The sequence below is a fragment of the Stegodyphus dumicola genome, chromosome 4 (assembly GCF_044657685.1).
Source record: "Stegodyphus dumicola isolate Sdum_Otavi_A_Nest chromosome 4, ASM4465768v1".
Classification (NCBI taxonomy): Eukaryota; Metazoa; Arthropoda; class Arachnida; order Araneae; family Eresidae; genus Stegodyphus; species Stegodyphus dumicola.
Genome location: NC_140771.1, coordinates 14,076,162 through 14,289,521, shown reverse-complemented (window position 1 = coordinate 14,289,521; position 213,360 = coordinate 14,076,162). Strand labels below are relative to the sequence as shown.

Below are 213,360 nucleotides of genomic sequence, written 5' to 3'. Positions count from 1 at the left end.
TATTCGCAGGAGGATTACGTTATTCAAAATTTCACGGCTCTAGGGACAGTTATTTTATCAGAATGGGAGAAACATACATACATTTATGCAGATTCTTCATTATTTAATTTATTTAAATATAACACAGGGCGATAATATTTGGTGGCAACAATTTGAAAAATGAAACGGACATTTAAAGTTTTCGACGCAAAATGCCAAAACGAAATTAAAACCCTTCTGGGCAAATTGTCTCTTTGGACTAAAAATCTAAACATTTTTTTTATGAAATCAAAATTGATGTAAAATAACAATATTACATGTTTAAACTAGTACAGGGTGGGAACGAATTACCTCATGAAAAAAATCTACAGTTCTAAAACGCATTATATTTTGATATATGTTTACAAGAGAAAATGTCTGATGTGGTCAACGCATGACTCCCTTATACGGTCTATTACATTATACACATTTTTCGCTCCATTTATTTCCTCGAATTTCATTAGAGATGTATTTCTCATTCAATTACTTCAGTTCTCACTTCGCGGCAAGGCAAAATTACATGAAAACTCAAAACATCTTATAAGGTATTTCTCCCACTTTCCTAGCGTGCCTTCGTGGTGTAGTGGTTCTGCACACTGGATCGGTATTCCAGAGGTCCACGGTTCGATTCCCGGCGAAGGCGTTTGCTCATTTTTCATCTCTCCGGCTTTTCCAATTAACCTAATGTCTCTACAGTGCGCCCGAACTAAAAGAGTTGTGGATGATGATTCTCAACACCCAAGATTTGGCGACTAGGTCCCCTAAAACCCTAGTCGCCCTTTAGGAAGAGGATTATATAAAGTATTTCTCCCAGTTTCCTAGCGTGCCTTCTTGGTGTAGTGGTTCTGTACACTGGACCGGTATTCCAGAGGTCCGCGGTTCGATTCCAGGCGAAGGCGTTTGCTCATTTTTCATCTCTCCGGTTTTTTCAATTAACCTAATGTCTCTACAATATTCATTAAAAATTATAAGATACAGAAAAACATAAAGCACCAAATACAGTTAAAAAAACAATTTTTGCAATTAAAATTAGAGCTTCTACGCAAAAACAAGCAATTAGGCCAGCGGGGAGGAAGGCAGATTTTTAATTCGGCCAGCAGGGAGGAAGGCAGCAAAATTGAAAATTTACTTTTGGTCCCAATCGGCAAAATGACACTGAAGCTGGTGCACAACTAACTTAATTCATTCTTCACTCTGAGTTTCAAATCTAAACAAATGGTGGCCTCGTTGTTAGTAACACTTGAACAATTTTTAAATTGTTGATAATTCTACAACTATTGCATGCAGATTAACTAAAGGCATAAAAACCTTAACCGGAACATAAGGACAACACAATTCAATCACTTTTAAAGTAAAAAATTCACAATTTATCAGTATATATGACTTAAACAGCAGAGTAACAGTGTGTGTGTGTGTGTGTGTGTGTATTTTATAATTTACTGTAAATTCTCTTTTCCGGTTCCTCACCAGAAATGTATATATATATATATATTGGTTTGGTGTGGCTAAATTGCAATAGAAAGGGAGGTGCATATCTACAAAGTCTTGGTAAGGTTTTTAAAATAACCTTTTGATTAAAACAGAACCTGATCATAAATGCTCGTGCTTGACAAGATCAACGATCACTTGCGGTTTTTCATTTTAGTTTAAGTTAAAATTAAATTAATATTTTAAATTTAGTTTAAATGTGAGCTGTCTCAGAATTTAGTTAAAATCTATGGTTAGTTTAAATCTATTCCCAATTTAGATTAAATCTGTGCTGGCTCAGAACTTCTCAATGGCGTAACAATTTAAATGACGACAACTATACTGCAAACCGAATAATTAGAACCTTATCAGGTCTACAAAAACTAAGCAACATGGCCTCGACAGGTAGGAAACTCTTACAATCTGAAAAACGCAGCTTAAATACTCTATGCCTTATTTACATTTCTGGTGAGGAACCGGAAAAGAGAATTTACAGTAAAGGACGAAATTATACATAAATGGTTAATGCAAAATAATAGTAACTATAGAACTATTCCTTTTGGATACTTTTATCTATACAATAAAAGTCTGAATTACAAAATAACGATGCAACTTTCTTGCATGAGTTATTATATATCATTTCCAAATATTGGTGACAGCAGGTTTATTTAATTAAGGAAAGTAGAGAGTCCTCTTAACTTTAATTCTATTTCTAATCGAAAAGCCTCGCAGGTGTGACATCCTAAAATCTGTTGCTTTTGCACGAACCCTTATATAGTTATAACTTATATAATTTATAGAGGGATTTTCAGTTTTGCATTTCATAAAGACATTATATTCTGAAATGTGCATATCTATCCGATGAACCATTCTAAAGCGAACATATTAATCCCAAAATATATGTAAGTGTAATTAAACTTCTTTTGATGATCGTCTTCCTAGGGCCGGTATGACACATCCGTTTATTTCAGACGAACAATTGTTTCAAATAATTTTTCTTCCTGCTTTACCACTAAAAGAAAGACGAACGATTTTTTCCTTCCTTTAGCAAAGATTTGTAAGTTATTCGTTTTCAACAACTAGTCAGCTGTCGGCATCGAATCGCCCTTCATCAACCATCATTCGTTACGGAGAACTATTTCCCCCTTCACATGGTAACCCCAAAACGATATGCGGTGATTGACTGTTTCATATCGTGGGACACGCAGAAAAATTGTTCTAAAGAGGCGTTCTCCTGAAGTGTTTTGAATGTATGATACGACACTAAGATAATAACCGGCGAGAGTCAGAGTCGTAGCTAGGGTTTTCAGCGCCCAGGGACAACTGAAGATTTCGCGCCCCCTACTGCTTGCCAAGGATGGAAAACATTTAATTCTAAAATGTCGTAGCATCAGTTTGGCGCCCCTTGGATTCTGCGCCCGGGGACAGATGCCCCCCTTGCCCCCCTCTAGCTACGCCCCTGGTCGTAGCTAGGGTTTTCAGCGCCCAGGGACAACTGGAAATTTCGCGTCCCCTACTGCTTGCCAAGGATGGAAAACATTTAATTCTAAAATGTCGTAACATCAGTTTGGCGCCCCTTGGATTCTGCGCCCGAGGACAGATGCCCCCCTCTAGTTACGCCCCTGGCGAGAGTGGTCAGCATTTTTGGGAACATTACTAAGAATCGATATTAAAACTCATCTTTCAAGATAACCATCCTCATGGAAAACCAAAAGTTCTTGAACTGTGGGTAGAAAACTTAGAGAATGCTTGTGTTCTTTAAATTTGTGGCAGGTCTAATATGTTGTGATTGTCCCACAAAATTAACGGGAGTTAGGCGTTCAAAGAATAAAGGTAAATATGTAATTGTATGTGGAAGTGTGGCTAAGTATGATAAAAATTAAGTTTTTAAAAAAGTAGTTATTAATTTTTGCAAACAGTTCACTAGAAATATGTCATAAATATGCATTTTGGTCACTTAGATCAGCATTTCTTAAACTTTGGCCTGTAGATCACAAGGAGTCCTGGAAGCTTGCTTTTGTAGTCCTCATTGATTCACAAAAAGACAAGAAATAAAATTCAAATTAACTAGGAATTCTATACTAGAGCTAAAAATCTGAGTTTGGAAATTACATAGAGCGATAGTCTACCACATTTTTCTTCCAAGACTGACATTTTATAAAAGCTATTACCAATTAACTTAGCAGCGGTCCTCTCATTCTTATCTTAGCAAGAAAAGAGGGATTTAAAATACTATGGCAATGATGCTCCTTTACCAGCCTACATCCAAAAATAGAACAAGAAACAGCAATGCGAGGATCGGAAGGCTCATCCATTTCCTTAATGCGAGGATTACTATTTATTTAATTTTTAGTTAATTCTACAAACTCTAATAATCTTAAATTACTGAAACCAACTATAAATTTTATTCCATTAAGGTAATTAATTAATACCAATGTAAAATGAAATGAATTTTAATTAACTATATTTTTAAAATATACGTATATACTGCTAGTACCATATGCTAAAATATTGCTTCCGGAGGAGAAGTAAAGTAGTTTGCAGAACATTTAAATTTATAAAAGCGGTCTTCACTTGAAAAAAGTTAGAGAAACGCTGACTTAGATCATATCTAGATACGAAGCAAAGAAGTTAATGTTTAAAAACGATTTTTAGCTTCGAAAACTGCAAATGGAAATTTATTCGAACGACTTTACAATGTCCACAGTGTTGCTTATCATTCATAAATTTCGAATAATGTTTTATATAAGATAATAACTTTTCATAGGATACAATCCATTTGTTTCGTTACCCGAAACAACTGACTCAAAAGGTTTCGGATCAGGGTCGTTCCTAGCGGGGATACAGTGCTTAAAAGTAAGCGGGCGGCCAAATTCAGGGGTGGCCGGACTCTCGTGATAACACGCCTAAATATTTTAAATTAAATTCATTGTAAGTATTTGTCATATGTAAGTACTTATTATTTCGAAGCAGGAAAGATGACAAATGAACAATGTCCTCGTCGGGACTCGAACTACGGACCTCTCAAAAAGGGCGAGTGGGGATTAGGGGATACATTCGCCAAATCCTGGTGGTGGAGAATCATCATCCACCACCTGTTTAGTTCGGGCACCACTGTAGAGATATTAGATTATTTCGAACCAGGAAAGATGAAAAATGAGCAATGCTCTCGCCGGCACTCGAACCACGGACCTCTCGAATACGCGCCAAGTGTGCTGAACACTACACCACGAAGTCATGCTAAGAAGGCGGGAGAAATACCTTATTAATCATTGAGCACTTTTCGTTTTTTTAAATTTGGGGGTGGCAATCTCAGGAAAGTGCGCGGGCAGCCAGTGGCCTAGGAACGGCTCTGTTTTGGGTGGCAAATTTGTTACTCAATTAAAAGCAAGCATATACTGCAAAACTTCGAACTATTTTTCACTATTACTATTTATTAATAATAATTTTTTATTAGAATTATACTGACAAATAGGCCAACAAAACACAAAACAGCTATTTGGCTGATTTTATTCTCAGTATAAAGAAATGTGATTTCGACATTATCTTCCACCAAGCACCAAAATTTTTTATAAAATGGAACATAAATTTGAAATAAACTTAGATCGACATAGAGATTGAAACGGGTGATTACATTTAAACGTAATCTGGATTTTTATTGTGTAACAATTCGAATTTTATTTAATAACATAATTCAGGTGTATAAAATTAATGCAATTTTTATATAAATTTCAAATATCCTTGAAAAGTATTATAATGCCCAGTTTCAGCTTAAAGAAAGGAAAAATGTTTTTCCCAAAATTTTTTATCAAGCACTTCAGAAAGAAATATTGAGAAATAATAATGCAATTGTTACTTTCGTATATTTTCATTAAAAAAACTTTCTGGCATGCCTGGGCATCAACAAGAAAGCTCGTTATTTCATAATTTCTAGTTGAACAAATAGATAAACTTGTTTGTTTCTTTCCGAGAGTTAAGCGAAGCTGAGGGGGCTTGCATTTGAAGTGCTTCTGTTTTATCTCAAAATTCTTGCAAGGTAAAACGAAGGCCCGCCGTATATTTGTTCTTATCTACTATTTGTCTCGTTTAAGGAAAATTTAGACACTGAGAGTAAACTGATACTACAAAGAGCTTTCCGCCACTACGGACGCATGCGCATTGTTCTTAACGAATAGTCTTAATCTTCCGCTCTCAGAGCAGTTGCCTTTTCGATCTCTTCTAATTTTCATAAATTCCACCTACCTCTAATTTACAACATGTTCTTCATTATTTCTAAAAAATTCTTGTTATTGCTATCATTATGGACTGGAATATTTTGCAATTATGCATGTTATTCAATAATTGCGCCTTTCTTCCCACAGTTGGTAAGTTTATTTATTTCTCTCTGTTTACTTGTATATATATATATTTAAATGTTAAAAAAATTCACATGAAACATATAACTAAAAGAAAATGTGAAAAAAATATTTGAATTCTGTGACTTAGGATTAAAAATTATCATTCGCTTCTTTCAAATATATCATTATTATAAGAAAACACATTTTTATAATAAATATTTCAATAGGCCTGTTTTAGTACTTCAGAATTTTATAAAATTTGGCAAATATTTCGTTAAATATTTTGAATTAATTTCACACAATAACATACAGATGTGAGCAGCTAAATTTAAGATTTAAACCCATAAATAAAAGGATGATTGACAATTGATTTAACAATAAAGAAATAAATAATAAAATATTTTTCCTTAATTATACCAATTACAACACGATTTGTTTACTCTGGTATTTCATGACTTAGTTTACATTTACAAAAGAGAATTTTAAAAGTATTAATCATTCCCAATTGTTCTGATTTATAAAAGCGCCTCCAGTACTTTAAAATGTAATATTAATTAATAATTTTAAATTTCAAATAATAAGTATACAGATGCTAGACGATTCTTTTATTCTTTGATGCCGATTTGTTTTATTTCTTTGATGCCGATTTGCATTTTATTTACAGAAATATTTTACCTAAAATTTTTGTGTTTTAAATGTTCTGTTTGATAATCCTTATTCTTCACTATCTTTCTACACCGTTATTTCCAAGACAATAAAAACAAAGCCTTTTGTAGTATCAGAAGAGGTATTTTATCCCATTCTTGTTGAAAAGCTTTCCAAAGTCCAACAAAGGTTGTAAGTCGACATTTGAACAATCCGCTTTTTAAAAGTCCAAAACCGCAAAAATACATTGGTGGTATATCAGGAGATTTAGTTGGGATATTACTGAAGGGAATGGCCTTGATACATGTTTCTTGTTCCATTCCCACCAGGAAATTATGAATGGATTTTGACGTGTAGCTGCTCGACTTGTCTTGATGCAGTTCTACTGATTGATGGCACTATGGGGGTAAAGAGAAGATATTTCATATCTGAAAAGTGGATATAAAATACGTCTCTGAAACTATGTGGAGTTGATCTTAACAATTTTCTCCAATCTCTTTATTTTTAATTTGGTATTATATGAAAAACAAGCAACAATCATAAATCTCTTTCAAAATATTTTAGATTTTTTGAACCCTGTCTCAAGATTTTTTTTTTCCTCTTTGATGATAATAAATAGATCTCGTTTTATTGCAGTCATTTAAATACACGCAAGTTTCGTCCACTGTGACAACATTTTACCGTTTTTGTCTGGATAAATGTTTCTCATAAAGAATTCTGCAGCACGTTCTACTTTCGGCAATATATCGTGAAGAAAGAGGATACCCATTATATTTTTTCGTCTTTTTAAGATTCAAATCAGCGTTAATCACTTTGTTTACACTTGACACTTAGCATTTTAATAATTTTGAAGCTGCACTTTGACTTGGCGTATTTTATATTAAGATTAAAGATCTTACCTATGCAACATTCCAAAGAATCCATTTTTTCCTTGGATATGTATTTCGAACAATTTTTTCTCTTCAGGTCAAACTCTGACATTTGTTTCCTTTCTTCTTGACAATGTTACCTACCGTAGCTTTAGATATCAGAAAACTATGCCTTTTACAGAGTTTTTTTAACAACTGGATACTAAGAATAATTTTCTTCTTTAAAAACGCCATTTTGCATGAAAACAAAACTGTCAGTTAGCAGACAATAATTTATACTTTCAAAAATATAGTTGCATTTAAAAAAAAGTTTCCAAGCAGACGATTTTCTTTTATCGCAAAACAAAATCGTCTTTAAAAAATAAACGTGCAGCTTCTGTATACTTTTGCATTCCATTTTGAAACGCCACTACATTACTTCATTTTAATTTCTATATCAAATTAATTTTTTGTCTATAAATAACAAAAAGTAAAATTAGTATAAAAGAGCTTATTAAAGAAATTAGTAATTCTAACAATTTTAGTGAAAACATGCGCTTGTCAATGTTTAATTTTATATAGAGCGCACTGAAATCTCAAATGAGATTCCGACGTGAATTTCCACTTCTTTACAGTGAGCAATATATCAGGCATTTCTATATTACGAAATTAACCACAATATTAACAACAAATTCTATTATTTCGTTTCATATTTGTTTTAGCTTTACTAAGAGTGTTGCTGACGTTAGTTACAAAATTTGTGCTTCAATTTCTTTGCGATGAATAAAAAACTCATTACAGTATTAAAAAAATTGAATGTAAATAACAAATATTCTATTTCACGAATTTTTATAAAATCTTCATATGATCTAAGCGATAGATACAACATCAATCTATTGAAATTAAACAATTTTATTTGAAGTTCTGTTATCAAAATTTAACTGGTGTAGTAACATACGCATATTAATTTCTAATTTAACAGTTCAAATTTCTTTGAAGAAAACATTACTATTGATTCATTGTTTGAGCTATATTTACTCTAATATACTAGTTATTGATATGTAAATAAAGATATCTTAGAAAATATGATTGTCTTTGGCATTCGCAGACTATTGCCTAAGTGGTTCCAGATAATCTTAAAAAATAGGATTTTTTAAATCAAAATAAACAAAAAGAATTCAAATTTTTGATTTTAAGTTGTTATGCTTATTCGCTAGTAAGATAATATTACTAACGATATCCTATGACAACATTTACTGTTTGGTAAAGGGCGAGAAACCAGTTTTACAATAGTACCGGAGTAAAGCCATTTTGCTTCATGTAAACTAATCAATAAATCAAATAAATCAAAGGAAAAATAACTGAATCAAAGGAAAGGTGAAATTTCAATTTAAATTCAAAGTTTTTTTTATGTAATTTAATTAATAATGATTTTTATTAATATTAATTAATTCATAAAAAGTACAATCACATGCCATTGTTGATGAATGAACAAAAACATGTGTTATGAAAGCTTAGGTTATTTAATTAAGGTTTGGTTTGGTTTATTAGATTATGGCAAAGCACTCGAGGGCTATCTGCCTTAAGGGAGGGATGCCTTTGTGGATGACTTTTTAAGGGAAACTGGCTCGTATACACGTTACACATGAGAAAAACTACGAAAACACCCATGCAGCCAGCCCGTTCGCGGGATGCGAGCCTCAGACCGAACTACCAGTGTTGAGCGACGTTACCGCTCGGCCGCTGGTGGGCTTATTTAATTAAGAAAAAACACGCAAAAGCTGTTTGCTTAACGGCAAGGATGTTTTCACAGGGAGACACTACGTTTGGTGCGGCCGATTGCAACCAAAATACGAGGTGCGCATCTACATGTTATAGCATTCCTATATACAAAAGTTCAACGTACTGAGGCTACTCATTTTTGAGCTATGCGAGATACGTACTTACGAACGTACATACGTTCGTACAGACGCCACGAAAAATTCTTTTCAGAATTCAATTTAAAGCAGTTTTATAATTTTTTTGGAGGAAGAGAGTCTTTTATTCTATCCTTACGTACAGATATCACGCAAAAACATCGTTAAATTGCATTCGATAGCGGTAAAAATGGATATTTTCGTTGAAAAATGCTGCCTGAAATTTTCGCTATTACAATACTTCTTTTTTACTTCGTACAAGGAAGTAAAAATGCTGTGAAATGCGTGGTACAAGTAGATAGCAAAATAAGCAACATTTTTAAACGGAAAGGTAAAACCATCAATTATTACTTCTACATGGAATGAAGACTCTAAGCAAATACCCAAAAAGGTACGTGCTGTTTCTAATGTTAGTAAAGTTTTCGTTAAATCGTTGATAATAAAAGAAAAATCTGATAATGGAGTCTTTAAAATCTGACAATTACAAAGTCTTTAAATACGTCTGTAGCAACGATGAATAAAATAATAAACTAAGTTTTATAACTTAAAAAAGTTAGAAAACTTACGTTCTCCAAGTTTTGCCAAGGCAAGCGACTCGACGCAGAACAATTTGTAGAACCTTGCATGAAAATTATTTAGCAGGAGATAAATGGAAATACATTGTGACCCTAGACGAAGCATGTGATTACCTAAATGACTGCCCCTCCCCCAAAAAAGTAAGAAGTCTATTTATCATCGCAACGAAGAGGGGGGGGGGATGGTACAAACTTCGTTCCGTCAATACAAACATACTTTTAGTAAGGGGCTTATGAAAGTGGAAAAAGAATCGAAGAAAGAGTGGAAAAAATATTTTAACGTCAACTCAATATGTTAGCAGTAGAAACTTTTACGTCCGACATTAACAGAAGAAATTATATTTCTTCTGTATTTCTTCTCAACGTATTCCTGCGATGTCCTCTGACGTTTCATTTATGGGATATTGTGGCTTAAGAGCTATGAGAACCCAACACGATTAATGGACTCTCAAAAGTAGTGAAAGAAGAATGGAAATCAGTATCCCTGGAAACTTTCTGAAAAGACCTTTTATCATAGAAATTACAATGTAGAATTATTATCCAGAGAAAAGGCTATCAAATCGAATGTTTAAAAAATACTTTTTCCATTTTAAACATTAATTAAACGGTCCCGAAATCATTCTAAAAATGTATAAACACTCTCTATAACAAGATAACGATCCTAAACATGAAGTCATAAATGTGCGATTGCGATTATTATACTGTCTTGAAGTTACCAAATCTCATCTATATTCTCTGCACATAAAATCAGATAAAAGATGTTTGGAGTAAGTTGAAGAAAAGAATGATGAAGTATGATATTTCTTCGAAACCTCTAAAGAAATTTTTGCGGGGTAATGGAACAAATAAAACATTCTTACACCAAAAAATTAATTGAATACATGGAATTAGTTTAGTTATGAATGGTTAGATACATTAATTCAGGCAAAACACACAAGGGCTGTTTGCTTAGCGGATATCCATAGAAATAATAAATGTTAGATTTTTGTTAATTTTTAATTAAATAGAATTGTCTGTTCAAAGTCTCCGAATACTTATGCGAGTTCATTTTCATAATTTATTTATTTATTAGAACAACATTTTTCAAAACAAGTAGACTTAAGAAAATAATTATGTAACACAAAATGAAATCAGTTCATAAAGTATTTTCTCCCTCCTAGCAGAATGCCTTCGTGGTGTAATTGGTAGCACACTCGGCGCGTATTCGAGAGGTCCAGGTTCGAGCCCCGGATAAGGCATTGCACATTTTTCACATCTCCTGCTTCAAAATAACCTAATGACTACAGTTGCAACCGAACAAAAAAGGTGGTGGGGTATGATTTGTCCCCACGACCTTGGATTTGACGATGTATAACGTAAATATGAAACAGTTTTCCTTAGAAAGATCCTAAAAGAAGGATTTATTGTCTTAAACAGATAACCTCTGTGTTCTTGGCCATATTCAAATAACCTAACGTAACCTAAAGTATCGGCTGCAGCAAAAATATCTATAATTAAATTTTAAAATTTTGGGGAAATTTATGAATTGTAATCACTTATGCATTTCTTTTCGTGCTTTTTAATAACATTTTAATAATTTTCTGTTTATACCAATATACACAGAAAGAAAAATGCAGAAACATGCGCTCGTTCTTTTAAACCTGAAATACTCTTTAAATTAAGTTTTAATTTCATTTAAGAGTAAAGCTTTATTTTTATCTTATGATAGGAGATGGCACTATTTTTATCTAAAGAATGAAGTGAAATGCTTGCATTATTTACCTCACTGGTCTGTTTTTCATCGAAGCTCGGTTCACAGAATTCGAAATTCTTTCAATTTCTGTTTAGTTTATATATCTGAATGAATGTCTTAGTAAGCTGTTCTCAATGTAAAGGGAAAAAACGACTACCCACCCCCCGTAGTTTACACGTTACTTACATATTTGTTGCTATCAAAAGGATACAATTTTCTTCGTCAAGTCGCTTTTTCGGTGCGCAAAGATATTAGATTGGGTTAATAGTCACAGTAGAACCTGATTGCCAATCACGTTGTAAATTCTTTCTATATTTGACCTCAGTATTAAAGCAGCTAGGTAATTATTTATTATCGTGTAGCCATTCTCACACAGATTATTTATTTTAGGCAAGGAAGAAAGGACTCAGCGCAGAACAGTATTCTTTTGTATTTGGTATCTATAGTTTATCTCAAATCACCTTCAGTGTCATAGTTGGCAAAAGCGTAAGTATTTCAAAACATTTTCTCTTCCTATATTTATATATACAAGCTAAACTTCATAAACATGAAGTTTTCTTGATTTGCTTTTGATGAATGTCTCATTACTGCTTAGGTCTACATGACCTGGGCTTAGGGTCTAAGGTTTTTAAAAGGTATTAAAATCCTCCTGCAATTTCTGATTATCTAGCTTTTCTTTTATAAAAGCAAAGCAAACGTGTATTAGGGGTCTTCAAAATGAATGATGTGCTTATGGTGCCGTGTTTTATTAATCAGAACCAGACTAAGGTAGTTTTGAGCCCAAGCAGTGGAAAAGTATTTGCTCATTTTTCATGTTATTTCTAGAAACGAATTAAACATTTGGCGAAATCCAATTACTTATTATTACTATTGTTAAAAATATTCCGAAACAACAACAAAAATCATACGTGGGCTTCGCCCCTGATTGTAACTGATGCATACTGTAGCGTGCGTACGGGTTTGTAATGGATTTAATGCACATAGAACCGATGATAGCTTGATAAAATTTACTTTATCGAAAGAAACACTTTACATTTTTAGAAATTTCCACAATAATGCTCGTTATTTCTTTTCATTATCACAGAGCACAATCAGTAGTTACACTTCAAATTACTACGGAAGTTAAACACAATGCAATGCAAGTGGCAACTAAAAAGGCGAAGCTGTTACGAATATCTCAATACTCTATAGTCAACTCTGAACTAACAACTGAGATGCTAATGCTGTTCCCGATCTTATACAGTTTTCGCCCGGCCGCTGAGAAATCTCTAGTACCTTCCACTTCTCGAAATTACTGGAAGGAATAGGAAGCGGATAAGGTTACAGTTACATATAGGGGTCAATTACATTTATTCCATTAAAATAACAATTATAGTTATAAAGGGAACGGACCAAAATGTCGCCAAATTTGGGGACAAAAATTAGTCGCCAACATCATCGTCAGGTTGGGGATATCTCGCTAATTTAGCCAGACAGCCATTTTCCTGGAGGTTAAATAGATTTGCTTCTTTAATCTTATTTTTACGGCAGAATTTCATCTGATTCAAACATTTCATGTTAAATTATACAGGAAATACTACAATTTCACATATAATTTCACTAAAATTATTTACATTTGCAAAAATTCGTGACAGTAGAGGAGGAAAATAAATATATACAAATATAAATTTTGAGTTCAATAATCACGTTTTTATTTAAAATAATAGACTGTTATGTTTAATAAAAACATGATAGCTGAATATCAAAATACCAAGAAGTAGTATATGCTATTAAATTTTCAGAAAATCTTATCAAAAACTATGTTTTAATGTGGGCGGAATCTTCTGGCTAAAGTTTCAAAAATTTAAATCTATACTGACATAAAATACATTTTGACAATGCTGTTTTCAGTTGCTAAGAGTGCAAAAAAATTAAAACTATTGTCTGATATGCTAGACCTTCGCTGTTAGCAGCTGTCACTGACAGCAGAATCAGAATTTTCAGCGCAATATAAATTTAATATCTTTCCTATAGTTCATTTATGTCAGCAAACTACTTCGACAGGAGTATTTATATTTTCAGAAATCAGATTTTAAGGGATAGAGTTTAATCAAATAAAACTCTGTTATTAATACTACGTAAATAACGTTTGCTTCGAAAAATATATTCGAAACTTAAATAATACATATTGCGTGCGTTTGTACCTGGTATTTTTTAATTAAACAAAAATCTTCATGTTTTAAGGTTATGGATTTGATTAAACCAGAGTTCAACAAAAGCAGATTACACATAATTTTTTTATGGTCTTGGTTTTCAGATATATTCTTATTGATTTCCTGATAATGTATTTATCGAATTTATAAATAACCGCCTCCCTCAGACTATACTTTCAGAAGTAAAACAAACTTCAATTATTTAAGTTCAAGTGACCTTTTTCTTCGTATTAACAAAAGATCTTAACTAATTTACAGTATTTACTTTCATGCGTTTATCTACTTATACGTAATAACAACTTATAATATTTTCTATGGCAAAATCTTAAGCCATTTGGAATTTAAAAAGAACAGCAAGAAAGAATGCGTATGAAATCTTTATTAATGTTACGGATCTTGTATTTATTTAGCTATTTTTAGTAGAACTAATTAAAATTGTTTTATATCCCCGTGTAATGCAGCACGAGACTTATTTAAAGAGAAAGCTACACAGTAAAAGTTAAAATAGAGGAGTACGCGCATTTAATAAATAGATATCTCGTAATTGCTTTTGCTTTCCAGAAAACTCAAGAAATAAAAATTACCATAATATTCTCGGGCATGATTTAAGAAGCTTATAAAAGCTGGAGGAAAGCATCTGAATTCAGTTGTTTAGAAAACTGTTGTTGTTTACTGTAGCGAATTCGCGGTGAAATGGGATCAGCTTTCTCTGTTTTGAATTGTGTTCTGCAAAACGTTTAAGTAGTTTAAAATATAACTACTGTGAGAGATTGCGATATTGTACGTTTATCTCGGAGGAAATTTAAGCATTTTGTATTTATTCTTGGGATAAGAATAAATTTTATTGACTTTTCATCGCACTTGTGCATTCAATTCATTACGAAACCGTACTCACGCAACATTATTAAGTAATAAAGAATTTATATGGGTACTTTCTCGTTAAAGTGATCACCGCAAACGTTTCGGCAAAATTTTCGACTTAAATTAATTTGGCGAAAACTAGAGAAAATTATGGCAACCTTTAAAAAATGAAAACCGCAATATATAGGAAAAAATAACATTTATTTATCCTTGTAGAGGTCATAATTCGGCAGGTGCTACTATTATAGAAACAAATATTGGTACTTTCTGACTTTCCTCCATGTTTAACCACGGCCAACTGGAAAACCTTCTTAATATCAGAAGGTCGCTGCTTAACTTGTTCCACTATCTGATGGATTTAGTTCCTCAGCATAGAAGTATGTGAAATACAAAAAGTAAGAAAAGGAATCCTGGGACTGGAAAACAAATTACAGGCACAAAGATCCCCCCTCCTCAATCCCTGCAATTTCTCACTTGCTTCTTGAATTGCTTCACCTTACAATAAATTAATCACCATTTTTGCACTTTTGTTCAGTATGTAAAATCCTGTGCTTACGAAACAATTCTTAAAAGAAGAAAAAGACCACTGCTTATCTTCAGGTGATGATAAGTTAAAAATAAAGTTTGCATTTTAGAAGGATAAAAATAATGAACAATACGAAAGAAAGAACGATATCGTGAAGAAACTACTGCTTATTTTCTACATGACCGAAAGTTAAAAATGGCCAGCATTTTAGATGGAAAAAAATCCGAAAGAACGATATCACGCGAAGAATGATATCACGCAGTTTAAAGTGAGAGTGAAAATCAGATATGTTACACGTTTTAAAAATATGTTTCTTTTCCAATTTACTAAAATGGTACTTACTTAATTAAACTACTTAAATTGAAAATGGTAAACATTTAAAAACAGAAAAACATTGAATCGATGATTATCACGCGGAAAGTTTCATAACTGAAACGGTCTGAAAATCAAACAATTTGCATATTAAAAATTCCCTGATTAAATTTACCAATTCTGATAACTAATATTTCGATTTTAGAAACTGACCTAGGTTATTGCTTTAACCCTTTGCGGCACAGTGTGTCCGGTCTGGACACACTTAAAAATTTCCTTCTGTACGCACAGAAAAATTGAATGAAAAAGGATTTTATAGGTTACTCTGAACCTTCTTTATTTGTAGTAGATAGCAGCTCAACACAAACCAGTCCATATATTTTAGCCATGTTTAGTTTTTTAAGACCCTCATTTTTCAAAGAAATCTTCCAGATTTTTTTTAGGGTATAAAAGGAATTGTTTGAAAAGAAATGTCTATATTATTTTTTGGCTGTATTCTAATCTCCTTATTCTATATTAGTTTTAAATTTTTACCTTGAAATCTTGTCTAAAATCAAACGACGAACCCTAGGTGTGCCCAGACCGGGCTCACCGATAATGTAGGACAACTGAGAGTCTGTAGTCTTTGTTTTCCCGCATCTCATCGGTCAGTTCATTGCCAACAATGATCGTTTCAGCACTCTTTTCGAAGCTCTATTCAATCAGTGTGCCACTTTGGGCACATCCACAGAATTAAAAAGATAAGTGCTATCTTCACAAAATTTTACTTGTGTATTCCTCTAGGCCTAAGTAAACTGCTTACTTTTTTTTTTTTTTTTTTAAATCAAAACTCTGATTTTAAAAGGTAGCGTGCCGGAAAGTGTTAACAAGGAAGTACCTCTGTATGTATATCTGGGGCCCACCGGCAGCAAAGAGGTAACGTTGTTGAACACTGGTGGCTCGACCTAGGTTTGTCTCTACGAAGGTATACCTCTCTATAAGTAGGTATACCTTCCAGTGTGCTTTGCCACAATCATATAACGACACATGTATATATTATAAACCAAACATGTATGTATGTATGTTCCTCCCACTGCGCGAAAATGTGGCAGCCACCATTAATATTTTAAACACACATACTAGTTCGTCTCCTGAACATTTGCTCCCTAAAGCCCAAATTTTTAATCCTTTTTATTATTATTATTATTATTATTATTTATTTATTTCGCACGAATTTAATGAATTTTTTATTGAAAAACTCAGTTATTTAAAAGGAATATGTTTCTTCTCGACAAAACTTGAGATATTTATGTTAAATTAAATGAGAAGACTCAAATATTTAAAAGAAATTTGTTGTCCCTGCTCAAAATAAAACACATTTATATTCTATTTAGCACAGTTATATTAAAGAATCGTAAGTTATAATAACTATAAAGTCTTTATTTAACAAGTTAGAGAGTTTGCTTAATTCAGATAGAACACAAGTAGAATACGAATCAAAGTTAATAATCTTTACAAACATTTAAATCGATGTGTTGGGAAAAAAAAAAAAAAAAAGAACTTACAAGAGATTCATTTATAAGTTTTCACCTTCAGTTATACCTAAGTTATATCTTCAGGCTTACCTATTAGACAATATTATCTGGAGTATATTTCATAAGAGAAGGTAACATGCTGAAAAGAATGAAGCACAAATGCAATGAAAGAATAAAATCTTTTTAAGACTTCCAATACATCTAAAATCATAGGTAGAGGCCTGTCTCGCTGATATATCGTTTGGCACTCGTTTGTTTTTGACGTTGCTGAGTTTCATTATGCAGAAGTGACACTAATTTATTCTAACAATTACACTAGCTGTACTTATTAAAATACATTAAACTCGTTGAAATTATATATATATATATATATATATATATATATATGCATATACATTATAATAAACTTTTTGGTTGGCTGGCCACGCAAGCGGTTGGTAATGGTAAATAAAATAAAAGTTAAAAAAAATTGCTTTTTTTACGATACTTTAAAATTACAGTTTCTTTTAGGATTACGAAAGAAGAGAGTAACTGTAAGTGGGTAGAGATGGGTAGGCAACAGGATGTTATCTAAGGCTATACATGTTGCATAATAAACACTACAGAGTTTTAAGACTAATAGTTTGTATAATTACCTCATTTTTATTAGTGTAAATTCAAAACATCTGATTTCTACTCAAGCAACATTGCCTAAGTTTCACAGGATAGACTCGCTCACTGTTTATGGTAGTTTTCAGCTGTGCATCCATAAAATATTGCTGCCTAACTTGTTAAGCAGCCTTGGATATGATCCCTCATATATTCTAAATAGAGTTCAGGGCAAAAGAACAAGATAAAAAAATAATGCCGATGTTTTGTTACTTCCACATTTCCTTTGTAGAATGAAAGCATGCATTACATGAGATAAAACATACCTTATACTTCATGCAGAATATTTTTTTATAAATAAATTGTCCTTTTTCTGCTTGATTAATTCAGTTTTTTCTCAAACCAAACCATTATTGAACTCTCGTTCATTTGACAGTTCTCTGAAGGTGCTCCAATGAATCTTAATTGTTACCAGCATTAATAAAACGTCTAAATGTTTTCTTACCAGACACGTTAACGATGATTTATATAAGTAAAATAAGCCTGCTTAGACGCTAGTGCTAATAAGAGACAGTTCATGAATTTGAATACTGAATTACTCTTTAGGTATCTCAGAGTTACTCATATTCAATAAGTTTATAAGGCATTCCTCCCGCCTTTCTAGCATACCTTCGTGGTGTGGTTGTCTGCGCGCAGGGCACGTATTCAAAAGGTTGGTGGTTCGATTCCCGGCGAAGGCAATGCTCATTTTTCACTTCTCCTGCTTCCAAAAAATACCTAATGTTTCTACAAGTTAATTTCAAATCGTATTTTTCATAAGGCTGACTGAAAAGTAAGCTTCTGTGCAGCACTCTAGAAATATAGCGGTACTACATCAACATGACTTTTTGGGTACAGCGAACAGAAACATCTAGTACATTTCATTTCGTGATGAATATGGAAGATTTTTTGTGTAAAAATCTGGCGGAGGAGCGGTTAAACTTCATGTTAAACTTGGAAAAAGCAATGATGGAATATTGAAAAGTTGCGGTTTTCATCTTAACCTTCCTTCAGTGTTTCAGTGACAGAGCCATTTCAAAGATGGTAGCACGTGAGTGTTCGACAAAAGCAAGTTTTGGTAAGCATTAACTGTTACTTAAAATGTCAACATTTCAAACAATAGATGATGACTGTTGTGAAAACAACCTGGAAAAAAATTTGCTTGGAGCCATTAGCCATAAGGAAGAAAGAAGTGGATTTTCTCAAGAAAAAAAAATTGTTTCTTGCATTCGCATTTTTCTCAAGAAAAATAGTTTCTCGCATTTCTCTAACATTCGCAGGCATTGCTTGATATTAAGAAGTCACAACTAGAACAACTTAGCAGCAAGCTCCTCTATTCTAACCTCCTTGGCGTTTCTTAGATGACGAAGTAAAAAAGTCACAGTCGCAGTACAAAAGAAATTCCAAAAAACATTCTATTTCATAATTTTGAGTCATACATAAAGCGCTGTATAAATATATTTCAATTTGAAGGACTCTACTTAAAAAGAAAAATAAGCCCGTAGGGACCTCTGTATTTGAGTAAGCTAATCACTCTTAAAAGTTTTCTGTATTAGGACTCAATAGCTTATTCTGAATAAGAAACATACGTACACATAAAGAAACATCATCCATAGATAAATACATTAGCCAAGCTAAACTTCTTTCCAGAAATCTTGTGTATTCCATACTTTACATGTACCCACTAGCGGTCAAACTGGTAATATTTCTAAGCAATAGTAATTCAACCTGTGTTGGGATCCCGGCAAATGAGTTCTGTGCATGTCTTCGTGGATTCTCTCATCCGAAACGCAAATACGAGTCAGATTTCCTTAAAAAATCTTCCAATGAAGGATCTCTGCTTAGATGGTCATGATGTTCTTTGCCACATTTAGTTAACTAAAATAAATACCTGCTTTTCGTAGTATGTAAAACTGCATGTTCAAAATGTCCTGTGCATCCAAGAACAGTAGTTGTGAAAACTCCAATGATTTAAACTCAAATTTCTGAACTTTCGCTATTTTACAACTCTTTTCTATGTAGATTTATTTTTGATCATCAAAACTAATTTTTTTCGCTTCATTTATTGAATTTATTTGATGACGTAATTTAAAGTTTTTAAACTTCAAAATTTCCTAAAATAATTTTTAATCGAATGAGTCTACAAATGTTAAGCAATGAATTCATAAGAAATCTGCATTTGAAGAACATAACGTTACAGCCGTTGAATCTCCCTGCATACAATCTCCTGCACTACTGTACTTGTTAAAATATGCGGATGCTTTCACAAAAGTCAAATGTTGGAATTTCTCTTTTATCTTTTGTTACATTTTTACGAATTTTGGAAATGCTGTCAAAACTGAAATCTTTCATGGAGTGTTTGTCAATCTGCGGTTGCGGACCACAGTAGTCTTCGAAGCCTGTCCTAGTTCTCCTAGATTTCCAAAAAGACAAAAAATAAAATTAAAATTAACTGTGTATACTATATTGATATTTTCTCCCTTCTTCTAGCATGCCTTTGTGGTGTAACAGTAGCACACTCGGCAGTTATTCGAGAGGTCCAGGTTCGAGTCCCGGTAAGGGCATTGCCTATTTTTCACATCTCCTGCTTTTTATTTTAAGAAAAAAAAAAAATATTTCTCTATAATGGGGCTTGAACTAAAAGGTGGTGGACAATAATTCGTCACCGCCAGGATTTGAAGATTGGGTCCTCTAATCTCCCATCGCCCTTTAGAAGAGGGTGTATATAAGGTATTTTCTCCCTGTTTCCAGCGTGCCTTCGTGGTGTAAAGGTAGCACATTCGGATCGTAATCGAGAGGTTCAGGTTCGAGTCCCGACGCGAGGGCATTGCACATTATTCACATCTCCAGCGTAAATAAAACTGTCTCTGCACACTCTAGCTGAAAATCTCGGAGTCTGGAAATTACAGATGGCAGTTGTCAATTACTTTTCCTTCCAAGACTGACATTTTTTTTAGGAAATTTATTAATGTTTTCTTACCTATCTACTTCCTTCTCCAGTCTTGGAACAAAAGCGGGATTTAAAGCACCGTGATTGTGCCAAAATTGTTAAGAAGGAATACTTCTCCGCAGCAGGAGTGGCTCCTTCCCAACGTAGAGGGAAACGGCTGCGCATGCGCGAAGTATCTGTGGCCAAAGCGCCAAAGTTCGAAGCCGGAGTCGAAGTTCGAAAGTCACATTTATCAAGAGTCCATAAAACGAATATCATTTTTAATTTCTTTAAACTTTAAAGGAAAATAAAGTATGTTTTCGCGCAAGTAAATTAATTAATTGATTGGTTATTTTGAGAGAAACGTTTTGTCTTAGAACGTTTTGTTCTTAACACTTCTTAACAATTTCCTGTACACATCGAGGAGGGAGAAATTCTCGCCGGCAGGTTCCGTCGCCAAATTCCTTGGCGAATTTTCCCTCCTCTTTCCAGCGGCGTAATAGCAAACTGGTTTACATTACGTCTATGGCTAACCTCCTTGGTTCAGACGGAGGCATAAAGAACCTTTAATACATACCTCCATGCTTTAATAACGGGGGGGGGGGCGTAAGGAACCTTCCCTGTTTGTGCTCCTTCTTAGCAGCATGCATCCAAACATAGAAAAGCTATGCATTGAAATTGAATTGGAAAGCTCATTCATTTTATTTAATTGTGAGTACCAACATTTATTTAATTCTTAATTAATAAGGTAATAAACATCACACAAAACAGAAAATAGTGAGTCCTCAAATTTGACTCACAAACTGTGTATGAAGAAATGATTAAGTAAGACTGAAGGAGTTTAATTCAACTTGCCACTCACCTCAGCTCAGTTCCGTTATTTCTCAGCTTTTGTGAGAAATCATAATTTCAGGTGGAACCTTAACTCAGATACATTAATTTGTTGCCCGACTGAATGACAACGTGAGCATAAATCACGAAGAAAGTTGGAAAAAGTTGTCAGATATTGATATGAAAAATCTCGGAATTGATATAAAAGATATCAATGGTCAGGGGAAAAATTTCTTTCGCGTCTAATTTTTTTTAAAGACATCAGTGTTTTTTATCTTGCCAAACTATTCAGAAATGAAGGCTACATGTATCTGCATATAATTTACATAAAATTTTTCTATCTGCCACGAAGCCAAGAAGAATGTATTTTGCTATAACTGATATGAAAGACTTGAAATACATATACTATAGCATGTTTTTATATCCATTAGGTACAGTTCTTTTTAAGAACTCAAAACATCTTTCAAATCTATTGTCAAACTCCTTATCCTGTCACCTTTTTCTTAGAAGTGATACACTTATTTGGCTCGTAAAAGAAGATCGATACTAAAGCAATTCTTTCGTAAAAAAGCGAAATGGCATGAAGCAATTTTTCTCAAAACTGTGGATGGCTATTTATAGAAAAAATTTATTGTTATTAAAGTATTCATTGTTATAAAATTTGTCATGAGTTAGAAGTCATGAAATTTTTAACATTTCAGTTTTTTCTTTTTCTTTTTCTTTTTTTTCTTTTTCTTTTTTTTTTTTTAGCCCAAAACGCGCTAGTCCAAAAGGGCTGTTAGTCTCAAAACGGAATTTTACTTTGAATCATTAAAAGCACGCTATTGCAGCCACCAAATATTGTCACCCTGTATATATTTAAGGAAATTAGATAATGAAGAATCCGCATGAATGTATGTATGTTTCTGTCATTATAAAAACACGACAGTACCTAGAGCCATCAGATTTTGAATAACGTAATCCTCCACCCGAACATGGGGACCTGTAAGTTTGAATTTTGAGTTTGTTTTATTATCTATTTCATATCTTGTAAAACTTTAACCAGTTTTTGAGTAACATACTCAATGATTTCAAAACGAGTAATGGCAAAGCTACGGAAAAAAATATTTTTATCTTCAGTGCGCGAGACTGTCTATCGGAAATTCTAAAGATATGCTGTTTTTAAATATTTTCTGATAATTTTGTTAAAGTGAATTTTATGTGGTTTAAGTGCGAAGAGCACGGTAGTTAATAAATAAAGGTAATACAAAAATCGTTAAAAAAAGTCCCTTTGGGCGTAACATAAAATCTGAAAGCTTTCAGACTTTTTTCTTTCTTTCTTTTTTTAAAAATTATTTTACTGCAATCTGATATTTTGAACATACTCGCATGCCTTTTATTAGTCATAATGTTACTCAAACAACGACGAAGGTCTTCTACTGACGGATGAAGTATTCTTCGCTCTTTTACTTTATTTATTTATTTATTTTTCAGCTTACAAGAATAGGAGCTAAATTTGTAGTTGTGGCTGGCTTATTTTTAACTGGAGGCTCAACGATATTATTTGGGTAAGTACAAATAGAAAATTGAAATTCTAATCCCCGCATATTAATGAAAACCCTCTGTATAATAACTTAATATGTATGATAATTTACTATATGTTTCTGTTTTACAGCCTGGTGTTTAATATATTTTCAACTTCTACCTTATAATACTATGAAAATTAGATTAAATTTCCATGTAAGTTTCATAAATAAAATCTGTAGTTTTTCTATTTTAACGCTAAAGTAGCGACTGGCTATTTTATAAATTAAAATAACTAAATTTCTTAAATATTTCATTATATTCAAAATTTTCCGTAACCATTTAAAGTAAGGATAATTTTAAAAGAAAACTGATAACTATTAAAATTAGTAAGAACTACAATAAATTACTCCCAAGAAGTATGATGGGGCAATAGAATTTCATATTAGTTTACGATTAACTAACTAAGCTACATTTCGTACTTTCTATTCCCTTGTTCTCTTTTAATGAGGAATGGTGAGATGTGTACATGTGTACAAGAATGTACTGATATGACCATATCATCAACATTTTGTTGATATTTCCTTGCCGCTTTGACTCGCAGGTCACCTTTTTTTATTGATATATTATAACGTCCTAATAAATACTTGTAACATGTTACAAAAACCCTTATATCGACTGTGGTTCCTTTGAATATTATTGCTCAGAAATAAACCTTGCCTTTTCAGTTCAGAATTTCTATACAGTATCTGATGAATGACTCTGATTGGAAGAATCCAAAGACCATTCAATGTATTTCAAATTTTGAATCACGTTTTCCGAGCTTTTGACTGGATCTGATAAACTCACACAATTATGCTCATATGCTGCAGAATATCGTATCTCTGTGACAAGAGCTGCACTATTATAGCAGGAGCATACTGCAGTACAAAGTCCGAGATCCGGACGTCCAGTATCCGGAATGATCTGCAATCCAAACCTTCGGATCCCCAGCAACCTTTTTTAAATTTTTTTTTTATTCTTTAAGCTTGAGCATTTTATACTTTTTCATAATAAAACATGTGAAGAATCCCGCTTCTTAATTTAACGTCAGCACTGATGCCATTGATGGAAAAATTTAAATCTGCTCTATGCCGACAAGTCCGTATGTCGGATTTTGTACGACATTTAGAATTCGTGACAGCAACGAAGACATCTTCATTAAGCACTAGCAGTTCCAGTTCCTGTCAGTTACTAAGATTGATGGAAAACTTTTAAATCTTCCCTATGCCAACGAGTCCGTATGTTGGACTTTGTATACGGCATTTAGAATTCTTAACAGCAACGAAGACATCTTCATTAAGCACTAGTAGTTCTAGTTCCTGTTAGAAGACTGAGCGAAAACTTTTGAACCTGCTTCTATTTCTCTTTCTTGACGACAGGAGTGGCAACCCTGTACTGGATTTTATGAAGATTCTTCATCAAGGTGTTTGAATCTGTAGTTAGACAACCATGGCCTTCGGTATTTGATTACAACCAGCGGAAAGACCTAGCACGTTTTATCTTGGTGTATGAGAAAAATGTTTTTGTACATATCAAACTTGTGAGAAGAGGTAATGAGACACATATAATATTCCGGCATTTGGGTAATAATAAAATGTTTAGTCTATGTAACCTCAGTATGTCTATGATTGAAACATTTCAAAGATGATAATACTCAAATGATAGACAAAGCTCATTCTGTCCGAAAGTATAGGTGATTTCGTATTCACTGTCGTTACGAATGTCCACATCGCCAAGGGCAAACTGTGAACAGTGAATGTTAAGTGTCGTTTTGAATAGTTCAGACAGTGTACGTTGCCTCGTTAGGAAGAAAAACCTTCGCAACGCTTTCGCAGACAGATGATAGTTTATACCAGTGTTTCTCAACCGCCGGTCCGCAAGAAATAATTGCCAGTCCGCGAATTATCCAGTTATCTGTCCAAAACCCAAAGTGTCATTGGCCAACAACCGAGATTACAGCAGCACATACATTACAATAACAATAGTTTACTAGTTTAGAAAATAATATGATTGATGATGAAAAATATAACAAACTGGCAACTATGTACCTAATCGCCTTTCATAAATTGGGTTGCTACACACTTAGTACACCAATTAGTGTGCCCCTGTCTGCCTTAAGTATCGCTGATTACTTGAACGCTGAATATCTATCTGAATATCTATCCACAATCTGCCAAAAAAAGAAAAAAGCTTTGTAAGGCACTCTATTACAGACTATTTGAAATATGGTTTTATCCTTTGGCCACAATCAGAAGAAACTTGTCCAAAATTTGAATTTTGTTTGTAGAAATGTTCTTTTCAACGAAAGCATTATTATGAATTCCGATTATTTCAGTTGTTGCCACTTGAGGACGAAAAGAGGTTGACAAGTGGCGCTTCGTATAGTAGATAAGGGGTCTTCATTCGCTTGTCCAGGGACCGTCACTGATCCGTTTTTATATGCAAGGGGGTTTTTTGTGACTTTTTTTTTTTTTTTTTTTTTTTTTTTTTTTTTTTTTTTTTTTGTAATATTGTATGATTTTTCTCAAAGGTTTATTTACTCATAAATGATAATTATTCTGATATGTAATAATTACAATATTTACTTATCTTTATATTTAAATATGATTGTAGGCAAATGGTAATAAGTATATTACAATTGACTTATGTAGTAATTCTTGAATACCTTGTAAAGTTTTTTTTGGGGGGGAAGAGGGGGCGAAAAACCACCGGTCCGTAAGTTTTACCGGTCCGCGGACCAAAAAAGGTTGAGAAGCACTGGTTTATACTACGGCGGTAAATTTGCGCTTACGTTTAAGTTCGGAAATCATTTGCATTTACTGCCACCAGACGGCACCGCAATCAAAGCGTGTATATGTGTATGTGTATGTGTGATTATGGCAAAGCCTCGAGGGCTATCTGCCTAAAGGGAGGGATGCCTTCGTGGAGGACTTTATAAGGGAAACTGGCTCGTATACACGTTACACATGGGAAAAACCTCGAAAACGCCCATGCAGCCAGCCCGTTCGCGGAATTCGAACCTCGGACCGAACTACCAGTGTTCAGCGACTTTACCGCTCGGCCGCTGGTGGGCCCCAGCAATCAAAGATGGGATATTCTTGAGATATTTACTAAATTCATTTTTGTAAAGTTGGTTCTTAATTGTGACAGTAACGGTAACGCTTATTAGTAATTTTTAGATTATTAAGTTCATAATGCACATTATGAATCTCTGGGACCGCTTAATCTCTGCGTTTCTAGTAATTTGTGAATATACTAATATTCTATTAAACTAATTTAAAATAGCGAGAAACTGTAACGAAAGAATCATAACAGTCCTGTAATATTTATTACGTTTTTCAATATAAGCGATTGATTGTCAAGCAAAACTGTATATTTTAAAATATACCCTTATTGGTAGGTAACAAAGAGAATATGTAACTTCGAATTTTAGGGTCACGTACTTGAACCTTAAAGATATATGTTTTATTTCTGGGATAAAATTTCATCACTAATTTCTTTAACCTCATAGCTGGATTTTTATTAAAATATTAATGTTTTAAATTATACTATGCCCGCATTTATGTTCTGTGAGTAAAGCAAAAATTATTACTTTTAATTGCAGAATCTCTTTTAGGAGAAAAGCTACAAGATTAAGTTTTTTTTTTTTAAATTTTACTTTTCTTTTTTTTCTTTTTTATAAAATTTCCCTAGGTTTTCGCTACAATTAAAAAAAAACTCTTCTTTAAAATTATACATAAGAGATACAAAAGTAATTAAGTGTATATTTACATTCATATAATAGAAAAACGGAAACATGTATATATACATAAGTAATATCTTCTTAGTTCCTGCTATGTTGTAATTCTCAAAAAATTAAAAAATTCTCTTAGAAAAATTTAAATAAATAAATAAATATAAATATAATATTAAATATAGGGGTATATCAGTTGGGACACAAAGCGGAAAGTTATAGACGGAAAGTGAAAAGCGTGGCGCCATATTAAGTTTAACGTGATTCAAAAAATTTAACAGTGCTACTAGCTTTATGTCTATGCTAACGACTCATATGCTGAGAGTTTTCAAATTTGGTTTACCTAGACAACAAAAAAACTGAGATCTTAATTTATCTCTTCCGGTTTCATTCCCAAACGGGCCATCATCTATAAAATTCATTACAGTTTCTTAAAGAACTTCCAGTACATTTCCTACAAAAACACAAATTTAGCTTATAATTTAAAGAAATAGAATATTTAAAACTCGAATTTCCTATTTCTTGACGAATGAAATTTAGATAACATTGCGTCGGACCACACAGAGATGAGAAAATCGTGTGTTCGGTCCCCCCACAAGTCACCGTGTTCAAGCTGTTACGATGTGGGAGACGACATGGTCTGATATCGCAGATGCAATTATTCGTTCCGGGTGACTGTGCAAGAGACGTAACTTCACGACCAGTGTCAACAGATTTTAGCGTTCTGCACTGCGTCTGTCGTCAAAGCCTCTCGATTTCAGGAAGGCTAATGAACCAATGATCTCGTTTTTCCAATATCGTTCCAGACATAACGAATCAGAGGATGTAAAATACTACTGAAAAATTAAGGAGGCATGACTATTTCAGTCTGCAGATTGTTTCCAACGGAACAACACTCCAGAATGCTCTGGAACTCTTGACCAGAGAGACTAGCCATTAGCAGGATCCTCACATAGCGAGGACAATAACTTTCCCTACAAAATTGTTCTGTGTTTTCCATGTTATTACATACTGTAATAGAGCTTCTCATAAATTTGTAACAAATACATTTTGCGTTCGAAAATGCAGTAGGTAATACGCAACCTCAACAAATGTACTAAACAAATAGCAACTTAGTCGGCTACTAATTATTATATGGAGTCATCAGCTCAACCTGCCCCTGATTACCACAACATAAATATCGAAATTCTTTATTTGAAATAGACTGTAGGTTTCACAAGGTACAAACAATGTTTACTTATTTAATTCTACTGTTCAATTATTATTGAACTCGACAAACATTTCTTAAATCTTGAGCCCTATTCGAGAGCATTTAGAGGAATCACGTTATTTTGAGAACCTCCATCCAGATTAAAAAACTGGATTAAAAAACCAGATTAAAAAACTTAATAAAAAATTAAGTTAAAAATTCGAATGGAACAGAATCACTCCAAGAAAAACGTCAACACACCTTTTAAAAATATATATATGAGCAGAACTAGGGCTAAGGAATATTTAACATGCAATTTTTTAAAATTTATGAACATGAATTTAACGTTTCATACCACAATTTCTTAATATTGGTCATAACTTTATGCGCATAACTAGCACTTCAAATGCAATTATTTTTAATGCAATTCAAATACGGTCTTTTTTTAGTTTATTATTTCCTTATATTCCACCGCTATATCTGTTGCCATTATTTTTAGCTGTGACTATTTGATTGCTCCTTTTTCACTACGTCTCCCTAGGCCCACCAGCGGCCGAACGGTAAAGTCGTTGAATATTGGTAGTTCGATCCGGGGTTCGAACCCGGCTAACAGGCTGGCTGCATGGGCATTTGCGTGTTTTTCTCTATGTGTAGCGTGTATACGAACCAGTTTACCTTAGAAAGTCCTCCACGAAGGCATCCTCCCCCTTAGGCACATAGCCCTCATGTGTTTTACCTAATAAACTAAGCCTAACCAACCATTACGCCTCCAAAAGATATACGGATAGAAGTTGAGCTTGGTACAAACAAAGAATTGTCTCAATATTTCAAAGGCATTGTGCGGCGAAAGGCTCTCTTCAGATAAGGAAGTGAAAAAGGCCATGCCCGCAACGTTAAAAGGAGAATGTCACAAAGCAGTCTATTTCCCATTTGTGAATCGTTTATAAACGCTGTAAAAAGTCTTATTCGATAAGAAGTGTTCTGCTTAAAGAGAAAAAGTATATAAGAGCTGCAAAATTCATCTGTAAAAAAAAAAAATAAATAAATAATAAAAAAAAAAAAAATTAAAAAAAAATAAATAAAATGCAAATCCTATTTTTTTTTTTTAATAAAGCCTCCACTCGGGCTTGAACTCAGAAAACTAAAAACTAAAACTGAACTTAACTCAGTGGCCTTTCACTGGTACTATATTTTCTTTTTCACATTGTATAATATATAGTTCCTATATTCTCTTAATATTTAAATCAGGATTTAAATATTGTCATCTTGCATTATGAGCTTTGGTATACTGACTAGCATAGGCTGGAAATGACTCTAAACTAAATTCAGTGGCGCAACAGGCCTAGTGTGCCAAGGCCACCAGTGCCCGAAGTCTATTTTCTTGACCGTGGACCCGGGCCAAAGAATCTCTAAGGAGATTCTTTGGCCCGGGCTGCGTAAAAATATGCCCTGAACAAGTGTCGCAGGACCCCCCATAGTTTAGTCCCCAAGCGAACTTGGTAGTCACTTTATCGACCCAAGTGATGAAAATCAAGGTCTGAAAGGCTGAGTCGACCTTGCCCAGCCCGGGGATCGAACAGTGACCTGTGATGCTGCTGCGTGATACGCTAGCCACTGCGCCATTGAGCCTCAAAACTTAACTAACTTAACTAAAAAGATATAGCCGAAGCTATCAAGATTCTAACAGAGTTGGTCCCTCAATGCTAACTAACTTCGAAGCTATCAAAGGCCTAAAGTACAGCCGAGCATAATAATAGCTTAAGAGAGAGAGAGTAGCTTAAAATGGCGAACGCGCGCTGGTTAGTATCTCTGGCTCCTTAACGAAGTCAGTGGAGCTTCATAGTTAAATACTTCTCATTTGCATTCAAACGTGATTTTGAAAATACGTTCTGGCCAGAAGTTGTAAGCTGAAATTCAGGAAGATAGGAAAGTAACTTTTAACTAATTGTTAGATTAACTGTTAGAAAAATTAACATAAACCTTACAACCTACTCGTACGTATTCTTTCTTTTGCATTTGGTTCTCTGGCCTGAAGAGATGCTATCATATAGAATGAATCGACAATCTCATGCTACTGGCACAAAATGCATTCATGCCTGTGTTTGGTGACAGTAATAATATTAGTTTTCTAGTGTGCAGAAGTAATAGTGTTGGGTGATTATGAAATGTAGTAATATAAAAGCAGTTCTGTCGGCTCACTAACATTTTTGCAGTTTTCCACTTACATATGACTTTCTTTTTTAAATTTGCCACAGATGTCTCGAAAAAAGTCCAGGAGGTCCAATTTTCTTTTGGTTATGTATGGCTGTCCGTGCTGTGGAAGGGGCAGGGTTTGCTGCCTATCTTACAAGTTCATTAGCTGTGCTAGTGAGGACATTTCCCTCGAATCCAGGTTATTATGTGGTAAGATATTATATTTTCATTTATTTCTTTCTATTCTTCGTTTTCAGAACTCAGTTTGTTAGATAAAAGGTCTTGATTCAACAATCGGTCCGATAAAATGGAGCCAAGCCAATGAGAAACTCTTCTCTAGGAAACTTTTGGGGTCTGAAACATCAATATTTGCATCTATATCCGTGTTGCTCGAATGTTTTTCTAATTTTATGAAATCGTTATTAAACTTTGGTTCTTTTTATTATATGTTGCACAGTAATAGTAGTATAGAAAGAAACTGACAAAAGAATTTATTCATTGAAAAAAATTGTTTTAGAAATTTACAAAGCACTCAAAAAAGAGGCTTTGCTGAAAACGATAAGTGATATTTTGATACGTCTATATGTAATATGTTTTTAGTCGGAAGATTAATTATAACCAACTGTTGATGATAAGTTAAGAAATCAGTTAAATTGTGAAATAGCTAATTTCATTTTGAGTTAAATTTTATGTAATTTTAATTCTATTACTGATATTATTTTACAGAAAGTTTCAACAGTCATTAATCCAAAGCCATGTTTCAAGCAACTTCACCATTAAGGCACAATAACACGCCGAACAAATACTAATTCAGAAATCAAACAACAAATATCAGCGTTATATTTTCAAATTTTTACAGGATTAGTTTCGATGGTTTTACCGAACCAACATCCTCAGCTGCAAAAGCTGATTTGAGCTTTTGCAGCTGAGGTTGGTGGTTCGGTAAAACCATTGAAATTAGTTATGTGAAAATTTGAAAATATAACGCTGATTTTTGTTGTTTCATTTCTGAATCAACTTCATCATGTTTGTGTATGCATAACCTGGAAGCAATAAAAAAAGGAATATTAAACTAACTTAATGAAACTTCCAACTAATGCATTGTTCATCAATGCACTAAGTTTTTTACATTAAATTGCAGTCTTATAAATACATATCTTAACTTCGGTGCTTAGCACTTTTTGCGTTAAAGTCTCATATCATTTTATATAACATATTTAACAACCAACTGTACTTAATCCTACTACACTGGATTTCAAGCCAAGCAGCGACTGCAATTGCGCATTTTGAAGATGTTTAACTCTCCGATACGATGATTTCGTAAATGGTCTGCAAATCCTACGCGGAAAGTTCTATGGCGTTGGAAATCAAAGCAACTTTCTTATCACCGCTTCTTAAGCAGTCATTGAGTAAAGCTTTCTTCTGAGAGGTTGTGATCGAGATAGCATTTAAGTGCACTTTTAATTTCAACACACAACAGTCAACTACACACGTGCAACCCCGACATTAGATACACTGATCATTCATTTTAGCTCTGTACTGCGGATCCTTTTGCTTGTTAAGAGATAAGAGTTACGCTTCCAGAAATAAATAAACATAGGCTTCAAAAATACTACCTTTGTAACGTGAGATTTTAATATTGTTACGGAGCTTTAGATGAAATATTTGCAAAAGATATAAAGTACAAATCAATAACGGAAACAAAGATGAGATGTACAATCAAAATATCTACAGTATTTTCTAGATCAACGTTTTGAAATCTTTTAAGTGGCAAGTGAGATTAATTTATATTTCTTTTGAGTCCATATCTTAATTAATCAAAAGTCTTTTAGACTGGCAGATGAGAACTTATTGGGTTGGCAAGAACGTAAATTCAGTTTGCGCAAATATATAGCGTTATGTTCATTTTGTTAGTCTTTTGTCAGTCTTAAATTTTTAGTCTAAAGGAGCTTTGTCCCTGAAGGACTATTGTTTTCGTTTTGCGATTTTCCGTTGGTTCCTTATAAACGTCCGTTTCACTTTTGACCAAATGTTAGAGTCCTGCATTATATCTGAAGAAATTAAATACTGAAAAATCTGCAAAATCTGCATAAATGTAGGTATATTTCTGGCATTGTGATAAAACAACCTAGCGCCATCGAATTTTGAATGACGTAATCCTACTACGAATATGAGCATGTGGAAGATCCAATTTGAAATTTGGAATTTGTTTTATGATCGATTTCATATTTTATAAAACTTTATCGAATTTTTGAGTAACAAACTCAACGATTTAAAAGAGATCAATGGCAACACTCTACGGCGGGGAAAGGAAAAAAAAAAAAAAACTTTTTTAACTCCAGCGGGCGCAGAACTGTGCATCGGAAATTCTAAAGATACACTCATTTTAAAATTATTTTACGACATTGCTACTGAACTGAATTTTATGGTTTAAGTGCAAAGAACATGAAATTTAAACCATGTAACTCAATGCTTTGAAGCGGAATGCGAGTGGCAACAAACTGATTCCGAAGCGCTAGAATAGCGGTGGTGAAAGCCACGTACGAGGGAGTAGCAGAACACCCCAAGGCATGTAAAATAAGATCGCTTCTTAGGAAGGACGCAAAAAACAAATTAGTGGCCATCTCGTGGAGCGCAGGTTGCCAGATATTGTGTAACCCTTGTCAAAGCGCTTCATATTTGTGCAATGAGTGGCGGTATTAATAGTTTCTTTATCACGGGACACACAAATGGAGATACTTGCGTCCATCGATGCAGAAGCCAATGTTACCATCATCCGAAAATATTTGGCTCAACCAGTGGGGGTTCGTAATAAGCACTGTAGAACTGCAGCACCCCCTATTTCCACTTAGTATTATTTTTAATATTGTTACGAATTTGGTATTTAAAAAGCTAATGTTAGTTCAATTATAAATTAAATGGTTTTATTTCTCGCGCAGTGCGGCGCGTGACGAATATTAAAAGAAAGCTAAGCCAGAAAATTGAAAATACAAGAGCGCGTGCGTTAAATAAATAAATATCTCTTTTTGATTTCGAGAAAGTACTGGAAAATTTCTAGCGCGTGATCTTAAAATCTTATAAAAGGAGGAAAAACATGTCAGTTTGTAGTAGTTGCTTAGTTTGTTGTTGTTTAGAAAACTGCTCTTGTTGATTGTAGCCAATTCCCGGATTAGCGTTCTTTAGCTGTTTTGAATTACGTTCTATTAGACATTTGAGTAGTTAAAAGTAACTACTGTGAGATATTGTAATACTGCATGATAATTTGAGAAAATTTAAGCATTTTTGTTGTGATAATAATAAATTTTTGTTCATTTTTCCTCGGACTTGTGCATTCATTTCATAACGAACCCGTACGCACGCAACAATTTTTGGTGTCAGAAGTGGGATTTGAATGCCAATAACAAGAGCGATAGAAGAACAATTCAGGCAAATGATGACTGAATTTGCTGCTTTCCAAGAAAAGATGGAAGGAGCCGTCAACTCCGTTAAAGAAGAAATTAAAGGCGAGATGAAATTGGGCCAAGAATCCGTTAAGGAAGAGATGAAGGCCATTCAAGCTGGTCAATTAACTTTTAAAGACGAAATAAAAGCCTTACAAGTAAAGATTAAAGAAAGTCAATACGAAATGAAAAGAGAAATTGCCTGCATAATAGAAACCAAATGCGATGCCATGGAAGGTAGAATAGATGTGGTTGAAAATAAAGTTGGGCAAATTGAAGAAAAGGTTTCTTCTGTCAAAGATGAAATAGAAGATATAGTGTCGGCTGAGGAGCGACGAGTCGAAGGAAGAGTTTCGGCCTTCCAACAACAAATTGAAGAAAGAGTTTCTGCCGTCCAAGGACATATTGAACAACAAATTGAAGGCAGAGTTTCTGCCGTCCAAGGACATATTGAACAAAAAATCGAAGACAGAATTTCTGCTGTCGTGGCCAAAGAAGTTGACACTTTAAAGAAATTCGTAGCGACGGCAGGGAGCACTTCGGATGGTTTAAAATTTCTACCCATGCCTGCTCGTCCCTCTCTGAAGCTATCGACATATGATGGGAAGACCTCCTGGCAGGTGTATAAGACACAATTTTCTATCGTGGCGGATGCGAATGGATGAGATTCCCAAGCTAAGGCCTGTCATCTCGCCGCTTCTTTAAGAGCCGACGCAGCGGATATCCTTCAGACTCTTCCCCAAAACAAAAAGTTAGATTTCGAAGCTCTGTTCGGCGCCTTGGAGCTGCGCTTCGGGGACAAATGTTTAAAAGACTACAGCAGGCTCCAATTAAAATCCCGTCAACAGAAGCTCACCGAAATACTTCAGGAGCTCGCCACGGATATTGAAAGGCTGTCACATAACGCCTTTTCGGAGTGCCCGACAGAAACAAGGGAAATCCTGTCCCTGCAATATTTCATCAATGGCATCCGGAACCCTGAAATACAGAAAGCACTGCGAATGGCGGATGTTAAAGATCTGAAAAGCGCTTTAGTGTACGCCATGAAATTCGAGGCAGCCCAGCAAGCCACCCGTCGAGACCGCCATCCAGTCAGAGCTGCTCAGGTCCAGGAGCCAGGGGATCAAGTCACTGCTCGTTTAGACGATTTAACTAGACAACTGAACGCCTTGAGACGGAATATTGGTGACAAGAAACCGACCGTAAAGTGCTGGAACTGCGGTGCTGAAGGACACATACGACGAAACTGCAGAACACCCCAGGGTACGGATGTTAAAACCGCTCCTAACAAACAGCAGGGAAACTAATTAGTGGCCATCTCGCGGGGCGGAGGTTGCCAGATAATGAAAAGCCCCAGTTTAAAGCCCTTCAGATTTCTGCAGTGAGAGGCGGCAGTAATGGACTTTTCATAATAGGATATATTAATAGAGTTCCCTGCAATATGACGATAGATACAGGAGCCAACGTTACCATCATCCGAAAAGATTTGGCTGAACAACTGCGAAGCAAACTTATCTGGACGCCGCCCTGCGTTACCCTACAGACTGTGTCCGGTGAGAAGATCGACATCGATGGAAAAGTAAATGTTAACATCACGTTTGGAAGTGCCGCTTACCATCACACGGCATATGTAGCAGAGATCACTGATTCTTGCATACTCGGATTGGACTTTCTAAGGAAATACAATTTTTCCTTGGACTTTAAAAATAACGAATTGCATTCTACATCTGAGAACATAGCGTTATTTGGAGTTAATGATGAAGAAGTTAAATCTGTTCATAAAATCATAGCACAAGACAATATCACAATACCGGCAAGAACAGAAATTTTACTTCCTGGATCCATAGCCGAAAACAGAAATTTCCACTACGGCATCATAGAATTCCCAATAACTGTAATAGCCCAAAAGGAGTACTAGTAGCCTGAACACTCGTCGACCTATCCAGAACGGTTATCCCGGTGAGAGTCGCCAATGTAACTGAGAAGGGAAGAATTATTAAGAAAGGTGAAGTGATTGCAACATGTACTCCAGTAACCAGCGTTGAAAGAAAGAGTAACATCCAAGAATCCGTGTCCTCAGAGAGCATTACATCGGAGTTATTGCAGAATGCGCAATTAAACGATAAAGAGAGGAATGCTGCCGATCGCGTCATTAAAGATCTTCAAGTTGTTTTCTCCCGCTCGTCTTCTGACGTGGGTCGAACTAGTTTGACACAACATAGAATAGATACCGGTGATCATCCCCCGATCAAGCAACATCCAAGACGTCTACCGTTTGCTAAACAGGAAGAGGTGCGAACACTGTTAAAAGATATGGAAGAAGGCGATGTCATCGAGCCTTCAGTAAGTCCATGGGCATCTCCCATCGTCCTAGTCAGAAAGAAAGACAGCTCAACAAGATTTTGCGTCGACTATCGCCGGTTGAATGAGGTTACGAAGAAAGACAGTTACCCTCTTTCTAGAATTGACGACATTATAGACATTCTTTCTGGAAGCAAGTGGTTCTCAACACTTGATTTAAAGAGTGGGTATTGGCAGGTAGAAATACAGCCTGAAGACCGAGAAAAGACGACATTTACTACGGGACAAGGGCTTTGGCAATTCAAGGTGATGCCGTTTGGACTGTGTAATGCGCCGGCAACATTCGAACGTCTTATGGAGACTGTTTTGAAAGGCCTTTCCTACGAAGCCTGCCTGATGTACCTGGACGACATCATCATCGTCGGAAAGAGTTTTGAAGAACATTTAGAAAATCTTAGGAAGGTGCTTCAGAAACTGAAAGAAGCCAATCTGAAGCTGAGTCCCGCTAAATGCAAATTGTTCCGAAAGGAAGTGACTTACCTGGGACATGTCATCTCTGCAGAAGGTGTGCGCACGGATCCTGAAAAGGTATCAGCGGTTAAATCCTGGAAACGACCCGAAAATGTCCATCAGCTGAGAAGTTTCCTAGGGCTTTGCACCTACTATAGGAGATTCGTGATGAACTTTTCTTCCATCGCAAAACCTCTTCACAAGCTGACAGAGAGCAACCAAAAGTTCTTGTGGACAAAAGAATGCGAGGATGCATTTAACAACTTAAAGGAGGCTTTAACAATATTTAATAGTGTGCCCTTTAGTCTTTAATTCTTTCTTTATATTTTTACAATACATAATTCCTTAAGCTTAATGTCAGTAGCCATCACCCACTTTGTGAAAAAGGTACGAAAGTCTTTGTTCGGAACTGCGCGCTTCACAATTCCAGTAAAGTGGTGTTTGGCTGTTCTGTGCATGCGCACACAGAAGCAGCACGCGAGCCGGGTAGAAAGAAGAGCACTGTCGCTCTTGCAGTGCAAAAATTCTGGCATGTTGCTGAAAACGTGATTTCTTTTTTACTCCGCGCGTGTGGTATTCCTCCACAAGGTGGAACTTCATCATACGGACCATAAACAGAGTTCATGAAAATTTGCAACTTTTAAAAAATTGCCTTACTGAAATTCAGCCAACATCAAATGCAGATCAAACTATTGCAAAAGCAACAGGAATTTTAAAATATCTAAATGATGATAATTTCAAGTTTTGGTTAGAGATTTTTTATCAGATACTTCATGATGAAATAATATACAACTAAATGCAATCCAGAGAAATTAGTGTGTTTAAAGTTTTCAAAACTGCTATTTTAGAATTAAGAAACTCAATGTACTGTAAGAATTTTTCAAAGACACTGATGGCAGAAGCTAAGGAAATATATGATTTTATACTATATATTGGAATAATGCACAGATATTCTTCCACTAAACACTTAGCAGCTGCTAAATTGTTTAACAAGAAATGCTTACTAGTTTTAGGAATGAACATTCTACAGAAGAAATAGTACTGACCACTGAAGCATATCCAATGATTGGCAAAGAAAAGCTTGAAACTGAACTAAAAGTAGTCTATTGTAGGTCTGATATCCATGAATACCGCAAATTAATTGAGCTACTGAAATTTATCTTCGAAAATAATCTCGATGATGTTCTTAGTGAAATTATAAAACTGATAAAAATTCTCTTGAGAGTTCCCATGACTACATCAGAGGCAGAAAGCTGCTTTTCAACATTGAAAAGAATGAAAACTTTTCTAAGAAGCACTAGGAATTCGGAAACACTAAATGCGCTTGCATTGCTTTCAATAAAGAAAAATTTCCTCAGTTGTCGTCCAGACATCAAGGAGAAAATCATTAATCTTTTCGCGCAAATTAAAACAAGAGGAATGGATTTCATTCTTAAATGACTAGACAAAGATTGAAGTGTAATAATTTTGGTTAAAGTAATTAAGAAATGTTTAATTTTGTTCTTGTAAGATTTCATGAAGTTTCAAAATAAATTTTCTTTTTATACATGTTTGTTTCCTTTTACTTAATTTTAAAACAAAGGTTAATTTTTTTTGGAACAGCACCCCCACTAATTTTAGCCACTAGCAGCCACTGGGCTCAACAACTGAAAGGTAAACTCATCTGAAAGCAGTCCTGCGTAACCCTCGAGAGTGTGTCCGGTGGTAAAATCGACAATAATAGAAAATTAAAAACACCCAGTTTGGAAGTTCCGCCTACCATCAAACGTCATATGTAGCAGATATTACAGATCCTTGTATACTAGAATTAGACTTACTACGAAAATACAATTTTTCCTTGAACTTTGAAAATAATAAACGACATTCTGCCTAACATAAGTACACAACCCTATTCGGAATTAATGATGAAAGAGTTAAATCTGTGCACTAATTTGAATTGAAAAGTATATATGTATTGCACACATATGCTTTTGTTAATGAAAAAAAAAAAAAAAAAATTCCGGTTTTTAGATTAAACATTGCGATAAACACTTAATACAAATCGTCAATCGTTTAGTTTCTTTCCTCATTATTTAACGTCCTTTTTTTCATCTATCGAGAATAAAATGCCTGAAAAGAAGAGAATTAGCAAAAGGATTTGAATTCTGCATCATTCTATATTCCTCTTTTAGAACATGTAAATCTATAACCGAACCTGTGTGAAGCTACTTAGCATATTACAGTTCTTTCTAAACGTCCGTGAAAATACATCTGTACTTTTATCTTACTATCTTTTGATGAATGAACAAGTATTCCACAGAGGATTATAGGGTTATAAAGAAAGAATAACACAAGGATAATCTCATGTTTGTGACATGCGCGTCATAAAAATGGAGAGCACATCTCTTGTTTGTTTTGATTTCTTTTCCTTTAAGAGTTTTGCTCTTCAAAAGAGTGTTCAACATTTTCCGAGGAAATAACGAAAATGAAACTTCGCTTTATTTTATACTTCATACATAACTTTTTAAGATTATTATTTAAATTAACCAGTTATTTAGAATTTCGAACTTTACAAAAACTTCTCTTTCCCGTTTTATCATCAGAATGTAAATGAGATTAGCTTTTATTCCAACTGAGGTTTTTAGATTGTAAGACAGAGCATGTTTCTGCCTGCGCTTGCACCGCTATGCTTAATTCTGCCAGCTCTGGCGAGGTGCAATTACTCGGCTTTGCGTTACATCGCTGCCGACATTTGAATTTGATAAGCGCGCAAAGTTACTGAGCCAGCTTTAGAGGGATAAATTGTGTAGTCTTTGAATACCAGTACATGTTTTAAATTAACTTTAATAGATTAAGGAAAACCTTATAACTTATTAAAGCACAATAGATATTTCGTTAATTTGGCATTTTGATTTACGGAAATCATATAGTTAGATACTACATTTAGATACACTTCCTAACCAAATACATCTAAAATTTTCTAACTAATTTCGGGAAGCATTTTAACTGGAAAAATATATATCTAGGATCAATATTTAAAATAAATTCTATGGTTACCCTTTTGAAAAAGTCTGCCTATCTTTTCATCCTTAACATCAAAGTTTACTGGTGTAAGTTCTCTGCATTTTTTTTAACTGCAGAGAAAGTATTAAATCAGTAAATTTAATAATTGTACCTTGGTGTTATTTCTTATTTTTCTTGTTTTCTTGGTTTCTTGTTCCTTGGTGTTATTTCTTTTTATATAAAAAAACAGTAAAGAAATACAAAAAAAAATTAAAATATTTATGAAAATAGGATAATTTAAACTCTTTTACACCCTAAAATAAAAAAAAAATAAATAAATAAAAGAAGAAGAAAATTCACGTGACACTAAAAATCTAAAAATATAGAAAATGATTAAAATAGTGTAATTTTTTAAGCACATCCTAAATACAAAAAAAAAAAAAAAAAAAAAAAAAAAAAAAAAAAAAAAAAAAATCAGGTGACATTAAAATTTTTTTTTTAATTATTTAAAATAGTGTCACTTTAAGCGCATCCTAAAAATAAAAAAATACCAAACAAATAGTTAAAATCTGAACAATTTTTTAAAATACTCAAAAAATAATATATATTCTGTAAATAACGACATATTTTAAAGTCTTTTCTGAAGTCACAAAAAATATTCTCCATCTGTCATAACTTTGTTGATATCATCTATTATACCTTTGTTTAAAGATGTTCTTCTTGTAAAAAGGGTGAAATGTTTACAGTGAGCAGCATATGTCTATATTACAAGAAACACGACAAAATTCGACATAATTTTGATTTTAATTACATAAAAAAATTAGGAAGGAAGTATCAAGTATCCTATAGTATGGGACATATGTTGCTTGGAACCCCAGACTGTTTTGACCAGACTCTAATTATAGGAATGTTAAACTGAGTGTTGGAATAAAATGAAATGAAAAAAAAAAAAAAAAAAAAAAAAAAAACATTGATGCGAAACACTCAGAAATTTCTTTTATCTTAGTTAAGCATTTCTCCTTTAAAGCCATGATAAGATTTTAATGATGGATGTAAGAATGGGACGAAAGGATTAACTATTGTAAAGAAGTCTGTATGCTTTTCATCAATTTCTTTTTCTTTTTATTCTTTTGCATTGAATAAACAGTTAGTTAAACAATAATTTAAACATTATATTTTTTTTTTCAAAGTAGAACAGTTTACAAAGATGCCGCCTCCGTTTAGAATATCGCTATGAAAATGATTTACACAAGCTGAGGAATGCTTGAATAAATACACCAAAAAAGTGACATTACTTCAGGAATGAAGATACTATTATTATTAATTTTTCTCATTAAGTATATCCCATTCAATTTCATATAAGTAAAACAATATTTAAAAATCTTTTCGCGATGAGACTTAGAGGAAAATCAAAGTAACTGCAAATCGAAAAACCGTAGAACGTCAACTACAACCACATCTGTTATTGTACTTTAATTTCTGTAGTTGCTAATTTCACGCATAAAACACGTAGAGTTACTATTATTTAACTATAGGTTGAGAGCAGCATATGACACATTTGTTCTATCATGTGATTGTTTCCTGAAAACATTTTGTGATTTAATATTTTCGTCCCATAATTTTGCATGTTGAATGAAATTTTGAAAGGCAAAAGCATAATATTTCTGACACTGAAATTCTACGAATTTCAACGTAGTATGACAGATGATTTAGAAAAATCCATCTTTACATTCATCTTTCTATATTATAAGTCATTTTGAATGCTTATGCTGTGTGGTGTACAGACATACAAACAGAGACTCGAAATCTGAGTTGGAAATACGAATGGGTTATGTGAATTAACAGAAAATGAATATTTATGTATAAATTTTTTTAAATTCAGATGTTATGTACTGTATTAAGTAAGTAAAATTCAGACCTATGCTATATGATTACAGCATTTTATAATTCAGTTTCCCCCAAACCTTTTACAGGGTTTGACTGAAACGATTGTTACAGTAGCAATGATATCTGGTCCACCACTTGGCAGTTTTCTTTACACGGTAAGTGCGCATACTTCTCAAATCTTATTACTTTCCATAATATCAGTATAATAATAGCTGTGAATTCTTACACATTGTTAATGCAGCGTTTTTTGAAGGCATGTTTTTTAAAACAAATTCTATGAAGCAGTGTTTTTTTGAAGGCATTTTTTTTAAAACAAATTCTTTGAAGCAGTGTTGGAGAACACAAATAGTATTATTACACTTTTCACTTTTACAAAAGGGTTAAATTTTATTTTTGGTCTCATCAATAATTATTACGATACCTTATTTTTGAATTTTTTTAAAATTATAATCTGCATTTCTTTACTGAAGTACAAAAAGATTCAATTAATGATCAAAAATTACAAATTTAAAATTTAAAATTGAATTCTAAAATTGAAATTAGGATAGCTGTTATTTATACAGTGGGTCACATTAGTTTTCGGACGCTCGTATTGCTGAATTTTGTCTGCATAGATCTTGTACTACATATTGGAACATAGACTTCAAAATTTTTCTAATACATTATTTTTTCTCAATTTCTAACAAGCGTTGATTCTTATTTGGAATAAAATTTTATTTGCAGCAAAATAATTTATTCAAAATGTGTCAATTAGTAACTCACACACTAATTCATATGCCCGGAAGTTTTGTTCAAATGCTTTAACAGACCAAGTTTCTTGTCATAGTTTTTCATTTTAAGTGAAATTCCATCATAAAAATTATCTTTTGCGTTTGAAAATCATTACTTGTTTAGCAAAATATATTAACATTTCCATACCTAAAGTGAACATGACAAGACGGTAAAAATTAACTGCAAGTCCTGTTAGAAATTTAATTATTCATCATTTAAAAGAAGGTTAAAGAATTCGAAATATTAAAAAATATTTGATTCAAAACTCTCAGCTATCATTGGTGTTTTACAAAATGAAGGAAACTGCGTAAAACTGTTGAAAATGCATTGAAGTGTAGAACACATGCCAAGCTAAGACCGAGGAATCAGAGATTTATCGTGCAAAAAATTAAACAAGACAGAAGATTAAATGTTGTAAAACTTACAGCAGATTTAGGAGAATGGTTTGCAATAAACGTTAACCCTGAAATTATTAGAAGAGTCATTAGGAAACAATGGGCAATTAAAAAAATGTGATGTAAACTGCATGGGATGTTATAGTGTGGGGTAGTGTTAGATTACCCCCTGCACCCCCTAGTAAGCATTATCGGTATACTTACCAGCCAACGCTATATCTGAGGTTCTGCAGCCTGTTCTCCTTTCTTACCTTCAAGGCTTGCTTGCGACCATATTTCAACAGAACAATGCACGACCACACGCTGCACGCAATGTAAAAGCTTTATTCTTTGACCATGAAATTATGCACTGTTATCCTGGCCTGCCCGTTCTCCAGATCGAACATGTCTAGTTAATGATTGGAGAACGCCTAGCCCGGCTTGCTGCCCGTGCGAAAGTACACCAGATGAACTTTGGCTACGTGTGGAGGCAGCATGGGTTGCCATTGCCCCAAAGCCTTTTTCACTCGGTGCAGTAGCATGTAGAAGGGGTTACCGACAGACATAGAGGCAACACTCATTACCGATTTTCTTGTCTTCCTCACTTCAAAGAAGGCTGTATTTCAAATAAATTAACATTGATACTATGGGTAATCTTTGAAATAAATTTGACCTTTGATGTCTCTTGTCTTCGTGTCGCGCACTGTGGGTGGCTAGCAGCGTATAACTATCTTAAAGTTATCAAAACTCATCCATACACATTTTCCGGTCTTAAATTTTATCGAATATGCATGGAGTGAGTTGGAGAAAAGAATAAGAAAACATGATATTTCTTCGAAAGCTAAACTAGCGTGATTTTTACAGAGGAATGGAGCAAAATGGCATATTCTTAGAGAAAAAAATAAAATTGAATTCATGAGAAAACGCATAAAAAGTGTAATTTTAGCTAAAGGATATCCAATGAAATATTGAATGTCTCATTATTTTCATATTTTTGTATTAAATATGAACTGTTTATTCAAATTATCCTTATACTTATAGGTGAGTTCACTTCCCTAGCTTTTCGAATAATGTTTTTTTTTAACAAGTAGGTTCTATAAAAGATGATAGTGCATGCAAAATTTTTTTAAAAAAAGTCATTTCACAATAGTTAGTAACTGATATTTTCAATTAAAAATGAAAAACACAAATGTTCGAAGACAAATGTGAGACACTGTATATAGGAAGTAATATTTAAGAATTTAAAAATAATTAATGAATGATAGAATGAATAAAATAATAGAATTACTTTCCGTTATTTAATACAGCAAATATATATATTCTGTTTTCATTACTGATGTGTGAATTCAAACATAGCTTTGAAAGTGCTATGTATTCAAACATAGCACTTTCAAAGCTATGTTTCAAAGTGTAATTCAAACATAGCACTTAAAAGATAGAGATTAATATTATTAAACAGTGCAGAAAACATTCAAAGAATATGTGTACCTCAGAAATTTTAGAGTACTTGAAGCTGGCGGATAGTAATAGCTAGAATATAACAGTAATGAAGCAAGATTTATTTCAGTCATATATTACACAAGTTTATTATATCTCTAAAATTTTATTCATATAATTGCACTTCAAAATCCTTTTGTTAGCTTAGCAGGCAAAACGTTCCAACAGATAAATATTTTTTGTTTTATAGGTTGGAGGATATTCTGCGCCATTTGTATCGTTTGGCAGTGTTATAATTGTTATGAGCATAGCTTCATATTTCCTTATTTCAGAAGAAAAATCAGGCAAGTACACTTTATTAAAATTGATGTTTAATTAGTTCTGTTAACAAAAACCTAAATTATGCGTGATATATATTTTTACAGCAGACGAAAATTAAAATAATTATTAGTGTAATTTATGGATTATCACAGCTTCATAGTGCTATGTCTTGAAAGACTAATCATTATCGATTAATATGCTTAGATTTAAGAAACAAATCATAAGGCATTCCTTCAAATTATGAGAAATTTGCTTATGTGCTGCATTTTGATAAAAACATACGAAAATACAATTTTTATGGTGGGTCCTACGGAAAATAAATGATCAATTGAAGAAGTATTGACAAAGGAAAATATCTGTCTTTATTAGATAAAGGCTTTTCTAGATATCAATAATTGAACATTTTGGAACTCATACATAAATACTAGTACACGTAAACTGAAATTTTGAATGCAAATTTTTAAAAGATGCTTGATATGTTTAGAGAAAAGGGTTTCAAATTAATGTTCTTAGAAATGCTACAATTCGAATGAGTGTGCATTTTGTTCAATTCCGTATTATACTACACATAAAGCTGATAATTTCTCTTCTGACGAAATAGCTTTGAAACGAATTTTAGGACTAATATTGCATGTTATGTTCCGGTTTCCTTTGCCCCTCACCCTGAAAAGTATCTTCAGCAAGATAAGAGAGCACTTAATGGCATTTTCTTCGCAGAGGGGAAAGACAAAAATTTAGATTTCGTATATTTTTAGTCAAAAAGCGTCAAGTGTGAAAAATTATTATAATATGAAAACCTTTAAATGAAAATTTTAAAGTTGAGCTGTGGGTCTATGACCAGCTACGTCCAAAAGCTATTTAATTGCGTAATCGCTTTCAAACCCTCTGCATTCTCTCCTCTTAAATAAGCTATGCAATAAGAATTTATATTTTTTCCCATGAAGGTTGGCTTTCATCTAATGCATATCTGAACTTCGTTAATTTGTACATAATAATAGCAAAATATTAAATAAAATTAATAACTAAAATGCATATGATTTCAATTTTATCTATTAATGATTTGGATCTTAAGACTAGCTTTCCAAAAAGTTATACGGAAGTTACTATTATTTTTCACTCACCTGTTATTTTATGTTTTCGATCTTTACTCCTCGTTTCCGTTTTCCAACCAGAATGTAAATGATGTAAAAAAAGATAGTATTTAAAGGAAAGTTTTAGATTGCTTAGATACAGCGTATTCTGTCTGATAAAGGCCACGTTACTAGTGCCTTCTGTTTTACATTTTGAGTTTAATAAAAGGGTCTTTTACACCCTTCGTTAGTGTCTGTAATACTTTCTCCAAGACTTAACGATAAGTCATTACCTAGTCTCAGTTAAGAGTTTAGTTAGTGTGCATGTTTTCCCTTTACTTTTAATTACTCTGTGCAATGTAAAATAAGATTTGACCTCTTCTACAATATGGGATTTTGGGATTTATTGGAACTACACTTCTGCTTAAAAAGTAAGCATCAAACGCTTAAAGAAAAGGTGAGAATGTAAAAAGAGAAATTAAAACATACAGTTTACATATGAGGTAGAGGTCTCTGAATGCAAATAGGCAACCAAATCAGCATAAGACTCAATCCTGCAGTCACACCTCAACGCCTTATAAAAAAACAGGCATGCCGGATATACGCATCAGTTCGCAAACACCTGTATTTCCGTGTAATTAGAGATAGCCAAAGCGGCTAGCATGAGCCGATGACATCTTTGCATGATAAAATGCGTTGGACGGCTCTGCACAAGCTGGAGCAGGACAATCTGCTGTTGCGAAAAAGTTGCACGTAATCGTTACCAAAGGGATCAAAATTCCTGTAGAAGACGTGGGTCTGGACGCCGAAGGATTAGCACAACGGGGCACAGACGATCGCTTTCTGTTGCTATGTGCAAGATGCCGTAGATCATTAACAGTACGACAGCTGGCGTCACTTTTCTCTGCTGCTGCAGGATGGCCCATATCCCACCAAACCGTGTCGCGTCGACTGAATGAAGGTGAACTGGACGTGCGAAGAGTTGTGGTTTGTATTCCTTGGTCCCCATCGTATGTTATAGCGGGGTTGAACTGTGCTCGTTAACATCGCAGTTGGGAACCAGAGCAGAGGGGCCACGTACTCTTTACGGATGAGTCTCGATTTGACATCCAGAATAATTCCTGAAGGACAATGATATGGCAAGAGCCAAGGACACGTTATCAGGAGCCAACTATCGCCGAAAGAGACTATTATAGAGGATTAAGCTTACTTCTATGAGCTAGGATAGCAACGAACGGCAGCACCTACATCTACGTGATTCTTGTGGTACCGTCACAGCGCCCGTTATCGCTACGAAATTCTACACCCTCTTGTGCTTCCTGTTATTGCTGCAGTGATACCGACGCGATATCTATGGACGATAACGCCTAGCCGCATAGAGCTCGAGTGATGCAGAGTTAACTGGTTAAGTGAAACCATTCGGCGTTTGCCATGGTCTGCTAAATCACTAAGCCTGAATCCTATACAGCATGTGTCAGACATGTTGGGACGATGGCTAGCTGGTCGTAGTGCACTCTCCACGAGCTCCGACATGCATTAATACATGAATAGGCCCTACTGACATAAAAGGATCAACGACATTATGGCCATCTTGCTTTGCCGTTGTCAAACATGCCATGCATTTCAGCTGGAAGGTATCATACTCGTTATTAGCGTGATGTTTCCATTGCACAGTCTTCCGACCTTATGATCTTTCACGATGCGATAGTCGTAATGCATGTGTTTTTGTATATCTTTGCTTTATTTTTGCTATGAGGTCTAGTAATAGCACACTAACCTCTTGGATCAATTTCACGCCTATGCATTAAATAATTTTTGTTTTACTCCGTGTTTTGCCTTTGTTGCTTTTTTGAACAGGAGTGTTTTTTGAACAGAAGTGTTCTTTAACATCATTGGAAATCATTTTTAACACAATGAATACAACTTCGCATTAATTCTTCATTAACTTCAAGTCGAAGTTTATTATCATTGGTGAAAATAGAAGTCTTATGACATCAGACAAGGTGAAACTAAAATTGATGTTCCAATTTTTTTTTTAAATTTCCTAAGAAATCAGCCTTATAAAATTAAATATAAAATAGTTAAAAGCAGATCAAGAGCTTTTTTCCTAAAAATAACCTTTAAGCAAGTTATAAGGTATTTCTCCCACCTTCCTAGCGTGCCTTCGTGGTATAGTGGTTCTGCACGCTTTGCCGGCCTTCTAGGGGTCCGTGGTTCGATTCAAGGCGAAGGCGGTTGCTCATTTTTCATCTCTTCTGCTTTCAAAAATACCTAATGTCTTTACAGTGGCGCCCGAACTAAAAGGGTTGTGGATGATGACTCTCCACACCCAGAATTTGACGATTGAGTCCCCTTAAATAACCAGTCGCCCTTTAAAAGGGGAATTTATCACGCCTTCCTAGCGTGCCTTCCTGCTATAGTGGTTCTGCACGCTGGACCGGTATTCCAGAGGTCCGTGGTTCAATTTCCGGCGAAGGCGGTTGCTCCTTTTTCATCTTTCCGGGTTTTCCAATTAACCTAATGTCTCTACAAAGTAATTTACCTTATTTTTATTTACTTTTAGTTAAATTTTAAAACAATCAAGGTTTTATATAATAGTTTGTAATTATCTCTACTTTGATTCCAAGTGATGTGGGGTCATTGGGCAAAATGTTAACGTACACTTATATTTCAAATATAATCAAAAAGAGAGTTTGTAGTATTTTGAATTTCGGGAAAGTAGCCTCCTTTACTTTTTGCAAATAACGAAAGTCAGGTGTAATAAATAGCTGTGGGATTACTGTAAAAAATATTTGAATCCAAATTTAATCAAGAAACGCAGCGATTTTAAAGAAATGTGTTGTCACTTAGGGAAAAAAAGAAGATACTTTACTATCAAACTTAATCCACAAAATCTGTGATTTAAAAGAAATGTGTTGTCACTGCTCGAAATAACGTAATTTTTTCCCCAAATGACAGTGTGTTGCCATTCGACAAAACGTAATATATTTAATTTTCGTTTCAGATTCAATCTGTCTATTACTGATTAATAAACTAAGCATTTTAAAAGAAATAAACGCAAAATAGAAGATTCAAGAAATTACACATGTTCTTCAAGTCAACAAATCTATTTTATTTATGCTGTTTTCTTCAAAATAAATATCATATTTTTTAATTTTGCTACAGGATCATTTGACATGAGAAGCGAACTCGGATCCTTAAAATTAAAAGAATATCTTCGTATCCTGAAGATGCCAGCAGGTGCCATGGTATTAGTTTGTGTTACTCTCAACGTCACAGCAGACGCTTTCATTCTTATTGCCCTGAGTGAACATCTTTCCCAGGTATTATACCTTTAAATGAAAAAAAAATATATTCTTATACCCAATTTCCCATATCCCTTTATAAATTCCAAACAGTAACTTTATGGACTTTCTTGTAGACTTCTTTCTTGTGTTTAACGGACTCTTCTCGTAGACAACGAAAAATTAATGAATAACGCAGATTAAAAAAAAATGGATTTTGACTACTGAAATTGCTGACAATTTTTATTTTTATAGTAGTACATGTTCTTGCTAGTAAATATTCAGTTTGTACGTTGTTACTGCTTCATTTGAGGACTCTAGAACCGGAACTTATGTTACCATTTAATATGGTATAAAATCTTTAATTTACTTTTAAATTATAATTGTAGCAGATTCAGAATGAATAGACTAATAGTAATATCCATATTTCTTAAAAATTTATACCCTTTAATTTTAATAAAATATCTAATTGATGTAATTTGAAATAACATTTCACAGACATTTCATGGAGCCTTTTTAAGAAGATATCTACAGTTTCAGAAGATTTTGAAATTCTGGGAAATAGTCAGCTTATATTCTGTATAAGTTATCACCGTTGATCGTGTGTTCTAAAGGGTGTCCCAAAATTCACGCAACATTTGAATTTTGCTCCATTTATGCTATAAAGTGTTGCCAACGAAAAAAAAAAAAGTCTTGACAGCTATATAAAAATTTATTCCGAATAAACAATTAAACACAATTTCAATCTTTAGAACAACCATTTTTCCTATTTATTTTTAACAACAACAACGGTAAAGAAAAAACTGGTAACCATGGCAACACTTTGCGACTGCGCAGATAGTCTCGCACACGATTTTCACAGACGATATGTTAACGTCGCAGAACAAATACAAAAATATTAAACAACAGCCAACAGTTCAGGGTTGTTAAAAATGGAGTTCTACACGAAAGAACAACGTGTTTTCGCTGCTGAGCATTATTTTTTTTAAATAATGAAGGTTTGCCAGCTACAGTTCGTAATTTTCATACAAAGTATGGTTGGAATAGTGTTACATTTCTTCAACAGTGAAGAGATTAATTAAAATTTTTAGAGAGACTGGATCACTTAATGATCTTAAACACTCTGTTCCCTTTCAAAATATAGCGATACAGCGAATTGTAACAAAATCGATTACAGCTCCTAGCCAGACGCCGTGTAGCCGGTAGTACCACTAACTTGAAATCACCGTTAACTGCGATTTCTTTGGTGTCAAGCTAGAGCTCAATGGAGGACAGAACTGGTATGTTCTTAGATGACAACCGTTTTAATTTTTATGCCAGAAATGGCCGTATATTGGTTAGTAGGAGGCCAGGTGAGCATTTGAATCGAAACTGCTTGCAGCATAGACACGTTGGACCTAGACCAAGAGTTATGGTCTGGGAAGCAATTTCTTATGACAGCAGGAGCACTCTCATCGTTATTCCACACACCTTGATGGCAAACCTGAGAGTGTCGACATGTTGTCTTGACTCCCCCCCCCAGGGATTAGGTTGGTTCAGGCTTGGCAGGGAACGTACTGATACTGTCGTGTCTGTTCCTCTGCCTGTGGTGGAGCTATGTCGTATGTAGATCTTTCGATGGGGTTTGGCCCTCAGAGTTCCAATGACGGGGCTTGACAGAGTAAAGCAAGGCACCGAGAACGAATCTATTTGATGCTGAGGGAATGGCGCCCCAAGGCAAAGATGATTAAGCGACCCCTTTTTGTATTAAGTTTCTTCGTTTTCGTTCTTGCTGAGGCTATGTATAAAGCCGGGCAGGGACTGTGGGGTCTGCGCCACCGTTGAGGGATCTCTGGAGTTTGGATATTCCAACTCCGATAAGGCTTCTTCCAGGACGGCGATACATCTCTAGTGCCCATGTTGTCTTGACATGCGAGATCCCCCCGATCTTTCTCCCATCAAGCACGTATGGGACATAATTGGACGATAAATCCAGCGTCATCCAGAACCACAGACTTCTGCTGATTTGTCTGACCAAACGCAACAGGCATATAACTCCATCCCACAAAATGATGTAGAACACATCTATGACACAAGCCATGCTCATTTGCATGTTTGCGTTCAACATCGTGGCGACTACAGTTATTAATGTCCCAGCATTTCCCATTTGAAATAGCCTTTTTTTCGCGTGCGACCTGTGACTTTGAAAAATCAATCAAATATGTAACACAGACAGATTTTTCGCCTACATTTCATACCTCTAAACTGATTTCTTTTTAGTGTTAAGATTTCATTTTCTATCAGTGTATTTGAAAAATTGATTGTTCTTTACTTAAAGCTGCGTAATGAGGTGCTAAAAAGTATCGCCGGCTTTCCTTTCTTAGATATTTAGATCGCAAATGTATTTATTCCTCGTAAAACGAAAATAAGCCATTGTAACTAACGAATACGTATATGAAAGTTAAATAATTCACCATACGTATGCAAAAGAAAAGTAAAAAGACTAGAAGCTTACCTTTAAATTTAAAAAAAGTAACAAAAATTTTATAAAATATGAAAAGAGTGAAAGCCACTTAACCGGTATTAGTTTTAAAAGATAAGTGTTACATAAAGCGAATTTTTTCAAAAATGGAACTCTGAAATGAGTTGCATATAAATGTTAATAGTGTGTTTGTAGTAAAAATGTTGGTATGTTGTATTTCATTTATCAGGTTATTCACCTGAATTTTATGAATATTATTTTTATATTGTTATTTTATTTTATGCATTTATTTTTCAGTTTCAGTTAACTCCTATGATTGTGGGTTCAATATATTTGTGCTTATTCCTATCATATGGATTAAGTTCACCACTTGCAGGAAAAATCGGTGATAAGATGGTATACATTTATTTTCGCTAATTGCATATATCTATAAAATATCTTAAACTTTATAATTCTGTAAGATATTGTTTTATAACCTACTGCAGTCTACGTTTTATATGAATGCTGGTCTTTAAAAATTAAGAAACGCTTTTGAAAATATAATTTGTATAATTCATTTCAAATAATTAGCAGAAAACAAATGTAATGCGATAAATTAAAAAAAAAAAAAGTATCAGACGCTTTTTGATAATCGTTACAATGAAAAAAAAATATATATATAGAAGAAAAACCTTCAAATTCAAATCTTTAGTTTCAATTTGAAATACATATAGGGGGGAAAACATGTAAATCTGCAATCCTAAATTAGTCCTAAAACTATATCTTATATTAATGGTGGTTTGATTTAAGACTATATCTTACATTAATGGTGGTTTGTGTGTATACTTTTGGCGGGAGATTAAAAACAATTCACGTTCATGGCCGAAAATACTGCTGCGTAGATGATTGGAAACTGCGACGTAGTGGAGTGATCCGAATGGAATTTTAGAAGAAGCACGACCACCTTAATAATTAAACATAATTTATTTTTGGATGACGAATTTCTTAGCACATATCTTTATAACTGGTAGAAGATTGTGCTAAACGCATTCCATAAATTTAAATATGCAATTACATTTTAAATAATAGCGAATAGCTAGCAGAAGCTGAGCGTCACACTGTCAGCAGGCAGAAGAGGCGAAAGAGAGATGGACTACGCAGTTCTAGATTAGGTGGATAAGTACGGCTAATCTGTGGTTGGTTAATTTTGGGTTTTAGTTCCCTTTTTTCGAGCAGCGTTATGTAACATGCAAAGATCTCGATTTGAGAGAACAGATGAATTTAGGGGGAGAACATAAAATCTAGAATAGTTAATTTTGAGTTGGCCAATCTTTTTTTAAAGCAGCCATCGTATTTTGTTATATCTTACACACACATGTAATCAAACCACCATTTATTTAAGATTTAGTTTTATCTACACTGGTGAAATAAATTAAGAAAATTTGCATATTTTATCGAATTACATGAAAAGAACTGAACTGAAGGAAAAACCACTATTTTTAGATAAAAATGCAAATTTTGTACGGCAAATACGTAAGCATACACGTGTGTGTAGACGGAGCCAGCAGAAAAACAGGCTTTATAAGCGCGTGGAGGGTATAACGAATTGCGATCGCTAGCACACCTCGGCGAATTTCTTGGTGTTATCTTGTAGCAATCGGTTAAGTTCACATCGAAACAGTAAGAATGAGTACCCATAAACGCTTAGATGATGGAATAAGGTGGTGAATTGTGGGAAAGCTAGAGGCAGGTCAGTCGCAAGTCCAGATATGCAGAGGGTTCAATTTAACGCACAGCGTCGTGTGTAACCTATGAAAACAGATCCAGGATACTGGATACATCGAGAGAAAGCCTGGCAAAGGTCGTCCAAGAGCCACGATGCCAGAGGAGATCGCTATTTGTCCATTTTAGTAAGGCACAACAGAGGGGCTACAGCTTCTCAGCTCTCTCGTGACCTGTATGCAGCCACAGGAACCCGTGTAACAAGGGTAACTTTTGCAAAAAGACTGAATGAGAGAGGGTTGTTTGCCAGAAGACCGGCTGTTTGCGTCTCGCTCATGTCTACGGACAGAAGAGTCCAATTAGCATGGTGCAGGCAGCATAGTGATTGGAGTAAGGAGCAATGGGCGACCGTTCTGTTCATCGACGTGTCCCGGTTTAGCCTAAACACCGATTCTCGCCGTACTTTCACATGGAGAGAGCCAGGGACCCGCTACCTACCCTCCAATGTCCGCGAAACCAACAATTATGGCGGTGGCGGTGCAATGGTCTGGGCAGGCATCATGTTGGATGGCCGCACACCTCTCCAAGTCTTTGACAGAGGCTCTGTGACTGGTGTGAGGTATAGGGATGAGGTCTTTGAGTCCTATGTTCGCCTTTTCGGGGTGCAGTAGGCTCCGAGTTCATCTTACAGGACGATAACGCGAGGCCACATAGAGCTCCTCTGGTCGACTAATTTCTCGAGAGTGAGGATATTCACTGGATGGATTCGCCAGCCAGGTCACCAGACCTCAAGCCTATAGAGCATGTCTGGGAAGCTCTGGGGAGGGCAGTTGAGACTCTCAACTCCCCTCCGAGAACAACCCAGGAACTGAAAACAGCGTTGCTGAATGAGTGGGACCACTTGCTACTGGCAGATAAACTGCCTTATTTCCAGTATGACATCACGTTGTGAAGCCTGTATGGCTGTAAGAGGGGACCATACCCCCTATTAACCCATTTCTTTTGTGTCTTCTGCAACCGCTGTTTCAGACCTTCAGACTCCTATGAGTGTTACACACGAACATGTGTGTCTATTATAATTGTTGAATGTTTATTTTGTTTGTATTATATCAACCTATGTTCACACCAAATTTTATTAAAATCTGCCCAGTAGTTCTGGAGATCGTAGACCAAATATGAAAACTCCCTTAATTTCTTTGCAGAGTGTACTTTTAAAGTACTGGCAATAGCTTTTATTAAAGTATACTGATTGAGTACATCCGTTTTTTTATCTACAATTGTTCTTTTTGAATAAGAAATAAATATTTTCCGATAAAAAATATATATAGTAAATACATATAAATTTATTAAAATATTGTTTCAATTAGTCTCTTTAATTAAAGAGAGCAAAGCAAGTAATGTCTAACTGCCTAAGAGAGTGATACTTCCGTTCGGAACTTTTTAATGTAAACTGGATTGTGTATGTAGGCTTGACGCTGGGAAAAGATGCATGTAACGAGCTCGGTGTTTGAAAGGCTTTCAACAGGAAAGAATCAGTGGTTCAGCGGTCATTAGCTGCCACTCCAATAACACAGTGATAACTTATGCAAATATTTTGTCTTCAAAAAAAGCATTAGATATTATAAACTGCAGTAGTGTGTTAATTTTTTTTAACATTCTTATTTTCTAATTATATTTTTCTTTCTTACCATGTCTCTAATAACGTATTGACCAAATATAAAGTATAAAATTAGCAAAGCAACAACTTTGTGCTTGTCTTTAGATGTAGATGTTGTTTGTTGTAGATTTAGTCACGAACTCAATGAAAACAGGTATATGTCATTCTTCATCAGGAGCAAAGAAATGCAGAAGAGCAGTTTGCTCCTGAGGAAGAAGGACTTGTACCTGCTGGACCTTGAAATCGATTGAGTTCTTAAGAAAATCTATGCAAAACACAGATTGTTGCTTTGCTAATTTTATGTTTCACTTTAACGTGTTTCTCTTCTGTTATAAACATAAAACAATGTTATTAAATGAAAAGTTAATAAATGAAAAGTTCTCTTTCTATCCCTTTAATGTTCGAAGTACTTCAAATTTTTTAGTTTGGTACTTTTGATTTTAAATCCAAAGATAAACCAGAAGAAAGGAGCTTTAGCTATATGCATGGTTTTCCACTAATATTTTCAGAATATAAAGCATTCTATTCCTTATCTTTCGTCAGATCTTTCGCCATTATTTAATATGTTAGAATATTCTGTATGATACAGTAACACTATTCTTTTTATAATAAACACAAGAAAACAATTTGAAACTGAATTTGAATATGCTCTTAATCAAATCTATGAAAAGAGGAAAATTGAGCATGGCTGAATTCGAAGGGACATCTCTCAGTTAATCCACACAGTTTATTCATACTTTTTTTTAAAATAACCGCGTTCCCATTCAGGATAGAAAGAAGAGGCTCTGATGGCATGTATATATCTTGTAACCCTCTGTCGGATTGTGATGGCTGTCTTGAAGACTATTTTCGCAAACCTGTGCATGGTCGGGGAGATCCAATCATTACGTTTTAAATTAGATAGTAAGAGAACATAGTTAAACATGAGAAATCAGACATGAGAATTGTTACGTTGTAGCAATGCTTGGAATTTTCATTATTTCAGAACAGAAAATACTGCTACGTTACCTGTGAAGCATCATATAATTACGTTGAATCTGAGGACAGGAACAACGCTACGTTATTTAGAAAACATGTAAAAAAAAAAAAAAAAAAAAAAAAAAAAAAAAAACCTGATGTGTACACTACATGACTTCCTTAATGACATGGAATATTAAATTACACGCATTTTTTCATGCATTTCATTTAGACTTATTGAATTGAATTAAATCTACTTCTTCCTCGATAGCGCGCGCTGTTTAAAATTCACTATATTTACTTACCATAGCGATACTCTAGCGTTAAGTTCATTTAACAGCGTACATCACATTCATTTTATAACTCAGAATGAACAATTAGCTAATCGTTGCCACATGTTCTATTCAAATATAATAAATCTAAAACGATGCATAAAAGAAATTAAACAAATAAAATATGAACAGTTTTTCACAGACGATTTAGCGCTGCTTACCTAATGCCCATGCGCTACTCTTAAACATTCTGCTCCGTCCGAAACAGACTGGAGACAGTATTTTCTATTAATATGAAACACTTATTTTTTCGAATTTCATTAGAAATATATTTCTCATTCAATCAATTCCGTTACTTCGCGGCAAAGCAAAAATAATAAAAGCTCAAAAGTTAACTTGCCTATATTTAAGTGAAGTTTAAAATTTTTAGACTGAGAGTATTCTGCCTGCTGAAGGCTATGTTGTTAGCTGCTATTATCCTTGTCTATGGAATTGCTTTATTCTTGCCGATAGTTCTGTTACCGCGGTGCAGACTTAAGAGCCAATTTCCGCTTTTAAATTGCTCTGTGTAGCTTTTGGTTAATAAATACTTCGATTTAGTTTCATTTTTAAAATCTGCTTTTGGGTTTACGCCATAAATGATGGCAGATTTGTAAATATTAGGCGTGCCTCCTGTTCATCTTACTTAGTTTTAAATAAAATGGTCTTTTGCACCCTTCTTAAGTTCTGTATTATCTTAGACATAGCAGTAAGTTCCTTGCCCGTCTATTGAAGGATGTGCCACAAGTTACATTTAGTTACAAGCAAATAGACTAGAAAAGAAACACGCTAATGTGACAATCAAAATCGTAAAAACAACCTTGTATTTATCGTAAGTATATTGAAACGAGTGTTTCAATATACTTACGCTAAATACAAGGTTGTCTTTACGATTTTGATTACAAGCAAATACTCTACAAAATTCTTGTCCATAATTTTGTTTTAAGTTTAAATTGCTTTACCTACGCTGTTATTAATTTTAGAAATACTACATAAATCAAACACTGAATTAAAACGGATTATTTAATACTTTTATTTATAGCAGACAAACTGCCAACTAAAGCTATTTAATTACAGATTTGTTGAAATGAGTAATATCTCTTTATCTACAGGGTGGTGAATTTCTGCTGGAAAGTGGTGGTTGCTTAATCATGGCTTTGTCCTTCATTTTCATCGGACCTGGATCATTTCTTGAAATGAAACCGTAAGTAATAATTCTCGCCGTCCCGCATAAAAAATTACTAAGTTTAAAAATCTTTCATTAAATAAGCACTTACAAAGTCCACAGTTATGTTCCGATGCATATAGGTCTTTTTCTCTTGAATTTATCGTATTCCTTCCATTTGGAGATGCTGTCAGTTGCGAGACATAACCTTTAACATTTCTACCAGCAGCCCGGCCATTAAATAGTTTTGCAAACTTTACCAAGAACCTGCTTGTTTTATACAGATTTTAACGAAAATCAAATAAATAAAATAAAATGCTAAAATATACCTAATAAAGACTTTTGCTATAATGTAATAACATTTATAAAAATAGCACCTATTTATCAATAATTTTATTATTTATTACTTTTTTCGAATTATTATCAGAACCACGAGAACCGCAGATTATCAGAACCTTAAGCAATATTAGTCTAATCCACATTACAATTACCATGATACTTCTAAGCCGTCAAGTTATGACTGCAAATTTTCTTAGAACGTTGCGTAGTTCTTTATAGGATTAGTTTCCAAAATTCTGAAACTCATTCTACAAATTTTAGTACCAGCACCTTCGAAATTATTAAGAACGTGTACTGGATATGTTACCTATCAAGAGCCAGTATTCACATCCTTGCTATTTAAGCGATATGAAGGTTATTCTTAAACGGTGTGTTGATGAAACGGCGAAGGTAGTAATTTATTATCCATTCCACTATCAAGTCATTAAGTGCCGCCCAGACATTATAGTGGTTAGGGAAGCCTACTGTTTTACTGAAGTGCCTGGGTTTGAATCCCGGAGAAGACATGGAAGTTTATAAATGTATAGTGTCTGCGCGACATGGGGGCACTCTAAGTATGCGGCGAGTCGAAAGTCCTCTCGAGAGGTTAACGGTGGGGTGAAGAGTGATGATAGACCCTCGGACCAATCCCCTCGGGTTGCTCTCCTTTGAAATGGGGGTGGAAATAAGCGAGGTCGTACTGCCACCTGGATGGTGCTCAAGGCTTTTGCCAACGACACGTGCAGTCTTTCTCTCCTTGCCACGATGAATTTCGTGGACTTGTTCTGATATCACTGTCAGGCAAGTGAGATAAGTCACAATACAATAACAACAGGTTAACAAAGCCTTAAAATTTAGAGTTAAAAAACATGATGCATAGGTTAGAAAAAAGGAAACACAGAAGTCTTCTGTTGCCTAACATTGTTGGTCCGAAAATCGCACTTTCAATTTTTTAGCTGCCAAAATTATTCAAAAAACATCTCCCATTGGTGAACTGGATTTTCTAGAGGCATTTCACATTAAAAAAATATTTCTATTCTAGTTAACGATCCTAATTCCAATTCATCTTTGCCTTCAGCCTTTAAAGAAATTATGTTTTAATTTTGGTTTCATCAACAGATGGCGCCAGTAGCTTATCTCCTGTCCAGGCTTTGCTGTCTTATCTAATCATTATATCTTACCTCGTTCATTTACGCTTTTGCAGCTGAGGATGATGGTTCGGTAAAACCATCGAAACTAGTCCTGTGAAAATTTGAAAATATAACGCTGATTTTTTGTTGTTTGGCTTCTAAGGTAATACAATAACAACAGTCAGTTTATGTACGATTTTATTTTTGGTTTATTCGGACAGATGTTTACAAAGACATGCACCAAATATTAGGTAATTTACGAAACGTTTCAATGTTCTCTTCCGCATAATATTTAGCTAATCAACCGTCCTGTTATTTATCCTAAGTAATGTTGGCATGCATACCAGTTTCCTCAACGTAAAATAGCAATAATGCTTTTACAAAAAATTCCATATTTTGCTAAGAATTTTCGTTTAAAATTAAATACTGTGCCAGCTGCGATGACCTGCATCATCGCCGATGGTCTACATCGGCGATGATGCAGGTCATCGCAGTGATAGGTTATTTTCGTAACCCCTGCTTATAATCTTGATTTCTTTAGCGCTTTTAGCGTTGACGGCGTAATTTTAAAAATATCGAAAAGGGTTCAGTTAGTTACATTAGCATTGTTTTAATTTGCGTAAACCAAAAGTTTTTTCTTCTCCTTAATATCGCTTAAATTTACTACGCTAAAAATCGCTTAAATTACTTCTGCTGCAAGTCTCAGAATGTTACTGATCCACAGATGGTTAGTTACTTAAAGATAATCCCATGCAAAGCATAGAAAAATAATAAAAAACTTAAACTTAAAATTAATTTAAAATCTAATATTCCATCAAATGTTAACCATAAGACTCCATGGCACATTTTGGTTTTAGAGATATTTAAAATGTAAAACAATGATCACCAGAGAATTATCTTATTTCCCGAAGAAATAAGATAATTCTAAGTACTTTAAAAAATACCGAATAGACGGGTGTAGGAATTAAAGATGAAGTAGAGAAACTGCTATGTAAAAATTAAAAGATTAGGAGGCAGAAGAGTGTAAGACCAATCAGAACATCCCTCAATGTCTGGTAGGTTTGGTTTGGTTTATTTAATTATGGCAAAACACACTTGGGCTATCTGCCTAAGGGAAGGAACACCTTCGTGGAGGACTGTCTAAGGCAAACACGTTACACATGGGGAAAACCATGAAAACGCCCATGCAGACAGCCCATTTGCGGAATTCGAACCTCGGACCGAACTACCAGTGTTCAGTGACTTTACCGCTCGCCCGTTTGTGGGCCCCAATGCCTGGTAGAGACATGAGCATATATGGAGCATGTATAATGTAGGCGTGTGAAAAGATCTAAGCAAGCACGAGAGCTCTAGTGCCAGGCCCGGCATTAGAGCCGATACAATCAGTGTGGTTGCCCCGGGCGGTGGAATTTATTAGCAGAGAAACATCTAGAATTTTTCCCGTTGAAGCGCCAGGGAGAAAACCATAAAAAAGCATAGCGAGGAGGCACCGGGTTACATAATTTACGAGTAGTAGAGATTGCAGACAGTCTCATATATTACAGCTAGACGAAAAAAAGTAGCTTAATTTTTTGTTCAAATAAACACAAGTTATCTGAAAACAGTTAAAACATAAACACATTTTATAAAGTTTGTCTTATTCTAACATACTATATTCAAATGAAACAAATTACACATTTCCTTATTTTATTTATCACATAAATTGCTTAATATAGTATTCTACTGAATGCAAAAATTTTGTAGCTTATTTCACTGAGAGTGATGGCTCTTTTGTTATGGTAAAACACGAGAGAACAGTCCGTAAGGTGAGAACCGAACTGCCAGTGTCTCGGCAACTGTTGGGTTTACGTAGAGCGATAAATACAGGGTCTGCCAGTGAATCGGGAAATTTGAAATAGCCAACTTTTTTATGAAACATTTATTGTCAGAATTATTTTACAGATTTGATTTGAGTAAAGTATGTCATTTTACTTTTGAAAAATAAAGCCGTTCAAGTAAGAGTCATTTCTGTATACACATTTTTAACATTACCATCACTCGACGAAACAGGGGACAGATTGAATCCGTGAATTTATTGTCTGATATTCTTTTTAATTCTGGTTTGGTTTGCGGTCTATCGATGAACGCACTGCTCTTCAGAAACCTCAGAAGAAAGTCACATGCTGTCAAATCTGGAGATCTTGTAGGCCAAGGGATATCACCATGTTTCAATATTAGTCCGTCGGGGAAGAGTACTCTTAAAGTAGACATGGGCACATGAGTAGTAGTATGACTTGTACCCCCATCCTGCTACAAAAAGCTAATTTCTGGAAACCTAGGATTGATGGTTTAGTTCATTATGGCAAAGCACCACACTAGGACTATCTGCCTAAGCGGAATGGTACTTTAGTGGAAGACTTTCTAAGGGAAACTAGCTCGTATACATGTTACACATGGCGGAATCCGCGAAAAAGCCCATACAGCCAGCCAGTTCATCTGTAAACGAACCCATGTCGAAACTATCAGTGTTCAGCGATTTTACTGCTTGGCCACTGGTGAACGGAAATCTAGGGAACTATTGCATCAGAAAATGTTTTGAACAAGCATGTGTAGTGAGCTGTAGCTCGGGCATTTCCTCTATCGTTTTAAAAAATTTTTCGGACTGTGTAATGGCTTTTCATACATTTCATCTGAGTTTTCATTGTTCCAGTATCGACTAAAGTCACACAGTCACTATTTTTATGAAACGAATTTGCGTAAAAAGCACGCTGTAACATCGGACCATTCATTCGTGTTTAATAAATGGCATTAAATGTCAAACAAAAATCCAAACCTTCATACATTGCCTGTAACATAGATTTCAAATTTCAACGTTTCTACCGCTATATCATGTTATTTTTTATCTTAAAATTAATTTTTAAACTGTGTGCTTTGAGATGTTTTTTTTTTGCGATGGAAAAAACTGCAGTAAATGTTTTACCATAATGCAGTATTTTGCCATAAAATCTTTAAACAGAATAATTGCTTTGAATCTATTCTTTAAAGTGGTTACCACGAAATTTCCACCAGTATAAAAGAAACAAAAACCGTTTTTATTGATTGATTTTCGAAATTAATACAATCAAAACGTTAAATATATATGTACATAGTAAATAATTTTTGCAAATTTTACTATTTTTTCCTGTAAAAATATAGCCAGACTACGTCAGTTGGTTGTGTTAATATGTTAAGTACCATGTATTTCCTCCCTAATGCCTAATTATTCAGTGCATATTTATAAATTAACCGCTTAATACTGTTTTGCAGGAAAGTTGGACTGATTGTAGCAGGCCTGCTTTTGAAAGGACTTGGTGCTGGTCCTCTCATTTCCTGTTCCTATTCTGCCGCACTCAAAGCAGCAAAGTAATTGTTTTTTACTATATCTGTTCATTACAGTCTTTAAAAAATATTCATATTCATGTTTATTACCATATTGCTTTTATAATATAATAATGATGATTCTATTTTGTTAATATCTACACAACTGATATTCAAGAAAACAAAACCTGACACTAAAATCATATTTCTTTTATTACTTAAACTGAAATTCAGAAAAATCACTTCAGATGTTGAGCTTTCACGATAGGAATTTCCAAACTTTCTTGCATAACGTTACATACAATTCATAATCATTTTCGTAATTTGCAAAATCAGCCTAATTTTATATTTTACTTTGGCATGTTTTTCTGTTTTCTTAATTTTTCCTAACAACCGGCATTTCCGAGAAAGTTCAATTAGTCTGGATCATTTGCTCACTTGCGCCATTTTATTTTTTAGATCGCCATTCCCCGTGATTGTTGGATTTTGTCATTTTCGAAAGCTGATGAGTTTCTCTTTTGGTTTATATTTTTCTCCGATTATATTTTCTTGGGCAAATTTATTAATTTTTGTTTTAAATAGTAGTGTTTTTCGTTCTGTAGTGTATTGTTTTCTTCAGTTTTTCGTTTTAACAATTTTTTTATTTTACATTATTTCAACCGTCTCGCTCTTTCTCTTTTATATATATTTTTGTGTTTACCACTATTTCATGATTGCTTCTCTTTCGGAATATGTCAACAGACAGGAAAGGATTTTGTAAGTTACACATTACGCGTATGGAATTTTTGAACATCAGATTATCATTCCCAATTTTATACAAGTCAAATGTAATCTTAAATCTTCTGTTTACGTTTCAAAAGTTATGCATAAATTGAAATTGTCACTTCTTCGTTATATTATAAGAAACACACGCAAACATTTGCCTAAAAGTGAATATGAATTATATTACCTTCATTTAAAAATTCGCAATTCTACTTTAAATTTGTCATCCTTGTTCCCAAATCTTGGTCTAGAACCAAAGCTGCTTATCAGCGCCATAAAAAAGTCCTTGTTTTTAAATTCCAAAAGCTCACACCCCAGTCGTCTAGTTATTTACAAAATAACTAATCCCATTGTTAATATCTCTAATGTAAATCTTTCGAAAGAACAGATGAAAATATTAAAATGTAACATGAACACTTTTCCTTCAGTTCCTCAAATCATAGCTTCAACTGAAAAAACTTTTAAATTCTCTAAAATTTCAGAAACACAAAAAGATACAATACGCCATCAAATTTTTCATAAGGTGAATTTTAATAACCAATCGTTCCCATCGAATCTTAACCAAAAGGAAAGAAAGGCCTTATGTGAAATTCATTCAGATCCTAACATTATATAACTTCTAAAGCTGATAAGGGTAAACATATTGTTGAGATGGACACACATTGTTGGAGTTGCGGAACTGATAAACAAAAGCCCATTCTGGTCGATCCCTGAAGATCCTTCAGCTTCTGACCTCACAAAAGTTAATACAGCTGTTAAATCTTCTCATATACCCCCAACTCAGTTTAAAAAGTCACTCATTCCACATATTGCTAACTATGCAAGGTTTTGTGTTCTTTCCGACCTATAGTTTTTAACTTAGGAAGGCATCACATCATTTGGCCAAATATTTAGTTTCTATATTTTCTCCTTTACTTTCTAACAATACTCACACTAAACAATTCTTTTGAAGTTGTTGATAAACTTAAAGATATTTCATCCTGCACTCTGTTAGGGTTTCTTTTGATGTTAACTCTTTGAGGGGCAGGAAATGGCAATTAACATTTTCAGTAAGACTCTTGTTTTATTTACTATATCAGGTGTTACAATGAAATTATTTGCGACAATTACGCATATTTTGTTCAAGGCGCGTGGAAAAAAAATGACCACTTCTGGTGGTTAGTGTCAGTGAGCATCGCCCACAGAACACATCCCTACAAATTAGTCTGTACGGTACCCATGGAAACAGTTTTTCTTTTTCAAGCAGAGTGCAACTTAGCATGAGCTGCATTCCCACACTGTTCTTACAGGCCTTTTCTTGGTGCTGCAGATTGCACATCATCGTGATGTTGTCTTCGATGGTTAATGCTTATTTTCTTGAAGATGAATTGTTGCATCAACTACTGGCTTATGTTTCTTGATTGCTATCTATTGAGCTACAAGGGAACTTCAGAAATGGTCAGTCTTGAAAACCACTCACATGAGTGAGTAAGACATTCAGTAGAAAAGGTGGTTACTGTAGGCAATCACCGCCCTTCAATGAGTTAAATCACAGTTTACCAGTTCCAGTCGAGGGCAAGTGTCTTGAAACTAGGCTTCAAGAATTCCATTTCACACATATTGAAATTGAAGAATTAATTCCTCTTACTAATACGTTGAGCCAGGCGCCGAATTTGCTGTCCTTTCCATTCAGCCGGCATGTGCGATCAAGCGGTGCAATGTTGCAGGGTGATCTGCGACATCATGCACTGAGTAGAGCTTATCTGTTGGTGAGCTTTGTCAGCTACCGACATACAAGCCCTGACTGTGCGTGACAAAGTTCGTGGTTGCGAATGTTAATACTGTCGGTCCCGCTGACCGACGGCAGACAAACGAAAATTCCGGTGCCGGTCCCCAGGGGCCGACGATGGCCAAAAAATTCCAGTGCCGCACCCCAGGGAGGCCACACGGAAAGTTCAGGGGACCGGTGCTGGGCTCAAGGTATTAAAGTCTCTTTGAGTCTAACTTACTTTGTTTTCTCCAAAATTAATATTATCGCCAAATTGAAGTATTAGCTATGGGTAATTCCCTTAGTTCTGTACCTGCTGACATTTACATGTACTTGAGGTCAAATAATTTGAGAAACTATCTTTTCATCTCTCCTTTCGCTATGTACATGACACTTTCGGGCTTTTTGATGGCAATAAAAAAGATTTATACAGATTTTATCTATTATAAATTTGATTGATCCAGCAATCCAGTTCACTTTTGAAAGTAAATTTGACAATGCCTTTCCTTTCCTTGATATTCTTATAATCCGCAATGAATCTGATTTCAGTGCTACTGTTTACCGTAAACCCTTCTGTGTTTGCTTTCCCATGTTAAGTCATGTAACCTGGCAAACAGATTTAAGAACGTAGTTATTCCAGATATTTGGAGCTTTGAAACATTACTCAGATATAGTTTTATAAATAAAAAGATAAAAGTGATAAAAGTGTGATAAAAAATATGCAAGCTTTAAGAACTCTAATATATAAAAATTTTTTTGAGATATTACTACAATATAAAAATATGGTGAAAACCATTTCAGGCAATCAGGTCTCCCAGAAGATTTCCGAACTTACAGTCTTGTATCGACTTTAGTGTCTTTCTCCATACCACTTGGGTAAGAAAATTATACATATCTTTTACATTTCTGACATAAAGTCTATTCAAACTTAAGTCCATATAAAATATCTGCAATGCATATCATCTTTCAGTAATCTTTTGGGAGGTGTCACTACTGGTATGATGACTGAAAATCTGGGTATGCGACCGTCTACGACACTGTATGCAGGAATCTTTCTTTTCTTGGTAAGCAAAATTATATTCTTCCTGTATAAAATAGTGTTACATTGTATACTTAATGATACATGTTTTATACATCACAATGAATTAAATTAATATTTAAATGAAATTGTGCCAGTAATAAGTTTTCATCCATCATCATCTTGTTATTTAATACAAGTTCAGAGTATTTTTTTAACTTCCATTAATAACCTCACAACAGTAACGATCTATGCTAAGTGAAATTTTGTCAAAAATGTGGAGATCTGTCCATCTGTTTACCATAATGCCTCCCCATGCAAGTATGCCAGGATCCAACGGCCTCTTTCTCTAATTTTTAGTGGGATGAAAACGTATCCCTGCCTCTCTCCATATCAACCGGTGCCAAGAATCATATGGCAGACTGAAACAAATCTCATCGGTAAAAAGTACGTGACCCCATTGATGAGGTGTCCAGTCTATGTGTTCTCTACATCACGCACAGTGCCACCGATAGGCTGCTGTCAATGGTATATGCAGCGCTCAACAGGGTAATAGGCCACCTTTATGAAGTCGTCTGGCATCGTGAACAAGACAACTGAAGTTCGGTTGCTGTGCACAACTGCTCGGCAATGTTGCCTGCTGTCTGGTTTTGCCTGCAGGGCGATAAAACAGTCATCAGCCACTACTGTTTTCCTAGGCCGACCACCACCAATCTTTTTTATTTTTAACATTTGTCTTTGGAAGGCTTTCCAAGTTCATGAAAAAACACTTTTATCAGTTCCAAACTCTTGGGCCATAGAAATCAAACTATGAACCTCTACATGCTTGCCAATCATTCTACCACATGAAAATACGTCCTGATGTTTTCTTGTAGCCATAATCCAAGTACAATCTCACTTTCACTAGCAGAAAAAGTCCTGAAATACACCTTCCTTTCTTAAGTTGCCTTGCACTGCGTGTGCTGACTCTTCGTTTTGTGTACCGTCTGAAGTCATGCTGGTGATATTTGCATATGCATCACCTTTCTACCTAGTTTTCTTTTTCACTAATTTCATATTTATATATTGTAGAATGAATTTGCTTAAGTTCTGCACACTAATGTATATTCATTAAGAACTATATTTACAAGAGGAATTTAGTGCGGATCTTATACCGAAAATTTTTGGATGTACTTATTTTAGCTTTTATTTTTCTTAGTGTGGTGTCCTCTCGCTGAACATAAAGAACATCAAATTTATTATAAAACTAAACATCCTATATTATACCATTTACACATTTAAACTGAAAGTTTGAAAAAGTTGTAAGAAAATGTTTAATTAGAATTTAACATGCAAATAAAATATAATCCAAAATACAAAAATATCTGCCTTGCTTTTGAACTTGATTAATAACATTCTCAATGATTACAAATAATATTATTTCTAAGCTTTCTTTTAATTTATCTTTAAAATTAAACAGTAAAACAGCATGCTCATAAAATAGGTACATTAATTAAAATTACAGTTTCTTAGATTTAAAAAAAAAATCAAAATGAAAAACATAGAAGAAAGGTAAAATTCTCAACAGAATACCTATAAAGACTTTGACATTATCGTCACTTTAATCTTAGGTCAAGTTTTAAATTCATCGTCACACGTGTAAATCATGAAAATGCAGTCTAAATTTTGTCAGCAAGCTAACTGAATGAAAGAAAGAGTTACTCACTTAGCAGTAAATATCCTCTTCATCTAGGTTGAGTATTCTGAATCAGAATTTCTCAGACTGTCAGAGTAACTACTATTATTAATTATGTTAGTATTAAAACTGGGCTTTGTATTGCTTAAATAATTAATACATCTATTTTACAGGCTGTGATCTGTCTTGTAGTCCACTTTTATGAGCCTCATTCACAAAAGAAAAAGCAAGAACACAAGTGGCAACAAATGAAAGAAAATTTGATACGAAGTGAAGAAATGCCTCTCATTAAAAAAACAAAAGACATCTATAAAGCTCAAGAAAATGGCCAAATCATTCCACAAAATGGGTTTTGTCATGAAAATCAGTGCAGTTTCACACTTTCGGTGACAGAGATTAATGGTCCAATAATTCCACAAAATAGGCTTTACCATGAAAATCAATGCAGTGTGCCATTTCAAGTGACAGAGATTAAAGAGCTTGGTTGCGAGAACAATCCTAAAATGCAATGTCTGGAAAATGCCTCCCAAAAAAAGAATTTTTGGTTGACATAATAAAACTTTCATTTGTAATATCATCTGTTTTAAAATATTTTAAAGTAACAGTTCATATTTCATTTTAATACTTTTTTTGCACCATGGAAACGTAAAATACAAGAACGTGAGAAATATTTTGCTTCTCATTGTTGCAGTTCAAAAAATAATAGTACTGCAAATATCTCTGCTTTTTGGGGGATGTACATTTTTTAACAATTTCCACAGCAAATATTTTTTTAAAAATAATTATGAAGCTATTATAAGAAATAGTAATTCCATATTGTCAATTCATTTAATGTTTATAATGAACTACAGAAATTTCGAATTGTAAGTTTTGTCACCGAATATTTATATATGTGTGTAATTATCACTGAATATTACAAATGTCTGTATAATATGTATAGTAAAATATATACAATTCAAAGCTTGAAATGCGAGGTAAGTAATAAATCATTCATATTTTCAAACTCAAGCATTATTTTACCAATTAACCTTCAGCAGGAAACATTTTTACTGTACTCAAAATCAAAACTAATTACAGGCATAATTACGAAAAGAGTTAATCAGGATGTTTCATATTTTATAACAGTAGTTACCAAGACTTTCTTCAAATATATTCTATGATATGTATTCTGATCTATTTATTATATTTTAGAACTATTTTATCTAAAATAAGTTATAAATACTTATGTATAGCATTTAGAAATTAAAAATGTGTTGAAATAATGTTTATTAGATTCATTTATTATGGAAAACATAAATAAAACAAAAATCTCAAAATGCAAATGACATATATCATTTGAAATGGAAATGACATATATTATTTGAAATGCAAATGACATATATCATTTGCATTTTAAAATAATTATTATTTAGATCTTTCAAAAACATTTTATCTAGGAATGATTCATTTAAAACATCTGATATATCCTAACATGCATGAATCATATCAATACTTTTACCTATTTTCAAACAGAATTCAAACCTTTTCTAATGAAAATGATACTTGCATAAACTTATTTTAATTGCATTTGAACTTGTTCACCTAATTTCAAACAGAATCCAAACATTCTCTGATGGAAAGAATATTCACAAAAGAATAATTTTAATTATGAGGAATTTGATAATCTATTAAATTTGAAGCCAATTTTCTCCACTTTTGAAAAAAAAATCCATAGTAATCAGAATGTATTTAATATAGTGCTTAAATTTTTAAGAGGTGACAGTCTTTTTGAATTTGGTTACATTCACAAAAACTAGTATATTTTTGAAAATGTTATTTCACATTATTTATTCAGAAAGTCAATAATTAATGTTTTCACTGGAGAAATAAATTAGAAAGGGAATATAAATATGTACATTATTTTTATCCAAATCTTACCACAGAAATATATACTGAGGTAAATACAATGAACAAATCTTAATCATCTGTACTACCACGCATTAACAAATGCATTGTGCAAATTTATCGGCTTACTGCAATCACATGCTATTTTTAAGTACTACTTAAGAATCATTAAAAAAGTTACTACTTCAGACTCATTTAAATAAAATGCAAATTGTTTATAAGAAAATTTTAGAGATTATTATGAATGTCAGCAAAATGTAAAAAATTCTGCATTTCAATTCAAGATTAGTCTATTAAGAAACTTAATGTTTAAATTTGGAAGGTAAATAAGAATTCATGCATCATGGAGAGCAATTTCCCAGCTGTGTGGATAAATTAAAGACTAAATGGTGCTAATACAAAATATCAAGTGTTTAACATATTTTTAAAAAGTCAAAATTCATGCATCTTTGGCTATTATGAAAAAATATAATTTGGATCACAAACCCTTTCATATTCATCTGTGTTTTGGTTTTTAATTACTAATTACAGTTTCTACAGATTAATTTATTTGAAGAAACTTCTAAATTTACAAGAGCTATCAAATGTACCATTCATCTTATATGCAATCTTGTATATAAAATTTTCAGTAGGATCTTATGAAAAATGAGTCTGAAGATATTTAATTCGATTCTATTATAATTAAGAGTTTGAATTTATAAAAATAAATCTTAATGCAGGGAAAAAATTCATACTTTTATCATGTATTGTGGTAATTTTGAGGGAAGGTGCTTTCTTTTCATATAATGTTAATATCTTATTTCAAAATAAAATATGAAATCATGGTTGATACAGGAATATAACAATTATAATTAAATACATTTTCTAGAGAAAAATTTTATGATGATTTATAGATTCTTAACATGTCACTTGAAAAGTGTCAAAGTGGTTTCGAATAGGATAAAAGGCATTAGAAAACTCATTAGGAAAAACAAATTTCATTAAAATAAACTTCTAGAGACAAAAATTAAGTAGGAATTATCAAGATTTCAAATTCTGTGAAATTATTTCTGTTGAAATACAAACAAACAGAAAATGATATAAACATTTGGCTTTTCTTTTTAAATAAAAATATGTAATGGTGCCCTCTAATAAAGCCAAAATGTCTTTTAACTCATAAAACTCAATACAAAAGCCTTTTTTTTAAGAATTTATTCCTACATATTTTTACTGTAAAAATATAAAAAACTGAATATTATAAAAGTATTATTAAGAAATATATTAAAAACATAGACTAGTAGGGAGGAAAAAGAGAGAAAGACAAAGAAAGATGCATATTTTTTTTTTTTTTTTTTGGTTGTAGAATTTTATTAGTAATATGTTTCATATTCAATGCAGCTAAGTGAAAAATGATAATGCTGCTAACAGACCAGTGAAAAGGTGTATTATGAGGGGTTATGAAAGGTGTATTATGAAAAGGGTTTATATTCCTAAAACCTTTTTTTTTTTTTTAAATTAACTGCATGAATTAAATAGAAATTAAAAAAAATTGTCAGAAAATATTAGGTAGTACTTCCTTTTTTTAAAAAAGTTCACTTTGTTATGCTGATTTATATTAATGGGGTAGGAAGATATCACATGGTCAGCAACAATTTTATTTTTGGTTTAGGACTACGGAGGAAGAATAAAATGACCTCACTGAAATAGTAGGGGAAAAAAAAATGTAATAAAAAGATAGAAATAAAAAGAAGACAACATTTTTTAAAATAAAATATTTTTTATCCACATTCAGTAAAAGCATTTTATGTTCTGGAATGTAAAAGATAATAAAAATAAATCGTGACCCCCAAATAAAAATAAGTAGTTTGAAATATCAGATCTATAAGGTGTAAACATTAAAATCTAATACAGTGGTATAACTAATACAAATAAAATACTTTTTGAACACATACTGTTCAAAATTGTCACAACACTTTCAAGATAATAGTCAGTCACTCAATATTAAAATCCTCTAGATTTTTGAGCAGCAACAAATTCAGGATAGTCTATAAATCCATCTTTGTTTCTGTCATCCATATCTAAGATAGGGTCGATCATAAGGGCAAGCTCTGAGTCTTGAAATATTTTTGTAGTGCCTTGTGGAGGGGCATTGGCTCCTAAAGCATTGCTTTCTTCAACTAAAAAATAAAATAATTCCTTAAAGTAATCATTTATTAAAACAACAAGTTTTGTAACAACAAATTTTAATAAAATGTTTATAAATTATGAAATACTACCTAATGAAAGCCTGGTTTTGGCATTTTCAATGCCCCAACCAATTATTAAAATTGATGCCTGGTATAAATAAATCTTTTCAAGACCAAAACGGCTGAGACAGCCTTTCATTCAAATGAAGACGACCACCTGAATCGGCTGGAATTGCGATGTTGTCTTCCCTCCCCCCTTGGTATGCAGCAGCAGGTGCAGTTTCCCCAAATGCATTATACAGTCAAAAGTCGTTAATTCGGACACCCATACTCCGGGCTATAATGATCTATAATCCATTGACCAATCGATTCGCAGACGTAAAGGTCTTACGTCTGCGAATATGCGTGTGCGCAAAATACGTTTACGAATACGCGTTTAATGTATAACGGACGGTATAAGCTAAGCTAAAATTATCTAATTAATGTTGCAGATTGCGTTGTTCCTTAATCTTCGAATTGGATCCGGCTTATTATTTTTTGCAGACTGTTAGAGCAATTTTATAAAAGTAAGCTTGAACTTTCGATTATGTCAAATAGAATTTCTGATATATATTTACTAATATGTAAAGGATCTACAAAGCGAAAGTATGTTTCGGAGTCCATTAAAAAAAGTGGAATTGCTGCAAAAAATGGATAAAGGCACATCCTTTGTTTATCTAAACTTTAACGTTTGTTTATCTTTAACGACGCGGGCGGCGCGCAATGAATTGGAAGTTGATCTGTCAGCACTATCCTTATCTTCAGGGCAGATGTTTTTATTTTATTTGGCTTATAATTCCTTACTAAATGTATTATTTCATCTCGATGTACTCCGTCTTTGATATGATTTAAATCAAATTCCTTGTCATTCTAATTCGCTTCCGATAGCGAAGAAAGTAACAGAGGTTATTGAAAACGAAAAAATTTCGATTGACAAATTAGTCGGTATTCTGGACACAGCAATTATAGGACTTGAACAGCGGAACTTTGTAACTGAACAAGAAATTATGTCTGTTTATAGAATTAAAGAGAATGTATTATGACATAAAAAACGAAACAACTTACATTGAAAGAAATGTTTAATAAAGTAAACAAATAAATATTAATTTTTTTTGTAAATTTTGATACCCTTTAGATCATAATTGTTCTTTATTTCATAAATTACGGTTTCATATTTTTAATTTTATAATTTCTGCATGCCATCTTACCAGATTTAAACTGATGATCTATAATCCGGAATCGCCAAAGTCCCGACGAGTCCGGATTAACGAGTTGTGACTATATCTGTTTATTGCAGACGGCTTGTCCTAAAAGGACTTATTTGAAATATCCACACCTCTTTGTGTGTTAATAGATGGGGAGGGGAAGAAGCTGCTGTGAATCCCAAAGGGCATTTTCAGCGCTTCAATATTTCAAGTATACAGGTTAATGAAGGCTTCGGTTTTCTAAGAGTTAAACTTATTAACATTCACAGTGACATTTTTATATAGATGTCACCTAAGAGAATAACTTGGCTGGCATCCTCCAAAAATTTGCTCCCTAGGCCTATATTACTTATGCTTACAGCTGGCCCAGAACTAATGTACTTAACAATCTCATTACATATTTTTACCCCATCAAAATGGAAATATAAATTTAAAGTAATTATTTAACAAACAAATGACTTTAAACTATGGCCCATTCAAAATTAAACTTAAGGTGAAGTGCACATAATAAATTTGCTCTGGAAACTTCTAGCAAAAGTTAATTAATCTAATTTTAATTTTCGCCATAATAACATAAACCAAACCTTTCCGAGACGATAATTCAGTGTTCCAGATAGTTTTAGGCTTTGGCTTAGATCATACCGACGTTTATGTTCTCAACAATACTGGTTATTTTTAAAAGTGGCCATCCTAGAAAGGTGATTGCTAAAAAGTATTCACTACACTTATTTATACATTATGTATAAATATATTCTGATTAGTCAATCTATTTTCTATCTTTATATAAAACTTACTAATGCTAAAATTTCAATTTTCAATACTGTATTTCCCATTTGTTCCTCGACAATGAAACAGATTTATACACAGTAAATTTAAATGCATCTCTACAGGAAGACCACTCAGTACGTAACCAGAGTTACATCCGGAAAAGACAATATATATGTTATATATCATCTTTTCCGTATGTATATATAATATAGATCATTTTACTTTACTAAAATATTATACTGAATTTCATAATTTTCGAATTTCTTCCCCCTAATTATGTATTATCAGCTGTACTTTATAAACCTGATACCCCTTCAGTTATCTGTTGTACTTTATAAACTCGGTACACAGCAGTGAAATTTGATTTTATGCATTTCAGTATCAAGTGGAGTCTTCAAACTGATCATTCATCGTTAACTTTACACTTTATGATCGTTAACACTTCATGTAATTTTCATTCAAAGCAGAACTCAGATAATGTGCCCTAAATTATTTTCACACTAAATCAAATAATATATGCCCTGCTAGTGTTTTTGTAATAAAATGCATGTTAGATTTCATGTAATCGATTTCTAATTTCCGTTACATCTTGATATTGCTGCCAAAGATATTCCATCAAGAATAGTCATTTTTACTATGGATACGTGTATAGATACACAGACTATTTCTCCATGTACTAGAAAGATTTGATAATGATTTATCCACCTTTGAATTAAAAAATAGGATAGGAGTGTTATACAATTTTATAATGTAAGCAAAAACTATACATAAAGCTCTGTATTTTAGACTTTCACATATTTATAATATTATGTGTACGCTATATTTATATACACATATCGTCAAGTATAAAATCATTTATATATAATCTTTATGTACCGATGAAATGACCGAAATGCTTAAAATTTGGTATTTTTTAAAACCGTTTTCTTCCGCAGAATAACGGCAAATTACAAAACATTATGCAACATTAAAAAGGTGATCAAAGCGTCATGAACAAATTTTGCAAAAAAGTACTGTGACTTCTATATCTCACAGATATCTTTCAACACAAACATGGAAAAGTTCTATTACTAGTCAAAATATACTCTGCAGTGTTCGAGTCACAGACGGAAGAAATGACAGCAGGTCTTTTGTTCAACTGAGGGGATGTGTTTAAGTATTTTATGTCTTACTCACTTTCCCATCAAACAAGTACAGAGGAAGGAAAGTGTTGTTGCCATTGTAAGCAGACTGTAGGTAGTCTTACAAATTTGACTCTTTATTGCTCAACATTCGTAACGCCACCTGTTATTAAAAATCGACACGAGAAAGGAGTATTAATCCCTCTTAAATAAACTTACCATGCCAGTGAAGAACAGATTTTATAAGCTCACATCCATCAAGTTTGTTATTGTCATCATTATCATGCATTTTAAAGTAATGAAACTGAAGTTCTTCTTCTGTCATTTTGCTAACATCAGGCTGATTAACTACACCTTGTAAATGTTCTTTAATATGCCTTATAAAATGCAATAAATAAGATAAGTATTACTAATAATATTTAAAATACTACAAAAACGAAAACAAGTTATCGATAAAATATTAAGAAAATGAATATAAAAATTATTTAAATACTCACTCTCTGTCTTGAACATGAGTTTTGTCTCTTAATAAGTTTGGCTGACCTTGTCCTTGTACAGCATGTGCAGCACCTTGTGATGCATGGGCCCCCGCCTGTGGATGAGCATGTTGGGGCACTTGCTGTTGGTATGCTTGCTGTGGTGGAGGTTGATAAGGTTGCTGATGAGCATTTCCTCCAAAATGGCACAGCACAAACAGGAAAATATTCAAAGTAACAAACATTCTGGAATAATACACTGGCAAATTATAGCCTGTTTTAAGAATGCAGAATTTACAAAATACAACAAGTTTATGTCAACTTAAACCTAAATTCACATTATAAATATCTCCTGAATTCAGAATGCTTACTTTATAACAAAAACCTTTAATTAAATCTGTTAATTTTGTACTACCTAGTGACCACGAAACTGTTCCAAGCAGCACGGTTTAGCATCAGTGATGTCACACCATAATCATCTACGGTTTCATTTGATAGATTTTCGATAAACTACCCTTTTCTTTGATTAAACAAAGTATAAATTAACAATATTGCTATATTTACCTGGTGTCCTAAAAAAGACTAATGGTTTTAAAAAATTTATAACAGGAAAACGGTTAAGTTAAAAAAAAACTTGCACCAAATTCATGTGACAGGGTATTAATTTTTCCTCCCAGAGTTTTTTGTTTTTAGTTCAAAAATATTCCAACAGATGGTGCTCCATGTCTCTTCTAATGTTCTTTCCAGTTTTGATGTCTGCAAATCATAGAAATAAGTATCTGCAGAAGGGATTGATGTTTTGACTTACAAGGAGTGTTATTGGTGACTAGATGAGCAGCAGATTCTGTATGAAAAGTGTTGAAAATGAGGTATTTGTTAGAGGAAAGGATTTCATTTGTACAGAAATTCCACCGACTGGTGAAGAATATTACAGCAACAAGAAGTGCTGCTGACCACTACAACATAAGCTATGCAAACAGAATTTCAGGCAGATGGAAAATAATGTGTAATCAGAATTCTCTCAATATTTAATTATATATTATAATCAAATAATTTTTTCTATTGGTACACTATTAAAATGAAGATTTAAATATAAATAACTCATAAGTAGATAAGGCTTTAAAAAGATTTTAAATCCAAAAATGAATAACTTATAGATGATAATGAATATTTGCATTATTTTATATATGAACAAAAAAATTTCTGTGTTATTATACATGTACCAGTACACAATATGCTGTGCATTCTTACCAGTAATAAAATCCGGTTGATCTTTACAATATGGTAACTGGTAGTTTGGCGACATTTTGGATGCGATAAAGGTAATAATGTGAGCAGTACTCAGTTCCGATTACGCATTATTTTGTGTGAGGAAAATGAGAGATCATGGGATATGTCATGTGATATTAATGGACGAATTACGGTTCTTGAATCGGAAAAGGGGGGGGGGAAATCGGGAAAAAATCTGGAAATTTTGTATTTGGTTTATTCTGTGTTGTGTGAAACAGTGTTCGTGAATTTTTGAATTCCATGGCCGTAACTAAAGAAAAGTTTATCGGACACGTAATCAAGATTCTGAAGAAGATTATTTAAGTTAGTATTTTTAATTATTTGAGGATATTATTTTTATGCATTGTTCTAAATGTAAGGTGGAAGTAAAGGAATTTGGTATTATTGGGAAAATTGTTATTAGCAATGATTTAGTTTAAAGTAATTAGGATTGTAAGGTAATTTTTATTAATTTAATGTATGTGCTCATTTATATTTTAAGTAGTGTTTTTGAATTTAATTATATTTTAATTAAATGATAGTTATTTTGTGAATTTTATGTTTGTAGGAATTTGGTATATGTTTTAGTTGAAGTAAACGTGCATGGAAATAATTTAAATATTTGACACTAAGTATTTGTAATGTTTGCGGTATGAATTCGTTGGTGACGTTTATAATATAATAGATAATTTAGAGGTAAAAGTTTTTGGATATTTTATTTATTTTATACATGGAAATGTTCATATTTGGAAAGGGTATATACTTTTTCGTTATTAGGTAATTTCATATATGTTCTTTTTAACGGGTTTAAAGATTCAGAAAATTGTCATGCATTTTCGTGAAATTTTTCTAATTTATGAGAAAAAAGGAGTGTACATGGATATGAAGAGTGTGCGCAATGCCATTTTTGTGCAATTCTGGGATTTTTTTTAAGTAAAAATAAGTCGGCGTGTACATGGTTTATGTGTATGTGTTATTTTGAAAAACGCGTAAGGAGTATGGTATTGTGCACTTTTTCCCAATTTTGCAGTGAATATTTGTCATGATTAAGCAGTTTTGTTAGGTAAAATTTCTAGCATAAGTGTAATTCGGCTAGTAGATTGTTGGAAGAAGTGTTCAGTAGATAAAAAGAAAAGAAACATGTCTTTACTTCGTGAAGACAAAATGGCGGCGGGGAAAAAAAAAATAGAGGGTTGCTGTAGGAGAGTTGGTCGCCAAATTTTCGCCAAAAAAAACGCCAAGTTACCATAATGTAAAGATCAACCTAAAATCCAAAGTGGAAGGAATTTCAAATAAAAAAGAGACTAATGTGGCAATATTCAATATATTTTCTGTTTTATACTAATACTACTGTACTAAACATTTGCAAAGATATGAATGCTCTAAAAATTTGTAACTTCTTACCATTATAGGTAACAGAAGTCAGTAAGCATTATCATTTACTAATATCTGAATACTAGAACACTTAGTGAATTTGAAAGGATCTAATATCAGCACAGAAACAGAACTATATGGATATGGTATTGAAACACTTTACATAATGCAATTTCAAGAAAAAGACATGTTATATCATTGCCAGAGATGAAAACATGTGCATGCTAGGGAAATACTAAACATTAGAACCACTACAAAAAAGTTTATCCTGTGAAAAATATCAGCAAGTTCATGATGACATTTTTTTCTAATCACAGTTTCCTTGGGGGTTATTACTATAAAGTGGCTAATGCAGACAAATACAAAAATATAGGTCAGCAAAAAAATACTGCATCTCATCACAGAAAGCAAATTTATGCATATATTAAGGCATGATATTATTCTGCTTAATAATAATGGCACACTTTATGTTACTGGTCGCAGCAAGAAATCAACAGACTGCTGAGAAGTCCTGAAGCTTCAATATAAAGCCTTATATATTAGTATTTACTGTATGATTTTAGTACTTTTGGATCTTTCCAATAGAAGTTGTAATAAAATAATTCCACAGGCTCTAAAACAAATCATTACAGTACTCGAAAGAATTTCATTTTTTATTATTACTCTTACATATGAAAAGAGCTATTAAAGCAACGAATTTCATATTAAACAATGCATTAGGCAAACTGTGCTAATATGGTATATCAGGGATCTGGAATATGGCATGGTTTATTTCTGGACTGTTAAAACATTTAATTATTTTAGATGTAAATGATAATCAGCCTTACACAGGCTGTCAATTTTTATGCAATTCTTATCTGGAAAGACAGAAACCACCAGTTTTTCTCAATAACTTCACTATTTGCTACTAACTTTCAACATGGGAGCCCGTTAAAAAACAACTGCACATACACTTATTCTAAATATAGTACACATAATTCGTAATTTCAATGAAATATTTCTTACTAGAGATGGCAATGAAATAGGAAAAAATTATTTCAATCAGAAATATAATTCATAAAAATTTCTGCAAGATACAAATCTAATATCCGTTAATACACGTCAGTCATTAAGCAAGTTTCAAAGAGAACGAGATGATTTTAAAGTTCACACGTACTTCGGAGATGTAGTAAGGTACAGTGAATATATGCATATATCAAATATACTAAAAATAAACTGTAATAACCTGAAATGATCTACACATATGTTAAAAAATTACTTACTTGGAAGACCGCTACCTTTTACTATATCACGTTGTCAACACTTTTATGGTGTTGCCAGATGTTGCTTATTATGTCGTGTTAGCAAAATGATTACGCATCCCATAACATTATTTGTTAAATAAACTAGTGAGACGATATCTTAAATTCATAATGATACGAAAAGTTATATTATATTAGGAAAAGTATTTCTTCGATTCTTTGAGATTCTTAGGAACAGCTCCTTTTAGCAACTATTAATCTTTTAATCAAAAAAATCCTCTTTTGGCAACGGAAGTTCGTCTATTTGTTGTGGTTCGGTGAAGAAAAATGTGCTGACGTTAAATTTAACAAATAAATTGTCTCTCAATTATGGATAACAAAGAAATAGATATTCCAGATGAAATTCTAGATCAATTACAAGGTTTTCACCAATCTGTAAAAAATATGGAGGAAGTCCTGAGGCCTCTCAAGGAGATAAATATAAATTCCACAGACTTAAAGGTAAAAATTTCTTCCTCATCCCTGTAAATTGGTACTTATAATCGAATATTCTTGTGAGTAAAATTATGAGCATAAAAGATAATCAATTATTTCATTTAGTATTGAAGTAAATTGAACTGTACCATCCGAGCTTTCGACTATATCTTTGATGAGAATGGATACTTGTTTCCATTTGTTGACATAAGTTTTTTCATGGATCGTACAGAATGAAGCACATGAAATAAGTCGTTTTTTTATTACGTTTCTGTTCGCCAAGTTCTGATGGTTTATATGAAATCTTGAGAGATTGTCTAATTATTTCGTATTACGTCATACTAACTTTTATTTACTCTAGTCATAATACACGATTCCTATATTCTTGCTACAGTTCATTAAATTTATTTTATAAATTAGATATTCCGAAGTTCGTAGTTTATATTCTAAAACCCATTCTATTTCGTGTTACTTGATTACCTTAAGTACTTTATATATATATATAATAATTTATTTCCTAAACAGTATTGATTAATTGATTATATTATCTCCTAAGTTTAATTATAATGGAACATTATATATTATAATGGAACATATTAATATTATGGAACTAATAATTACAAGAAAAATGTAGACTATTATTTTTCAATTCAACTTAATAAAATCTGTAAATTTATTTTCAATGATTGTAACACTAATCATAACTATTGCTGGATCATTCATAATAACACTCCTGTTATTAATACCATTCATACCATTAACATCCAAAACATTAACTACTATGATTTTGAAAACTTATATACCTCACTTCCTCTAGAAGAAATCTATACCAGTCTACTTGATCTACCAAAACTTTTCCCTAATATACTCAATATCATGACTCTTAACAAATGGAAAATCTACCTAAAATGCACACTTTTTCATAACTACATCAAGTTTCAAAATCAACTTTTTAAACAAGTCACAGGATTGCCAATGGGCTTACATTCCAGCACTTTGATCTGTAATATCTTTTTATTTGTCAAAGAATTTAACTTCCAAAAAAATCTACAACCACAAGAGTTAAATTACTACAAACACACCTACAGATATATTGATGACCTTATTACAATTAATAATTTTGGTAAAATTGAACACTCCGAGATTTATCTGAATTGTCTCACACTTAATAAAACTAATAATTCACAAAATAGCATAGACTTTCTAGATCTTCAAATCATTAACTACAAAAAATTTTTACTTTTTGACAAAACAAGAAACTTCAATTTCAATACTAACAAATTAATAAATTGGAACTCCAACATATCCAAAAAAGTAATTAACAATACTATAATTAATCAAATACAACGAATTAAAACTATATGCACAGATACAATAGATTTACAACGCGAAATTTTGATCCTTATCAAAATTCTCAAAAATAATCTAATTCCCTTTCAATTTATCAACCATTGCCTTAAAAGAGCAGGCGTTAAATACTCACTCTAAATCATTTAACTGATAGGGATATGATAATTTATTCCTAAACCTGAGAAGGCGGTATAAGTTGGATGACTGTTAGTTGGAAGATTTGTGTATAGTGTAATTACTCAATTGTATATATTGTAAAAAGCTAATTGTCTTCAGACACATACTGTTACTATACTGTTACTAAAAAAATGGGCCTATTTCATGCCTTTAGACTGTCTATCAGCTCTTGGACAGTAAAAATGCCTTTTTCCTTTCTTAAATTCTTAATCATTGCGACAGGACAATTAGCCAGAAATTAATTAATTTCCATTCACTAGTATTTTCAAAAAAATCTTAACAGACGGTCTCTCTCAGATAAGAACTCCACAAAATGCATCCCTCAAGAATTCCAAGTCCCACCCACTACCATAAATTACCATAAATTACTTCACCCAAGTCTTATCAACTGATATTATTCAAAGCCCCTACTGCCGCTAAGAATTTTCGGACACCCTACACTTCTGAGTCAGACACGAAGAGAACACTTTGCCAACTCCCCCACTAGAAAGAATGTAAGTTACTTAATACCTTTTCTGGCCTTTATATCTTCATGTACATTCACTGATCTTATTTATATTATTCTCTATATTATTTTTATATTTTCTTTGATTTGTTTTTACAAAGTTTGCATTATTTATCTTTTTCTTTTCTTTTTTTTTTTTTTTTTATAATCTTCTATGTTTATTTCAACTTTACTTTGAATTCGATTTCATAATGAAAATTTCCAATGTTTAATTTCTACAAATAATATAGTACTCAAATGCATAAACATGAAAGTGTCGAGGACAGTTACTCGAGTTTTATAGGTTTTCTCTACAGCAATTGATTTTTACTTCAAATTGAATTGACTAAAATGCTTCGTAAGAATAAGTTCTTTGAGTATCAGCATTGGCTCATAATTCCTACTATTCGCGGAAATATTTGACCTGACTAGAATTGCCGGTTTGGCTTTAACTTATAACTCGAGTAAAGACGAAACACTTTCGTATTTACTTATATTTATCAGTTATTGTTCATTGAACGGGAATTGGTTTGTTCCCCTTGAAAAGTCAACTAATTTCCGATCAATGACAATGACTACATGTTTTAATTTTTCCTTTTACAATTGAAATATTATTCTTCGGGATGATTTAACTTCAGTCCCCGTTAAAACATTATTAACATTTTGCTTTCAAATTACTTCAAAACATCTTTCAAAATATAACTTACCAGTATGGATGCACACTTTTAAAATAATTCTACTTTAATTAAACTTAGGAGATAATATAATCAATTAATCAATACTGTTTAGGAAATAAATTATTATTAACTAAGTTTGCAGCAATTGTGCAAGTAATAATAACTTGTATTCGCACTAAATGGATTTAAGATCATACAACATTATATATATATATTTAAGTCAAATGTAGCAATTCAAGAATTTTTTAAACATTATTTTAAAGATTTTCCTCAAAATTTATTACTTTAAATTTATAAAATTAATTTACACTTTAGAAACTAGGGTAAAAGTTTACAATTGGGTGCCCCTTGTTTCTTGGCGATTCTTTTTTGACGCCAAGATTGGCGCTTGGAAGGCACAATATCAAGATGGCCCATACACAAAACAAAATATGAAGTCAAAGAATGCAAGCAGCATGAGAATCTTTTAAATAAATCGTCTGTCCTGCATAGTTTAGTTTAGTTTCCTGCATAATACATTAATTTGTTTTAGAAATACAGTTGCATTTTAGAACATAAATCGTGCAGTGACATACTGTTTTATCAACTAGTAATTTAATTGATTAGATTATATGTGTTTAATTATTTAATCAATTTCAGACTTATTACCAAATGCTGATCATTAGAGCAACAAGTATAATGGAAAATAATTCTGGGCTAATCTTTGGAATATGGTAACAGGTAGTTTGGCGACATTTTGGTAAGGCGATGAAGGTTACTAGGTAGAACTTTAGCAATAATCTGAGAAGTACACAGTTCGATTCACACATTATTTTGTCTCTGAGAAATGAGAGATCATGAGACATGTCGTGACATTTTCCGGAAAATTCTGATCGTGATTTTAGCTAATAAACACATAGAAACAATTTCGCTGCTAAAGTGCAGAATCGCCCACTTATTTGTTTGGCGCTTTTTACAAGAGTAAGAAGAATTGGATTTTTGTCAATTTTCTTTGACTTTTTAAGTGCAAATAGGTCGATGTGTACATGGATAAAGTCAAGAGTATGTGCAATGATATTTTTGTGCAATTCTGGGATGTTTTTTTAAGTGAAAATAGGTCGACGTGTACATGGATACCGCATATGTGCAATTCTTAAAAACGTGCGAAGCAGTGGGCCATTCTGCACTTTCTCCCAATTTCGCACCTAATCTTCATCATGATTAAACACTTTCGTTCCATAAAAGTTCTACTATAAGTGTAATTCGGCTAGCAGATTGTTGGGGAAAATGTTGAGTAAAAAAAAAAAAAAAACAACATGCCATTACTTCTTGAAAACAAAATGGCGTCCCCCCTAAAAAAAACTAGCAGGTTGCTATAGCAGGGTTGGTCGCCAAATTTTCGCCAAAAAATCTCCAAGTTATCATAATTCAAAGATTCACCTAATTCTGTTTCTATAAGTTATTATAAGGACCACTTTATTTTTATAGCAAGTGATAGCCATCAGGATGTCACAAAGGTAAATGCAGAGGTCATTCAAAACATGACCTTAGCTCTTTTTTTCAGTTTTTTTTTTTTTTTTTTTTTTTTTTGGAGGGGGGGGGCAAACTGGTTACATGTACTATGACCAAGGTTCAGTCAGGATACTCCTTTGAGAGCTTGAAAGGGGCTCAGCATTTCTAGATAGGTTGCTTCTCAAAGAGTTGCTGAAGTTATTTAATTCTCATAACAAAGCTGTAAGTACTTTTATTGGTTAGAGTTTGCTTTAGGGTACCCCTTGTATTATTATCGCGAAGTTGTTGTTTCATTTACCAAGTTGTTCCGTTTACTGCTAAGTTGTTGTTTCATTTATGGTAACCTGAGTAGTTGAATGTTATGGAAACCCTATTATGACATAATCGTTTGCATTATTGCGGGAAATTTTGAATGGGATGTTTTGTAAAGGCTTTTGTGGTGTGTGTGGTTAGAAAATACATTGCTTGTTTCATTGTTTAGAAGGTAGAATGGCTGAATGTAGTAAGATTAAAGTTTCTGTGCGATTTGGAATGAAAGGGGGGAAGTGCATTAATTGACTGGTGTGTAAATGAAGGTTTACTTAATAGCCATTTTCGGGACAGTCCGGCATACGTAGGATATTTTTTACTCTTATATTTGTGAATTTATGTGGCGATGCCAATATACGGATTCTAGTTCAGATAATTTTAGGAAGTTTTTGGATGCTGTTAAGGAATTTTGTGTGCCACAGAGGTAAGTGGATATTTGCTTTGTGTAATGCTTAAATGCATAATCCTCTTTTATGTTATTTTATTGTTTTGCTTAAAATGTAGTTTATTGAGATTATGTATTTTTTGTTTGCCTCTAAAATTGGGTGCTTCTTTGACTTTTTAAGTGAAAATATATCAATGTGTACATGGACAAACTCAAGGGAGTGCGCAAAGCCTAGTTTGTGCAATTCTCGATGTTTTTTTTAAGTGAAAATAGGTCGATGTTTACATGAATAAAGTCAAGGGAGTGCACAATGCCATTTTTGTGCAATTCCGGGATTTTTTTTCAAGTGAAAATAGATCAATATGTACATGGATACCGAGTTTGTGCAGTTCTTTGTCTTGTTATTTTGGCTTTGCATAGTCACTGCTACGCAAGCCAAAATAACGTCAAAGACTTGCACAAATTTGGTATCCATGTACCACCAAAAATAGTGAAACTTGGCGATTTTTGGTGGTACATGGATATCGAATTTGTGTAGTGGCGATTTCAATCGCTGCTACACAAAGCCAAAATAACAAGACAAAGAATTGCACAAACTCGGTACCCATGTACACATCGACCTATTTTCACTTAAAAAAATTGAATTGCACAAAAATGGCATCGGGCACTCTCTTGACTTTATCCATGTACACATCGACCTATTTTCACTTTAAAAAAAAAGCAGAGAATTGCACAAACTAGGCTTTGCCTCTCCCTTGAGTTTGTCCATGTACACCGATATATTTTCAATTAAAATGTTAAAGGAGCACCCAATAACAAGAAATACATAATCTCAATAAACTACATTTTAAACCAAACAATAAAATAACATAAAAAAGGATTATGCATTAACATTACTAAAATTATCTGAACTAGAATCTGGATAACTGCGTCACCACATAAATTCACAAAAATAAGAGTCAGAAACATCCTATATGTTCTGGACTGTCCCGAAAATGGCTACTAAGGAACCTTCATTTACAATTAATGCACTTTTTGCCTTTCGTTCCAAATCATACAGAAACTTCAAATTAATCTTACTACATTCAGCCATTCTACCATCTAAACAATAAAACAAGCAATGTATTTCTTAAACACACACCACAAAAGCCCTTACAAAACATCCCATGATTCAAAATTTCCCGGAATAATGCAAACAAATAGGGTTTCCATAACATTCAACTACTCAGGCTACCATAAATAAAACAACTTGGCAATAAACAAAACAACTTGGCAATAAATGAAACAATGACTTCGCTATAATACAAGAAGTACCCTAAAGTGAACTAAACCCACCTACCATTTTCAGGCTTTTTTTCTTCATTCCTCTCGCGTGCAAGTTTCTCATTTTGCATCATTAAACCAGTTCTAGGATTGCTGTTCTGTATCCTAGGGTGATAACTGGTCAGTAATGCGATCTAAAAAATTTTCCAAGGAATTGCCAAGACTTTCACTGTAATATATGTTACAATAAGTTGGACATCTCTATGAGAAATAGCAAACTGGCGATTCTAGGCCAGGAATTTAGCAGTGGATGCAGGCCTCAGATTTAGATGGATTGGATTAGTACACTGAGCATTTTTTGTGAGCAAATGAGATCATTATATTATGTTTCATAAAAATTCATGATTAATGCATTTCTTGTTTAAGACATCAGAATCATTACCTGGAATTAAACTGGAGAAAATTGCAGGCTATAAACTTAAATAATGTTCTCTGAAAATGCATCTTGATTTAAGGTTTCCAGTTATTTTTGTTGCCATTGCTGTATATGTAAAACATTACTACCATTTTATTCTTTATGTTATTTGTGCTAATTTCAATGTCCTATTAATTTTTTATAATGAAGACTTGTTGAATGATGACTCTTGACTTTAAAAAAATAGTAAATTTTCATCCAAAATAAGTTCTTAGATATCTTTCATTAGATAAAATATTAATGGTAGATTAGTAATTTTCATCTAAATTAAGTTAAAGAGAGATCTTAGATATCTTTCATTGTATAAAATATTAATGGTAGATTAGTACTTTTTTTTAAATCTATTTAAGTTTTCAAGTGTAAAAATATTTTCCAGTAGTATGTTTATCGTATTTAAATGCATCTGAAATTTTAATAAAATTAGGTTTTCACATTTTTTCTTATATTTTAAGAAGGTTACATAATAGAAAATACCTTCAAGATATTCTAAGCTGTAGTATCATTATATTTTCTTTCTCCATTGTTCAGCTGAGTCCTCTTGAAAAAGCAAGATTAAACTTGACTTGTGGCTATGCTTTAAATTCTTTATTTTGGAGTAAGTATTTGAACTGATTTTTGCCATTTTAAATTATGTTGAATTAACTTTCTTGTTGACAGTTGCATTAAGTGCTTCTTCTCATAAAATATTAAAAAATGTTATAAGAAAATGTTAAAATAATATGTATTCCTTCAAGTTCAAACACCTGTCTGTAGTACAAAATGCTTAGTAATAACTTTTCATAAGATTTTCCTTTTGTTAGTGTATTGAAAATTTAGACTGAATATGCATCAATTTGTATTATTCTGTGAAGTGATGTAAGGAAAGAAACACCACAAACTGCTGGTAATATGTAGCAATCCAATTCGACGAAAAGGAGTCAGGCCTAAATTACAGTCACCTTGGGATAGTCTGTACTCAGTCCTGAACAGGCTGAATGCCGTCGTGGTTCGGATCTGTAAGTCTTTGAACTCTAAACCTAAAGTCGTTCATTATGACAGGTTAGCTCATTACTATGGCCATAGTACATAGTGTAAATAATTGTAAATAGTGTAAGACCATGGTCTCTTTTGTTTCTAAATGTGTATTTGATTTGACTTGTATTTAGTATTTGATGTGACTTGTATTTTGTATTTGATTTGACTTGTATTTAGTATTTGATTTGACTTGTATTTAGTATTTGATTTGTTTAAGTTAGTTATTGCATTTATTGCTCATGTTATTTGTTATTTTAATGCAATGTTTATTATTGCATTTATACCTTAGTTGTAAATTTGGCTTCCTGTCTAGGGATTGTACTGCGCGGGACGTGCAGTCCTTGGGAAGGGGGCAGTGTTACGGATTTGGTATTTAAATAGGTAATGTTAGTAGATTATAAATTAAATTGTTTTATTCCCCGTGAAATGCAGCACATGACAAAGGAAAGCTAAGCCAGAAAATTAAAAATACAAGAGCACATGCATCTAACACTTAATAAATAAATATCTTTTTGATTTCCAGAAAATTCTCGCGCGCTATTTAAAATCTTGTAAAAAGAAGGAAAAACTTCTCAATTTAGTTAGTTTTGTTGTTGTTTTAAGAATTTGTTTAGAAAACTGCTCTTGTTGCCAGTAGCAAATTCGCGGATGTTTTGAATTAAGTTCTGTTGAACGTTCAAGTATTTAAAAGATAACTACTGTGAGATATTGTAATACTGCACAAATATCTGAGGAAATTTAAGAGTTTTGTTTTATTTATTTATGATAATAATAAATCTTATTCATTTTTCATCGGACTTGCGCATTCAATTCATAATGAACCCGTACACATGCAACAATATGTATGCATATTTAATTTTTCTATATCAACCATATGTTGTCTTCATATCATAATAACTGTTATAATAAAAATGAATATTCTTAATTATTGCAAATGTACATATTCTTAATTAATGTACATATTCTTAAAAATCTTAATCCATCTTAATGTACACATTCTTAAAAATGTACATATTCTTAATTATTGCTAAAAAATGGTACAATTTGTTTAAGAATTTTTTTGCTTTGCAGTGTACTTGGTCACACTTGGAATTGACCCTAAAGAACACAAAATTAAAGAAGAATTGGTAAAATATGTTTTATTTAATTTGGACTAAATATTTCTTGTAGTCTGAAGTATCATGCTTATATAAGATATAATAAAATACTATGGCTACACCAAGAAATAATTGGCAACCTCATAATTGACTATTCAAAATGTCATGTCCTCCCCCTAAATTAATCTTTTCTCCTAAATTCAAGATCTTTCCAAAATCATCTGACGCTTACATAATGCTGCTTGCAGAGAGAACTAAATCTAAAATTAAGCAATCACAGCTTAGCTGTACATATGCACCTGCCTAGTATAAATACTGCTTTGCAAGCAATTACATCACCTTTTCTTAATTTTTCCTGCCCTGCAAAACATCTCTGGACTGCTATGCTTAATTGTCATCCTTTGTTCTTTACCTAAGATAACGTAGCATTTTTCTAACCCATGTACATAAAAATTATTGTATTTAACTATGATCAAGAAGTATCTTGTCGACAAAAAAAAAAAAAAAAAAAAAAGATTTGATGTGCAGAAGAATAAACATTGTGAGTATTCGAATTCAGTTTTGTCAGCTTCGTTTTCGTGCCACTACACTCAGCTTTTACGACTGCCAAATGTTAAAAGTAACGGTTTCTTCTATCATCATTTTCAAGCAGCGTGCATCAAAATATCACATATACGTAGCGTGTTTTTTAAGTAAGTGCCGTTTTGTTGTATACACTATGTGCGCATGCCAAAACAAGTGCTTGCGTTGTAGCTTGCCATTCCTTGAACTGTGCTCAGTTACAGTGTGTAGGTAACATGTACGGCCTGTTCTGTGTCTTTAAAATGTTCAAGATTATCAAATCGCCTGCCCCATGCAAGGTATGGTCAGTGATATGTTTTTGTCAGCAAGAAACCTGTCTGCTGCAGATATTCACCAGCAGATTTGTGAAGTTTATGGAGCTAATGCCATGAGTAAAAACAAAGTGCATAAGTGGGTCAGAGACTTCAAAGCTAGCCCCGACAATGTCCACCTCCGGTTGCCCATCTGTGATCACAGATGATACGGTCGGTTCAGTTAAAGTGAAAATTCTTGAGAACAGACGCTTTACCATAAGCACTCTTTCAAATGAATTTCCTGAAGTGTGTAGGTCAGTGGTGTACAATAATGTATCTGAAAAGTTAAGGTTTAAGCAACTGCACTCCCGTTGGCTCCCTAAACTCCTAACGGAGGATTAAAAAAAAAACGAAAGATTTGAGTGTCTGCTGATTTTTTTGACTTGTTATAAAAAAGAAGACGATGCCATGTTGAGTCGGATCATAGTGGGAGAGGAAACGTGGGTTTGACGTGGCACTCCTGAATTGAAGCAACAGACCATGGTGTGGAGACACACACACACTCTCCTGTAAGAGTCAAGGCCAAACAGACTCTGTCCTAGCACAAGATCATTGTGTCCGTGTTTTGGGATTGGCATGGTGTTTAGTTGGTCGACTTCATGCAACACAGAACCACCATAAATGCTGTAGCCAACAGCCAAACCCTTATGAAAGCTACGCAGAATGATTCAAAACAAAAGATGCAACATGCTGATAGAGAGAATTTTACTACGCCTTGACAATGCAAGGCCTCGCGCCACAGCTCAGATCCGAGTTTTTTTTTGGACTCTTTTGGCTGGAAAGTTTTGGGCCCTATACAGTCCAGACCTTGCACCAATTGATTTTCACCTTTTCTGCTATCTCAAATGTTATCTCGGCGGCAACCACTAGAACAATGAAGACGTGAAAACAGGTAATGACATCTTGTTTATCAGAGTAGGCGGCAAGTTTCTATGAAGAGGGTATTCAAAATCTAGGTTTGGTTTATTCAAATTATGGCAGAGCACACTAGGGCTATCTGCCAAAGGGGAAGGATGCCTTCGTAGAGGACTTTCTAAGGGAAACTGGCTCGTATACACTTTTCACATGGGGAAAACCACGAAAATGCCCATGCAACCAGCCCGTTTGCGGGATTCGAACCTCGGACCGAACTATCAGTGTTCGGCTACTTTACCGCTCGGCCACTGTTCAAAATCTAGTTCTCTAAGGTATGATAAGTGTTTAAACAAATTTGGCAACTATGTTGAAAAAAGAGACATGTATGTAGAATCTGAAAATAAACTTGGTTTTTGAAAATTTTCTTTCATTTGGTTCTTATTTTGAAACGGCTGTTACTTAAAAAACACTTCTCTTATTTGCTAAATTTTAAAATAATTGCATGAAATAGGACAGTGCAATACAGCTTAAAGTTTTGCAATATGATTCTACACTCAGAAACCAGTATGAATTCATTTTTTTAGTTTCCTTATACTGTCTTATTATCTATAGAAGGATGGTCCTGTTCTTCCTGTTATCATGGATATTTTTTTATTTTTTAGTGCATGCTATCTGTTAAATTCTGATCAGCTGCAGTCAGGATGAGTGATACTTTGTTAAGTACATCTGGCATATAACTATTTCCCAGGTTATCCCTAACATAATCATTAGGACTGAAGTTAAAGTTTGTAGCTTGTCTGTTCTGAGTTTCAATTTCATGCTTAAAAATATGAAGCCAGAGGTCTTATTTTTCAAACAACATACTCTCAGAAATGTGGTTCATCAAGTATCTGCAAAGTCCAGACATGTTTGACAGAACACCAGCTTCTCTCTAGGGTCCTCCTGCAATGGACCCATGTGATAGAATATACTGGCATATCAAGTGGCTTTCTGAAGTGACAGCTCAGCTATTGAAGCTAAATGCACTCTTCTCATATCATTTCACTGTTACTGGCCTGCATTCTTGAATTGAAATGAAAACATTGTCATTGCTTCTTATGGCTAACTGACAATTTTATTTGATAATGTATATTAAAAAATAAACTAAATTTAGAATTTAGTAACCCTGATTTGTCCCTTTTTGTTGGTGTATTAGGTATGATTGTGTTTCCATGACATTTCAGCATTACATTAACACTGCTGTTAATAAATTTTAGTTGAAAATGAAATTATCTGTTTCTTGCTTTTTTATATTTATTTATTAATATTTTTTGGAAACGAATTTTTTGCAATATGAATATCTACTGTTAAGTAGTAATCTTCAAGCCTCGTAATTACATTTGTTATCATTTTTATTAATTTATTTGTTTTTATAATGTCAGTAGATTTTTGGTAGTTTCTTATGAGATAAAAAGCAGATGAGAAAATCCATAGGAAATGAGAATTGGCTGTGTCTAGTTAAATTTTAGGTTTTTAAAAGATTTAGAATAAAAAGAAGAATGACTGGTACAACTCTGATATACACCCTAATTTCACCAAATGTGGCGATATGTGTTCTGCGCTGGTTTTTGGCGCGATTGCGTGTTGTATGACAACCCTGTTGATATTGAAAAGTCTTTCGCTGGAGTTCGTTGGTTCCTGTTATGCTTTGTGTCTGAGAAGCTAGGAGGAAAAGATTTAATGGTGAAAGTTGTTGAATTAAAGTTCGGCATAAGGAAATATCGTCGTGGTCATCCTGTTGAGGGGCAATGGGTATTTGGAGGTGTGGAAAGAAGGTATGGGAGATTATTTTTAGTGGTTGTGCGTGATAGAAGTAGGGATTTGTGATTATTTGTTATTTTATTTATTTGTGAACCATAGTATGAATTTTCTGGATAGTGTGTCTGGCTTTCATATAAATACGATACTAGTGATTACGTGGCGGTATGTTAAAAGCGGTATGAAATTGGTATATCTGCTGTTCGAAAAAGCATTAATGGTAAGTGCATTTTATTTTATTCTTGTTCTTATTTTGTAGAATGTAATGTTCATTGTTTTTTTAGTATGAATTTCTGTCGTTATTGTTGTTTTTTTGAATTGTTTGAAATTTATTTTAGTTATTTTGTTGATTAGTGCGTACCGCCTGAATTCGTAGATGTTTTCTAAAGTTGAAACAGAACGCTGTGTACATGGTATTCTTTGAAATTTATTGTTGTTATGTTAATTTATTAAAGTGAGGTGCACGTAGTTCGTAAATTCGTTTGTTGCCTAAATTGTGCAATTCGTAGATGTTTTTTTAAGTTGAAACAGGATGCTGTGTACATGGTATTCTTTGAAATTTATTGTTATGTTAATTTATTAAAGCGAGGTGTGCGTAGTTCGTAAATTCGTTCGTTGCCTAGATTGTGCCATTCGTAGATATTTTTTTAAATTAAAACATATCGCTGTGTACATGGACTCTTGTAAAATAATTTTGGTTAGAAACTTCACGGTTTTGCTATCTAAATTTTTTGTTTTTGTTTCGGATTTTTAGCTTAAATTGTGTGTTCAAAACGTGGTTTTTGCATTCGCGAAAACCGTGTTTTTGGAGACATTTTAGGCTTAAAGTTCGAAATGTAGACAAAAAATTTAGATAGCAATATGGCAGCGTGGAGTTTCTCGCCAAAAATATTTGGTGAGAAATTTGCTGCCTTGAGGGCGCATATCAGAGTAGTTCCGAATGATTTATTCCCCGTAATCTTAATTTATGTACTTAGTGATATGGTGCTTTCAAACTATACGCTTATTTAATTCATAAATTGTTTCTGAAATTTATATATATGATTTGTTTACTTTGTGTGACTCAGTCACTGTAATTGACCAAACTTAATGCATGGAGTTTTACATAAATGTAAATCATGTTCCGATGTAGGCAGCATGAAAAAATACTTGTGCCTAAAAGATGCCATGGACTGAGAGTATGGGAAATACCACTTTTATGCTATCTGCATGAATGTTTTATTTTCTGCAGACTTTTTTTATATTCGCCATTATTAGTGACAGTTTTAAAGAATAATGCATGTCAGTGGCCAGGTGAATAAGATTGCTAAACACTAGTTGTTCAAGCCAAATTTGAATCCTGACAAATGTGTTGGCTGTATGATTTCCATTTTTTTTTTCGGGGGGGGGGGGGGAAGGAAGAGTTTCTCCATGTGTAACATAAATATGAATCAGCTTCCCTTGGGAGGTCTTCCTCTAATGCACCTCTTCACTTTGGCAGCTAGCTTTGATATGCTTTTTGCTATATTAAACAGACTTCGGCAGTACATGTACTAAAATTGAGCTGATACAGAGAAGATATCGGTAGAATATTTTTATGTTTGAATTGCCATTTGTCAGATGAATTGATATAATTGACTTTCACATTGTTAAACATTTTCTTTTCAAAATTAGATTTATACATAAAAAACTCTTCTCTATTATGTATTTTCATTTCATTTCATTTTCATTATTAATTAATTTAGGAAAGGTATAAGAATTTCATGGGAAGAGTACAAGAAATTGCTGATAAAGACAAAGCACCTGTTTTAAATAAAGAAGCAGCACAGCGATTTGTTAGAAATGCATTGTGGGAACCTAATAATGGTGGTGGTATGTTTAACATTTTGTGATGATAAATCTAAAAAAAAAATTACTCTTTGTAGCTTTCACTTATATTTGTTTAAGCTTTACATTCTGTGTTTTTGCTTTATTATATTTATTAGTACTAATTGTTTTCTTACTTATTTACTTTTAGGAATTTGCAATTTTGAAATTGCTTAATATTTATTTTATTAAATTTTAAGTTATGTGAAAAGTTACAAAATAAATGAAGCTTTTCAAATCTTTTTTCATACTCATAATTATATTTTAATGGCATTTTTATTTTCAGAATTGTATTTCAAAGCAGAGTGTTAGTGGTTATAATTAGGAGATTTAGATTAATGGAAATCATTTATTAAAATCACATATTCTTTTATTTTTTTAATCTTGGGGAAATGTATTAAAAGATTAAAGTAATGCTTTCAAAGAGATTTTAATTACTGAATACAAACTAAAAAAAAAAAAAAAAAACTTTTAAGGATTTTTTTTTTTTTTTTTTATTTATTTATTTTTTTTAAATACAGTGCTGGCCATTAAAATTGCAACACCAAGAAGGAATGATCTGACGAACGTCAAATTCGCATGAAAGGAAGAAGTTGGGATATGCAAATGACTAATATTTCAGCTCATTCAGATGACACAGGAGGGAGAAGCGACATCTGAAGTACTGCATGAAAGAAAAGTTGTGTAGTGGACTTCTCTTTCAGATAGTGCTTTGTGAGGTTGGAGTTTGCTCAGAATATCATGTTATGCTTCAAATAAGAAGAGAAAATACTTACCAGCAAGTATTGAAATTCGATACAGGCAGGATCATTGCCTATCGAAAGTATAGATTATCATTCTGTGATATCGCTGGTCACACTGGTCGACAACTGACCGTCATGTGAATATGGAATCAATGGATTGCCGAGGGTCATGCTGAATGGCATGGAAGATCTGAACTCCCTCCTATGATTATTACCAGAGAGGACAGACATATTATGAGGTTGGCCCTGCAAAACTGTAAGACCACAATTTGGGCCATTAGTTGGGAAATGGGCATATTTGCAGCATGCCCAGTATCAGCTCATAAAGTGCGTTGATGTTTGCAGCAGCGTGGACTATCAGCAGGGTGACCATTACTTTGGCTTCCCGTAAAAATGTAGCATAGAGAGAGACAGTGATTCTGGTGTGCCGAACGACAAAGCTGGATACAGGAGTGGCATAAGGTTCTACGCGCAGTATTCTGATGACTTGCATTTGATATTGTCATAGGGGCTCTTCACCAGCCATTGGGTACACGACACTCACATCTCTAATACGGATCGACGGTAATTTGAATGCAGATGGATACATTTGTGACATTTTATGTCCAGTGGTTGTGCCCTATCTTTGAAGCCTCCAAATGTTATGTTCCAATAAGATAATGAATGATGACATGTTGCGCGTTGTGTCCTGACCTTCCTCGATATGCAGGGTATGTGACTGCTGCCCTGGCCTGCACGGTCTCCAAATCTGTCACCCATTGAAACATCTGGTCATGGGTTGCTGAGAGACTGGCCCACCACCCTTCCCAGTTAATACATTGAGGAAATGTGGCAGTGCAGTCATAGACTTGAAGCAGCATGGAATGAGTTGCCCAGTTCGACTCCATGCCTAATGGTAAGGGCCGTTTTAGCTACCAGTGGTGGCTGCTGTTTCTACTTATTTAGCAACTCTGTAAACCTCCAATAGGCTTACAAATTTAATCATTTTGTCTTCATGCCATACTGTTTTACATGCAATAAATATCTTTTTTCTATTTTCTTTCCTTCATACTCTTGCAATTTCAATGGCTGTTTAGTGTATAATAAGCTATGTTAGTTCAATGTAAGAAAATATCTCTCTCTCATGACTGTGTAAACTGAAGCATAAAGATGATTTGTGCACTAATTCGAATCTAAATAAGCATATTGTAAAAACATCATTACCCCCAGAATCTGAAATAGGTCTTCAAGTAGATAAGTTTATTTTTTGCTACAAACTTTTTATGTTGCTATGGTTAATTAAGATAAGATGCTTTACGAATCTATTAATCTGGCTTTTAATTTAAATGTGTCGACTAGTAGCCAAGCTGTTAAAGACTGTCTTGCAAACCAACTCAGGCAAATGAGCTGACTGCATGGTTTTCATGATTTTCGTCATGTGCAACATGAGTGAGAGCCTTTTTTTCCTTAGAAAAGTCCGCTGTGAAGGCATTCCTTCTCTTAAGCAAATGGTCTCCATGTATTTTGCCTTATTTTAACCAATAAGCCTAATTTATGTTCGATTTTTAAACAAAGGAAACCAAAAACTCAGTATAATAATTAGAATTCAATTCTTGACAAATCACAGTTTTACGTTTAAAAATGTGTTTGTTCTAAATCCTATGTTTACATAAAAATATATTTTTCTTTGAAAAAAAGATTTGTGATGATAATTAGGGCCCTTTCAAATGTAAACAACAGTTCATTCAAGAAATTTATTATGCAGTAAAGGCCATGAAATCTCTTTAGACATAAAACATCTTCAAATTCATTTTTATTTCTTGCCTTTGCTATACACAGAAGAGAAGATAAAAATCTTATATTCTAGTAAATTTTACAGCTGTTAAACATTTCTGTAGTAGAAGATAGCATCTTTATTTATATTTTTGACATATTCTTTGAACATGTTCAAAAATATTAGACGCATATGTTGCTGTTTTCTTGTCCATATAACATGGAACAATGGTTGCAAGAACCTACTCTGAAGAGAGGTTGTATTTCTAATTTTCCACTTCCCAATTTTGAGGGAGAGCACCGGGGGGGGGTGGAAATCTGGGGGTCTCACATCCTTCTTCTCTTCCACCAATCCACATGAAAGGACTTATGGCTCTCCGCATATTTAGAGTGCCGCGATGCCGCACCGACACTATACATTTACAAATATCCATGTCTTCTCCGAGATTCGAACCCGGGCCCTTCGGAACCGTAGTTGGCTTCCCTAACCACTGTACCATCTAAACAACATTGAATGCATATATGATGCATAATTTTAAAATCAGCAAATTAAATTTCATTGCATATAAAATGAAGTAAAATAGCAGAGAATAAAATGGTGTAGGGAGCAATCCTTTAAACTTTTGAGAAATGTTTTTTATAAATTAAAAAAGTACCTTTTTATGTATTATTAATAAGTATTTAATATGCATTATTAATATAAATGAAAAAAGAGATTTCCCATGAATGATCTTCATTAAAATTAAAAATTGATTTAGAAATTTAAGGTTAAAATTAACTGTTGTAATTCACTGAAGTTTATAACAAAGTGTATAAACCATTTTGGTGTTATTATCACATGTAACAAATATGATAAATTTCAAAACCTGCTGATGTATAAATTCACAAATATTTTAGGAAATTTTGAATAAAAAACTAATTTTTTCCCCAGGTATGCCTTAAAATAAATACTTTTAAGATGATGGCAAAAAATTTTATGGGTTATAATTCAAATTTTTTATTGGAAAATTTATGAATATTATTAAAAAATAAATTATACAAAAATGTGAATTTTACTTAGATTGAACCTGAATTTCAAATTTTGAAAGAAGAAATCAAGCAAGTTTAATAAAAAAATAGATATTAATAAATATATATATATATCAAATTCACACTGAGGAGCTAAAATTTTGAGAATAATTTTTTAAAAACTATGTATGCAATTTTTTACAAAACTTGGCACTTCTGCATAATTTGAGGCATAGGATCGAATTATATATATATTAAAAAAAAAAAAAAAAAAAAAAAAAAAAAGGTAGATCATTTCAGAAAATGTCCAATCTTGTGTCAAAATACATATGTTAAAACAAAGCTATATGTAAATCTAATATTTATCCTAAGTCAGTGTTGACAACTGGCTCAGTAAATTCAGAGATACAGAGTTTGGTCTCCCCTCCCTACTTGATGTACATTTAATAGAATCATTAATACCACATGACTAGCGAAATTTCACTACTAATGCCATCAAAAAAGTAAAAACAAATTTAATTGTCAAATTCATAGTTTTGTAGCAAATAAGGCAAAAATAAAAATTCGAAAAAAAATTAGTAAGCAATTTTCAACTTATATCTTACGGTTATTTAGTGCATTTACTTAATTTACTAAGCAAAGATCTAAGTATGTCAGATGTTACTGAGCGTGTTATTCAAGTCATAAAATATTTTTGAAGTAACCAGTTTTCCTGAGCCAGATTTAATGAATACAATGGAAATCATTTAAGTATAACCATCTGAATAATGTTGGAATTAAGCATGTGACTTCCTTGAAAAGTGTATAAAAAATTCAGCAACTCTAATGCAAATTATGAAGGGAATTGAGATGCAGTGAACAAAAATATTCAGTCAAAAGTTCTTAATATGGGAGTTAATCAAGATGTAGATAATCTCTTACTTTGAGGCTCATTTCAGTCATTTGATGAAATCCATAAGAATAATTACAGCATTGAAGCTGATAAAGTTTGAAAAGATCTTGAAAACAGATTAAAATGTCTTGGTAAAGAATGTGTACAATTATTTAAATTGCAAAATGGAGCTTTACTTGCCACCTAAATGGAATAGACATTGGAATTAATAAACAAAAATACGCAGCTACTTTTTGTTAAACATTACAGTGAAATTTATAATTTTGCTCAATCTTTCTGTGGAATCTTTTTTCAAAATGGGACAGTGAACTCAGTTACCACACTTGATTGGTGAAAATAAATAATTCTTGTAAATGAATGCATAGGAAATAAAGGAAAGGACATAATTGATATGTTAAACACAGGTGTTTCATCAACAAGGTATGAAGAATGTTTTCTACTTTTAGAATTGCATCCAGCAAATTGACAAAAAAACAAAAGTTTTTTTTTTTTTTTTTTTTTTTAAAGCACAAAATGCAGTATTGATCAAATAATGTGATAAGTTTTTTGGTAAAGTTATGTTGATTGCAGAGCAGATATAAATGCCATTCCTATGACTGTATTTACTCTGTTTATTTGTATTTGTATAAAAGATAAAACTTCGAGAGTCTTCTACTTCCCTCATATGTATATACGTGGGTGTAAGTTTATATAAGGCATTGAAGAAAATACAAATGCCAAAAAAACTGCTTTATATTTTTTAATTCTAATTAATAAAATTACTTATAATTTATATAATATCTAATTATTATGTTATTTTACATGTAAAAACATGTATTATGTTTCTTAACACTAATTAGTTAAAGTTTAATTTTTTAAAAAAACCTTCAAAGTGTCATTACAAGGTAATATAAGAAAAGATTTAAAAAAAAAAAAAAAAAAAAAAACTGATTTAAATAAAACGGAATCCAATTTTATTTGTATTTCTTTACAACCCTATACCAAAGTAAACTTTTTGGAACAACTTTTAGCAATAATTCTAATTATGACAAAACAGATTTTGGTTTTTGTTAAAATGATTTAAAAATGAAGATATTTTTACAAAAACCAGTTAAAACTTGGATAGTGATAAAGATTACCTTTAATTAAAATACTCAAAGTTTTAAGTAAATTTTCATTTTAAAGGCAGCTTTTAGATGATGAAAGCTTCCATTACTGGGAGCATAATATATATTAATGCAGGATTATCTAATTTTCTAGCTGTGCAAGCCCAAATACAAAATTATTGCCCATTTTTCAAGAGGGGGGGACCTGTTCTAAATAATTGCTATGTGATCGAGCATTTTTTTAACTACTAATAGAGTTTAGTTACATAATTTTGCCAGAATTTCTGAAAAGCAAATCATATTTGTATTAATATGCAACCTAATATGCATGACTTAAGTTTTAACACTTGTAGCGAGGGTATTGTTTTTGTAATATGAGGAATGCAAAAAGTTGCATCATGTCAAAGTATAAAATGTTGCCAACATAGCATACTGCATATTACTCAGATGTCATAATAACTAAATATAAATGATTTTAACTAACTTGTGTTAATTATGAATTAGTCTGTGCTTTTTGAACTGTTGTTCATTTAAAAACATATGTTTCAAATGAAAGTTAGAATCCAAAAATTTGAATTATGAAGTAACATTTCTAAATTATGTTGATTAAGCTGCTTGTACTATACCTTTGGATGACTCATACAAAACTGAAATTTTTTAGTGTGTAAGAGTTTCTGATTTCTTAAAATATGGTTATCTACTGACTTCCTCACTAACTGCCTATGCATACCATGTCCTTTGTTAAGGTGCTACTTAATTTTGTACATTACATTATTTGCATCTCCCTGGTAACTATTCCATTCAGTAATATTTAAAAAACTCAGAGACTGCCTCAACCTTTCCTAGAACACTTTAGTAAAACCAGTTCCAGGACTGATGTTTACATTTAACATTTGATTCAATTTGAGCTTTTTACACCTGCACTTATAGAAAGTATCTGTTTATAAGAAATAACATGACTACAAGAGAAGATTCCTTAAACTGCACTCCTTTTTATTATTTTCACCAAAAATAAGTCCTTAGCCCCAAAGTTTTTTTCAGTCTCATAGATGTTTACTATAATGTTTATAATTTGTCTGCCCATTATCCAAGATATTGAGTCCCGTTTGAATAGTGAGATATTTTTTTGAAAACATTATTGTAGACATTTAATACGAAACTCTACTGTGAGAAATATGAATGAGCATGAGAAATATAATTAATAAAAATAATAAAATTAATAAAAAAGAAAACATTAATTCTGTAATTATGCTAAGACATTTTTATCAGACTTTAAAAATTGTGTATATGCTCTCAATTTTGTGCAAATCAATTAGCCACAATAGAAGTTTACACATAAATTGTTGACTGATTGCACAGTGACAAAACAAAAATTAAGCACTAGGTTTTTTTTACAAAAACAGAGTATTAGGTGCATGGTTCCACAACCAAAGAGAAGAAATAGAATAAATAAATAAAAAAAAGTTAGTTTCTGTACCAAAGAGTGAAGAAAATAATAAAAATTTCAGTTTTGGTAAATGGGAATTAAATAATATATTGCCAGAGTGTAATTAAAATTACCATTGGGTTCATTTAAAGGTAATTATAGTATTTTAAGCTCATTACAACAATTGTTTTTCTATTTCCAAATCTAGAAGCTTCTTCCAGCTCAGATGATGATCAAGTTCATATGAAAACTGAAAGTAAGAGGAAGTCTGATTCTAAGAAAAAAGAAGGAAAAAGAAAGAAAATGAAAAATGTTTAAATGCATTGTATTTAAATATCTTTATATGTATATATTTTGCATTTTTTACAAATAATAAATTCTTTTATTCATATTTAAGCGTGTTGTACAGAATATTTTACAATATGGCTGAATATTAGAAAGTGATTTTAAAGTATCTCTGTGACTATTTAAAAACCATTGTTGAAGCATATAATGCTACATATAATTCACAATTGAATTACATATTATAAATTTAAGATTTTATTTCTTCCTTTCATCTATTGATCCAAGTAGATGAAATAAACAAGTATTAGTGCTAATTTCATTCTGAATTTAATTCTTGGGAAGAAAAAAAAGTGCTGCACTGGGGAATTTTTTAATATCTCCATGTGTGTAATATCTTAAAGCCCAAGGATCTTAAAAAATCTTGCAGAAAGCACTTTTTCTATGAGACAGATAGTGTGAATATAAGATGCCAGGGGTGGGAGAGTTATAAGTGGTTCTTACAATCCAGACTATCAATCAGCACTCTGGAAGTGTGTTTGAGTCTAGCATGTATGAAGTAATTTCAATTAAATCTGTGTAATTGTCTGGAGTGTGCAAGTACTTAATGAAATGAGGTATAAAAGAAGGATGCAAATTCAAAAGCTTTACTTGTTAGTTCACTCAAATAAAATGTCAAGCCTTTAAATAAGTAAAAAAAAAAAAGGTATGCAGTCTTAGTATTTCATAATTTTAATTATATATTGTAATTAATATTCTTTAGCTTATTAATTCACATTTAATGATTTCGAATACCTGTTTGAAATGGCTTGCTGTGTGATAATTATGAAGTTGAGGATTTTTAGTCCTCCCCCTACTTTTTTAGCATTTATTGTGCAAAGATTTTTCTTATCAAAATTTTATAGTGTCACAGATGTTATATAATACATTCTCTTCATACTAACACTGTGCTCTCCATCGGAAGTGAGTCTTTCAGAACTTATTAGTTATTTTAACTATAAAAAGCTTTTATGTGTTGATTGATTAATTGAGCTCATGAGAGAAAATCTAAATCCTTGAATTTTATGTAATTGCTATATAAAAGAGTGTAAAGCATTGAATTTTATATTTTAAATTAAACTGCCTTACAAGCATTTTCTTGAAATTTATTAAAATACCAAAATTATTATTGGTGTATCATCAGGGCAGCATGACAAAATTTATTATTTTCCAAATACTGTGTTTAAGAAAAACCGAGAAAATTGCTCATTAATACTTGGATACTTTTACCACATCTGTTTATCTATTCTTGGATACTTTTACCAAATCTATCATGCTCAGTTTCTTTTATTCTAACAATGGAAAGAAATTTCTGAAACTATACACTTTATGACACATGGTGCAAAGTTTATGTGATATTTGGAATAATTCATGAAAGTTGAAGGTATACTAAGGATCATTTGGATAGTATGAAACAGGACATAGAAATAAATATTGTCAGGAGATTGAGTGGAAACAACCCAAAGTGCACCATGATCTGAAAGTCTGGAGTCTGAATAAACAATGAAGGGCATGTACTTAAGTAAGTTAATGTAGAATTCCATTAGCTATAGTGCGAGTGTGATGCCCACTGCTTATTCAAATTTCATGGCTTTGACAAACATCATTTCAGTTTTCAAATCTTCACTTCTTATTCAAACATCACTTTATAAGGTAAATATTTACCAATTTAAAAGAGAATTTTTTATAGTGATAATATTCATCAAACAGTACAGAGGAATTATACAGAAATTTGTTTGTATGTGAATAGCTGACTAAAGCACATATTTCTTCAGACATGGTAGGTCACTGGATGCAATGACTAGGACAATTTTATTGCGGAGAAAATCATGGTACTTCAAGAAAAGCTCGCAGCCTTCTTTTGGGGTAAGGAAGAAATTTTAAATATTTGCATCCAAGGACTTATATTTCCAGAATAGTTAAATTAGTTAAAAACGAAAAATTATCAGATAAAAGCACTGATGCCAATAGGTAGTACATAACTACAATGCATTTTTACGTTTACACATTTAAAGAATGATTTGGGGACCATTTTATTAACATTTAAAATGTAAGAAATATTTTTTTAAATGTTCAACCTGAGAGCTTTTTTGAGAAAGATTATACGTCTTCATTGTGATTTCTATGATAGAAGAGTTTTTCATAAAATTTCCAGGCATATTGGTTTCCATTCCTTTCCCACTACTTTCCGGAGTCCATCAATCATGTTGGGTTTGCACTTAAAAAAAAAAAAAAAAAAAACTTAATGACACATGGTGCAAAGTTTATGTGATTTTGTTTATGTGTACTATGTGATAAAGTTTATGTGATATTGTATTACATACACCTATGTATTTCATGAGACCAGAAGCACTATAGTCCATAGGTGAAACAGAGGACTTTTGCAGGAGTATGTTGAAATGGTATACTTGCAATACCAATACCCTTCCTTTTTGAAGTTTAACTTGTTGCTTTGTCTTGATGAAATTTCACTGTCTGAAAATCATTGGGATAAAGATAAAATTTCTTTCATAAATATTGAACGTAAAACTTTCTCTTGGTAATTGGTTGAGTTGATTTTAAATTGTTTCCCACTTTTCTTATTCTTCATGTCTCATTTTAAGAGAATGTTGCAGCAATCGTAAGCCCCTTACTGAAACTTTCTTCGCATTGATGGAACTAGGTTAATGCATTTTTTTTTCTCTTCATTTTCGATAATAAGTAAGCTTTTTTTTTAATGTTGCAGTTATTTAAGTAAGCACATTCCTCATCAAGGGTAACTATGTATTTCTCTATGTCTCCTGCTTAGTAGTTTTCATATAGAGTTCTACATATTGTTCTGTGTTGAATCACATGCCTTAGCAAAAGCTGGTAAATATTTTGTTTCCTGAAGGAGTTGCTGATGCTGAATTTGTCGCCTCTAATACTGCTATTTATTCCACTTGGATAGACTGTTTTGTGGATCTAACTGAAATAATTATTCAGAGGTGAATGAAATGGGGTTAATGCAGATTTTCATTGCACAGCCCTTCCCTTCTTTCAAATTGGAACCATCTGTGTGAATTTAATTTCGTTTATTTCTTAGTCATGTTTATGGTAATGTTATTCTGCTTTCTTGGAAGGTGTTTCATAGGAGTGTGCTGGTGACACATAATTTTCTGCTATTTAGCTGTATGGAATTGTATCTTGTTCTTTCATAATTGGACAACTGATGCCTTGTCATATTCTTGCACAGCACGTATCAAGAGTAGTGTTGTTTGCCATTTAGCAGAGGATTAATTTTGATGTCATATGATAGCTTGTAGAATTGTAGGTACTTGTAAATCCTGTAATTCCTGTAGCAGGCATGGACAAAGCAAAAAATGAATTTTTTTTTTCCTTCTGGTGGACCTAGTAAGGCCCATATTGGTGCACGATAGAGAGCAATTTTCTCAATTACTATTTGATATATGATCTCTTTTTGGATGCATTTGCTCGTCCTTCATCCTCATTCCATGGGATAATTGTCCATTACTTGTTGACGCCATTTAACTTTGTTGTGATTGCCAGATCCCATGTAAGCTGCTATCTCCTAGGAAGGATGTTTTTTTTTTTTATTTTTTATTCTGATAATCTGCCATATATTTTTTGGGAGCTTTCAACAGGGTTCTTTTAGTCACAATGTTGGTAGATACATGATTCATATCGTTTAAACGAATAGTAAGTTCATCAGTCGTTTTATTGATCTCGGAGTGATCTGAGAGAGCTTTGCTTTTAGGTAAGGGTTTTCTTGAGCAAGTTAAGAAAAAGGACCCAATTTGTATAGGCTTTAAACTTAGCCGACTTAATTTTTGTGATACCTAGTGCAGTTGTGTTCTGCATATGGTCCGAAGTAAACGCATCCGTAATATCTATTGCAACAAGGATGCCGAAGTTAGTAAATATTATGTCTCAGTGTCTTTTGGGCGAAAAGGTATGTGTGTAGTTTCCTCAGGCAGATAGATTGAGATGGGATTATTGAAGATGAATTGGCGCGAGACTTTCTATTTAAACTAGTGTTTATACAACCCTAATAAGTATGTTTTGCATTTAAATCTCCGTCAACAATGATTGGCATGATGTCGTGGATGATGGAGAACAGAACATTATGACTAAGTTTCTTGTCTCAGAAGTAGAGCACTGCGACTAGAAAGACGTCTCTGTAGCTTGGGAGAGTGACTGAGACGTCCTGTGAGATTAAGCAGGTACAGATAGAAATTAGGCCATACTCTTTGTAGTACCTTAGGTGATCGAGGTATTGCTGTACCTAGCTAACTGTTTCTAGGCAACTAACTGCCTTAAGTAATTGAGGTATTGCTGTACCTAGCAAGCTGATTAGCTTCTGCCATAGTTTGTAATTCCAAGGGAAAACAGCCCGGAGGGACGTCCGATCAGCCTCTCGAGGGGATTTCGGTTGACTATGTACTTGGAGTGCCCCCTTTGCCGCACAGCTATTTACAAACATTTATGTCTTCTTCTGGATTCGAACCCGAGCCCTTCGGTACGGCAGTTAGTAAAACCATTAACCGCTATCCCGTCAGGTTGGGGGGAGGAAATTAAGCAAGATTAAAATTCAATATTCACATAGATCTGTGCCGGAGCCTGTTACAACGATAGGAATATTAGTTCATGATTTACAATTTATCATTAGGCATGGCTGGTGTCTCAGTAACTTTACAAATGTCAGTATAATTCTCCAGAATGAAATCATGCAGCTCGCACAAGTTTGTTTTTTAGACTGCATATATTCCGTACTGTCAGGAAAATGGAGGAAGTGCAGTTTGGCATATTATCCATGATGCAGCGGCGGATTCACGGAGGAAGAGTGTGATTTTGAAGCCAAGCCTTTCTTGGATGCTTTGTACGAGATCGCTGATTTCAAGAGTTTTTTGTATATTTTACTGGCGTCATTAGCCAGGCTTTTTGTAGGAGTGGCAAAGGCCTCGGAATAGCTTTTGTTAGAAATTACGCTGTCGGAGTAATTTCTACGAGTTTGTTGGTCAGAGTCCATGAATTTAGAAAATTGTTCACAAACACCATAGTTCACAGTGTGTTTTTGATGATAGTGGACAGAGTGGTTTATCCACCTATTTCCTAGGAGCCATCCTTGAAAAAATGGGGCTTGTTACACCTGGGATCATGTATACACACAGCTTAAGTATAATGAAAGAATCGGCAGCGGTAGCCCTGCGAGGGACCACCATGGCCACGATGGTCCCTCCCAGGGCTAATTTTTACTTCAAGGTATTGCAGGAACCTAATATTAGTGACAGTTTTGGCTTTGTCACTTTAGGGAAGATTAACCAGGAATAATGATAGTTTTAATAAGTTCCCCATCTTCTTCAGATCAATTGCTCAGTCTTTAACATTTGATACCCTAAGGAAATTATTTCCTGATCCTTGTTTCGGTGAATGTGGGAAGTCCTCTGATAATTACTGTAAGGTTGCGTTTTTAAGAAAACATAAAGGAGAGATACCACCTTTAGTGTGAGATTCATTGAATTTCTGGAGAAGTGATTGTCGACACGCATCTACCCCTGCTATTTCGAAAAGCGTGATTTTAAAATATACGTTAGAATTAATAGGTCTTAAACCCTTTGCAGTAATATATATTATCTTGACGAAATAAAATATTGTTTCTGTTATACAGTTTGACTTGTTTGGATAGCATAAAGTAGTACCAAACTTATAACAGACGTAAAGCGGATTTATTGCCTGAACTAAACGTTTTCTTTTCTTTTCTCCGCCGGCGGGACAGCTGGTCTGCTTAGGAAAGGTACTTGTCGGCCTGTTTAAGTCCTATCGACAACTAAAATCATTTCTTAGTACCTTAGATCAAGTTCTCCAAAGTATGTCTCTGAAGACATAGGAAAACATGTACGAGAGGAAAAAGACATGGGAATAAGATGAGGAGATATGTGAATATAGCTCTATGTAAGTGCCGAAAATTTGGAAGACAATGACATGCTACCACGGCACCTGGCTTCGAATTGTTGGAAATTAGAAGTGAAATGCTAGTGCATTCCTTAATACCGTTAATGGCATATAGATGATTAAAAGTGTTTTTAGCCCAAGAGTAGCGGTGTTCATTAGCAGGTTCCCGAAGGTGAAATCTGGTTGTTTCCGGGCAGGTGAAATCTGGTTGTTTCCGAGCAATCGAAGATGTAAAGATCTGAGCCCCCAACGGTCCCGCAAATGCATTGATATCTATTACGAAGTCCGAAGCGTTTTAAATAACTCAAATAAGGGACGTGACTAGTGAGGAATTGAGTTAACTCGGCTGTTCTGCTCTTGAGTTTCCAGCTGACTCTAGGGTTGTATTTGAACACTCTTTTTCGTGTGGAGTCCTCATTCTAGCTATTCTGCCACTGTTCCATGAGTTGACAATTTGTTATGGCTTTCATATGCGAGCTTAGGGCTTGCATGAAGATGGTTCTAGTGTTTGGGTTTATGGCTGCTTATTTTGCTATTTAATGGCTCTTTCATTACCGAATACCCAAGTATGTGCATGAACCTATTTGAGTTCCGCTCTCATGTTCTCTGGCGAGGAGAGCAAGCAATAGTCTCTGAATCTCTTTCATTATTTGAATTTTGCATCGTTGACCCTGGATGGCCTGGAGACTGGAGGCGAAGTCGCTGTAGATTGTTAAGGGTTGTTCTGTTTGGATACAGAATTGTATAGCTGCTTTAAGAGCAACTAGCTCGGTTTGAAAGACAGTTTTCGGAACTTACCCATCGTGACCAGACCTAGATTGCATTGTATCCAGAGTCGTAGCTAGGGTTTTCGGCGCCCAGGGACAACTGAAGATTTCGCGCCCCCTACTGCTTGCCAAGGATGGAAAACATTTAATTCTAAAATGTCGTAACATCAGTTTCGTGCCCCTTGGATTCTGCGCCCGGGGACAGATGCCCCCCTCTAGCTACGCCCCTGATTGTATCATAGTATTTCATAGAAACCGCTGCCTGTTACTTCCTCTCCTTTGGACCCATCTGTATACAAAGCATGATTTTCCAGTGCTGCCAAAGTTTTCAGTTCAACCTGAATGTTAAAATTCCGCTGGGTGCCAGGATGTTGACGTGATATTCGATTCACAGTCTTTGTGAAAGTAATGACAGTTCCACAGTGTTGTGTTGCATTTTAATCTCTGTAACAGAACTATAAAGTCATATTAGTAAGAATTAGTCATTCAGTTAATATCTATTTTAAAACAAACTTTTTTATTAACTCAGTACTGGAACATAAATGCACAATTTGCGCTTACAAACTCAGCCAACTACTTGTGGCGATGTAACTGAAAGTACCAGTAAGTTCGAACTTAAAATTAAGGTAGTAGTCAAAGACTATACAATTCAGTTTAGCGCGAAGTTAGTTCCCAAATAACCTAACCGGCGTAAGTATTTAAATGTCGTTACTGTAATGCAAAGGGGAAGAACAAAATCTGACCTCAGCTAGCAAAAACCTAGTAACGTGTCCTCGAGAAGCAGAGCACACTGTGTTTTACAATCCAACATTCTCGTCTTAAATGCCTTGAACTAATCTGTACTAGTAGGAAAACGGAAGGGAGAAGTGGTAGTAAAGATCTAAATCATAATGACTGGTTAAGTTAGCATAAAGAAACATTATTCTATTATTAGTTATTCTCGCATCAGTCTTCCTCTTCACGATAAAATAATATAAAACAGTAATCCGTTCATATGCCTTCCCTTATAAAACATGCTACAAAAAAAAAAAAAAAAAAAAAAAAAAAAATTCTGAAACGATGACGTTAAGACTTGATAGGGTTTTTTTTTTATGTTCTTGCGAAGCTCATACTTTACAATCCTGCTAACATAGTTTTTGTGTCTCTTTAATTTTTTTAAAATTAAAGACGCCTTTCTTCGCACTTAACGTCACATAAAATTCAGCAGTAAAATCGCAAAATTTTTAAAAATAGCGTATTTTTAGGATTTCCGATACAATGTTAGATGTCGCTGTTAATGTTTTTTCAGTCTTTTCTCAGTTCATCATATTCGTGATCAGCATTACTAGTAAGATGGACGTACACAACTTTTTTTGTCTTTTTATTATTAGTTCGAAAGGGCTATTATTCTCAAACCTCAATTTTTCATCGAATCACTTTTGTATCATATCGCTCTTGCTGCCCGTATCCCTTTTCAAATAATGAGATGCAACAAGGTTGGTAAATTAATAGGAAAAGCATTTTATCACGTGAAAACGAGTGAGAATACGAGATAGCTACAAACGACATCAGAACAATAAAGAACATCGATCTAAAAACAAGACGACCTAGAAAATAAACGATTAAAATGCCATTGTCAGAGGATGAAGAGAATAAACAAGAGAAAAATTAGCTATTTTAGGCAGTGTTAAAATCTGAACCATTTTCAGATTATTATTTTTTTAAACTTCATTTACTTTTTATTAACTTTTTGTCTTTTTAACTTTGTTTATTAAACATGACTTTCTTCGCATTTACACCACATAAAATTAAACAGTTAAATCATAAAATATTTAAAAACAACGTATGTTTAGAATTTCCGGTTGTGCTAAATGTTGCCATACATTTTTTTATGTTCACTATGTATTTCTTTAAAAGTAATGTATGATTCTTAAACGATGACGTTTGGTGGCAACTTCCTTTTATTTGTTTCGCCATACTGTTTTACTTCCTTGTACGAAGTAAAGGAAATGTTGTAATTGCAAAAAATTTCGAGTATCATATTGCAACGAAAATAGCCATTTTGACCGCTCTCGAATACATTTGAATTTTTTTTTGCTAACATCTGTACGTACGGACAGAATAAAGGACTCTTTTTTCCAAAACAGATTGTAAAATGGATTCAGAAGAGATTTTTTTTTTACGTATGTTTTTATTAGTTAATCTGCATGCAATAGTTGTAGAATTATTAACAATTAATAAGGTTAAGTGGCGCTAGATCTAAAGAGGCCACTATTCGTTTACATTTGAAACCCCTTGTAGAACAGTGAATTAAGTCAGTTGGTGCACCAGCTTCAGTGTCCTTTTGCACAATGTGACCGAAAGCTAATTTCCTGCCCGTTGGCCGAATTTCTTGGTCTGGCTTACAAATTCCAATTTTAATTATAGAAAAAAAATTTAGCTGTATTTGGGGCTATAGTTAAATGCATTTTAACTGTATTTAATGTTTTGATGTTTTGAGATTTTATGCATTTTTTCCTTTCCGCGAAATGAGAACAGTACTGATTGAACGAGAAATATATCTCTAATGAAGTTCGAGGAAACAAGTTTAAATGAAGTGCAGCAAAAATGTGTATAATTTACAAGGAAGTCATGTGGCGTCTGCATCAAATATTTTTATATTAGCTATATTAATTCTTTGAAATTAATAGTATAAAAAAAGACGTATATAAAATGAAATGCAAATCCTTAGAGAAATATCCATTTTGCTTCATGAAGAGTAGAATATTACATACCGAGTTAAAAATCGAAACCATAAGTAAAAATACTCACAGTTTTCCTACAATATTAAATATCATCTAAATACTGTAATTTTAACTCAAAATCGTAAACCGCGATCCCAAGAAAAGCATGCATACCCAGCTAATACTCTTCTTTTGTAACACTTAGCCTCATTTTAAGGTGACACTTCACTGTCTTTCACACACATAAAATTTTAAGTGTTCTTTACCGTCATCTTGTGCTAGTTATCACTCCTGACTTTTGCTACCTGCAACAGAGTAGATGGGGCTACTTCTCAGAACTTTAAAATGAACATCTCTTTTGAATATGATGTATAAGAACAGAGGAAGAGAAAGAGACAAATGCAATTCCTTATTGTGGTGATAATTTGATGCGCATATTGGTCAATGCTGAATATCAATAAATTTTTATGTTTTGATATTAAAAAATAAAGCACAATCGGAGGATATGCACATTAGTTTGAAACATAAAATTAAATGAAATTCAGCTTTAAATTAATGTTGCTTTTATAGAAAAATAATATAGGAAATTCAACAAATAATAAAAGGAAGTTAACCATTAAGGTTAACCATTAACAGTATTACAGTGACGCTAATTGAAAGAAGTAGAAATTAAAGCACTAAAAATCAATGAGACAAGGCTCTTAAAAACAATTAAAACTGGATTTTAATTAAAATCGGATAAACTGGATTTTAATTAAAATCGTTAACTAAGGGATTTGTTGGTTTCTGAATAGTTTTAGCAACACACACACACACACACACACACACAAAAAAAAAAAAAAAAAAAAAAAAAAAGAGTCCAAAATTCAGTAGCTGTGAATAATAATGTATTAATTTTTCATCATGATATGCATGGAAGAACTTTATTCTTTAATTTATATTTTTAAGGTTTTTAGCTTTTTGCTTAAACGGTAGATACATGGATTCATGGAAAATGGAGAAAAAATACTTTATTTACTCGCATAATTTTTCTCAAAGTTTTTCAGCACATGATTTAGAAATTTCTGATTTATGGCAACTATGTAAAATGTGTTTACAAATGCCAAAGTATTTTGTGTAAGCAAGAAGAATATAATTAAAATTGATAAGCCTTTTGAATTAGTACGTAATGTAATAATACTAGTGTACTTTTATAGAAGCTTTTTAATGTGTTATGTTTATAATTTAAGCAAAAATAGTATACACCAAGTAATTTTGCTCTCTTAGTGTTCAAGTCATAAAATTAGTAGTTAAACGGGGAGGAAACACGCGAGTAAATGTGATATAATTTTAAAAGCTGAATATTTGAATGTCTTCGTCATTTATAATCTCATTACATGGATACAAGTCTCAAATTCGTTACATTTTTGTATATCGTTTTATTTATGTTACATGTTAGCGACAAATTTTAAAGATTGAGGACAGGGTTAACGTTTGAAATAAAAGTATATATTTTATTAATATGAATCATAATTCTTATTATGATTTCTAAGATGTTTTAAGTACTGGTACTTAGCAAAATCAGTGATAAATCTGTAGTTAACATTTGTAATTTTTTTAAATATTAAAAACTGTCGAATCAAATATGCTCTTTACGACACTAAAGGAAAGGGGAAAAATAAATAAAAATTCACATATAAAGTATCCTCGACATAATAACTTAGTTATTACTTTTCTTTCGTAAAAATAAAACCTGGAAGCTTTTCATTGCCAGGGTTAATGCTGTTCGGCGGTTTTTGATCGTTATTCAGAATAGCAGTTGCGCGTGCGCTGAACCGCGCCTCTTTCGTTATCACGCGTGCAGACGATTTCTGTTTCTTATTAGTAGATATGGTTGTGTGAAATAAAGGCAGGTAAGAAATACCTTTATTCAGTGCTTCAAATTATAATATTAATTCTGCTATTGTATTGCCTCTAAATAAAAAAAAAGTTTAAATTTCTATCGTGAAAATTAAAGTGTTGTATATATTGAAGTGGAAAACTTTTTAAATTTAAAAATAATCAGCAAAAAATGCATAAAAAAATACTAAACATTGTTTACTATGAAAACTAATTTCTTTTACTTATTTTTTATTTTTCTTATTACTATTATTATTTTTCATGTACTTTCTACAGAGGAATCTTTGCTACTTGTCATATAAAAGTTAAAAGAAAAAAAAAAAAACTTTTTAAATAACTTTTTCGAAAAGAAGTTATTAAAAATTAATTGCAATTTTAATTAAAGATTTTGAATTTTTTAAATCGATCTCATACATAATTTCAACTTTCATATCTCATTTTTCAACTGCACTACCTTTTTGCAGATATAAATCTTGAGCCATCTAATGCATAACATTTTGATTAACTAGTTAATTAATGTTTCATTACAAATGTTTAGGAAACTTCTTAAATTGCATAACTGCACTACACTAAATAACAGAGCAAATAGAATAAGATCTATAACTTGTAGGTTTTAATTATGGTGTTCACTGCGCTATTTCAAAAAGTAAATGTACACATTTAGCTTTTCTTTATTAATGACTTATATCAAATAACTTTGTGGGTTTTATAAAACAAATTTTAGTTGAATTGTGAAAGAAATTTGAGTTTTATGGTACAGCCTTTTAAATTAATTTATTTATAGTAATTTATTTATAGTAATTATCATCTATAAACTCTAAAAAGATAATAACTTTTCGTGACACACTCTCTCAATTTTAATGAAGAACATTATCAGAAGAGGAATTATGGTAGGTTTTCAAACTCGTTTTTACCCTATTATTATCCAGACGAGTAGGCGCAATAATTATAGCATCAACTTCCCTAATAGTTAAATTTTAATTTATTACACTTTCCTGTTTAGGTGTTAAACTGTTCACAATAAACGGCTTTACGCCACTTTTTGTATTTGTTGGCAAGCTAACGACTTACTAGATTTTAGCGTTATTGCTCATTTTAAGTTACGTTCCAAAAGTTTTAGCTTTAAACAAGCTAATATTTTTAGCTTATTTATTCTTCAAACGATTATTATATTATTCATAATTCATTTCGTTGCGGTAACTCGTCTTGACATATGTGTAGTCTAAAATAGGCTACCATAATTTTAAAAGGTAGAAGTTTTAAGCTTACAGATTGGGAAGTTTCAATTTCAACTTAATGAATTCAATTCAGTTTCAACTTAAAGCAACCGTTTTGAAATTCAACACTTTTATATACTTTTACCGATTTTATTGATTTACTGATTAATGAATGGCATAATCGGAATTTGAATTTCTTGGAAATATGATAATTGATGTTAATGATCTGATGAAGTGTGATTTCTCAACAATATACAGATAAAAGCCAGTTGGTATTTTTATTTTAGAACTTATTAAAATTATAATGTATGTATTAAATGAATCATGCTTTTATCGTAGCGAAAGGGAAAGAAGCTATTTTAGGGATACAATTTTCATTTATTAATCAATTAAAATATATCGAGATTTGCTTATAACCCGATATCTTTTAATTGCTATCCAGCGTAATGGTGCTGAACTTCTCTATGAATGTTTAATTTTAGAAAACTCAAGCGGCTAGAAAAATATACAAAGAAGTTAAAACTTGTAATTATACTGGCTGTGTTTCCCATTCCGCCCGTGTAGCTATGGTAGCATCAGAGAAGGTATAGTTACAGAAAAGAAACAGAAGCAAAGAATAGTTTGTAATTTATGCGAGTGGCATTTAAATCTTTATGGCTTTTAATTATTCTTTCTAGCTCTTAATTTTTGCCAGTTTATTTCAAGCGCTTTTAAAGATTAAATTAAAGACAAAAATTATAGAACGTTGATTTTATATTTTTTTATGTAAATTATTTAAAGCCATTTCCACTCCTCATATATTACAGTAGTCTTCTCCATAAATCTGAAGAATACATAGCGTTTGTTTCCATTGTTAAAAATTAATAAACGTTTCTAATAACATTGTTTATACAATATTTCCGATATATTTTCGGAAAGAGGTTTGAATTCGAGAAATTTGATGTCCTATGGTCTAAATTCATTATACCACCGATTCCTCAACTGGCGTTTATATGATTATATATAATAAACGTGCAAACAATGTTTTATTTTCATATAAAGATTAATTTGGAACGATTACCTTTGTTAAAATATGATAAAAATGTTGATTAACGAAATGATGCCTTGAATCAATTGCAGTAGAATAAGCAGGCTTAGTTTTCAAAGCTAATTTCACAGGTCACGTGATCTTATGTCACGTGTTTTTATCTTTAGAGGATATGTTTAAGATGTTGCGTTGTTTTTGTTAAAATGGCTTTTAAATTTATATTATCTTAAAATGCTTTGTAAGTATACGTGGTGGTTATGACCTCCTTGACCTTCCGCACAATTGATGTTCCCGCCCAGGACGTAGAAGACAGACTTTAATGTCTTGATTTCAGGGAACACTGGCGGGTGTACACGGAATTTTGTAACAGGTGTTATCAATGGTTACGTCCTATTTGAGACATAGAGGAGGCTCTCTCTCTCTCTTTTTTTTTTTTTTTTCCGCCTCTTAAATTTGTATTCAGACGCTGTTTAAGTCGATGTCACTGGCTGTAATGTCACAGCGATGATACCTAGTGCTGTAAACAAGAAATTTCTTTATTTGATTAAATATGGCCTCATGGATCTTCAAATCGAGTCTAAAATATTTTGAGCATTTTGCTCCTTAAATGAAAGTGAAGAATGAAAACTTTTGAGGAATGATCTAGTATTAACGTTCCAATGTCTCATGAAGATCGTAAGTAATACTGCTATCGTTTAAGTAAAATATATTCATTATTTTATTGCTCAATGTTTTAGAAATATGTATTTTATCACGGAGGAGAATGTAAAACTTATATATAAGGAAATATATGTGCACATATATTCCGGCTGTTCTCCTTTCATCTTAGAAAACCTTTCTTTTTCAGTTTTATTTGTTTCATGTGCAGTTTATTTCGAAGTTATTTAAACTATGTGAATTTATTTCTTTGAATTTCTAACAGGGAGAGGATTTTCTTGCTAGCAAATATTTGATGGCCAAGGAACTGAACAAATTTAACGTGGAGATAGTGAAAGCTCTAATAGTGCACATTACAATCTTAAAATTAATGCGTTTTGATTTTTTTTTTCTTTAGAAAGGAATACTTTCATGATATCCGAAATATACCATTCCGAAACTTGTAGTTTAATAGATCAGGGTAGCCAACTTCTGTATATATGATCGTAATAAAAATTTGAAGCGATATACATTCTAAGATCTTGACATTTAACCAGAGCTTAAATTGCGACGGTAGTTCTTAGTTTTTAGGATAAATTATAATTCTAGCAGGGGCGCACCGGAGCCCTAAATAAGAAGGCTCCGGTACTTCTTTTATGGAACTGAACAACAATTTCAGTAGAAATTTGATCTCGAAAAATTTATTTTTAGCAATAAAATTATGTTAAAAATTACTTATAATGTTTATTAAAATCAGAGATAAATTAAAAAAAAAATCTGAAATGTTTCAGATTTTAAAATTACGTCCAAAGGGGAGTTTTTTTTTTTTTTTTTTTATTTTGTGTGTTACCTTTACTTATTTAATATTCTGTTCTTTGCACTTAAATCATAGAATTCAGTTCAAGATCAATATCAAAAATAATTTTAAATTGAACATATCTTTAGTATTTCCGATACACAGTTTCCCGCGCTGGAGATAAAAATGTTTTTTCTGTACAACATTGCCATTACTCGCTTTGAAATCCTCGAGTTTGTTTATCAAAAATTCGTTAAATGTTTACAAAATATGAAATCGATAATGAAACAAATTTCTAATTTTGCCTTTCAGATGCCCATATTCGCAGTAGGATTACGTCATGCAAAATTGGATGGCTCTAGGTACCGTTGTTTTATCACAATGAGAAAAACGTACATACATTTATGCAGATTCTTCATTATTTAATTTCTTCAAATATAATACAGGGTGATCATATTTGGTGGCAATAGTCTGAAAAGTGAAACGGACATTCAGAATAATTCGACGCAAAATCGTAAAACGAAAACAATAATCTTTCAGGACAAAGCCCCTTTGGACTAATAATCTAATATCTAAGATATTTATTTAAAATCGCTAAAGAAATAAATTTTAGTATATTTGTTTAATTATTTATCACTTTAATCATTAATTATTTTAATGATTAATGATTTTTTTACTTATTTTATTTATTTATTTCTTCTTGTTCCTCTTTCCTGAGGGTGTACGGTATAGGGCTCCGGCTCTTCTAATTTTTGAAATTTAGCCTTGCATTTAACACACTCAAACTTGTGTCTTAGGTACCAAAATAAGTAGCAATGGGGTACAGGGTACTTAACCAACAGGATATTTAATTGATAATATTTATTAGCTGAAAAATATCCACAGAAAAATAAGGATTAAATTTCTTATTATTATCTTATCATTAATATTATTATCTTATCATTAATGAGAAGTCTGCGTGTGCGTGTCTCCAACCAAGGCTTCATAATTTGGTGTCATCCAGAAAAAGGTAATGAATTTTCAGTATGGAAATCAGTAAGTAGGAGCCATTTTTAGTCTTCGTTGATCTTGAAATATAGAAAGCTGTTTATATAAGTATAAACAAGTCCAAAACAAGAATAGATGTAATCGTGACATTTGATGATTTGGGGATATCTTTTCGAGGGACGTATTTGAAAGAAAAAAAAACTTTCTCTAAGATAGTTAAGTAAGTTGTAAAGTTAGATCGGTTTGTAGAGTTATAATTTCATTTCCTGAAGCATTTTTCCCACTGTTAAATGTGTTAGAAATTTTTTGCCACAATGCAGTACTTTTTACATCCATTTTTAAAAGGAAAACACAGATACTGCACAATAAGTTTTTCGAAACCGTGAAATCTGACCTCGAAGTTTTCAATCACATTTTAAATTTCTGCAACGTATTTTTCAATGTTATAAGTATAATTTTGAGATTTTTGTAGGTAGCTGCATGTATTGGAAAGTGATTCAAATTATTTTGTTGAAAAGCTTCTATTAGCGTAATAAATTTTGTTTTGTATACATTAATGATACTGATAATTTCCCTTATTCTCTTGTTTTTTCTTAAAATTCTAAATTTAAATTCGTTTTGACATAAAATCTGTAAAAAACACTATATCACTAAAAAATGCCCTCCAGCCTCCAGCAGCCGAGTGGTAAAGTTGCTAAACAGTGGTACTTCTGACCTGGGTTCGAATCCAGTCGAACGGGCTGTCTGCATGGACAATTTTGCGGTTTCCTCCATGTGTAACGTATATAAGATCCAGTTTCCCTTAGGAAGTCCACCACGAAGGTATCTCTCCCTTTAGGCAGATAGCCCTGGTGTGCTTTACCATAATAAATTAAATTAAATCAAATCAAATATTATTGAAACAAGTTTTCAGCATTTAAATTTTCCGAGTGGGAATAGACTCACAAACTGGAGATAAAAATCTGCTTTATTTCGAAAAGTGTTGCCACTGCTCGCTTTCAGATCGTAGAGTTTGTTAATAAAAAAATTGTAGGTTTTAGAAAATATGAAATAAAATAGCATTGCAAAACATTAAATATATTATTATTATATAAAGTCAGATGTTGAAGCACGCGATATCATGTGACGGCATTGTATGTCGAAAATATTTCGTTGATATCAGCATTTTAAATAAAAAGCTGCTATTGGTACCTTTTTGGTTTCAGGTTAGGATAATTGATAAGGTATGGTACTGCCACGTTAATTCTTTTATTGATACTCAGAAAAAGTTGTTATATTATAAGGTATTTCTCCCGCCTTCTTGGCATGTCTTCGTGTGTGGTGGTCTGCACGCTGGACGCATATTCTAGAGGTCCGCGGTTCAATTCCCGACGAAGGCGTTTGCTCATTTTTCATCTTGCCTGCTTCCAATTAATCCCAGTGTCTCTATAATATTATATTAAATTTAAATCATGACGTCATACGTAGACGTATTAACCTGAAGTATCAAACGTTTTGTTTCTTGGTTTGGAAACAAAAAATTATTTACGAATTTGTTGTTGTTTGGAAAGACTAAACTGATGTCATTCATACTGAAATGATTTTATGCATTTTCTTTTCAGATGTGCATAGAATTTATAAATTTTACTTTGACCGCAGCCCGCTAGTTTAATAATAACTTTGGCTGTCCTTCAGCAGGTCGCAATTGGAAGAAATGCTATTTGAAGAAACTTTTCCGAATGGAATTAACAGTTTTGATCACTATGTCCATTATTTCCTTTATATTATCTTTTCCTAGCAAATATTCGTTGGTGAATTATGCAATGGTAGTTAAAAAAACTTAAGAATTCGTCATCCTTTTTGCATAGAATTACAAATTTATTTATGCAGCTTGTCATTGCCCCTGCTCCATTTGTTGTCTTTGAAATTACTTTACAAAATGGTCGTTGCAGATTAGTAAGGAAGCTTTTTAAAGCACTTGAATTTCGTTTTTTCAAAAAAGTCCGTTTTTTCCCTCAGTCCCTCAGTCCGTTTTTAAAAAAAAAATTATACCCAATAATTATTCTTTGTGATATGTATTTAACACTCTTTTGCAAAAAAAATCGAAGCACCAAAAAAGACTTTTGCGATCGTGACGAAATTTGGTATTCAAAAATATCTTGATCGAACATGAAATGATCAAAGTTTCAAGGCAAATGAACAGGAACTGCGATCATAGCGCGCATTTCTGGGGCGCAATTCGCAAAGTATAAAACCAGTAATAGAGGCGGAAAATTTATCTTCTTTGTTTCTGGCATTGTAATTCTGTAAAGAAGCTACTAAAGATGCCATTATGACGATATCGAAGACTTTATAGACAATTAAACGACTTCGACCCTTCCTTACATTTGTTTATATTGTTTTAAATGTATATATATATAGATAGATTTATAAGAAAAGAAGAAGTAAAAATTAGCTAGGGCCGTAAAGAAGATTTGAACTTCAGGAATTAGGAAGTTACATGCCTAAAGAACAAAATCTAAGCTAAAACAATAAGATGTACGCGAAAAAAGAACCTATTTATAGAAAAAAAAAATCAGAATACCTTTACTTTTTTTTACCTCTCCTTTTCTTATAAATCTGTTTTAAAATTTAAATCTGTTTTCTTCTAAATCTGTTTTTTTTTCTTCCTTCTGTTTTAAAATTTGCAGCTCAACGCGCAATTTTCGACCTACTAGATCTCACGTTTTTATGAATTACTGCTTTCTACTTATATATAATTAATATCGCATGTATATATATATATATACTCGCATGTATATATATATGCGAAGTAAAGGCTAACTTTTCTTTTATTACCGATATAAGCTTTTTTGAACGAAAACTGATGAAATTAGAATTTAAAGGTCCCCTGTTCTAGCGCACCAAAGTGAAAGCCATTTTAGGAACAATATGTATCGACAAAAAAGAAAATAATAAGCATAAAATAATGTTGATGATAAAACTTTCGAATTGGAACTTAGAGATGCAACTGACATTTGCTAATTAAGCTGTAACTAATATTGTGGAGTATTGGCCTAAGGCGGTGGCGGTTAATTAGTCAAGCACGCCGCCAATAAGGCAAAAAAAATTTGGCGACACATGTGCCATAAACAAGTGTATTCTTTCCGATTCTTTTTTTGTTACTATTAGGATGGAGACGTTGTAATGAACACTTATTCTTTCTTCTGCAAAATTTATGAGTATGTCTACTGCTTTAAAAAATAAGTTCAGACTATCTACCGGTGACTTGAGTTTCCTTAGCTCTTTTAGCAGAATGATTTTCCTGGTGATAAACGTGAAATTCATGATTGGTTGCATGTTTTCATCAGTTTGTATTACTTCTAATATACCTTTCCTGAGCATATCACTATATTTCTTCAGGGTCTGTCTGGTTGGGAATTTTTCTTAAGAATTCTTGGTCAGCACGTGAAAAGTTTAGTCTGTCTTTTTGTCTGTTTCTCCTGTTTTGAAGTTTTAGAAGGTTCTTGGTGTTCTTGATTGCATGAATATGCAATCCCCCATAACTGCTCACATGGAGTCCTCTGCAGTAAATACATGTAGGTTTTTTTCTTTTTTTTCTTTTTATTTATTTATTTTTTTTTTCAAAGAGCATTAAGCACTTACGTTGTTTATACCATATTTCACAAATCTTGTAACACTGAAGCACAGACGTTGTGTAACCGAACCTCTGGCATTTATAACCACAGGACTAGATCATTTTTTCTTTGGTTAGACTTCCTCTTTCCTTACATTAATGCTTAGAATATTATTTACATTATATAGGGCCTTTTTTTTTTTTTTTTTTTTTGCTATCTCTTCGGATTTTCACATCTCCAAGACTTAATGACAACAAGAAAGAAGGGTTTAAACACACTGACTGTGAGTATTTTCTAAAGAATGAAGTATATTTCTAATCCAAAGAGAAAATGAGCTGGACTCAAATCTGGGCAGTATAGAGGCCACTGCATACTAATTGGAATTTGGACTGTGTGAAGTTATCCCGTAGATCCTATTAGTTTTGGTTGTAAACATAAAAATGGATCCTATCAAAAGTCTATGTTTTGTAAAAAGGTAGTCTTTTTTTTTTTTTTTTTTTTTTGTTAGAACTAATAATCTGCAAACATAAAAACTAATTTTATAAATAATAATTTCTACCTGTATTACTTGCATTGCCTTACATTTAATGCCTAATTAAAATGAATAAAAACAGCTGGAGAAGTGAAGTATACGTATATGTTTGAAATTGAAGTATACACCCATAAACAAAAAGAAAAAGGTTGTGATATCCCACGGTATGATACATCATAATCTATTGGCATAGTATTTTTATCAGAATAATTAATTTGTCATTTATAAATCGCATGAAGTAATTTTGATGGAATTAAAATATGTTCTTAATAACTAAAATGTATAATTTTTCTTGCGGGTGGAGGGCTATTTTTTAATGTTCGCTATAGAATGAAGTGCATACTGTAATTAAGGCGGTAATTAATAGCCATTTTATTTTGATGTCAGTCTTAGGTAATTATTATTATGCAGATTCAGTGCCTATAGAATCACATGTCATTATTAATTAAAAATCAGTATCAGATTTATAAAAGAAAAGAGATAATTACAGCCGCATTAATTGAAAACTTTTCCTGCCATCAGATAAAAAATTCGATTACAGCATGTGCCCCGTTTGCCATATGACTTTGGAAATCAAACCATGTTTCTAAGCAAGTAAAATCATTTGTAGTTTTCTGTGTATTGCTTACATATTGGTTCAATTTTATAACTATTCTGATTAAAGCAAATAAATTTATGTATCTCCAATGTTCTATTAAACTTGCACTTTATACGATTGCAAATTTGATGAGCTGCTGGGAGTAAAGCCATCAGATTGCTTATGTTTTATTTAGGTCAGTGATATCTCGATACTTTTGATATGTGAAAGTGTTTAATTCCTATTGGAGGAATTAATTGCTAATATTAAAGGGCATTGTAGGTACAAATGACTTTGGATGCTCGCTAATGAATTCTTTTTATAGGTAAAGCAAAAAAAAGTGCCGGCGAATTTTTTTTTTTTTTTTTTTTTTTTTTTTTTTTTTAATTTTTTAGGCATGTACGATTCGTTAGATTGAAATATAACTTCAGGTCAGGAAATGGGAAAAATTACACACGAAAGAAGAAGCTAGAACCTTCTAATAGCAGAAAAGCATACCATGCCAAATGAATCTGTATACATATAAGAAGCCATGAAAAAAAAAGTGTGCGCAAATATAATTGTTATTTTGCGTTAATATAATATTATTATTTATTTAATATATTCTTATTTATTAATACTTAAATTACTTTTACTATATACACAAGCATACAGTAAAGGTAATACTACTTTGCCAGTGCAATAAAAAGTGGTGCAATTCTGGTCACTTAGTAAGGAGCTGCAAAAGACCCCTAGGTTATTTATTGTCTTCGCTAACTATTTGCTATCTGCAACTGCTGTAGATTTGTATACGGTCGTCAAGGTGAATAGCCTCTACTCGATAGAACAATACAGGGCAGAGAAGTCGGTAAGTTCGATCCGTAACCTTCGGCACAAAAACTGAAGTTAGCGATTTCCTTTGCCTACATTGTTCTATCGACTAGAGATCTGTTCACCTTGGAGACCGTAGCCATATCATCAGTAAGTGTCTTATGTTGTAAAGTTTAGTTAAAAATAAATTATAGCTTTGTTATAAAATTTCTCACTGCATCAATGTAAAGATATTCGGCAATAGAGTCAGTTTTGAAATCTCTCTGGAAGAAATTATTTTTGATGTAGATGTGAGCATTCGTGATTATTCTCAAAATAAATTCTGATACTTTGAGCTTATGGAAACCTGTATTAGTAGTCATTATCCCTGGTGAAGAAGATAACACATAACGGGACTGCTAATAGCTAGATAAATATGCCAGTTTCCGTTTAGATTCAAACTGGATTACTTCGAAGAGATTAGTTTAAGGATAAAGAAAGTCGTCTTTTGAACGATAGACTTGATATGCCTGGTCCACGCCAGTCTCTACTAGGTAATGATATCCATGTAAGTCACACTTGTAGCTCGAGAGATAATAATCATTAGATAGATATAACTAACTTGTAACTTGTAAGGTTTAGTTTAGTTAACACTTTTCTGTTTACGTTAAAATTTATCTTATTCAAACAATTTGTAAAAAGTTTTTTTAACTGTTTTTAACTGCATTTGGTGTTTTATGTTTTCTATACTTTTTAATTTTAAATGAAGATGTTTTTAGTTTTTATGAATTTTTGCCTTTCAGCGAAGTGAGAATTGAATTGATTGAATGAGAAATATTTCTCTAATAAAGTTCGAGGAAATAAGTTTGAATGAAATTCAACGAAGTATGTGTATAATTTAATAGGGCGTACAAGGAAGTCATTTGGTGTCCACATCAGATTTCTTTCCTTTTGCATGCCATAAGGTTTAATCATCCGCGGAATATGCAACTGAAACGATAACTTTTTCCAAATAGGAATATTCGAGCGTAATTATGTGAAAATTAGGACTGACATGAAATTAAATACATGTTGCTACTATCATTGGAGAATTAATCATGAAAAATTTGATAAAAATCTGAATATAACATAATACTTAAAATTTTGATAATTATCTCAGATGAATCATTAACAGGGGTCTTGAAAAATGTCACGTGAAATTTTTGCTGTTTAGGTATCAAAAAAGATTAAGGTGAATCAGTCTGTATCGGGGTAATATTATCCCCATGGTTATTATATTTTATAAATCGTGGAAGGCTAAACAACATATCAGTAGCAGCTTCATTTAAGAGTTCAGGTAAATTGGAGGTCGCAAGGATACCAGAACCGCAGCTAAGCACTTATATAATTATAAAAGTTAGGAAACAGGTTTTGAATATAAGAAAATGTTTCGAATAATTTAACAATGATATATCATTTTGTAATCAATGTGGTTATTTAGTATAAAATTTTATCAATAATTCTCGTTACTTCTGGATTATATTCGGAAGAGGATATACTCACGACACGCGAATTTTAAACTTTTATACAGGGTATACTGTAAATGTTGCGCAAACTTCTAAAGGAGGTAAGGCACATTATAAGGCTTAAGAATTGCATAGGAACCCATGCCCAGAAATGTCAGGGGTAAGTGGTAGCAGAGGTTGAAGATGGGACCAGAAACAAGAGTGATTAATTTGAAACATTTATTTGACATGAATACAAATGGTGTACGACAGTTTGAATGTTACAACAGATGCTCGAAGTTTGAGCCATCAGACGCCAAACATGCCTGACACCGATGGATCATTTATTGCCGGACATGTTCAAAGGCATCGGAAGTTTCTGTGATTGTAGCAGCTGCGCAGGCGAGTCTTGTCACGAGATCCATTTCTGACACAATAGGATCGTGATACACGACACTTTTGATGGTTTTCCACAAAAGGTAATCAAGGCTCGATAAATCCGGTGAGCGGGGGGGGCAGGGAACTGGTCTATCACGTCCATTCTATCGATGCGGGAATGATCTGCTCAAATGGCTACGAGCATCCAGTCCAAAATGAGCAGGGGCCTCATCATGTTGGAATCACATGTTGCGCCTCACGTTTGCTGGAATATCGTCAAGCAAATCGGGAAGAACCTGCTCCAGAAAGATCAAATAATTCGCGGCATTCAAATGTTCTACGGTGTCAGGCATGTTTAGCGTCTGATGGTGCAAACTTCGAGTATCTGTTGTACAACATTTGTATTCATGTCCAATAAATGTTTCAAATTAATCACTCTTGCTTCTTTTCCCATCTTCTACCTCTGCTACCACGTATCCCTGACATTTCCGGGCATGGGTTCCTGTGCAATTCTTAAGCCTTATGATGTGCCCTACCTCCCCTAGAAGTTTGTCGCCACATTTACGGTACACCCTGTATAATCTAATGTTTTTTTTTTTTCCCAGTAAAAATGCCGAGTATATTTTCCTGGCTTCCAATCTTTTTTCTGATAATAATTACATTTGTCAACTTGTTGTAAAAGGAGTAATATGAAAAAGGAAGAAGACATAGCATTCTTTACAATAATATAATAATACAATTTACAATAATATAAGAAGGTTGTCATTCGAATGAAGAATAACGCAGTAATTTGAAAAAAGAACTAGTGATTTTTCTTAACTTTGAAACAAATGAAGTGCGCTCTGAGGAGAAACTACAGTTCGATGTATGAAAATTATTTTAAATAAGCTATCACCTTACCAGAGTTTTTGAATAAGAAATTGTAGTTCAAATTTCCTACGCAATTAACTAAGGCTCAAGAAACTAACCTTAAATTATTTACTTAATTTATTAAATTCAAACAGGATCTTCAAGTGTTTTGTTTCTTACTGTGCAAGTTACAATTAAACAGCCTCATACCACTTTCGGTAAGATTGAAAGTACGTTAGTCACTGCGGAATACTGCTAATGCATTTGTCTTTTCTGTTGTTTTGGTAGTCCTTCCTGTTCCAAAAGTAAGTTTTTCGCGATAATGAATCGCAGAAATGACACAAAGTCGAAACTGTTTGAAATTACCTAGATAAAAAAAAAATATTGGTTCCAAAGTGTACAGTATCTATTTCCTAAAATTATATTTCAAAAATAAAATTATTATTTGAACCCTATTTAACAAAGAATCATTTATGCGGTTAATGCTGCCAGAATTCAATATCTTTACTAACTCATTAGAAGTTTCTGACTTGACTAGGGTTCTGCTATGCATCTAGAGTGCTACAGTAAGCTGAATTACCACCTTTGAAATGCTAGTCATAATTGCATTTAATGTTTTCACTGTATTACATACAGGATTGGACAGTGTCCTAGTGCCTGTCCCATGTGACCTGCTCACCTAAGTCATATGCGACCAGGTTTTCAACTACACTAGAACAAAATTCGCTTAGGAACGCTTGATTATATTAAACATGTCTTGTTGTTGAAGAATATGATCACCTTAACGAGTTAATGATTTCTCAGCGTAGAGACGACGAATGATAAATTTAATATACTGAATTTCCTTTCTCTGTACATATTATTGGTCAATGTTTCTGAAATATTTTAGCATAGAGATCCACTTACATACAACTACAGTTTATTAAGTCTCATACATAGTTGCATTGAAAGAAAAAAAAAAGAGGGGAGAAGATTGAAAATTCTTAAAGAACGTTATTTAATAATGAAAAAAAAGAACCCTCAATATTATGAAAATTTAATTAAAATTAACTAATAAATAAAAATAAACATACATAATTAAATAGCAAAACAAGCGAAAATAAATCTTAAAATTTTCATGCGACTTACATGAATTATGTCCAGACGCATTGGTGGATCGCCTTAACGGGGTTAACACATTTGAAAACATTCCTTGAGATAAATCAATGTAACACTAGTGGACAGTCATACAATACAGGCATTTGTGGACTTAAATGTCTAAAGGTAAGAAATGGGAACTTTTTAAGCTTTAAACTAACTGATTTGTTGCCCTTAGTCATTAACCTGCATTTAATTTTAAACACGAGATTCTCCTGCATAAGCATTGTCTCTGCAAAAGTATCAAAACATTGGATACTAAGTTCTTTTAATAAAAACTACCCTTTCAACACACCGTTTTTCTTCAAAATAAACATCCATTGTATCCATCATTTTATTTTTAATAAAAGGAAGCGAAGAGTATGATTACTCTCATAAGCTGAGAATATAATCAGGAAATTTGAGGTGATAAAACTGAAGCCATTAATAAAAAGTGTCGAAACAAATAATATTATGCTCATATGTCTGTTCTTTAAAACAACTTTATATCATTGTAATTGCTAGGGATGCATTAATTATCCAATAGAAATTGCGTTAGACTCGAACAGAAGATGTACAGAAAGCTATGTACTTACGAGAAATAGAATGTGATAATTTAAGTGCTGTTGTAATGAGTCTTATGCGTGCTTACAATAGTGCGATCGAAGAATGATGCCTGAAATAACGTGACTATAAAATCGTCTTTAATTATCTTCTCAATACGCCTTTTCAGTACGTTAAATATCTTCTTAATATGTATTCAATAATAATAAATGTATGCAACTGAGTATTCAGCTGTTGCGTTGAATATTCAGTTGTTGCGTGTTCAATAGAGAAGATACTTAAAGTTACGTGTTCACCTGGCCCTTTGCGGAAATTAACACGGTCATCGAAAGACACGCCTTTAGATTCTTTGGTCCCACATTTCTGACATTCTTCGAATATTTCCTGTTCTGCTTTCTGGCCATACAGGAAAATAAGATTCGTCACGAAACACTACGCTTGTCCAACCTGTATTGCAAGAGACAGTAATATCATCTTTTAACTCTTCTGGTCACTTGTGTTTAAGTGGGAGCCAAATGCTTGGGAGGCTAAAGATAAAGGTTTTTATGTGAAAAAAAAGTATTCCTGCTTTCAGTATCACGAAACCTTTGCTGTAGAAAAAGAAAGCCTAACATTTGTTTCAAAACTTTTCCTGGTAGAATTTTTATGTATTATATAAAGTTATACGAATTTCGTAAAATTCAATTTTCCGATTTTTAGCATTTATAAAATAATGAAAAGTGTTAAATATGTACTGGTTCATTAAATTAATCTAAAAAGCAAAGATAAAGCCATAAAAATTTCAGTCAAGTTTATAATGATCGCTTCAATTCTCATATGTTTAAGCAAGGCTTGATCATTTTATTAACGTTAGAAGAATTTAAAGATAATATTGTACTTCGCTTTGTAAGGTATTTTCTCGCTCCTTACCACGTGTCTTCGGGAAACAGTAAAAAATAATACCGCCTAACAATCGGAGCCCGGGTATCAGAGCTCCGGAGTTCGAATCCTAGTCTGGATATTGCTGATTGTTCATATTTCTTGCATCGACAAACCTAATTCCTCTACATGGCGCTGCTGTAGTTCACAAGTATGGTAAAAGGATTTGCGTTAATGGCTAATCCAAGCTATTCGGATACAGAAAAATTTGTACTTGTTGTGTTGCACGGCCTTAACTGTGCAGATAATGCAAATCAGGAAGAACGTATGTGATGATCTTCTTCACTATTTTTCTGGGATTGTCTAGAATGTTTTCATGGCGTCATCACGTGTGATGAAGCCTGGCTGTTTCATTTCGAACCAGAGACAGTTGATGGAACGGACCTAAAATCGTGTGATGGATATAAAGTTGGCTGTAGTGTAACAATGCAAGTGAATCATGAGTGACATTTTTAAAGGACGTAAGAACCAATGCTTGCACCTACAAAATTCCATTTCTGTAGAACTTAACATGACCGAGTTACAGGTTGAAGCAAGGGCCGGTACCTGTGCATTATGAAAAATGCAATAGGAATCGCCTGGCCTTGCTAACTGCTAACCAAGCAGAAGAATAGCCCAGAAGGCGATCTGAGTGTGTCTTACCCCTCTTCCTCTACTACAGTCTGTCTATCATAAGAAAAGCTCTCGCTAGTTAGTCTGCAGCTGTCTGTTGCCGTAGAAACGAGCCTTGACCCACTTTCCGAAGGGGTGTCTTGAAGATTTACTTTTCAGTTTTCCTTCATGGCGCATTTAAAGATGAATTGGTAACCCTTAGTTTGTCCCTATTTGAAATATACTAGACCTGTTGCTATAGCGACCGCTACCCGCCAGACACTGTGGCGGGATCTGTTCTTCTAGTAGACATACAGTACCAACGACCCGAAAGGACTTTCGGCTCAACCTGTATTTTGAGTGCCCCAAGAAAATAATGATTTTCATGAAATATCCAGTCGATGTAATCCATTTTTGCATGGAATGTTGAAAAAACAAGCCTAATTAGCATCATCCAATCAAAAATGATTAAATGTTTTCTGACTCTAGAATTATAGGCATAAATTCATGAAATTATAATAAAAAACACCTCACTTATTTAATGAATAATTAGCAGCGATGTTTGTCAAGAGATATTTTGTTATTTCCTTAAGATTAAATGTTGATAAAAGGAGTGGACTATATCTATTTTTTATTTTACAAATTTCCATTTCAGCCGTAATGTAGGCAATAGACTTGACAAATATATAAACAAAAGAAAGTATTTACTACGTTTCATTAATAATTTAGGATACTAAAAGATACTGTCCATATATTATTATTTCGTCACCACAAATTGAATAGGTAAAAAATTGAATAGATTGAATAGATCTTTCTTCAGAATTGTTCAGATTGGTATAAATTTTTGCATTACTGCTTTAGTACCATATTCCGAGAAACATTAAAAAGGAATTTGTTTTTCAAATTTATTCTTCGTCGTTGGAGTTTATAGATTGATTGAAACGCCTCATAATATTAAAACAGATTTTAAAGGGCTTTTAGAGTCTATTTCAGTTTTACGCTCTCAGTTTATTATAAGTTAGGTTTATCTTTATGTCTGAGATTAGCTTAAAATAATTCAACCATTTGCTTGGTAAAGCCTTCAGTTTAATGTGAGATCCTAACTTTTATTAGGCACTTAAATCACCGTATACGTTTTTTACTGGTTAACGAGTATGCGACATGAATACAAGTAAGTTAATCTTGTTCTTAATATAAGCAGCATATCCTACTACCGTTTGAAATGAATACATAGGTAGAAGAAACGATGTCCTTCTCCTGCTACCCTGCGTTCAGGTTTTTAATTTTACATAACGTCCTTTAATTTGAACTCCAAATAAATGCTTTCTAACAACGTTGTATATAAATAAGTTAATGGAATATATTAAGTTTTACTTTCATCTAAAAATGTTCATTCTTCAAAATTTGTAAATATTTGAGAAGTTTTATACTTTACTTTAAATTCTTGTTTAAATATTATCAGATTTACAAAAATATTCTAGACTTTTTTCAAATAATGACAGTCAGTCATACTGTCATACTAAAAAATTATTTTTACATTTCCTTTGGTATTGATACTCAAGATCGATATTTTTGGTGTAATGTTTCGATTAACAATAGATGACGTCTGTTTATTTGCAAACCGCTCGGAATCACCATGGAAACTGAGAGTGACATACTGCTTGAAAAAATAATCCGTTCGACTTGTTGACAGTGATGTTTCATGAATAATTTCAACAACGTAACTTTTCCTCATACATTTACTTCCATTTCAAAGAGTATTTCAGGAAACTAACTGTAAATCTAATTTAGCCATCCCATGGGACCTAAAGCGAAAATGTTACATAGCATTCCTGTAGTTAAGATTCTCATTTTCACATTATTTATCAAATCTTTTGCGTAGTTTGCAATCATACATTTAAAGTACAGGGTGATTATAATTAAAGTTTAGGTTTCAAACCGCTATAAAAAAAGAACCACTCATGAAAATGACGTCAAATTTGAAAGGAATGTTATTGAAGAAGGCGGAAAGCGTATGGCAGAAGAAAAAATTTAGTTTCAAAAGTTAGCAACAGATGGCGCTGCAAGCGGAAGAAGACAAATTAAAATGTTAGTTAAATTTCAGTCTTATAAAGCTGCCAGGTACCAGGCTGTTCCTCATTTCGCGTCTCAGACGTTCGCCATAAGTGTTTCATTGCAGGACCGCGCTCTGCTGGTAAAACTGTATTACAAGAATGATGATTGCAAGAGTAGCTCTGCAAAAATTCAGGACACTGAAGGGTATAAAAGAAGGCGTTGGTCCAATGAGTGTCGTATGTCTAAAGAAAATGATGCAAAAATTCGAAACGACAAGTTCGTTTGATGTGCAATCTGGTAGAGGGAGAAAACGAGTGCATTCGACAGTAGTTGAAGAAGTGGCCACAGCATTACAGGAGGGGTCGGCCGGTGGTGTGCAACCGTGCAGTGCACGAGGAATTGTCCGAACATTGGACAGGCCTATGAGCACAGTGCTGAAAATTGTGCGAAACATTCTGCAATGCTAACCGTACAAAATTGGCCATGTGCAGGAGTTGCTTCCGTCTGACCTGACAGCTAGGGAGACGTTTGCGTTAGAATTCCTGGCTCGCATGGAAGTGGATAATGAATGGCCGTGGAAAATTTTGTGGACAGATGAAGCCCATTTCCATCTGACAGGATACGTGAATACCCAGAATTGTCGAATATGGGCAACAGAAAATCCACTGGCAACGCACCCCGTACCACTTCATCCTGAAAGGGTCACGGTATGGTGTGGCTTTACGGCATCATTCATCCTACAACCATATTTTTTCGAGCAAACGGGTGCTTCCGGTCCTGTTCCCGCAACCGTCACTGGTCAGAGGTATGCGTCTCTTTTGTGCAACCACGTGATTCCAGGTCTGCAACAGCATGGATGTGTGGATGAAATCATTTTTATGCAAGATGGCGCTCCTCCGCACATTGCACATCCCGTGAAACAGCTGCTGAGGCGCCATTTCGGAAATGCTCGAATTATCAGCCGTCATTTCCCTACATCCTGGCCATCCCGATCGCCTGATCTTACTCCGTGTGATTTCTGGCTGTGGAAGTATCTGAAGGATGTTGTGTTCCGTGCTCCAATTGCAAATTTAGCGGAATTAAAGGCACGCATTTCGCAACACATTCTGAACATCACCCCGGAGACACTGCGATCCGTTGTGGAACATGCTGTTTGTCACTTTCAACTTGTTGCACACAACGGTGGACACCATATTGAACATGTTTTGCGCCAGTCTCGCGACAGTCCCGAACTTCTTTGATGAATGGTTCTTATGCGGTATGTCGCCGCAAAACTCTTGAAACCGATTTGTCCCTTTCGATGTGATATGTACAGTCATGCAAATAAAATTATTCAACAATTCTAATTTTTCAATGCGTTTTAATGTGTAACTTCCACCTTAGCCATTGTTTTACGAATCATTTCTCGTTTCTCGTCGTGATTCTGCCGCTTACAGCGCCATCTGTTGCTAACTTTTGAAACTAAAATTTTTCTTCTGCCATATGCTTTCCGCCTTTTTCAATAACATTCCTTTCAAATTTCACATCATTTTCATCAGTGGTTCTTTTTTTATAGCGTTTTGAAACTTAAACTTTAATTATAATCACCCTGTATATGAACAGAAAAATTTTAATTGAACTGATGAAATATTTCATAAGCAAATTGATCTCGTTAGGAAGTAAATTATGTAAAATAGACATAAAAACACTTAGTCTGAAAGAAATAAAACTTAATATACGAATATCGCAACGTAAGTAATGTGAAATTTTGCTTTTTGGATTAACTGACAGGAATCTTAGAAACTCCATACATTATTTATAACATAATAAGTGATTTTTTGTTTCCATAAGTGTATAATGATTATATTCTTCTTTGCAAGCAAATAATGCATGTGAAGTACAAACAAGGGGTCGTCATTGCGTTTTTGTGAAAAAAAAATGGAGGCTATCTGTCTGAGTTTTACAATAGATTGTCGGATATTTACAAGGATATTAATACAGAGCGAAGATATAACAAGAGTAATGTTCTAGATCTATGAAGAAACCAACACTGAAGACAAAATACACAGTAGAAGACCATCAGTTGCAGCTATGGACATTAATCTTTAAAAAGTGAATGCATTTATTCGGGTAGAGCATTGTTTTCGGAACAGGTTGACTATGGTCGTACTCAGTAAAAAAGATAGTGAAAAACTTATATTATCTTGAAATGCGGCAAAGAATCGTGAATGGTTCGACAACTACTACTCCATATGAAAGGAAAAATATAGTTATTTGCTGTCATCTCCTTGAATTCATTTGAAGTCATAAAGACGCATTTCCTTCCAAACATTTAAAAATATGTTTGGAAGAAAATACAGGTATACTTTTATGATCGATAGACGATGAAATCAGTACTAAAATGAGTGTTGGCTTTTTTTTTTTTTTTTTTTTTTTTTTGCCAAGGTCTAAATTCTGTTGCCCAGGGTGATCGTTTTCTGGGGATGACTAGGACATCATTCCCTTAGATTTCTTGAAACATGGCTGTTTTGTGACGAGTTATTGATAGATTCACAAACATTCTAAAAGTATCAAGAAACCATTAAGAAGAAAGAGAAACCTGAACGCCAACCACACTCAACCAACTCTATACACGCTCCCCTCACATTTCGGAGGATCTCTAACAATTCAGAGGATCAGCAATTTTGGTTTCACATTAGTCCTTCATCTGTGATAAAATCCAGACTTCTGAATATATGGTGCAACAAAGGACAATCCATAGGGATAAGAAATTTGCTGATGTAAAAAGGATGAAATGGCTTTAAACAGCTGTAAAAGAAGTAAAAATGTGCATATGGAAATTTTTCCATCCACACTGGATTCGTTAATTGGTTTCAACGGAGCAAATGCATTGCTTTTAATGGAAGCTGCAATGGATACTTACTATAGGACCGTGAATAATTCTTCTCAGGCTACTGAGGAACAGCCACTCCAGCAAATGTGAGGTTTCATTGATTTGTATCAGTTAATAAAAAAGTCAGATCATCTTTTGAATTATTTTAAATTTAGCTAACATACAAGGATATAGGTGTAAGAAATATGCAAAGCACTGAATTTATCTAGATAAATCCAAACGTCTCTGGTCTTATATGTTTCGGAAAAGAATAGAGAAAAAATGTAATAATTTATTTTGCAGTATAATGTTATTATACTTTGATAATACTTCCCGTCATTTAATGAGCCGTTGTATGCCCCTAAAAATTAATCTGTTAGTTTGGAGACAAGATAATAATTACTTAGAATTAAATCTGAGCCGTCAGGGGAATATCAAAATACTCAAATCCATATGTCGTTATTGCTTCTTCAGCAGTGACAACTGAATGCAGATAGAGAATATGAACTCTGTGACTCAGTATTCCACGTTTTTTCTCTTTAATTTCTTTGCGCAATTTATACAAAATGCTCGCATAATATTCGATATCAATGGTTACGCTTCTTTCTCTAAAGTCCACCAGGAGCATTCCTTGAACGGTCCCCAAAATATAACGGCTATTATCCTTTTCATTGATTGTTGGCTTGATGATAATTCCTCCGGTTTTCTCTCTCTCTCTCTATTTCCATCTTCGACGTAGATCCCAGGATCATTCTTTCATCAATAGTTACAATCAAATGCTAAACTTTCTCTGATTTCCATTTTAAAGCTGCAACAACTGCTCACAGCAAACGACATGTTACTGTTTGGAACTGCTGAAAGAAGTCGAGGTATTGATCTTGCAGAGGAAACGTTGTTCATGTGGTGTCCGATGCGCAAAACAGATTCATTTTCGCTATATCTCCTTGTTTTAATAGTCTATCGCTGTTGTTTTAACTGCCTGTCACTCAATATTTCGTATTGGACATGACCACTAATTTTTTATGTCGCTGTCTCCAATAGTCTCACAAGAACCATCTTTTACAGATTCTTCACACATACGAAATTGTTTCACACATTCTTTCATTGTAGAATAGGAAAGAGACAAATCAACATGCACATGATCCAAACATTGTTTTATTTCTTTGAGATTAAAGCTTTTTTCAAAGCAAACAACTTTATCTCAGAACAGTGTACAGTTTTATATATTTTTGAACAAACTAGCATATCACGTGATTCAGTAAACAGTCAAAGAACACAGGAGATTTCACTAACGAAACTTTCAAATTTATTTATTATGTCTAAATGTCTTCAAGAAGAATTTATTTCAAAACCTTTTTTTTTTTTTTTTTTTTTTTTTTTTTGGGTGTGTGTGTGCGAAAACTTTTGGATTTGTCCACGTAGAAGCTTTGAGATAAGTATAGAAATACAAAATGAATGACTGACATACACTTTAGTTCAAAACTAAAATATTTAGAAGCATATGATAAGAAGTAAGACGTAGTATAAAATTTTTTTTTACGTATTTCAGGTATATTAGTAGTTGGTGTATTTAATTATGGCAAAGCACACGAGGGCTATCTGCCTAAGGGGAGGGATGCCTTCGTGGAGGACTTTCTAAGGGAAACTGGCTCGTATACACGCTACACATGGGGAAAACCACGGAAACGCCCATTCAGCCAGCCCGTTCGCGGGATTCGAACCTCGGACCGAACTACCAGTGTTCAGCGACTTTACTGCTCGGCCGCTGGTGAGCCGGTATATTAGTATAAAAATGAATTTTAAAAATATTGACATTTATTGTTGTAGAGACATTAGACTTTTTGATGTTGGGAGATGTGAAAAATGAGCAATGCCCTCGCCGGGACTCGAACCTCTCGAATACGCGCCGGGTGTGCTGGCCATTACACTACGAAAGCATGCTAAGAAGGCGGGAGAAGTACCTTATATTGTATTTATTCACCATGTACTATTTACTACTGACATACGTCCTTGAATATAATTTCCACTGCAGAAACTTAGATTACAGATGTTAGAACGAGAAAAGAAAAACATAACCTATTTCAGTACTTGCGGATGTTTAAAAAAATAGAATATTTTTCTGTGGATAAAGTATTTTCTAATTGACAAGGAGCGAGAAAATTCACTAGAGTACTTTTGGATTAATTTGCATAACAGTCCGATATAACGGTTTCCTTAAAGATACTGAAGGATTTATTATTAAAGTAAATGTTATGCTTTTAAGAAGTTTTTCTGCAGTAATATAAGTTTTTAATTAAAAAGGTTAAATAATCTGAAGTGCTTCTAAATTAATATTTTTTATAATTCTCCTGGATTTCACGTTATTTTAATAAGAGATGCTGACCTTAACCTTTTATTCACTAATGTCAGTTACAGTCAAAAGTTATTTTTTTCTTTGTATTTCACACAAAATTACCATTTAATTAGAGCCCACGCATATTTCGTTAGAAGGAAAACTTTTGTCTTATATTTAGCGTATTTGTGTTATGGAAAACTTCCACATAGTTCACAAATACTCTACCGCAGATGAATCTAATTATATTGCTTTAATTCATCACCTTCTCGTCGCACGGTCTAATTTCTACAATGTATTTAAGGTCATAACGACACTTAGGTAGTAAAATGACCATAACGTCACTAGGTTGGAGGATTTTGCAGCCGAAACCTTTTTATGCAATTGTGCTTTCGCGGCGGTGAACAAATAAATTAGTTTAAATTTATTTTTCATTGCTTTAGGTGTAAGATTTTGTTCACATTTTTAATTTATCTTTCTTCATTTCTTTATTTTATAAACATATTTTTTTGCAAGTTCCTTTTTCTTCCTTCTATTTACTAAATTAAATTTATTTTAAGTCCATATTTTTTGTTATAATCAAACATTAAATCCTTCTGCTGAATAAAGAAATCTGCGTATATACACATACATGTCTGTAGCATAAAATAATAAGAAATTGAATTTTGTTTCGTATGCGTTTGACCTAAACTGGCTAGAAATGCCTAGGTATTGATTTAAATAGAATTAATGCCATGAATATTTATTATTAATGAATTATAATGTTTGGTTCAAAATAGATTTTACAGTAAAGCAACTTGCGTAAGTTTGTATTCACTTTTGGAAAACGGAATGAGAAATGTAGCATGAATAGGTGTTAAAAGCAGGATAAAAGTTAAATATGAGAGAAGATGTATAAAGAGAAAGCAGAAAAGTGTAAAATTTGCATTTGCTAGACATAGTTTGGTGAGTCCTTTGAATAAACGTAAGATGTGTAAAAGAGAATACTTGACGTTTTGCACAGACATAGTTTGGTGAACCCTTTGAATTAAAGTAAGATGAGTCAAGGAAAATCCGGAATGTTTCAATATGGTGTTTCAAAAAGCTAGTATAGCCATTAGTAGTAAAGCGTGTTCTGCCTTCAGGCCAAGTCCTTGCTTTTAGCCTATCTTACCTGCCTGTTAGTATTCACCGGTGAGGTTTAATTACGGGCCGGCAGGAGCACACGCGTTCATATGACTTACACGAGCGCGCACTGTGTTTAAAAGATCTGATTCGTGTATTTTGAAGAAAATATTGTAAATCTTCAGAAAAAGGTGTGCCAATCTATGTAAATTAATAAATTTTATAATCAAACTTAAAATTATGCAGATTAAAATTTTAAATTTCTCCAAGTGCTTTTATGAAATAAAATTTCTTAAAGCAATAGAAAATCGTATTATATATTATCATAGGAAATAAAATAGTGTACCTTTACTCTGTATCTATTCTCATTTTCTTTATTAGCACTATAGACACAGAGAAAAAATAAACACCAAATGTTAGCAGCACAATTAAGTATTTCGTGTGCTCCAAATACAAATATTTTTCACATTCGGCGAAGAGCGTTTTCGTTTTTTTGTGCTTTTTTTGCTGGGCAAATACTGCACCTTTTTTATCTTTTCTTTTTTCTCTGTCATTTTTGTTTCCGATAAATTTTCCCCAATAAAACAATTTATGTCATTTTCACTCTGGTTTTCAGACTATCAGTTTCTGAATCAGTATCACATGCGCTAAAAATTCATGATCACTTCCATCCTCATTTTCTTCAATACATTCTTCGCCAGTTGATACATCTAATAACTTTTGCAACATTTTTTCTTTGTAAGATAAATTACGCGACATGTTTGCCGTATTCTATACTGTCACAAATCAGCTATGTAATAGTAATACGAATAGGCGCGCTGGGTCTAAAAGACCCGATCTGATCAAAATCAAGACTCCAAATCAAAGCCCCCAACGAAAAAACTTCTGCAACATATAGAGGTCAACCTAAGACACGACTACACTGTACTTCAACAACTTACGTAAAAGAGGCCTGCTTTGAGAAAGGTTTGTTTAAACGCGCGGGACCCTGTACGCGCGCTCGCGCGTTAAAGCCCAAGTGGAGGTTTTCCTGTAAGCTCGAGAGGGCCGTCTGTAGTACACTTCTGGCCACCCAAATTGCAACACCAAGAAAGACAAGAGATATCACGACAAAATTTATTTAGTAGATAACATGTTGACCAAGTATCAAATGATTGATTTTATAGACTTCTGTGAAGTGTGGTTCCTTGCAGAATCAGTAGCCAGAGAAGCCGCCCATTGTTGGAGATAACCGCTGCCACACGCCTCGGCATTGATTCAAGGAGACTTTGGGTGAGTTCTTGGCGTACAGCAGACCAAGCAGCTTCTACACGTTGCCAAAGTTTGATCTGATGTGGAAGCTTGGGATGTAATCTGAGTCAATCGCTCAGCAATCATGGACCACATGTTTTCTATCGGCGAAGGATCCGGCGAGCGAGCCGGCCAGGGAAGCAATTCAATCTGGCGATTGACGAAGAACCCTTGGACAACGTGTTCTGCGTGACACGTGTGGTCGCGCATTATCCTGTTGAAATATGGCTGTGGGCAAGCCCTGAAGGTAAGGAAGGACAACTGGCTCCAACACCTCGGAGATGTAGCGCTAACTGTTTAAAGTACCGGCAATGCGTACTAGAGGAGTGCGAGAGTGATATCCAACACCGCCCCATACCATAATACCCGGTGCAGGACCGATGTGGCGATGCATAACGCAGCTGTTCAGCATCCTCTCTCCACGGTTCTCACTCCAGACTCGAATCCGACCATCGTGGTGTTGCAGACAGAATTGTGACTCATCAATAAAGACAATTTCATTCCATTCTGCCGTCCATTCATCCTTCTTTCATCTTTTTCATTCCATTCATCCTTCTTTCATTGCACCATTGTCGGCGGAGAGGTCTGTGGTTCTGCGTTAAGGGTAGACGAAGCAATGGACGTCTTGCGAACAGACCACTCTGCTGTAAACGGCGTCGAATAGTACGCGCAAACATTGGATGATGCGTTACAGACTGAATGTGCTGTGCTATGATTCGTGATGTGACTGAGCGATCCGTCACTGCCATGCGCACAATGTTCCTGTCATCACGTGAAGTGGTGCACTGAGCTGGATGCGATCGAACACGTCGGTCCGTCGTACCCTCCTGCATCCAACGATCACATATCCGCATTACAGTTTTTTTGGTTTCGTCCAACACGACTACCGATTTCCCTGAAAGATAATCCACACTCTCGGTAGGCCACTATCCTTCCTCTGCCGAGCTCGGATACTTGATCAAACGATGATCGTTGTTTACTACGAGGCATAATTGATCGTTCTTTTGAAAAAACCACAAGAAAAACACAATTGCCGAACTTAAAATCGTCGAAAACTCCGAGCTAAAGCTTGGAGCTTTGAATAGCGCTTTGAAGTAGAGCCACAGGCGCGCATGATGTGCGTCTGTGCTGAAATTCTAATCTTTTGCATATCTCACCTCCGCTAATGCATGTTGTAAATTTCATTTTATTTGCATTCTTCCTTCAGGTTGTTACATTTACGGTGGCCAGCGGTGTATTTGAGTGAATAAAAGGTATTTAAACCTTTCTTTGGACTTATATTTTATAGGTCCAAGAAGACCATCGAATAGTAGCTAGATATTTTACTAAAGTTCTAGTAGCCTAGGACACGTAAATTAATTAGAACTTTATAATATAACATTAAATATGGTAAAAAATATGGGGGGATTACTAAAATAATAATTTAAAGATAAGGAAAACTAGCTTTTAATATTCAGATTATTAAAAATATATCAATGTGGTAATTGTACGTCTTCAATGAAATTGAAGTCCAAACAAACAAAAAATGCGAAAACAAAAGTCTTCAATGAAATTGTGGGATTTAGTTCAGTGCCAAAAATGTAAGCTTTTAATTGAATAATCTAACTCTACTAATCATAAATTTTATTATTTTCTTAAGGACATCTCCAAGGTATTCTTATTTGAGAATGATATCTCTCTCCAAAAAAAAAAAAAAAGAAAGAAAGAAGAAAAAGAAAACAACGCCGAGGAGAGCGAGCGAGCAGCCAAGTGTGAAAAATGCCCTATGCGCTTTTGATGACTCATTAGGTCCTCTAAGTACTCCACCCATATACATATACTATATGCGCTTGTATGTTCGATACAAAACTTTCGCATTTTTTGGAGTCATAATTTTTACATTTTAGTGCCTTTAATAAAATTGCTAAAATGAACAAATTCAACAAGGTATGGCGTTTATCACTTCGCCCACTACGACCAAAAAAAAAATAATAAATAAATAAATAAATAAATAAATAAATTACCAATTCTAGAAAACTTTATAATACGAATTTTTTATGATAATTATTTACAGAGTATGAAAATGAGAGCAAAATTCTGCAAATCTCCAAATGAAGGACACTATTGATCCACAAGTTTCAAGAACTCTTATTCTGTTCGTAGCTAGAACGCCATTTAGCGTGACTGCTTTATCTCAAAAAGTAATGAAGAATTTGACACCCAACAAGAGCTTTAATCTATAGGGCGGTTTTTACTAAGAAAAGCAGAGACAAATGCATTCCATTACATTCAACATAATTAACTACTCATTACAAGTTTCTCCTCAAGGCAGGCAGTCGCAGGATTATACAGTATGCATATCACTCATTTATTATTTTTAGATATTAAGCAGAAAAGTAGAGTGTAATAATGTCGTGGTCACGAAAGTTGATATGACAACAGACTTAGAATTTTTAGAAGATCAAAGAAGTTTGCACATTCGAACTGTAGGCAACATGAAATCTGTTACTATACTATTATTATCACTGTAGTTAGTACATAATTTGAGACATACGTCTTGCATACAATCGTTATTTTATCTGACAGCATTTAGAATTTCATTTCATAATCCAGATGTTTTGTATGAACGTATCTGTTCATTGTACATTAAGTACTAAAAACTTAATCATATTATTTGTCCTTTATAAATGTAACTGGAAAAAGATTTAAAATATTTAAACCGGTTTTAGTGTACGTTATAAGAATACTAGCAGTAACCTTATAGAGTAATTAGTTTTTTTTTTTTCCTTAAAAAATGTGTAATGACCTCGCCGGCACTCGAACCTGGAAATCTCCAATACACGCCGAGTGTGCTGCTGTTGCACCCCTAAGGCACGCAGAAAGAAGGGAGAAAATACATACTCCCCTTTTTAAGGGACGACTGGGGATTAGGGGTCCCAGTCGTTAAATCCTGGTGGTGGAGAATCATCATCCACCATCTTTTAGTTCCGGCGCCACTGTAGAGTCATTAGGTTATTTTGATGCTGGACACCTGAAAAATGAGCAATGTTATCGCCGGTATTCGAACCTAGACCTCTCGAATACTCGCCGAGTGTGCTAATCTTTACACCACAAAGGCATGTCGGAATTTTGAGTGTATAATAGCAGATATGTAATTATGCTCTTAAAATATCACCACATAAACTACTGTTAAATTTATTACTTAGATATCTATTTCTATCAATTGTTTTCTTTGTGTATTCTTAAATAATAAGGTACAAGATTTTGTAATGAACGTATGTTGACTTTTACAGGGTGAAACGTCAAGACTGCCAAAACTCTCCACAACCAAGATTGCTGGTTTGGAATATAAAAAAAGTGCGTAAAGAGCTGTACCAGTAGACCCATAATTTTCAGGATAAAAGCAAAAGAAGACGCTTTATCCAGTGCAAAAATTTTTGTCACTGAAAACATGAGCATTGCTACGGGCATATGTTTATATATATTTTTCCCGTTCGCGGACCGACTTAGACTTGACCACGACTAACGCCGAAAATGGTGGCAACTTTATTGTGGAAGCACCTATCAGGTGAGCTAACGTTACCTCCTATGAAAGGACGGATAATTATAGCCATGTCTTTTCCGGGATTCGAACCCAGGCCCTTAGGTGTCGCAGAAGACTTCCCTAACCACTATACCATCTGGGCGGTATATTTAAAAGACTGAATCTAGCAGCTACCGGTATTCTTTGCTGAATAAGGTACACCCACGCCAATGGATTGGACGTGGGGTTCCGGCTTTATGATAGCCCCGATCACCAGATCTGACACCTTTGGATTTCTTCATGTAGGAATATCTGAAAGAATTGGTCTATCAAGGTGTAGTTGCTACAGAAAGTGACTTTGTTGCTCATCTTCATGCTGCGTGTACTTTGGTGGACACCACGCTGCTGCAACGCGTGCAGTCATCTATTTCACGGCGCAAGCATGCATGAATCGATACTGCGAGGTTGATATTTTAAATATCTTCCTGTGTAAACATATGCAAGTACCGATGTTCATTTTTTCAATAAATGTTTTTTCCTTGCACTGGATATAACGTCATACTTTTCTTTTGCATTTATCTCGAAAACTATGACCTGTACAGTAACAATTCTTTTGACTTTTTTTTTTTTTTAATGTATTCCAAGCGAAAATTTGGCTGTGCAGATTTTGAGCGGTCATGATGGGACACCCTGTACAATCATGTGTAATGTACTGCAAGTTTTGATGATGTATTCACTGCTAAAATATTAAAAATTTCCACTGAGGAAATTAAGACCCGTTTCAAAGTGTTATTCTAATATTGATATCCGAAATAAAGTAACAACTGAAAAATTTTGTAATGAGATCCAGGAAATATATAAGAATTATATTATAACTTTAGGCTGAAATTTTGGTATCAAACAATATAGAAGACATAATATTAAATATCCTACAAGTGGATGCAAAATTATGATGCATATTGAATATTATTGACATATAATAATGCAACTGAATATTATCTATACATCTATATATATATAAAGAAGAAAGTCTGTGTGTTTGTCCTCTAATAACTCAGTCACTACTACAACTATCATCGCCAATATTTCTATAATTCTAAAATTAGCGATATTAATATATTTAGCTAAAATTAGCGACATTAATTAAAAACTCGGAAAAACGATAATTTTCGCCCTCATTTTTCCGAGTGGCAACAGTCTCGCAAGCTGGAGATGAAAAGATGTTTTATTTCGAAAGTTGTAACCACTGCTCGCTTTCAAATCTTAGTCTTAAAAAATTTCTACCTTTTACGATGAAATAAAAATAGCATTGCAAAACATTAAATACCTTATTCCCGATTCCACAAATTCGTGGGAAGCCATTTCCACTACTCTCTCTTCGTACGACTTTAATCAGCCGAAATATTAATTAAAAACTCTGAAAGCACTAATTTTCGCACTCATTTTTCTGAGTGGCAACAGTCTCGTGCGTTGGAGATAAAAATGCTTTATTTCAAAAAGTGTTGCTACTGCTCGCTTTCCAATCGTAGAGTTTGTTAATCAAAAATTTGTAAGTTTTACAAAATCTATACATGTAAAGAAGAACGTCTGTTTGTGTATTTATTTGTTTGTTCGCGTTATTGATTTCTGATAAATTATGATAAATCTTTTGCCGCATTTAATCGACTAAAATTGAATATAGCTGAAATATTGAATAGAACTTGCGCCTTTACAACCATTTGATTAGAAAGAAGAAAATCATTAAAAACTGCGGGCCATTGTTGCTGATAATGATGAGAAAGAATTAGCTTTTTTCTTCTATGGAAATTTTTTATGTGTGTTCCGTATTGCATCAGACTGAAAAATGTATGACTATGAATCGTATTTTTGCATTGTTATTAGAGAAGTAGTTCTTATTTTTGTTATTAGAGAAGTATTACAGCGGTATCGTTCGCTCTGTTGTTAGACGGATTACTTTCAATCTAACTTAATTGGCATCGGGTACTTCTGCTAGTAAAAAATAATAGAACTGATTATTTTTTATATAAAACGTTTATGATAAGGCTGTAGAAAGATTATAATGTTCAAAACACTAGAAATGAAGTATTATTCATAGAAAAATAAGAAAACTAATTAAAAAATATTAAATGCAAGAAAGGTCAATCATAACCCAGAAAATTCCTGTTAGTGCAAATAATTGTGATATGATATTACGTTAATCAAAGGATCCATATATAACACAATAAAATGAGGAAAAATTAGTGCAGACACCATTACCAGCAAGAAAGAGAGGTGCAATATATAGTTGTTTAAAAGAACGTGCTTTAAATTGCAATTTATATTCTACTAGCAGCTACGCAACGAGGCTTCTTCTGGCTTTTAAATGTACCGGAAAAATGCCTGAAGGAAATACCAAACTTTAAATTTAAAAACTGTGCAGAATTTTACTCTGCAAAACAACTTTATATTAAAAAAATGTTTTAGATGTATTACATATAACAAAATTACAATGAAATAAGCAATATCCCTTAATACAAGTATAATTATCCTAATAAATAAATTAACCAACTTCTCGTTCTCTTCTCTTAACAAACGTCCAGTATCTAAGAGAAAGATTAAATTTAAAAACTGCACAGAATTATTATCCTCATTTTCCCAAGTGGCAACAGTGATGATTTTCAATAGTCAGCAGTCCAGTATACGATTGAATGAAAAACTGTTGCCAAAACCATATTTCTAAAAGAATGAAAATATTCAAAATGATGCGATAAAATCGAAAAGATAAAATTAAAAAAATTTGATTCGAATTTTGAAAAACTCGCTTCGAAATTCACTGGCTCTTGTATAGATGCACCTATATACCAGATTTCGTAGCCCTGGATCTATTAGCTACGCGCAGCACGAACGAAAAGACACACAGACTCTTTCTTTTATTATATGTAGAGATTTGGTTTTTAATCCTAACTCTGTTTAATGTCGTCAACTAGAGTTTGCGCGCTATTTTATTTGTTAACGATTTTGTAAAATGCCATTTCCGAGTAAGAAATAGCTATGCAAAAAATGTGATACATTCTAGCTTAATCCACAAACATATAAATCTGACAGACTTCGTCAAAATCTTTGAAAAATATCTGGAATAGAACAATGGTCCATAGAAAAACAAGGTAAAAATGCGTTGCCTGATTTCAAATGCAAAGATGTATATTTAGGAGGAACTGGAATGGTAGCGTTCTTTTTAATCCTTTTTCCTAAATATCCTGCCATTTCTGCGTTTTGAAATTTCATGCAAACTCAAGGGCAGAAGCTTGTGGAAGGACATAAAGTTTATGGAAAAGTCATAATATCAGAGCTTTCAAATATATATCAGTAATCTCTTAAGCAATTGTAAGTCAACGGAAGTCTTTGAATAAAGGAAACTACAGCTGGTAAGACTCACAGTATGCATATAAGTATACTGTTTCGCGATGAGGTGTTATAATGAAAGATATATTCAATTTAGGTATCCAAACCAATGCGTCTTTATATAATGCGCTATTACAGGTGATATAATTTATTCTAAAAAGTTTAAATTGATTCAGAATTACCTTGCGTACAAATTCCTTGGGCTATAATCCGACTTTTTATATGATATTTTTGAATTTTTCAACGACTTTAAACCGACTGAGATATAACACTATCTTGTCACAACGAAATTCTACACACTTAGATTCGTTTGAATTTTAATATTTTTCCAGAAAAATATAGTGATTCAATTCTAGTTAGCAAATAATCAAAATACTTGCGCATTATTTTTACATGCAGATATTTAATTTTCTAAAATGCATGAGAAATGCCACGTTCTCATTAAATGAATGTATTTTCTTTCCCATATGGAAAAATGTACCTTAATGCGATTCCCCTTGGTAATTTAAAGTAATGTAGGTAAATGAGTATGTGTAATGATGCTAACATTACTCCTCGAAATGAAATCTCGAGTTGACATTTCTACGTCGTTAAGCGTTGAAAAATCCAGGGCGTTCCCTTATCTCAGGTTTAGAATTGAAAGTAAATTTATGTATGTTATACAAACTGTCACATCCTCCAAAGTGTTAGTGATGTAGAACTCGTTTCCGTCTAATAATAATGGGCAAGTTGTTTTAAATTCTAATCAATAAGTTTTCCTGACAGACATGATTATCATATTCGTCTACGCCTTCGATTATAAATATTCCTGCCATTTCTAAATTAGAAATTAGAGATTGCTTTTAAAATGAAACCTGAAGAACACTTAATACTTTTTTTGAGAGAGAACCAAGCATATTTGCAACAAATAATTTCAGATTCTTCAGATGTAAACCATTGTACAGACTGGAAAGGAGTCTTCCAAGAATACCTATCTGCTTTTGAATTTTGCAGCAGAAGTTGAACCATTTCTTAAATTTTTAATAATAAATATCGAAAATATTTGTTTTCAAATATTATCCCGCTCTTAATTTGAATCAATAATTAGCAATGAGCTAGAAATTTGAAGTATAATCCTTTATAAAAAATTTCTGGGAGGGGATGGAGTTATTGGGTTCACAAGAAGAACATGTAGTAGACACATCATTCATCATGTAAATGTATAAATGTACATGTGTACACAATTATTATCGACTTTACATAACACTAAAATATGACCGAATCGATTTCAGATTGCCAGCATACCAAAATCTGGGATTTTAAATGTTCCATGGTTTCTGAACTTCACTAGTGCAGCATAAAGGTCTAATTTACTGACAATTCAAGGCTCGGTTCCTTCCTACTAACTACGAGTAATTATCGAATCAGGTATTAGTTTAATCGTGTACTATTTTACATAAATATTATAATTTTAAATTAAAAAAAAATAAATGAGAAAATGTTTTCATTAATGTTAAAATATTTATTAGAAGCACCAAAGTTTCTTCTGGAATAAGTTTCGAAAGAATTTTGCGCTAAATATACGCGTGTAGGAAGACATCTTGATACGTTTCGCTTTACCACCATAACAAAACTTTACATTTAAACTATGTCACAATTATATATCAAATACATAATTTTTTATACAAGGTACTCCAGAAAATACATAATAATGATTCATGATGCATTCGGGAAATTATAAAAAACAAACGTCTTTAGAACTATACATCTTTCATTCAAGATATATGTAATATCAGATTTCCGTAATGTTCCTTCGGGTTCAGCGAATGAAAGGTCACCGTGAAATAATCTCGAGAAGTCTTCAGTGGAGAAGCGGGGAGGCCATGTATTGATGTCCATCGAGTTTGAACCCAGGCTAATGTCGATAATATCGAATGTGTACGGGAAACTGCACGCATATGACCTTAACGTAAGCATATAGACAAAAATAAAGACCGTCTGGGAAACGCTTTTGTATCTGTCACGAAGTACAACTTAGGTGCAAAAGCACGGACAGAAACAAAAAGATTTTAGAATAAGATTAATGAAAGATGCATACATATCAAATGTTACGATTAAAAATTTTTAGTATTAATGTTTTTAAACTGCCTGACTGACAAAACTTTCTCTCTCTTTGGTTCCGGGCCAAAAAAATTATAAATCTCTCATAAAATATCTGAAGTTAAACTAAATCACATAAATCATCAACACTGTAAAATAAATTTTATTATTTCAAAGCTCAAATCTTTAAGTCATTGCTGAAAAGATAATATCCTTACCGGTGTTTTGGTATAATCAAAAGATTATTTATCAAAACAAAATGGAAAATGAGAAAATGTTTTTCAATATCAAATTCATCAAATGCTCTCACTAAAATAAAACTATATTCCCAGTCTTCCCTGAAAACACATAAATTTCAGTACAACAACGCTAGAGATAGCCACAAACACTTTTCATTTAAATATAAACACAGAACGCCCCAAAACACCAAGGAAGGATTAACCACACAAGTAAATATCAAACACTAGTTCCAATAATATTAGAAAAAACCAATCGTATAGTATATAAAATTTATTTCTCAACTATACCTTTCCTATAACTTTAATACCCAGGTAAGAAATCCCTGTTTTCCGTAAGGATAACATGGGTGATATAAAATATGCCACTATATAAAATAACTCATATAAAACATAGCAATATTAAATCATTAAAACATTTATTAAATTTTTTAGAATATCATAAATTTAAATAGCTGGCCAAACTATCCCTACAAAACATTATCTAAAAATTACTCACAATTTCAAACTCACATCTAATACTAAATTTAAGGAACATACCGATTTCCTTCACCAATTATACAGCAATATTTCATTTTCTGACATTTAGTAATTAATTAAATTATTTAATATTATATTCTATACACCTTAAATCAGTCATATTTACTTTAATGAAACATAAAGATTTTTCTCATCTATTAATTTAATTTAATTTATGTCAATTAAACATTTTAAAAATTCACTTTTTTAATTATTAATTAAGTAATCAATAACATTTCAGCTTTTCATATAACATTAAAACGGCTGCTCATGTCTTAGAAATTAACATTCCAAAATCTTAATAATTAAGTATTAAAGAAAAAGCAAATGAAAGTAAATCCCTCACAGATTTTAGAACAGAAGGATCCATAAGTGAAGAAGGTCCTGGGCCGATAAGCACGGTGGTTTCCAGATGTGCTTATAGATAGGGTCCATGACGAATTCGCTTGAGCTGATCATTCAGTCGTCAAGATTAAGAGGTTAATAGAAATGGTTGTCCTTTCCTTTCTTTAGCTGCATCCTAACTGGTGATGTCCAGAACTAATTCTCTCATTGGAAACAGCACATGTACGCAGGCCCAATTACCGCCTTCACAAAATCAGAAGAGACTGAATGATCGTCCTTAAGAAGTTCGCAAACTCATCAAACAGAACGTTTCTTTCTTTGGTGTCTGTTCTACAGCTAGAAATTCCTTTTTTTGTAGTTTCATGCACCCATTCAAGCAAGCCGGGAATTTCCGCACTACCTTAAGCCACGGAAAACCCGAACGTCTAGAAATCACTTTTTCCGATGAAAAGAAATGAGTTCATCTTTTCCGCTACGGGAACAATGACATTCTTTAGTTATTCACATTCAACGTTTCAACACTGACACTCTTAAATCATTCTCATGCAACTATTCATACGTAGTCGGGACGGCTGTGAAGAAATTTCTTCAAATTTCATAACACCGGGAAAAAAACTGGACTCGCAGACCGCTGTCGGCCGCCAGGCTACAGTCGAAAACGTAGTTACCTCTCTCTCTCTCTATTCGTAATTTTGATTAAGGTGAAAAATCTGGAAAGAGGCCCGGTGTCGCAGTGGCTAGCGCATCGCGCAGCAGCACCACAGGTCCGGGGTTCGATCCCCGGTCTGGGCAATGTCGACTCAGCCTTTCATCCCTTGATTTCCATCCTTTGGGTCGATAAAATGAGTACCAAGTTCGCTTGGGAACTAAATACTGGCGGGTCCTCCGACAAGCTGATCACTTGTTCAGGGCATATGCTTACGCACCCCTGGGCGAAGCAGACTTCAGGTCACTGCAGGCATTGGCCCACTAGGGCTGTTACGCCACTGAGTTTAGTTTTAGAAAAATCTGGAAAATTCTGCTCCTACCTCTCGTACAACAACTTTCAAACCTCAGTAACGCTAAACTTCGGAATGCCTTTAAATTCATTATTGGCTCAATTTAACAATAAAATTAATAATTACCCAATCCAATACTTATCTTGAACTTGCTCTAACCAACGAGGGCAATAATTTACCTCAAAATTTCTAAGAAAAGTCTAACTCTCTTTTAAAAGTGACATCTCCGTTCTCACGACAAACTTAAAGGAATGTTTTCAACCGTAATTCTACCAAAGATGCGACACCAGTTAGCAATAAACATAGCATAAAGTTCTCCACTTCAAAAAAAAAAAAAAAAAAAAAAAAAAAAAAAAAAAGGCCGAAGAATTTCTCTCCTTCATGAGCAAAACACGTGTTGAGCCATGGACCTTTCTTATAAGGTCCATGGTTTTCAGCTCAGAAAGTTAAGGGGAAGAAGCAGCTGGCCGCGGTCTTTTGACCCTCAAAGTGGTAGCTTCGTGGGAATGAAAAATCACCCACCTCTTAGATGCACAAAGCTTTCCGCTAACTTTTTAAGAAAGTACCGCATGCAAAAGAGAAATGAGTTTAAATAATAACATGTCAAAAATTAATTCTCAAATATTAACATTATAAATTTACTATTCATTGAAAATTCACTACGCACTGTAAATTAATACACAACACAAACAACATATCACAATGCACAGTGAAAAATGCAGTGTGTGTTACGTCATTACGGTTCGTGTTACTTTACATTTTAATCGGTGCAGATGATCGTACGAACCTACGGATATCGCTTGTCGTGTTTCTGCAGAATACACCTCACAGTATGGTTTACGTTTTTTTAAGGCTGATGTCAATTCGACGGCTTTGCGTCATTAGATTATAAACTGCCTATGAACTGCTAAGTGTTTTTCAAATGCTGTCGGAGATTTGGATTTAAACTTATCGGATTATGGCAAAACTTACTAGGGCTATCTGACTAAGGGACATAATGTCTTCGTGGAGAATTTTCTAAAGGAAAATGGTTGGTAATCACATTACACATGACATGTTACTGAAAACTAATTGAATGCGCTCAGTGAGCTTCTGTGTTTCGTTTAAGAGGTTCTCGTATTCACATGGTAGCTTAAGATGAAATCGATGTTTTCAAGTTTAATGAGATAGCAGAATTTTGAAGTCCATATCTTCTGAAGAAATGGGTATGTCAGAACCATTTTAGCAGCATTTTGCTTCACTCTGTTTCCAAAAATACGATATATTGTCGCATTTGTTCTAGAACATCCTGCATATATTACACGCATATACATATCGTACACAAAAATGTTTTAAATAAGACAAATACTCACGTTTTGACATATTTAATTGATAAGTTTTATATAAAAATTAGAAAATCGAATTTTTTATATGTTACCCCTCGACCCTTATAGTTATATGTAGTAATGGGTTTACTCATTCTAAAAAATCGAATATATATATCTCGATTAAATGCAAATGATTTAACTAGTAATTAAAGTTTCAACTTACGTAACTTGACTTAAGTAAAATAAAATGTTACTCAAGCTCTCAGTCACATTACAAACATATGAAAATAAGAAAAGCAAATCAGAACAAACAAGTCAGTTATTAAAATGTTACACTCATGCTTTAGCCTATTACTTCACACTTCTAAAATAAAGCTGTAAACTGAGCAGGAAATTCTGAATACACACATGATGCAACCTGTGATAGAAATTTCAGGTAGTTATAGTTCCCAATAATGCATTCTTATACGCTAAAATAATTTCTGAATATAATTATCATAATAATTCTATAGATAGTGTGGAAGTTTGATACACGTCACAGAGGAACCATGTCCTTTACGATTCTTCTCCTCATACACCGTTTGCCATTAAATCTGCAGATTCCTCAGTAAGCGATTAAGAGACGAATCGAGGAATAAAAAAGAGAATCAAAATAAATCTTAAATGATAGTAAAATTTAAATAAAATATAATATAGTCGTGATCTATAAAATATCATAGTTTGTGAAAAGAGCGCACGGCAAACCTATTTACAGAATCAATTTATAAGAAGAAAACGTGCATGCATTTTGTAGGACAGACGCACTGTATTCGTCCTCCTCGAGTATCAAAAATATTCTGAACATGAAAGTCCAAGCGTTCGCAAGATGGTAATCTGTTAATTTCAGCCACATTTTGAACAGTGAGAAAACATTTTATTTTATATTTTTAAAAGTATTTCTTCGACTTCAAAATGTGTTGAAATTTCTCATAGCAACCTGTTGTTCGACTTTCGTAAGATGAGAAAATGCGCAACGTCATTTAAGATAATTTGCTAACAATAATGTTTTCCTGTGCAATATGCTAATAACATCATTTTAATCTTAATTATTCTACAGAAAGTGTGATAGACATAGTATTAATGCTATTTGTTTTATAGATGTTTGATACACGCCACAGAAGAACCATAATTGAAAGATGGGTTGCGGGGCAGCGAAATCGGCAAATGTAAGAGGAGATACTTCCACAGATGAGCTAGAAGTAATTTCATCAAGTATTACTCAAATAAGGGACCATGCACCTCTTGAAGTGGCTGATACTGGAGGTAAATTCGGATCTAATTTCGACAGTGTTCTTCCTACACAAATAATAACTTTATAGTTTTTTTCATGTAGAATCCTTTTACGCTGTTGCCAATTTAGAAGTTTCTTATTTAATAACTTTATAGTTCTTTTCATGTAGAATTCTTTTATGTGTTGCCAAATTACGCGTTTTTTATTTAAAAGGTTTTCGCTGACTTAAAATTTTTTCCTGATAAAAAAATGAACGCAAGAATACTTCATTTCAGAATAATTTATATTTTCCTCACGTATGTGCTTATTTTGTAATTTGAAAACAGTAAGCATAGAAAGAAGAGTGACGTAAAAGAACTCTGAAAAGAAGAGATAAAGAAAATATTATTAATTTAGATTTAAAGCGTTAAAATAGAAAGTAAAATGCAAATTATTAGAAGAAAATGTTTTAGGCTTTGTATTAATGGTTCAGAATTTTATTAAATGTTAATTTATTTTTTATTCCTTTCATTTCTTTTTTTTAAAACTCCTTTTCTTCCCAACGCGGTATTTCAATAGGTAAAATACACACAACATAAATACTTCCTATGTTTTAATTTTCATCCTTAACGATATCCATACATTTATGCCTTATTTCAGTATAAATGATTGCAACAATTGAAACAAAAAACGATGTATTTATTAGTGATTTTCTACCAAATATTACTGATTTTGCACTAACTAAAAATCCATACATTCTCGTCTATCTATTGTTTATTTATTTGCTTCACTGAATACGATAAAGCACGCGATAATCATCTACAGAAAGAAAGTAATTCCTTCGTGGAAAACTTTCTCGATGGAACTGTTCTTTACAAAAGAAGAAAATTCCTGTATTGGATCTGTGTTAGAATCCCGGCAAAAACTAACCCATTCTGCGGAATTCGAACCTAGGTCGAATTACTAATGTTCAGTGGTCTTATCCACTTGGACACTAAAGGCCTCCTGTCATCCAAATATAATCTGTCCGGTGTAAAATATAATAAACAAATAACTATTTTTAAATTTACCATTTTACATGAAGTAAGGTAACACACATAAAATTAAGTAAACCCCTGAAAATTTTGGTTATTATTCTTTCTCATATTTCCGATTATTATTTTCTTTATTCTCTTATAAAGTATTTTCTTCCTCCTTCCAGCATGCCTTCGCGCTGTAACGGTCAACACACTCGGCGCGTATTCGAAAGGTCCAAGTTCGGGTCCCGGCGAGGGCAGTGCTCATTTTTCATGTCTCCAGCATGAAAAATAACCTAATAATTCTACAATACACTAAAATAACTTAAATTCATCCTGAGTATAAATCTGCAAAATTAACGTCATAATTATAATACCCATCAAAATTAAAGTTTGTTGACAGAAGTAAAAATTAACTGCTATTTGCTGAAAAATTATTAAAAACAATTCTCACAAAAGCATTATTTAACAAAAGTTGCCACATTTTCCAGCTCACTGATCTCAAACTATTACATATTTCTGGAACTATTACATATTCTAAGTCAAATTTCTGGAAATTTAAAATTCATGAAAAAAATCTGCCCTGTCTTGCTACAAATCGTTTTTTAATATATTGTATGGTCCCAGCTATCATAAATGCAAACTCTACATCTTGATTTCGTAGAATTTACAAACTGTTGATCAGATCTAATGAAACTGCCTACCGCTCTCTTGAAAATACACTTTTCATGTTCTGAAGAGTCCAGAAGGCATTTAACATTGCACAGAAAAATACAACAATTTCACATATAATTGCATTAAATCATCTGTCTTACAAAAATCATCTCTTATTGTACAAAATTCGTACCAAAAATATATATATATAGAGAGAGATTTGTATGCATATATATGTAATACATATTACATGTATTACATACATATTATTAGTTATGTCTCTGTCATGTCAATTGATTTGAGAAAGTCATTTCATAATTAAAATATTTTTTACGGATAGGCGCCATGGTTTTCAGTTTGCAAATTAAAAAAAATTTAATAGTAATGTGCGTATAATTTTGTTTAGAAAATTTGAATTGTTACTAGAATGTCTGTACAAAATAGTCAACGATGAGCCAGTAACTCAATTTTAATTAATTATTCATAGCTATTACCTTTTATGTATAAAGCCTGTTTTAAGAACTCCTATTAGCAACAGATGTGTATTAGTCAAATCTCTTTTTATACGTTTTTCGCCATACGTTATGAACATGTATTATTTTTAAATAAATTAAATAATGTAGAATTTGTATGTATGTAATGTATGTTCCTGCTACTGTGGAAAAACAACGGCAGATAGAGCCAACAAACTCTGAGTACACGTAGTCCAACACCGTAACATTGTAGAGACATTAGGTTAATTGGAAAGCAGGCAAAATGAAAAATTAGCAAGCGCCTTCACCAGGAATCGAACCACGGACCTCTGGAATACCGACCCAGCGTGCAGAACCACTATACCACGAAGGCACGTTAGAAAAGCAGGAGATATACCTTATAACATGTGCATCTGGAAGCCTAAATTTTGAATTTCGAATTTTTAGCCCAAAGGGCATTAGCCCAGAAGGGCTATTAATTTCATTTTGGTATTTTGCGTTGGTTCACTATAAATGTGGGTTCACTTTTCAGATTGTTGCCACCAAATATTAGAGCCCTGTGTTACATTGAAAAAAATTAAATAATGAAGAATCTGCATAAATATATGTATGTTTCTCGCATTATGATAAAACAACGATATCTAGAGCCATCACATTTTTAATAACGTAACCTTCCATTGAATAGGGGCATCTGGAAACCCAAATTTGGAATTTGAAATTCGTTTATTATCGATTTCATATTTTGTAAAACTTTAAAGAATTTTTGATTAACAAACTCGAGGATTTCAAAGCGAACAATGGCAAACGGAAAAAGGAAACGTTTTTATCTCCAGCGCGCAAGACTGTGTATCGGAAATTCTAAGATATGATCATGTTAAAATTATTTTGCGATATTGCTGTTGAATTGAAGTTTATGATTCAAGTGCGAATAACATGATATTTAATAAATAAAGGTAACACACAAAACTTTAAAAAAGCTCCCTTTGGGCGTAATTTAAAATCTGAAAGTGTTCAGATTTTTTAAAATTTTTTAAAAATTTATTTCATATTTTTGAACATTTCATGATTTTTTATTAATAAACTCGCTATTTGAAAACGAGCAAAACTATTCGAAATGAAATGTGTTTATATCTAACCTGAGAATCTGTTGCCATCCGGAAAAATGTAAGTTATTTATCTTTCAACTGTAATTAAAAAACTTGGTTGTATGAAAGCAATGTGTTGCCGTAGACAGAAATAACATACTTTTATCTTCCACGAGCCAGTATACTGATATTCACTAAAGTCTATAATATTTAACTTTCGAATTTAATTTGCAAGTTTCCTCAGTAACAAACTAAGCGATTTAAAAGCAATGAACACAGTTCTTAAGAATATTTTTTTCAGTTTTTTTATATGGTTGATTTAAATAAAAATGCATTAAAATAATAAGACGCCTAATTAGAAATAGTAAATATTTTTATGAAATTGCACTAGTTGGAATAATTGAAATCATTATATACATTTTCTTTTTTAGATGTGGTTAGTTTTTAAAGAAATAATATAACCAATATAAAAATATAGAGCGACTCCTAACGTTCTATCGGGAATCTTAAGGATATGCTGTTTTTAAATTTTTTTGTGATTTTGTTGTTGAATTTTACATAGCATAATTGCAAAGAACGGGACATTTGATCAATAATATTCATCGCGCAAAAAGTTAATAATAAAAGACAAAATATTTCCATCTTAACGGAACATTGATGTGATGAAATGATAAAGGCCTGAAAAAAAAATTAGAATAAAATCATTAAAAAACACAGAAAAAACATCGCGCAAAAAGCTTTTTTTTTTTTTTAAGTAAAGGAGAAAAAAATTTTAAGCCTTTTTTTTTTAAGAAAACTGAGCATTGATATCATGAAATGATTAAGGCCTGAAAAAAAAATAGGATAAAAATCATTAAAAAACACTGAAACTTTTCAGATTTCACATTACGCCCACACGGTAGTTTTTTCATTTGCAGATACATACACGTTTCGAGAGCATCTGGGCTAACGCCACTTTGGCACTGGTATTTTTGGCTAATGACACAAAATACTTAGAAACAGCATATCTTTAGAATTTTCGATAGACAGTCTCGCGCACTGGAGACAAAAATATTTTATTCCCTACAGTGTTGCCGTAGCTTGCTTTGAAATCGTTGAGTTTTTTTAATCAAAAATTCGTTTTACAAAAGTTTTACAAACTACGAAATAGACAATAAAACAAATTCCAAATCTAGGCTTCCAGGTGATCATATTCAGGGGGAGGACTACGTTATTCAAAATTTGATTTCTCTAGGTACCGTTTTTTTCCACAATCCGAGAAACGTACATACGTTCATACAGATTATTTATTTAATTTCTTCAGGAATTCTAATCATATGTTTGCTGTTAAATTGTATATGACGTAAGTTCGAAGACATCGATGTTTAATAATAAAGCTAAAAAGACAAAAGAATGGTGTTAGCAAGAAAGAGTCTACGAGTAGATTAGTAAGTAACTTCAGCGAAAACAAAAAAGACTTTCACACAAATCGTCTGGTGAGACATGAAAATATGAATCCTTTTAGATTTTCTTTTTTATGATCTTTTTGCCTGCTTTTTTTTATTCAGTTTTAGTGCTTATGCATCTTAATTGTAATTGTTATTATTAATGAATGTAATAATTTAAAGATTAGTAGAAGCAGTATTGCCTAAGTATGTTACCCACATTATTATTAAGCAGTACACTTTCACTAGGGTACATTGTCTTCACTTATTTCTTATTTTGTGCATTTCGTAAATTTAGGATTTATGAAAAATAACATCTATGTAAAAACATATTTACACTAGCTTTAGGCTCCAGAAATTTAACGATTATTCTCGCTATTTTTAGAATACAAAATACAGTATTTATTTATATTCTTGGATTCATATACCATAAAAACGTTTTCAACGGAAAGTTGTCAACAAAACTATTAATTCTCAAGATTTCTGCAATTAAGTATGTTGCAGTCAGTCTGAGGTCAGCTTGGTAGTTTGGTAAATGACAAAAACGACACTGGATGCATTACTTCCTCTTCACGTGACATTAGAAGAAGCTTACATTACTCTTCAAATGGTCACGACACGAATGATTCAGGCTATGTGCCCACAGAGGAAATATAGATGTTTATAGGAAAGCGAAGTAGGATTCGCTAACTCACAGTGTAGCAAAGAAAATCGATTTCAAGTTCTTTTTATGTCTTCCATGGTTTTAAAGCATGGATTTCAGATATCATCAACTCTATTTCGAATTTGTTATAATGGTCTGATGCATGGTCTTGCGTTTATAAACTCATCATATTTCTTTTCATTTGGCTAAAAGACTCATTCTTCATTCCAGTTCTATGCCTTTTCATCCGTTTGAAAATTATAAGTGAGTAGAAGATTGTTAAAACAAACATAAGGCTTTTCTTGAGATTTTAACATTGAATCTTCTCTTTGTAAACACAGGTGATTTATTCATTTAATCGCGGGAGGGATTAATATGCTATTGGTACTGAATCTAGGGTTTCAGTCTACAGTTTGTTCCAGCTTGGAAAAAGTACCATAGGACTATCCAAAAGAGAAACAGTTGTAGAGATATCAGGTATTTTTTGAAAGTAGGAGAGATGAAAAATGAGCAATGCTCTCGGCTGGACTCGAACCACGGACCTCTCGAGTACGCGCCGAGCGTGCTGACTACTACACCCCGATAGCATGGTAAGAAAACGGGAGAAATACCCTATATACTCCCGCTTTTAAAGGGCCACTGAGGTTTAGGGAGACCCAAACGCCAAATATAGTGTTGGAGAGTCATCATCCACTACCTTTTTTAGTTCGGGCGTCACCGTAGATATATTAGGTTGTTTCGAAGGAGAGATGAAAAATGAGCAGTGCCCTCGCTGGGACTCAGATCACGAACCTCTCGATACGCGCCGCGTGTGCTGGCCATTAGACCTCAAAGGCATGCTAAGAAGACGGAGAAATACCTTATATATCTCCCCTTTTAAAGGGCGACTAGGGATAATGTGACCCAATCGCCCAAATCCCGGTGGTGGGGAATCATCTTCCACCACCCTTTTTTTTAGCTCGGGCGCCACTGTAGGAACATTAACTGTAGGAACTGCTATTTAGAAAATGAGCAATGCCCTCACCGGAACTTGAACCACGGACCTCTCGAACACGCGTCGAGAGTGCTGACCACTACACCACGAAGGCATAATAAGAAGGCGGGAGAAATAATTTATACAGTTATACAGTTAAAGACTACTCTCAAGTAAAATATCCGTATTTTTGTAATTCTATTTGAATTTTCGGTATTGAGGGAAATACTGGATGAAATAACTTTGGTTTTCTAATATTTGGTTTAAAGTTTTTGACATTTTATTGTTAGCATTATGCGGGACAAAATCCTTTTTATTAAACAAATTACGTTGGAGATACTGCGGCCAATAAGTACAATGATCTAGAGAAATCGATTTTTATTTATAAATTTGTTCACATGTACTAATATTAAATTTGCTTTTTCATTCACTTAGGCTGTATTAGCTAATACAATAAAACACTTGAGCTTATTTAATGCAGTTTGCATGCTTTATCTGCCTTGCTTCGTTAGTTAAAATAATTTCTCAAAGTACGGGGGGGGAATTGAGAGTTTTCTGATTTTATATTACTACCAAACGGACTTTTTTTTTAACGGTTTGCATGTTACCTTTATTTATTAAATATAAATTTATTAAAATGATAATATCTTTAGAATTTCCAATACACAATCTCGTGCGCTGGAGATAAAACTTTTTTTGCGTACAGTGTTGCCATTGCTCGCTTTAAAATCGTTGAGTTTGTTAATTAAAAATTCGTTAAAGTGTTATAGAATATTCGGAGGAGGCTTACGTTATTCAAAATTTGATGGTCCTAGGTACCATTATTTTATCACAATACGGGAAACATACATACGTTTATGCAGTTTCTTTAAATTTAATTTAATTATTTTAATTTATTAATAAGTTATTTAATTTCTTTAAATATAACACAGGGCAATAATATTCGGTGGCAACAGTTTGAAAAGTAATACGGACATTTACAGTGAATCGACGCAAAATGCTAAAACAAAATTAATAGCCCTTTTGAGCTAACGCTCCTTGGGGCTAAAAAAGCTTTTTGCACCGAAGTAATAAGTTTGTGCTTTTTATTTATTACAAGAAGAAAAGTCTATAAATCTAACACCACTTATATGGCTGAATTCAAATATACAATCGAAATTTTTCTATTATGCAAGTTTTCTTACGTGTGATTACATAATTAGAATTTGCATGATTATGCATAAATTTGCATCTGAATCTAGGATGGAAATAGTCTATAGAAGGTCTCGGCAATATTAACAGCGGTCATAATTTCAAGTGGCCTACTTGAGTTTCGAAAATTTAAGAATAATATATAAAAATAAACTATAAAACATAAATATGAAACGGAGATTTGATGAATGTATAAAATAATAAATTGAAATTAATTAATAGCAATAGCACTTTTGATGATTATGAAGTTGCAATAACGAATAAGCATTTGTATTTTAAAAAATAAAACTGTAACATAATTTCAAGGAGAAATCGATAAGTTTGGAAGCACTGATCCATAGTTTCTGGATGGACATTCCTTGCAATACTAATGTTGCGTAATCAAGACAATATTTTTACTTGTTTATTTTTAAATAAGAATTTTACTATTACTATTTTTTATTATTGTTGTTTATTTTTCGAAAGTGTGTTTTTGTTTTATTATTGTGTAAAGTATTACCTCATGATTTTTGTAACTATATTTCTTTTGTTGTATGGCAACAGCTCTTCTGTAATTCTTCGATATATTTCTTTTTGGTGAGTGGCAATAACGATTCTATAGGCTTTGAAGTTAGAACACCATTTTTGATTTTGTACATGAAACATGTTGCTTCAGAACGTTCTTTCTTTAGAAATATGTAAAATAAACTTTTTGTTTCGGAACTCGGATTATACAAACATTATTTTGTTTCAACATAAAACCAGTGGCGTCCGCGACAGAATGTTTGTATGATTTCGTGTAGTTTTGATTTAGGCGTTTTGTTAGAATGGAATTTTTAAAAGAAAAATGTAAGAGGGAATTTACCTTAACTACGAAAATTGTGTAAGAAGAATTGCCTACTTGTACCTGAGAGTCCAAGATCCTGAGAGTTTACCCTGAGATCCTGAGAGTTACCATGAGATCTTGAGAGTTTACAAGTGCTGTTGGGGCAACTGATTGATAAATTTGAAAGCTTGGACAGTACTCAAAGCAGTGTTTTAGAACAAACTAAGGAAGTTAATTTTGAGAATAAATTTAATACGGCTGAAAGATACAGAAATTCCTTTACAGCTTTAAAGGTGAAGCTTCAGAAAAAAAAATTGTACAGGTGAATTTGGAGAACGTTACTAGCAATATTGCTTCAGTTTCGATTTCAGATGGTAAGAAAAATAAAACAGGAAGTTCAAACGTCCTAAACGTGAACAAGAAAAATTCCCTGAAGATGCAAGAGAAGTTTTATGCTTTTGGAGCCAAAGTTCATGAATATGCGGATATTGTTCCGGAAGATAAGTTTTTGTACTTAGTTTAGAGGGCAGTACCTGGATTTAAGTCAGTTTCTCAGTTACAGCAGAGAATTTATTCCAAAGCTATCGAGTAGCTCAAGGAAAGGTTTGGAAGAGAAGACCTTGTGGTGCAGATTTACGTAAAAGATTTGCTTGGCCTTATTACGAAGAATGCTGCAACAGGAAGAACGGCGTCGGACTTTGGAGTACTTTACGATAGAAAGTTTCCACAAGTGAATTCCTTTCCTTAGGCAGATGTCGAGTGGAATAATCAACCAAACCAAACCAAAGATAACCTTGTACACACACAAACTGCCAATACATCTACTTGAAATTGAGAAAAATGAAGTAGAGAGTTTGAGAAAAATGAGATTCCATCTATAATGCAAACATTAATGTAAGGATAGAAGAATTCAAATGGAAAAAAACTAGACCAATCTTGTGTTATAAATATCAGAGATTTGGCCGCATACAACATCCGTGTTTCAGTGATAGAAGATTTGTGAAATGTAGCTTAAATCACAGAAGTGCTGAATGCTCTCAGAACAAAGAACAAAATCGCACATGTGTTAACTGCGGAGACCCCTATGTGAGCAGTTTTAGGGGATGTTCTGAATATTTCAAGAATCTTCCAAAACCCAGGGGACCAGAGAAACAGCGAGAAAGAGAGTTGAAATTTTCAAAGACAAATTCGAATGACAGCTGAAACTTTTTCGCGTACTGACCTACATTTCTGAGGACAAAATCCTAACCAAACAGACTCGAAAAAAATATAGTGATATGCTCAAGAACAGCACATCAAAAGTATCACCGGAGGAAAACATGAAACCAAACATGAACTTCATTTTTATTATGAGGAATATTATATCCGTGCTAAAAGGACTGAAGAAAACCAAGTGACAGATACTCTGAATTTATTTTTGAAAGCAGCGGAAATATTCAGGAATTGTGCAACATAAGTGTAAATGGTGATTATTACGTTACTAGCTCGACAACGGCAAAAAAAAGAATCGGAAATAATACCCCTTCTTTGTGCCGCTAGATGTTGCGCATACTTCGCCATTTTTTTTTTTCGTCCTATCGGCAGCACATTTAAAATTTCACTAGATGCCATCGCCTTAGGGCAATATTTTATAAGGTTATTCTCTCGCTTTCCTAAAGTGCTTTTGTGGTGTAATGGTTCTCCACGCTGGGCCCTTATTCCAGAGCTCCGTGGTTCGATTCCCGGCGAAGGTCTTTGCTATTTTTCATCTCTCCGGTTTTTTCCATTAACCTAATGTCTCTGCAGTGGCGCCCGAACTAAAAGGGTGTTGGATGAGGATTCTCCACACCCAGGATTTGGCGATTGGGTCCCCGAAAAAGCCCAGTCGCCCTTTAAAATGGGGAGTATGTAAGATATTTCTCCCGTCTTTCTAGCGTGCCTTCGTAGTGTAGTGGTTCTGCACGCTGGGCCGGTATTCCAGAGGTCCGTGGTTCGATTCCCGGCGAAGACGTTTGCTAATTTTTCATCTTTCCTGTTTCCGAAAGTTAACCTAATGTCTCTACAACTTTGCAATATTGGTTAAAAGTTAATCAGCTAGTGGCAACTGTATAACCAATCTCCATGTTCCAAGTCCCTGTAAATGTTCCTGAGTATAGAAAAGAAGAGAAACACGCCAATGTGACAATCAAAATCGCAATAACAACTTTGTATTTAGCGTAAGTATATTTTTACGCTAAATACAAGGTTATTATTGCGATTTTGATTTTCCTGAGTATTTTAAACTCTGAACTATGATATAACAAAAGATACAATGTTTGCTGATTATGATCTGGTGAAAAACCTATGCCATGATTTAGTACAGGATACAGTTTCCATTAATCGGTTTCAGAAATTATGGACTTATAGGTGTATATATTCATTAGTATGTACCATGTATAAAACGTCATAAATAAATGAATATATTTAGATACAATAACACACCGAACAAGTATTAATTTAGAAGTCAACCAACAAAAATCCACTGAGGATAATGGTTCGGTAAAACAATCGAAACTAGTATGGGAAAATTTGAAAAACATAACTCTGATTTTTAATGTTTGCCTTATAAATTAATAAATGAATATATATTGGTCTTGGTGTTCTGGTTTTTAGTCTCCGAAGTATGGTACCCTACTTCATGTACATCAGCGCAATGGTTTTTTTTCTCCAATAAATTATTTTCGAGAGTTTAAGAATAGGGTAAGAGAGGAATAAGAAGCTTTACAGAAGAGAAGATTACATCTTTTCTGGGTTTCTCAATCTAAAATTAGATATGTACTTTCTTATAGCCCTCATATGCTTTGCCTAAATTATGATCCAAAGCTGGCCGATACCTGTACAGTTGCTTCTTTTACATTAGTCGTTGTAATACAAAGAAACAAACATGTAAGGGGACGTAGCTCAGTTAATTCTTACTAACAGCGATCTACTGCTTCGGTTTGCGAATAATGACTATTATCGGTTTCTTCTCGCCCTTCAAAGTTAATACCTAGGAAATATTCTCATATTTAAAATACGTTTGGCAGTGCATGTTTATTTTAAAGGTCCAATTTGTGTATTATATGTTTCACACGGGATTTATTTATTTATTTTTTAATTCACGTGTTACTGATGAAAAGCCTTGTGCATATGTCAAATTTATATTTAATATATACAAATATGCATGTAGTTACAAATTTACTCGCAATTTCTATAACTTTATGAGTTATATTTTAACATTTCAAGAAACAAGCAGATAATATAACTAAAAAGATAAGAGAAAGGAATACGTGTCTTTATAATACATGTAATGAACAAATATAAATTATAATTCCAATTCTTTTCATCTCCTAAAACAAATTTTTAAATAATACTTTCTTACACCGTTTCAAATAAATTAAAATAATGCTATATTTTTATAAGATATTTTCGCCCTAATTTCTGCATGTCTTTGTGGTGTAACGGTAGCACATTCGCCGCGTATTCGATAGGTCCAGGTTCGAGTCCCGCTGAGGACACTGCTAATTTTTCGTGTTTCCTACTTCAAAACTTTTAATGACTGCTCAATGGCGCCCGAACTAAATTATGTGCATGACTATTCTTCACTACCAGGATTTTGGTGACTGGGTTCTCTAATCCCTAGTGGCCTTTTAAAAAAGATATTATATAAGGTGTTTTCTCCCTCGATTCTGCATGCCTTCGTATTGTAACGTTAGCACACTCGGCGCGTATTCGATAGGTCCAGGTTCGATTCGCGGCGATGGCATTGCTTATTTTTCATATCTCCTTTGCATGAAAAAACCCTAATGTTACAACTTAATACCGCTAAGTATTTAAACCCTGGATTATTACAACGTGCATGCGGAATGAGTCAAATACTATTACATGCTTGATAGCATTAATTGCTAGCACTTCCATGGCAATGCCAATGGAAACTGAGAACCATAGAGATATAATGCCATTGAGACTAGTGTTCTCTATAATGGCAACAGAACGAAAAAATGTAACACTTGATTATTCATCACCAATTGGATTTGATCTATTGAAGATCATACCTCTTCCGGGTAGCCCTTTAAGTGTGGAGTAAGGTAACGAATGGTAGCATTTCCTGACATTTGCCCTTATGGGCAAATAGTTGATACGTCTAACCAGTTTAAATAGAAGATCTGAGGTTCATATCTTGCCGAGGGTACAGTTAATAATTTAATTTTTATACCTTCAAATTCGGTTGATGATCTATAAATATTGTTTCTAAAATATTGTTTCTAAATCATTTCTTGTAAAAAAAATTTAATCTTTTTCATATTAAGCGACGTATTAAGTCATAACATGTGCAATAAATTTTATTAAAACTTTATGTATAAAATATTCTTCTATGTATTTATGAGATTTTATTGTATTACTGTGTTTCTCTAGATATTCTTTCACTGATTTTGCCTTCCGTTAGAGAAATTGCCTGCGAAGTGCGTCTCTTTCTTTTATTCCGCATGATCGATCATAATTCCTTGGTCGTTAATCTCCCTTTCTTGGAACTGGGCTGAGAGTATAATAACCGTGAGCTTGTTGACCACTTCTTCGATCGGTTCATGCTTGACGTCATGCGGTTTCTAATTACGCGTTCTTCACGATAAGCTGGAATCTGAGCTAAGGACAGATTTCGTGTTTCCGCCGTAAGATGTTAAATTACTACCCTCGTGACATTAAGCGTGCTTGACCTCAATTTCAGAGGAGTTATCACGACATGAATTTTTGAGATTATCGTGAAAAGGAAGATTATATATTTTTAGATTACATTAGTATTTATGATGCGAGGAATTTTAAATAGGTCTGATGTATCGTCAAAAGTATCAAGAGATTTCAGTAAATTCCAATTTTGAATTTGTTGACACCTTATTGACAAATGCGTAATGTTTTCATAATTATTAGATGAGGGCAAATGAAAAGAGCTTTCTCTTTTGAAAAAAGACTAAGAAATAAAGGATTTATTGCTGTGTATTAGAAATACACAGCAATATCTGCTGTAAATTAGAAATACACAGCTCATGTCCTCAACCTTTCTTTGTAAACGCTTATAACTCTAGCTAAATAACTCTTGTAACTATATAATATAAATTGTAACTAAATAACTCTTGTAATTATACAAAGTTTGCAAATGATCTTCTTTTAGTCCAAACGGCGTTAGCCCAGCAGGGCTGTTAATTTCCTTTTGGCATTTTGCGTCGATTCACTTTTCAAACTGCCACCAAATATCACAGCACTATATTATATTTAAAGAAATTAAATAATGAAGAATCTGCATAAATGTATGTATGTTTCTCGCAATGGGATAAAGAACGGTACTTAGAGCCATTAAATTTTGAATAACTTAATCCTCTACCGAATATGGGCATCTGGGAGCACTAATTTGAAATTTGAAATTTGTTCTATTAACGATTTCATATTTTGTCAGACATTAAAGATTTTTTGATTAACAAACTCAACGATTTCAAAGCGAGGAATGGCAACACCGTAAGGAAAAAAACATTTCTATCTCCATCGCGCGAGAATTGGTATCGGAAATTCTAAAGATATTCTCATTTTAAAATTATTTTGCGATATAGCTGTTAAATTGAATTTTATGTACTAAGTACGAAGAACATGATATTTAATAAATAAGGGTAATAGACAAAACGGTAAAAAAACGCCCCGTTGGGCGTAAAGTAAAATTTGAAAGCTTTCAATTCTTTTTTCTTTTCTCCCTTTCTTTAAGAGCCAGTTAGTATGAGAAAGCATTGCCAGTTGACCCATGGTACATTGCTGGTGTCCACCTTACGTGTACCTGTGTATTACGAATGTTACATTCGCATCCTGGAGTCCTCGAATCTCAGTAATCTCGCAAAAGATTTGAAATTCAAAAATTCGAATTTTGGCATATTTTCACTATCCATTTACTTTTAGTACTCGACTAAAAGATCGTTAAGTATTTTAACTGCAACCTTTAGAAAGATTAGTATTATTGACATTTATTTATAGCGTTCTTTTAAAATAAAAAGGGAATTTTGCAATTTAAGTTGAAATGAATCCTGAATGTACCATTTTTTTATTTTCTGGACAGAATTACATGTCTGTTATTTAGAGATAATCTGTAAACCTGTTCAGCACAATGTGTATTCGAGGGGTCTGACCCATTATGAAGATGTTTTGGAAAGATTAGTATTACTGACAAACAGCAGAGTCAGTGTTGTAGAGTTTGTTATATTTTTGTATAGTATTTTTATTCAGTAGATAATGTCAAAATGATAAACGATCTTGAAGACCATCTTATTAAGATCTGATAAACCGAGGAAGTGCTATGAAAAGCTGGAAGAAACTAATAAATACGACAAAGCTCAAGATTTCTAATTATTTAAATGAGTTGCTTTATCTCAATTGTATCATCGTAATAAGCATATGAGCATTTTTAAAAACAGTACTTTTAAAATGGAGTTTGTTGAACGTAGGTTTAAAGTTTTTCTATAATTGAAACCTTTTAATATTAATTTAAAGTTCTATTATTATTCTGATGATACGGAGGATTTGCAAAAGTCTGAAAACGTGTAGAATATGGATTCGATAAAATTTAGGATTTATTCTACTTTCACATAATACATAATAAGATAACACATAAACAAGATACAAAGTGTAGTTGGAAGTAAGGTGTAGTTGGATACCCCGGACGTACTTCCAACTTCACGGTGTAGTTGCAAGTACATCTAAGGGTACGTCTGTGTGTGTGTGTGTAATGTCTGTTTCGGTTCATTAACAGGCTATTTTTTCTATTTATTCTTTCGTAGTAGCCCCAGCCCCCTGATGCCTATGCAGCGAAAGATATAAATATCTTTTTTCATTTTAGGTTTGAGCATTTTTGGTCTCCCTCTTTCTTGAGGTTTCCCATTGTGCTTCTGGTTTTAGATTTTTGCATTCAGTTTATTCCGAACTGAACATGGGCTAGATCTTAAATGCATTTATTATTTTATTCTTTTTTGCAATAGATATCTAAACAGACTGAGTCTGGCATTCATATATATGCATATATAGACAGATAGATTGTGTTGGAACCAAGAATCATTCTGTTAAATTACTCATTCAAAAATGGGCAACAGTATTGTATTTCTGTTTGTAATTATTTCTTTAGACTGTGTAAGTGATTTGATGATCATTGATATATCTCGCTTGGCAAAAACAACATGTAATATCTTATCTTTATAAGGTTTTTCTCCCTCCTTACCTCTTGCCTTCTTTGTGTAATTGGAAAGCACGTCCGGCTAGCAACTACAAGGTCCGGAGTACAAATACCGGCAAGGTTATAGCTTATGTTTTGTGTTTACTCGCCTCCAATAAAAATCTTGATGATTTCTAAATGAGAAGTACCTTATGTTAATTTAATGATTTCAATAAAAGTGTTATTATAACCTTCCTAAGATTTTGTCATATTTATTCAGACTAGAGAGATAAATCGCTTACAGATTAGTAGAGTCTGAAGGACGTTGTGTTAAGCTTCTGTACAAGCATTTATTTATAATATTTACTTTTCTTTCCTTGAAGTAAACTCTCTCCTTGCCCTATATGTTAGGATTATGAGCTGTTATTAATTTCAATAAAGTGTCAATTTCTTCCTGCTAATTTGATGTATAGTTATTAAAGGAATCTTTAAGAACCCATAGTTGACAACATATTTCATAAGTTCATAGTTCAAAACAAATTCATATCACAGTTCACAGTATATTTAAAGTATTATTATGGATTTTTAGTAAATTGTTAAATATTTTGCGTCTAAGATCTTCATTTTTTAAATATTATAAAATATTTAAAATAAGAGTAATAATTGAATAAAACATCAAAATAAATTACTACTGTTCTGGAATCAGAATCAAATCTAAATTTTAAAGAAATTAATTACTTTTAAAATAACATAATGTGCAAAGATTGAATGCTAAAAACAGGAATCAATCTTAAAGCATAACAATTTGCAGTTAATTTTCAAAAATTAAAATTAACGTTTAAAAAATTAAGTTATATATATTTCCGTCAAAAGTTTGTGTTTCTTTAAATTGAAATAAAATTTTGCCATCAACAAAAATGTAAAGAAAAAAAAAAAAAAAAAAAGAAAGAAAGAAAGAAAATAGAAAGGAAAGAAAGTCATTTGTCGCTATATTTTTCTTCTTTTCTTAGTGGGAAATAGTTACAAATTACTCGTAGAAAATATTTATGTACAATTTACAGTAGCCATGCATAGAGTTAATGCTACGTGTTATGCCGTTATTACTTTAAACATAAAAAATAGAATATATTTCTAATGCAAAACTCGTTCTCGGCTGAAATATTACTCTGCCTATGTCTTTTATTCTGTAGATTCAAGTACACTTGTGTATGTTATACATTTAACACTTGTCGTTAAACGCATGTAGGTAATACGTTCTGGAAATCCGTACTGTTATCTTAATAACTTTGAAAGTTCATTTGTATGCAATTTAATGGCTATGCTACAGCGACAGATATCTGAAATATAACTAATTTAGTTTTCTATTACCTATTTATCTCAATGTTAAGATGCGATGTTGTTTAAGTTATTACTGTTTTATGGTGCCATTCCGTTCAGTGGGTGAAGTGAGTCATCTTTATTTAGAATTGCTTTTCGAAAGCAAGTATGAAAAGCGTTAATAAAATAAATTCAACACTAATTTATAATTTTTTTCAAAAAGCTTTACATACATTTAAAAACTAATATAAATAATTGAAAACTTTCGGAATTGTCCAGTAATTAATTAGAGAGATTATTTTTCCGCCTTCCGAAGCAGAAAAATAAAGATTAGAAGGGGCAAGGAAATTTGACTATGACTTCTAATAGTGAGCCATTTTTTTATTAAATTTTTTTAATTTATTATCAGGGCGTGTAACTTATCGCATTTGTTTAATTAACAAAAACACTGCGTTTATGTTGTTAGCATGCATTTAGATTTATTAGAATAGATTAATATTTCGTCTGACGTTTTTATTTTATTTTATTTTTTTTATGTTAAGCTCACCCACCTCGACGAGATGGCCCCATTCGAAGTCTCTATTTCCAATCTGGAACGGGAACTTCTAATCCTGCCTTACCAGGAGTCATACCAGAATCTCTGTTTGGTGAGTCATCGTTTAATTTATACGCTATTTCTTAATGTTCATCGTATAAAATAAGCTTTAAAAATTTATTATGCCTTTCATTACAGTACACATTTAATTTCTGCTGTTCGTTTATAAATCTAATATTATGAATATTCTAAAATTTCTCTAATTGTTATTTCGATAACAATTAGAATGGAATATATTATTCATTGTTATATTATGGAATATATTATTTAATGTAATTTCTATTATAAATATAAATAATAATGTAATCGATCCATAAGTGATAAATAAATTTGTATTGGAAACCAAACAGATGAGACCTGCAAACTCCATTCCGGATTACTCGACATTCCGTATAAGTCGACATCACTGATAGCGTCTTCTGTTCTTAGCAAGCATAAACTAATAAACTAACTATGATAAAACTAACGAAACACATCATAAACTAACGAAATGTTAGAAGATTGTGCGAGGAATTATTCTCAAGAACGACAAGGTCCGGAGAAATGTGTAAAAACGCTTTATTAACTCAATAGCTTCACACATAGCTCCGATAGATAGCACAGATAGCACCTTACAAAAAGCCAACACTTCTGGCTTAACTCAAAAGGTAACAAGTAACTTAAAATAAAATAGAAATAAATTAGCCTAACGGCCTTTCATAGGTTACTTAACGCGCAGGCAGGCTCTGGCTCGTAAAAGTCGGCATAAACAAGCCTAATGGCAAGAAGCGCTCATCGCCACAGGAATCTAATCGCTAGTAAATCAGGATAGCAACGTGATCTTCAGGCGGCAGAACACGCTGTCCTCTCTTTCCAAAACCTTCCTTGAAATACTAACTTCTTTTTACCTTATCTGAATACACGTGCGTTGAATCATTAACATTCTAGCAAGGACGCGTGGGTTGAAAAACGAGAATAATAGGAAAAAGTTGTTTCAAAAATAAAATTAACTGCTAGATAAATTAAATGAATTCCCACATACTTTTTTTTGTTAATTATCGAACTCTTGTAGGGTTTTCCTTATTTTGCATAACAAATTAATTTTAAGTTTTCCTGTTCTAAGCTTCTCAATTTCCCCTCACATTTTCTCGACAGGGTGTAAATTTAAAGTTCAGTGAAGATCTATTTAAATGTGTGATTATCTCAGTTTATTCAGAGCGTGTTTCGCTAGCCAAGCGCACCTTTCGTTGTTATTTTGCAGTCACGCTAGTAAGCCTCTTAGCCTTATCAGTTTAGTATCACGCCGATTAGATTTCTGTGAGTCCACTTCTTAGGCGTAAATTGAAGGGTACTTTTCCGTTTCGCCGGCGCGATTCTCGCCAAGCAGACTTTATTGGCGACAACATACAGTATACACATAAAAAATGTTAACAAATGTTAGTTCTAAGAATTTTTTTGTTAAAAACAATAAATTTGTAAAAAGACATTTAAGAATTTACTATGCTTTCATGGTTCAACATCCTGATTCGCCGGTTCGTATCACGTGACCCCGAGTGATCTCATCTCACGTAAACTACGCTACTAAAGTATAATTCTCTCAGTAATCATCGACATTAATTTCAAGTTAAATCTTAGTTTGGAATACAAGTTAAAATGCAAGAATCTTTTCAATTCGTATGAATAGCTTACTCTGAAATTATGTAAAACCGCAGTGCTTTACTTCGCTTAGTGAATTCTCATTAGAATTGATGAATTTAACTCTTGAGTTTGCCTTTTTCTATATTTTCGTCTTCGAGGGAGTGGTGTGATTGCATCCTAATTGACTTAATTACCGCGAATGGCCTTAGGGTTAACTATCCCGGTAAAAATTCTATTACCGCAATTAAACTATCCAGGTAAAAATTCTATGTAATTGTATGCCAGTATTGAAAGAAGCAATCAATCTGATAAGAAACTGCTGCTACTTGTTTTGAAACTGAGGCGTAAAAGGTTACCAGCGAGGAAACTGCATTTGGCATCAGTTGTGCTATTATTGGCGGCTTTATCGCCTGCGCCGGCAAAACGGAAAAGTACCAACTGGAATGCGTTCTTGCCAAGGAGGTTAAAATAGAAGGAGGGAAGGTTCAACTCAAACGGTGAAGCTTCGCGGCCATGTTTCTGTTATCGCTGTGATTTGTGCAAGGAAGTCTGTACTTGCAATACTTTTTTTTCTTTTCTTTTCGAAGCATGTCAGCTTGTGTTGTATATGGATGCACAAACAGATTTTCGAAAAAGATTCCTGGGATTACTTTTCACGCGTAAGTATTGATTTTCTTTTTTTTTATGTAATTTGATAACTATGGTAAAAAATATCATGTTGTTTTCTTTCCAGATGTAAAAAAAGGGACTTAATAATAATGAAAATATGTTAAATACATTTTAATGTTTCTATTTATAGCTGGTATCTTTGTTCCTTAACATACAATGATGTATGCTAGGATTTAAACTGTATAATTTGAACGTTTTAGGTAATTCATTTGATAATTTTCATGAAAAGTAAAACACCAATTGTTACTATTTTTATGAATTTTAAAGGTGTTAAATAGAATAATGCTTTTCTTTATGTATTAATTATTATTCATTTTAAAGTTTTTTGAATTGTTAAGAATATAATTTGTGCATTTGATCAAGATAAACTAACTTTTCTGTTGTTAAAAATGTTTTTGCATAAATTTACAAATTTGTGGGCAGTATAGCGATAAAAGTAAGTAAAATATTTACACAGCTGAACATGTGGAAAGATGTATCCAAAAATATAGGTATATTTCTCTAATTTTGCTTAATTCAAGGCAATTTCTTTGAGATTCATAAATATGAAATGCGCATAAACTGAAATCACTGAATTCACATAAATCTGTTTTATTTTATTAATATTTATTTTCTTGTTGTTATAAGGTTGTTAGTTGTGAAAAGAATCTAAAACTTTCATTTAAAAAAATGCAACCTGTGACTATTTTTTTAGATAATTATCTGCTATTAATTTCAGGTTAAATATATTTTAAATGATTCTTTAATAAATTAAAATATTGTGAATTAATCAGAAATATCACTTCTTAAAGGAAAAACTGGAAAGTACACCCAACAGGTTGCTATGAAAACCTAAACAAATTCTATTTTTAAAGGCTTTAATGTTATGCACATGAATTTAGATTTCGAACTATTTCTTAATGATTTTCTGTACGTAGTAAATTATGGATATCATCTTTATAACTTTGAAACAAAAAACTAACAATAGCGAAGTATTTCATTATAAATTTTATATATTTTTAGTGGAAAATGCATGCACGGAACAGCTTAAAAACACGTACGTTTCACTGCCGTAATGCAATGTTTTGAAGTTACAAACATGGGCGCCGCTTGTTCGGTGGAGTTTCATTCCCCGATAGTGGAGGAAACTGCAAACCCTCCCTCCTTATATTCTAACCTCCTTGGTTCTTGCACTATTTATTTTCAGGGTTGACTTGTATTATAGTCTACGTTTAGTTACCACCGCAAGTGAACGGTGTTTTTGTAACGCACGAAGTTCGTGCCTTTCTGTTAAATTAGTTTGATTTAATAAAGGGTTATTTCGCACCCTTCTTCTGTGCTGGTATTTAATTCACGCCTGTGCGAGAATTCGCCAGGTTCATTGTAGTATCTAATTTAGTTTATGTGGAATAATACAGATAGGTCTTACATTCTGTTTTGACAAACAAGACGTTATCTTTGAAATAATGGGTGCTTTATTAGTAGCCAGACCTTACTAATTTCTAAGATTAAGTAGTATGTTGTGCAAATAATATAAACGTAAACTAATTAATGTATTATTTTAATTAAAGTGCATATTTATGCATATGAATGAACTCGCATGCTTTCTTGTCCTGCTCAAAGATTTAATTCAGCGCTCTAATTATGCAATTTTTGTATCTCTTCCTTTGACACACTATTTTTTGCAACTTATATAATAAACCTAGTGGCATATTTTATTCTCTTCGTGAAAATTCCAGCCCGCACTGTTCAACTTCTCAGCAACAAAATGTCTGAAGAAAGTTAAGATAATCATTCTTGGTTACCACTCACATTCTTCCTCTTTGTTGATGGCTGTTAGCTGGTTTATGGCTGTACCTTGCTGTGAGCTGAGCGCAGCCTGGGATACCCACTGACCTGACTTTTTTGCAAAAGTCTTAGAGTGTTAATCCTGTTGTAAAAGTCTTAAGAGTGTTGACCTGACTTTGTTGTAAAAGTCTTAGAGTGTTGACCTGACTTTGTTGTAAAAGTCTTAAATTGTTAGAGTGTTAGTTAGTCATCCTGGCAGAAGGGATTGTTTCTTCCATGTAAAAATATAAATATTACATGGGCATACAAGGGACTGTATAAGCGTGGATATGCTAATTACGAATATTGTCTTATAAAAGGTACACTGCGCAAAAGGAAAAAAAATGGAACAATTCTATATCTCCCGTTCTACTGGGCCGACTGACGAAATTCAAACTGCGTTTTCTATGTCTCGAAAGAACGACTTAAAATATATATTTGATATATATATAGCTTTGTTCTAAGATAGGTATTTTGACACAAAATGGGATTTTTTCTAAAATAACATACGAATTTTTTCCCATATTTTAATTCTACGGCTCAAATTATGAGTAAATATCAAATTTTGTAAAATTTGGTGTGAAATTTTACGGAGAAATTTAAAAATTTAACTTGGTCTATATTTTTCATTTTGAGCCAACAATAATTCACTTGGCGAAAGTGGTAACCTATTTTTCTTTCTCTTCCATTATGCAGGAGTGGGAAAAAAGTTACGTTGTTCCTGCCTTTTAACATTGTGGATGAGCGGAAAAACGTCACATCCGTCCCTACTTTCAAATAATTTTAGCAAAGTGCGTAAACCAAATTTTCGTTATTACCGCTTTCAACAAATATGCCAAATTTTAAAACGCAGCAATATGTAAATGTGGAAGAAGGAATCCAGTAAGTTTAATAAAAAAAAGAGATATTAATAAATATATGCCAAATTCAATTAAGATTAAGGAACTAAAATTTTTAGGGCTAATGTTTTAAAAACTACTAGTGCGATTTTCACAAAGCTTGCCACTGCCACTTTGTCATAATTTGAGTCGTGAAATCAAAATGTGAAAAAAACATAAATAATGCCATTTCAGAAAATGTCCGATCTTGTGTCAAAATATCTATGTTAGAAAAGTGCTGTATATAAAGCTAATATATAACCGAAGTCGCGCTTTCGAGACATATAAAAATGGAAGTTAAATTTTGTCAATCGGCTTAGTAGAACGGGAGATATAGAACAGTCCTATTTTTTTATATAAGGTATACCAAACATCGATTAGCACATGCAGTTAAAACGGGTAAATTTATTGCGAATTTCGTTTGCAAAATTTCCTCGATAACCGCGAGGAAATAAGTTTACTAATGAATGATAAATAAACAGTAAAAAATGAATAATCACTTCGTGAAATATTTTTAATCTGATACGATAAATGTTTTCTTCTTCTTAAACATAAGAAATATACCTATGCATAATTGGGAAATAAATGTTACCGGAAGCAAAATACATAGATTTTACTTTTCAGAAACTTTATTGTGCATTGATGACAATTTGTGAAAATAGTCACCTGTATTTTTAATTTGTTAATGTTTTTTTTTTTTTTTTTTTTTTTTTTTTTTCCCTCAAAAAATTTGTAATATTTCGTATTTATTTTTTAGAATATTTCTATTTTTTTTTTCGGTAGTTTCTTTTTACTCCAGAAAGCACAGCAAATATCGATAAGAACCGTTTCGCTTTGCATTTTCCATTAAAAGAAATAGCCTACTATTACTTTGAATAGAAGGCAATTTGATGTATTTTTATTATTAAGCAGACATCGTCTTTTATATCTACGCTGTATCTGAAAGAATTCTAGTTTCCTTCAGCATCAACTCTATTTGGAAATCTTCACCAAACAAAATTATTATTGAAATGCTGTCAAACTTTCGCTGAGCCTTTGCAGAAGTTGGAAATATTGACTAGAATGGGAACTTCTTCCGCCTTCTACTATTTACTCCCCTTTTAATATTAGTACTGAAGTGAAAAAAGTCAGAAAAGAAAAGAAGAAAGTATACTAAAGAAGTTGTAGTCATAGAAACTATTAAAATAGCTGGATCGTTATCGTTTTTGCATATATCGTTATCGTTATCGTTGTGTATTATTTATTTTTATAAATGTACTATTATTTATTATTATTTGGTTCAGAATTATGAGAAATAAAATGACAATTATGCCATACAGATTTTAACTTCTTCAATTTTACTTCAAACACTGGATATAAACTTCATTATTATATTTATAAGTGTGCCGCTAAATAACAGAATATCCTACTTTCTTTCTGGAGAAGTTACAGAATCAAGCGATTTAATTTTGATTAGCCGTTAAACTTTTAGTTTCATCTCCAGTTCCTCTTTTCTTTTGCGTTACGCTCTCCCATTTAAGAAATGCGTAAGTCTTAATAAAAGGAATTCGGAAAACAAATACCGAATGATTAATTGCAATTAATTGCATTATCAGCACTGAAGCAACCTTTGTTGTTATAATTCAAAAGCACGAAAATCAAGTTAGGTAGTTTTATATCTACAACAAACCCCTAACCGGAAATGCCTTTTAATTTGCTTTAAAATGTATTTAATCTTTGGACTAGTTTTGTGATGTTTCTTCTTCCTTGTTGTACAAACTAATAGTGAATTTTCATGTCTTGTAAGTGCCACACAGACAGATAAAGGACGTAAAGAGTAGTTTATTTAATTCAAATAAAAGTTAACAGACGGCACAAATCTTGCTTTGTAAAGCCAACAATTATGGCTCAAATTAAAGTTAATGGATTAACTAAAACTAAGAAAAGTAAGTTAGTCTAACGGCTGTACAATTAGAATAAAGCGCAAGCTGGCCCTGAGTCGGCGTAGCAAGCCTAATAGCGAGAGTAACGCAAAGCCGCAAAATACTAGCAAGAGAATCAAATTAGCAACGTGGCTTTCAGCAGTCAGAACACGCTCTGATTCTACCCTCTAACACATTCTTTTAAATCTTTCTCATCTTTCTACCTCATTTGGATATCATGCGAGCTAAAAATTTACATCCTGGCAGGAAAATGGAAATGGAGAAGCTAGGAAAGCTGTTTAATATAAAATAACTGGTTGGAAATTAAAACAATACCCTACAATGTATAAGATGCAATTATGCGATTTTAAATCATGCACAAACGTACCCTCAGAAAGAGATCAATCTGTAGTTCGAGTTAAATTATTTTATAAGTGTACATAACATTTTGATCTCACATCCGATATTCACAATGACGGTTTATACCATCTGCGGATAATAGTTGCAACCACTTCTAATGCCTTTTGAATTAACTTTCAAGCTAATAAATCGGTAATTATTGCTATTACTAAAACGTTGACTTAAGTAATTTAAGTTATAATGTATTTCTCCCGCCTTTTAGCGTGCCTTCGTGGTGTAGTCGTTCTGCACGTTGGGCCGATATTCTAGAGGTCCGTGGTTCGATTCCCGGCGAAAGTATTTGCTCATTTTTCATCTCTACAGCTATTCCAATTAACTCTACAGCTGCGCCCAAACTAAAAGGGTTGTGGATGATGACTTTCCACACCCAGGATTTGGCGATTGGGTCCCCTAAAAAAACCTTTTAAAAGGGGGAATATATAAGTTATTTCTCCCGCCTTCCTAGTGGTGTAGTGGTTCTGCACGCTGGGCCGGTATTCCAGAGGTCCGTGTTTCGATTCCCGGCGAAGGCGTTTGCTCATTTTTCATCTCTCCGGCTTTTCCAATTAACCTAATAACTCATTGTATATCTGAAATAAAGACTAAACGAAGAATTCATTCTAGAACTGGCAATTACTTTGAGTTTTGTAAAATGATGGGAAGACGTTGGAATTTGTGGTTTATAATAAGGTCATACTTTGAGAGTTTCATACTTTCTTCATAAATAGAATTATCTATACGCTTGAAGAAATTATATGATACACTAAAAATGTAATAAATGTAATAAGATTGAAACCGAGACTTTGTTTGAGTTTTAAATGTCTCTTCCTTGTGAGATTAAATTTGTGAGACCTGAATCATTTGGATTAAATTATTTTAAATTCGAATTTACTGTAAGTAAATGTAAATAATTAAGAGACTAACAGGAATGCATTTCAAAGTTTCAAGTAATGTTTTATGTTGTGATGAAATTTACTGCTTAGAAACGCACACTATCTTATTGACTTCTGATCGATATTACTTTGTATTCATTTCATTTCCTTAATTCAATAAAACTATAGCCATACATAGGAAAAAAAATGAAGTCTCTTTCCTTATAGCTTGTACACTTGTTTTATTCTCTCATTTCGTTCAAATATGTTTGTTATCTGGTAATACTCTGTGAATAACATTTTCACCCGTCTTTAATACCAAAAATCATCTTTTCACTGAACATTCTGTCTAAATAACCTACCAATAATCGAAGAACATTTTTGAATAACTGTCGTTTTATTTTAGGAGCTGTCTAGAAGAAATAGAATTGCGATTTCGAAACAGAAACTTTCCTGAAAGATTAAATTTTTAATATCATAAAATTGAACACTTATGTAAGAATAAGTTTTTATTTGTTTAATCAAGAAACCCTAATCATTCTATTTAAAAGTAATAAATCGAAAATGTGTTTAGTAGCTTTCATCGGAAAAACATCTGTTCTGTCTGATGGAGAATTATAAAAATAATCGAAACACCTGAGAATTTCATGTTAATGAAGCTATGAATGGCACGGCTGTTTACATGCTGTGATTAAGTTTTTCTGTTGTTTTATACGTTCTGTTTCGTTCTTCATCTATTTTACTTTTTTTCTGCCTTCTGTGGCTTATAAAAAGAAATAGAGCATTATAATGTACAAATCAGAAACGTAAATCTCTGTGAAAATTCGTGCTATTTCCGTGGTTAGATTATGTTAATTAATTTATTATTCTTCTAACATTAAATTCGAATGAAAAAGAAAGTGTACAGTATTGTTAAAAAATTTGTTTCTTTTTATTATTTTTTTTAATTTAAGGAGCAATCACGATTAAAAATATATCCGAGATTGAATTATTTTTCCTCGTAAAGCAACTCCATTATTCTGGTGTTAAGATAAATCATATATCATTCAAATTGCAAATCGAACGGAGATACTAAACAATCGTTAGCCCAAAGGGGCTTTAGTCCCAGAAGGGCTTTTAGTCTCGAAACGGCATTTTGCGTCTAATCATTTAAATACGATTTATCACTTTTCAAATTGTTGTCACTAAATATTATCTATAAAGAAATTAAATATTGGAAAATATGCATGAATGTATATATGTTTCTGATATTGTGAAAACACAATGGTACCTAGAGTTATAAACTTTTTAATAACATTGTCCTCCACTCGAAAATGGGTACTTGGAAGCCCGAGGGGGGAATTTTTGAATTTGTTTTATTGTCTATTTCATATTTTATAAAATTTTAATGAATTTTTGATTAAAGAACTCTACAGTTACAAAGCGAGCAATGGCAACACTTTATCTCCAGCGCGCGAGACTGTCTATCGGAAATTCTAAATATATGCTATTTTTAAACATTTTGCGATTTCGCTTTTGAATCTAATTTTATGTGGTGTAAGCGCCAAGAACGTAATATTTAATAAATAAAGTAAACACGCAAAATGTCAATAATAAAAAGACAAAAACGAAGGTTTTGCAAAGCCATCTTAGTAAGAAAACTGGACACTGATATGATAAGGGGCGAAAAGACAGAAAAAAAAAACAGAAAAATTTACGCCAACATTTCTGCATCATTGAATTCTAAACGTGTACAATAATATACTGCTGATAAAATTTTTGTAATTTTGCTGTTGAATTGTATAGGTGTTAGTACGAAGAAAACAAGGCTTAATAATAAAGAAAAAGAGAAAAAAAAATGGGTTAGTAGAAGGTGAGTATAACAGCAGACTGGCAGACAGCGAGCTCAACAAGAGCGTAAGAAACCCTTTTGGGCAACCTTTAAAATCTGAAATCTTTCAGATTTCTTCCCTCTTTTTTTCCCTCCTTTATTTATAATGTCAGCCAGTTAACATTCAGATTAATTGAAAATACCAAATATGAAAAGCGTCTTCTTATAATGTAAATATTGAGAGAATTTTTCCGTGTTCTTTCAGGTGCAGAAATGGATCTTTCGGCCTCCCGAAAGAGTGAAAGTCTTATTAAGATGCATCCACCAAAAAAACCACAAGTGAGTAACTGCTATTTGAAACTGGTTGTCTCTTTACTCCTTTAATAAATAATATTAAAATTTTTCAGAATAAATTTGAACGACAGTTTATTTAGCAGCAACAGTGGACTTTTAGTAGCGAACGTATCTTTTGACAAGGATATTGTCCGTAAAATGATTTGGAAATGAATTGTAGGTTGAGTGATAAATGTGCCTACATGTTTTCATCATATCGTGTAATGATAGTATTAAGCGTATAGAAAACTAGACAGTTCTTTTAGAAGATGTAGCCTTTAAACCTAATTGCAATGCATAACAATGATTGATTTCATTACCTGAAACTGTTCACTGTTTCAAATGCTTTCATCTCTGCTGATGTTTACTGCATCAGTGCTACAATGAATCCTTTCATATATAATTCCCGCTATAATCAATTATTTTTTTATATTTTCTCCTACGGCTCACGGTTAGCATAATTCACAAGTGCTTATCAGTATCGCCACTGAGGGAGGGGTTTGGAAAATGGACCAACGAGCTTCTATTGCTCTATTGACGCTGAATCTTTGAAACTGTATATGAGAGTATGTTACTGTTCACGTTTTATTTTGCATTTGTTTCGCAGTTATAAATGTATTGCGTATAAATGCTGCTATTTTTTAGTAGAAAATCTCGTAATGCTTTCATTTTATAAATTTATCTAGTCGTCAACATTTTACTTTCGCGAAATTTATCACCCATTGATATTCGGATTAATGTATCGCCATATTATCGCTCTTTATATAGAGTGTAATGCCACAAGCTCAATTAGCTTCGAATATTATGCCTTTACTAACATCTGTGGTGTAAGAGAATTGAAGTGTATAATTTTTTTATTGATCTGAGAATAACTGGAAATGTTACATTGAATCTAGTGTTTTTTTATCTCAGTGTGTGCATGCCTTTGATTTTGAAAGTACATAAGATTCAAAATATATACTGTGAATGAACTGGTTACACCTATTGCTAACATTAAAAGTTATATGTTGAATAAATTATATTGAATAAATTAAATATATTCATTGTGAATAAGAGGAATTCATTCTGTTTGAAGAGTATATCATCGCTCCTTCTCTAGCCGCAGATCTGCAGATCTGGCTCCTTCTTCAGAATCTTGATGATATGCTATTTTCAAGGCCAACTTATAAGTTGTCCTTGCTGTTTTCATCGCTCCGGTGTTCCTTTTGTAGTCGCATATCTGGTTCCTGCGGAGTCTTGATTATTAGCTCTTTTCTCTTTCAGCTCTGCGTCTACTCAGCTTCGGTATCTCGGTTTACCTATAAGTAATGAACCCTTATTGGGTGGGAGTCCCAAAAGCTAATATATCCCACTTTGTGTGAATTCATTTTAATTAGATTTTGCATCCCGGGTACATCAGTGCCCTGCGAATTGATCTTTTCTAAAGCAGGTCAAACATATATTGAGTAAACAAATCATCTGTCGTCAAGAAAGTTAACTAAATTTGTGTTTATAAATCAATACCTTGATTTGATTTTTATAGTAGACCGGTATATTTTTAGTCCAAAAGGGCTCTGTTTCCGAATGACTATTGTTTTAGTTTTGCGTTGGTTCACTATAAATGTCCGTTTCACTTTTCAAACGGTTGCCACCAAATGTTAGAGTCCTACATTATATTTGAAGATATTAAATAATGAAAAATCTGAATTATATGTATGTATATTTCTTGCATTGTGATAAAGCAACAGTAAATAGAGCCATCGAATTTTGAATGACGTAATCCTACTTGGAATATGGGCATGTGGAAGCCCAAATTTGAAATTTGGAATTAGTTTTATGATCGTTTTCCTATTTTGTAAAACTTTAACGAATTTTTGAGTAACATACTCAACGATTTGAAAACGAGCAATGGCAACAATCTACGAGTGGAGGGGAACCTTTTTATCTCCAGCGCGCGCTAATGTGTATCGGAAATTCTAAAGATAGGCTCATTTTAAAATTATTTTGTCACATTGCTTTTGAAGTGAATTTCATGGTAAGTTCGAAGAACATGATATTTAATAAATTGTGATGTTGCGTGGCCCCAACTTGTCCGCAACAGTAGTAGTGACTGCTATGACCTGGAAGTTACACAAACTCGTAAGAAGGGTTTAATCCCTTTTCATTTCACTTTAGAACTTACAGTTGCGTTCACTTGACGCTCACAAACTACGCCGACCCGGAGGTGTAACAAAAATAGAAAAGTGCAACTAAAAATAAATAACAGGATGCATAACTAACGAAGTCACTATCTACGAGGCTCTATAATTGTAACTATCTTAACCGCGTTCTAAGATACAGCTGAGATTCAGCAAACTTTCTGGTTAAGACGTTGAAAGATTCAACTAACTGCCGAAGTAGGCACACAGGCCGAAACGCGCGGTTCTTAAATTTCTACCAAGCAACCTTCACGCTCGTGAATCAAGAATCACACTTACAAATCTCGTTTCCCTTCTATTTAACTCAAATTACTTCTGCTAAAAATTTGAATACTCTGCGCATTCTACTAAAATTTACATACTCTGGCATTAGCAATTCCAGGGGAAAGTAAAGGCTTGACAGGAAAGATAGCTTAAACTTAAAATAAATGTTAGTTAAAATAAATATAAACCCTACATTTGCCGCTGCCAGAATTTGGTAAACTTGGAAGCAGGTCCTAGAAACGACCTGTTGAAAAAGTTTCCACATTCTGATCTAAAACTCAAGAGTCCCGTTTACATAAAACAAACTGTTTCGTATAAGATTACAATAATTTCTGTAGACGCATACTTTTACCATCTCTTCTTACAGGATCCTTTTCTGGTCTTCAGCAATCAATCTTTTCTCTTCCTTTCAGCATCTGGAAGGAATAAGTATCAGTATCTTCTAAATACATTATGATTTACACTTTCTTAACACTGGATAAAGTTTTCGTTTTCGATCGTTTTATTTTCCTTAATTAACTGCTTAATTCACATTCATTCAAGTATTCAAACATGAATTTAACTTTACCCTGGTTCTCCACCATGTGTGGTGTCAAACGGGAATATTCGTGTTTTTGTATTACAACATTTCCCCTAACCACAATGATTTGTTAGAATTCAACAACCAAATAGACACACCTTAATCGACATACTGAAACTCGATGAGCTATGTTTAACATTCTTAAAATTCAAGTGTAGGTAGAGAACCCTACAAAACACATTAATTCTAAATTCCCCCTCATTCATCTTTAGACATGCAGGTTTTCGCTCTAAAGCATGCTTTTATCTGCTGTTTAATACTTAAATTTGAATTCATTTCTTTCGAGTATTTACTTTTAGCATCTAAAATTTTATGCTTCTAGACTAAATTCTACTTTTACATAACTTTCAAGTATTTACATATATTTACAAAATTCTAATACATATGAATTTTACAATTTACTATAAAATGAATAAGATAAAAATAAAATTTTACTTCACTCTTTCTTCGCCAAGCTGGCGGCACTGAAACTAAATTTTTCATTAATACAAGAATACGAAATTATTTTACTTTCGGCCAAATTTTGGCTTTAACATAACATAATTAGTCTTTCGACCAACCGGAACTGCTTGCTCTTAGATTTTACACTTAAAGAAAATAATACTTTTGCCTTAGCTCGGTTAAGACTTAGTAAAACAAAACTAAGTCTCAACCGAGACAAATTGACTTCCGTCAAAACATAGAACTTCGTATTTACGCATAACATTTCAGAACAAAAGAAAAAATGTATAGAAGATTTTAACTTATCTTTGAGTTTTCGATGCTTGGAACTCCGACATCCTCTTCTGGCAGAATTGATCCCAAGTTATGGAATTCATAGAAGTCAATCTTCGCCTTTGGGTTCTTCGAGTTTCGTCCATGGTGACTTTTTTTTTTCGCCCTCTGTACGCCGGCCTCTTGGAGTGGTAGTCTTCGGGTTGCTGTCTTTTCCGTTTTGCCCCTGGACGGCTGGTCTTGGCGGCTTCCGGTCTGGAATCTTGCTTGAATTTCTTCTCTTGGTGGCAACCTTTTCGTTCCTCCTTCTGTCTTTTTGTTCTCGTGAACGGCGGCCTTGTTTGCTCCTGACTATCTGGCCCTGGAAGTGGTTTCCTCGACGCAGAATTTCTACTGCGGGACGTTGTAACTGGTCTTTTCCTATTTACCAAAGATTCTTTACGCAGCGGCGTTGATTTCTTGCATTTCTTGAATGCTGGAGTATGACTATTTTCCTTTCTTCTTTTCGGGACCGTAGCATGACTTGTAGAAGGGCTAGGTTCCTCTTCTGTTCTCTGCTTCTTGGGTGGTGGAGCGGGTGGCGTTACTTCTGGACCTTCCATTTCTTTTGCGCTTGAGTCCTGCAAGAAACTTTTAAGGATTTCAAAATCATTTTGATTATAATATTTTTTCACCTGGTCGGGACATGCTTTACAGATTTCCCCTCTCTCGTTCTTAAGGTACAATACGACTCCCTTGATTTCCTGAATTACATAGGGGCCTTCAAATTTTGAAGCCAACTTTGCAGTGAAATTGTATGGGGCACTTGATAAAGAAAATTTCCGCTTTAACACTTTATCCTAAACTTTAAAATCTGCTTCACGGCGTTTTGGATCATAGTACAATTTCTGCCTATTTCTTGCTGTATCCGAAATTTTAACCGCCTGATCAATGAGTTTCTGTATATCTTTTTGTTTGAATTCTTCCTCTCTTTGTTGCACAAAGAATAATTTATCTAGTGGCGTAATTAACTTCCGCCCTAAAAATAATTCTGCTTGAATTTTCCCCGTAGTATTATGATGTGCTGTTCTTAAAGCATAAGCTCTAATTCATTTATGTAGCCATCCCAGCGCTTGTGATGTGTGCTAACATAACTTCGAATTATTTTTACAATATTTTTATTAACTCTTTCTGAGATGTTTGCCTGTGGTCTATACGGAACCATTTTGATATGGCGTATGCCAAGTCCAGTGAAAATGTTTTCAAAAATTTGGCTAACGAATTGTTTACCGTTATCGCTAATGACTTTTATCGGTGCACCGTATTTTAAAATGTATCTGTGTAAGAATGCATCTGCGACTGTTTTGGCTGACGCGCGTTTAAGTGGAACAATTTCTGTCTATTTTGAAAAATAATCTACAATTACTAAAAGAAAACGATTTTTATTTAACTCACTCTGGGGGAAAGGACCAAGAAGATCTATGCCTAAAATTTCATTCGGAAATGTAGCGCAAATGCTATGTAAGTACCCGGCCGGGCTGTAATTAATATCATTTATTAACTGACATTGATTGCAGGACCTGACATACGCAGTTACTATTTTGTATAATTGCAGGAAATATACCGCCTCGCGTACCCTTTTTAAAGTCTTTCTGACCCCTAAATGACCCGCTGTTTTCGCGTCGTGTAATTCCTTCAAAATGCTTAATCGAAGCGAGGCTGGGATGACTGGTTTATATTCGAAATTTTCGTTTGTTGCTTTATAAAACAATAAATTATCTATTATTTCATAGTTTTCTGCTCTACTTCTTATTGCACCGATATCTGTGTGTTCAAAGCTTTCGGGGTCTTTCAAATACGCATAGGTACTTCCAAATTCAGGATCAGCTTTCATTTCAGCAATAATTGTTTCTCTAGAATCTAAAATTTTTGAAGTCAACACAGCGCATTTGATTTGCATTGCCTTCATCGTCCAGTTTTATACGAGATAGTGCGTCAGCAACATTGTTTTCCTTACCCGGTTTATATTTAATTATTAGGTTATACTCTTGAAGTTTTAAAGCCCATCTTATTAACCTGTGCGTTAGGTTTTTCCCGAGTAAAGTCTACCAACAGCTGCATGATCCGAAAAGACTGTTACTGGCGCTTTGCCGAAATAAACTCGAAATTTGTGTACAGCCATTAATACGGCTACTCTCTGTAGCTGTATAATTCCTTTGCGTAGAATTTAAAGTTTTACTAAAAATGCCAAAGGATGGCCATTTTGCATGAAACCGCACCTGCGCGGCATAGTCCGACGCATCTCCTGCAATTTCCAGGTTTTCGTCCCCTTCCGGGAATTTCAAAACAGGGGAATTGATAAGTGCTTCTTTTAACCTTTCAAATGCAGTATTTACTTCTGCTGTCCACGTAAACTTACTTTTCTTTCTTTTAATTGCTAACAGCGGTTCAACAATGTTCGCGAACTCTTTTATGAACGACCGATAATAAGAACATAACCCAAGGAAAGAAGAAAGTTTCTTGGCGGTGTTGGAAGGTGGGAAATTCTTTATTGCTTTTATTTTTGAATCCTGAGTTTCTATACCCTTTTGCGAAATTTTATAACCCAGATATTTAAGTTCTTTAGTCGCGAACTTGCATTTTGATGCGTTAATTGTAAGACCGGCCTCTTTTAATAATTTAAAAACCTCTTCTAAATCTTTAATATGTTGTTCCAACGTACTACTCGTTATAATTATATCATCTAGATAGATTAAAGTCGATTTTCCTAGGACAGGCTTTAGAACAATGTCCATAGCTCTCTGGAATGTTGACGGGGCCCCACACGACCCAAAGGGCATGCGTAAAAATGCATAAGTGCCCGATTTTGTGATAAACGCGGTTTTATGTATGTCTTCGGGTCTCATAGCTATTTGATAGTAGCCAGACGTTAAGTCCAAAGTAGTCATGTAACTAGTAGATTTAATCTTTCTAATAATTTCCTCTATAACCGGCAAAGGGTAAACTGGGAATATAGTAACACTATTAAGCTTTCTGTAATCGATAGCAAACCTCCAAGCCCTTTTATGCGAGGGAGGGAACTCGTTCTTTTTCCTACATAGTACGACTGGACTCGCGTACTCACTATTTATGGGCGTTATTATCTGGTTCTTCAACATTTCCTGAATGTGTTCTTCAGTTATTTGTTCTTTCTCTTTATCATACCGGTAAGGTTTAGTCCTACAGGGTTTGTCGGCAGTTAACTGTATATCATGCGCAACAATTTGACAATTACCAGGCCGTTCTGAAAACAAGTTCGAAAAAGTACTCACCACTTGCTCATGGTCATTCAAATGGCTAAGGTCTACTTGCGGTTGTTTCACTGGCTCCACCACCCTCCGATCCATTTCCAGCATAATAGAATTTTCCTGAAAATTCAGTTTGGCCTTCGCGGCCTTTAAAAACTCCATGCCTAAAATAACTGTGCAAATTTTTGACCACAAAAATTAATACTTTGAGGCTTTCATCTTTTACCTGTATTTGTAATGATAATTTGCTAATACATTGACAAGTTTGTCCTTGCACTGCTATGATTTCTGTGTTTTTATTTTTAAATAATCGTAACCTATTAAAATTCTTCTTAAAAAATGCATCACTCATAAAATTACCTTCTGCCCCTGTATCGATGAGGGCTTCTACTGGTACATCGCCAACCAGGACTTGTATAATCGGTAATCGTGAGTTCTTTACCACGAACGTATTTAGGTATCTTCTTGAGGGTTTTTTCGAAACTTCCGGGGTCTGGACCCTCGCTTTTACAGGTCCCTCTACTCGTTTAAAGCTTTCCTTTGAACTTCTGTCTTCTGGGTACGCGGACGGTTGTTTTCCTTCCTTTTTGGGGGAAACTTCCTTCCTTACCTTCGAGCTTCGATGAGTTAGCTTGATAGATCTTTCCCTCATAAGAGCGATTTGTGTTTCTGGTCTGTTGATTTCAGGATTTTGGAACTTTCGGAGACCTTGAGAATACGATGCCCCTCTAGCTTTTTCCGCTATTCTGCGATTTTGGAACTTGACCGCCAACTCGAAGAGTTCCTGCAAGATGCTTGGGTTTCGAATTTCGAAGTAATCTTGGACAGCAGGTAGCAATCTTGGTAAGATTATTCCAATAATCTCCGCGTCGGGTTTCTTCTCGTACAGCATTTCAGTCAGCTTAATTTTTCGCAGAATAAAGTCCGTCAACTCTTCTATATTTCGTTGATAAAAACTATATAGCTCGGCTTCTAGCTTTGCTCGGTCTTTCACTATAGGGAAGGCCTTTAATAATGATATTTTGAAATTTTCAAAGGTAAATGTTTGGCCTCCGAATTCCCCTAATAAAAATTTCCCTATATTCTTCCACCATAGTGAGGCCTGTCCTCTTAGTTTAGACTTGGCAATGGCAACTTTTTGTCTTTCAGGCTCAGGGTATAGCTAGAAATGATTTTCTAGGCCTTCTAAGAATATCGCCACCGAATTTTTTCCGTCGAAATTGACGTTTGGCTTGATTGATGCTCTCATCGTCTGGACAAGGTATCCAAATCCTTCTAATTGGTTCGCCATTTCTTGTTGTTGGAATTGTACAGGAGCTTCCATCCAGTTTTCGGCCATTTCAGTTCGAAAAGTGTTCGAGCGCTAATGTGATGTTGCGTGGCCCCAACTTGTCCGCAACAGTAGTAGTGACTGCTATGAACTGGAAGTTACACAAACTCGTAAGAAGGGTTTAATCCCTTTTTATTTCACTTTAGAACTTACAGTTGCGTTCACTTGACGCTCGCAAACTACGCCGACACGGAGGTGTAACAAAAATAGAAAAGTACAACTAAAAATAAATAACAGGATGCATAACTAACGAAGTCACTATCTACGAGGTTCTATAATTGTAACTATCTTAACCGCGTTCTAAGATACAGCTGAGATTCAGCAAACTTTCTGATTAAGACGTTGAAAGATTCAACTAACTGCCGAAGTAGGCACACAGGCCGAAACGCGCGGTTCTTAAATTTCTACCAAGCAACCTTCACGCTCGTGAATCAAGAAGCACACTTACAAATCTCGTTTCCCTTCTATTTAACTCAAATTATTTCTGCTAAAAATTTGAATACTCTGCACGTTCTACTAAAATTTACATACTCTGGCATTGGCAGTTCCAGGGGAAAGTAAAGGCTTGACAGGAAAGATAGCTTAAACTTAAATGTTAGTTAAAATAAATATAAACCCTACAAAATAAAGGTAACACACAAGACGTTAAAAAAGTTCCTTTGGACGTAATTTAAAATCTGAAACCTTTCAGATATTTTTTTTAATTTTTTTTATTTTAAAGTGGCAATCACGTATAAAAGTTTTGGAAGAAAATTATCTCCGTAACACTCGTAATAAATTTTTAGTGTTAAGTATTTTTACGTCGTATTTTTGGTAGTGTTGGTAGTTCTGGTGTCAAGTATTTTTATAGTGTATTTTTTGTAGTGCTGTTAGTTTTTGGTTGGGTATTTTTTCACTGTGTTTCGTAGTACTAGTAACCAAAGTATCACCTTTAGTAATAAACAAAAGTGATGTAATCTTTGACAAAAGTGAGTTAAATTTTTATTATCTTTCAACTTTTTGAGCATTCGAGGATTTTATTATTAGCTCTATGCATAAAGGTGCTTTTAGGGAATCTCAGAACGGCAGTTAAAAGAAATCAGTCCAGAGAGTGAGCGTTTTGGTTGTGTTAATTCCACCGATCCCACACCTTTTCGATTCTTTCTTCTTTCTTCCATCTTTACGCATCGGGTTTGAGATACTCCCGCTCCGAGTGTATTCATCAAGGTCATTGTTAGTAAGCGATGAATCGTAAAAAAGAACTGATTTTCTTTAATGAGAGGACGTTTCCGATCTGATACCTTAAAGGAGTGGTTTTGCCCATCTCTAGTAAGGAGAGAGAAAATACCTTAAAATCTTAGGTGATAAATTACCGGTACCAAAGAAATAGAAGTTCGACATGAAATAGCGTTAGACAGACATACTTGCAAGAATAGTTCGAATCATATTATAAGAAATGCTGTTATAATGACAAATATAATTTGATTATCCATTATAGCTCTGTACAAAACAATTAATGTAAAGCTAACGTTAGTTAGTAAATATTAACCTCCAGCGCATTTCGTGGCTGAAAAAAAAATTATCAAAAGAATTTATCAATTCGTATGGTAATAGTGACTGTTCTTTTCGAGAACATTACTTTTTGAAATTTAATCCACATGTAAGTGATAATATCGTCCTTTAGAAATAAAAAGTGCTTTTTTGTTTGTTTGTTTGTTTACAATTAAATAGAATCGGTTAAAGAGAAAGCAACTTGTAGATACTTTTGCCATTTTATTTTAATATTTTTTTAAGAAAACGTATATTACATTTAATTTATAATGTTTTGAATCGTACTTTGACCAATATGTATGCGTTACTGGTATGTGCACATGGTTTATCGTCATGAAATTTTTATATATTGTTGATTTATTTTTCAATTCCTTTAACAGAGACTCGGTGAAGATTTGGAGATTCTAAAACCAAAGACTGCTCTTAATGAATCTAAAACTCCGGTAGTATTTCAGGTGAGAAAATTTCCTTTTACGTTTATTTGAACATTTTATGTCTCATAGGTAATTAAAAGCGGAGAATCTGAAATTTTTTATAAAGGTTCTGAAAAATTTTAATTTTTGCCAAATATAATTAAAAATATTTATGTTAATATTTAGGAAAACTAATGGGCATAAAGTTGCTGAACTCGTTTAGGGAATTTTGCCGGTGGAAATACAGGGTGTTTATAAAGTCCCACACCCATTTTGATGTTTAATAACTCATAAAATAATAAAGATAGATTAAAATTAATAACATAAATGGTTAGATAGACTCAAAAAAGACCCTTGTCAATGAACTTCCACATGTGCCCCCTTCGTCGCACGGAGAATATCAAGTCGATATTCAATTTCGCGCCAGGTACCAGCAAGCATGTCGGCATCCACAGAGGGTATTGCGGTTGTAATTCTGGATTTTAGGCCATCCATGTTCGACACTCTCCTCTTGTAAACGTTGTCCTTTACAAATCACCAAAGGAAAAAGTCCATAACATTGCAATAGTTGCCAAAAACAAAAAAGAGAAAAATGCAATTAATAAGCAGACGATATTTAGAAAAGTACAGATATTTAGACTAGAAAAGGAAATTATCTGAAATTAACCACACGCGCAGACGATATTTACAAAAGTAAAGATATTCAAACCTGAAAAGGAAAATATATAAGTTATTCCATCAATAAATGCCATAAGTTTTTTTATATCTTCATTATTTTATGAGTTATTAAACCTCAAAATGGGTTTGGGACATTATAAACACCCTGTACATTAGTGTAAGCGTCTTTTCCAATTGCTGTCTTATTGCCATTATTTTAGAACTCTCCACAGATTTTTAACAATTTGATATAAGTTAATAATTTTTTTGATTTGATAATAATACAGGTGCGTGATCCATCGAAACAGCAGAATTCAACTTGGAACTTTTTCTCATTTTCATATAAATTTGTTCTTTTCATGCTCTGGATGTTAACTTCCAGAAATTCAAATTTTTATGTCACAGGAGACCTCATTTATCGTAATAATGTGTGGAAAAAATGTATTTTTAGAATGCCGTCTTTGAAATGGGGAATAATCTTTTTCATACTGTTTAAGTCAGAAGGAAATTTTGATCACCCATTTACTGCTGGCCTTAATTTCGTTATTTTATGTCGATTAGTTCCCATGTTCTCTACCTTTTTCTCTTATTGGCACAGTTTTGCTTTAACTGGGTCAGATGGAATTGCCTGTACACCATTATCTACGAAATATTTTACGTTTTCAATTAATTTTACGTTTTCAATTAATTTTACGTTCAATTCAACTAGACGTTTTCAATTCATTTTACGCAGTATGCCGTTTTAGTTAAAATTATGGGTGCATTTAGTTTATGAGTATTAAACAGATCAAAAGAAGTTGTAAAAATAATAATGATAATATTTTTATATTATATCATTTGTGAAAAGGTAAAAAGTCATCAACGGTTAAACACTGCATGAAAATTAAACATTTTGATTAGATAGTTAGATTCATATTCAGGCTAAATAGTCAGATTAATATTTTGATTGCTGATTTAAATTTATATTTAGATTAACATTAGGTTATTTTTTGGAAGAAGGCAAGATGAAAAATTAACAACGCCTTCGCTAGGAATCGAACCGCGGACCTCTGGGATACGCTCTCAGCGTGCAGACCACCACACCACGAAGGCATGCCAAGAAGGTGCCTTATATACTCCCCCTTTTAAAGGGCGACTGTCTTTTTAGGGGTCACAATCGCCAAATCCTGGGAGTGGAGAATCATCATACAACACCCTTTTAGTTCGGGAGCTAGTGTAGAGACATAAGGTTATTTTTGGAAGCAGGCAAGATGAAAAATTGACAACGGCTTCGCTTGGAATCGAACCGCTGATCTCTGGAATACGCGCCCAACGTGCAGACCACCACACCACGAAGGCATGCCAAGAAGGTGGGCGAAATACCTTATAAACAGTCTGATTTTACGTTTTTATTAGCTAAATTAATATTTTAAATATAGTTAAACATCATAGTGTGCATTAATAGTATTTTATATTACTATTGCGTGCTCCGCCATTAGGCACTACACGGAAAGGGAGGGATGTCCTGTGGACGTCTTTTCAAGGGAAACTGGTTCGTATCCACATTTCACATGGAGAAAAGCACGAAAACGCCCATGCAGCCAGTCCGTTCACCGGGACTCGAACCCTGGACCAAACTATCAGCGTTCAGCGGCGTTTATCGCTCGGTCGCTAATAGGCTTGTTAACAGTATTACTTTAAAAATATAGTAATTATAATAATGCAAAAATTTCAGTTTTTATATGATTTATATGATTAAAGTTTGTTGTTAATCAGAGTGAAAATAAATGATAGCATGTATAAGGCCTTTTGGGGGGAGGCGGGTTACGTTAGCTTTGGAGAAAATTTAACCAGGGTTTTTTAATCCTTATTTAATGGTTAATTTAGTTCATTTACTTAAAAATGCATAAGGGCGCAGGAAACTATGAAATAGAGGTTGCACTTAGAACAAACAAGAAGGCTTAATGTCAGAAGATCTGGTCCTCTCTAACAGTCATACAACTCTCACAACGCGAATTAAGTCGGTTCCACGCTTGCAGCACCACTATTTTCAAGTTCTGGAGTTTTTTAAAAGGGGATAAGGCGAGTTGCAATTGCCCTCCTACGAGCGTACAAGACGTGTTCTATTAATTTTAGGTTTTCATATCTGGTTGACCAATCCATTCGGTTAATATCCTCACTTAACCAACAGATTACCTTTACGTGACCAAGCGTTTTCGTCCATAAAAATTAACTAAGAGCTAACTATACCTCTAAAATGCGAACTCAGGGCTCTCAGATTACTCGTAGCCTCGTAGCAGTCACAGAACCTCAGTGAGGAAAGAGTACACGAAAGGTTGCGCGTATGTCCAACATGATGCCTACCCAAATCATCAGACTTCCACTCTTAGACTGATCTCTTTGTCAGATGTTTGAGATCAGTGAGCAGGTTATTGGCTCTCTCTCCAGTTGAAGGTATGTCGAGATTCAGTCGCTAGGGTGAATCGGGACTCATCTATTACAAGAAAGACAGTCCCCACTGTTGCTTAATCCAAAGTCATCGTTCTTTGCACCATGCTAAACGGGCTTGCTTGAGAGCAGAAGTGAAAGAGACTCAAGTAGCAGATCATTTTGCGAAAAAAAGAAAGAAGATTTATTAGCTCTATGTTTGCCTTTAGAGGGGTGCACTTCGCTCTGTTCATTTTTATCAGAGACAAGGCTCGTTCATATAAGGCAAATTTGATGGATGATTTTTCTGGAAAAGGAAGATATTAATAGGATGCATTGGTCAGCCAGATATCCAAACCAAAGCCTCGGACACTTTTGGAAGAGTAGCTACAAATCTCCTTCCTTGTCCTATAAAACTTAAGAACCTAAAAAACAGGTTTAGGAGTGGGACCGACTGCCACAGAGACTTTTAAACTCTTTCATTTCTAGTATAAACCTTATTGTGAAAACTGTGTGACGACCAGGAGCAATCTTGGCCTTCTGACTAAGTCTGTACCTAGACAATCTCGACTTCTGGGGGAAAATTAATTGTTTTCACAGGACTAGAACCATCGTTTCTTCTGTGGCAGGTTCAGGTTCAGCAGGGACCGTACTGGTACTGTCTTGTTTGCCCCTTGGTTGTGGGAAGGTTACATTGTTAGATATTGAAGGTTGTCGTTGGGGGCTTGGCTCTTCTTGGTCATGGCTGGGGGACGGTCAATGTTTGACCTGTACATGTGCTTGAGTTTCCTTTTATGTGGATGCTTGCCGTCCACCATTCGCTTTGTGCTTTTTATTCTCAGACTTGTGAGACAAAAATTGTTATGCCCATCTGGAAGATATGTAGGGGTTGGGGCAATTAACCGTGTTAAGGCTGCCTTGAGCAATGCCAGGTCTGGGTGCCCCTTTTTCTAGCGCTGTCCTTGTTAGCCTTTTTTTTTTTTTTTTTCGATCGCTGTTTAGGCTCTAGATATAGGTGGACGTGGTGCTATACCGATTAACCTTTTGGTAAAGGGACAGTGCCCACGTCCTCCGTTGCTTATCGCTTAACTATTGCATGGTATATATATATATATATATATATTATATTATATCAACAACTTATGCCTGGGACAAATTTCATTAAAATCTGCTCATCAGTTTCGAAAATACTAAAACGAATGTGAAAACTCTCTTAACTTTAAACACCAGTATAATTTACCAATCAGCAATCGAAGAAGTGGCTGCATGAAACAAGTAAAACTTTTTAAGGTTAAACTTACTACTAAGCCGCGCAACTGGTATAATGGTTAGCGACTCTGACTGTATCGAAGGACCTGAGTTCGGATCCCAGAGAAGACATGGATGTTTGTAAATGTATAGTGTCTGTGAGGAATTGAGGGCCCTCTAAATATGCAGCGAGCCGAAAGTTTTCCCGAGAAGTTGGTAGTAGGGAAAGAGGGGTGAGAGACCATAGAACCCGTTTCCCCGGGGTTCTGTCTCTCAAAATTTGAGGGTGGACCTTAGCTAAAGTCGGCCTGTCACTATATGGGGCTCAGGGCTCATGCTCACCATAAGCGCATTTAATTCCTTGACATGATGAATGTCTGGGCTTGTGTTGACCATTGTCAGATAAGTAAGATTGGTAACAACAATAACAACTTACTCTTAGTGTTATTTATTCATCAGGTGATCATTCATTCAGATTTTCAACTTTTACTTCCAAATCATGTTATGCAAGTGTAAGACTAAATAAACCGAAAATCAGCATTTAGTAGTATTTTTAATAGTACTTAATTGACATGCATAATAAACCATACGCAGAGAAAGGAAAATTTATATTTGAATGAAGAGTATTCCTATTGCATCTTAGCTTTAAGTACTGCAAAAATGTAATTGGCCTACTAATTTAAAATTCACAAAATCTTGGATGCATTGCTTATTCGTTCTCATTTTAAGGACATAAATAATGAAGTCATTTTCTACAGTTTAAAATGGCAAAAAAAGAGTTTAAAAGTGCATGAAAATGAAACCGTTTACAATCTGATGCTTTTGATTTACAAAACAGCTAGAAATCAAATAAGAAAGTTTTTACATTATTCACGAATGAAGAAATACGAAGATCTAATATTTTATTGAATGTGCTTCATATTTCCATAAAAGTGCCGGACCAGACGTATGGTGGTAAAAAAGTTTAACAGATCTAAAATCTTGCTTTTGAACTGACGAAAATTAAACAGTTTTAGGCTATACAGTCTTATGTTCCTATTCATGGTTCACAATCAAAGGATCATAGTATTTTATTCTTTTTGGAGAATGCATATGAATAAATTCCATGTACCAAACTGCCACAAATTTGAATGAATTTGAAATAATTATTAAGATTCTAGTAAGCGATCATTTAAAAGCCCGAAAACTATCTATGATAGTTAATGTTATTAATTAATTACACCACTCTAATTAACATCTGCTATTTTCGTTTTATAGTCAGTTTAAAATAAGTGAAGATTAAAATTTAGATCCTAGAACGCAGGACTTTTAGATCAAGTTTTGATTCAGCTAAAATAACGTTAGTTTTTCTCGAGAAATGATATTTTTAATACTATCCCAAAGTGCTAAATTCTTAAATCATTTTAGCAGCATAAACGTAATAAAACGGGTAAGAAAAACTGTTCAGTCTTGCTTAATTTATGATCTGTTTGTCCAGTTTTCTATTTCCCCGTTGAAAACAACTATAGGGGTAACAAAATGCGACGTTACTATGGTAACAGGTTATTCACCTCTTTCGTAACTCCAAGAAAAATGTTCTATTTCAACTAACGGCTTAATATGTTACTTTTAGGAATTAATGTTATTGTTTCTTTTAGTTTTGTTGTATCTTCTTGGGAAAGCCAAACGAAATTCTTATTGCTATTATTCCTAACTCTGACTTACTAGAACAGTAATTTATGACAGTAAATCTAATTTTAGATGATAGATGTTGCAATTTTATTTCGGTAAATTATACGACACAAGGTATTAAGCATATCAGCTTTCTTCCTTAGACCTTGTAGAGGCGATGCGAAACCTAAAATTAGTTTAATTTGTCCTCGTAAACAAGACGAGTTTGAATATACATAATCTGACGTGTTTCGTTAAGAGTTTAAAAATAGTATAGCAAAGTAATACGAAAAGAGTTGCTATAAACTGCTCTTAAAAAAGCTTCATAAATGCTTTTTTTAATGCTTTCAATGATCACATTTTGTCAATGACGCTAGTAAAATCTCATTTCTAATGGATGTATTATGTTGTACTCGCACTTACATTTCCTAGACATCAAGGGACAAAGACACTTCTCATCTACTGGATCCTATAACAATAGTCAAACCTTGGGCTCGCTAGCAAAGATTGCAAAAGTAAGTCTATGGAAGTTTACTGAATTTTCATTCAGAATACTGATGCGTTTACCTTTCTTCATCAAATAAACTAGTGAAATAATTTTTCAAAAATCTCAGAAATGCATTATGTATCATAATAACCAATAAATAACAACACGTTAACTTAAGCATTAATGATATAGTCCTGGAATACTTTTTTTTTCTGAAATTGTTGCTATTATCAGTACAACTTTAGACACTAAATTTAAAAATAGTTTTAAAAAAATTAAGTGTCACTTAAGCAGTTAGAAAATATTCTGCAGAATTTTTTTTTCTTCTCTGAATACTCAGTACTTAACTTAAAGCCTAAAAATAGGTACATCTTTCACACACACACAAACAAAAAAAAAAAAGGACAATTCCGTATCTTCCGTTCAACTGGGCCGATTGACAAAATTTAACTTGCATTTTTCATATCTCGACAGCGCAACTTAGAGTGTATAAGATTTATAAACAGCATTTTTTGACATAGGTATTTTGACTCGAAATCGGACTTTTTCTGAAATGGTATACCTATTTTTTCCATATTTCCAGTAACTTTTAAAAACTTAGCTCTCGAAATTTTAGCTCCAGTTTATTGAATATGGCTTACATTTATTAATACCTCTTTTTTATTAAACTTACTAGGTTCATCCTTTCACAATTCGAAATTTAGCTTCAAAGTTATTTTCTGATTTGTTTTTAAGATCTGTATTTTTTAGTAGTTTTTAAAAAACGTTTTGTATCATAAGCAATAAAATTTTGGTCGTCAACTTAAAGTAGATGTATTTCTAGGCATACTCGCAAAAAATTATAAATTTTATTTAATATTTCTGAAGATATACGTAAATTTGCATATTGACGCGTTTTGAAATTTGGCATATTTGCTTTAAGCGATAATAACGCCAAACATGGTTCACGTTCCTAAAATTATTTGAAAGAATGAACCGATGCACGTTTTATTCCGCTCGGAAAGGGAAAGGAAAATTGGTTACCATAAATTAAAAATTTTGCCAAGTAACTTATTCTTAGCGCAAACTGAAAAACTGTGCCAAGATAAATTATTAAATTTCTCATAATATTTTACAAAATTTAATATTTAAGCATAATTTGAGTCGTAGAATCGGAATATGGAAAATTATCGGTGTGTCGTTTAAGTAAAAGATCGATTTTGTGTCAAAACATCTATATTAGAACTATGCTATGTATAAATTTAATAAATATCTAAGTCGCGCTTTCGAGACGTGGAAAACCCAAATTAAATTTCGTCAATCGACCCAATACAACGGGAGATATAGAACTGTCCGCCCCCTTTCTTATTCCTTGGCAAGGTGTATACTTATTCAAAGATGCAAGTGGTTTGCATCCCACTCAGGTGTAGTAGTGAATGGTAGGATAGTTTTATGTGCACTATGTAACTCATTGGTTGATATTCGATACTAGTGCATCTTATGAAATTCTGTATCAGTGATAATGAGCATAAATGCCACCTTTAGCTATAATAATGTTCTTTCGTACAAATCGCATTTAGTTGAGAGAGATTTGCAGAATAAAAAGTTTTCCCATTTATATGCCCTGCTAAATAACCCAAAATGAACAGCATAGAGCATATATGAGGAAAGCTCAGAAGACATATGCGAAGTCATCTTATGGCGGCATCTTGTAAGATCAAGCCTCCAGAAGATTTGACTTGCTTTTTTCCAAACGGGGAGATTACTAAGGTAAAACTGTAAAAATTATCAGCTTTTTCGAAGAAGGAAACAAGAATAATCAATTTTTCCTTCTCCGGGATATGAAACAACTAACTTAATGTGCTAACCATTTAAACCGAAAGGATACGCAAGGTGGAATGCAATAATTCCTCGCAAAACTCGATCAACAGTGTCATTAAAAGACAAACAGTCATAGAAGTCAGGAGTTCATACTGTACGGGTTCGTGATATTTAGAGTGACTGACGACGACACTTCATGAAGTATAAAAACACAATTTATTAGCCAGTATTATTCAGAACTGCTCCAAAAATACGTTTACAGTCGTCGAAAACTGAACGCTGAACCAATCAGCAACACAGCCTTCAGACTATCAGACTATATATAACGTCCAGACTATAGTATATAACGTTGAAGACAGCTTCACGGCAAAGCACCAGAGTACAGCTCCCGACTCCTCTCGGTCGTTCTCGGAACTCTACGTACTTTCGAAACTCCAGCCTTCAGGCTTTCAGGCTATAATGCTGAAGACAGCTTCACGGCAAAGCAGCAGAGTACAGCTTCCGACTCTGTTCGGTCGTTCTCGAAACTCAACGTACTCTCAAGACTCTCCACGCTACAACTTGCGACACACTGGACGATACACTCGATAGCCTCAATGATGCACACTCTCGGCGCACCAACTCGAGATACAGTCGACGACCAACTCATCACTGGACTCAAGAGACACTAGACTAGGCTACGAGACACACGATAGACTCGCGATCTGCTAAGAGTTTCTGACGAGACACACTATAAACTTGCGATCGACTAGACGAGACACTATCTATGTGGAGCAATTAATAACGGAGGCGATGAGGCTGTACAACCCCCCACTCACCCCCGCTAACTGTGATTGGACTTGATCCAAAAAACAAGGAGAAACATTCTCTCCTTGTATGACTCACTTCTCGCGTTATGCAATGGACAGTAAACAACGCTTGTAATCATCTCTAGATATTTTTTTCTTCATATACCTAATAAATATGTTATTTTGTGTTTGCTAATACAATGATCGTGTTCCTTACCTCTGCAGCTTGGATTACACTTTATTAAGGTAAGAACTTTAATTCTGTTTTATTCATCTGCTCGTCTCGATTTAGCGAAGTTGTAACAGTAAACAAAAATGAACCACGAATACCTTCAACAAAAGATTATGAGACTGAAAATATGTTTACTTCAACTAAACGCATAAAATATATCGATATAAGCCATTAAGAATAAAAAACAGAAAAGATACTTTACCATAAATCATCGCTGGATAATCCGAAAAAGGAAAAGCCAAGCCTGTCTTCAAAAGCGAAACAAAACTGCATAGTTGCGTACTGCGCATTCGAAATACAGAAGCAGAAATGGCTACTAGCTGCGAAAATAAATATTCGATCATGAAACTAAACAATAACAACTATCAAGTATGGAAATACAAACTTGAAATGATCCTGAAAAAGGAAAATTTATGGGATTTAATAGCAGATGATACACCAAAAGAAATAAACGTCGAATGGAGAAAACGAGATGAACAAGCACAAGCTACCATTAGTTTACTCGTAGAAGACAACCAAATCGTACACATAAGAAATAAAACGACAGCCAAAGAAATATGGAATGAATTAAAGAAAATACATGAAAGAAAGAATCTTTCCAGCAAACTTTACCTTCTGAGAAAGCTGTATACGTTAAAAGCAGAAAACGAATACAAACTTGAAGAACACGTCAACAAAATGCTCGAAATCGTAGACGAACTGCGAGGAATCGGTGAAGAAATAAAGGACAGTCACATTGCAGCGCTCTTACTAAGCGGCTTACCAAAAAGCTACGAAAATCTCATTACAGCTTTAGAAGCACGCCCAGAAGAAGAACTAACGCTGGAATACGTAAAAACGAAACTCATCGACGAATGCCTGAGAAGAAAAGAAGTAACGCGAGCAGAAGAAACGACTGCCTTCAAAACGAATTTTAACACAAAATTCAAGCATTTAAATCAACGAAGATGCAACTATTGCAAAAAAATAGGACACTTAGAAAAAGAGTGCAGATTCTTAAATAACCACAAAGAAAAAGATAAAAACGAAAGTAACTCATTTTTCAAGAATGAAAAGCAAACGAATAAAGGAAATTATGGAAATAAACAGAAAACGAAAGTTGCTGTAAACGAGGATACACATGAAGATGAAAACGAAAATAAGAATCATGAGAAGACTGAGAATTACACGTTCGAAGTCACCAGAGAAAGAAAATCTCAAAACTCAAACTGGTCAGTTGACTCAGGCGCTACTTGTCATATGACCGATAACATAAACTTTTTCACCAAATTGGATAGAAGCAAAACTGAGCAGATAACAATTGCTAACGGCACGCAGATGAAGTCCGAAGGTATAGGAGAAGGATACTTATACTGTACAGACGACGAAGATAACGAAATAGAAGTGAGACTCATAGATGTTTTGTACGTTCCTGACCTAGAAGGAGGATTGATATCCGTACGAAAAATTACAAAGAAAGGATTCACAGTTGAATTTGAAGAAGATATTTGCAGAATAAAGAAGAAAAATAAAACCATAGGAATTGCTAAAGCAGAAGGAAATTTATATACCGTAGTTGAATCGCAAAGAAAAACAGCCAAAATTGCAGCCGCAGAAAGAGGAGAAGATAGTATAGATCTTTGGCACAGAAGGCTAGGACATAGAAACTATGAAGCAATCAAGAGGCTAAAGAATGATGACCTGGCAACCGGAATAAGAATTGACGGAGAAGCCAAAAAGGAAAAAGAATGCGAATGCTGTATCAGAGGAAAAATGACTGAATTGCCGTATCCCAAGCTAAACAACTATAGAGAGAAATCAGTTCTAGACTTGATACACTCAGATATTTGTGGACCAATCGGTACAACATCACTAGGAGGAAAGAAATACTTTATAACATTCATCGACGATCATTCGAGATACACAACGATCTACTTGCTAGCTACAAAAGATGAAGCTATCTCCAAGTTAAAACAATTTGTAACCATGACGAAGAACAAATTTGGAAAGAAGCCAAAAGTCTTAAGAACAGACAATGGAGGAGAATATACAAGCAAAGAGATTGAAGACTATCTAAAGGAAGAGGGAATCGAACATCAAACCTCCGTAGCATATTCACCGCAACAGAACGGTAGAGCAGAAAGAAAAAATCGATACTTAATGGAAATGACAAGATGCCTGCTACTCGATTCAGGACTCAAAAGAGAATTTTGGGGTGAAGCCGTAATGACAGCCACCTATCTACAAAACAGGCTACCATCAAGATCAGTTGAAAAAACACCGTATGAACTATGGAATAATAAGAAGCCGAACCTAAGCCATATCAGAGTTTTCGGCAGCACAGCTTATTGTCGAGTTCCAAAGCAGAAAAGAAGCAAACTAGACGAAAGAGCAGAAAAAGGAATTTTTGTTGGATATAGTGATCGTACTAAAGGATATAGAATTTACATGCCACATGCAAACAACGTCGTGATCAGAAGAAGCGTAATATTCGACGAAAACAAAAAAGAAGAAATGCCTTGTCAATCAAATGATCAGCATGAGGAAATAGAATGGCCTTTTAAAGAAAATAAATTGACAGAACCACGTCCAAATGATATTACAGAGGAAGTAATTGAAACAGAAGAAATTCCCCCATTACCGAGAAGATCCCACAGAACGACTAAAGGAATCCCACCAAACAGATTCTCATACATGGCTAAGAACGAAGAAATCAAAGTTCCTAAAGACTGGGAAGAACTTCAAACTTTTCCTACCAAAGAAAAGGAACTGTGGTTAAAAGCTACGAAAGAAGAAATGGAAGCACTGAAGAGGAACAAAACATGGGAACTAGTCGATCTTCCAAAAGGAAAGAAAGCAATTGGAAACAAATGGACATTTAAAACAAAATCCGACGCTTCAGGAAACATTATCAGATATAAAGCTCGTTTAGTAGCTAAAGGATATTGCCAAAAATTTGGGCACGACTACGACGAAACATTCGCACCAGTCGTAAAATATACAACAATAAGGACTATTTTGGCAATAGCAGCTCAAAGGAAAATGCACATAAATCACTTCGATGTAAAAACAGCGTTTCTATATGGAGATCTGAAAGAAGATATATATATGAAGCAACCGGAAGGCTACATCTCTGCTTCAGAAGCAAATAAAGTCTGTAAACTGAATAAAAGTATCTACGGACTAAAACAGGCAGCCAGAAACTGGAATCACAAGATAGCTGAAATCCTGCGCAAACAAAGATACGTTCAAGGAAAGGCTGATCCATGTTCCTTCACACTAATCGAGAAAAACGCAAGAACTTACATAATCGTTTACGTTGATGACATATTAGTCGCGAGCGACAAGTGCGAATCAATTCAAGAAGTTGAACGAATTCTCAAAGAATATTTCGACATTCGAAATCTTGGAGAAGTGTCTACATATCTAGGAATTGAAATCAAAAGAGAAAAAGACGGAAGCTTTAAACTTCATCAAGCTAACAAGATTAAGAGTATGATCGAAAAATTCGACGGAGAGTCACCAAAGAAACTAAGCTATACACCCATGACTACAAATTTCACGAAGAACCAAAACAACCAGGATGACATTTTCCCCGATAATCGGAAGTATAGGGAAGCAGTGGGAGCACTTTTATATCTAGCAACAGTATCAAGACCTGACATAGCAAATTCTGTTGGAATACTTAGCAGAAAAGTAGAAAATCCATCAACATCGGACTGGAACCGTATCATTAAAATCATACGATATTTGAGAGCTACTATTAATTACAAATTACATCTAAAATCCAATGGTGCACCAGTCATCAAAGCTTATAGTGACGCTGATTGGGCAGGAGATACCTCTGACAGAAAATCCACATCCGGATATATATTTCAAATAGGAAACAGTACGGTATCATGGGGAAGCAAGAAACAAAATTGTGTCGCCCTATCTTCGACAGAAGCCGAATACATCGCTCTAGCCTTAACATTGCAGGAGCTACAATGGATTAGACAACTGATGGGAGATTTAGGTTTCGCTCAACAGGAAGCGAACATCGTATTCGAGGACAATATATCATGCATAAATCTTTCCCGAAAAGAGAAAGGAAGCAGTTACACCAAACACATCGATGTGAAATATCATTACGTATGTGATCTACAAAATCAAGGAATTGTTAAATTAATACACTGCAACAGTAAAATGATGTATGCAGATATGTTCACAAAACCTTTGCCAAGACAACAGCTGGAGTTTTTATTGAAAGGAATCGGGCTTACTTTGGACAGAACAGCTCATCGAGTGGGAGATTGTGGAGCAATTAATAACGGAGGCGATGAGGCTGTACAACCCCCCACTCACCCCCGCTAACTGTGATTGGACTTGATCCAAAAAACAAGGAGAAACATTCTCTCCTTGTATGACTCACTTCTCGCGTTATGCAATGGACAGTAAACAACGCTTGTAATCATCTCTAGATATTTTTTTCTTCATATACCTAATAAATATGTTATTTTGTGTTTGCTAATACAATGATCGTGTTCCTTACCTCTGCAGCTTGGATTACACTTTATTAAGGTAAGAACTTTAATTCTGTTTTATTCATCTGCTCGTCTCGATTTAGCGAAGTTGTAACAGTAAACAAAAATGAACCACGAATACCTTCAACAATCTACTCCTTAGACTTAGACACATTTAGTATATTACCGAGCTATTGCAGATTTAAGGAAACGTTGCCGGTTCCTTAAATCAAGCCCGAGGGCACATGACATAAAGAAATCTGGACATGGATAACATCTCAGAATAGAAATCGGCGAAAAGCAAAAGGGAACCAAAAAGAAACGGCCAAATGTATCTGGCAAGTGAACGGAACTTGACAAGATGAAGAAAAATTCGAAAAGATCCATGACAATTCAGTGAAATGGCAAATGCAGTACATGATTCAAAATACTATACAACAAAATCAAAAGTTCAATACTACTAAAAATCTACACAAATACAACCTATACAACAGGAAAACAAGACACAACAATCAGTACAACTTCACACGAGTAGTTCAAAACAATTTGGAATACAACACAGTCTACATCAGATAAATGAAAGTAATTACAGCCACCAATTGAGAAGCAAGAGAAGAAATAGTGGCCTCAATTCATGAAAGCGTCAGCTGCTAGTGGTCTTATGTTGCGGTCTTCATTGAGAATTTCGTAGTTGAAAGACTTGAGAATAGTTCACAAAGTCGCATTGGACAGCTTTAGAGAAGAATTTCTCATTTGTTCTTTTAATAAATTCTGTGATGGTCTCAAGCTTAAGATCTCTATGAAGAAGTTCGTTTCGAATAAGACAGTCAGCATCAGTGATAATACGAAGAAATTTATTCTGCACCACTTCAAGTTGATGTAGTTGATTTGGAGAAGCAGTATTCCAAGCTGGAGATGCATAACAAATAATATAACGGATGCAAGTAGTGTAAATATGTCTCTTAGTTCTTAGTTAGTTAGGAAATTTTTCAATGACTGGAAGTAATCTGCACATAATTCCAATGGCTTTATTTTTAACATTCTTAATATGATTAGTCCAAGTGAGATTATGGTTAAGAATAACTCCTAAGTATTTGGCTTTTGTAAATAATGGAACAGGCTCTTGAAAAAGGAAAAGTTCTTTAAACGTGGTGCTTTTTTTTTTTTTTTTTTTTTTTTTTGAGAAGGATTAAAAGTTGAGACTTACCGGCGTTAATTTTTACTCTCCAATTGGTGCACCAATCCTCTACCGTGTAAAGAAATTCTTGCATTTTATCAATTGCATGATTAGCTTTGATTGACGTGATGGCTATCGCTGTATCATCGGCGTAGCATGCAAGAAGAGAGTAGTTGTCTAGTCCAGGATGAGGAAAGTCCGAGATGTAAAACAGGTAAAGAACCGGTCCGAGGATGCTTCCCTGCGGAACACTAGATCTTATAGGTTTCAGAGTAGAGGTTTCATTGCCCAGTGAGACGAAGAACTTGCGATGTTGTAAAAAGGAATAAATCAGGAGAATTAATTCTCTAGGCAATACTATCTACTCCGCGTACCAGCAGGGTTTATATAGCTTTTGGCTCGCGTGCGGAAGCATTCTGGGCCATACCGGTAAGAATTTGTTCTAGAAGGTTCTCCATCCGTCTCTGGCATATCGCAAATTTTGTCGCCAGATGTCGCTAAATGGATGATTTCTCGCCAAATATGGCAACCCTAAACCCGCCTTGCTGTGAAGCTATCTTACCGCAGCTAGACATTTCGTAACATTATAACAGCTGTTATAAGCCTCAGGAGATAAATGTACACCTATAGATTTTAATGCCACTTTTGGCTTTGTGTAAAGTGTAAAAGACATAACTCGAACAATTTTTATCGTAATAATCCTTTGTGTGGGAAGGGGCAGTTTATCCGGCATAATTTGCTGATATTAATTTGTTCTAAAAATTTTACTTAAATCTATGGCATAGTTTTTTTTATTAATAATAAGCTGTTTACTGTTGTTTTTGACCAAACGTATAATTTACCTCGCCAGTAATATATAAAGTGTATTCTCCGTTCTTTCCGCATGACTTCGTGGTGTAATTGAAAGCATACTCGATGCGTATTCGAGAGGTCCAGGGTTAGAGTCCCGCCGAGGGTATTGAACATTTTTCACGTCTTCAAAGAAACTTAATAACTCTGCAAATGCCGAACGAACTAAGAAAAGGTGGTGGACTATAACTCGTCACCACCAGGATTTGGCGACTGGGTGTCCTAATCCCCAGTCGCCCTTTAAAAAGGGGAAGTATATATCGCATTTTCTCCCTCCTTTCTACATGTTTTCGTGGTGTAATTGGAAGCATATTCGAGAGGTCCAGGGCTCGAGGGTATTGTACATTTTTCACATTTCCTACTTTGAAAGAAACTTAACGACTCTACCTAATGATACTGACATATTCTGTTATTTGGTTCAAAACGAAAGCTTTCTTCAAATTGTGGAATACATAAGGAAAATTTAGAAGTTCAGAAAACTGGGGAAAGAGACATTTGATTCAGAAAAAAGATTCTGGCTCAGTCTTTTTTATTATTATTATTACTATACTTTATTTTCAAACTAGCAGCTTCGCTGCCAGCCTTCGTCTGGCTTTTAAATTTACCGGGAAAATGGCTGAAGGGAACACCAAACGTTAAATTTAAAAACTGCGTAGAACTTTACTCTGCAGAACAACTTCATCAAAAAAAAGTTATTATGTATAACAAAATTACAATGAAATAAGCAATATACTTTAATACAAATATTAATTATACTAATAAATAAAGTAACCAACGTCCCTTTGCAAAATTTTAAGAACTCAAATGGTATAAAGGAGGTTAAGAACTTTGTTTCCTAAAAAAATCACTCAATTTTCAATATCTTAAAAACAGTGAAATGAGCAATAAGTAAGGCTCTAGTGTAGAATTGGGTGTCCCTTCGATTGGCAACAATTTTTTTTTTTTTTTTTTTTTTAAATTTTAGCGATGAAACCTCACTTCTGGTTACCTCGATAGTTTTAACTTTGTTTTAGCTTCCTGATTTTATTTAAATGAAAATAGATTGATGTGTACATGGACATATTTAAAGCAGTGCGCAATGCCTAGTTTGTGCAATTCTAGGATGTTTTTTTAAGTAAAAACAAATCGATGTGTACATGGACACAGATTTTGTGCAATTCTTTGACTTCTTATTTTGGTTTTGTGTAGCGGCCATCTTGAAATTGGGCCTTCCTGGCGCCGATCTTGGCGTCAAAAAAGAATAGCCAATAAACAAGGGGCACCCAGTTGTAAACTTTTACCATAAGTAACATAAAAGAATGCAAACACCAAAAAAATTCTGAAAATCAAAGTATAATTAATGATATTTTATCTTATATTTTCAAGAGAAAAAAATTACAATGAAATAAGCTATATCCCTTAATACAAATATTAATTATTCTAATAAAAAAATTAACCAACTTTCCGTTGAAGAAAAAAAATCATGCAAAACTTTTCAATATCTTACAAATAGTGAAATAAGCAAAAATTAACAGGAAAGAAACTCAAAAAACAAAAAATTCCGCCCACAATTTTACTCTGCAGAACAACTTTAACAAAAGAAAGTCAATAAAAATGTATTATATATATAAAAAAATGACAATGAAATATGCCAATCTCTTAAAAACAGTGACATAAGAAATACGATGAAAAATTGTTGCCAAACCCATATTTCTAAAAGAATGAAACTATTCAAAATGATGCGATTTCATCAAAAATCTATCAACAATAATAAGAAAGGAAAATTGTTGCCAAAATCACATTTTTAAAGATGTGAGAAGTGTACTCGGAAGCTTCATTTAAAAAATGTTTTAAAAATACAAAATATTATCATTTTTCTAAAATTCTTTTTATAAAAGCAGTCGCAAGGGTGAAAGTTTAACGTGTCCAAATATCAAAGAAAAATAAACTTTTTTAGAAAAAATCCCGTTGAAAAGGTGTTAAGCTCCATTTGTTAAATAAATTCGTATTGAATCGATTTATTGAAACACGAAATTTATTTTAAGTTCGTAAAATAGCTAAGTGCCTACGTTTCATGACGAAGTGAAAATGGAGTGTGTAGAGTAAAATCTCGCTTTTCTATAGCTCATTATGTCTCAAAATGACGCGATTTCGTCACAAAACATAAAATAAAAAATTCGACTTTCGAAAAAATCGCTTCGAGGTGCAGTGTACCCAATTTCGTAGCCGTGGGTCTATTAGCTTACGCGCAGCGCGAACGAAAGACACACACACACAGACAGACTCTTTCTTTTATTATATGTAGAGATGGTTTCATTATGTAAGATTAAACAGTGAAGAAACAAAGCTATTGAAAATTAATCTTCAATTTAAACTTTAACATAAAAAATTTCTATCTATTGCGTGTTTTGCAATTTATGGGATTTTTATCGAAATACTTCTTTCATTTGCACTTTGAATATCCTATTTTAATCATTTATAATCTAATCTAACTTAACCGAAATAATGAAGGAAAAACTGCATTTTTTTCTTTGAGTTATTTTCACATTACTGAAGAGCAAAAACCTATTTTATAATGTAAGCAAATGATCACTGCCTATTTATATGCAAAAATAGTGGCTATGAACAATAGTAATTTAAATTACGCCGCACATAAAGCTTTCTTTAAAAGCATTAAAATTACTAAAATGAAAACGCCAAAAATTTCAATAAATGGGGGAAATAACAACTTACTTATGCAGTGATGAGGTATGAAAATTTTAAGGCTCGCACTTTATATTATAGAAATAAAATATCAAATTCTAATGAACAGTTTTAGTTTTACAAAGGTAAAAAAAAATATTTAATTGCGAGCAAACAAAAACACATTTTATTAAAAAATAGAATATTTATAAAATATCGCAGAAATTACATAAAATAATGTGTAAATTTAGCTATGCAGCCCAATTAGTGCCACATAATATTTTTCTCTTCTTTCAGGTCAATTCAACTTGTAAGGACATTCTGAAACAGAACAAAGATTTTTGAAAAGTGTTTTTACATAAGGTTCTATGATTAAATTAGTTTAAAATTTTCTCATTAAAAATTTTTCATTAAATCTGAAATATATTGGTACAGTTCAAGAAAATTTTCTTTTGGAGGAAATATTCAAGTCTAGCTCCAGCATTTTCGACGACTTGGCGGTCAGCACTATTAGCGTCCTCTATATAAATTAAGCATATGGTAACAGAAAACGAATCATTCTTAATAAGAAATGAAATATATACCTTTATTTAATTGTCACTTCTGAGCAAATCTCAGCCGGCGTCCTCAAAAAACCGATTCCCTAAGCAGATGCTTTTGGCTACGGAGACGTATCTGGAAACATTGTTCATCCAGCTAAATATCTCGTTCAGTTTCACCACTAGTAATGGTGCTAATCTTCATAACTTCAGCTTTGTTACTGTATAAAAATTTCGTTGTGAAATTTTTCTGTTAAAGCCATCCTAACGAAATTCAGAAAATTATGTATTTATTTTTACTGCTTGAATATGAAATTTAATTGCTTGTGTTTTGTTTCGATCCTTTTGGCCATAACATGCTGCTTTTTCCATATACCATGTGTCTGATTAACAAACATTAAAAATTGCTTTTAAGTTCTTCATTGCTAAGTTCTTCATCATTTTCATTTTTTTTATTTCGTAATTGCTTTGCTGCAATATTCTATTTTGTAAAGACCTAGCGATATAGTTCAGTAATTAATTTCGTGGTAATCTTCTTTTTAGTCTTTAATTCTTCAGATTCCTTCAGATTTCTTTAACATTGAATAAACATTAGATTCATAACATTCTTGAGAATGTTTTAAATTATTGGTAGCAATTAAAATCGCAATAACAACTTCGTATTTAGCGTACATATATTAAAACACTAAATCGATTTCGAGGGCAGCTAAAGGTCCCTCCTCATCAGGAGAACGAAATTACTAGAAAAGGGAAAAAGAAGAAAAATAAAGCATTGGCAAAGGAATCTCAGAAACACGGAGTCGTAACCGGATTTTGAATCAGATTTACACTGGCCGCCTACTTTTAGTGAGCTAGGCTATCTGATCAAACATATAAAACATAGACTAAAAAGCAAACAAGTCAAAAAAATAGGGAGCGAGGGGCAACTGTACCTTCACGCACCAAGTCTGAACCTCGAATATGAATTCGTATACTTTGCATCTTTTAATTTCTCTTTTATTGCATATACAAGCGCAATACTTTAGAAGTTGCGTAATACGAAATATAGTGGTTGTAGACTGCACAGTTTTCCTACATATTTTCGCAGCGTTATATTTCATTCATATTATAACTCAGAATGCACCAAATTTATATCATTTGAAGAATTATCTAATCGTTGCCACACGTTCTATTCAAATACTATAATAAATCTAGAACGATGGATAAAAGAAATTAAACAAACAAAACAAAAAAGAAACAGTTTTTCACAGACGATTGAGTATTTCTCATTCAATTAATTCAGTTCTCACTTCGCGAGAAGGCAAAAATACATAAAAACTCAAAATATCTATATTAAAAATTACGAAGTAAATCTTAAAAACTTATTTCCTCGAAAAAATTCACGAAAGGATTAAGCATGATTTAATTCGCAATAATAAATGAAGGCCTTATCTTTGTTTTGCGAAACTTAGTTTCTCTAAATTGGCAACAAATCCGCTATTTTGCCAAGTTTAAAATATAAGCAAACTACTGGAACTTGATTTTCAAGATCTGCGGTTGCTCGAGGTCTTCAAGAGATAGGGTTGGATGCGCTGTTTGCGTCCCGCTTACTGCAGCACACAAGAGAATGCGAGAATGCATTTAGCATGGGGCAGACAACATGCGCGTTTGACCAGTCTTAGAAGAGCAGCGTGATTTTTACAGATGAGTCGAAATAGAGCCTCGACACTGATTCTCGGCGTACCTGCATATGGAGAGAGAACCTGGAACATGATTCCATTCCTCTCTCATCAGGCAAACGATCATTACAGTTATTGAGGTGTAATGGTTTGGCCTGTATGTTGGACGGCCTCACACTCCTACTTGTGTTTGATAAAGGCTCCCCGAATACTAGGAGATATATGTAACTATTATGAGTTATCTCTATCATCTATAACGAACTGAGCCTCTGAAAAGTCAAACATAAGGCTCTAAATTTTCTTCTCTAGAAGAGAACTTAGAGCCTATGTTCGACTTTTCAGAGCCGCAGTTCGTTCTTGGGCTCCTGTTAATGGACAACAACGCTTGTCCACATAGGGTCTTCGTTAATTACCTGGAAAGTGAGGATAATCCATTCATTCGTATGGATTGACCGGCCAGATCTCCTGACATTAACTCTATGCTCTTAGGACGGCAATTCTATTCCGCCATCCCTTCCGAGAACCATCCCGGAGCTGAAAACTGCCTTGTTGCAGGAGTGAGATCGATTGCCACAGGGACTCCTCAGCTGCCTCCTGTCCACTATACCCTCGCGCTGCGAGATCTGTCTGGCTGTGAATTAGGACCATACTCCATATTAGATTCATCTTCAGTTTGATATGAAAACGCGGATTTTGGATATCCTTGCATGATGTACTTTACTGATAATTGTGCGTACATAAAAGGAATTTTGACTGATACATCTTTCTCTTTTATAAATGTGTATTCATACAAAATTTCATTAAAAATCTATTCAGTAGTTTTTCAGAAATTCGACATAATTTGCAAATTTTCGTAATTTTGTTATGAAATTTAAATGCACAGAAATTTAAATGCACAGAATGTAAATGCACAGAATTTAAATACACAGAATATGAAATTTAAATGCACAGAAATGTCACTTATGCAGAAATATCCTGTGTGCAAGTGTTACACTGTCATTTTAAATTCAAGAAAATTTGTATTCAAAATTTATTAAAGCCGGTAAATCAGATATTGGTCGGTTTTATTTGCTATAAAAAGAGTTAAATATTTTCGAAGTTAAAAATATTTCTTTTTCCTTTATATTACCGATTAAATTTGGCAATATTGATTTGTATTACACTTCATTTATTTTAATGATTTTACTATTATGAGGAAGTGGCTGATTATGCTTACATAACATTTTGCTCGAAGTTCTTAACAGTTTAATCTGCAGTTCTTAACTCTATAGCTTTTAAATTAAGTTGTACTTTAATTTTTACCTACCCTCTAAATATATATATCTTTTCTTCTTAATTTTCGCATCATCCTAACCTCTAAATGTATATTTTTTCCCTTCAATGCCCAAATGTTTATACTGTAAACAAAAAGAAATAGTTCGATTTCACATTTAAAATTAATAACTATTCAAATTGAATTTTGAAATAGATGCTTATTTCCAGCAATCTGCTAAATAATTTTCTACTTCTGTTTGTATTTTCTTCAATATATAAAAAACCATAGGTAGATGCAGAATAAACTACTTTTCAAGAAAAAAAAAAAAAAAGGCTGTGTTTTCAAGTTTAGTGGCAATAAGTTCTTTTGTAATAATTATATAATAGAAAATTTTCCAAACGCACAAACCTTATTTATAAACATTTAGCATAAAAAAAGTTAGTCTTTTACGTGCGCAAAAATTACGGCTTTGGTCATTCGGCCACTAGTTGCTTACTGCGTTATTAAATTTAGGTTTAACGACCTCAGTTTAAATTTTATGGTAATTTACTTTATTTCTCCTGCCTTCTTGGCGTGCCTTCGGGGTGTGGCGGTCTGCACGCTGGGCGCATATTCCAAAGGTCCTCGGTTCGATTCCTAGCAAAGGCGTTGCTAATTTTTCAAGTCTCTTGCTTCCAAAAACATACCTAATGACTTTACAGTGGCGTCCGAACTAAAAGGTAGTGAATGGTGATTTCTGCACACCCATGATTTGATGATTGAGTCCCCTAAAAACCCCAGTCGCCCTTTAAAAGGGGGAGTATATAAGGTATTTCTTCCGCCTTCTTAGCATGCATTCGTAGTGTAGTGATCTGCACGCTGGGCGCGTATTCCAGAGATTCGTAGTTTGATTTCTGGCGAGGGCTTGCTCATTTTTCATCTTTCCTGCTTCCAATTAACCTAATGACTCTACAATTTAATCGCTTATTTATTGAGGTCTTTTAATACGATGCATCTACTCGAACTACTTAACCGAAAACATATGAATCCCTAATTTTTGGAACAACATCAAGGAAGAGATACTAGGATTAGATAACTAAGATTCTAAGGAGAAGAGACAAGTATAATTCAGATTAGAATTATGACATTTAAGATATTGTTTATCTTGGAATAAATAGAAAAGTAAACAAAAAGAACAATAGGCTGGCAAATCACAGACACATTTAACAAAGCTGGAACCAATTCCCCGAAGTTCCTCATTACTCTTCAAAATATTTTTGTCATTCTTTGAAGAGTGGCACTTTTTAACCTTCCAAACTGACAGAAGAAAATTTGCTAAATAACTTGTTTCTACATTTTATACTTAATCACAGATTTGTATCACTCCTTTTATGAGACTTTCTTATAAAAGAAGTAATGTAACTTATTTCTTATTTGTTTAATTTAATTTTTATATAAGTATAAAACAGCTATTTCGAAGTATATTTTGTTGTTAATATATAATGTGATTGTCGAAAATTATATGTGTAAAAATGCGCCATTTCTGTTTTTTAGTAAGTAAGCGTAATTATGGATTATCTGAAAAAGTTATTATCCGAAATTTTTCTGCCGCAATTAGTTCGAATACACTCAACTCTGTTATATAACGGTTATAAAGACCGCGCGTAAAAAATCTTAAAAAGCAAGAAAATATATTGATAGATATTAATTTATTAAAAAAAACTTAAAAGGAATAAAATATTCACTTGTTCGTTAAAATATAATGCGTAATTAATTTAAAATATTATCATAAATCATTAATGAAAGTTTTAAATGATGCCATCTTAAAAGTGAAAAAAAAAGATCATAAGTAATTCATTTATTAAGCTACTAATTACACCTTAAAATATAAAAATATCACTTGCAAATAGCTGTACAGAGCTTTCGTAATAAATCAGTTTTCGTTAGTTAAGGAAGATAAAACTGTGTCAGCCACACTAGCTGATAATATTTATTAATGCCTTTTTTGGAGGCTTTAAACAAAAGTAACTGTAAATCAATTAATTATCTTTGCATATTGTATTTTTACAACTTATTCTTTGAATGATTTACTGTATTTTTTCCCTTTTATAGGAAAAATAAAACTACTTGAAAGCGATACCGAGTGCCTGAAAGCAAGAAGAGGACCTTGTGTTTACAAACGAAAAGATTTATGATGAATTAGCACCTACATTTTGGCCTTAACGTCATGTGTCATTCCGACCCGAGCTTAAGCCAAAATATATCATTATCCATTGTTGTCATCCAGGGACAATGTCATCATAATCTAGACTTGCCCTTATTTTTGGAAATGCATTTTAGGACAAAATGCATTTATATATACTTTGCCCCAGTTTCGAAGCCTTTGTGATTATTGCTGGGAAAACTGTGGTGTTTGAGAGCACTCATGCTTATCAATATCATTCTTTAAAACGCACAGATGCATTTCTTTTTGTCTCAGTAATGTACGTTACGTGTTATATATGAATAAAATGCACCATTTGTATTGGTTTTGTGAATAAAATAATCATTTGCACTTTTTTTTATACCGCACTTTTTAACTAGTATTTACAGTGATTTAAAAAAGCCAAAGAACAAATCAGATACCTAGATGCATTCAATTGGAAATTACTAAAACAAATTCCGTACAGTACTACATTTTTTTTTACGGGTATCACTTACACATTGTGCTACATTAACCATGAGGCCGGTTATTATCGGCTAGGAGGGTTGCAGCACAGTCGTATATTACATTACATTACATTATATATAATTCTTTATCTGACTAATATATAATCTCTGATATTAAAATGTTCCTGATATAAAAACTCCTGATATTAAGGGGGCTTAAACCCCTTATGATCTTCGAATATGTGACTGTTGCAAGAATTGGGATATTTTATTTCTTTTAAAAGCAGTTACTTCCAACTTTTTACAGCTGACTACGTAATATAGCTGCTTTGGAAACTAGTAACCAGAAATTTTGTGTTGCCACAAATATGTTTGCAATTTAATCCGCTTTATGACAAAATTTTTCG

The 213,360-nt window shown here is 33.4% G+C and overlaps 4 protein-coding genes across 11 annotated transcripts; 3 read left to right on the top strand and 1 right to left on the bottom strand.

Annotated features, from left to right (window-relative positions):
* Window positions 1–5,610: 5,610 nt before the first annotated feature.
* Window positions 5,611–67,871, top strand: LOC118198696 (MFS-type transporter SLC18B1-like). Its single transcript, XM_085814580.1, has 13 exons — window positions 5,611–5,849; window positions 11,929–12,024; window positions 22,804–22,877; window positions 30,053–30,200; window positions 41,197–41,265; window positions 43,943–44,036; window positions 48,249–48,406; window positions 51,126–51,224; window positions 56,567–56,658; window positions 61,353–61,448; window positions 64,714–64,788; window positions 64,883–64,976; window positions 66,779–67,871. Exons 1-13 carry the CDS (start codon window positions 5,742–5,744, stop codon window positions 67,157–67,159), a joined length of 1,584 nt encoding a protein of 527 aa, XP_085670706.1. The 5' UTR covers window positions 5,611–5,741; the 3' UTR covers window positions 67,160–67,871.
* Window positions 66,778–78,305, bottom strand: LOC146997478 (multiple coagulation factor deficiency protein 2 homolog). Of its 2 annotated transcripts, none has more exons than XM_085814581.1 (4): window positions 78,169–78,305; window positions 74,285–74,522; window positions 74,007–74,164; window positions 66,778–70,645 (listed from the first exon to the last, which is right to left on the bottom strand). In XM_085814581.1, coding segments are annotated over exons 1-4 (573 nt in total). In that variant the 5' UTR covers window positions 78,170–78,305; the 3' UTR covers window positions 66,778–70,469. The 2 variants fall into 2 exon arrangements, with proteins under 2 accessions (XP_085670707.1, XP_085670708.1); XM_085814582.1 differs by having other exon boundaries at window positions 74,285–74,509; window positions 78,169–78,304.
* A 127-nt stretch (window positions 78,306–78,432) lies between these two features.
* Rrp47 (Ribosomal RNA processing 47) lies at window positions 78,433–100,012 on the top strand. Its single transcript, XM_035369973.2, has 5 exons — window positions 78,433–78,648; window positions 85,761–85,827; window positions 87,318–87,373; window positions 92,595–92,721; window positions 99,830–100,012. Exons 1-5 carry the CDS (start codon window positions 78,517–78,519, stop codon window positions 99,937–99,939), a joined length of 492 nt encoding a protein of 163 aa, XP_035225864.1. The 5' UTR covers window positions 78,433–78,516; the 3' UTR covers window positions 99,940–100,012.
* An 11,128-nt stretch (window positions 100,013–111,140) lies between these two features.
* LOC118198323 (uncharacterized) lies at window positions 111,141–212,863 on the top strand. Of its 7 annotated transcripts, XR_004759745.2 has the most exons (8): window positions 111,141–111,234; window positions 150,414–150,578; window positions 167,826–167,930; window positions 178,096–178,169; window positions 188,405–188,479; window positions 194,831–194,913; window positions 207,171–207,236; window positions 212,417–212,863. XR_004759745.2 is itself a non-coding variant. In XM_035369976.2 (7 exons), the coding sequence occupies exons 2-6, from the start codon at window positions 150,452–150,454 to the stop codon at window positions 207,216–207,218; spliced, it is 429 nt and encodes a 142-aa protein (XP_035225867.1). In that variant the 5' UTR covers window positions 111,141–111,234; window positions 150,414–150,451; the 3' UTR covers window positions 207,219–207,236; window positions 212,417–212,863. The 7 variants fall into 7 exon arrangements, 6 of the variants coding, with proteins under 6 accessions (XP_035225867.1, XP_035225865.1, XP_035225866.1 ...); XM_035369976.2 differs by lacking the exon at window positions 194,831–194,913; XM_035369974.2 differs by lacking the exon at window positions 207,171–207,236.
* Window positions 212,864–213,360: the final 497 nt, after the last annotated feature.

Bases quoted from the DNA above. Each gene is read 5' to 3' on its own strand.
- LOC118198696 (XM_085814580.1), top strand. From the start codon at position 5,742: ATGTTCTTCATTATTTCTAAAAAATTCTTGTTATTGCTATCATTATGG. The intron at 22,878-30,052 runs GTAAGTACAAAT...AATTTGCCACAG, and splicing joins GGCTCAACGATATTATTTGG to ATGTCTCGAAAAAAGTCCAG. The intron at 44,037-48,248 runs GCAAGTACACTT...ATTTTGCTACAG, and splicing joins TATTTCAGAAGAAAAATCAG to GATCATTTGACATGAGAAGC.
- LOC146997478 (XM_085814581.1), bottom strand. The intron at 74,165-74,284 runs GTGAGTATTTAA...GCATTTTATAAG, and splicing joins ACTCATGTTCAAGACAGAGA to GCATATTAAAGAACATTTAC. The intron at 70,646-74,006 runs GTAAGTTTATTT...TTTATTTTTTAG, and splicing joins ATCTGTTCTTCACTGGCATG to TTGAAGAAAGCAATGCTTTA.
- Rrp47 (XM_035369973.2), top strand. From the start codon at position 78,517: ATGGATAACAAAGAAATAGATATTCCAGATGAAATTCTAGATCAATTA. The intron at 87,374-92,594 runs GTAAAATATGTT...TAATTAATTTAG, and splicing joins ACAAAATTAAAGAAGAATTG to GAAAGGTATAAGAATTTCAT. The intron at 92,722-99,829 runs GTATGTTTAACA...TTCCAAATCTAG, and splicing joins GGAACCTAATAATGGTGGTG to AAGCTTCTTCCAGCTCAGAT.
- LOC118198323 (XM_035369974.2), top strand. From the start codon at position 150,452: ATGGGTTGCGGGGCAGCGAAATCGGCAAATGTAAGAGGAGATACTTCC. The intron at 167,931-178,095 runs GTGAGTCATCGT...GTGTTCTTTCAG, and splicing joins CATACCAGAATCTCTGTTTG to GTGCAGAAATGGATCTTTCG. The intron at 178,170-188,404 runs GTGAGTAACTGC...TTCCTTTAACAG, and splicing joins ATCCACCAAAAAAACCACAA to AGACTCGGTGAAGATTTGGA.